Here is a 219,173-nt window from a genome sequence, read left to right as displayed (position 1 = left end):
CGTGGAGCAGTGAGCAGCAGTGGCCACTCTGAGGCACCCAGCTAGCTGGTGGAGGGGCAAACAGACCCTCAAGCATTCCTTGTCCAGTCCAGCATTGGTTTCCTCTGGCCCAGGCTCGGGAGCAGGGTGGCTGGCCTGGGAGAGGGCCAGGGAAACTCCAAATGCTGCAAGAGTGGCTCTTGTGCTATGAGCACAGTCCCTGGTGACCCTGGTGACTCAGTCTGGGAATCCCAACTCCAGGGCCTGCCATGGAAATAAGGGTTAAGACATTGAGGGGGTGCCCCTAAGGGGTCCAGAGACCATGGCAGCAATTGAGTGAGGCTCCAGACCAAATAAGGTCTTGTCTCCTCCTTCTCTTGTGGCCCAAGTCTGGACCCACTGTTGCTGGTCCTCTGCCTAGTCCAAACAGTCTCTTTGAGGCAGAGAACTCAACCCCAATCCCTGATCCTCTCCCATAAAGTGGACTTGGTGAAGGACCAGGTCTTCGAGTGTCTACGTCCGACTTCATTTGCTGTCTCATTTTGAAAACAGTAGATGTAGCTTAAGCTAGAAAATATCAACAAGAATATGTCTTTGTAGCTTGGACTCAGCAACTGCTGAGTTATAGGAATGTTCACAGAAGGGAAACAGGGCAAGAGACAGGAGAAAAGGGGGTTGGCCCAGCAGGTGCTCTGTCCTGTTCACTGCTGTAACCCCAGGATCCAGCCTTGCCTGAGCACAGCAGATACGCTATGAGCGAGGTGTGGCATGGATGGGGATAGATGGATGGATGATGGATTCGGATTGTCTTAGCAGTGTGCCCCCAGTGGGAAGGAAGAAGGGAGGGACATGGCTTTCCTGAGCATCACTGTGGTCATTTCTGTGCGGTTCTGTCATTCCAAGAGGATCTTTGCTCCCTCTCCAGTTGTCTTCACATGTGTGTCCTCTCCCAATCATGCAGAGAGACTGGGTGTCCGGTGACATCGGCCAGCCAGCCACATAACAAGGGGAAGGGGATGTTAACATCAGGTAGGGTTTTTCTTCCTCTCCTAGAAGGTAGGTCCACAAAGGCCTCAATTTAGATAGAACCTCAGCTAAGTATGAGAGGTTCCAGTCCTTTCTCTGCATAAGTGAGTATCAAGAAAGTCTCTCTTGACTGACTGACTGGCAGGAGGGATGAAGGGTCAGCAGAGACCCACCTGCCTGGATAGTCCGGAGAAAGCATGACTGACTGCCCTCCAGCTTGGCAAGTGAGAGACTACAATGATCATGTCACCAGGTCAGATAGCCACTGTGATAGCTAACTCCTAGATTGCTGCTCTGAGAGTATTTCAGAGGACTCAGTCCACATTGGGGGTAAAATAGACCAGGGTTTGCTGAGAGAAGGAGCTCTTAGCCAGGAGGCCCCTGGTGACTCACCACTGCCAGGAAACAAAAGTTAGTGTCCTTTCCTCAAGAACTCTCAAGAATGTTGGAGAAGACATCCCACAGCCTCATGGGCTGGAGCACATGTGTATTCTTTGTTGCTAGTTGAGTGGTGACTCTAGAAGCCTGAAGACAGAGGGGCATCTGATGGGCACGCAATGTTTCTCAGGCCCATGCCCGTACCAGCCATACAGAGGCACTTGGAAGTGAGTCAGCACAGTCCCCACCGCTACCCTGGATATGAGCTCTCTGGGGACAAAAGATGATGGGGTTATTACCCTCAGAGCCCCCTCCCTGGCACCCAGCTCATTCCTTACAAACAGCAGACAATTAGTAAGTGCACTTGATTGCAGAATGACAGATGTGTATCCTACCTGGAGTATGAGGCGAAGGAGCAGAGATGCTGGGATGTGGAGACAGAAGCGATTTATCTCAGCCAGAGTTCACAGCCACTCTGAGGAACTGGTATTCAAGGGCCTTGAAGGGTGATGAGTTAGCCATGGGAGAGCATGTTTAGATTGTAGGCATAGCCCAAGCAAAAGCCTGGAGGCTCCCAAGTGCAGGACAGATCCTGCTTGTGGTGTGGCCTTGTGGCCTCGTATGGCTGCTCCAGGAACTAAGGCTGGACCAGCCCACAGGACCCATACCACGAAGAGGCTTGAGTGCTCCTCAGAAGTATGGACTTGATCCTGGCTGTGCAGGGTGAAACTGAGAGTCTGATCTGTGCTTCAGAAATCTGTCTGTGGAGGAGACGCTCACGCAACCCTGTTCTTACATGACCATGAGAGTGAGTGCCTCCCCTTGAATGTCATACCTCAGGACCCTACTTGCATTGCCCTTGTCTGGGACCCTGCTGCAAACCGAGGCAGGGCAATGGATAGGAGGTAGCTCGGGTCGTTCCACGTGGATTGGGGCTCTGGCCACAAGGGATGGAGAGAAGCGAGCTTCGTTGACAGCAGTATCCGTGGATGGCCCGGATGTGAGATGGGTTGGAGTAGAACCCCTCCCAGGCCTTCCCAAGGTTCCCCATTCTGAGAGAAATGTAGGGAGATTCCCCACTTTGCCTAAGGGGCCATTGCTTTGATCTCAGGTTGTGAGTCTGGGGAGCTGAGGGCATTGAGCTAAAGTGTAGGACAGGTGATTAAAATTCACACATTGTCCCAGGAATACCCAGGTCACTGGTGATCACAGCCAGAACCTTAAACAACATACCAGCACTGTTTGGCCCTGCCCTTTGGACACTGGGTGTGTGGGTACAACAGGCCAGGAAAGCTGAATAAGGGTGCCCCACTGCCGGATGCGGTGTTCTATAAATTCATCATCCCTCTGCTCTCTAGCAGGACCAGAGTCCACCCCCAAGTCCACCTGTGTTCCCAGGGCATCTGAGTTCTACTCACGAGCCCCAGCCCTCTGAAAGCGCTGACCCTGTGACCGCAGCGCCCCCTGCTGGATAGCACCCTTCTTGGAGTCTGCTGCTGCTGCTAAGTCACTTTCCGATCAGATCAGTCGCTCAGTCGTGTCCAACTCTTTGCGACCCCATGAATCGCAGCACTCCAGGCCTCCCTGTCCATCACCAACTCCCGGAGTTCACTCAGACTCACGTCCATCGAGTCAGTGATGCCATCCAGCCATCTCATCCTCTGTCGACCCCTTCTCCTCCTGCCCCCGATCCCTCCCAGCATCAGAGTCTTTTCCAACGAGTCAACTGTTTGCATGAGGTGGCCAGAGTACTGGAGTTTCAGCTTTAGCATCATTCCTTCCAAAGAAATCCTGGGGCTGATCTCCTTCAGAATTGACTGGTTGGATCTCCTTGCAGTCCAAGGGACTCTCAAGAGTCTTCTCCAACACCACAGTTCAAAAGCATCAATTCTTCAGCGCTCAGCCTTCTTCACAGTCCAACTCTCACATCCATACATGACCACAGGAAAAACCATAGCCTTGACTAGACGAACGTTTGTTGGCAAAGTAATGTCTCTGCTTTTGAATATGCTATCTAGGTTGGTCATAACTTTCCTTCCAGGGAGTAAGCGCCTTTTAATTTCATGGCTGCAGTCACCATCTGTAGTGATTTTGGAGCCCAGAAAAATAAAGTCTGACACTGTTTCCACTGTTTCTCCATCTATTTCCCAAAGTCACTTTCAGTTCAGTTCAGTCGCTCAGTTGTTGTCCAACTCTGTGCGACCCCATAGATGGTAGCCCACCAGGCTCCCCCATCCCTGGGATTCTCCAGGCAAGAACACTGGAGTGGGTTGCCATTTCCTTTTCCAATGCATGAAAGTAAAAAGTGAAAGTGAAGTCGATCACTGCTGCTGCTAAGTCACTTTAGTCCTGTCCAACTCTGTGCAACCCCATGGACTACAGCCCACGAGGCTCCTCTGTCCATGGGATTCTCCAGGCAAAAGTACTGGAGTGGGGTGCCATTGCCTTCTCCGTTCTTGGAGTCTAGGGAAGAAAAAAGGGTGCAGAGACAATGCTGGCTCAAAGGGTATGAGCAGGAATTATGGGTGGACTTTGGCTAAGGGAGATAGGCAGTTTCCACCTGGTAAACAGAGCACCTGTTTCCTGGTCAGTAGCCTTTAGCCGACTGCAAGAAAAGGAAGAGATGGGGTTTTCTATTTCTGCTTTATTGACTATGCCAAAGCCTTTGACTGTGTGGATCAAAATAAACTGTGGAAAATTCTGAAAGAGATGGGAACACCAGACCACCTGACCTGCCTCTTGAGAAACCTATATGCAGATCAGGAAGCAACAGTTAGAACTGGACATGGAACAACAGACTGGTTCCAGATAGGAAAAGGAGTACGTCAAGGCTGTATATTGTCACCCTGCTTATTTAACTTATATGCAGAGTACATCATGAGAAACGCTGGCCTGGAAGAAGCACAAGCTGGAATCAAGATTGCCAGGAGAAATATCAGTAACCTCAGATGTGCAGATGACATCACTCTTATGGCAGAAAGCGAAGAGGAACTAAAAAGCCTCTGGATGAAACTGAAAAAAGAGAGTGAAAAGGTTGGCTTAAAGCTCAGCATTCAGAAAACTAAGATCATGGCATCTGGTCCCATTACTTCATGGGAAGTAGATGGGGAAATAGTGGAAACAGTGTCAGACTTTATTTTTCTGGGCTCCAAAATCACTGCAGATGGTGACTGCAGCCTTGAAATTAAAAGACGTTTACTCTTTGGAAGGAAAGTTATGACCAACCTAGATAACATATTAAAAAGCAGAGACATTACTTTGCCAACAAAGGTCCATCTAGTCAAGGCTATGGTTTTTCCTGTGGTCATGTATGGATGTGAGAGTTGGACTGTGAAGAAAGCTGAGCACCAAAGAATTGATGCTTTTGAACTGTGGTGTTGGAGAAGACTTTTGAGAGTCCCTTGGACTGCAAGGAGATCTAACCAGTCCATTCTAAAGGAGATCGGTCCTGGGTGTTCATTGGAAGGACTGATGCTGAAGCTGAAACTCTAATACTTTGGCTACCTCATGCGAAGAGTTGACTCATTGGAAAAGACTCTGATGCCGGGAGGGATTGGGGACAAGAGGAGAAGGGGACGACAGAGGATGAGATGGCTGGATGGCATCACTGACTCGATGGACATGAGTTTGAGTGAACTCCGGGAGTTGGTGATGGACAAGGATTCCTGGCGTGCTGTGATTCATGGGGTCGCAAGAAGTCAGACACGACTGAGCGACTGAACTGAACTGAACTGAAGGTAACTTCTGGGGGAGGCAAGAGAACGAGGATCCTGTCTTCTCCCCGGGGTCATGGCCCAAGAAGGCCCGCAACCTAGGCTCAGCACACATCTCTTCAGGTGGGCTCAGGAACCCCATCAGGTTCTCCCAGAGCAACCCCTCTGATCCCTAGAGTGATTTGTCTTGGGACTGAGGGCCAAGGGTTAGGCCTGGGAGGGAACAGACAGTGCCGTAGGCACTCTAAAAAGAGGAAGAGTCATCCCCAGACAGAATTCCTGCCCAACCATCCAATCCTGGCTGAGAATGGAGACAAGGGCCTGTCACAGAGTCCATGAGCAGCTGCCTGGCTTCTCAGATTCAAACCTTATCTGGACTCACTTCCCTCCTGAGCCCCAGGCCAGTGCCTGGGACTGGAGTCCCAGTCCAATTTGGAGTGCAGTGAGATGCCTAGTGGACAGAGGGGTGGGAGGACCCCACAGGCGCCACCTCCGCCCCCCATCTCTAAGCCAGGAAGTCCACAATTAGGGCCATACCTTGGGCAGCCACTTCCCAGAAGGTGACTTTCCCTAGTGAGTCGTGCCCTCCCGTGACCCTGGCATCTGGAGCCCCCACCTCTGGTAAGGAGCTGCTGGGAGTTTGTCTACATTGTGACTCTCGTTAGAGTGAAGGCTGAGGCCTCACCTGGCTCCTTGGAGCCAGGCAGCAGTCTTGACCCCCCAGGAAACTTGTTTCCCAGGCTGAGCCAGGGTGTCTGCTGCCCTCTCTGGGACTGGGCCCTGGAGGGGGCCTAGTGCTCAGGAGAGCAGCTGCTCTCCATGGCCCAGGCGTGGCCTTGGCAGCCATCCTGATTCAGTGGCTCGAGGTAAGCTCCTCACAGAGACTCCTCAGAGCATTCACCTACCAGGTTCTTGGGGAGAGATGAGCCCTAGAGGAGGGTCCTTGCAGAGAAGAGAATGATGCTGTGTGCTAAAGCTGCCTAGCACACCAGGTGCCATCTCACCCAGCAGTTGTTCATTGCTGTTGTTCAGTCACTAAGTTGTGTCAGACTCCTTGTGACCCCATGGACTGCAGCACGCCAGGCTTCCCTGTCCATCACTATCTTCCAGAATTTGCTCAGACTCATGTCCACTGAGTCAGTGATGCCATCCAACCATCTCATCTTCTGTCGTCCCCTTCTTCTCCTGCTCTTAGTCTTTCCCAGCATTGGGGTCTTTTCCAGTGAGTTAGCTCTTCACATCAGATGGCCAAAGTATCGGAGCTAGAGCTTCAGCATCGGTCCTTCCAATGAATATTCAGGGATGATTTTCTTTAGGATTGACTGGTGTAATCTCCTTGCAGTCCAAGGGACTGTCAAGAGTCTTCTCCAGCTTCACAATTTGAAAGCATCAGTTCTTCAACGCTTAGCCCTCTTTATGGTCCAACTGTCATATTTGTACATGACTACTGGAAAAACCATAGCTTTGACTAGATGGACCTTTATCAGCAAAGTAATGTCTCTGCTTTTTAATATGCTGTCTAGGTTTGTCATAGCCTTTCTTCCAAGGAGCAAGCATTTTTTAATTCCGTGGCTCAGCCAATAGGACTGGTGCCAAATGGCCTGAGAGAGAGTGGGGACCGTGGGAGCAGTGAGCTATCACCCATTCATGGGGGAGCTCACCCACCATGCTGAGGGTTGTGGAGTGGGAAAACTACCGTGCAGACTCCAGGAAGTGGAGGAGCAGAGTGAACAGTGGATTAGGTCAAAGGGTCTAATTTCCTTTGACAAGCACGCCTCGTGCAGGCCTTTGGGCTGTGCCTGCAAACTGCACCATTACCTCGTGTGCATTATGGGTGGGCCTAATAGCACCAGCAACCAAGGTAGAGGCCTCCCTTGGGTGGAAGCCCATACCAAAGCCAGTGATATGACAACTCTGTCATGAAACTCCCCACACATTTCTAGAGGGACTTATTTTCTCTCAAGCTTCTCTGCAATTTTTCTCTTGTCATTTTCCTAAATATGTGTCTTTTCTCTCCCTCCTCTAGCCCAGGGATGCTTTTTGATCACTGGTACCATGGGGGTGGATTACTTGACAAATTCAGACAGCAAACACTTGCTTTCTAGCCAAGTGACAGGCACAGAGGTAGGTGCTATGGGCACAGACATTCAACAAGAATTTATTGAGCCTGTACTATGTGCCAAGCATGGCTCTAGACACTAGGGATATCGAAATGAATGAGATCAAGTCCCTACTCCCATGAAACATATTCTAGTGAAGACAGGCAACAACAAGGAAAGTGTCACACTGTGGTAACTATTCTGCAGAGAAATAAAATAGCTTGAGGTCAAGACAGTGTGGAGGTAGCAACTTTAGGTTTTGTGTTCAAAGAATATCTCTCTAAGGGGTTAATATTTTAACTTTCTAAATGACAGAGAGGGCAGCAATGTGCAAAACAGGGTGAAGAGCACCCCCAGGCAGAAGGAATAGCTGGTGCAAAGGTCTTGGGAAGAGAACAAACTCAGTGTGTTTAAGGAAAAAGATTCTTGTGACTCCAGCATGGCGGCCAAGGGGAGAATGACAGAAAAAGCATCCCGTAAAATAGGCGAGGGTCAGATAGCATGGGGCATTTGGGGCTTTAGCATTATGCCAAGGGAAGAGAGAGCCTTTTTATGATGTTATACATAGAGGAGAAATGATTCAGTGTGCATTTTTAAATGCTCAGTGACTGCTCAGTCCATTTGCAGATTGGACTGTGGTCCAATCCAAGTCTTTCTGCAAGTGTGAAGCAAGAAGACCATGGGGGAGGCCAGAGGAGGAGGACGATCCAGGAGAGACGAGCAAGGGCGGTGGTGGGATCAGTGGAAAGAACAAGGAGTGGGTCCAGGCAGAGTATGGAGGGAAAGCCAAACAGAGCTAAACAAAACACAGTGGCTGCAGAATGGGAGAAAATATTTGCAAATCATGTCTGATAAAGGACTTACATGTAGAATATAAGTCTAAGCAAAGAATGTTTAAAACTCAATAATAAGAAGACAATACATTTTCTAATGGTCAGATTTGAATGGCTGTTTTACATCTTCTTTGGTAAAAGAAACATGCAAACTAAAACCACAATGAAATACCACCACACATCTACTGCTGCTAAGTCGCTTCAGTCGTGTCCGACTCTGTGCAACCCCATAGACGGCAGCCCACCAGGCTCCCCATCCCTGGGATTCTCCAGGCAAGAACACTGGAGTGGGTTGCCATTTCCTTCTCCAATGCATGAAAGTGAAAAGTGAAAGTGAAGTCGCTCGGTCGTGTCCGACTCTTCGAGACCCCATGGACTGCATGCAGCCCACTAGGCTCCTCCATCCATGGGATTTTCCAGGCAAGAGGACTGGAGTGGGGTGCCATCACCTTCTCCAGACATCTACTAGGAAGGCTAAATGGAAAAACTGTACCAAGTGTGAGCAATGATATGGAACAAATGGAATGCTCTTAAGCTACTGACGGGAATGTAAAATGATACAACTACTTTGGAAAATGTTTTGGCATTTTCCTAAAAAGTTAACGTATACCTACCATATAACCTAAGCTTTCCATTCCTCGGTATGTTTGCAAAATAAATGAAAGTATGCATCCACGCAGACTTGTACATGAATGCTTACGGCTGCTTACTTTGTAAAAGCCAGAAACTGGAAACAACAAAAATGGCCATTAATAAGAGAATTGATAAAAAGATATTAAGATATCTATCCAGTGAAATACCACTTGGCAGAAAGAAGGAACGAACTAGGTAACATGGAGAGAACATTCTCCTCCCTGTCTCTCCCTGTAAACGTAACATTAAAACCTAGACTGAAGGTGTGAAAGACTTTCAGGAGTAAATATCAGGGAGTCCCTGGCAGGCCAGAGGTTAAGACCTCACCTTCCAGTGCCGGGGTTGTGGTTTGAGCCCTGGGCCGGGAGCTGAGGTCCCACATGCCTTGGGGCCAAAAAGCCAAAACACGAAAAACAAGCAGTATTGTAACAAAGTCAATAAAGACTTTAAAAATGGTCCACATTAAAAAAAAAAAGTTTTTTAAAAAGTTGTAAGAAAAAAGAGTAAATATCAATAGTGGGTGAACTGGGGCAGAAAAACAGAATTTGGAGTACCATTGACATGGGGATGAGTTTCCTGTTTTCCCTCCAGTATTTCCTGGCTGGGCTCTCCAGGTGGTTCAGTGCTAAAGAATCTGCCAGCCAATGCAGGAGATGACGGGTTGGATTCCTGGGTCAGGAAGATCCCCTGGAGAAGGAAATGGCAACTTACTCCAGTATTCTTGCCTGGAAGATACCATGGACAGAGGAGCCTGGTGGGCTACAGTCCATGGGGTTGCAAAGAGTTGGACACGACTTAGTAACTAAACAACAACATTCCCTGGCCAGACTCAACGCAGCCTGGAACTTTCAGGTGAAAGTGGGCAACTGGGCCATAGACAGTGAAAACTCTAGGAGAACCCTTCTAGTTTGGGTTTGAAGAATGGGAAAGGAACTCCTAATGTTCAGAGTGAGTGAAGAAACACCCCTTTAAAATTTTTTCTCTGGTCTTCATGCCCCAACCACCTAATATTCCTGCTACAGTGACATCTGAGGCATTAAGGCACCTAAAATTCCTAAGGAAGAGACACTTTCATTCTGATTGCAGGTGTATCAAGAGACTGGGACAAATCTAATTGCTCTCCTCTTTCACTCGCTCTGTTTCCCTTTTCTCCATTCTTTTGCCACTTAGCCCTGGGTGAGGGCACCGTTGTAGGAAGTACACAACAAAGCAAAGCAACTGAAGAACCAAAAGGAGAATCAAAAAGAGGAGCCCCAGAGAGCCCCAAAGTACCAAGGAAATTGTGGAGAAGGCCCTTGGGCAATTAATTCCATAAAATTGTTTATGAACTGTGCTCTCACCCGCAAGAAAAGCATGCATGGATTCAATGCTCAGCAGCACACCCAAGACTGGAGGACTAAAACTGAACCACCACCGCCTGTTCTCAGAATTACCACTAGAGGGTGCACGTACAGGACAAATCTAAACAGCACCGGAAAGGTTTTGAAAATGGATCTTGCCTTGAAACCACAATCCACAGAAGGCTACTCAAGATTGGTGGCTCAAGCCCAGCAGTCAATTGCCTGCTAAAATATACATCTCAATGTTCTCCATAGTATTCAAATAGGACCCGGACTCTCATAAAATTCAAATGTCCAGGACTTAAAATTATTTGGCATACAAAGATCCAGGAAAACCTGGACTTGCGTGGTAAAATATGACCAAAAGAGGCCAACAGTGAGATATTAAAATTAAGTGACAAAGACTTTAAACTGCTATAATGAAAATGCTCCAAAAGGTAAAGGCTAACACTCCTGAAATGAATGCAAGTCTTAACAGATAAATAAAAGATAAATAGAGAAACTAAAATTTTAGAACTTAAAAATATGAGCCAAAATCAGGTACTCGCTAGATAAGCTCAAGAGCAGAACAGCAATGACAGAGAAGTCAGTAAGTAAACTTGAAGGTAGACCAGTACAAATTATCCAATTTGGGTAACAGTGAGAAAAAGATTTTTTTTAAAAATGAAAAGAGCCTCAAAGTCCCAGAAAGTCTATCATTGTAGTTCCATAAAGAGAGGAGAAAGAGTGCAATGAAGGCAAAAATAATGACTGAAAACTTCCAAAGTACGACAAATGACATAAACCTCTGGATTCAAACATCTCAGCAAGTCCTAAATAGGGTAAACCAAAGAAATTCATGCCTGTACGTATCATAACGAAACTGTTGAAAACTTAAGAATACATAACATCACATATATGTGTATGTGTGTATTTCACTATTCTAATTGTTCACCTGTTCAGTTGTGTCCAATTCTTTGCGACCCCATGAACTGCAGCATGCCAGGCTTCCCTGTTCTTCACCATCTCCCAGTGCTTACTCAAACTCATGTCCATTGAGTCAGTGATGCCATCCAAGGATCTCATTCTCTGTCATCCCCTTCTCCTCCTTCCCTGAATCTTTCCCAGCATCAGGGTCTAAGTCGGCTCTTCACATCAGGTGGCCAAAGTGTTGGAGTTTCAGCTTCAGCATCAGTCCTTCCAATGAATATTTAGGATTGACTGGTTTGATCTCCTTGCTGTCCAAGGGACTCTCAAGAGTCTTCTCCAACACCACAGGTCAAAAGCATCAATTCTTTGGTGCTCAGCCTTCTGCTTTTTAATATACTGTCTAAGTTTGTCATAACTTTTCTTCCAAGGAGTAAGCATCTTTTAATTTCATGGCTGCAGTCACTATCCGCAGTGTTATATGTTATGTATTTGTGTGTAAATACTTTAAAATATGTATATATTTTTATATATGTATATGCATACACACACAGACATGTATCTGCCAGAAGAAAATATCTCATTGCGGAAACCCAAATGAAGAGGATCACATCTTTAAAGTATAAGAGCAAAAGAACCATCAACCAGAATTAGATACAATTCTGTATCCAATAAAAAAGAGTGAAGGTGAAATTTTCATATGAAGGAAATCTGAGAGACTTTCTTGACAGCAGACCTATTCTAAAATAATTTCCAGAATTTTTTCAGATAGAATGGAAATAGTACCAAAAGCGTACTTGGAGTATCAGGAATGAAGGAAGACCAACAGAATGGTAAAATATGGGTTAATTTAACATTCTACTCTTTTGCTCTTGAGTTCTTTAAAAAAATGTATATTTAAAACAAAAATTGTGACATTTTCTGATGGTATGTTCAATGTAGGTATATGTAATATGTAAGAAAACTACAATAGAAAGAAGGGAGAATAAAGGAAGCTATATGATGGGTAGTTTTTCATTCTAAAATGGTAAAAAATATCTATCCTAAGCAAGCCTAAAAAAGGAAATATGTATCTTGTAATCCCTAGAGTAACTACTAAAAAAAGAGAGCAGTAGTTAAAAACACAACAGATGCATTTAACTGGAATGCTTAAAGAGATGTTCAAACAATCCAGACATACTCAGGACAAAGGGAACAGAGGGAGGGAAAACAGAAAATAAATAATAAAATCTCTAGGCATAAACCCAACCATATCAATAATTACAAAAAGTGTAAAGAGACTAGGACAGATGGCACAAAAGTGGCCTGTCCGTCACCTGGACATCTCCCTGTCCCTCACCAAACTGGCAAACCTGTCAGAACTGGCTTTATTGGAACTCTGGATACTTACCAAGATTTTACAGCAACTAGAAAAACGCCTGGGCTTCCCGATGGCTCAGTGGTAAAGAATCCACCTGCCATGCAGGAGCCTCAGGAGACTTGGGTTAGATCCCTGGGTCAGGAAGATCCCCTGGAGAAGGAAATGGCAACCCACTTCAGTATTTTTGCCTGGAAAATTCCAGACAGAGAGCCTGGTGGGCCACAGCCCATGGACTTGCAGAGCTGGACACAACTGAATGACTAAGCAAGCAAGCAAGAGAAATACTTCATCAAGAAAAACAAAACAAAAACAAAATGCTGAATCCTGATAGGAGAATTTTGTGGTGTTTTAACTTACCAAGGCCCAGTCCTCTCTCCTCAGCCTGGTGAAGGCCTTGAAGACAGCAGCCTGAATTCTCAGTTCAGTTCTTAGTACCAGAGGGAGCAGAATGGGCTGGGTTCTGAAGGAATCGAGGTTGTTTGTTTTGATCTGTATTTTCAGCTACACAGGGAACATTCTCAAGGGTAAATCATATGGTAAGACATAAAACAAGTCTTAGTGAATTTAAGATTAAAATTATACCACGTATCTTTTTTCTTCCCCCACTGTGCCACGTGGCATGTGGAATCTTAGTTTTCTGACCCAACTGGAAATGGAATCTGTGTCCCCTGCAGTGGAATCGAGGAGTCTTAGCCACTAGACCACCAGGGAAGTCCCATACCAAGTATCTTTTGGATCACTCGGTTTAGTTAAGTCACTGTCGTGTCTGACTCTTTGCAACCCCATGAACCGTAGCACGCCAGGCCTCCCTGTCCATCACCAACTCCTGGAGTTTACCCAAACTCATGTCCATTGAGTCGGTGATGCCATCCAGCCATCTCATCCTCTGTAGTCACCTTCTCCTCCTGCCCTCAATCTTTCCCAGCATCAGGGTCTTTTCAAATGAGTCAGCTCTTCGCATCAGGTGGCCAAAGTATTGGAGTTTCAGCTTCAATGTCAGTCCTTCCAATGAACACCCAGGACTGATCTCCTTTAGGATGGACTGGTTGGATCTTCTTGCAGTCCAAGGGACTTTCAAGAGTCTTCTCCAACACCACAGTTCAAAAGCATCAATTATTCTGTGCTCAACTTTCTTTATAGTCCAACTCTTACATCCATACATGACTACCGGAAAAACCATAGCCTTGACTAGATGGACCTTTGTTGGCAAAGTAATGTCTCTGCTTTTTAATATGTTGTCTAGGTTGGTCATAACTTTCCTTCCAAGGAGTAAGCGTCTTTTAATTTCATGGCCGCAGTCACCATCTGCAGTGATTTTGGAGCCCCAAAATTAAAGTCTGACACTGTTTCCACTGTTTCCCCAACTATTTGCCATGAAGTGATGGGACCAGATGCCATGGTCTTAGTTTTCTGAATGTTGAGCTTTAAGCCAGCTTTTTCACTCTCCTCCTTCACTTTCATCAAGAGGCTTTTTAGTTCCTCTTTGCTTTCTGCCATAAGGGTGGTGTCATCTGCATATCTGAGGTTATTGATATTTCTCCCGGCAATCTTGATTCCAGCTTGTGCTTCTTCCAGGCCAGCGTTTCTCATGATCTACTCTGCATAAAAGTTAAATAAGCAGGATGACAATATACAGCCTTGACGCACTCCTTTTCCTATTTGGAACCAGTCTGTTGTTCCATGTCCAGTTCTAACTGTTGCTTCCTGACCTGCATACAGGTTTCTCAAGAGACAGGTAAGATGGTCTGGTATTCCCATCCCTTTAAGAATTGTCCACAGTTTATTGTGATCCACACAGTCAAAGGCTTTGGCATAGTCAATAAAACAGAAATAGATGTTTTTCTGGAACTCTCTTATTTTCTCTATGATCCAGAGGATGTTGGCAATTTGATTTCTGCTTCCTCTGCCTTTTCTAAAAGCAGCTTGAACATCTGGAAGTTCAACGTTCACATATTGCTGAAGCCTGGCTTGGATAATTTTGAGCATTACTTTACTAGCGTGTGAGATGAGTGCAATTGTGCGGTAGTTTGAGCATTCTTTGGCATTGCCTTTCTTTGGGATTGGAATGAAAACTGACCTTTTCCAGTCCTGTGGCCACTGCTGAGTTTTCCAAATTTGCTGGCATATTGAGTGCAGCACTTTCACAGCATTATCTTTCAGGATTTGGAATAGCTCAACTGGAATTCCATCACCTCCACTAGATTTCTTCGTAGTGATGCTTTCTAAGGCCCACTTGACTTCACATTCCAGGATGTCTGGCTCTAGGTGAGTGATCACACCATCGTGATTACCTGGGTCGTGAAGATTTTTTTTGTACAGTTCTTCTGTGTATTCTTGCCACCTCTTCTTAATATCTTCTGCTTCTGTTAGGTCCATACCATTTCTGTCCTTTATTGGGCCCATCTTTGCATGAAATGTTCCCTTTGTATCTCTAATTTTCTTGAAGAGATCTCTAGTCTTTCCCATTCTGTTGTTTTCCTCTATTTCTTTGCATTGATCGCTGAGGAAGGCTTTCTTATCTCTCCTTGCTATTTTTTGGAACTCTGCATTCAGATGGGTATATCTTTCCTTTTCTCCTTTGCTTTTCACTTCTCTTCTTTTTGCAGCTATTTGTAAGGCCTCCTCAGATAGACATTTTGCTTTTTTGCATTTCTTTTCCATGGGGATGGTCTTGATCCCTGTCTCCTGTACAATGTCACGAACCTCCGTCCATAGTTCATCAGGCACTCTGTCTATCAGATCTAGTCCCTAAAATCTATTTCTCACTTCCACTGTATAATCATAAGGGATTTGATTTAGGTCATACCTGAATGGTCTAGTGGTTTTCCCTACTTTCTTCAATTCAAGTCTGAATTTGCCGATAAGGAGTTCATGATCTGAGCCACGGTCAGCTCCCGGTTGTTTTTGCTGACTGTATAGAGTGTCTCCATCTTTGGCTGCAAAGGATATAATCAATCTGATTTTGGTGTTGACCATCTGGTGATGTCCATGCGTAGAGTCTCCTCTTGTGTTGTTGGAAGAGGGTGTTTGCTATGACCATTGTGTTCTCTTGGCAAAACTCTATTAGCCTTTGCCCTGCTTCATTCTGTATTCCAAGGCCAAATTTGCCTGTTACTGTAGGTGTTTCCTGACTTCCTACTTTTCCATTCCAGTCCCTGATAATCAAAAGGACATCTTTTTTGGGTGTTAGTTCTAAAAGGTCTTGTAGGTCTTCATAGAACCATTCAACTTCAGCTGCTTCTTCTTTTTTTTTTTTTTACTTTTTACAATTCATTTATTTCTTTTTTTTTTCTTTTTTTAAATTTTATTTTATTTTTAAACTTTACATAATTGTATTAGTTTTGCCAAATATCAAAATGAATCCACCACAGGCATACATGTGTTCCCCATCCTGAACCCTCCTCCCTCCTCCCTCCCCACACCATCCCTCTGGGTCGTCCCAGTGCACCAGCCCCAAGCATCCAGTATCATGCATCGAACCTGGACTGGCAACTCGTTTCTTACATGATATTCTACATGTTTCAATGTCACTCTCCCAAATCTTCCCACCCTCTCCCTCTCCCACAGAGTCCATAAGACTGATCTATACATCAGTGTCTCTTTTGCTGTCTCGTACACCAGGTTATTGTTACCATCTTTCTAAATTCCATATATATGCGTTAGTATACTGTATTTATGTTTTTCCTTCTGGCTTACTTCACTCTGTATAATAGGCTCCAGTTTCATCCACCTCATTAGAACTGATTCAAATGTGTTCTTTTTAATGGCTGAGTAATACTCCATTGTGTATATGTACCACAGCTTTCTTATCCATTCATCTGCTGATGGACATCTAGGTTGCTTCCATGTCCTGGCTATTATAAACAGTGCTGCGATGAACATTGGGGTACACGTGTCTCTTTCTCTTCTGGTTTCCTCAGTGTGTATGCCCAGCAGTGGGATTGCTGGATCATAAGGCAGTTCTATTTCCAGTTTTTTAAGGAATCTCCACACTGTTCTCCATAGTGGCTGTACTAGTTTGCATTCCCACCAACAGTGTAAGAGGGTTCCCTTTTCTCCACACCCTCTCCAGCATTTATTATTTGTAGACTTTTGGATCGCAGCCATTCTGACTGGTGTGAAATGGTACCTCATAGTGGTTTTGATTTGCATTTCTCTGATAATGAGTGATGTTGAGCATCTTTTCGTGTGTTTGTTAGCCATCTGTATGTCTTCTTTGGAGAAATGTCTATTTAGTTCTTTGGCCCATTTTTTGATTGGGTCATTTATTTTTCTGGAGTTGAGCTGTAGGAGTTGCTTGTATATTTTTGAGATTAGTTGTTTGTCAGTTGTTTCATTTGCTATTATTTTCTCCCATTCTGAAGGCTGTCTTTTCACCTTGCTAATAGTTTCCTTTGATGTGCAGAAGCTTTTAAGGTTAATTAGGTCCCATTTGTTTATTTTTGCTTTTATTTCCAATATTCTGGGAGGTGGGTCATAGAGGATCCTGCTGTGATGTATGTCAGAGAGTGTTTTGCCTATGTTCTCCTCTAGGAGTTTTATAGTTTCTGGTCTTACGTTTAGATCTTTAATCCATTTTGAATTTATTTTTGTGTATGGTGTTAGAAAGTGGTCTAGTTTCATTCTTTTACAAGTGGTTGACCAGATTTCCCAGCAACACTTGTTAAAGAGACAACTTCAGCTTCTTCAGCATTACTGGTTGGGGCATAGGCTTGGATTACTGTGATATTGAATGGTTTGCCTTGGAAACAAACAGAGACCATTCTGTCATTTTTGAGATTGCATCCAAGTACTGCATTTCGGACTCTTGTTGGCCACGATGGCTACTTCATTTCTTCTAAGGGATTCCTGCCCACAGTAGTAGATATAATGGTCATCTGAGTTAAATTCACCCATTCCAGTCCATCTTAGTTCGCTGATTCCTAGAATGTCGATGTTCACTCTTGCCACCTCCTGTTTGTCCACTTCCAATTTGCCTTGATTCATGGACCTAACATTCCCAGTTCCTATGCAATGTTGCTCTTTACTGCATTGGACCTTGCTTCTATCACCAGTCCCATCCACAACGGGGTCTTGTTTTTGCTCTGGCTCCATCCCTTCATTCTTTCTGGAGTTGTTTCTCCACTGATCTCCAGTAGCATATTGGGCACCTCCGACCCGGGAGTTCCCCTTTCAATATCCTATCTTTTTTGCCTTTTTATACTGTTCATGGGGTTCTCAAGGCAGGAATACTGAAGTGGTTTGCCGTTGGACCACAGTGGTACAAAACTAGAAATCAACAACACAAGGAAAGCTGGAGACTACACGTGGTGGAAACCAAACAGCACACCCCTGAACAACCAAGAGAAATCAAAGAGAAATCAAAGAACACCTCAGAACAAATGAAAATAGAAACACAATTTACCCAAACCTATGGGATTCTGCAAAAGCTGTTCTAAGAGAGAATTTTATAGTGATAAATGCTTGTATGAAGAAATTAGAGGGACTTTGCTGGTAGTCCAGTCTTCCTTGGTGGCTCAGACAGTAAAGAATCTGCCTGCAACGCGGGAGACCCAGATTCAATCCTTGGGTCGAGAAGATTCCCTGGAGAAAGGAATGGCAACCCGCTCTAGTGTTCCTGCCTGGAGAATCCCATGGACAGAGGAGCCATGGGGTCGCTGAGAGTCAGACACAACTGAGCGCCAAACTGTTAAGGATGCATCCCCTGGTGGTCCAGTGGCTAAGACTCCATACTCCCGGTGCAGGAAGCCTGGGTTTGATCCCTGGTCAGGGAACTATTAATAGACCACACTTGCTGCAACTAAGGGTTCAAATGTTACAACTAAAGATCCTGCAGGCTGCAACTAAGACCTGGCACAGCCGAGTAAGTAAATAAATAAAAAAGAAAGAGAGAAAGTGCTCATTCAAAAAAGAAAGAAAGAAAAGAAATTAGAAACATTGTAAATGAAAGCTTAGCTTTTACCTCAAAAAACTGGGAAAAGAAGAGCAAATTAAAGCCTAAAGTTAGCAGAAGGAAAAAAATAATAGATCATAGTAGAAAATAAATGAAAATAATAGAAATAAATGAAATAGAGATCAGAAAAACAATAGTAAATATCAGTGAAACTAAGAACTGCTTTTTAAAAAGATAAGCAAAATTGACAAATCTTTAGTGAGACTAGTAGGAAAAAAAAAAGAGGACTCAAATAAAATAAAAAATGAAAGACGAGAAACAATAGCTCACACTACAGAAACACATACAATCGTAAGAGACTATTATGAATAGCTATATTACATCAATAAATTAGATAGCCTAGAAGAAAGGAATAATTTCCTAGAATCATACAACCTAGTAAGACTGAACCAGGGAGAACTAGCAAGTCTGAACAGGCCAATAAAGAGTAAGGAAGTTTAACTAGTAATCAAAAACCTCCCAATATAGAAATCTCGAGGGCAAGATGACTTCACAGGATTATTCTACCAAACAACTAAAGAGGAACCCCAAGCCATCTCCAACTCTTCTCAAAAACTGAAGGAGAGGGAACACTCCCAAATTCATTTTACGAGGCCAGCATTACCCTGACACCAAAGCCACATAAGCACACCACAAGAAAAGAAAATTATAGACGAAAATCCCTGGTGACCATAGATGCAACATTCTCAACAAAAATTAGCAAACTTAGTTGAAGAACTCATTATAAAGGCTATATACCATGGCCAAGTGAGATTTATCCCCAGGATACAAGGATGGTTCAACAAATGCAAGTCAATACATGTGATATCTCACATTCATAGAATGAAAGAAAGCATATGATCATCTCAATAGATGCAGAAAAGGCATCTGACAAACTTCAACATCCCTTCATGATAAAAACCCTCAATTGGTTGGATGTAGAAGGGACATACCTAAATGTAATAAAGGCCATATACCACAAACCCACAACTAGCATTATAATTGATAGAGAAAAATGGAAGGCTTTTCTGGTAAGATAAGGAACAAGATAAGGGTGCCCACTCTCACCACTCTTATTCAACATAGTACGCTAAGTTTACCTAGAGCACTCAGGCAAAACAAAGAAATAAAAGGCATACAAATTAGAAAGGAAAAGGTAAAGTTATTGCTATTTACTGGTTATATGATCTTTTATATTGAAAACCCCAAAGACTCAACTTAAAAATATCCTGGATTTAATCAATGAATTTTGTAAAGTTGCAGGATATGAAATCAATGCACAGAAATAAGCTGCTTTTCTATACACTAAAACGTCTGCAAAAGAAAGTGTCTCATTCACAATAGCATCAAAACAATAAAATAACTGCTATTATGGCAATTATGTTGTAATATAACTGTACCAAATCAATACATCGTACACCTTAAATTTATACAGTATTGTGTTTCAAATATAACTCCATGAAAATAAAAATTTTAAAACTTACTATAATGCTACTGTAATCAAAAGATAACACATATCTTATTCAAACTTATACACATATATATTTGGAACAGAATTGACAGTACTGAAACAAATTCTTACATTTATAGTCAATTCGTTTTTAGTAAAGTTGTCAGGACAATTCAATTGTATTTACAACAAACAGTGCTAGAACAGTTGATTATCTACATTCATGAAGAAGTTATACAATTACCTCACATAACTATTCAAAATGGGTCATAGACATAATTGTAAGAGTTAAAGCTATAAAATGTTTAGAAGCAAACACAGGAGAATATCTTTAAGCAAAGAGCTCTGAGTTACACTACTAAAACCACAATCCACAAACGAAAAATTGACAAATTAGACCTCAAAATACAAAACTTTTGCTTTTCAAAGGACATCATCAAGAAAATGAAAAGTTAAGCTTAAGATTTGAAAATATTTGAAATCGTATATTGGATAAGTGAAAGTGAAGTCTCTCAGTCGTGTCCGACTCTTTGCTACCCTGTGGACTGTAGCCCACTAGGCTCCTCTGTCCATGGGATTTTCCAGGCAAGACTACTGGACTGGGTTGCCATTTCCTCTCCAGGGGATCTTCCCAACCCAGGGATTGAACCCAGGTCTCCAGCATTGCAGGCAGATGCTTTAACCTCTGAGCCACCAGGGAAGGCAAAAGACATACCTAATGTATAAAGAACTCAGAAAGAGAAAACAAAGAAATGAGAGAACAGAAAATGAACAACAAAAAAAAGGAAGATTTAAGCCACAATATATCAGTAATTAGATGCAAATATTTCAGCATCATTAACTACTAGATAAATGCAAATTATAACTATGATGAGGTACCACTACACATCTATTAGAATAAAATAAAAATATTGGCAAGACCAAGTACTGGTGAGGAAACGGAGCAACTGGAATTCTCATACATTTCAGATGGAAATACAAAATGATACAGCCACTTTGGAAAAGAATTTGACAGTTTCTTATAAAGTTAAACAACATTTATTCTATGATCCAGCGATCCTCCTTCTAGGTACTTATCCTAGATAGATGAAGATGTATTACATGTCCACACAAACACCTGTGCACAAATGTTTATAGCCGTTTTATTTATAGCTGTCAAATACTGGAAGCAACTCAAATATGCACCGAGTGAATGGATAAACACACTCAGACACCCATGCAATGAAATACTACTCTTCAAAAAAAGAAAGGGAGGGAGGGAAGAAAGAAAAAGAAATAAAAGAGAAAGAAAGAAAAGAAAAAGAAGGAAGGAAAGAGAGAAATGAACCCACGATTTGGGTGAATTTCTTAGTCATCGTGCTGAGTAAAAGAAACTGATCTCAGAAGGCTACTGATTCCACTAAAATGATATTCTTGAAAAGATGAAACTATGTTGATGGAGATCAGATCATTAGTTCCCAGACATTCGGGGTGGAGATAGCATCAAGGAGTTTTCTGTTCTGTATTCTGATTCTGTGGTGTTGGTTACTCAAATCCATACCCATGTTAAAATTCATAGAGCTGTTCATCAAAAAGTTGTTTTTTTTTTTTTCCCCCCCGTGGGGGACTTTCTTGGTGGTCCAGTGGTTAGGAATCCGCCTTGCAAAGCAGGAGACACGGGTTCGATCCCTGGTCAGGGAACTAAGATCCCACATGTGGCGGAGGAACTAAGCTCTTACTGCTGCAGCCAGAGAGTCTACACACCACAAAAAAGATCCCACATGACACAGTAAGAACCCTGTGCACCGCAGCTGAGACCTGATGCAGCAGCAGCATTTTAAAAGTTTTTTATTTTACTGTAGGTTAATTTAAATATAAATCTAAATAAATAAAAATAAACAAAGAATAAACTAGTTGACCCTGAACCACGCTGGGTTAGGGATCCGATTCCGCCATATAGCCAAAACATGAATATAGCTTGTCACTGCCCCCACACTTGACTACTAATATCCTACTGTTGCCTGGAAGTTAACAGTTAACAGTTAACTCACAGTTAACAGTTGATTAACACACACACACAGACACACACACACATATTTTTGTTTTTGTTTGGCTGCACCTGGAAGCTTGTGAGATCTTAGTTCCCCAATCAGGAATCAAAGTCTTCCCCCTGCGGTAGAAACACAGAGTCCTAACTACTAGACCTCCAGGGAATTTCCTAACACATATTCTCTATATGTATTATGTAGTATATTCTTAGAATAAAGTAAGTTAGAGAAAAGTAATGTTACTAAGAAAATAGTAAGGAAGACAGAATACATTTACAGCGCATATGCGTATTTATTTTTTAAAATCTTCATTAAGCGGATTTATTGCCAAGTTCAAACCCAGGCTGTTCAAAAGCCAGCCCTACTGATGTACAGTCAGTCAGTTCAGTCACTCAGTCATGTCAATTCTTTGCGACACCATGGACTGCAGCACACCAGGCTTCCCTGTCCCTCATCAACTCCCAGAGCTTACTCAAACTCATGTCTGTCAAGTCAGTGATGCCATCCAACCGTCTCATCCTCTGTCATCCCCTTCTCCCGCCTTCAATCTTTCCCAGTATCACGGTCTTTTCCAATGAGTCAGTTTTTCACATCAGGTGGCCAAAGTTGATGTATACAACAATATGATAAATCGCACAGTAATTCTGCCAAGTCAAAGAAGCCAGTCTGAGAATGATCCCATTTTTATAAAATTCTAGAAAATGCAAACTAATCTATAGTGACAGAAAGCAGATTCATGACTGCCTGGGGGAGGGAAGGCCAAAAAGAAAAAGTGGAGGAAAGGATTGCTAACTGGCACAATGAAACTTTTAGGGGTGATTGATCTGTTCAGTCTCTTGATTATGGTGATGGTTTCACAGATGCAAACATATTCCAAATTTATTAAATTGCCCAATTTAACTAAGTTCAGTTTCTCCTTTGTTAATGATACCTCAGTAAAGCCGTAGAATAAAATACATGGTTGCCCTCAAGGAGCACAGGTTCCGGTGTCCAGGAAATTGACAGTTCTGTGACCCAGAGTTACAGGAATAGAAACTGTGGGAGCCCAAAGCTGAAACACCCCCACCCACCCCAATCCCCACCCAACTCAGACATCCTCCTGCAGCTGGTTACCGCTAACACTTTAACTTTGCATCCACAGCCTGAGTGACAGAAAACACAGGCCAGCTCATGGTAAAGCTGAACACATGAGAAAACTTTTCCTCTTTTCAGATTGCTCTCCCAGCACGTATCTTTTGTCCTCATTCCATATCCCAACCATTCACAAGCTGTGTGACTTTGAGCTAGTTACTTGGACTCTCTAACCCTCACTTTCCTCACCTATGAAAGATGGGTAATTAAAGTGCCCACCTGGCAAAGTGAAAAAGACCAAGGCTATAAAGTAGAAACATATCCCTAACTGACTGGAAGATACATTTGGGAAAATCTTGCTTTATACATCATGAATACACACACATACACACACACACACACACATACATATATATATTTACACCATGCATATAACTCTTTTGATGCAGAAAAAAAGAGAACTGCAGCTCTGGGTTAGGACGGCACAGTCCTAAGGAAGGTTGGGTACCTTCTCATCCCACTTACTTCCTAGGGCTGGGAGTGCCCCATTTTGGTTATGGTTGGGGCCATGAGAGCCTCCGAGAGGTCACTGACAGCAGAGCTGGGAGTCCAGACACCTAACTCAGTGTTCTGACAACAAGGGTGGATCTTGGGGACCGAGGCCAGGAGAAGAACCAGAAAAATTGTCACTTGGGGGCTGGAGATGGGAAAGCAGGGGAGATGGTGAAGTGGGAAGCTATTTTAAGAGCCACACACGCTGCATTGTAGAGGCAGGATGAGAAGGCAGGAGGGAACGAATGAGCCAGGCTCATCATACACATTCATTCCCTGCATCTGATCACTCTGCCATCAACACTTGTGGATTGCCAGCACTGTGCTGGGATCTGAGGGAGTAGGGCAGGCCCTTCCCCGCCACTGAGCTAGCACTGACACAAGCCTGAGGGGTGAGGAGAGAAAAAGGGATGCTTGGACACAATTTTAGTTCTGTCAGTGCATTTGCTGCTAGGCCATTGGCCATACTCACCCTTGTCCCCTGGATTTGTTCTCGCTGCCCACCGAGCCAATGTTTAGGGTGGAAATCAAGAAGCTGTGAGATAGGGAGTGGTCAAGAGAAGGACTTAAGATGGAAGATGGATCACCTCTACTTCCCCTTGGCCTTTCAGGTTCAAGGTCCCACCTGACCTCTTCCCTTCACTGAACTCAGATAACTGCTGAGACTCAACTGGGTAGGCCCCCGGAAATATAATGGCCCCTTCGCAGAAGACAGAACTTGGTCCAAGGACTTGTCTCTGTCTCCATCTAGGGAGTGAGCCGATCCGCGTAAGGTTAGGGAAGGCTTTGCGTTAAGAGGTGGAACAGTGGGTTTTAGAATTAACATCTGTCAGCCACCAGAGGGCAGTGTTGGGTCATGTGAATACGCCAGGAAACTGTCCTTCAGCCAGGGAACAGTAAAGAGAGCTTGGTTTCCTTTAGCCCAGATTTCCGTGTCAGAATCAGACAGTTTAAATTTGTTTCCTGATGTCTAAAGCACCTTAAACTCTTAGGACCACTATATGTGCAGGGGCTTCAATGGCAGCCTTGCAGCCAGTCACCGTATCCGGTTTCAGTAGGAATTATTCGGGAAATACCCAAATCAGCCAGTAGAGGGAGCCAGGAGGCTGAGGTGGTGGGTCCCTGGGTGAAAAGAGCTGAGGTCCCCAAACCTCTAGGAAATCGCTCTGTATAACAAACGAACTGGAATTGGGTGAGTAGGGAAGGGGAGTTGGCAAGACGGCACGAGGTTGGAGACGAGGATCGTGAAAAAGGAGATGGAGAAGCGGAAAATCCACCACACGACTTCAAAGACCAAGAACACTAGTGCTCAGTTTGGGACTGCTTCTGTCATAGAGGTCTGGGTGGCTGATCAGCTTTGGTGTGTGAACAGGATTCAGTGGAAAGGGCTGCATGCTCGGAGCAGCACTCAGAGAGTATCTGGATAGACCACAAATTGCAGGAGCAGGGAGCCAATGATGATCATGCGAACACAAGCCCCTGGAACCTGCGGCTACCTTGGCAAAGACTGTGGGTGGGCAGATGGGAGCTGAAGCCTGCTCATCCAGGTCTCAGGAGCCAGACCAGACTAGCTTTCACTCATCTCTGAGTTACAGGAGAGGGCTCCCGGGCCATGAAGCAGCAGGTGGGGAGATAGCAGTCAGGGACCTTAGGTCCACGGAAGAAGCCGCAGGGGTAGAAGACAGAGATCAGGCTCCCACATGATGGGATTCTGCTCCCACCAGTCCATCCCACACCATTCCCCCGTATCACAGACCCAAAGTCAAGCCACCGACAGTGGAGCAATAGCCTCCTAACTGATTTCCTTGATTAAACAGTACCCTCATCTGTTTCTACACAGAAGCAAGAATTTCTTTTTTTTAAGAACATGTCAGATAATGTCCCTCTTCTGCTTGAAACATTCAGTGAGTTCCCACAGTAGAAGAAATGCTAAGTCCTCTCCATGGCCTGTACAGGCCCTCCCTCTCTCCCTAGCCTTGTCTTCAGACCCCCAACTAACACGCTCTGGTGTCTCTGCCTTCCTGCTGTTCCTCAGCCACACCAAGTTCACGCCGCTTCAGGACTCTCCTGCTTGCTGCTCCTGCTGTTTGGCTGTGCCGTCCACAGAGCTGGCTCCTTTTCACCATTAGCACAGAGGCCTTCCCTGATACGTACGGTGGCCCTCACTCCCCACAACCTCCTCAGTCTTCCTCCGTCACATCAAGTACCCGGCCCTTACCACTCTCTGAAATGTCCTTTCCTTAACCACTGGCTTCCTCCACTATGATGTAAGCATGTTGAGGGCCAGGCCTTGCCTGTCATCTTCACAACTGATGCTTTGTGCCTGGCACAGGGAAGTGTTAGCCGTTTAGTTGTGTCCAACTCTTTGCAACCCCATGGACTGTAGCCATCCTGGCTTCTCTGTCCATGGAATTCTCCAGGCAAGAACACTGGAGTGGGTAGCCAGTCCCTTCTACAGGGAATCTTCCCAATCCAGGAATCGAACCCAGGTCTCCCAAATTGCAGGCAGATTCTTTACCATCTGAGCCACCAAGGAAGCCTGGCACATAGAGGTGCTCAGTAAATAGTTTTTGAACAAATCACTGTTCAGCCAACTCTATACAGTAAGTTTGATTATCACTGCCAATTTATAGAAAAGGAAACTGAGGCCTAGAAAGGTTGGTTAACTTGCCCAAAGAATGGGCAGTAGAATTTGAACTCAGGTAGCCTGACTTTCGGGCCTTCCAAGGTGGCACTAGTGGTAAAGAATCTGCGTGCCAGTGCAGGAAGACACGGGTTCAATCCCTGGGTCGGGAAGATTCCCTGGAGGATGGCATGGCAACCCACTCCAATATTCTTGCCTGGAGAATCCCATGGATAGAAGAACCTGGTGGGCTACAGTCTGTAGGGTCGCAAAGAATCAGACATGACTGAAGCGACTTAGCACATAGCCTGACTTTCACACTTACACCTTGACCTGGCGGATGTTTTCCTCCACCTTTGTCTAGCACTCACCACAGTTTAGTTGTTCGGTCTGCCTGTTGTCTGGCCCCTCTGCTGGTGTAATGGTGCTCGAGCAGGCCAGGGTCCTGCTCCCTGCCACGTCGCCAGTACTGAGAACAGTGTGGTGCATCATGCGTGCTTGGTGAGTGTTTTCTCACCAATATGGATAGTCAACCATGTGACCAGACAAGGGAGGGATGGATGTGGAGGAATTGAGGGCACGGGTGGTGGCAGACGTCTTAGGCCCCAGCGGGAGGCCATGCCCAGAGCCCAGTGCCATCACTGTGGCACAAGTCTTCTCTGAGGGTAGGTGACGGACGTGACCTTGCTGGCTCTTACAACAAAGGTCATCAATCTTCAAACTGGGGGTCATTCCCTAATGAGGGGCCTCCGCTTGGCCTTTGTTCCTGACCACAGCTGGGAGTCCAGCCTGTCCAACCCTGTCCAGCCTGATACCCAGGGTTCCGAACGGATTTGTATAAACAGCAGCCTGACTTCCACTCATTACATCATGTCAGCACCTTTCTTAACTTCTGAGAAACAGGAAGCATCATGATGTGTGGTGGGGTTTGAAAGGACGATAAGAGACGTAATCACATTTCTCTGGTTTGGGCATGGAGGGCTGGGGTTCCTGTTTCCTCTGACTCTAACGCATCACCTTTTCCCTTAAACCAGAATTCTGGAGGATGAGGACTGTGTGGAAAATATGCTTTGGGAGGGGGGGAAGAGCAGAAGGGTAAAGAGCTTTAAAGTGATTATTATGAATGTGTCATACATATAAAATATAGTGCACATGGACAATTTAAAGTTTAACAAAATAAAAACCCGTGTGCCCACCACCCCATCCCCGTTGAATGTGTTTCTTCCACAGCGTCCCTCTCAGTCCCCAACAGAAGTAACCACTATCTTGATTTTCTGGTAATTATTTCTTTGCTGTTCTTTATAGTTTTATCACATATGTAAATAGCCTCAAATTATATATGATTATGTTTTGCTGGGTTTTGAACTTCTCATAATGGAATCGGTATTTAAAACTGGCTTTTACTGCTCAACAAAATGTTTTCAAATTCATCCATGCTGACCCATATAACTGTACATTTATTTACTGTATTTACTATAATCGGTGAGTGGATAAACCACAATTTATTTACATTTCCCCTCAACTTTTATATTAAAAAATGTTTTTTGTTCATTTTTTGCTTATTTTTGGGTGTGCTGGGTCTTTATTGGTCCTCGACGGCTTTCCCTAGTTGCGGCGAGTCGGAGGGCGGCATTCTCTCTATTGCAGTGCACAGGCTTCTTATGTTGAGGTGGCTCCTCTCGTTTCAGAGCACAGGCTCTTGGCATGTGGACTTCAGTAATTGTGATACACAGGCTTAGTTGCCCCCACAACTAAGATGTGGAATCTTCCCACATCAGGGGTCAAACCCATGTCCCTTGTATTAGCAGGCAGATTTTTTACCACTGGGCCACCAGGGAAGTCCCAAGTGTTCGCTATTAAAAACAATGATGCAAAAAGGATTAGATAAATAATAAGGAAATCTGAATAAGGTATAGACTGTAATTAATAATAACATATCAGTATTGGTTCATCAATGTGACAAATGTACATTACTCACACGTGGGCTAAGTCGCTTCAGTCGTGTCCGACTCTTGGCAACCCTACGGACTGTAGCCTGCTAGGCTCCTCCTCCCGTGGGATTCTCCAGGCAAGAATACAGGAGTGGGTTGCCATGCCCTCCTCCAGGGGATCTTCCCAACCGAGGGATCGAACTCAGGTCTGTCACGTCTCCTGCATTGGCAGGCAGATTCTTTACCACTAGTGCCACCTGGGAAGCACTGCATTACTTATATACAATGTTAATAATAGGAGAAATTCAGTGTGGGGTACTCTGTACTCTCCTCACAAAATTTACAATTTTTTTTGTAAATCTAAAACTAAAATAAAAATTTATTTTTTAAAAAGCCAGTGCTGTTATGCACAAACTTATAGTTTCTGGTGTATACATGCAAGAATTTTTGTAGAATACACAGTAAATTGAATTTCTGGGTCCAAGAGTGCACCCATCTTCCATTTTACTAGGCACTACATTTCAAAAGTACCAGTTTACACTCTTGCTTACCCTTATACTTTACAACGTGTAAGAATTCCTTCTACTTCACACCGTGGGCAAGACTTGTAATATTTGACTTTTTCATTTTTGCCAGTCTGGTGGGTGTGAAATGTTATCTCATTGCGGTGTAATTTTGCATTTCCCTGACTACTAACAAGGTTGAACATCTCCTGATATGTTTATTGGCCATCTGAGTTTCCTGTTCTGAGAAGTGCTTATTCATGTCATTTACCTTCTTTTTGTAGTGGGTTATTTATCTTTTTCTTATTGATTATGAGGGCTTTGTTACATGGTCTAGAAATGAATCCTTTGTCTTTTATACATGATGCAAATATTTGTCCTAGATTGTGGCTTGTGTTTTCCCCCTCCTTATGGTACATTTGAGAAATGTCGACTGTATCCATCTTTCCTTTAATAATCTCTACTTTAGGGATTTATTTGCAAAATCTTTGTCTTGGTGCTGGAGAGCACCTGTGTGCCCCTTCAGATGCCCTCGCCACCCTTCTTTAGCCTGTGTCCTGGGAGGCATACCACTGTGGACTCCGGAAATGATTCTTTGCTCAAAGGCCCCCCATTGGGTTTGGCTGGGAGTTCACTCAAGGTAGGATACGTGTCCTCCCAGCTCCCATCTTGCAAGGTTGCTAAGCACTGTGCAACGCAATGGCTGTGTCCCTTGGCTGAGGGTCCTGGCTCCTACCAGTGACCCTCTCCACACAGCCCTCTGGAGCTCAAAGTTGTAGATACTATTCTCTCTCTCGTTGCAGCTCCTGTGATTAGTCTCAGGGGCTGCATTTTCCTTCACGGTTTTCCCACACCCTGTTCTCACTTTTGGCTTCCCAGGTGGCTCAGTGGTACAGAATCCACCTGCCAATACAGGAGACACAGGAGATGCAGGTTAGATCCCTGGGTCAGGAAGATCCCCTGGCAGAGGAAATGGCAACCCACTCCAATATTCTTGCCTGGGAAATCCCCTGGAAAGAGGAGCCTGGCGAGCTCCAGTCCACAGGGTCGCAAAGAGTCAGACACGACTTAAGCGACTAAACAACATTAGTTCCATTTTTAGTTTTCTAAGAACCTTCCATACTGTTCTCCACAGTGGCTCCACCAATCTACATTCTCACCAACAGTGTCACAGGTGTCCCTTTCCTCCAGACCCTCTCCAACATTTATTGTTTGCAGACTTTTTGAGGGTTTCCCTGATAGCTCCCCTGTAAAGCATCTGCCTGTAATGCAGGAGACCCCGGTTTGATTCCTGAGTCAGGAAGATCTGCTAGAGAAGGGATAGGCTACCCAGTCCAGTATCCTTGGGCTTCCCTTGTGGCTCAGCTGGTAAAGAATCTGCCCACCATGTGGGAGACCATGGGATTGATCCCTGGATCGTGAAGATCCCCTGGAGAAGGGAAAGGCTACCCACTCCAGTATTCTGACCTGGAGAATTCCATGGTTCATGCGGTTTTTGATGATGGTCATTCTGACTGGTGTGAGGTGATACCGCATTGTAGTTTTGGTTTGCATTTCTCTAGTAATTAGTGATATTGAGCATCTTTTCATGGGCTTCTGCCATATGTATGTCTTCTTTGGAGAAATGTCTATTTAGATCTGCCCATTTCTTGGTTGTGGGTTTTGGTTTTTAAAAGACTGGTTTATTTTAAGTTAGTTCTTATTCTGAGAATATAAATCTTCAAGGGTCCCAGCTGAAAACGGCAGTACTTACAGGAACAGTTCCTACCTGGTGGGCACGGAACTCCCATTTTCGTTCCCCTTACCCATGAGACTTCATAAAACTCTGCTTTATCCACAGCCCCTCAGCCATAGCTCTTCTGTTAGCGTCTCTGTGGCTCAGCTCCTCAATCTCTAGACTGATGGTTTGCTGTTCAGTTTCTGAGTCACGTCCGATCCTTTGCCACCTCATGAACTGCAACACACTAGGCGCCTCTGTCCTTCACTCTCTCCATAGTTTGCTCAGATTCATGTCCATTGAGTCGACGATGCTATCTAACCATTTCATTCTCTGCTGCTTCCCTCTCCTTTGCCTTCAATCTTTTCCAGCATCAGGATCTTTTCTAATGAGTCAGCTCTTTCCATCAGGTGGCCAAAGTATTGGAGCTTCAGCTTTAGTATCAGTCCTTCCAATAAATATTCAGGGTTGATTTCCTTTAGGATTGACTGGTTGGATCTCCTTGCAGTCCAAGGGACTTTCAGAGTCTTCTCTTGCACCACAATTTGAAAGCATCAATTCTTCAGCACTCAGCCTTCTTTATGGTCCAGTTCTCTCATCCATACATGACTACTGGAAAAACCATAGCTTTGACTGTATGAAACTTTGTGGACAAAGTTATGTCTCTGCTTTTTAACATATTTTTTGGACACTTTCAAGGAGCAAGTGTCTTTTTTTTTTTTTTTTTTGCAAGTGTCTTTTAATTTCATGGCTGCAGGCACTGTCTACAGTGATTTTGGAGCCCAAGAAAATAAAATCTGTCTCTGTTTCCACTTTTTCCTCTTTTATTTGCCACGAAGTGATGGAACCAGATGCCTTGATCTTAGTTTTTTGACTGTTGAATTTCAAGCCAGCTTTTTCACTTTCCTCTTTCACCTTTGTCAAGAGGATCTTTAGTTCCTCTTCACTTTTTGCCATTAGAGTGGTATCACCTGCGTGTTTGAGTTGTTGATATTTCTCCTGGCAATCCTGATTCCAGCTTGTAAGTCATCCAACCCAGCATTTCGTATAATGTACTCTGCACATAAGTTAAATAAGCAGGGTGACAGTATACAGCCTTGATGTACTCCTTTCCCAATTTGAAACCAGTCCATTGTTCCATGTCTGGTTCTAACTGTTGCTTCTTGGCCTGCAAATAGGTTTCTCAGGAGACAGGTAAGGTGGTCTGGTACTCCCATCTCTTTAAGAATTTTCCACAGTTTGTTGTGATCCATACTGTCAAAGGCTTTAGCAGAGTCAATGAAGCAGAAGTAGATGTTTTTCTGGAACTCCTTTGCTTTCTCCATGATCCAACAAATGTAGGCCATTTGATCTCTTGTTCTGCTCCCTCCCAGGAGGCACTGGCAGTAAAGAATCTGCCTGCCAATGCAGGAGACATAAGAGACAGAGTTTCAATCCCTGGGTTGGGAAGATCCTTAGAGTAGGAAATGACAACCCACTCCAGGATTCTTGCCTGGAGAACCTGTGGTCAGAGGAGCCTGGTGGGCTATACTCCATAGAGTTGCAAAGAGTAAGACACAACTGAAGCGACTTAGCACACACATATTCTCTGCCTCTTTGAAACACAGCTTGTATATCTGGAAGCTCTCAGTTCACACACTGCTGAAGCCTAGCTGAAAGGATTTTGAGCATTACCTTGCTAGCATGTGAGATGAGCACAATTGTATGGTAGTTTGAACATTCTTTGGCATTGTCCTTTTTTGGGATTGGAATGAAAACTGACCTTTGCCAGTCCTGTGACCACTGCTGAATTTTCCAAATTTGCTGACATATTGAGTGCAGCACTTGAACAGCATCATCATTTAGGATTTTAAGTAATTCAGCTGGAATTTCATCACCTCTGTTAGCTTTGTTCATAGTAATGCTTCCTAAGGCCCTCTTGACTTCACACTCCAGGATATCTGGCTCTAGGTGAGTAACCACACTATCATGGTTATCCAGGTCATTAAGACCCCCTTTTTTGTATAGTTTTCCTGTGTATTCTTGTGACTTTCTCTTAATCTCTTCTGCTTCTGTTAGTTCTTTACTGTTTCTGTCCTTTATTGTGCCCATCTTTGCATGAAATGTTCCCTTGATATTTCCAATTTTCTTGAAAATATCTCTAATCTTTCCCATTCTGTCATTTTCCTCTATTTACTTCCATTGTTCATTTAAGAAGGCCTTCTTATCTCTCCTTGCTATTCTCTGGACCTCTGCATTCAGCTGAGTATGACCAATGCTTATTAGTCAGTAAATGCCTCAAGTTAAAAGCTATGCCATGACTGGCTCACTTCTAAGTTTCCCTCTCTCTGGGCTTTGCTATTTTAAGTCTTTATTGCCTTGTTGTGCTCTGATTTTTAACATAGATTTTAAAAACTATTTAACCAACTTTCCTAATTGTTTTTAGGGCTTCCTGGGTAGTTCAAACAGTAAAGAATCTGCCTGCAAAGCAGGAGATCTGGGTTCCATCCCTGGATTGGGAAGATTCCGCTGGAGAAGGGAATGGCTACCCACTCCAGTATTCTTGCCTGAGAATCCCATGGACAGAGGAGCCTGGTGGGCTACAGCCAAAGGGCTAGTTTGTGAAAGCTGGTCTGCTTAAGCCTGAGGGATGACTGTACATTGAATGGCATTTGATAATCCATCTTTCTTGCTCTAAGAGCAACTGAATGTAATAGCCATCACAATAAATCCCTGAGAGTCAAAGATCAAGGGACCCTGACTGCCACTATGGCCTGGCTGCCAGTTGTAGAATGATGTCCACCTTGCCTCTGATGACCATGTACTCCCAAACTGACCACTGCCACTCCAGGGATCCCATCACGCCCATTGATATTAGGAAGCTCGTGTCAATGGCGGCATCCCCCACCTTCCACCCAGCTTACAGAGAACATCCACTACCAAGCTGTGTCATGATGCCTGTTTTCCTCACTAGTGTTAGTGAAGTTACTACTGCTGTGTTAGTGAAAGAGCATCCCCTGTGTTCCCTAGGCCCTAGAGTCTAGGGAACATAGAGCTTCAACACTACAGAAAGGAAGTTCTGGCTTCACTATTTCGTAGGCCAACATCGAGGTCAGGTTTCAAAGCGCCATTCCAGCAAACTGTCAGGATCGGCTCCAAGAGTTCTTGCCAAAACATTAAATCCTGAGTCACAGTGAGTAGCCCGCGTTGTCAGTGAACTCAGCCCTGCTCAACTCTGTATTCTTCTAGACTGAGAGCCTTAGGTCCGCTGTGCTCTGAATTTGGACAGCGCATATTAGTGAGCTTCTGCGGGCCTGTTGCTTCCCTGCCAAGACTGAATGTCAGTTTTGAAGCCCTTGCCTTTCAGCTTCATACCTGCCTTCTATGCTCGGCTAGGACTGGGTTCCGCAGACCAGCTTCTTCTTTGCCAGCTGTTTTTCTGTTAGAATCTATCGATAGCGGGTGCTAGACAAGGAAGCTGGAGGAAGAAGGGACTTGCCTCTTCCTGTTTGTTTCCTAGTCCTTATTTTTGCTTCCTACTCGCATCTTTGATATTCGTATTCCTAACCCTGAGGTTAACCCTGGCTGTAGCAGTTTGTTCCGGTAGCAGCAAGTGATTACACTTTGCAGGTTTTCCAACATTCATAGAACCAACCTTGGCACAAACTCATCTCCCTTTGAGATCCCAGCACCAGCCACCTGGCACCCTCTCAGAGGTCTGGATCCCATCCCCAGAGACCCCTTTTCTCCCCTGGCTCAGAAATACTACCGTCAGTAGGGCAGTGCCCCTCCTCCAGGGGCCTGAGTTTCAGGCCCTCCAAGGTTCTAGGTTTTAATATTTCTACTCCTTCCATTCGACTCCCAGCCATAGGGGTGAGACCTGCTTCCAACAGCCGCTAGCTTCATGAAATACCTTATTGTTCCCTTTTTGCGCTCCCTGTATTCAAATACCTGCTTAACAGTTATTAATATTCAATTCTATTAAAGTAACCAGTACACTTTCTGTCTTCTAATTGGGCCTTAAATTATACAGGCTATCTGAGATCTGACTCTGATTATTGGCCCTGAGACTGTAGGAGATAAGGGCCTCCTTTAAAGTTGCTATAGAATATTCTAGCAATTGGAGCATATCTTAGAGTGAAATTGGATTGTCCTGAACCCATCATTCATTCTCTTTTGGTAAGGTCAGGAGAGTACTCTGCAATCCTTGTAATTATTAACAACATGGTTCCCTTAAGTTCCCGGCCACTTTAACTGCCATTGCCTTGTTCTCCATCTTCCCTTCACCCAAATTAGCCAGAGTTTAAAGCTTAAGACATTCCCAAGCCTCTACACATCAGAAGTTATTGCCAGTCCACGTATTCTCAGCAAAAAAGCTCTTATTATTCTACAGAGGTGAGTGATCCAACTCCAAAATTCCATTCCAAGGATTCATCACACCTGATACCGATTGTCATGGCCCAGTTCTCCTCAGAAAGCAGAACGTGAGGCAAGGATTGGAGAGCTGACACTTTATTTGGCAGTTATAAGCCTAGGCTAGTGATGCTGAGGAGAACGGGGAAGTGAGAGAAGAAAGACGTGAAGGAAGATGATGTAATATACTGGCCACACCGTCTTTCCTAGAGACTAGGAAACCCTCATGATTCATATTCAAATCTACAATCTACAATGTCTGTGATATAAACGGTGCTTCCTGCTGACTGTGCATACCTTCACACATACCTTCAGTGGTCCTACAGGTTTTCTTGCATGGTCCACGCTTTCTAAGAAATACATTTAGTCATCACCATTGAGTGTGGTATTTGCTGTAAGCTTATCAGTTGAAAGACATTTCTTTCTATTTCAACCCTGCTGAAAGTAGTTACAATAAATGGATTTTAAATTTCAGTAATTGTTTTATTTCATCAATATAATGCAGTTTATCTCTTTGGTTAATGTGGTAAATTATATTAATGGATTTGTAATCTAGTTAATCTTGAATTCTTGAAATAAATTCAACTTAGTTTATTACACAATATATTTTTATACGTACTGGACATGAATTGATAACATTTGTTTACAGTTTTTGCATCCATGTTCATGAGTTTAGGATCATAATTTTCTATTCTTATACAATCCCCCTCGGATTTTACTACAGTATGTATTAGTTTCATAAAATGAGCTGTAAAGTATTCCATTTTATTTTCTGTAAAAGTTTATGTATGTTTGGAATTACGTGTTGACTTGGAAATTTGTGGAGACTTACCAAGAGAACTCTCTGGCCTTTGTGTATTCTTTGTGGGAAGATTTTAGATGATTGATCAGATTTCTTTATTGGCTGTAGAACCCTTCTGGGCTCCTTTGCCTTCTGGCATCAGTTTTGGGAATTCCTGTCTGGAATAGGACACATGTTTGTATGCCCTCTCTTGCAGATGTAGACGGAATGTCACACTGTGAAATGAGGTCTGGCCTCTCGTGTGGCTGCTGACGCCCAGGTGATGTGACTTGAAAGTACAGGGAGGGAAGCTCCGGTGGAGTAAACCTTGACTAATGGGGTATGGGAGAGAAAAGGGAGCCCAGCATATCAGCTCCCCTCTCCTTTGCCCTTTCTCTGGACTGTTCTAAGGTATTCTTTCTCCTTTCAGTGCTTCTGCAGGATGTGATGGGCAGACATACTTGCTGAGACTTGATGTGTGTCTTCCTGCCTCCATGTGATGGTATGATTTCTAGAACTGAGGTGTGATTCTCCAAAGATAATGGAAAAAGGCAATTGTTTTGTTTTTTTGTTTTTTGGTGAAACCACGCAACATGCAGGATCTTAGTTCCCTGAACAAGGATCAGACCCATGCCCCTTGCAGTGGTTAACCATTGGACAGCCGGCAGCTATTGGTATGGCAGCACCCTGGGATGGAAGCGTCCTGAACACTGAGCCAACCCGTGGAGGACAGCTGCTGTGCAGGGCTGTCCGGTTGACACCCACAGTGCAATTAAGAAAGAAACTCCCCTTGTGTCCCTCCGCTGGGATCCAGAGGTAATTTATTACTTTAGCATCTTCTAGATGATTCTGACTGATGCATATTCAGAGTTGTATAAGATGGATCTGAAAGACTGCAATATAAAAACAAGAGCTCTAAAACGGGAATTCTCTGGCTAGTCCAGGGGTTAAGACTGCACTTTCATTGCTGAGGGCCCAGGTCCCATTGCTGGTCAGGGAGCCAAAATCTGACAAGCTGTTCTGTAGAGATGCAGCCAAAAAAAATAAAATAAAAACAAGGTCTCTGATAGAGGAATGCCGAAAGTAATGCAGGGCATCTAATACTGCTGGGCTAGGCAGAGAGAGAATCAAAGATATTAGTGTAACTAATTAGTGTAATTAGCTAGTATTGGAGCCTGGCTGTGAGAGTGGAGATAGAGGGGTGAATGAAAACATCCAAAGGATAATTGCAGGTTCCCTGCGTAGGAAAAGACAGACGTACTGAGACAGGGTGGGTAAAGGCACAGAGGTGAAAAAAGTCCCGGGTATGCTGGGAAGAGCTTGCGTTCCCTACAGAACTTCTTCCCAGTTTTCCACATAGAACATTTATTCATAGAACACATATGCCTTTCAAAATACAATACTATGTATATGTCCCCCAACCCTGATGCATTTTTAAACAGAGTGATGAGGCAGGGAGCTCAACAGAGAAAACCTTTAGGTTTATTCCCAATATAATTGGTAGCATATCAAAGTTCACAGAAAACAACTGGAAAGGCTCAGAATGTCAACTAAGGGGACATGTAGCACATTATTAGGATAAAGAAGCCATAGTAATGGTTTCATGATCAGGAAGTACAGTTTTAAATATTTTACATTCTTATTTCACTACAATTTATTAAACAAACAAATACAGAAACATAAACCTTAAAATATTTTACAGCCTAATATGTCAGCTTGTTGGTTATACACAGGCATTTTACTGTGTTTTATGTTTTGGAAAATTGGTTGAGGATTTTGGATTAAGATGTAATGCATGAAAAGTTTCCCATTTAAAATGATGGTAATGAGGCCTCTGTTCAGCATTTTCTTTCAAGCAATGTTTAATGAGAGATGCCTGTGTTTCTGAATGGTAGCGCTTGGAAGGGACAATGGTATGACCTGTAAAGAAAATGGACTTGAGAGCCAGAGGGTTTTGTTTGCAGCAGTGACATGTGGACATGAGTCTATTTTATCAACAGCCCTGACTTGGCAGGTGTGGGAAGAGCCTGAAGTAGGGAGCTGGTGATGGCTGAGTCTAGGTGACAGGTGAGGGCCTCAACTGAGGCACCGATGGAGAGGGGGAATCAGAGAGACATTCCAGAAGCTGAATGGTTGATGGAAGGGCACAGAGGTTTAAAGTCAGGGAGTCTTCCAGAAGGATGATAGGAAGGTTCAGTTCAGTTCAGTCACTCAGTCGTATCCAACTCTTTGAGACCCCATGGACTGCAGCACGCCAGGCCTCCCTGTCCATTACCAGCTCCCGGAGTTTACCCAAACTCATGTCCATCGAGTCGGTGATGCCATCCAGCCATCTCATTCTCTGTCGTCCCCTTCTCCTCCTGCCCTCAATCCTTCCCAGCATCAGGGTCTTTACAAATGAGTCAGCTCTTCACATCAGGTGGCCAAAGTATTGGAGTTTCAGTTTCAATATCAGTCCTCCAATGAACACTCTGGACTGATCTCCTTTAGGATGGACTGGTTGGACCTCCTTGCAGTCCAAGGGACTCTCAAGAGTCTTCTCCAACACCACAGTTCAAAAGCATCAATTCTTTGGCACTCAGCTTTCTTTAGAGTCCAACTCTCACATCCATACATGACTACTGGAAAAACCATAGCCTTGACTAGACAGACGTTTGTCGGCAAAGTAATGTCTCTGATTTTTAATATGCTGTCTAGGTTGGTCATAACTTTCCTTCCATGGAGTGTCTTTTAATTTCATGGCTGCAGTCACCATCTGCAGTGATTTTGGAGCCCCCCCCCCAAAATAAAGTCAGCCACTGTTTCCACCGTTTCCCCATCTATTTGCCATGAAGTGATGGGACCGGATGCCATAATCTTAGTTTTCTAAATGTTGAGCTTTAAGCCAACTTTTTCACTCTCCTCTTTCACTTTCATCAAGAGGCTCTTTAGCTCCTCTTCACTTTCTGCCATGAGGGTGGTGTCATCTGCATATCTGAAGTTATTGATATTTCTCCCGGCAATCTTGATTCCAGCTTGTGCTTCTTCCAGTGTTTCTCGTGATGTACTCTAAATATAAGTTAAATACGAAGGTAGTCATGATTATATTAGCCAAGTAGGGAACCTCGAAGGAAAAGGACAAAGAAGGACAAGCAAGAGCAGCAGCAGTAGCTTTGAGGAGATGGGGATGGATGACAGAGAGGGGGCTTTGGTTTTAAACGCATTGTGTTAAGGTGTTCTCTGGGAAGGTTCCTCTGTGTCCCTGCCTGATATCAGGCAGCCTGATATCTCAATCTGGTGCCTCCCACTGGCCATTAACAGCAGCGTCACTAAGGCAGAGAGCAAATAGATGCTCTTTTATTGGAATAAGCTTTTGAGAGGGCAAACAAGACTCATGCAAGTCCTTCTGTAACCTAGAGCCTGCCAGGCCCTCTCCTCTGCTGTCCTAGGTTCTGGAGCCCCACAGTAGTCAGGCCTAGGTGAGGAAGTGGTTCATATAACTCGTAGGAGTCCCCCTATCCCTGACCAGGGCCCACCTGATTGGAATTGTTTTACAGACTTAGCTGGGGAATCATTGTTTCCACCTTAAAAATCCTTGGTAGGTGTAAGAAGTTCCATTTCTGTGAGTGCCATGCAACCCTTATAGCTTTTGGCTTCTCTGAGACTGGTAGATTGGTAAGAGTTGATGAGTAGGACTTTAGATAGGATATTCCAGCCTTAAATCCACAATAACTATATTGGACCTTGATAAAGAAGTGGGAAAATGACAGTTTTTTCTTGCCAAATTAATTTTATTTTTATTTTAAAAATTGAGGTACAGTTGATTTACAATATTATTTGTTTCAGGTCTACAATATACTGATTCAAAATTTGTATAGATTATACTCCACTTATATGATTATACAATATTTACTGTATTCCCTGTACTGTATAACATATCCTTGTAGCTTATTTATTTTATACATAGTACTTTGTGCCTCTTAATCATTACCTCAATATTGCCTCCCCTGCCGGCTCCTCTCCACTGGTAACCAGTTTGTTCTCTATATCCATGAGTCTGTTTCTTTTTTGTTACATTCACCTGTTTAATTTTTTAGATTCTGCATATAAGTGATAACACACAGTATTTGTCTTTCTTTGTCTGATTTAATTCACTAAGCATAATACCCTCCAGGTCCATCCATGTTACAAATGGCAAATTTTCATTCTTTTTATGGCTAAGTAGTATTCCATTAGATATATATATAGAGAGAGTTATATACATATATCAGAGAAGGCAATGGCACCCCACTCCAGTACTCTTGCCTGGAAGGTCCCGTGGACGGAGGACCTGGTAGGCTGCAGTCCATGCTAAGGGTCGGACACGACTGAGTGACTTCACTTTCACTTTTCACTTTCATGCATTGGAGAAGGAAATGGCAACCCATTCCAGTGTTCTTGCCTGGAGAGTCCCAGTGGAGTCTGGTGGGCTGCTGTCTATGGGGTCGCACAGAGTTGGACACGACTGAAGTGACTTAGCAGCAGCAGCAGCAGCAGCATATACATATATATGTGTATATATATATATATATATATATATATATATATATATGTATAGTTTCCCTGTTTGACTCAGCAGTAAAGAATCTGTGATGTAGGAGACACAGGAGATACAGACTTGATCCCTGGGCCAGGAAGATCCCCTAGAGGAGGAAATGGCAGCCCACTCCAGTGTTCTTGCCTGGAGAATTCCATAGACAGAGAAGCCTAATGGGTTACAGTCCACGGGACCGCAAAGAACAGGACATGACTGAAGCAACTTAACACAGACACATACGTTTACAAGGGCAGGGAATTTTGTCCTGTTTATTCACTGATGAATCCTAGTTCCTAGAACAATCCTGGAACATATGGGAGCTCAATAAATATTTGCTGACTTGAGTTAAACTGACATTCAGTCTCTTCTCAAATTGAGTTTCCTGTTTCCTGTCAGTTTCGAGAGTACTCAGCGTGGTGCTGTGCTGACATCTCTTAATCAGCTCAGCCCCAGCTCTTGGAGCTTAGTGGGTGCACAGATTGGGAACCTAAGACACAGCAGAGTGCTGACCACCTTGCCTGAGTTTGCACTGGAAGGCAAATGCGTCTTCTTGCACAAAAGGACTTGCATTCTCCCACTGGGAGTCTGTGTGTGATGGCCCTGGCCCCTCTCCCACTCCCAGAAACAGCAGGAGTAGTTTTGTCACACAAGCAGTGGAGCACAACATGTGCAATCCACACAGCTAATGCCAGGTTAAGGGCACCATCTGTAAGCCCCTCTAGAACATGTGTGCAGCACTCTCCCAGCTCACTGTACTGGACCTGTGATCAGTAAACGAAGGAAGGAATTAGTGGCATAATAAATGTTGTTACTGGGCCTCTCCTTCAGGTCTCAGGTTTTTGTTTTGTTTTGTTTTTAATTTATTTCTGGCTGTTCAGGCTTTTCTCTAGTTGCGGTGAGCGGGGGCTGTGCTCTTGTTATGGTTGGAGGGCTTCTCATTCCTGTGACTTGTTGCAGAGCATGGGCTGCAGGGCATGTGGGCTTCAGTAGTTGCGGCTCCCAGGCTCTAGATCACAGGTTCAGTAGCTGTGGCACATGGGCTTAGTTGTTCCGTAGCCTGTGGGATCTTCCCAGATCAGAGATCGAACCCCAGATTTCAGTTTTAAAGTACATCTTTAAAACACGTATTTTCTGAATCCTTCAGAAATTTCCTCAAGCAGAGGAACTTTCAAATATGGTACCGATAGTGGTAAACAGGCTGATTGGGTTGTTGTTCTGCCTAATGCTGTTCTTCCCTGGGAATATAGACGGTGGGCACCTCTAGAACAGAGTCTTCCCGTTATAACTGCCTACCAGTGCTTCTCTGCCCGTTGTTAGGCCACAATGTCAGGTGTGGTGAAAAACTCCCCAAGGTCCACAGTGCTCCGGGCTCCACAAAGAGCATTTCCAGCCCCTTCCCCACACTGGCAGTGCGACTGGTCTGCAACGTGCTTCTCATAGACTGGAAAGAGACCTAAATACAGATTCCTACAGTGCCCTCCTCTCCTAGCGAAGTGGTGAAACTCATTTGAATTCTCTGGCCAGCCCTCATAATCATTCATTCGTTCATTCACTCATTCATGCCTCACCTGCCATTTAGCCTGCACCATCTTAGTCTCTGGGCATAGTGGAGCAGAAGCCAGGCTTCAGCCTCTGCCCGTGTCCCTGCTGCCTCCTTCCCCATTCAGTCCCACTGGGTCACATCCACCCGCAGCACACCTAGCAACCTGCCACGTCTGCCACCCAGGAGATGGGAAAGACCTCCAAACTCAGCATGGTCTCACCCAGATTGTGCTCACTTCAGGAGTAAGACAAAGGCCAGCAACAAACTGAACTAGGGTTGTCTATTTTTGTTTTATTGAAACATAGCTTAAGGTGAAATAAATATTAATTTTCTAAGTTCTCAATTATTTCATAAATAATATTAAATTAACAGACATTTTACAAAATGTTATGTTAAATAAGATAGATAAAAGTATATATATATGTATCTATTTTGCCTGGAGCAAACTGGTGGAAAATACTTCAGTGATTCTGACATCTGAAATACAACTTAAATTTTTTGTTTCTATGCACTTTCTGCCTGTGTGAGGTAAAACTGTTGTATGCCTAAAATATTTACTTTGCTTCTGAAGTTTAATTACACTGAATATTAAGGCTCCACCATTGGTTGGCCCTCATCCTTGTTGATTAAAACCTCCTTCTCCTCCTCCAGAAACTTTCACTACAGCGAAAGAGGTAGAGCTCAACTTTCCATTGTCCACTCTGTGTTAATCACACCAAGAAAAACTTGCAGGTAGTCTAGGAATTGTTTCACTCTCCATCTTTCTCCTCCACACTTCCTCTGTGAAAAGAACAGACAATAAGCATTGTAGGAAACTGTCAATCCCCATAAACGTAGGCAGAGCCAGACAAGTATACTTCAGTTTCCACTAAATGTTTTAGCTTACTTTTTGGAGGTCTATGTATTCTTTTATTAAAGACAAGTTTTGGAATATTTTTTTCACAGCATCCCCTTGTGCAGTTTGATTCTTCAATGTGTCTATTCCCTGAAAGACTTCTTCAATGCACAGTTGGTGCTAAATGAGGAAGATTTAAAAACAATAAATGATCAAGACAAGGTATAAAAATTTGGTCCCAGAAGTTAGTTGTGTTGTTTACATGAGTTCCGTTCTCCAAAGAATGTTTTACTTGTTCCTTTTCCAGACCACTTCACAGTGAGATATAATTTCCAAAAGTAGATAAAATTTTTGTAATTAACTGAGGAGTTTTACAAATGATATAAATTAACTCCTTAACCAAAGTTAAAATGTTGAGGAAGTATAATGTAACTACAATACTGATTGACCTCACATGAGTTTCCTTTTGTAGTTCTAGCTGGTAATTTTATTTTAGTTAGACTAATAAAATCATATGGGAGAAGGCAATGGCACCCCACTCCAGTACTGTTGCCTGGAAAATCCCATGGATGGAGGAGCCTGGTAGGCTGCAGTCCATGGGGTCGAGAAGAGTCGGACACGACTGAGCGACTTCACTTTCACTTTCCACTTTCATGCTTTGGAGAAGGAAATGGCAACCCACTCCAGTGTTCTTGCCTGGAGAATCCCAGGGACTGGGGAGCCTAGTGGGCTGCAGTCCATGGGGTCTCACAGAGTCAGAGACGACTGAAGCGACTTAGCAGCAGCAATAAAATCATATATTTTACATTTTAATACAACCATGACTTACTTTAAATGTATGCTGCTGCTGCTGCTGCTAAGTCACTTCAGTCGTGTCCGACTCTGTGCAACCCCAGAGACGGCAGCCCACCAGGCTCCGCTGTCCCTGGGATTCTCCAGGCAAGAACACTGGAGTGCGTTGCCATTTCCTTCTCCAATGCATGAAGTGAAAAGTGAAAGTGAAGTTGCTCAGTCGTGTCCGACTCTTCGCAACCCCATGGTCTGCAGCCTACCAGGCTCCTCCGTCCATGGGATTTTCCAGGCAAGAGTACTGGAGTGGGGTGCCATCACCTTCTCCGTTAAATGTATGCAATTCCTTTATATAATCATAATAATTTAAATATGTAGAAATGGCACACATATTAATATAGGGCATTCATTGTATGTTTTAATGTCTACTGATCATGATTCTAAAAGTATAACCCTAACTTGCTCAAGTTTCAGAAGGACATAAAAGTGAGGAAAGTCATAGAGTGGAATGGAGACTAGGAGGCTCCTCTCACTGAATATGGGATTTTTGTAGAAAGAAGTGCTATTTACAATAGCCAATGTCCATTGACAGATGAATGAATAAAGAAGATGCGGTGTATATATACACACAATGGACTATTATTCAACTATCAAAGGAATGAAATAATGTCATTTTCAGCAACAGGGATGGACCTAGAAACTATCATACTAAGTGAAGTAAGTCAGACAGAGAAAGACAAATATCATATATCACTTATATGTCGAACCTAAAAAAGTGATACAAAGGAACTTATTTACAAAACAGAGTCACAGATATAGAAAACAAACTTATGGTTAGCAAAGGAGAAAGGTAGAAGGAAGGGATAGATTAGGAATTTGGGAGTAACATATACACACTACTCTATATAAAATAGATAAACAACGAGGACCTATTGAGTATCACCTATCACTCTATTTTATAATAACATATGGAAAGGAGGGAAAAGAATCTGAAAAACAATATATATAAAATAATGTATATGTAAACACACAGACATGTAACTGAATCACTTTGTATACCTGAAATTAACACAACATTGTAAATCATCTATACTTCAATTTTAAAAATAAATTAATTTTTAAAGTATAGCAAAAAAGACATTAAATACCAAAAAAAAAAAGAATGCCTGACTCGAGGCTCTTTGAAATGTAGAACTGACATCACCAGAGGCCCTGATCCACTTATTTAATGGATTTTACTTGTTATAAAGACACTCCTATTATTTTTAAGTACATACTTTTGTATTTACACATATAAAAACAAAATGGAGAAAAGTAAATCATTCCAGTGATAACTTTGCTTTATAGCTTAAAATATGAAATTCACTTATTCACTCAATCATTTATCAAATCATGATTTAACTTACATTTGTATGCTGAGGAGTAGGAATCATCAAGTTCTGAAAAGGAAAGGAAATACATTCATTTTAAAAGCACTCTAACACTCGTAACTTTTAGTAAAAATGCTTGCTAGTCGTATGGTTATCAATTATATTTGTATTAACTCTCTCATAATTTCATGACTAATGACAGATCTTTAAAAATTAGCCACCACAAATGATTACCTATATATTTTAAAGGCTGTAGGAATCAAAAAGAAAATTACCCCATCACCTATCAGCAGAATTCGATGAGAGGAGAGCAGTGTCAAGGTCTCTGCCACCAGTCTATTCATGGTACTTTCTACAGCATTGGCACAAACATAAGCAGCTCCAAGAGCTACTAAAGTCAAATGCAGATGCATTCTCATGACTGAAACGTTCAGCGTTTGCCTTGGCAAAGAAAGTGCATAGTACAAGATTGCATACCCAACCAATTTATTCTCTCCCTTTGAGGAAATGAATAATTTCTAACAATCAGATAGAGAATGCTTAATAGTGGCATATCATGAAACTAAATATTTCCAATGCCTGTATCTTATAGTTTTACGTTTATCTTTTAATAATAATCAAAATCCCTATTTTTCCCCTTTAAAAACATTTCTTGTTATCAAAGAAAATCCTTAGACTGATATATCATTGCCCCACATTTGCATGTCTTGAAGTCAGAAGATTGAATTTCCTTTTAAAAGATGAGTATAAAAAGAAGTATAATGTAACCACTACATAGAATTTTATGCTGAAATACGTAAATACTGAGAAGTTAGTTTCAAATCAAGTAAACTCTAATGCAGTTGTAAGAAAGAAATTGAAAATACTGGTGATTGAAGATGGTGATTAGAGACCATCAAAACTTAGCAGTCAGGTTGTGTTCACTGCACTCTTGATTAGGATCCTTTCTAGTGGCTCAGAGGTTGAAGCATCTACCTGCAATGTGGGAGACCTGGGTTCGATCCCTGGGTTGGGAAGATCCCCTGGAGAAGGAAATGGCAACCCACCCTAGTATTCTTGCCTGGAGAATCCCATGGATGGAGGAGCCTGGTGGGATACCGTCCACAGGGTCGCAAAGAGTTGGACACAACTGAGCAACTTAACTTTCACTTTCTTTCTATTGCCAGTAATCAAAATCTAACTCAAACTGGTTGAAGCCAAATGAGGGACTTGTTATCTCATACAGTCAAATGATCCAGGGTGGAGGCTCCTTTACGTTGCTTGCCTCAGGGACTTTTGTCTCCATTTTCAGCCAGTGACCCATTCCTTGGGTCACTGTAGACCCAATATGATGTCCAAACTTTTAAATCTATATGTACCCTGTTCGTGAGCCACAGAGGAAAGCAAATTGTGTTTTTCTGATTGCTCAATTATAAGTTCTAGAATTCAGCCTTATTCACCCTTGATCCCATGTTCCCCCCTAAACTGTGGCCAGGGCTATGTGATATACTGATTAGCTCTCCATGTAGCTGGAGGTGGGCTTCATCCCACTTGAATTGCATAGCTGAGAAATCTAGGGTCCTAGGTAGTAGTAAGAGGGACCTAGATCCTAGGAAGGAAACCAAAAATACCCATCACATTCACATCCCACAAAGTGAGGGGAAATCCTTTCACACCCTGGGTAGGCCACATAATTCCGGGAGGGAGTAAAATGGGGCCCTCTTCTAGACCACATTCCTCCTTCTTCCCTGGCCTGAGCACACGTAATGGAGGTGTAAGCCATGGCTTGTGATGGAGAATTTCAGTGAGCCTCCCAAAGTGGTTCTGTGTCGATGCCCTGTGTGTGTAGTCACACCTCTGAACAGATAGGGTAAAAGTAGTGTGGGAGTTCAGTGGCAGCCTTCACATCTGGTTTTGTTTGTGCTAAACTTTTGGACTCTGTTTGAACACTCGAAAAACCTTTTTTTTTTTTTTTGAGACTTCAGGAGTGAGGTAGTGAGGTAGGAATCACAATGGACTAGGTCATGGTGCCCTCAAAATGGTGCTCTCAAAACCAAAGCTGATTATAGCAGAGCCTTCTCTCCCCAGAAGATTTCACAGAGAGTTTGCTGTTTTTCCTTGACTTCTACGGGCTATGCCGAGAAAGTGTGGGCTTAGATGAAGGTTTCAGAGCACCTGCCATGTTACTTGTTATTTTAGTACCTTAAATACACAAAGTTCTGAGTTTTAAACTTCTCCCTGTTATAGAGTTGCACAGGGAATCTAGGTGGTGGAGGACTAAGATACCACTGTACTAGTATTCACTAAAGCAGGAGGAAAGCTCACCAACCACCATTTTTGGGGAGTCATGCTGGCTGGTTACAAAAATGAGTGAAATGGGCCAGGTGTGACCCAACACAGATGGTGGGGCTGCAGAAAACTGCAGCAGAGTGGTCTGTCTCCAGGTGGCAAGCGCTGCTCAGCTCCAGCTGACTGTTGCCATATGACATCCTTGGGCTTATGTTGCCAAATCATCCAATTTCTCAAAGAAGTCGGAAATCCTGAGTATCATGTACAATCTCCTGATTTTTAAATTTTGGCAATTCATAGTTTTCAAAACCATACAGGGTGCTGTTTCTCAGCCTCTGATCTATAGTATAACCATGGGTCCCTATTGGAGGGCAAGTTATTTAAAAATCCTCTTATTCAAAATTAGATACCTGAAAGCTTTTAAAAACTGTGGTAAAATGCATGTGACATAAAATGTGGCATCAACCATTTTAAAGTATATAGTTCATTAGTGTTAAGTACATTCATAATGTTGTACAACCCATTTCCAGAACACTTTTTTATCTTGCAAAGCTGAAACTCTGTACACATTAAACAACTCTCTTTTTCGCCGCTCCCTCCCAGCCCCTGGCAACCACGCTTCTACTTTCTGTCTCTGCAGATTTGACTGTTCTAGGTAACTCACATAAGTGGAATCATACAGTATTTGTCATTTACTGACTGGCTTATTTCACCTAGAATAGAGTCCTCAAGGTTCATCCATCTCGTAGCATATGGCAGAATTTCCTTCCTCTTTTTTTTTTTTTTTGATCATGCCACACCACCTGTGGGATTAGTTCCACAATCAGGGTTAAACTCAGGCCATGGCAGTATATATCACATTTTGTTTATCCATTCATTTATCAATGGACATTTATGGTTGCTTCCATCTTTTAGCTATTGTGAATAATGCCATTATGAACATGAATGTACAGTATTACATTTCTTATAATATTGTCATAAGTCATTAACTATTCCCCTGTTAGTCTGATCTCCCCAACCTGATTGCAAACTCTCTCTGAGCAGGGACCATAAAATAATGTATTTGAAAGAGGTTTATTAATGTAAAACTTCAAACAAAAGTTAATCATTTTAATCTCTTGTGCAGAATTCCAGGTAATTAAAATTTTTTATTTTATATTGAAGTATAGTCGATTAACAATGTTGGGATAGTTTCAGATGGATGGCAAAGGGACTCAGCCAAACATATACACATATCCACTCTCCCTCAAACCTCCCTGGCATTTGGCTGCCCCACAACATTGAGCAGAGTTCCTTGTGCTGTACAGTAGGACCTTGTTGGTTATCCATTTCAAAAAGAAATGATACAAATGAACTTATTTATGAAACAGAAACAGACTCACAGACTTAGCTAATGAATTTATGGTTGCCGGGGTTCAGTATTGGGGGGGCGGTGGGCAGAATGGAGGAAGAGAAGACAGGGAGTTTGGGACCAACGTGTACACTCTGCTCTATTTGAAATGGATAACCAAGTAATTTTTGTAGATATTCTAGCCTCAAGGAAATGGAGTATAATTCCCTTTCAGTGTGGGATACACTTAAGATAAGTGTAGGATACAATTCAAAGAGTGCAGTCTGGAAAGGGGATTACGAGAGGAGTAACTTTGCAATGGAGAAACCTGGCAAACTTCAGCTGGGTGATCAAGGTCAACATCAGCAGTCAAAGGTCATGTTGCTTGTGTGTTCCCTTAACATGATGTAATGAGAAGGGCATTTTATTTTTGTGGTCTTACTCCCCCCAAACTCAAAACCTCTATCTAACCATGAGAAAAATACTACACATACCCAAACTGAAGGAATAAATACCTGACCAGTACTCTTAAACTGTCAAGGTGATCAAAAACAAGTAAAGTCTGAAAACTGTCACAGCTCAGAGTAATTTAAAACAACATGATGACTAAATGCAATGTAGTATGCTGGATGAGGTCCCAGACAGACAAAGGATAAGGAAAAACAAAGAAAACCCTCTCAAAACGGTGGAGTCTGGTAATGTGCCGGTGTTGGTTACCCAGCTGTGACATAGCTACTATGATAACATGAACAAAAGAGGGAACTGGGTACAGAGTACCTCAGAACTCTCTCTATAATCGTGCAACTTTCCTGCAAATCTAAGGCTACATAAAATAAAAAGGTTATTAAAAATAACCTTGCAAGTTGAAAAGAAGTTAAGGATTGTTTATATTATTATTATTAGGTAAAAAGACTTTGTATCCTGTAAGTGTCATGCACTTGGGAACTCTTTACTTCACTAGATTGTAAACACCTTGAGAATAAGAGTTTTATTTAATTGATCTCTTTATCCTCATTGAGCAGCTTATTGTATACACTCAGTGTTTATTGAATAAACAATCAGACCCTTAGTTGTGTTTATTGCTACAGTCAATGGAGTTGCAAAGAGTCGGACACACTAAGCAACTAACACAACAAACATGGTTGTGTTAGATGAACACATTAATGTGAATACTGTAGAAACTGAAGGAGTCTGTTCCCTGGGGCTAAGAGCCTGATGACAGAAACTTTGGTAGGACTCCTGGAAAAAGGATAGAGCAAAATTGTAAGCTCATCGATAGAGAACAAGTCAATGTCAACTACCATGTCATTTACAAAAAACCCACGTTATTTTAGGAGACTAGAAAGAAATTAGCAATCAGTACACAGAATTTTAAAGAATTACTAATAATTTTATAGTCTAGAAGAAGGACTTTGTTGTTGAAAAGTTGTACTAGTAGGCAGCACCCATCCTGTTTTCCTAAAATCTTTATTAGTAAGAAAGGAAGTAAGTAAGTGTTAGTCACTCAGTGATGCCAGACTCTTTGCAACCCCATGTACTGCAGCCCACCAGGCTCCTCTGTCCATGAGATTTTCCAGGCAAGGATACTGGGGTGGGTTGCCATTTGCTTCTCCAGGGGACCTTCCCAACCCAGGGATTGAACCCAGGTCTCCTGCACTGCAGGCAGATTCTTTACCGACTGAGCTACAAGGGAAGCCCTTTGTCTCTATTAGTGGCTTCCAAATTGGCAACATGGTTTTTAAAAACTGATAAGGATAAGTGTTTTTTTGTTTGTTTTTTTTTTAACTAACTGTATAGTCATTAAGGTCAAATGACTTTTCTATGAACTGATTCTAATCAATCAACAGAGCATGCTGCCACATTTTTTTTTTTGCAGTGACTAAATGTAAAATGATAGCATCTCTTTTTCTTGATTTTACTCTAACTCTCATCCTTTCAATCTCCAAGTATATCTTTTGAATAATTTTTAAATTAATGAATAACATCATAGAAAAATAAACACAGAACAACTTCCCCTTGGCATAGCAACTATCAGATTTTTGTTGACCACTTCCAGTCTTTACTAAGACAGCTTTACAGAGTTATAATCAATGACGTGGAATTTTATCTTTTTTTGCTTATTAATACTTCTCCTCCATGTAGTATTTTAAAGGTTGCATGCCTATGTGCTCACTTGTGCTCAACTCTTTGTGACCCCATGGACTGCAGCCCACAAGGCTCTTCTGTCCATGAGATTTTCCAGGCAAGAATACTGGAGTGTGTTGCCATTTCCTTTCCAGGGGATCATCCCAAGCCAGGGATCAAACCCATATCTCCTGTGTCTCCTGCACTGGCAGGCAGATTATTTACCACTGAGCCACTGGAGAAGCCATTTTTAAAGTTAGATGGAATTGGTGTACCACAGTTTACCTCACCATTTGGGTTGTTGCTAGTATTCCACGATTACAAATAATGCTACTAAAAAGCTCTATGTATAATTTTAAAAAATATTTCCTTATGCTGAGAAACTTACATGCTCATTTTAATAGCTTTGTTACATTTTACCAGATAAACCCTGTAAAAATATTCAATGCACAAAAAATAAATCATATTTTTATAGTGTTGTACCATTAAAAAACAACTTTATTTATTTTTGGCTATGCTGGGTCTTCATGGCTGTGCGGCCTTTTTTGTCTAGTTACAGCGAGCAGGGGCTACTATAGTTGCAGTGCACGGGCTTCTCCTGCTGTGGAGCATGGGATCTAGGGTGCGCAGTCTTCAGAAGTTGTGGCTCCCCAACTCTGGAGCACAGGTTCAATAGTTGTGGTGCGTGGGCTTAGCTGTGTGTCATCTTTCTGGATGAGGGATTGAACCCATGTCTCCTGCATTGGCAGGTGGGTTCTTTACCACTAAGCCACCAGGGAAGTCTGTGTTTTACCATTTATAAAGCACTTTCACAAAATAACTTTGTTTAATCTTGATATCAGCTCTGTGGGATGGATTTCTTTCCCTCAAGGTTCTTTAGCACTAGAATATAATGAGAGAAATGAACCAAAAAGGAATGCTATGAAATGAACCAAAGAAGAAGTTCTAATAAAAAAGGTTGATAAATATGTTGGTAAACATAAATAATCCTGGTTTAGAAAATAGATTGAGTCTTTCAAGACAATATGGAAAAATATTCTAAACACTGATAATGTGGAAACTTAAGATGGAATTAAATTCAGTGGTTCTTATACTGTTTGAAAGGATACTTAAGATATTAACTTCAGATTTCAAAATAGGCAGGTGAAAAATTCAAGGATAGCTATTAAAAGAATCAGAATGTGCAACTTCAAAACCAGTAAAATAAAACAAGAGAATAATGAAAACTCCATCAATCCAGAAACCTAGAAAGGAGAAATAGAAGGAAAAAGCACAAAATATGAGAAATACAATCAAATTTATCAGGAATAACAGTTCACTTCATGCAAAATGACACTGTGCTCCATCAATTCAGTAGTGTCTGACTCTTTGCAACCCCATGGACTATAGCCCACCAGGGTCCTCTGTCCATGGGGTTCTCCAGGCAAGAATACTGGAGTGGGTTGCCTTCTCCAAAGGATATCCATCTCCAGGGGGTCTTCCCAGCCCAGAGATGGAACCTGCGTCTCTTGTGTTTCCTGCATATTCTTTACCCATTGAGCCACCTGAAGCCTAAAATGACATTAAAAGGGTTTAAAAATCAAAGGATAGAAAGACACATTGCGTGCGTGCATTTGTGCCCAGTTGTATCTCACTCTTTGCAACCCTATGGACTATAGCCTGCCAGACTCCTCTGTCCATGGAGTTTTCCAGGCAAGAATACTAGAGCAGGTTGCCATTTCCTCCTCCATGGGATCTTCCTGACCCAGGGGCCCAACCTGTTTCTCCTGCATTGGCAGGAGATTCTTTACCATTCAGCCACCTGGGAAGCCTCAGAAAGACACACTAGACAAATACTAATCAAAGGCAAGTTGATAGACCTTCCCTGGTAGTCAACTGGTTAAGAATCTGCCTGCCAACACAAGGGACACAGGTTTGGTAACTGGTCCAGGACGATTCCACATGTCTAAGGGTAACTAAGCCAGCATGCCCTAGAGCCGGTGCTCTGCAACAAGAGAAACCACCATAATGAGAAGCCCACACACCACAACTAGAGCAAACTCATCAGAACTCAAGAAACCCAGCGCAATGCACCAAAGACCCAGCACAGCCATAAATAAATAAATAGAATAAATACACAAATAAAAGCAAGCTGGTACACTGATATCAATATCAGAAAAAGACAAGGTTTTGTCAGAAAGTATTATAAAGAGATTTACTAATAGGTACACTAACAGGTATTTCACAGTATTTTATTTATAATGAAGATTTCCCTTTCATTGATTATAAGTGAAGCAACATTTTTAAGTAGTAGCTTACTGAGAACTGGGAACTTGACTGATCTGACTTTTTAGTCTTTTTAAAAATTAATCATTTTTATTGCACATCTTTCCACCCCTCCTCCTACAGTTGTTATCTTAGTTTTATAGATTCTATAGGTTCCTACCATTAGCAAAAGTGGGGTCTGGCTGCTCACTGCTCAAAAGCCAATAAAGAGGCCAGGTTGGTGGAAAAGGCGGCTTGCTTTATTTTGGATGCCAGCAACAGGAGCAGCAGAGGTGGAGGAAAGATGGATTTCTGTCCAAAAGCTGCCCCCTCCCCCTTCCCTCAATCAGGGGGCAAGCACTGTTATAGGCAGAGGGAGGGGCAACATGCGGAAACAGCACAGTCAGCTCTGGCATTCATGTTGAAATCGGTCACCGGTAGCCTGACGAGCATCATCTTGATTGTTTTGGATACAGTTAATCTTCAGTTCCATGGTCAGTTTTTCCCATTTCCTTGAGACTAATTCTTGGAATTGAGGCACCTTACGTCATGGCTATGGTCTGATCATCATGTAGTTAGCGTCTTCCACCTGGTGGAGGTTTCCCTATTTGTGTAAGACAGCTCACAGGATATGGCTCAGAGTATTATCTACGGCCCTTGAGAAGAAATTGAAGGTCCTCAACTATATTTAATGACCACATTATTATTTGGTCTCCTTTGTTGTTTTTCTTTGTTTCTGCCTGTTTTTACTTCTCTGATTATTTTTTTTGGCTAAAGTTTTCCACAGTCTTATAGAATCTACAAAACTCCTTATTTTAATGACACTAATCTGAGAGTCTGGGGCAATGTCTTGTAACACATTCTGCCTTCCAGATTTGCCTTTTTCATCCTCATGTTATTATTAATACTTCTTATAAACAGGAAGCTTAATCTAAAGGTGCTAAAGATTCAAGTTAAATTTTTTCTTAATCTAACTTCATAAAAGGTAATGTGGGCTACTTTATATTAAGACCACAGCAGGAGACATATAATGTCTGGTTGTCCAAATGTTCAATGCTATTGATATATCCATCGCCTCCAAAAGTTTCTTCTCATCTTATTTTCTATTATATATTTTTTTGTGATAAGAACAGTTAACACAAGATCTACCATCTAGGCAAATTTTTAAGTATACAATATAGTGTTGTTAAAAATACCCATGATGATGTACAGTATTCATCCTGCATAACAAAACCTCTTATTTTAAAGGTGTCTATTCCTTTCTTGTGGTGGTACTTATGATAGGGACAGAGTGAAGGGACAAAGTAGGTAATTAAATATCTAATCCCACTGCTGCTGCTAAGTCACTCCAGTCATGTCCGACTCTGTGTGACCCCACAGACGGCAGCCCAACAGGCTCCCCCGTCCCTGGGACCCTCCAGGCAAGAACACTGGAGTGGGTTGCCATTTCCTTCTCCAATGCATGAGAGCTAAAAGTGAAAGTGAAGTCGCTTAGTCGTGTCTGACTCCCAGTGACCCCATGGACTGCAGCCCACCAGGCTCCCCCATCCATGGGATTCTCCAGGCAAGAGCACTGGAGTGGGTTGCCATTGCTAATCCCACTAGGGGATGGTAAGTAGAAAAAAATATGTATGCTAATGATAGGTACGTAAGTTAATGATTACTCAAGAAAACAGGTTTGCTTAACCACAAAACCAAGCACATTTGCTTAGCAACAAAACCATGCAGCAGAAGCACGCGACGTGCCCCAAAACAATGAAATAATTGTGGCATGAGACCCACAAACTGCCCAGTGAGCTCAGAAAATTAAAGATTCCCTACAACATGCTCTCTGCACACACAGACAACAATAATTTGTGGAACTAGCTTGACCCAGTAGGGACAAGAAAACTCCCCTCCTCAATCTGGAGAAGGAACTGATGATGGAAGCATGACATCTGCTCAAGAGAGACAAAGAAGCCCTTCTTCCCTTCCGCATTTTTCCTTTGATTATAAAACTGTAGTCCAGTAAATTCTCAGGGTGCAGCATCACTCACTCGCCAGCATGTAAGCCTCACAAGTGTCCTATTCTAATAAATCACTTCTTATCACTTAGCTCTGGATGAATTCTTCTTTGTGCTGAGACATAAAGGACTATGGTACCAGAGCTCTTTAGAGCCCCCGCCCAAACAACACCAATTAGTTTTGCTTATAAAAGTGGATTTTCTTTACACATATTTGTGTAATTTTATAGTCTTATAACATGGGCTTCCCAGGTGGCTCAATAGTAAAGAATTTGCCTGCCAGTGCAGGAGTTGCAGGAGACATAGGTTTTGATCCATGGGTCTGGAAGATCCCCTGGAGAAGGAAATGGCAACCCACTCCAGTATTCTTGCCTGGAAAATTCCATGGAAACTGGAGCTTGGCAGGATACAGTTCATGGGATCACAAAGAGTGGGATACAACTGAGCAACTGAGTGGAAACACACAGAGTCTTATAACAGCTTTTGGTCTACAATAGTAGTTTACAATTTTTTGGTATTAAATTCCTGTCTGCACTTGTAGAAACTACTGAGGATCCAAAAGAGCTTTTATATGAGTTATAATTATTAATATTTACTCAATTAGGAGCTAAATCTGAGTTTTAAAAAAGTCACAAGAACATACATGCATACAGTCCATCAACCATCATTTCGATGGTGTCTCTGACATCACGTGATTACTAAAACACAGTACATTAATAGCCACTGAGAGTGCACTGCTGCTGCTGCTGCTAAGTTGCTTCAGTCGTGTCTGACTCTGTGCGACCCCATAGACGGCAGCCAACCAGGCTTCCCCGTCTCTGGGATTCTCCAGGCAAGAACACTGGAGTGGGTTGCCATTTCCTTCTCCAATGCATGAAAGTGAAAAGTGAAACTGAAGTCGCTCAGTCGTGTCTGACTCTAGCGACCCCATGGACTGCAGCCTACCAGGCTCCTCCATCCATGGGACTCTCCAGACAAAAGTACGCAAATAACATCTTAGTTTTGTTAGAAAAACAGCTTTGACCAGAATGGACACCATACCCCCCATTCCACTCCAGGTGTCCTGAGACCACACGATCACCCTTTGGGAATCCCTGGTCATCTCAAGTCTTCGCATCCCTTAGTGTTAGTGTCTCTCAGTGCTGCCTCTGAATAATTGTAAGGGATCTGATTTAGGTCATACCTGAATGGTCTAGTGGTTTTCCCTACTTTCTTCAATTTAAGTCTGAATTTGCCAATAAGGAGTTCATGATCTGAGCCACAGTCAGCTCCCGGTCTTGTTTCTGCTGACTGTATAGAGCTTCTCCAATGGCTGCAAATATAATCAATCTGATTTCAGTATTGACCATCTGTTGATGTATATGTGTCGTGTCTTCTCCTGTGTTGTTGGAAGAGGGTGTTTGCTATGACCAGTGCAGTCTCTTAGCAGAACTCTGTTAGCCTTTGCCCTGCTTCATTTTGTAGTCCAAGGGTAAATTGCCTTTTACTCCAGGTATCTCTCAACTTCCTACTTTTGCATTCCACTCCCCTATGATGAAAAGGACATCTTTTTTGGGGTGTTAGTTCTAGAAGGTCTTGTAGTTCTTCATAGAACTGTTCAACTACAGCTTCTTCAGCATTACTGGTTAGGGCTTAGCCTTGGATTACTATGATATTGAATGGTTTGTCTTGGAAATGGACAGAGACCATTCTGTCATTTTTGAGACTGCACCCAAGTACTGTACCTCTGACCCTTTTGTTGACTATGAGGGCTACTCCATTTCCTCTAAGGGATTCTTGCCCACAGTAGTAGATATAATGGTCATCCATTCCATTCACCCATTCCAGTCCATTTTAGTTCACTGATTCCTAAAATGTCGGGGTTTACTCTTGCCATCTCCTGTTTGACCACTTCCAATTTGCCTTGATTCATGGACCTAACATTTCAGGTTCCTCAGCAATATTGTTCTTCACAGCATCGGACTTTACTTCCATCACCAGTCACATCCACAACTGGGCACTGTTTTCACTTTGCTTCCATCTCTTCATTCTTTCTGGAATTATTGCTCCACTCTTCTCAGTAGCATATTGGGCTCTTACAAACCTGGGGAGTTCATCTTTCGGTGTCCTATCTTTTTGCCTTTTCATACTGTTTATGGGGTTCTCAAGGCAAAAATATTGAAGTGGTTTGACATTCCCTTCTCCAGGGGACCACATTTTGTCAGAACTCTCCACCATGACCCGTCTGTCTTGGGTGGCCCTACATGGCATAGCTCATAGTTTCATTGAGTTACACAAGGCTGTAGTCCATGTGATCAGTTTGATTAGTTTTCTGTGATTGTGGTTTTCATTCTGTCTGCCCTCATGGATAAGGACAAGAGGCTTATGGAAGTGACAAATAGATTCAAGGGATTAGATCTGATAGAGTGCCTGAAGAACTATGGACAGAGGTTCGTGACATTGTACAGGAGGCAGTGATCAAGACCATCCCCAAGAAAAAGAAATGCAAAAGGGCAAAATGGTTGTTTGAAGAGGCCTTACAAATAGCTGAGAAAAGAAGAGAAGCTAAAGGCAAAGGAGAAAAGGAAAGATATACCCATTTGAATGCAGACTTCCAAAGAATAGCAAGGAGAGATAAGAAAGTCTTCCTTAATGATCAATGCAAATAAATAGAGGAAACCAATATAATGGGAAAGACCAGAGATAGCAAGAAAATTAGACGTACCAAGGGAACATTTCATGCAAAGATGAGCACAATAATGGACAGAAATGGTATGGACCTAACAGAAGCAGAAGATATTAAGAAGAGGTAGCAAGAATACACAGAAGAACTATACAGAAAAGATCTTCATGACCCAGATAACTACAGTGGTGTGATCACTCACCTAGAGCCAGATATCCTGGAATGCAAAGTCAAGTGGGCCTTAGGAAGCAGCACGACAAACAAAGCCAGTGGAGGTGATGAAATTCCAGCTGAGCTATTTCAAATCCTAAAAGATGATGCTGTTAAAGCACTATACTCAATATGCCAGAAAATTTGGAAAACCCAGCAGTGGGCAGGACTGGCAAAGGTCAGTTTTCATTTCAATCCCAAAGAAAGGCAATGTCAAAGAATGTTCAAACTGCCACACAATTGCACTCATCTCACACTAGCTAGCAAAGTAATGCTAAAAATTCTCCAAGCCAGGCATCAACAGTACACAAACTGAATTTCTAGATGTTCAAGCTGGATTTAGAAAAGGCAGAGGAACCAGAGATCTAAGGGCTAACATCTATACGATCATCGAAAAAGCAAGAGAATTCCAGAAAAACATCTACTTCTGCTTTATTAACTATCCCAAAGCCTTTGACTATGTGGATCACAACAAAATGTGGAAAATTCTTCAAGAGATGGGAATACCAGACCACCTGACCTGCCTCCTGAGAAATCTGTGTGCAGGTCAAGAAGCAACAGTTAGAGCCAGACATGAAAAAACAGACTAGTTCCAAATCTGGAAAGAAGTATGTCAAGGCTGTATATTGTCACTCTGCTTATTTAACTTATATGCAGAGTACAGCATATGAAATGTCAGGCTGGATGAAGCTGAAGCTGGAATCAAGATTGCTGGGAGAAACATCAATAATTTCAGATACACAGATAACACCACCCTTATGGCAGAAAGCAAAGAAGAACTAAAGAGCCTCTTGATGAAAGTCAAAGAGGAGAGTGAAAAAGTTGTCTTAAAACTCAACATTCAAAAAACTAAGATCATGGCATCCGGTCGCATCACTTCATGGCAGATAGACGGGGAAACAATAGAAACAGTGAGAGACTATTTTGGGGGGCTCCAAAATCACTGCAGATGGTGACTGCAGGCTTGAAATTAAAGGACGCTTGCTCCTTGGAATCAAAACTATGATAAACACAGCATATTAAAAAGCAAAGATATTACTTGTCAACAAAGGTCCATCTAGTCAAAGTTACGGTTTTCCCAGTAGTCATGTATGGACGTGATAGTTGGACTATAAAGAAAGCTGAGCCCAAAGAATTGATGCTTTTGAACTGTGGTGTTGGAGAAGACTCTTGAGAGTCCCTTGGACTGCAAGATCAAACCAGTCAATCCTAAAGGAAATCAGTCCCGACTATTCATTGGAAGGACTGATGCTGAAGCTGAAACTCCAATAGTTCGGCCACCTAAGGCGAAGAACTGACTCATTAGAAACGACCCTGACGCTGGGAAAGATTGAGTGCAGGAGGAGAAGGGGACGACAGAGGATGAGATGGCTGGATGGCATCACCCACTCGGCGGACATGAGTTTGAGCAAGCTCCGGGAGTTGGTGATGGACAGGGAAGCCTGGCCTGCTGCAGTCCATGGGGTCGCAAAGAGTTAAACACGACTGAGCGACTGAACTGAACTGAGAGGCGCCTCACCCCTGCCCCTCCCCTCCCCGCCCTCTCGCCCCTCCTCCCTCGGTCCGCAGCTAGGAGACACAAGCCGCTTTCAAGACCTGGCACGCAAAGGCCTCAGATTGTAAACCTGCGCGCGCACCTAGCTTCCGGCTTCCCGGCGTGCCCCGCGCCTGCGGCGTAAACGCGCGCCGGCGCAGCAACCCACCTGACCCGCGGCGTAGCCAAGGCGGGAGTCTGTGAGTGCCTCGGTCTCGGGCTCCCTGGGCCTGGGGTACTGCCCGCGTGTGTCGTGGGCAGCCCCGGGCTGGCCCCCACCCCCGCTCTCGTCCTGCAGCAGGGAAGAAAGCCACTGTGGGAGGGACGGTCCCACCTCGAGCCTTCCAAGACGCTGGAGTCCTTACGACCCGTTCTTGCTGTGCTCCGGCCTCGCTGCTAAACTTTGGTGGGCCCCGGGATCTAGACCCCAGCTGTTGAGAAACGAAACGTTTGCAAACATGTCCCGGATCGAAAAGATGAGCATTCAGGGCGTGCGGAGTTTTGGAATAGAGGATAAAGATAAACAAATTATCACTTTCTTCAGTCCCCTTACAATTTTGGTTGGACCCAATGGGGCGGGGAAAACGGTAAGTCCTCTAAGGAGCCGCCTTCAGTTTATGGGTCGCCACGTGTTACAAATCTGGAGTAGAATATCTGCAGAGTTCGGAACTCTAGGGTGAGAGGAGTCAATATGACTCAGCTCCTGGGGCCCCAGGGTACACCTGGGTCGTCAGCTGACTTCCGTGCCCGGGAGCATGGCTTGGTGTGGCCTTCAGGTGTCTGTCACCTGAGGCGCCGACCAGACTTTTGTCCACTGCTGCCCAGTGGACAAGGTTTTCTTGAGAATCCCGAGAGGCCGGGAGCTAACTGCGTGAGCTTACGGAGCTCACAGCCCCACAGGAACTTTTTTTTTTGTCTATATTCATGTTTTCTTAATTCTCTTTATTCTCATGGCATAGCATTCATTTCCTGGTAGTTGTCCCCGTTGGGGATTTTTTTGTTGTTGTTGTTATAAAATATGAATATGAATGTATGACTTTAAGAAAACCGACTATCCCTACTAAGCATAATGACTAGGTAAATAACAGTTTTAAAATGAAACATCCATTGGGGCTTGGTTAAATTGGGAAACCATTTTATTGTTGGGATGCTCTTACCTAGTTCAAATAAAGGTTAGAGCACAGCACATATACTGTGACTTTTTAAAACCCTGGAAATACTTAGAAATTTGAGTTGAGCCCTGGAATGGTATGCAATTATGAAAGAAGTGTAGCCAAGAAGCTCTCTGGTCTGAAAGGGTGGTTTGAGAAAAGCAAGGTGGTATCATTGTAACAGGGAGAAGAGGAAGTGGAAAGCATAGAGAAAGACAAGGTTTGGTGTTGAGTTAAATGCCAGACTCTTGTTTATTTATGTAGAAAGATTATTTACTGATGCTTTTTTATGTACCTAAGCACTATATTAAGTGGTACTGATGGAGAGGTTAGTATGTTTAGTGTTTATGAGCCCTAGCTGCTTGAATACAGAATTTTTTTTTTTTTTTGCTTCTCCATTTATTGTGTGACTGGGCAAAAGTGACCTAAATGTTCTTTGCCTTAGTTTTCTCATTTATAAAATGGATGTTAAAAATAGTTTCTATGGCCTAGGGTTAATGTGAGAATTAAATGCTTAATGTATGTAAAAGTGGTTAGTACAGTACCTGTCACATAAGGTTGATACTAGCCACTTGTTTTGTTTCAACTTAAAAAAAAAATTCAGCTTTATTGGAGTATAATAGCATATACATTGTAGGCTATTGAAAGTATACATCATGGTGATTTGACAAACATGTGTTCCCCAAAAGGTTTCTCTTCTTCTAGTTAGTTAAAATATCTATCACCTTGAACCAGAAGGCTCAGCTTCTCTGTACAACGTTGCCAAATTAAATCCCGGAGACAGTTTTGGGTGAAGTAGAAAAGGGTAGCTTTATTGCTTTGCCACGGAAAGGGGGACACAGCGGGCTCATGCCCTCCAAACCATGTGTCCCCAACTGGGGAATATAGTGACAAGTTTTCTAGTAACAGCATGATTAGCTCCTGGCCGTTCTTCTGATGGTGAGGGAAGTAGGAGTCAACATCATCAACCCTCAGGTGTAATTACTCTGGGGTCTGCATGTCCTGGGCAGCATCCCACCTGGAGGGGTTTCGGTATTGCTGCTGCTGCTGCTTCTGCTAAGTCGCTTCAGTTGTGTCCGACTCTCTGCGACCCCATAGACGGTAGCCCACCAGGCTCCCCCATCCCTGGGATTCTCCAGGCAAGAACACTGGAGTGGGTTGCCATTTCTTTCTCCAATGCATGAAAGAAGTGAAAGTGAAGTCGCTCAGTCGTGTCCGACTCTTAGCGACCCCATGGACTGCAGCCCACCAGGCTCCTCCGTCCATGGGATTTTCCAGGCAAGAGTACTGGAGTGGGTTGCCAGGGCCTTCTCCGTCCGTATCTGCAGAGTAGCTCAAAGATATTGTGATAGTGTGTGTACCTGTTGGTAGGGAAACAGGACCTTACCCCAAGGCTGCTCTTGACTGTCTCTCTCTGGTCTCATCCCCTCCCTCCCCTAAATAACTTTATTGCATGAATCTGCCCTTTGGAACTCAGGGAAGGTCATGGAGGGTGAATGAAGGCTGCTTCCTATAATCAAAGAAATGGGGAACACAGAAAGTCCTTGTGCCCAGGAGCCCCACAGGGCCCTGCAGGGTATCAGCCTCACTTTTTATCCTTTTATGTGTGTGTGTGAGAATATTTAAGTTTCACTCTCAATAAATCTCATTTATACAATATAGTATAATCAGCTATGGTGAGCTGTTTAAGCCAATGTTACTAAAAACAGTTTAATAAGAAATAGAAAATTTTCCTCCCAAAATAATAATTATTTTTTATTTCAGTATACCTTCTTAATTATATAGCTTTTCTATATTTATGTCAGGTTTTATAATATCAAAATTTACCTAATCATGTATTTTATAGTCTTTTTTATAAACATTTATAATGAATTAACATTTTATGGTTAAATTCTGCAGTTTTCTAATAAGTAAATAATATAATTTTCTATTTCTTTAGACCATCATTGAATGTCTAAAGTATATTTGTACTGGAGATTTTCCTCCTGGAACCAAAGGAAATACATTTGTTCATGATCCCAAGGTAATGATGCCAGTGAAATTTTTTTTTCTTTTGTTTTTTAATTTTATTGAAGTATAGTTGATTTGATTGTGTTAATATGTGTTAATTTCTGCATAGCAAAATGATTCAGTTATATACTTTTTCATATTCTTTTCCATCATGGTTTATTACAGGATATTGAATATAGCTTCCTGTGCTATAGAGTTGGACCCTGTTGTGTATCCATGCTAAATATAATAGTTTGCATCTGCTGACTCCAAACTCCCAGTCCACCCCTCCTCCTCCCCTCGTCTCCTTGACAACCACAAGTCTGTTCTCTGTGAGTCTGTTTCTGTTTTGTATGTGCGTGCTCAGTTACGTCCAACTCTGCAACCCCATGGACTGCAGCTTACTAGGCTCCTCTGTCCATGGGATTTTCCAGGCAAAAATACTGGGGTGGGTTGCTATTTCCTACTCCAGAAACATTTTTTTAATAAAATTTTTATAATGATAAAAGTGATAGCTCATTGTAGAAAACTTGGCAGTGGAACAATATGAGATATGAAAGTCACTCATGTACAGTCAGTGAGTGATAGCCATTGTTGACATTTTCATGTGTTTCTTCTCCTTTACGTACTGTCTTAAGTAGCTGAAGTCATACTCTTAATTTTGTATTCTGAGCTTTTTTTCCATCTAACATTATCATCTAGTCCTGTGTTATTAAAAACTATATTAAATTCTTAGTCTGGGTGTTTGGTACATGGGTACTTTTTATTTTATTAATTTACTTACTTTAATTGGAGGCTAATTGCTTTACAATATTATAGTGGTTTTTGCCATACATTGACATGAGTCAGCCACGGCTGCACATGTGTTCCCCATCCAGAACCCCTCGCCCACCTCCCTCCCGATTCCATCCCCCAGAGTCATCCTAGTGAACCAGCCCTGAGCACCCTGTCTTATGCATTGAACCTGCACTGGCGATCTGCTTCACGTTTCAACACTACTCCCTCAAATCATCCCACCCTCGCCTTCTCCCTCAGAGTCCAAAAGATTGTTCTTCACATCTGTGTCTCTCATCTTGTGTCTCTCTTGCATATAGGGTCATCGTTACCATCTTTCTAAATTCCATATGTATGGGTTAGTATACTATATTGGTGTTTTTCTTTCTGACTTACTTCACTCTGTATAATAGGTTCCAGTTTCATCCACCTCATTAGAACTGATTCAAATGCATTCTTTTTAATGGCTGAGTAATACTCTATTGTATATATGTACATAGGTGCTTTTTAAATCTTTGTACTTCTTTGTCTGAAATATTTTCTACTTAAAACACCTAACCTTTTATGAACATTTTTAATGATTGCATCATTTTCTTATATTTAGCCTTGCTTTTAGTTTTTCATTAAAATGTACCATGATGAAAGTCTGTGTATGAATCTTTGAATTATGGTGTTTTAACTATTAGTGTGTGTTTAGGACATAGACTTTTCTATATACATTTTGGTTTATAGTTTTTCCTTTTTTTTATTGCAGTATAGTTGATTCACAATATTGCATTAGTTTCAGGTATACAGAAAAGTGATTCAGTGATATGCGTGTATTTTTTATTTTCCATTATAGCTTGTTACAAGATATACAATATTATTGCCTGTGTTAAATCACTCTTGCTTATCTTATATATATTACTATGTATCTACTAATCCCAAACTCCTGATTTATCTCTCTTCCCGAAGTAGGTTTTACTTTGGCGTATGTGTAGTGAGGTCCTGTGCCTCTCATTACCCCTGCTTCCCAAGAGTTTGTTGTATATTTCTTCCAGGCTTTTTTGTATGTTTATGGAAAAAAAACCTCTGTATACAAATACACTTACATAAATATTTTAGTACACTAATAGAATTTTATTTTGACTATTGTACAAATCAAGTATTTATTTTGTGATATTTTTGTTGCTGTTTTTTTAGTTGCTAAGTCATGTCCAACTCTTGTGGCCCCATGAACTGTAGTCCTCCAGGCTCCTCTGTCCATGGTATTTCCCAGAAGAATACTGGCGTGGGTTGCCTTCTCCCAGGGATCTTCCCAACCCAGGAAACAAACCAGTGTCTCCTGCGTTGGCAGATGGATTCTTTACCACTTCGCCACCTGCAGATACGTTAAGATATATATGCTTTTGTTTCATTGTTTTTCGGAGAAGGCAATGGCACCCCACTCCAGTACTCTTGCCTGGAAAATGCAATGGACGGAGGAGCCTGATGGGCTGCAGTCCATGGGGTCGTGAAGAGTTGGACACGACTGGGCGACTTCACTTTCACTTTCATTATTTTTAATTACTTAATAGTATTCAATTGAGTTTATATTCTCTAGCTTATTTAACTGATGCACTGTTGATAGTCTTTTAAATTGTTTCTACTTTTATATGGCTAAAGATAACTGATTATGAAAGTGATCTCGGGCAATCTTGGCCTGCAGTGGCTTGAAGCAGGATTTTGGCTCCCTGGCCAGAGACTGAAGTCAGGCTGCAATAGAGCACCGAATCCTAGACTCTAGACCATCAGGGCCAGTGGTCACTGACAAGGCCCTAGCCCATTGTTTTGTAGAAATTAATTTCCACAGAGACAGAAAGTCATGAAACATGTGAAGTGTTTATTTGAAAGAAAAAGAATATGTATGGATAGACTCACATGAGCAGCCTCAGAGAATCATGCCCTGGAGGTAGTTTGAATCACTTATATGGGACATTCCTTCCAGGTTTTCTCTGGCCAGTCATATTACTTTGCCTGGTTCTGAGCCTGTATTTGATTTAACTCAAGGTCCTCCCCTGTGTGAGCGCACATTTTTCAGCCAAGGTGGATTCTAGTGAAGAGGCCTATGGGCAGGTTGACATCATCTACCATGGGGTGGTTCCCCCATTTTTTTGGCCCCTTAGGAGCCTTTCTGTGCATGTGTTGTTGGGAATGTCTCCTTGACCTCAAGAATGAGAAATATGTGGTCTCTATCTGGGCAGGGCTCAGGTCCTCCTCACTTCTGCTGTTATTTTCGTCTTGGAGTATCTGTCCACAGGGGCAAACTCCAGCTGCTCAGGCCAGGGCACATCTATCTCCTGTCTCAAATCCCCCCTGAGAGATGTGAACCCCAAGAAATCTTTATTGGGAGGATAAAGGGTGAAGGTCTGTCTTTTGGGCTGGCATGGGGCTTGTAAGCCTACCTAGTTGGGGTCACAGAGCTCTCACCCTGTCTCAGTAAAGGGCCCAGGATGACCTCTGTTGTTACACCAGCAGGATCTGTTCTGAGGAGTGGCTGGCATCTCCGCATCGCCATTGTCTTGATATGAAACTACTGTAATCTGGAAGAGACAAACTTAACAAGTAGATTAAAAAGGCAGGGGCCAAAAACCAATAAATGAACTATTATAACCAGGGCCCAAGCAGGAGTAAGAACCAGGTTATATATGGTAGCAATTTTGATCCTGGTCCATATAGAGTCATTACTGGGGTTACCCTGTCAGAAGGGATGGAGCCATTTGGCATGATCTTACATATTTTTGATGTCTGCTTCTATTAGCCCAGTGTGATTTGATGTGGGTGTTATAGACTCGGTTGGACAACCTGACATTAATAGACAAAACAGATCTCATTTCTTCTCAGGAAAATAAGCCTAAACCCAGTTTGGACCTAGTGCTTTGGGGAGACTTGTAACCAGGTAGCCAGTTGTCTAGTTTAATCTAACTAGGTTTTAACCTTTGATGTGGTATTAACACATAAATAATATAAGCTGTTGATCATCATACATGTCTCTTCTTTTTGTTATTTTGTAAAGCAATTTTAATATCTAAAAATGTAATAGTTATAAGAGGAGACTTTTAAAAAGTAAGGTTGTAGTTGCCAGCTGTTAGCAGACACTGTTTTGAGAATGGCTGGTGGCATCTCAAGACTGATACCGCTCAGAAAACTTAAGTTCTCAACAATATAAGGACTTGTCTGAAATCACACCCAGTACTAAGTGTCACTTAGTATTGCCTTGGATGTCTAAAGCATGGTTACTCCATTTTGACTTTTAATTGTGGTTTTCTCCGTAATAGTCAAAGCACATGGTGCCATTAATGATGTTAGTACCTCTCTAGGTATGAGAAGATGCAAGAATTTGGGCTCATAAAATCTCCTGAAAATATCTATCTGAAGGCCTGTTTTGTCAGTTTTTCCCAGAGCACAGAGTGAGTGCCTCATTACTGATCTCCACCCTGAACCTCTTTTAGGGAGTGTTAAAGGTCAGCGGCTGCAGCGGCTCATGATTTAATCCTTGCCACCAACCTACAGCGGTAGGTGGCAAGTGCCAGTCTCCAGTTGTCAGGGCCCCTTTATGGTCATAAATTTTATGGTCATAAAAAGGGCCCTTTCATAACCATTTCATCCCATGGTGCTTGGAATGCTCATTCCTGGGTCTGGTGAAATTTTGTTGCTAGGCTGCTCAGTGAGCTATTATTGGACTAGGCCTTACTAACAGTAGCCATAAATTTCTATACCACCTGTATTAATTACTAGGTTCTTACGGTCTAGGAAAAAATTCCCTCTTGTAGCTTCTTCTCATAAGAGTACCACTGTTATAGTCATTGACCTCATATAGAACTATATATTTTTCTTGGAGACTCAGTCACACAATGGTAAATGCAAGAAATGACAATCTTATAAAACAGGCAATGTAAAAAAATAATATAGCTAACAATATTATTACAGTCATAAGTAAGAACTTAAGAATTTGTATTAGGTACAACCCAGTATATCCCAGATTGTCTGACTTTGTTTTGTGCCAATCCTTATCTTTAAGGGAAATTATCCACAAGGCACTCAGCTTGGTTTCCTAGTGGTGGTGTTCAGTTGCTCAGTCGTGTCCGACTCTTTGCGACCCCATGAACTGCAGCATGCCAGGCTTCCCTGTCCTTCACCATCTCCCAGAGCTTGCTCAAACTCATGTCCATTGAGTCGGTGATGCCATCCAACCATCTTATCCTCTGTCGTCCCCTTCTCCTGCCTTCAGTCTTTCCCAGCATCAGGGTCTTTTCCAGTGAGTCAGTTCTTCGCATCAGGTGGCCAAAGTATTGGAGCTTCAGCATCAGTCCTTCCAATGAATATTCAGGACTAATTTCCTTTAGGATTGACTGGTTTGATCTCCTTGCAGTCCAAGGGACTCTCAAGAGTCTTCTCTAACACCACAGTTCAGAAGCATCAGTTCAGCACTTAGCTTTCTTTATGGTCCAACTCTCACATCCATACATGACTACTGGAAAAACCATAACTTTGACTATACAGACCTTTGTTGGCAAAGTAATGTCTCTGCTTTTTAGTATGCTGAGTTTGTCATAGCTTTTCTTCCAAGGAGTAAGCATCTTTTAATTTCACGGCTGCAGTCACCATCTGCAGTGATTTTGGAGCCCAGGAAAATGAAGTCTGTCACTGTTTCCGTTGTTTCCCCATCTGTTTGCCATGAAGTGATGGGGCCAGATGCCATGATCTTAGTTTTTTGAATGCTGAGTTTTAAACCAGCTTTTTCACTCTCCTCTTCCGCTTTCATCAAGAGGTTCTTTAGTTCCTCTTCGCTTTCTGCCATAAGGGTAGTATCATCTGCATATCTGAGGTTATTGATATTTCTCCTGGCAATCTTGATACCAGCTTGTGTTTCATTCAGGCCTGCATTTCACATGATATACTCTGCATATAGGTTAAATAAGCAGGGTGACAATATACAGCCTTGAACTACTCTTTTCCAAGTTTTGAACCAGTTCATTGTTCCATGTCTGGTTCTAACTGTTGTTTCTTGACCTGCATACAGGTCTCTCAGGAGAGGTGATCTGGTATTCCCATTTCTTTAAGGAATTTTCCAGTTTGTTGTGATCCACACAAAGGCTTTAGTGTAGTCAGTGAAGCAGAAGTAGATGTTTTTCTGGAATTCTCTTGCTTTTTCTATGATCCAGCTGATTTGGCAATTTGTCTCTGGTTCTTCTGCATTTTCTAAATCCAGCTTGAACATCTGGAAGTTCTTGGTTCATATACTGTTGGAAGCCTATCTTGGAGAATCTTGAGCATTACTTTGCTAGCGTGTGAAATGAGTATACTTGTGCCGCATGTTGAACATTCTTTGGCATTGCCCTTCTTTGGGATTGGAATGAAAACTGACCTTTTCCAGTCCTGTGGCCACTGCTGAGTTTTCCAAATTTGCTGGCATATTGAATGCAACACTTTAACAGCATCATCTTTTAGAATCTGAAGTAGCTCAGCTGGAGTTCCATCACCTCCACTAGCTTTGTTTGTAGTGATGCTTCCTACAGCCCACTTGACTTTGCACTCCAGGATGTCTGGCTCTAGGTGAATGAGCACACCATCGTGGTTATCCAGGTCATTAAGATCTTTTCTGTATACTACTTTTGTGTACTCCTAGTGTTACTAATTATCCTTAGTATGATTTAATTGTTCCCAACAAAGGAATTAATTTTTCTTTAGAAATAGTAAATCATTTACTACATTTACTGAGCCTTTTCTACAATGACTATTTCACACCTTCTCTTAAACTTAAAATGTACTCTGTTCAATTGATGGATGATCTTGCCTTGTGTTTTCTTGAGAAAGTAGAAGGAATCAGATGGAAAGTCCTCATTTCCAATAATTAAATCTACCAAACTACCCTGCATATATATCTGTAGTGTTTTCACCTTTGTGATAGGGGTACATTGTTTATCATTTGTTTTAAGGTCAATTAAGTCCTCTTGGAACCTAGATCCAATATCAGTCACTTTTGTCAAGTCAGGCATTTTGCCTTTCAGCTGTCTTTGCTCCTGCATTCAGTTTCTCCCTCTTTAGGGTATCATTTACGTCAGCAGATAAACATGGTCAGGTTGCACCAGTCTACAAACAAACTCTCCCTTTACTCCAGTTCAGCCTCTGGCTACTACTCTTTGTTCTGTTTATACCAAAATTCTTAAGAGTTATGTGTACTCATTGTTTTCACTTTATTGCTTCCCCTTTTCTCCCCAGCCTACTCTGTTTAGATTTTCTTTTTTTCCCCCTCACTAAAACTGCTCTTGTAAGGTCACCAGTAATCTCCATATTGCCAGATAACTTAAAAAAAAAATTTTGTTTAGCTGTGCCAAATCTTTGTGGTGGCACGTGGGGGTCTTTGATCTTGTGGCATGTGGGATCTTCTCTTTTTTCAGTTGTGACATGCAGAATCTTTGTCTTTGTATCTTGTGGCATGTGGGTTCTAGTTTCCTGGCCAGGGTCTCCTGTGTTGGGAGCACAGAGTCTTAGTCACCGGACCACCAGGAAAGTTTCAAAACAGTTATTTTCTAGTTCTCAATACTTTCTCTGCAGATTTGATGTATTAATAATTGGTTTTCCTCTTTTTTTTTTTAAACATTGCTCTCTTGGCTTTCATGACACCATAATCTCATACCTCTTTTTTGATGGGCCATCCTTTAGTCTCCTTTAATGAGTCTACTTTTGCCTGACTCTTCTTGGATGATATTCATTCTCACAGCTTTAAGTATTGGTTATGTTGCAGGAAGAGGGACCTCTTTCAGGGCCCAAGAGTGGGCTCTTGTCTAACACTCAGAAACGAATTGTCTGAGGAGACATGTGCTGAAAAAGCAAGTAACTTCATTGGGAAGGGGTACTCGGGCAAAGAGCAGCAGAGTAAGGGAACTCAGGAGAACTGCTCTGTCGTGTGACTCGTGGTCTCGGTTTTATGCTAATAGGGTTACTTTCCAGGTTATCTCTGGCCAATTATTCTGACTCAGGGTCCTTCCTGGTGCTGTTCTCATTGCTCGTCCAGGATAGATTCCAGTGAGAAGGATTCTGGGAGATTGGTAGGACACATGGATTAATGTCTCCTGTCTCCTTTTGATGTTTCGCAAATTCTTCCGGTTGGTGGTAGCTTGTTAGTTCCACATTCTTTACCAAGAACTCCTGTTGTAAGATAACCCATGCAGATGGTTACTAGAGGGCCTGGCCTTGACAGGCAGTTTGGGTCAGTGGTTCCCTGTACAGTTACATGCTGATGAATTCCCAAATATTGTATTTAGTCCTAACTTCTTTCCTAAACTATAGACATATATGTCCAGCTGTTTAAGTATTTAATGGGCATCTCCAATATAACATACTGAAAATAGAACTCTTGGTTCCCTGTTCCCCCATTCCTCTCACATTCTCAAGCCTGTTACTACCTCAGCATCAGCACCCTGCAGTTTAATAAATGATGTCATCTGCACCTTTGCTCATGCAGAAACCTGTTTGTCATTCTTTTAGTGATTCCTTTATCTCATCTTGTTTCTAATTCATAAGCAGTTCTTATGTACTCTTCTACAGTATGTCCAGAATATGTCCCTTCATTTCATCCCTACTGTTTTCCTGGTCCAAGCCACCACCTTCTTCCCTTTGAACTATTCTGATAGTCTGTAAACTTGTTTTCCTGACTCATTCTTTTCTTTTTCTGGCTGTGTCATGTGGGATCTTGGTTCCCCAACCAGGGATTGAACCTGTTCCTCCTGCAGTGGACATGTGAAGTCTTAACCACTGGACCACCAGGGAAGTCCCTCCTGCTTCATTATTGAAATTGTTTTCTATAGAAAAGAAGAATCTCTTTTCTAATAGCAACAAATTATCTCTAAATATTTATTCATTCATTTAACAGGGAGTGGGTCTTTTAAAGTCTGAGGAAAGAACACTCCAGTCAGTGTTAATACTAACTGCAGAGTCCGTGAGGTAGGATCATATTTGGTGTGTTCAAGGAATCACAAGGGGAGGAGCAAAATAATCAGGGGAAGACTAGTAGAAAATTAAGTTAGAATAGTTGAAGGGTCTAGATCCTGTAGGATTTGGGGTTCTAATTTAAATGGGAATCCATTAGAAGATTTAAGCAGGAAAAGGGCATAGTTTGTATTTTAAAGTGATCAGTCTAGCTGTGAGAGGACTGTCTATAAATGGCAAGGGTAGAAGGGTGAAGACTGATGAAGGGCATTTTGTGGTAATCCAGGTGAGGAGTATTGGTGGCTTAATGAAGTGGTAATGGTAGGAAATATGACAAATGCTTGGATTTGGGATGTTTTAAAGGTAGAGCCAGCCGATTAGCTATTGATTTGGGTAGTGGTGTATGAGAAAAATAGAAGCATCAAACAGAACTTCAAGTTTTTTGACTTTAGCGAATAGACAAAATAGTAGTAATGAGGAAAACTCTGGAAAAGGACGTTTGAGGGCCTCTGGTTTAAATGTATAAATTGGGATGGGAATTCCCAGGCAGTCCAGTGGTTAGGGCTTGGTGCTTTCATTGCCAGGGCCCACCACCCCGCTCCCTCCGCCCCGGGTTCAGTCCTTGGTCAGGGAATTAAGGTCCTGCAAACCGAGTGGTGCAGTTAAAAAAGAGGAAAAAAACAACCCACATGTAGATTGGGGTGTTTGTTATGTTTGTTAGATATCGAAAGGAGATGTCCGGTAGGTAAATAGAAGTATGTCTGAGGGGAGGTTTGAGTTAAAATTAGGAATCATTGATGCGTACACTTACATATGTATATAGGCTTCCCTGGTGGCTCAGAGGTTAAAGTGTCTGCCTCCAATGCGGGAGACCTGGATTTGATCCCTGGGTCGGGAAGACCCCCTGGAGGAGGAAATGGCAACATATGTATATAGTCAGTCTTAAAGCCTGATGGGATCTCCTAGGAAGTGAATATAGAGAAAACCCTAGCCTAAAGCATATTAGCATTTAGAAATAAGAAAGAGGAGGAGCCAGTGAAAGATGCTAAAAAAAAAAACAAAACAACTAGTTAAGTAAGGAAAATAGAGAATGGTGTCTTAGAAGACAAAAGAATAGTGTCACAAGAAAGAGGAGTCATCAGCTGTGTCAGGTATGTCGATAGCTCAATCAAGAAGCAGATTTGACTATGTGAAGGTCATTGGTGATCTTGACAAAACCAATTTTAGTAATCTGAGAAAACAGGAGGTAAGGAAGTAAAACGGGTAGAATTGTTTTATGAGTTTTGCTATAAGTGGAAAGAGATGGGGCAATAACTGAAAAGGTTTGCAGGATCAAGAAGAGTTTTTTTTGGCTTTTGTTCCTGTTTTTTCTACATATGTGTGTATTTTCTGGATGTTTCCATGTTGATTGATGCTCTAGTATCTCTGCCAGTCTCATCTATCACCCACCCCCTTTCCAATTGCTTTCATCTTTTTAGAGCTGTTTTTCTCAGGTATCTGCTTATGTCCTGTCTGTGGTTCTTCTGGCTATGGTGGTTTAGCTCTCTTCACTTATTACCCGCTTTTCGGCTGCTCTCATTTTCCAGTTCTGAGCTCCCACCCACACTTGTTCATCAACTCTTCTCTCCTGAGTCACTCACACCTCCTACTGTGGGTGGAGCCATTCCCCTCACCTGAATTGCCCACATCCCCTCGGTTTTCCCAATATGCTATGTTCTTCTCAACATTTCAGTTTCTCTCCCCCTCTTATATCTTCAACTTCTCTTGTCTTTCTATTTCCCTGTTTTAATTTGACCCTGCACCTAATACTGTTTATCTTAAACAAATGCCTGGGTTCTTCTGGTTTTTCTCAGTAATTTTTCTTACCTGTGTTCAGTTGTTGCTATCTTTTTAGGTACTTTGATTTCCATGTTGCTCTATTTGCCGAACTTCACACCTTTCTCCTCTACTTCTTTCAAACTTTCAGCTACGTAAGTACATCCATTCTTCTTCTACCTAATTTGCATTTCTTCAGTTGACCTGGACCCTCAGAAGCTCATTTCTCTGTTGTCTGCATCTCATCAAGTTTGTTTTGCTTCTGGCTGATACTGTAAATTTTCTGGATGCTTGTTTCCTCAGCAGTTTCTTTATCCCATTTTGCGGTCATATATTGCGTTCCTAAAAGTGGGAGATACTAGAACATTTATAAATTGATAGGAATGACACTGGATAGAGGGGGAAATTGATCTAAGGGAGGGGACAATTATAGAGCAAAATCCTTGCGTAGGCAAGAAGAGATAAGATCCATTGCTCAACTGAAGGAGTTAACGAGAGTACACAATGTTTATCCATTGTAAAAGGATGGCAGGCAGGGTACATATGGTAAATTTAGTAGTGAGAGAATGAACCAATTCTCTTTTGATTGTTTCTATAGTCTCAGTGGAAAAAAGAAGTGAAATCATTAGCTGAGAGTGGGAGAAGGGGATGATTGAAGCTAGTAAAATTAAAAGGTAGTCTTTATTTCAGAGTAATTTGATTAGGGAAGTGTTAAAGCGTTACGTGACGGTGTCAAGGGGTCACTTGAGGTTTGTGGGTGAAAATTTATAGGGAGAGCAACCATTATGTTTGTGTGTTTTCAGTTTTCTTCAGCTGCTCAGTGGCAGACACTGAGTGAGTTGGAAAGTTGGATTTAATCAAGGTTGAGGGTTTGCCTGGTAAATAAAATGAAGGGAGTAAGAGGCAAGGAATTTACTATATTCTTTTTTTTTCCAACTATGTTCTCAATAGATTTACTTATTTGATCAATCCCCTTATATGTAATGAATCTCCTATTGGTGCACCAGAACTCAAACACTCCATACTGGACCAACTCTACCCGCCATGTCCAAACCCTCTTCATCCTGCTTGGGCTGTAACTCCTCACGCTGGACCCTCATGTGGATGTTTTCCCATTCCGCCTGGGCTCTGACTTTCCATGCTAGGCTACCTCCCATTTTCCACCCATGAACACCTTGCTTACCTTTCTCAGCCACAAATACTCTTTACCTCGAGGCCTCTTGTAGGGTGGCTGTCTCTAATCTAGCATCTGAATTGTCCCCCCAGGCTCCCCCCTGCCCATGTGGATTCCCTCCTCAGTGTTGTCAGGCTCTGCATCCCCACAGTATGCCTTCCCCTAGAACAGACATCGTCCTTCTCCTGAGCTTGGTCATCCCTACTCACAGATGCCCTTTGAGCCTGCTTGAATTGACACCCTTGGACTTTGGAAACCCTGGGCCAAGCTGTCTGTCCATGTGTGTACCCTTGTCAGCCTACTCAAGCTCATTCAGCCTGCTCCGTGCTGAGCTACCATGTCCCCCCACCCCAGCTAGCATGCACATGTACCTTCTTCTGCCCCATCTAATGGTTTTACAACTAGATTGTTTGGAAAGAAAAGGGCTTATTATATTTTTTTGTTTTGGATAGAAATTCTTCTAAAGTGTAATATATGTTTCTCCGCCTTAATAAATTACTTAGTTTTACTGAGGAAGAGCCACCAGGGAAGCCCCTACTTTTTGAAGAGCATCAACAACAGCATTGTGTTTGAAGTGCTACAAAATACGCCTTCTTGACAGGTAGATGCCAGGAGAAAAAATATGTATTTGGCTAACCAGGCTATTTGTAACTAACCAGGCATATTGTAAACAATTTAACTCATTTTCTGGTACGTAGATGTGAAAAATCCTTTAACTGCCATGGATTAAAATCTCAGTAGTTAACTTTCCTTGGCTTCCCTCCTAACTCAGTCAAGAATCCGCCTGCAATGCAGGAGACCCAGGTTCGATCCCTGGGTCGGGAAGATCCCTGGTGAAGGAAATGGCAACCCACTCCCGTATTCTTGCCTAGAGAATCCCAGGGATAAAGAAGCCTGGCAGGTTATGGTCCGTGGGGTTGCAGAGTTGGACACATGTCAGCGACTAAAATAGCTACTTTCCTTGGGATGAAATGATAGGATCAAGTCCCCGGGCAAAGCTGAATATTAATCTTTTGCCAGCTCCTCACTAAGATGTCTGTATCTAAATTTCTCCTGGATTACTCTCAGCTCCTTATCTTGCCTCAGTCCAGTCTGTTTACCCTGAAGACAAAATGATTCTTCTAAAATGCATTATCTACTGCATGGTTTTCCTTTAAAAATCATAAAACTCTTTAATGATTTTCCATTGCTTTAAGTCCAAAACTCTTTTAACATGTTTCAGAAAGCTTTTAATTGGTGAAACTATCTTCTGTCTCTACTTTCCTTTTCCCTTCTTTCTGCAGAAAACTTTCTGAAATTACTTTAGCCATTCAGTGTCTCAGATCTTTTCATCTGCTTACTTCTGCTTATCTTTGTCGGGTTTCTATTTAAATATTCATTTCTTTTGGGAAACCTTCTCAGTACTCTCCTAGGTAAGTTAGATGCCTCTCCTCTGTGCTCCCAGAGCATCTTGTACTTCTCTTATGATGCTTAACATTCCTTTTTCTACCCTTTTGTTTAACCCCTCTGTCTTCCATGCACCAAAGGAAAAAGTGTCATTTTTGAACCAAGACAACACATGAAAGCTGCTGCTGCTGCTGCTGCTAAGTCGCTTCAGTTGTGTCCGACTCTGTGCGACCACAAAGACAGCAGCCCACCAGGCTTCCCCGTCCCTGGGAGTCTCCAGGCAAGAACACCGGAGTGGGTTGCCATTTCCTTCTCCAATGCATGAAAGCTAATGAATGCCTAATAAATATTTGTTAAACAGTTGATGAATATGAAAGTTAAATTTATGCTAAAAAGTCATTAAAAGATCAACAAAAGTTACTTACGGTTTTTTTAAAAAGGCAAAACCCGGAGTTTGTGATTTTGGTTGCAACAGAATAATGAGTATCATACTTGTGCTCCCAAGATGAACAACTATAAAACTGGAAAAAATATTTGAATCAACTCTTTCAGGCATTGGACAATAGATGCTGGGTTGTGATATCTAAGAAAAGAAAAATATATGTGGTGACTACACATTTATTCTAGCTTTCTACCTAGGGACACTTTGCAAACTTCAGTGCATAGAATTAGAATCCAACAGAGAGCAGTAGTCACTCGGCAGATGAAACAAAGAAGTTTGGGTTTGCTGAGGTGGTTGTAAATTGTGAGGCAAGGTTCAGGGGTGGGATTGCTGTGTAGAGATGGGACCCCAGAAATCTTCATAAGGAACCCATGAGTCTTTTGCCAGATACTAAGCTGCATGTGCTTTAGAATGAGATTCAGTGAGGACTAGAAGAGAACAGCTACTGGGGTTGAGAAGTGGGATTGTAAACTGAATAGAGATTCTAGCTTTCCTTCCAAGGAGCAAGTATCTCAATTTTGTGGCTGCAGGCACCTTCCATAGTGATGTTGGAGCTCAAGAAAATAATAAAATCTGTCACTACTTGAAGTTTTCCCCACTTCTGTTTGCCATGAAGTGATGGGACCAGAAGCCATGATCTTAGTTTTTTGGATGTTAAGTTTTAGGCCAGCTTTTTCACTCTCCTCTTTGACTTTCATCAAGAGGCTCTTTAGTTCTTTGCTTTCTGCCATTAGAGTGTTATCCTGTGTGTATCTGAGATTATTGATATTTCTCCTGGCAGTCTTAATTCCAGCTTGTAATTCATCCAGCCTGGCATTTTGCATGATGTGCTCTGCATATAAGTTAAATAAGCAGGGTGACAATATACAGCCTTGACAAAATGTTTTCCCAATTTTGAACCAGTCTGTTGTTCCATGTCTAGTTCTGACTGTTGCTTCCTGACCCACATAGGTTTCTAAGGAGGCAGGTAAGGTGGTCTGGTATTCCCATCTCTTTAAGGAATTTTCCACAGTTTGTTGTGATCCACACAAATACTTTAGCATAGTCAATGAAGCAGAAGTAAATGTTTTTCTGCATTCCCTTACAAAAAGACCCCAATAAAAAAAAAGGAATACCAGTAGGTTGTTTTTTTCCTAAAGTATAGTTGATTGACATTTTTGTGTTACTTTCAGGTGTACAATGTAGCGATTCAGTATTTTTGCAGATTATACTGCATTATTGGTTTTTACAAGAAAATGGGTATAATTCCTTGTGCATTCTTGTTGCTTACCTGTTTTGTATGTAGTATCTTGTATCTGTTAATCCTTTATCCAAATTTATTCCTTTCCCCTCCTCTTTGGTATCCACAAGTTTGTTTTCTATATATCTATTTATGTTTTGCATATACATTCATTTGTATTATTTTTTAGAGGGAATAACTATTTTTAAATACAATAATACAGATAAATTAAACATAAAAGGATGGAAAATGTACTAAAATATGCCAGCTAATAAAGAGAAAACTGAATTGGCTATATTAACATCAGACAGTATACTTTAGAACTAGTAATGCTATTGGGGTAAGAAGTGATGTTTCATGATGATAGAAGAATCAGATCATCAAGAGGATGCAACAGCTCTAGATTTGATCATATTTACTATCATTATTCTGAATTCTTTTTCAGGGAATTTGCCTTTTTCCTCTTCATTTATTTGGACTTCTGTGTTTCTAGTTTCTTCCTTCATTTGTGTAGTATTTCTCTGCCTTTTCATTATTATTATTATTTTTTAACTTATTGTGTTTGAGGTCTCCTTTTCCCAGGCTTCAAGGTTGAATTCTTTCTTTTGGTTTCTGCCTTCCTAAAGGTTGGACCAGTGGTTTGTGTAAGCTTCTTATGGAGTGAGATTTGTGCTGAGTTTTTGTTTGTTTGTTTGTTTTTCCTCTGATGGGCAAGGCTGAGTGAGGTGGTAATCCTGTCTGCTAATGATTGGATTTGTATTTTTGTTTTGTTTGCTGTTTAGATGAGGCATCCTGCACAGGGTGCTATTGGTGGTTGGATGATGCTGGGTCTTGTATTCTAGTGGTTTCCTTTATGTGAATTCTCACTATTTGGGCTTCCCTATAGCTCAGATGGTCGGAGAAGGCAATGGCACCCCACTCCAGTACTCTTGCCTGGAGAATCCCATGGATGGAGGAGCCTGGTGGGCTGCAGTCCATGGGGTTGCAAAGAGTCAGACACGACTGAGCAGCTTCACTTTCACTTTTCACTTTCATGCTTTGGAGAAGGAAATGGCAACCCACTCCAGTGTTCTTGCCTGGAGAATCCCAGGGACGGGGGAGCCTGGTGGGCTGCCGTCTATGGGGTCGCACAGAGTCAGACACGACTGAAGTGACTTAGCATAGCTCAGATGGTAAAGGATCTGCCTGTAGTGCAGGAGACCCAGGTTCGATTCCTGGGCCAGGAAGATCCCCTGGAGAAGGGAATGGCAACCCACTCTAGTACTCTTGCCTGGAGAATCCCATGGACAAAGGAGCCTGGCAGGCTACAGTCCATGGGGTCACAAAGGGTTGGACAGGACTGAGTGACTAACACTAACACTACTAGGATTAGTTCTCTGGTAGTCTAGGGTCTTGGAGGCAGTGCTCCCACTCCAAAGGCTCAAGGCTTGATCTCTGCCAATGTACAGCAGCACCATCCTCACCCACAGCTCGTGCTCACAACATCCACTCCTGCTCCTGGTGAGTCTGCAGTGAGTCTACAGGGCTCGGCTAGGGCACACATTATTTTTAATCACTCTAAAACATTCACAAATATGCTGAACTGTAAAACAAGTGTAAATAAATTGCAAAGGATTGAAGTCATACAGAATATATTTTCTGACCATGCTAGAATTAGACTAGAAGTCAATAAGAAAAAATCTCCAGATACTTGAAAATTAGACAGTACATTTCTCAATAACCCATGGGTCAAAAAAGGAATCATGAAAGTAATTTGAAAAATACTTTAAATAAAATGAAAGCATACCATATAAATATTTGTGGACTGCAGGTAAGTAATGGTTAAAGATTTATAGGATAACATGTTTATATTAGAAAAGAAAAAATGCCTAGAATTAATGACTTGAGCTTTTATCTTAAGAAACTTGAAAGACAAGAGCTAATTAAACTCTAAGTAAAAGAGAGAAATTAAATAAAGATAAGAGCAAAAGAATACAGAGACAATAGAATCAGTGAAAGCAGAATGTGGTTCTTTTCTTTTTTTAATCAATAAAATGAATAAACCTCTAAGCAAAGTGATAAATAAGCCACAAATTACCAATATTAGGAATGAAAGAGACAACATCACTGTGAATCCTACAGACATTATATAGGTAATAAGGGAATATTGCTAGGAGGTTTATGCCAGTAAATTCAGCAACTTAGATGAAATGAACAAATTCTCTTAAGAACATAAACTACCAAAGTTTACTCAAAAAATATACCTACTGAAGAAACTGAAAATCCTTATACCAAGAGTTTCAGGTTCCGATACTTTTACTGGTGAATTGTAAAAAAACATTTTAGGAAGAAATAGTGTCAATTCCACACGAACTGTTTTCAGAAAAGAGGCAAAGGAAATATGTCCCAACTCATTTTATGAAGGTGATATTACTGTGTTACCAAAAACTAGACAAAGGCATTACAAGAAAACTACAGATGAGTAACTCTCACAAATGCAGAGATCCATAACAAAATATTAGCAAGTCAAATTCAGCATTGTATACATAAAGATCATACACTGTGACAGAGGTCCAGAATTTAGTAGTAGGAGGAGAACATCCACAAAATCCTGATTGGGAGTCAGAGCCCAAGAGAAGAATGTGTTAGTCCATAGTGATATTTTAAAAATGAAAATCAAGGTGGCATTTGCAGGGGGGGTGGGTGCGGGGCAGGGTGTGAAGGATAAATCCCTTCCTTATAGTAGAATCTTAATAAATACAGGAGGAATAATGGAATTAGAAAACTATTCTTTTAAAAAAAAAAAAAAGAAAACTATTCTTTGATAGCTATCACAGTAATAATTCATACAAGAAACATTAATAGAGGTGCTAAAACTGATGAAGGAAAAGCTTGATGAGATATGAGACATTTACACAGTTTCAATGTATCTGTTTCCCAAATATTGACAGCAAAGCAAAAAATAATATGATGGAGAAGGCTGGCAGATACCACCTTTACCAGGAGATAGAAGGTAACATTCTCAGTAATGATACAAATTGAAATAGTGCCCATCTGATAAGATGCAATGTAAAGAATATATCATCACTTCTGTGATACTGCTGTAGAAAAGTGAAGTTGCTCAGTCGTGTCCGACTCTTTGTGACCCCAAGGATAGTAGCCCGCCAGGCTCCTCAGTCCATGGAATTTTCCAGGCAAGAGTACTGGAGTGGGTTGCCATTTCCTTCTTCAGGGGAACCCAGGTCTCCCACATTGTGGGCAGATGCTTTACCATCTGAGCCACCAGGGAAGCCCAGTATTGCTGTAAAGAGGCATAATCTGATTCTAGTCCTGAAGACATATTAGAAAAATATAAATTTGGGGACACATTCTATAAAATAATGTTCTGTAATTTTTAAAATTATCAGTCATGAAAGTCAGGGAAAATCTGAGGAACTGTTCCAGATTGAAAGAAACATGACAACAATGTGTAATTCTGAATAATGCATAATATAATGTGTAATTCTGAACTGGATCCTGTTATTGTAAAGGACATATTGGGACAGTTGGCAAAATTGAATGGGAACTGAGGACCATATGGTAGTAATATATCATTCTCAATTTCCTGATTTTTACAGTAAAAAATGCCCTTGTTCGTAGAAAATACTGGTGTTTGGATGTCAGATCAGCAATTCATTCTCAGGTGGTTTGAGTGGAAAAGTCATGATGTATATTGTATTTCCATTTTTCTCTAAGCTTGTGATTGTTTTTTAAAATATTAAAAACAAACACTTGGTTCTTAAAAAGATAAAATTCATTTATTTTAAAAATAATGTCAGTAGATAATATAGTTCTGGTAAATTGAACTGTACTTTTCCTCATGCATGTATTTTTTTAATTCACTTAAAATTTATTTAAATTTATTTATGTGGTTCCACTGGGTCTTAGTTGTGGCATGTGGGATTTTTTGTTGTTGTTGTTGCAACACTCATATTCTTAGTTGTGGCGTGTGATCTAGTTCCCTGACCAGGGATCAAACCTGAGCTCTCCACATTGGGAGTACAGAGTTTTAGCCAGTGGACCACTAGAGAAGTCCCTTAATTTACTTTTAAAAAATTTTAATTTCATATTGAGGTATAGTCGATTTCCAATGTTGTGTTTCAGGTGTACAGCAAAATCATTCTCTTATACAATACATATGCCTTTTTTTTCCCCCAGATTCTTTTTCCCCCACATTCTTTTTTTCCCCCAGATTATTTTCCCTGATTATTCCTAATCAATATTACAGAATGTTGACTAGAGGCTCTTATGATATTACAGCAGGTCCTTGCTGATTGTGTATTTCGTATATGTGTGTGTGTTAGTTGTTCAGTCGTGTCCAACTCTTTGCAACCCCACGAACTGTAGCCTGCCAGGCTTCTCTGTCCATGGAATTCTCCAGGCAAGAATACTGGAGTGCATTGCCATTCCCTTCTCCAGGGATCCCGACCCAGAGATCAAACCCTGGTCTCCTGCATTGCAGGCAGATTCTTTACCATTTGACCTACAGGGAAGTCCTGTATTTTATATATAGTGAGAGTGATAATGAAGTCTCTCAGTCGTGTCCGACTCTTTGCAACCCCACGGACAGTAGCCAACCAAGGTCCTCCGTCCATGGGATTGTCCAGGCAGGAATACTGGAGTGGGTTGCCATTTCCTTCTCCAGGGGATCTTCCCGTCCCAGGGATTGAACCCGGGTCTCCTGCATTGTAGGCAGAGGCTTTACCATCTGAGCCACCAGGGAAGGCCTAATTTTATATATAGTAGTATGTTAATCTCAACCTCATAATTATCCTCCACCCCTAGCCTTTCCCTGTTGGTAACTATAAGTTTGTTTTCGAAGTCTGTGAATCTTTCTGTTTTATAAATAAGATTTTTTTAGATTTCATATATAAGTGATATCATATTCCTCTTTGTCTCAGTATGATAATCTCTGGGTCCATCCATGTTGCTCCAAATGGCATTATTTCATTCTTTTTTTTTAATGGCTGATTAATACTCCATTGTATATATTACCACATCTTCCTTATTAGTTCTTCTGTTGATGGACATTTAGGTTGCTTCCATGTCATGGCTATTATAAATAGTGCTACAGTGAACATTGGGGTGTATGTATCCTTTTGAATCATGGTTTTCTCTGGGTATATGTCCAGGAATGGGATTGCTGTATAATATGGTAGTTCTATTTTTAGTTTTTTAAGGAACTTCAGTACTGTTCTCCGTAGTGGCTGTACTAATTTAAATTCCCACCAACAGTGTAGGAGTTTTCCCTTTCCTCTTCACCTTCTCCAGCATTTATTGGTTGTAGACTTTTTGATGATGTCCATTCTGACCAGTGTGAGGTGATACATCCTTGTAGTTTTGATTTGCATTCTCTAATAATTAGCAATGTTGAGCATCTTTCATGGGCCTATTGGCCATCTGTATGTCTTTTTTGGAGAAATGTCTGTTTAGGTCTTCTGCCCATTTTTTGATGGGGTTGTTTTTTCTGTTGTTGAGTTGTATGAGTTGTTTGTATATTTTGGAAATTAGCCCTTGATCACATTGTTTGCAGATATTTTCTCCCATTCTATAGGTTGTCTTTTCATTTTGTTTATGGTTTCTTTTGCTATGCAAAAGCTTGTAAGTTTGACTAGGTCCCATTTGTTTATTTTTGCTTTTATTTCTATTGCCTTGGGAAACTGACCTAAGAAAACATTGGTATGATTTATGTCAGAGAATGTTTCTGCTAATGCTCTCTTCTAGAAGTCTTATGGTGTCATGTTTTATACTTAAGTCTTTAAGCCATTTTGAGTTTATTTTTGTGTATAGTGAGAATGTGTGTTCTAAGTTCATTGCTTTACATGTGGCTCTCCAATTTTGCCCACACCACTTGCTGAAGAGATAGTCTTTTTCTTGTTGTAAATTCTTGTCTTGTCAATTAATTGACCATAGTTGTGTGGATTTTTCTGTGCTGTCTTATTCCATTCCATTGATCCATGTCTGGTTTTGTGCCAATACCACACTGTTTTGATTATTGTAGTTTTGTTAGTGTTGTCTGATATCTAGGAGGGTTATGCTTCCTGGTTTGTTCTTCAGGATTGCTTTGGTGATACTAGTCTTTAATGGTTCCATATGAATTTTAGAATAACTTACTCTAGTTCTATGAAAAATGTCATGGGTAATTTGATAGGGATTGCCTTAAATCTGTAGATTGCTTTGGGTAGTATGACACTTTAATAATAATAGTTCTTCCAAGCCAAGAGCTTGGGATAGCTTTCCATTTCTCTGCATCATCTTAAGTTTTCTTTTTTTTTTCTTAATATATATATTTTATTGAAGTATAGTTGACTTAATGTTTCAGATGCACAGTAAGGTGATTCAGTTATACATATACACAAATACTAGTTTTGAAATTATTTTCCATTATAGGTTATTAAAAGATCTTGACTATAGTTCCCTGTGCTATCTAGTAAACCTTTGTTGCTTGTTGCATATCTGTTTTTTTAAATTGGAAATCTAGCATTCTATTTGTAAGTCAAACAAGTGGAATAAAAATATCATAAAAGTTTTAGGTAGAGAAACATTCATAAGTTTTCTAAAATATATCTAATATATATTATTTATACATATATATACAAAAGCTTTTCTACTATGCTTGATAAAGTTTTGAGAAAGAACATCCAAAAAAAAAAAAAGATGGAGAAATTGGAAAACATAAACTAAATGAGATAGGAGCACTGACTATGTAATAGAAAAAGTGAAACTAGATAAAAGTAAAAGATCATCGTATAGTCCAGTTGTGTTTAAATATGGTTGCATATTAGAAATATATCTGGAGCTCTGGCCGAAAAACCCCCAATATCTGGGCATTTGTATTTTTCAAAAAATTCGAAGATAATTCTGATATGCATCTGGATTTTAAAAAGTGATTACAGATTTTTCTGTTAAATGGTAGTTTTGGTGATACTGAATTCTGTTATTTTCCTGTTGACCAATCATGATGCAGTGGTATTAAGGGAGTAATAGTTACATGATCACAATAGTAAAAGATATTTATCAGTTTTCACAGTCAATACCCAGACCAAAAAAAAAAGATAATTACAGTGGTAAGCCATAATGGAAACATGATTAACCTAGCAATATAAACTAGTCACGTACAATTTGAGGGCTCACGCAGAGTGGTGTGGTAAGTGGAAGTGCACACATGCACGTGTTTCCACCTGCCCAGCCAGTCTGTGTCTTTTGGTTGGTGCATTTAATCCATTTACATTTAAGGTAATTATCAATATTATGATCCTTTTACCGTGTTCTTGGGCTTTTCTGGTGGCTCAGAGATTAAAGTGTCTGCCTGCAATGCGGAAGACCCAGGTTTGATCCCTGGGTCGGAAAGATCCCCTGGAGAAGGAAATGGCAGCCCACTCCAATACTCTTGCCTGGAGAATCCCATGGAGGGAGGAGCCTGGTGGGCTGCAGTCCATGGGGTCGCAAAGAGTCGGACACGACTGCGTGACTTCACTTCACCATGTTCTTAATTGTTTTAGGTTTATTTTCTGTAGGTCTTTTCCTGCTCTTGTTTTCCTGCCTAGAGAAGCTCCTTTTAACTTTTGCTTGTCTGGAAAGATTCTGATTTCTCCATCAAATCTGAATGAGAATCTTGCTGGGTAGAGTATTCTTGGTTGTAGGTTCTTTTCTTTCATGCCATTCCCTTCTAGCTTGTAGAGTTTCAATTGAGAGTTCCCTGATAGGAGTTCCCTTGTATGTTTTTTGCAGTTTTTTCCTTGTTGCTTTTAATATTTTATTTTTGTCTTTAATTTTTGTCAGTTTGATTACTATGTGCCTTGGTGTGTTCCTCCTTGGGTCTATCCTGCCTGAGGCTTTGCTTCTGGGACTTGGATGACTATGTCCTTGAAGTTTTCAGCTGTTATCTCTTCAAATATTTTCTCAGGTCCTTTCTGTCTCTCTTCTTCTGGAACCTCTATAATGCAAATGTTGAGGCACTTAATGTTGTCCCATAGGTCTCTTAGGCTGACTTCATTTCTTTTCATTCTTTTTTCTATATTCTTTTCTGTGGCAGTGATTTCCACCATTCTGTCCTGTAGGTCATTTATCTGTTCTTCTGCCTCAGTTATTCTGCTATTGATTCCTTCTAGTATATTATTCATCTGTGTTTGTTCTTTAGTTCTTGTAAGTCATTGGTAAACATTTCTTGCATCTTCTCCATTGTTTTCCCAAGATCCTAGGTCATCTTTACTATCATTCTGAATTCTTTTTCTGGAGGGTTGCCTGTCTCCACTTCATTCAGTTGTTTATCTGGGATTTTATCTTGTCCCTTCATCTGGGACATAACTTTCTGCTTTTTCATCCTGATATAACTTTCTGTAATGTGGTTTTTGCTTTAGCTGCTGTGGGGTCTGCGCTTTTTCCTGCTTCTTCTGTCAGTTTTCCGATGGAGGAGGCTGAGAGGCTTGTTTAAGCTTGCTATGGGAGGGACTGGTGGTAGAAAAAACTGGGTCTTGCCCTGGTGGGCAGGGCCTTGCTCAGTAAAGCTTTAATCCAGTTATCTGCTGATTGGTGGGGTTGCAGTCAAACCTCCCTCATAGTTGTTTGGCCTGAGGCTACCCAGCCCTGGGGTCTGTGGGCTCTATGGTAGGGTTAATGGTGGCCTCTAAGAGGGCTTACGCCCAAGGGGTACCTTCTCGGACTGCTGCTGCCAGTGCCCTCTTCCCTGTGTGAGCCCTTGCCGACCCATGCCTCCACAGGAGACCCTCCAACACTAGTAGGTAGTTTCGGTTCAGTCTCTTGTGGGGAGACTGTGCTCCTTTCCTCTGGGTCTTGGTGGGCACAAGAGTTCGTGCTAAGACTGGAGTCTCTGTTTACCCTAGTCCTGTTGGAGTCTAGTAATCAAATCCCACTGGCTTTCAAAGTTAGATTCTCAGGGGATTCCCAGTCCCTTTGTCAGATCCCCAGGCTGTGAAGCCTGATGTGGAGTTCAGAACCTTCACAACAGTGGGAGAGCTTCTTTGGTATTATTGTTCTTCAGTTTGTGGGTCACCCGCCCAGTAGGTATAGAATTTGATTTTATTGTGATTGCGGCCCTCCTGCCGTCTTACTGCAGCATCTTTGTGTTTGGCCGTGGGGTATCTTCTTTTGGTGGGCTCCGGCGACCTCCTGTCAGCGGTCATTCAGCAGATAGTTACAGTTTTGCTCTCTCTCGCAGGAGATGAGCACGCGTCCTTCTATTCCACCATCTTGACCGGAACCTCAGTTTTCTTTTCTAATGTTTTATAGTCTTCAGTGTAGAAGTTTTTCACTTCTTTGCTGAAGCTTATATCTAAGTATTTTATTTTTGAGATTGCAATTTTAAAAAGTATTTTCTTTTCCAGTTTTCTTTCTGAGATTTCATTGTTGGTGTAAAGAAATGCAGCTGATTTCTGTCTGTTAATCTTGTATCTTGCTACCTTGCTGGATTCTTTTTTTAGTTCTAGAAGCTTTTGTGTGAGTCTTTAGGGTTTTCTGTGTTACTGTTATTGTTCAGTCATGTCCAACTCTTTGCAGCCTCATGGAGTGCAGCATGCCAGGCTCCCCTGTCCATCACTCTCTCTTGGAGTTTGTTCAGATTCATGGTCATTGAGTTGGTGATGCTATCTAACCATCTCATCCTCTGCCACCCCCTTCTCCTTTGGTTGTCAATCTCTCCCAGCATCAGGGTCTTTTCCAATGAGTCAGCTCTTTGCATCAGGGGACCAAAATATCGGAACCTCAAGCATCGGTCCTTCCAGTGACTATTCAGGGTTGATTTCCTTCAGGGTTTGATCTCCTTGCATTCCAAGAGAGTCTCAAGAGTCTTCTCCAGCCCCACAATTTGAAAGCATTAATTCTTAAGCACTTAGCCTTCTTTATGGTCCAACTCTCACATCCATACATGATTACTGGAAAAACCATAGCTTTGACTATATGGATCTTTGTCAGCAAAGTTATGTCTCTGCTTTTAATACACTGTTTAGGTTTATCATAGCTTTCCTTCCAAGGATCAAGCATCTTTTAATTTCATGGGTGCAGTCAACATCCACAGTAATTTTGGAGCCTAGGAATAATAAAATCTGTCATTACTTCTGCTTTTTCCCCTTCTGTTTGTCATGAAGTGATGGAACCAGATGCCATGATCTTAGTTTTTTGGATGTTGAGTTTTAAGTCAGCTTTTTCACTCTCCTGTTTTACCCTTATCAAGAGGCTTTTTAGTTCTTCTTCACTTTCTGCCCTTAGAGTGGTATCATGTGTGTATCTGAGATTGTTGATATATCTCCTGGCAGTCTTGATTCCAGCTTGTGATTCATCCAGCCCTGTATTTGCCATGATGTACTACTCTGCATATAAGTTAAATAAGCAAGGTGACAATATACAGCCTTGTACTCCTTTCCCAATTTTGAACCAGTTCATTGTTCCATGTCTAGTTCTAACTGTTGCTTCTTGACCTGTGTACAGGTTTCTCAGACAGGTAAGGTGGTCTGGTATTCCTATCTCTTTAGGAATTTTCCATAGTTTGTTGTGATCCACACAGTCAAAAGCTTTAGTGTAGTCAATGAAGTAGCTGTTTTTCTGGAATTCCCTTGCTTTCTCTGTGACCCAGTATGACCCATGTTGGTGATCTGATCTCTGTGAGAGTCACTTCCTAGGCAGGTTGATAAGGAGTCTAGGGGTCCCCAAGGAGAGAGGGGTCTGGAATTCTCAAGGAGGAAGAAAGGACAAACTTTTTTTCTTTCTCCACATTCCTTAGGATTATATAACAATAATGTATCCTGCCTGAGGACAGTCTCTGGATTAAACCTTCTGGCTAATTCTGTTATCTTAAAATGTAAATTATGGGAGTAGGTCTGATGAGGTCTTTACAACCTCCAGACATTCTTTGGATTATATAACTTCATTGTTAACACTAGCAAGCAGGTGCTCTTTCTGCTCCCTTCTGATGCCTATGTCAGAAGCTTTCTCTATCTCCTTTATACTTTAATAAAACTTTATTACACAAAAGCTCTGAGCGATCAAGCCTCGTCTCTGGCCCCGGATTGAATTCTTCTCCTCCGGGGGCCAAGAATCCTGGTGTCTTTGCGTGATTCAACAACAACCTTTCATCTGGTTTCTCTGCCTTTTCTAAATCCAGTTTGTATATCTGGAAGTTCTCAGTTGATGTACTGAGGAGTCCTAGCTTGAAGGATTTTGAGCATAACCTTTCCAGGATGGGAAAAGGTCAGTTTTTCATTCCAATCCCAAACAAGGGCAATGCCAAAGTGTTTTCTATATATAATATCATATCATCTGCATACAATGGCAGTTTTACCTCTTTCCTTCCAATTTGGATACTCCCCCCCCCTTTGTCTTACTGATAAGCCATGGCTAGGTTTTCCTCTACTGTATTGAATGAAAGAGATGAGAGTGAGCATCCTTATTTCATTCCAGATGTTATCAGGGAGATTTTCAACTTTTCACCACTGAGTATTATATTAACTGTGGATTTGTCACAAATAGCTTTTATTGTCTTGAGATGTGTTCCCTCTGTATCCAGTTTGGTAAGACTTTTTATCATGAATGGATGTTGCTTTTTGTCAGATGTTTTTCTCTGCATCTATTGAGATGATCATGTGGTTTTTGTCTTTTCTTTTGTTTGTGTCTTCTGTCACATTGATTGATTTGCTTTTGTTGAACCAATCTTATAAACTTAAGATGAATCCCACTTGATTGTGGTGTGTGATATTTTTTATGGGTTGTCGGATTCAGTTTGCTAATATTTTGTTGAGAATTTTTGCATCCATATAGAGGCAGCCCACCAGGCTCCCCCGTCCCTGGGATTTTCCAGGCAAGAGTACTGGAGTAGGGTGCCATTGCCTTCTCCGAGACCAAAGACATCGGCCTGTAATTTTCTTTTTGATGGTGTCTTTGTCTGGTTTCTGTATCAGGGTTGAAAGTGTTTCCTGCTCTTCCATTTGTTGGAAGAGGATCAGTGTAAGTTCGTAATATGTTTGATAGAATTCTCCTGTGAAGCTGTCTGGTCCTGGACTTTTGTAGAATGCTTTTTCGTTTTAAAATAATTTTATTTATTTTTGGTTGTGCTGGGTCTTTGTTGCTGCTTGGGCTTCTCTCTGGTTGCAGTGAGTGGAGGCTACTCTGGTTGCTGTGTGCAGGCTTCAGTAGCTGTGGCTCACTAGTTGTGGTGCTCAGCCGTAGTTGCTCCTCAGCGTGTGGCATCTTCCTGGGCCAAGGATCGAACCCGTCTCCTTTATTGGCAGGCAGATTCTTTACCTCTGAGCCACCAAGGAAGCCGTATAGAGTACTTTTTAATTACAGATTCTGTTTTGCTTCTAGTGATTGATCTATTTCTTTTTGATTCAATTTTAGTGGAGTATATGTTTCTAGAAACTTGTCCATTTCTTTTAGGTTGTCGAATTTGCTGCCATGTAATTGTTCATAGTATTCCCTTAGGTTTTTTTTGTATTTCTGCAGTATCAGTTGTTACATCTCCTTTGACATTTCTTATTTTGTTGATTTGGATTCTCTATTCTTCCTGGTCAGGCTGGCCAGAGGTTGTTAGTCTTGTCTATCCTTTCAAAGAACCAGGTCTTGGTTTTATTGAATTTTTTTTTTTCTCATATTTAAAAAAAAAATTTGTATTTTACTTTTTCTTTCAGATTTTTATCATTTCCTTCTTTTGGCTGATTTTAGGTTTTCTTTTCCTTTTTTTTTTCCTGATTTCTTAAAGTGGTAGTTTAGGTTGTTTGAGATTTTTCTTGTTTTTGAGGAAGGAATGTATCACTATGGACTTCCCTCGAAGAACTACTTTTGCTGCATTCCAGAGATTTTGCATGGTTGTGTTTTCATTGTCATTTGTCTCAAGGTATTGTAAAATTTCCTTTATAATTTTGTCATTGACCCATTGGTTTTTTAGTAGCATGTTGTTTAATCTCCAGTAATTTTTTTTTTCTCATTTTTTTTTTCTGTGGTTAATTTCTAGTCTCGTGCTGTTGTGGTCAGAAAAGATGCTTGAGATAATTTCTGTACTCTTAAATTTGCTGAGGCTTGTTTTTTGTCGTAGTATGTGATCAATCCTAGAGAATGTTCAGTGTGCGCTTGAAAAGAATGTGTATTCTGGGATTTTTTTGGCTGTAATGTCCTGAAAATATCAATTATGTCTGTTTTATTGTATCACTTAGGATTTTTGTTTCCTTACTGAGTCTGTCTAGAAGATCCATCCATTGATGTGAGTGTGGTGTTACAGTCTCTTATTATTGTATTCCTGTCAGTTTTTTCCTGTATGGGTGTTAGTATTTATTTTATGTATTTGGATGCTTGTATCTTAGGTGCATATATGTTGTGTAAAATCCTTTTCTTGTATTGATCCTTTTGTCATTGTATAGTATCTTTATCTTCTTTATGGCCCTTTTTTAAAAGGAATTGAGTCACATGCATTTATTTCTTTTTGGATATGCTGGGTCTTCATTGCTGTGTGGGGGCTTTCTCTGTCTAAGGTGGGCAGCGGTTCCTCTCCAGTCGAGGTGTATTGGCTTCTCATTCAGTGGTTCTCTTGTTGAAGAGCCTGGGCTCTAGAGCTACAGACTCAGTATGTGCAGTGCACATAGGCCTAATGGCCTTGCAGCCCGTGTGGTCTTCCCATTCCAGGGATCAAGCCCTTGTCCTCTGCATTGACATATGAGTGTTTAACCCATGGACTACAAGGGAAGTCCTGTGGCCTTTGTTTTAAATTCTGTCTTGTCTGATACAAGTATTGTAATCCCTGCTTTTTTGTCATTTCTGTTAGCATGAAATATCTTTTTCCATCCTCTCACTTTGAATCTGTGTATGTTCTTTGCCCTGAAGTGGTTATCTTTAGGTATATTGTAGGCTCTTGTTTTTTTTAATCCAATCTGCCACTCTGTCTTTTGATTAGAGCATTTAGTCCATTGACACTTAAGGTAATTATTGATGCTGCTGCGTTGCTTCTGTCGTGTCCGACTCTGTGCGACCCCATAGACGGTAGCCCACCAGACTTCCCGTCCCTGGGATCCTCCAGGCAAGAACACTGGAGTGGGTTGCCATTTCCTTCTCCAGTGCGTGAAAGTGAAGTCGCTCAGTCGTATCCGACTGTATCGACCCCATGGACTGCAGCCTACCAGGCTCCTCCATCCATGGGATTTTTTAGGCAAAAGTACTGGAGTGGGGTGCCATTGCCCCCACTTATTGATAGATATGTATTTATTGCCATTTTAAACTGCATTTTCCTCTTGATTTTATATTTCTTTGTTCCTTTTTGTTTTTCCTGTTGTGCTTTGATTTTTTTTTTTTTTGTATTATACGTATGTTCTTTTTGGTTTTTGTGAATCTATTTTATGTTTTTGATTGTGGATACTCTGTTTTTTCAAGTATGTCAACCCCTTCCTTATGTATTTCTCTTAGACTGGTAGTCATATAGGCTGAAAGATATCCTAGGAAGAAAACTACATTTTCTTACTTTCCTCGTCCACATGTTATGATTTTGATGTCCCGTTCTACATCTTCGTGTTCATTCTTTTGTTCTTCATTGTGTTATCATCACTTTAATAGAAGTTTAAAAAAATTTTTTATATGTGTAATGGTTTAAGTGATTTACTTTCCAGTTTTGATTTTCTCTTATAGATTCTTATTTTCTTTAAAGATTTGGAGAAGATCTTCCAATATTTCCTTTAAGATAGGTTTAGTAGTGCTGTGTTCTTTTAGCTTATGCCTGTCTGAGAAATTCTTTATCTCTTCTTCTTTTCTAAATTATAATCTTGCTGGGTAGAGTATTCTAGGTTGTGAATTTTTCCCTTTCAAGACTTGGACTGTATCTTGCCACTCCCTTCTGGCCTGTTGTGTTTCTGTACAGGTGATAAACCTGCTGCTGCTGCTGCTAAGTCACTTCAGTCGTGTCCAACTCTGTGTGACCCCATAGACGGCAGCCTTATGAGGGCTGCTTATAATTAAATCTTTTTTTCTTTCTGCCTTAAGAATTTTCTCTTTAACTTTTGCCATTTTTATATATGTCTTAGTGCAGATCTGTTTGGGTTTATCTTATTTGGGATCTCCTGTGCTTCTTGTTAGGGCTTCCCAGATGGCTCAGTGGGTAAGGAATCCACCTGCAATGCAAGAGTCAGAGGAGATGTGAGTTCATTCTCTGGGTTGGGAAGATCCCCTGGAGCAGAGCATGACCACCTACTCTGGTATTCTTGCCTTGAGAATCCCATGGACAGAGCAGGATATCTGTTTCCTTTTATAGGTTTGGGAAGTTTTCAGCCATGATTACTTCAGATAATTTTAGACCCCCTTCTGGTAGCCATCTTATTGGTGGACTTGCATGCCTTATACTATCCCATAGGTCTCTTATATTGCTTTAATTTTTTTCATTTGGCTTTCTATCTGCTGTCCTGATTGAGTGATTTCCATTATTTTATCTTCCAGGGCACTTATTCATTATTCTGCATTGTTTATTCTGCTGTTCATTGGTTTTAGCTCAGCCTTCATCTCTGCAAATAAATTTTCTAATTGCTCTTGGTTCTCTGTAGACCTTTATTTCTTTTTACAGTAGTCTGCATTTCTGTTGATAGCCTTTCTTAATTCCTTCAGTATTTTCATTACCTCCTTTTTGAAGTTGATGTTTATTAAAAGAGGTCTGTTTCATTGTTCTTTTGGGGGATTTCTCTTGGTCTTTTAATTGAGAATGGTTCTTCCACGTATTCATTTTACTTATACTTTTCTCACTCAAGTTTAGGAAAACTAGTTATATACTGTGGCCTTGTAGGGCTGTTTATATGTGAGGTTGTCCCTTTGTAGCTTGTCTAGGATTAATACATTTGATATGAGGGCACTTGCTAGTATGGATGCCTAGAGCCTCTTTCTTCAGTGTGTACTGGTTTTTATCCCCTTGGTGGGAGTGTACATATGCAGGAGCTTACTGCCCAATCCTGAGGTTTGCCGTAGTGGCCCAGGGGCACCCCTGGGGCAGGCGATGGGAACGGATGTGGCTCGTGACTATTCTGGAGTCTGTTCAGGCAGCAGTAGGAGCTTGTGACTGCTCTTGGGTTCTGGGAGGGAGGTGGTGGGGGCTTGCAACCATTCTTGATGTCTGGAATGGAAGTGGTGGGGGCTGAAGAGCACTAGAAGCCCACGCTGCAGGCAGTGTCCTGTCCGCTGCTAGTACGCACACTGGGGAAAGGGCTGTAATCCGGGTCCTACCCCTCTTCTCGTTGCACCCCCTAAACAATGGCAGCTAGCCTCTGAGGTTGCCCAGGCTTCCTTTGAGTTGAGCTCAGACTGGATTCCAGCCCCACGCTCCGGGATGTTTCTGCAGGGCCAACCGCAGTTCTCTTTGGTTCTGATCTCTGAAGCCTGCCTGTCAGCACTCAGTCCCTGTCCACACCAACAGAAGAGCATCTGAGGCTAGGGAGTGCAGGTTGGCAGCACCGACCATCTGTGCGGTTTTCCCTCTGGCCTGACTATACAAATGAGCTGCACATTCTTCTCTGAGACTCAGAAACTCCCCTTATGTCCTGGCCAATCTCCTGCCAGTGAGGGAGGTTCACAGGGTGCAGGAACCTTTCCTCTTTCATGGCTCCCTTCCACAGGTGCAGGTCCCATCCTGATTCCTTTCTCTTATTTCTTTTTGTTCTTTTTTCCTACCTGGTTATGTGGAGATTTTCTTAACCTTTCAGAAGTCTGAGGTCTTTTGCCAGCTTTACAATAGATACTCTGTGAGAATCATTCTACATGTAGATTTATTTTTGATGTTTGTGGGAGAAGGTAAACTTCAAGTCCTACTATTCTTCCATCCTGATGGCTCCCCTGTATGTCTTTTTTGGAGAAATGTCTAGTTAGATTTTCTGTCCATTTTCTGATTGGGTTGTTTGTTGATAGTGAGCTGCATGAGCTGTTTGTATATTTTGGAGGTTAATCCCTTGTCAGTCACATTATTTGCAGATATTTTCTCCCATTCTGTGGGATGAATTTTCCTTTTGTTTATGGTTTCCTTTGCTCTGCAAAAGCTTTGAAGTTTAATTAGGTTCCATTTGTTTTTGTTTTGATTAGTCTAAGAGGTCGGAGAAGGTAATGGCACCCCACTCCAGTACTCTTGCCTGGAAAATCCTGTGGACGGAGGACCCTGGTGGGCTGCAGTCCATGGGGTCACTAAGAGTTGGGCACGACTGAGCGACTTTACTTTCACTTTTCACTTTCATGCACTGGAGAAGGAAATGGCAACCCACTCCAGTATTCTTGCCTGGAGAAGCCCAAGGACAGAGGAGCCTAGTGGGCTGCTGTCTAGGGGGTCGCACAGAGTCAGACACGACTGAAGTGACTTAGCAGTCTAAGAGGTAGCCCTAAAAAGATACTGCTGCGATTTATGTCAAAGATTGTTCTGCAACAGTTTTCCTCAAAGAGTATTGTAGTATCCAATCATACAGTTAGGTCTTTGATCCATTTTGAGTTCATTTTTGTGTACGGTATTAGAGAATCTTCTAATCTCATTCTTTCACATGTCACACACTAATTTTCCCAGTACCACTTATTGAAGAGACTGCCTTTTCTCCATCATATATTCTTGCCTCCATTGTTGTAGGTCAGTTGACCATTGGTATGTGGGTTTATTTCTGATCTTTCTAGCCTGTACAGTTGATGTGTAAGTTTGTGTTTGTGTCATTATGTACTGTTTTGATTACTGTAGCTTTATAGTATAGTCTTAAGTCAGGGAGCTCTGTTTTTCTTTCTCAGTATTCTTTGGTTATTTGTGGTCTTGCTATATTTTGAATAGCATATAATAATCTCATTCATTTTTTAAAATTTTTGATAAGTAAAATTGCTTGAATATTTTCTTTTCAGAAGTAATATTCTGATACTTATTAATGTAGCATGATTTTCCTCTTTTTACCTTCAAAGGTTGCTCAAGAAACAGATGTTAGAGCCCAGATTCGTCTACAGTTTCGTGATGTCAATGGAGAAGTTGTGGCTGTGCAGAGATCTATGCTTTGTACTCAAAAAAGCAAAAAGACAGAATTTAAAACCTTGGAAGGAGTCATTACTAGAACAAAGTAGGTGTTTATTTTATATTTGAATGTCTGATCCTTTTTGTCTTTCGGTCTACAAACCTGTATGTTTTTATTCTACATTTTAAGTTTAAGGGAACTTATTATTTTTTTGCTTTTTAAAAGTATTTCAACATAACTATGCTTACAGAAATACACTCATATGGGTTAATAGAATACACAATTTGGACCAAAGTCCTGGTACAAGGTTTGCTTGGAAAAGAAAAAAAAAAAGCACCAAAGGATTTGCAGTCTGGTTTTTTAATCTATTCAAAATGGAACTTATTAATTTTTTAACAGACTGTATCTTTAAACCTGTTTTAGTTTCTTAGCACAACTGAGCAGAAAGTAGAGTTTCATCCTGTCTCTACACCTGCACAGCCTTATCCACTATCATCATTTAATTTTTTATTTTATACTATTTATCAGTTAAACAGAGTGATCCCATTAAAGATTTAGTAATAATGGTCCATTCCTTTGAGTAAATTTATGGACAGTTGCTGAATTGAAGGTGCATAATCACTCAAATATAGATTGAATGAGTGAAAAGTGGTAGTAATCATATCTATAGGGAAAGATGAGGTAAGCAGACAGGTAGGAAAGCATATTGTCCCTTTCAGCTGTTGTCATTCTGTTAAGGGCAGGTATCATCTTGTAATGGGTTTGGATGTTGGAATTAGGCTGCCCTGAGTTCAAAGCTTTATCCTTATTGAGTAAATTATTTATCATCTTATCCCTTTCATTTATTAATTTGTTAAACTAATTAAATAATCTGTTAACCAATAATGTGTAGCACCTATTATGTGCTAGAGAAGGTGGCTTTTAAACACACTCAGGTCTCGCCTGCAAGCTCAGGTTTCGTTTTACTTCAATTATAGTCTGTCTTCATCTTCCCCTTTATGGTCAGTTTTTTTTTCAGAAGAGTTATTGATACTCACTATCTCCATTTCTTCGCTTCCTCCTGACTCCTTTTCTTCCCCCATTCTTGTATTGAAACAGCTACAACTGTCACAACCTCTGTATTAATTAGAATAATGCTATTGGGCTTCCCTGGTGGCTCAGAGGGTAGAGTCTGCCTGCAATGCAGGAGACCTGAGTTTGATCCCTGGGTCAGGAAGATCCCCTGGAGAAGGAAATGGCAGCCCACTCCAGTACTCTTGCCTGGAGAATCCCATGGACAGAGAGGCCTGGTGGACTACAGTCCATGGGATCACAAAGAGTCAGACATGACTGAGCGACTTCACTTCACTTCACTTTACCAGACAGACCTTGCAGTGAGTCTCTATTTTTTAATATGTAGAATATGGCTTCGTTATCACTGTAGATATCTTAGAAAGATGTTAGGGGTTGAAGTAAAGGACATAAAATGCGTAATGTGTCATTGGGACTTGTGTATTAGTTTTCTGTGATTGCTGCAACAAATCACAAACTTAATGGCTTAAAACAGTGCAAACTTATAGTTCTGTAGTTTAGCCAAATCGGATCTCACTGGCTTAAAATCAAAGTATTATATGCATATGTCAAAAGTAAAAGCCATTGTACAGTTTTAATATGTGAAGTTTATTATGAGTAATTTGAAAATATTTTAAAATATTTAAAATTGTAATAAAATACACTTAACATCAGTTTCCAAAAATAAAGTCAGATGAGGAACAGTCCACTTAGCCATGTAAACTAACGCATTTAAAAATTCCAGGAATTAGAATATAACTATCCTGGAGAGTCTGTGTATAACTCAGTAAATGGTAGCTGTTAATCACTTCTTGAAAATTTTTTTCTAGACTTCCATTTTATAACACAATATTTTGCCTCTTTCTCTCCCTCACTCACATCCTGCCCAGTCAGTTGTTTGGAGTTCCATAGGCTCTGTCTTAGATCCTCTCCTGTTTTTGCTCTACATTCTCATTCTTCTTCATTTTATTTGTACATATTTGTCAGGCGAGTGTGTATGCTCGGTTCTGTCTCATCACAACAAAGATTTGGAGTGACGGACATTAAAACCCTCGGCGCATCACAGCTCTCGGGTCTTGGACAGACTGTGTTATAGCTCTTAGACAAATCATTGTTACAGCTCTATTTTATTTAGAAAATAGCAAGAGAATCCTCAAGGTGTGAGGGCATGCCGACCCAAAGACATGAAGAGAAGAGAGTGGGGAAGCATGCCAGTGTGGAGGAGAGGGAGACAGAGAGAGCGCCCTTTGGCCCCTCTTTTTATGTGTTTTTCCCTCCCCCTGGGTCTGCCCTATGCAAATTGAGCTAGCCAGGAGTGCTATTTGTTCTACCTGAAATCCTCACTCTGGTCCTCTGACCTTTCTTTGACTTTCCTTTGTTCTATTTTCACGGGCTTTTCCTTCCTTGTCTTTTAGCCACTGCCATTTTGGACTCCTGTTTCCTATTCTAACTACCTAACATATTCATATATATTTGTAGGTGACGCATACGTGAATGTCTCCAGAGTAGACCCCTGATTCCAGACCCATGTACCGAGCTGTCTCTTTCATTTTCTACCAGTTCTTCCAAAGAAACCTCAGTTTCAACGTATTCAAAACCAAGCTCATGATCCTTTCCCCCTTGGCTCCCTGTTAGAAAGCCGCCTACAACGTCCTGATCTGTCTTTGTCCATTCTGTCCCCCTACAAAACATTTTCAGTACATTCAGTGCAACATTTTCAGAATACATACAGAAATGACAGTAAAGACAGACATTACCTCTACTGACTGTATACAAGACAGAAGGTTTGAAGGAAAATGGTCAGTTTACCCTTCTGAAGAAAGGTACTGAGAAACCACTTGGAATCCAAGGCTAGGGATGCTCCTGGCCCCAGGTGTAATGAAATAGGGAACTTACTTAAAAGGCCCTGAGGCAATCCTGTTTTGACTGTTCTGTCCTTGTGACCCTAGAACTTAGGTCTGTTGATTAGGAATCTTCCTAGGATTTATTTGGATGGGCATCACTAAGGTTTGCCTTTATACTCTTTTTATTGTGTCTTTTACTAAACAGTCCCCTATCTAATTGGCACAGTATCAATATTTTTTTAAGTACCTTTGCCTGTCTGCTGTGTATTATCATGCTTTATTCTTTTGAGTCTCTTATTTTCCATATTTTAAAATTTTGAGGATGGAAGATAGTTTATTTTCGTGTATGTATTGCCTATAAATGTTTTCCAACTACATAAAAAAACAATTCTAGCACCTGTTCCCTACCACCCTGTTTTACATACTTTTTCATTTCACTTTTACATACTGAAACATTTGAGAGTTGTACTTTTTCGTATTAGAAGGCCATCCACTGGGGATGGATGAGGGGGATTTTTTTGGCTTTTTTGTAAGTACAGGCACGAAGAATTAATTAAGTAACAGACTAGATACAGTTGAACGCCATTTTACATAAATTCTTGATTTTCCTTTTCTGCAGGCATGGTGAAAAGGTCAGTCTCAGCTCCAAGTGTGCAGAAATTGACCGAGAGATGATAAGTTCTCTTGGGGTTTCCAAATCTGTGCTAAATAATGTCATTTTCTGTCACCAAGAAGAATCTAATTGGCCTTTAAGTGAAGGAAAGGCTTTGAAGCAAAAGTTTGATGAGATTTTTTCAGCAACAAGGTTTGTAACCTGTAATTAGATTTTGTAGTCCATTAAGTTATTGAGCCAGAATTGCAATTTGGATGCTTCTTTTTCTAAACAGAAAGTCAAGCAATTATACCACTTATCCAGTGGAAACCAGCGGGCATATTTCCTTTCAGTTTTCTTTCTTTGCATCATTATTCACTTGGTTGACAGAATATATGTAACATTTGTACTTACTATTATGTCATAAGCATTTTCTGAGTTATTAAAAACTCTTTGTGAATGTTATCTTAATGACTGCATAATTTCCATTGTTTGAATATACTATAGTATGCTTACCAAGAAATTTGATTTTTATTTAATATCTTCAAAGGTACATAAAAGCCTTGGAAACACTTCGGCAGGTACGGCAGACACAAGGTCAGAAAGTAAAAGAATGTCAAACAGAACTAAAATATCTGAAGCAAAACAAAGAAAAAGCTTGTGAGATTCGTGATCAGATTACTAGTAAAGAAGCCCAGTTAACATCCTCGAGGGAAATTGTCAAATCCTATGAGAATGAACTTGATCCATTGAAGGTAATTTGATCTCTTGTATGCTGAGGAGAAGGTCACCATTTATCTATCTCTTACCCTAAAAGTACTTATTTTTCTGTGAATGGTGTGTGTATTTCTTGAAAAAATGATCAGAGACTGTATGTTATGGTTATGTCTTAGGTCTGTGTTAAGATAGTCCTAAAGTTGCCTGAAGATCTTGCATTTGAAGGTAAACGAATTTGTAGTATTGTATTAATGAGTCATGTCACTAGTTTTTAACAGTGTAATGACTCAACCTTACAGTTCTGTATTCTTCAGAAGATTATTTTTTTAATCATTTATTTACAGTTGCACTGAGTCTTTGTTGCTGCATGCAGGCTCGCTCTAGTTGCTGTGAGCAAGGGCTGCTTTTTGTTGCAGCGCACAGGCTTCTCACTGCGGTCACTTCTCTCGTTGCGAAGCACAGGCTGGAGGTGCATAGGCTTCAGTAGTTCAGCATGCAGGTTCAGTAGTTGGTAGCTGTGGGCTCTGGGGCGGGTAGGCTTCAGTAGCTGTGGCCGTGGGCTCGGTAGTTGTGCCTCTCAGGCCCTGGACCACAGGCTCTGTAGTTGTGGTGTGTGGGCTTAGTTGCTCTGTGGCATGTGGGATCTTCCCGGACCAGAGATTGAACATGTCCCCTGCATTGGCAGGTGAATTCCCAATCACTCTACCACCAAGGAAGTCCAAAAGAGATTATTTTTTAATTAACAGGTCTTTCTTTGCAGTTTTTATAATTTGTAGGATGTTCTCGACATTGTGCAAAATTTGAAATTGATGTGTAGCGTGTTGATATATTTACAAATGAGTTAGATTTCTATATTCTGTGATTGGTAAGCAAGACTTTAACGGAATCCCATTCACTCGTTTCACAAGCATTCATTAAGTGTTTCCAGTGTGTCAGGGTATACTATGTTTGGAGCTACAGGTGCAGAGAGAACAACAGTAGTGTCCTTCCCATTTAAGGTATTACTGGTCTAAAAAAAACAGTTTTTTTAATGGCTTTTTAAAGTAGCAGATAGAGGAAAGTTAAAAAAAATTTTTTTTAATTATTTGGTTTTTTAAAACTCTTATAAATACTGGTATAGATATTTGAATTGTAATCTGAAAATAGCTTGGTTTTCTGTCCCAGTGCCTATTGACATGAATGCATCCTTTAGTGAGTATTTATTCTTTTGAGCATAACACTGTGCTAGGTACTCTTGAGGATTGTTGTTGTTGATCAGTCGCTAAGTCATGTCCAACTCTTTTGACCCCATAAACTGCAGCATGCCAGGCTTCTCTGTCCATCACTATCTCCCTGAGTTTGCTCAAGCTCATGTCCGTTGAGTCAGTGATACCATCTAGTCATCTCATCCTCTGTCACCCCCTTGTTCTCTTGTCCTCAATTTTCCCCAGCATCAGGGTTTTTTCCCATGAGTCAGATCTTTGCATCAGGTGGCCAAAGTATTGGAGCTTCAGTTTCAGCATCAGTCCTTCCAATGAATATTCAGGGTTGATTTCCTTTAGGATTGACTGATTTAATCTTCTTGCTGTTCAAAGGACTCTCAAGAGTCTTCTCCAGCACCACAGTTCGAAAGCATCCATTTTTCAGTGCTCAGCCTTCTTTATAGACCAACTCTCACAGACATACGTGACTACTGAAAAAAACCATAGCTTTGACTATACAGACCTTTGTTGGCAAAGTGATGTCTCTGCTTTAAAACACTGTCTAGGTTTGACATAGCTATTCTTCCAGGGAGCAAGTGTCTTTTAATTTTGTGGCTGCAGTCACCGTCCGTATTGATTTTGGAGCCCTGTTCTCTTGAGGATAGGGAAGCCAAAGATTTAGACTTTGTTTTTAATGATCTAGTAGTCTAGTTAGAGAAAGAAAGAATATATTTTGAAAGATAGTTAGGATTACAGAGAAGTAAAATGAAGAGCTGTAGCAATGTGAATGATATAGTTTAAACATAGGTTAAGAGCTTGAAGATGGTGATTGTGGCACAATTGAGAAATGAAAAGAAAATAGATAAATTGGACTTCATCAAAACAAAAAACTTTTGTTCAGCAAACTATACCATCAACAATGCAAAAAGACCACACACAGAAGGGGAGAAAATATTTACAAGTTACATATGTAACAAGGAACTTTTATCTGGAATATATAAAGAATCCTTCTTGTTGTTGTCTAGTCGTTAGGTTGTGTCTAACTCTTTTGCAGCCCTTTGGACTGTAGCCCACCAAGCTCCTCTGTCCATGATATTTCCTAGGCAAGAATACTGGAGTGAGTTGTCATTTCCTTTTCCAAAGGATCTTCCTGACCCAGGGATCAAACCCACACCTCATACATTGGCAGGCAGACTTCACTGAGGCACTAGGGAAGCCCCAGCCAAGATAATGTTAATGCTGCCACAGCACAGTGAAAACGCTGATGGAAGCCGACAAGTTTCTGAGAAGTAGAAACTCCTCTTTTACAGTAACAGGGGTATTCCTGTTTATTGCCATTAAGAATTAATCCAGTTCTTCTTGTTAGACTGCTCAATATATTTTCTGAATAGTTTTTTCCCCACAATTGATATGAATGATCACATTCATGAAGGACTTTCTGTATGCCCAGTCACTGATCAGAATGCTTTAAAACATATTATACAAGCCCCGTGGTAACCCTGTGAAGTTTTTCAGACAAGAAAAACAGGTATTCATACTGGAAGTAAGGATTTAATTCCAGGCCTCTCTGATTCCCAGACCCATACTTTTCTCCTTTGGTCAGATTTATCAAAATATAGTTTACTTTTAATAAAATCCACACTTTTGAAATTACTATTTGATGAGTTTGGACAAATGCATACAGTAGCAGTATTACTGTATGCTACAGTAATACATACTAGTAGCAGTATTACTGCTAGTACAGTCAATATATGGAAACTTTCCATCACCCCCAGAAGTTCTTTCAAGTCTGTTTGTAGTCAGTCTGCTACCTCCACTCCCAGCCTTTGGTAGTCACTAATTTGTTTTGTGTTTTGGCCTTTTCCAGAACGCCACATTCTGGAATGTGGCATAATGCACAGTGGAATCGTGCATTATGTAGCCTTTGTGTCTGACTATTAGCGTAATGCTTTAAAATCTATGTTGTTGCATGTTTGAGTAGTTCATTCCTTTTTATTGCTGAGGATATTCCATTTTAAGGATATATTGCAGTTTGTTCATCTGTTCTCTTGTTGGTGGATGTTACATTGTTAACAGCTTTTAGCTATTACAAATAAAACTACTGTAAACTTCTGTGTAGAGGTCTTTATTTGGAGATACGTTTTCATTTCTCTTGGGTAACTCCCTCAGAGTGGGTTGTTAGGTTATATATTAAGTGTGTATTTTACCTTAGTTGCCAAACCATTTTTCAGAGTGTCACTTTGGTAGTCCCACAACAATGTTTAAGAGTGTAGTTGTGCTTCATCCTTACCAGCACTTAGTGTTACTGTTTTTTATTTTAGCCATTAAAATAAATGTCTGATTGCTGTTGTTGTTGTTCAGTCACTTAGTCCTGTCTGACTTTTTGCGACCCCACGGACTGCAGGATGACAGGCTTCCCTGTCCTTCACTATCTCCCATAGTTTGTTCACATTAATGTCCATTGAGTTGGTGATGCCATCCAACCATCTTATCCTCTGTCGCCCTCATCTCCTTTTGCCCTCAGCCTTTCCCAGCATCAGGGTCTTTTCCAGTGAGTCGGCTCTTCTCCAGTGAGTGGGCTCTTCTCAGGTGACCAAAGTATTGGAGCTTCAACTTCAGCATCAATCCTTCCAGTGAATGTTCAGGGTTGATTTCCTTTAGAAGTGACTGATTTGATCTTGCTGTCCAAAGGACTTCAAGAGTCTTCTCTAGCACCACAGTTGAAAAGCGTCAGTTCTTTGGTGCTCATCCTTCTGTATGGTCTAGCTCTCACATCCATACATGACTGCTGGAAAAACCATAGCTTTGACTATATGGACTTTATCAGCAGTGTCTCTGCTTTTTAATGTGCTGTGTTGATCATAGCTTTTCTTCCAAGGAGATTTTTACTTCATCAAAATTAACATTTTCTTATAGTTTTTGCTTTATGTTTCCTATCTAAGAAATCTTTGCCTGACCCAAGGTCACAAAAATTTTCTTCTTGAAGTTTTATAGTCTGAGTTCTTATATTTAAGTATATTTCAGGTTAATTTTTTAATACGGTATGAGGTGAGGTTGAGATTTTCTTCTTTACATAAATGTCCAGTCATTCCAGCTCCCAGAGGCTACAGTCTTAATTGTTATACCACCTTGCCTCCCAGTGTCATCTCCCATTTTTAAGTATGGGACTCTATACAAGTCCTCTGAGTCTCCTACTGTACTTGACATGTACAGGCACACTTTGCCTTATTGTGCTTTGTAGATAACTGCTTTTTTTTTTAATTGATTTTTTTGTAGTAACTCTATGTCAAGCAAGTGTGTTAGTGTCATTTTTCCAACAGCATTTGCTCATTTTGGAAGACAGCTGTGCTCACCACTGTATCACCAACGCCATTTGCTCACTTTGTGTCACATTTTGGTAATTCTTGCAATATTTCAAGCTTTTTCATTGTTGTATTATTATGGTATTTTGTAATCAATGATCTTTGGTGTTACTACTGTAATTGTTTTGGGGTGCCACAAACCACACCCATATAAGACAGCAAATTTTATTGTTGTACTTCATTAAATTTCTTTTTTTAAGACAGCACATTTAATCAGTAAATGTTGTAGGTGTTGTTACTGCTCTACCAACTGTCGATTCCCCTTTCTCCCTCTTCTTCTGAGACACCCATTATTGAAATTAGACCAGTTATTAACCCTGTAAGGGCCTCTCACATCTTTTAAGAGACAGGAATAGTCATACATCCTCTCACTTTAAATCAAAAGCTAGAAATGATTAAGGTTGGTGAGGAAGGCATATCAAAAGCCATCATAGGCCAAAAGCTGGGTCTCATATGTCAAGTGGTTAGCCAGCTTGTGAATGCAAAGGCAGAAGTTCTTGAAGGAAATAAAAGTGTTACTCCAGTGAACTCATAAGATAAAAAAGTGAAACAGCATTATTGCTGATGTGGAGAGTTTAGTGGTCTGGATAGAAGATCAAACCAGCCACAACATTCCCTTAAGTGAAAGCCTCATCCAGAGCCAGGTCCTAACTCTCTTCAATTCTGTGAAGGCTGAGAGAGGTAAGGACGCTGCAGAAGAAAGGTTTGAAAGTAGCCAGAGATTCTTAAGGTTTAAGGAAAGATGCTGTCTCCCAAGACTTCAGAGTGCAAGGTAAAGCAGCAAATGCTCATAGAGAAGCTACAAGTTATATAGAAGACATAGCTCAGACCATGAGTGAAGTTGGCTTCATTGTACAGTAGATTTTCACTGTGGATGAAACAGCCTTATACTGAAAGAAGATACCATCTAGGACTTTCATGGCTAGAGAGGAGAAGTCAATGCCTGGCCTCAAAGCTTCAAAGGTCAGGTTGACTGTTGTTAGGGACTAACATAGCATGTGAGTTTTAAGTGGAAGCCAGTACTCATTGACTATTCTGAAAATCTTAAGAGCCCTTAAAAATTATGCCAAATCTACTATGCCTGTGTTCTATAAATGGAGCAACCTGGATGACAGTGTATCTATTCACAATGCGGTTCAGTGAATATTTTAAACCCATTGTTGAGATCTACTGCTCAGAAAAAAATTTATTTTTCAAAATTTCCATAATTTTGCTCATCAACCTTGTATCTGGTCAGCCAAGAGTGCTGATGGAGATGTACAATGAGATTTATGTTTTCATGTCTGCTAACATAGCACCCATTCTGTAGCTCATGGATCAAGGAGTCATTTTTCATTTTCATGTCTTTTTAAGAAATACATTTCATAAGGCTGTAGTTGCCCATAGACAGTAATTCCAATGATGGCTCTGGGTAAATTGAAAACCTTCTGGAAAGGATTTACCATTCTAGATGCCATTAAGAATATTCATGATTCATGGGAACAGATCAAAATATGAACATTGTTTTCTTTTAAGACGTAATACTATTGCACACTTCTACATGGTAGTGTAAACAACTTCTATATGCACTGTGAAGCCAAAAGATTTGTGTGACTTAACTTTATTTCAATAATCACTTTATTGCAGTGGTCTGGAACTGAACCCACTTTGCCTGAGGTGTCATAATGATTAGAGGGAATATATAGCAGCACTTAGTAAAGGGTCTGCAATATAGCAAGTCTTCAATTGCTGATAGCTTTGACTGTTACTGATAATTGTTTTTAATCTCTCATTCAGCTAACATACTAAACACTTGTTACATGTGCTGGGGAAGCGTTGGTGAACAAAGTGAACGATGTTTCTATGATGATAAGATTACCTACTAATACATAAATCATAAGATATGGTATTAGTGAAGTGAAAGTCGCTGAGTCATGTCCAATTCTTTTCGACCCCATGGACTACACAGTCCATGTCCTTCTCCAGGCCAGAATACTAGAATACTGGAGTTGGTAGCCGTTCCCTTCTCCAGGGGATCTTCCCAACCCAGGGATTGAACCTGGTCTCCTGCATTGCAGGCAAATGAAGTTGAGGATGTATTTTGGTACAGGTATGGAAGCTTACAGTTGATACCCATAATATGTTAGTTTAAAAGGTGTCTTAGAAGAGAAATGGGTCAGCCTTAGAATTGTAGAGGAAAACACCAGGAGAATATCCCCAGCATCATCCAAGGAGGGAATTTTCTGAGCCAGGTCACCCATATTCCTAGGAGTTGAGGCAGCCAGCTGTTGCTAGAAGCAGGCCCCTGAGATCATTTGTCACATTTCACTTGTGATGCAGCATGAGTTTCTAGTCCACTCAATAGTTCTAATTTCTTTTTTAATAAATAGCCTTTTAAGGATTAAGTTCTTAAAATGTGGTACTTTACATAATGTGACTCCAGTTACCCAGTGAGTGAATGACTTTTGTGAGAGGTGTTGAAGGTAGAGCATGGGCTTTGGAGTTAGAAGGGAGTTTATTTTCTTCTTTTCTTTATGAGCTATAAGGAGTTGCATGAGTTACTTAATGTCTAAAATCCTCAGTTTCTCTGTGCTCTCTTTATAGCAATGTGACTAAGTGACTGGCCCTGGGACATATTATTTATCTTCAGTTATTTGCAGTGTAAACTATAGTGAATTTTACTTATGTAGGGTGTTTATTTTCAGAATCGTCTAAAAGAAATTGAACAAAATCTCTCTAAAATAATGAGACTCGACAATGAAATTAAAGCTTTGGAAAGCCGAAAGAAGCAAATGGAAAAAGATAATAGTGAACTGGAACAGAAAATGGAAAAGGTTTGTGGTGGTGGAATTTTGTTCTACTTCAGAATTTTGAGACTATTGTAATGAACCTCATTTGATCCCATTTTGTCACTCATTTCCAAACTTAGAAATCTTGATGTTTGTGGTACTTCCATGTTTATGTTAAAAGGAAGGATATTGAATAAGCTCTGGTTCATATTTTGCACCTCAGTGTGATACCTTGTTATACTTTATTTTGGTTCTACACAGGTGTTTCAAGGGTCTGATGAGCAACTAAATGATTTATATCACAATCACCAGAGAACAGTAAGGGAGAAAGAAAGGAGATTGGTAGACTGTCAGCGTGAACTGGAAAAATTAAATAAAGAATCTAGGCTTCTCAATCAAGAAAAATCAGAACTACTTGTGGAACAGGGTAGGACAGTGTTTACTTGTTTTTTTCTGTATTATAATATTATGCATTTTCTGTATGAATGATGAATCTCTAGGGAAGTATGCCATGTGAAAAAAGTCAGTCTCAAAAGATTATATATCGGGACTTCCCTGGTGGTCCAGTGGCTAAGACTCTGAGCTCCCAGTGCAGGGGACCCAGGTTCGATCCCTGGTCAGGGAGCTAGATCCCACATGCTACAACTAAGACCCAGAGCAGCCAAATAAATAAACAACATTTAAAAAAAAAAAAAAAAAGATTATATATCATATGTTTCCATTTTATGTGATTAGATTAATGATTGCCAGGGTTACCCAGTAGGAGGAAGAATGGGAGGAGGGTTAGCATGATGATGGTTTTATAATTGTATGTATTTATTTATTCATTTTTGGCTGTGCTGGGTCCTCATTGCTGCACAGGCTTTCCTGTGGTTGCAGAGAGTGGGGACTACTCTCTAGTTGTGGTGCCTGGGCTTCTCATTGAGGTGGCTTCTCTTATTGTAGAGCACAGGCTCCAGGACATGTGGGCTCAATCGTTGCAGTTCCCGGGCTCTAGAGAACCAGCCCAGTAGTTGTGGCACACAGGCTTAGTTGCTCCACAGCATATGGGGGTCTTCCCAGGTCAGGGATCAAACCCATGTCTCCTGCATTGGCAGGCTGATTCTCTACCACTGAGTCACTAGGGAAGCCCTGGTTATGGTTTTAAAACAAAGAAGAGGGTTCTTGTAGTATTTGAACTGTTCAATATCTTGACTGTCATGGTGAATGTAAGAACCAACATAGCTGATAAAATCATATAAACTTATACACAGAGATAAAATTTAAACTGGGGAAATAAAAGATTGATGGATTGTATTAGTCTCATTATCCTTATTGTGATATACTATAGTTTTTCAGAATTACTAAAAGAGAACATTGTTTTTCAACTCAGCAACAGTTCTGACATCAGATGTGTAGGTTTTTCCACACCGAGCAATTTTCCAGTTATCAGTGGATACCAGGTGTCCTGTAATTTCATTCATTTCTGACATTCCTGGTCCGAAATTAGCACAGACCCCACAGATTAAGGGCTCAGTCCCATGAAATTGTCCCTCAATTTACTTCAGATGCCACTCCCCAAGTCCCAGGTTATCTAGCATCTGTACTTCTGACCAACCAGCTGTATAAATCAGAGGTTTCCACAACTCCTTTCTCAGGTTCAGTAATTTTCTATAACTCTTCCTAGAACTCAGGGAAACACTATTACCAGGTTATTAAGAATAGAGCTCAGGAACAAACAGATGGAAGAGATGCATAGGGCAAGATACGTGAGAGGGACATTGAGCTTCCATGCCTTCTCCACATGTGCAACTTGCCTAGCACCTCAATGGAAGCTCTTAGGGTGTCATTGCTTAGGGTTTTTATAAGTTGCATTACGTAGGCCTGATGGATTAAGTCACTGGCCATTGGTGATTGAACTCAGACTTCAGCCCCTCCCCAGAAATGGGAGGGGTGGATGTTGAAACTTTGGATTCTCTAATCACATAGTTGGTTCCTCTGATGACCACATCCCATCCTCCAAGGGTCACCTCATTAGAATAAACTCAGGTAAAGTTGAAAAGGGCTTACAATGAATAACCAAAGATACTCTTCTCACCCCTATCACTGGGAAATTCTAAGAGTTTTTGGAGCTGGCTCAGATGGGAAAGCATCTGCCTGCAATGCGGGAGACCCGGGTTCAATCCCTGGGTTGGGAAGATCTCCTGGAGAAGAAAATGGCAACCCACTCCAGTACTCTTGGCTGGAGAATCCCACAGACGGAGGAGCCTCGTAGGCTACAGTCCATGGGGTCGCAAAGAGTCAGACACGACTGAGCGACTTCACTTCACTTCACTATCAGTAACCAAGGACAAAACCAAATATGGATTTCTTACTGTATCTCAATAATATAGTTACCATTGGGAAAACTGAGCAAAGGATATGAGATCTTGTTCTATTATTTTTTTTACAATTGCATGTAATGTACAATTATTTCAATTTTTTTAAAAAAATCAACTGATAAAAGAATTACTATGATTATGTTTTTTAAAGGCCGTCTACAACTACAAGCAGATCGTCATCAGGAACATATGCAAGCTAGAGATTCATTAATTCAGTCTCTGGCAACACAGCTAGAATTGGATGGCTTTGAGCTTGGACCATTCAGTGAAAGACAGATAAAAAATTTTCACAGGCTTGTGAGAGAGAGGCAGGAAAAGGAAGCAGAAACTGCCAGCCAACTGTTGGTAAATACTGTTATTTTCTTTTGTTTGTATCACATTGTCTAGTTGAATTGTTTTAATTTTTGAGCGGATCTTATTTTGTCATATTTTTGGATTAATGTTATCCATTAAAATTAGCTATGAGGTAAAATTAAAACCTTTATGGAAACAGATTTTGTAAACTTTATAATTGTAAAAGTACAAAGGAAATACAGACCTACGTTTCTTACTTGATTTTAGGTAAAAATTCTCTTTAGTTTTGAAAAAGTTTGCTCATAGTTAATAATAATCATCTCTGAATGATCATCATTACATTTTTTATGTTTTTCTGTATTTTCCTCAAATTATATTGCTTTTGCATCAAAGAAGCTTTTCCTTAGTGGTGTTTTTTGTGAAAAATTAATGCTTATGCTTCTTGCTATGTATTTAGAATGACTTCGTACGAAAAGAGGCTCTGAAACAAAAACAAATAGATGAGATAAGGGATAAGAAAACTGGACTGGGAAGAATAATTGAGCTAAAGTCAGAAATCCTAACTAAGAAGCAGAATGAGCTGAAAAATGTGAAGTACGAACTACAGCAGTTGGAAGGCTCTTCAGACAGGATTCTTGAACTGGACCAGGAGCTCACAAAAGCTGTAAGATACTCTGTGTAATCCAGTAATTTTAAGGTGTAAGATATTTGGAAGTACTTTATCTTTTGCTGGTCCTAAGATTATGGCATTTTAATAAAAATGTCAACCTTGTCTATCAGTCTCCTATAAAATGAATTTATTTGACTGTCTTAATCACCCATCTCTAATCCTGAAACCTGGTGTGCTGAAAATTAGAATCATCTAAGGAAAGTTTAAAAAAAATACTTAAGCTTACATCTTAAACCTTCCAAATAAAAGTCTCTTAAGAGTGGGATGTGGAAATGTGTGTTCAAAACAGAACTGGGTGATTCTTACGAGTACCTTAGTTGAGAACCACTTGTCTCAGTTTAAAAAAAGTAGTATTTTCCTGCTAGGTTCCACACACTGTAGATATTATGATTAAATATTGATTAGATATATGATTATTGCCATGCTACCACTTTTTCTGTGGTAGAAACTTTCTTAGCCCACTTCTTCCTTCCGTGAATTTCCAAAATTTCTTCTCCATTCCTAATCTGTTCCCTTCCCTCGCGTCTCTGTTAGCAAAATAAGCATCCTAAAACTTGGTAAATCCCCCCTTTAGGTCCCATCTTGATAATTTAAATGTTTCTTTTTGCTCCCAAACTTAACAGTTGGCGTATATTTTTGTCAGTTTAACCCTTGATCACAATATTGCTCTGTTGTGATGGAGAGATACTGGTCAGGGACCACATCACACTCTCTGTATGCTAGGCAATGTGTAGTGAGTTACATACTTCCTTGATAAATGCTTAATTATTGACTGAAGAGTCACTGAACTGTATACTTAGGCATATTTTTCTTGATTTTGCACTAATTTTCATTTTCACTCCTGTTGGATTCTTGTAGATTTATTTACTAAGTCTCTATTCTTATAGTAAGGTAACTTTGTAAGATATTTCTTAAAAAGTTTATTCCTTCTGTTTTTCTGTTGTTGAATAAAATCAAACTAATATCTTGACCATTCTGAGGAGTAGCTGATTTCTAATTTCTGCCATCATTTTAACCCAAAACGTATAAACCTGTTCATTTGTTTGAATTATCAATAAGGAACGTGAGCTAAGCAAGGCTGAGAAAAACAGCAATGTAGAAACTCTAAAAACAGAAGTAATAAGCCTTCAAAATGAGAAAGCAGACCTAGACAGGACCCTGCGTAAACTGGACCAGGAGATGGAGCAATTAAACCATCATACAGCAACACGTACCCAGATGGAGATGCTCACCAAAGACAAAGTATGACCTTTCTTTTTATTCTAATTATACTCTCTGGTGTTTAAAACAGTTTATCTTACATTCATAATTGTTATACTATGAAGTATTTAGTTGGTATTGGCTTTATGTTTTAAGGGTTAAGTGAGCTTTATGCTCTATAAAATAAACTTTCAGGCTTAAAAACTGTACTCTAATTACAAAAAGTGTACAAAAGTGTTTACACAAACACACGTGTACATTTCTATTAATTTTTATCATATATCATACAGAAATTTTGATCTTCCCAAGTGACTCAGTGGTAAAAAATCTGCCTTCCAGTGCAGGAGGCTCGAGAGACTCAGGTTCGATCCCTGGGTCAGGAAGATCCCCTGGAGAAGGGAATGGCAGTCTATTCCAGTGTTCTTCCATGGAGACTTCCATGGACAGAGGAGCCTGGCGGGCCAGAGTCCATGGGGTCGCAAAGAGTCAGACGTGCCTGAGAGACTGAGCATACATGTACAGAAGTTTTAATTTTTGTGTCATCAGACCTGTTATTCTTTCCTCTAATACTGTAAGAAATTTTCAAGAGTTCCCTGGTGGCCAAGTATTACTGGTAGTTTCACTGCCATGGTCCAGGTTCAGTCCTTGGTGAGGCAACTGAGATATCCCACAAGCTGCATAGCACAGCCAGAATTAGAAATGATTTTTTTTTTCTTTTTCTCCTTGCATTTTCAGTTTTATTTTTAAGCCTAGAGCTGTGATCAATCTAAAATTTGGTTTTATTCTTTATGTAACGTGGAGATACTGAGTTTTATTTTTAAAAGATTTTTTTTTCCCTTTAGGCTGACAAAGATGAACAAATCAGAAAAATAAAATATAGGCATAGTGATGAATTAACTTCGTTGTTAGGATATTTTCCCAACAAAAAACAGCTTGAAGATTGGCTTCATAGTAAATCAAAAGAAATTAATCAGACCAGGGACAGACTTGCCAAGTTGAAGTAAGTAGTTATAACATTAGAAGTTGTAATAGAAGTCTCTTATGTCATGCTTTCATTTTTAATTGTTTTGAAATCATTTATTGTCATGAAATGGTATGTCTTATTGATTGAATTTGATTCTCCTCTATTTTACAAATTAAATAAAATGGCAACAGTGATCTGAGCTTCTTGTTCCTTAAAAGTTTGCAGAACTAAGAGAAAGAATTAAAATATTCCTCTGTAAAAAGTGAGACTTGAAAATACAAAACTCCTAAAAGGTAATGTGGGGACAAGTTTCATTATGTTGAAATTGGCAATGATTTCTTGGTTATGACCCCAAAAGTACAGGCAGCAGAAGCAAAGCTAGACAGATGGGACTACATCATACTTAAAAACTGCTACACAACAGAGGGCAAAGGCAATCCACGTAATGGGAGAAAACATTTGCAAATGATATATCTGTTTAGGGTTGTTGTTCAGTCACTAAGTCATGTTCTACTCTTTGTAGTCTCATGAACTGCAGCATGCCAGGGTTCCCTGTCCTTCACTATCTCCCGAACTTTGCTAAAACTCATGTCGATGGAGTTGGTGATGCCATCCAACCATCTCATCCTCTGTTGCCCCCTCCTCCTGCCCTCAGTCTTTCCCTGCGTCAGGGTCTCTTCCAGTGAGTTGCTCTTTGCATCAGGTGGCCAGAGTATTGGAGCTTCAGTTTCAGCATCAGTCCTTCCAATGAATATTCAAGGTTGATTTCCTTTAGGACTGACTGGTTTGATCTCTTTGCTCTCCAAGGGACTCTCAAGAGTTTTCTCTAGTGCCACATTTCGAACGCATCAATTCTTCAGCACTCATCCTTCTTTATGGTCCAACTCTCACACCCATACATGACTGTTGGAAAAACTATGAAATGAAATGATGAAAGTCAGTCAGTTGTGTCCGAATCTTTGCGACCCCATGGACTAGCCTGCCAGGCTCCTCTGTCCTTGGAATTTTCCAGGCAGGAATACTGGAGTGGGTAGTCATTCCCTTCTCCAGGGGATCTTCTCAACCCATGAATTAAACTTGGGTCTCCTGTGTTGCAGGAAGACTGTTTACTATCTGAGCCACCAGGGAAAAACCAGTTCTGACTGTATGGATCTTTGTTGGCAAAGTCATGTCTCTGCTTTTTAATACGTTGTCTAGGTGACCGTGCCATCGTGATTATCTGGATCATTAAGACCTGTTTTTGTAGTTCTTCTGTGTATTCTAGACACCTCTTCTGCTTCTGTTAGGACCTTGCTGTTTCTGTCCTTTATTATACCCACCTTTGCCTGAAATGTTCACTTGGTATCTCTGGTTTCCTTAAAGAGATCTGTAGTTTTTCCCATTCTGTTGTTTCCTTTTATATATTGCATTGTTCACCTAAGAAGGCTTTCTTATCTCTCCTTGATACTCTCTAGAACTCTGCATTCAATTGGAAATATCTTTCCCTTTCTCCTTTGCCTTTCTTTTCTCTTTTCTCAGCTATATGTAAGGCCTCTTCAGACAACCATTTTGCCTCCTTGCATTTCTTGTTTGCATTTCTTGTTCTTTGGGATAGTTTTGGTCACCACTAGTGTTAAAATCCCATGGACGGGGGAGCCTGGTAGGCTGCAGTCCATGGGGTCACAAAGAGTCGGACACGACTGAGTGACTTCACTTTCACTTTTCACTTTCATGCATTGGAGAAGGAGATGGCAACCCACTCCAGTGTTCTTGCTTGGAGAGTCCCAGGGATGGGGGAGCCTGGTGGACTGCCGTCTACGGGGTCGCACAGAGTCGGACACGACTGAAGTGACTTAGCAGTGTTACAAACCTCCATCCATAGTTCTTCAGGGACTCTGTCCACCAGATCTAATCTCTTGAATCTATTTATCATCTCCACTGTATAATCATAAGGGATTTGATTTAGGTCATACCTGAATTGTCTAGTGGTTTCCCTGCTTTCTGAATTTTGCAATAAGGAGTTCATGATCTGAGTCACAGTCAGCTCCAGGTCTTGTTTTTGCTGACTGTATAGAGCTTCTCCATCTTCGGCTGCAAAGGATGTAATCAATCTGATTTCGGTATTGACCATCTGGTGATGTCCATGTGTATAGTCATCTCTTATGTTGTTGGAAGATGGTGTTTGCTATCACCAGTGCATTCTCTAGGCAAAACTCCATTATTTTTTGCCCTGCTTCATTTTGTACTCTAAGGCCAAACTTGCTTGTTATTCCAGGTGTCTCCTGACTTCCCAGTTTTGCATTCCAATCCCCTGTGAAGAAAAGGACATCTTTTTTTGGTTTTAGTTCTAGAAGGTCTTGTAGGTCTTCACAGAACTGTACGACTTCACCTTCTTCGGCATTAGAGGTTGGGCACAGACTTGGATTACAGTGATCTTGAATGGTTTGCCTTGAAAACAAACCGAGATCATTCTGTTGTTTTTGAGATTGCACCCGTGTACTGCACTGATGCAAAGAGCTGACTCATTGGAAAAGACCCTGATGCTGGGAAGGACTGAGGGCATGAGGAGAAGGGGGCGACAAAGGATAAGATGGTCGGATGGCATCACCAACTCAGTGGACATGAGTGTGAGCAAACTCCAGGAGATGGTGAAGGACAGGGAAGCCTGGCATGCTGCAGTCCATGGAGTTGCAAAGAGTCAGATATGACTGAGCAACTGAACACCAACATCAACTGCATTTTGGACTCTCTTGTTGACTCTGAGGGTTGCTCCATCTCTTCTGAGGGATTCTTGCCCACAGTGGTAGATATAACAGTCATCTGAGTTAAATTTGCTCATTCCTGTCCATTTTAGTTCACTGTTTCCTAAAGTGTCGATGTTCACTCTTGCCATCTCCTGCTTGACCACGTCCAATTTACCTTGATTCATGGACCTAACATTCCAGTTTCCTATGCAATATTGTTCTTTACTGCATCAGACTTTACTTTTACCACCAGATACATCCACAGCTGAGCGTCATTTCCACTTTGACCCAGCCTCTTCATTCTTTCTAGAGCTATTTCTTCACTATTTCCCAGTAGCGTATTGGACCCCTACCAACCTGATGGGCTCATCTTCCAGTGTCATATCTTTTTGCCTTTTCCATGAACAATATGAACAGTATGATTAGGGGTTAATATCCAGAATATATAAAGAACTCCTACAATTTGGTAATGAAAAAACAAATACTCAGATTAAAAAATGTCAAAGGACTTGAAGAGCAATTTCTCCAATAGATATACAACTAGCTAACAAGCATATAAAAAAAATACTCAGAATCACTAATCATTAAGGAAATGCAAATCAAAACCATGGTGATATAGCACTCCACACCGGTTAGGATGACAGTTATCAAAACAATAGGAAATACAGTAGTGTGTTATAATTTATAATAGAAAATGAAAGAGTAATATGTATATAACAGAATCACTTTGCTGTGCAGCTAACACTAACATATTGTAAATCAACTATACTTCAATTAAATAAAATAAGTTTTTAAAAAACCCAGAAAACAAGTGTTGAGGATGTTGAGAAATTGGAACTCTGTGCACTATTCATGGGAATGTAAAATGGTGCAATTACTATAGAAAACCTTGGAGGTTCTTCAAAAATTAGGAAAAGAATAACCAGATGATTGAGCCATTCCACTTGTGGATGTATATTCAAATGAAAACATGATCTCAAGGAAATATTTGTAGTCCATGTTCACTGCAGCATTATTCGCAATAGCCAACAGGTGGAAAACCTGAATGCTTATTGATGGATGAATAGATAAATAAAATTTGGTGTATGTATGATGGAATATTTATCTTTGTAAAAGAAGGAAATCCTCTGTGTGTTGATGAACTTTGAGGATATTAAGTGAAGTTAAGTGAAGTATACTAGTCACAAAAAAGTACTACATGGTTCCACTTAAATGAAGTATTCAAAGCTGTCAAACTCTTAGATACAGAAAGTATATATATTGGAGGTTCAGAGTAGCCAGAGGATGAGGGCGGGGTGGGGTGGGGTGTGGTGTTGTTCATTGGGTATAGAGTTTAGTTTTATAAGATGAAAAAGCTTTAGAGATCTGTTACACAAAAATGTGCATACAGTTAACACCACCATGCCATACAATTTAAAATGCGTAAGGTGTTAAATTTTGTTTTTTCCACAGTTTAAAAAAAGTGATCAATTTTTTTGAAATATCACCTTGAGTGGTGTTTAGATAGGAGGGTCAAAAATCCCACACATTTTTGAGGAAGATGGTGAATTTGGCCATGTTAAATTTGTATTTCTTGTGGAAATGTCTGTTAGGGAATAAGATATTAGAGTTTGAGGTTTAGTAGATTGGAAGTTGTTGCTTTGCAAATGATATTGGCGTCAGTAGTACATGTCAACTTGGAGTTATTCAAAGAGAAGAGAAAGAATTGTAGTCAAATTCCTGGAAAACATCAACATTTAAACTGTAGGCAAGCAGAGGAAGAGGAGCAAGAGAACCAAATGCCCAGGGAGCGAGGGTGAGAGCAAGAGAGGAGTGTTGTCTGGTTTGCCTTGAGAAAACATTCTTCCAAGGAGGAGCCCACATGTATGTGGTGCTGTTAAAATAGTGATCTTAATGAGCAGTGCTCAATGGCTAGAATGGTGAAAGCATCATCTGCATGTTATTTTTTTTCCAAATTTTTACTGCAACTCACAATGGAAAGTATCAAGATGAGGCATGTGTGCACTCATGCATATTTATCTGAAACAGATTTCTTAAAATAGTACCAATACTAACTACGCTCAATCCACTCCAATATATTCTACATAGTATGTTCAGTTTTTTAAAATATGCTGAATATGATACATTAAATTGATTACATGACTTACCTAATGTATCAAAACCTGGAAATCGAAAACCCCTGATTTGTATGGGCATGGAGGCTGGCTAGGATGATATTTAAGAGTTGGAGTGAAAATTAATTGTACTAGTGAGCAAAGTCTTTGATGAATGAGAGGGAATGAGTGGTCAGGTTGTAAAAATTGGTTTGGCCAAGGTGTGTGCTCGGTTTTTCCTCTAAGGTGACTCTGGCAGCACTAGTTGTCTTTAACTTCATTCAGAGCAGTTTTGTTCGATTGTATTATGACAGCTGTCCCGTCAGCATGCTTTTTAAAATAAATAAAACGTCCCCAACTTGGTGAATTTTGTGTAGCCATTTTAGAATTGAAGATGAAAGAGAAAAGCAACATTTTCACATATTATGCTTTGTTACTTCAAGAAAAGTAAAAATGCACCTGAAACACAAAGATTTGTGCCAAATATAGAGAAGGCACTCTGGTTGAAAGCAGTCCGTGTTATGCCATACGGCATGTAGCTGACATACTCAAAATATCCACATCGAGCTCTGAAAATCATTTGCACCAGCTTGGTTGTGTTAATCGATTTGATGTTTGGCTTCCACATAAATTGAGTGAAAAAAAACCTTCTTGACCATATTTCCACATGCAGTTCTCTACTTAAACATAACAAAAAGTTCCATTTTTAAAAGAAATTGTGACAGGCAATGAAGAGTGGATACTGTACAATAATGTGGAATGGAAGAGATTGTGGGTCAAGGAAAGTGAACACCCACCAACCATACACCAAAGACCAGTCTTCATCCAAAGAAGTTGATATTGTGTATATGGTGGGATTGGAAGTGAGTCCTCTACTATTAACTCTTTCCAAAAAACCAAACAATTCCAACAAGTACAGCTGCAAATTAGACCAACTGAAATTCTCTTAATGGAAAAAATTTCAGTTCTTTGGAAGACCATAAAAGGCACCTGGAACAACTAGTTCTTTGCTCAAAAAGATAAAGTTTTTGGAAGATGGAATTAAGAGTTGCCTAGAAAATGGCAGAAGGTAGTGGAACAAAACAGTGAATACATTGTTCAGTAAAAGTTCTTGGTGAAAATGAAAAATGTCTTTTATTTTTACTTTAAAACCAAATGAACCTTTTGGCCAACTCACTGGATGACAGCAACAAAGAGGGAACAAAGGGAACATTTTTTGCTGGAGGAATGGAAGTACAGTTTTGAAAGGATTCACACAGAGTTAAGTGAATGCTCTCCTTTTTTCTAATCTCCCTCCAGTAGATCTGTGAAGCATGTTCTCCTTGCTAAGGTTCTTAATGCAAGATCTAAGACCATGATCCCCCTCAAACCAAGCAGAATTCGGTCTGTACACATTTTTCTGGGAGCCGGCGTCTGACCAGAGTGCGTCAGTGTACTGTAGGGCTAGAGTGCAGGCAGTAGTGGGCTGTTGCCATGACTTAAAAAAAAAAAAAAAAAAGCACCTGGTCACAGCAGACTTTTGTAGTATTTTCTGGCAGAGTTTATCTTGTATCTGCCTTCACACTTTGAATTCATTTCTCATATTTTAAAATTGTAATCTATTTTCTTATTTTAGCAAGGAACTAGCTTCAGCTGAGCAAAATAAAAATCATATAAATATTGAGCTAAAAAGGAAGGAAGAGCAGTTGTCCAGCTATGAAGACAAATTGTTTGATGTCTGTGGCAGCCAGGATTTTGAAAGTGACTTGGACAGACTTAAAGAAGAAATTGAAAAATCGTCAAAACAACGAGGTAAGTTACGATCTTTACGTTATCAGGGCATTTTCATGTTTTTGAATTTTTGTTCACAGGTAGCTATTAAGGATGGGAGATTTAAAAACTTGCTGCTGGAGCCAGGTGGCTCAAGTTTCAGTTCTGGTTCTACAACCTACTTGCTTTATGACTTTGGACAGATTATTAAAACTTTTTATACTCCAGATTCATTACCTGAGGACATAATTGCCTCAGGATGTTGGGGAGGAGTAAATGAGATTATAGTGTCTGGCACGTAACACTCTCTATAAGTTTTGTTATACTTTTTGTTTTACCAGAAAATATATAAATCTGAATGTATTGCGCCCTTGAGAAGATTTAAATGTCAGAATTTTTATTTCTTTCATAGTGTGTTTATAAAGCAAGAAGACTATCATGTATTTACAGAAAAGGATAGAAATATATTAAAACCATATTTTATGTGCATCTCACTGAGAATATATATATATATATGTTTTTTAAATAGCCATGTTGGCCGGAGCTACAGCAGTTTATTCCCAATTCATTACTCAGCTGACGGATGAAAACCAGTCGTGTTGCCCTGTCTGTCAGAGAGGTTTTCAGACAGAAGCTGAATTACAAGAAGTCATCAGTGATTTGCAGTCCAAGCTGAGGCTTGCTCCAGATAAGCTCAAGTCGACAGAATCAGAGTTAAAGAAAAAAGAAAAGCGGCGTGATGAAATGCTGGGACTGGTGCCCATGAGGTGAGAATAGCAATTTCCCGTTACCGTGCCTGTATAGCAGCACTGTAAGAGATAACCTATCTACCTCCTAGCATAGGGTGGTATTCAGTAAGCAAGAGTTGAATGAATAGAGGTTAAAGTCGGGAATCTAAGCCGGAATGTTATTCTCGTGTTAATTTATGTGATAAGAAAGAATTGTTTTGTTTCAAAATAAGTTTGTTTCTTAAACTACTCACAGGATGGTGATACATTCTTTACTCTGTGTGAGTGTGTGTATGAGTTTCATTCCTGAGACTTGGGTTGAGGGCAGAAATTTTTAAATCTAAATTTTCAGACTATTCGCTGACGTGTCACTTTCTAAAACCAGCAGAAGAATTAAAGTACTGGAAAGCCCCCCCTTAAGAGACGAATTTTAAACTGTACTTATGTTTTTCTCATTTCCAGAAAGAATGAATTATAGATGATTTCTATTGTTTATTTTTCCCTCTCTTCTATAAGAAATCCAGATGATGGTCTATTTATAAATAAAATCAAGTCAGAAAGTATGTGAAGATTGCCTTGGTATTTCCCAGAACATAGAGCACAAAAATGGTCACAGAGACCAATAAGACATGACCTTCATGGAGCTGATGATCTTTGTAAGGAAAAAAGCTCTCAGAATTAGATGTAGAAAGTTAGACTTGATAAAGAACTTAATTGGTTCAAACAAATGCATTAGTTAGGAAGAAAGAAGCCAGTGGACTACAGAATTTTGAGGGAAGGAAGACTGTAAAGCATAGAAAAATAGATTTGACTCATTTAAGAGAAGGAAAGGGGAGAGGGAAATTAGACCAGTGTGTATAAAGGACAGGGAAGAGTGAGACATGTGCTGTAGTAGAAACATTATCTGGAGTTTGAGAACCTGTTTGTAGTGACTGATTCCCATAAGTAGGGAAGACAGAGCTGCATTATGTTCATTCCTAGTTACACCTCTGTCTTTTAGGTGATGGGGAGCCATCCTCAGGGATTTATTGAAAAATGTGTTTTAGGAAAATTAATCTAATGTTCAGTTCAAGTCAGTCGCCCAGTCATGTCCTACCCTTTGCATCCCCATAAATTGCAGCACGCCAGGCCTCCGTGTCCATCACCAACTCCTGGAGTTCACTCAAACTCATGTCCATTGAGTCGGTGATGCCATCCAACCATCTCATCCTCTGTCATCCCCTTCTCGTCCTGCCCCCAATCCCTCCCAGCATCAGAGTCTTTTCCAATGAGTCAACTCTTTGCATGAGGTGGCCAAAGTATTGGAGTTTTCAGCTTTAGCATCAGTCCTTCCAAAAAGAACAACCAGGCCTGATCTCCTTTAGAATGGACTGGTTGGATCTCCTTGTAGTCCAAGGGATTCTCAAGAGTCTTCTCCAACACCACAGTTCAAAAGCGTCAATTCTTAAGTGCTCAGCTTTCTTCACAGACCAACTCTCACATCCGTACATGACCACTGGAAAAACCATAGCCTTGACTAGATGGACCTTTGTTGGCAAAGTAATGTCTCTGCTTTTGAATATGCTATCTAGGTTGGCTATAACTTTCCTTCCAAGAAGTAAGTGTCTTTTCATTTCATGGCTGCAATCACCATCTACAATGATTTTGGAGCCCTCAAAAATAAAGTCTGCCACTGTTTCCACTGTTTCCCCATCTATTTCCTGTGACGTGATGGGACCAGATGCCATGATCTTCGTTTTCTGAATGTTGAGCTTTAAGCCAACTTTTTTACTCTCCTCTTTCACTTTCATCAAGAGGCTTTTTAGTTCCTTCACTTTCTGCCATAAGGGTGGTGTCATCTGCATATCTGAGGTTATTGATATTTCTCCCGGCAATCTTGATTCCAGCTTGTGCTTCTTCCAGCCCAGTGTTTCTCATGATCTACTCTGCATATAAGTTAAATAAGCAGGGTGACAATATACAGCCTTGACTTACTCCTTTTCCTATTTGGAACCAGTCTGTTGTTCCATGTCCAGTTCTAACTGTTACTTCCTGACCTGCATGTAGGCTTCTCAAGCGGCAGGTCAGGTGGTCTGGTATTCCCATCACTTTGAGAATTTTCCACAGTTTATTGTGATCCATGTAGTCAAAGGCTTTGGCATAGTCAGTAAAGCAGAAATAGATGTTTTTCTGGAACTCTCTTGCTTTTTCGATGATCCAGCAGATGTTGGCAATTTGATCTCTGGTTCCTCTGCCTTTTCTAAAACCAGCTTGAACATCTGGAAGTTCACGGTTCACATAATGCTGAAGCCTGGCTTTGAGAATTTTGAGCATTACTTTACTAGCGTGTGAGATGAGTGCAATTGTGCGGTAGTTTGAGCATTCTTTGGCATTGCCTTTCTTTGGGATTGGAATGAAAACTGACCTTTCCAGTCCTGTGGCCACCGCAGAGTTTTCCAAATTTGCTGGCATATTGAGTACAGCACTTTCACAGCATCATCTTTCAGGATTTGAAATAGCTCAACTGGAATTCCATCACCTCCACTAGCTTTGTCCCTAGTGAAGCTTTCTAAGGCCCACTTGACTTCACATTCCAGGATGTCTGGCTCTAGGTCAGTGATCACACTACTGTGATTATCTGGGTCATGAAGATCTTTTTTGTACAGTTCTTCTGTGTAGTCTTTACACCTCTTCTTAATATCTTCTGCTTCTGTTAGGTCCATACCATTTCTGTCCTTTATCGAGCCCATCTTTGCATGAAATGTTCTCTTGGTATCTCTAATTTTCTTGAAGAGATCCCTAGTCTTTCCCATTCTGCTGTTTTCCTCTATTTCTTTGCATTGATTGCTGAGGAAGGCTTTCTTATCTCTCCTTGCTATTCTTTGGAACTCTGCATTCAGATGCTTATATCTTTCCTTTTCTCCTTTGCTTTTCACTTCTCTTTTCACAGCTATTTGTAAAGCCTACATTGAATAGATTAAAGTGAGAAAAACTCTAAAAGCAAAAAATAAGGACGATATGTTGACTTGGAAAACTGAAGAGGAGTGCGAGGAAAAGGAGAAGGAAAGATGCAAGAAGATGTGCTTTGTGGTAGCCAGCCTGTAAGATGGTCCCCAGCGATCCTTGCCTCCTGGCATTCACATTCTTGCATGGTTGTCCCTCATGTTCCAGGATGGGTTCCAGGATGTGTAACCAGTAAAATACAACAGAAGTGATCACATGTTCCTTCGAGGATCAGATTATAGAAGACACTGTAGCTTCCTGCTCTCCTTTTCTTTCTCTTGGATCTGGGGGAAGCCAGCTGCTGTGTTGTGAGCAGCCCTTTGGAGGGACCCACTTGGTGAGGACCTGAGGCTTTTGAACAACCACATGAGTGAATGTACCATTTGGAAGCAGATTCTCCAGCAGTAATACCTTCAGATGACTGCAACTCACAGCTTGACTGCACCTTCAGTAACACACCCTGAGTCAAAAATACCCAGATAGTAGCTAATCCTCCTATCTGTGGGAAATAAGTGCTATTGTGTTTTAAGCTGCTAAGTTTTGGGGTGTTGTGTTATGTAGCGATAGATAACTAATATAATCATCAAGAATAAAAACCAGATCATTAGGGGCTACAGAGAGCATGTCGTATCGAGACAAAAGCAATAATTTGAGAATGAAATGGAATAAGGCAGGATCTTAAAAAGAAAGACATCAAGTGAAAGATAAAATTAGTAGTTGGTAGAAAGTACATGTAGTTCTGTGTTAAACTGATAAATTATGAAGAGCAGAAATTAACACTCAACACAGCTCCCCTTGTCAGAGTAAGGTATATATCTTAATCATTGTTGTGCCTCCATAATTCTTTGTGTTTTGTAAGTTTGGTAACTATTTGCTGAATGAATGAGAACTGTAGTAACTGTGTTTATAGCTGCATAACAAACCCCCCTCAGAACTTGGTACCTCACAACAGTGATTTATTATGATCTTCCATGGTTCTGTGGGATAATTTGGCTTAACTAAGTAGTTCTTATTTGGAGTATTTTCATGCAATTGCAGCCAGATATTGGCTGCAGTCATTTCAAGGCTCTACTGGCCTGGACATTCAGTATAGTTCACTCATATGGCTGGTGATGATGCTGACTGTTGGCTGGGAGCTCATCTGAGGCTCTGCTGGCTTGGGCATTCAGATGGTTCACTCATACGGTTGGCAGTGATGCTGACTGTTGGCCACAGGCTTACCTGGGCTGTCACGCAGAATGCCTTCATGAGGCTTCCACCTGTGTCTTGGGCTTTTGGAAGCATAGTGGCTAGATTACCACAGAAAGTATTCTAAGAGCAAATGTGTTAAGGCCTGGGCCCAGAAACTGTCATAGTGTTACTTCTGCTGTTTTTTATTGGTCATGCTGCTGCTGCTGCTAAGTCGCTTCAGTCATATTCGACTCTGTGCGACCCCATAGACAGCAGCCCATCAGGCTCCCCCGTCCCTGGGATTCTCCAGGCAAGAACACTGGAGTGGGTTGCCATTTCCTTCTCCAATGCATGAAAGTGAAAAGTGAAAGTGAAGTCGCTCAGTCACGTCCGACTCTAGTGACCCCATGGACTGCAGCCTACCAGGCTCCTCCGTCCAGGGGATTTTCTAAGCAAGAGTGCTGGAGTGGGGTGCCATTGCCTTCTCCTTCATTGGTCATAGTGTTACTGCTATTTTTTTACAGAGACCACATCTATGTGTGTGTATGCAGATGTAAAAATGGGGTTAAAATTTAATGGATGCCTATAGTTCTCCACAAAGATGACCCAGTCAAGTGAATGCTTGATTGTCATTAGGCTTTTGTAACTTTGTCACTTTTTAGGTAGTGGACACATAACTTAAGACAAACTTCTGGTCCATAACATCAAGAAATAATGTGAGCATGACTTATTCATAATCTAATACGTTCATATTTATTCAGGAAAGTTTTTCATTGCTCTGATATAAAAGATTACAGGGCTTTTGTCACCACAGATTGGTTGATTGGCTTTTCTTGGTCATAGTGTGGACTTAAAAAATCATTAAGTAATAACAGTGTAATAGCTAATGCTTGAGTTTCTAGTTTATTACAAGATTCTCATTAGAAATCAGTTTAATTTATCATACTAATTTGATTTTGATTAAGAATTTAAAACTTTTCTGAAATAAGCTTAATAGCTTTTTATTTTTCAGATTAAATACAAGTGTTGTTGTTTCCGAGGTATTAACAAAAACAGGTTTGGGGCCAGTACCTGCCACGGGGGTGATAACTCATCAGCTAGAGGAGTAGTAGTAAAGTGGGTTCAACAGCTTTTGTACCATAAACCCATGTAGCATTTGACTGAGTGGTTTCCTTCCTTCCTTCCTCTTTTCTTCCATCCTTCATTTTTTTAATGTTTAAAGTTTTTTTTTTTTTTAAGTTTTAAACTTTTAAAACTTTTTATTCTGTAATTTTACACTTAAAGAAAATTTACAAAGATAGTACAGAGAGTTCACATATATCCTTCACTCTGTTTCTCCTGATGTTCACAATTTATGTTACCATAATATGGCTATCAAAATCAAGAAATTAACTTTGCTATAATTCTATTAAACTACAAACCACATTTGAGATTTAGCAGTCTTTCTGTTAATATTCCTTTTCTATTTCAGGATCCAACTTAGGATCTCCACAATGCATGTATTATGCTTGTTACTAATATTTGTCCTTAGGCTCTTGTGTGGTCTACCATAGTTCTTTGTCTTTCATGATCTTGACACTTCTGATGAGTATGGTCTGGTAATTTGTAAAATATCTTTCTATTTGTCAGACAGCATGGTAAAATTGTTGCTATGAAGATCTCTCAATAGGTAATAAAATCAGTGGACAAAGGTTTGAGGAAAAACAGAATGTTTACATTGTCTTCAGTGTATTTCTCCTAGATATTTATTGATTACATAGAGAAAAATAGTAACTTTACAGTGGATAAATCTGGCTGACACTGTCTTTTCTAAGTAAGAGTAACATACTGACATCATGTGCCCACTAAAGATGCCCTGAGAAGGATACAACATCACTTCTATGGTATTCTTGCCAAAAAATATGTAACCTCCATTTCCTTATGAAGAAACGTTACATTGCTTATTTTTAATTGTGTTTTCTGTGAAGGCAAAGCATAATTGATTTGAAGGAGAAGGAAATACCAGAATTAAGAAACAAACTGCAGAATGTGAACAGAGACATACAGCGCCTCAAGAATGACATAGAAGAACAGGAAACACTCTTGGGTGCAATTATACCAGAGGAAGAAAGTGCTAAAGTGTGTCTGACAGATGTTACAATTATGGAGAGGCTCCAGGTACAGTTACTGCAGTTTAACGCAGAATAAAACTTGTTTCATGGTGGTTTGAAAATGACGTGTGAGTGTTTCAGTAGCTAGTTTTCAGGTACAGATTGTGTTTAGAGTTCCGTATTCTGAATTTCAGGTAGTTTTAGGGAGTAACTGCTTAACTTACATTTCTGAGTTTAGTTCTTTTTATCTATAAGTTAGGAGAATTATGTTTATTTTTCTTTTTTAGTCTGCTTCCTTTAATTTGCATCCTCAGTTGGGTCTGACTCATTGTGGCCTCATGGACTGTAGCACACCAGGTTCCTCTCTCCATGGGAATTTTTTCAGGCAAGAATACTGGAGTGGATTGCCGTTTCCTTCTCCACAGATCTTCCCGACCCAGGGATCAGACCCACGTCTCTTGTTTCCTGCATTGGCAGGCAGATTCTTTACCACTGAGCCACCTGGGAAGGTGCCTTTATTTTCATCATTTAAATTAACTTAAGCATAAAATTAAGAGACTAGAGAGCTCTTCAAGAAAATTAGAGATATCAAGGGAACATTTCATGCAAAGATGGGCACAATAATGGACAGAAATGGTGTGGACCTAACAGAAGCAGAAGATATTAAGAAGAGGTGTCAAGAACACACAGAAGAAGTATACAAAAAAGATCTTCATGACCCAGATAATGAAAATGGTATGATCACTCACCTAGAGCCAGACATCCTGGAATGTGAAGTCAAGTGGGCCTTAGAAAGCTTCACTAGGGACAAAGCTAGTGGAGGTGATGGAATTCCAGTTGAGCTATTTCAAATCCTAAAAGATGATTCTGTGAAAGTGCTGCATTTAATATGCCAACAAATTGGGAAAACTCAGCAGTGGCCACAGGACTGGGAAAGATCAGTTTTCATTCCAATCCCAAGGAAAGGCAATGCCAAAGAATGCTCAAACTACTGCACAATTGCACTCATCTCACCTGCTAGCAAAGTCATGCTCAAGATTCTCCAAGCCAGGCTTCAACAGTATCTGAACCCTGTACTTCAAGATGTTCAAGCTGGATTTAGAAAAGGCAAAGGAACCAGAGATCAAATTGCCAGCATCCGTTGGATCATCGAAAAAGCAAGAGAATTCCAGAAAAACATCTATTTCTGCTTTATTGATTACACCAAAGCCTTTGACTGTGTGGATCACAACAAACTGTGGAAAATTCTGAAAGAGATGGGAATACCAGACCATCTTACCTGCCTTCTGAGAAATCTGTATGCAGGTCAAGAAGCAACAGTTAGAATCGGCCATTGAACAATGGACTGGTTCCAAATTGGGAAAGGAGTACGTCAAGGTTGTATACTGTCACCCTGTTATTTAACATATGCAGATTACATCATGAGAAATTCCGGGCTCTATGAAGCACAAGCTGGAATCAAGATTGCCAGGAGAAATATCAATAACCTCAGATAAGCATATGACACCACGCTTATGGCAGAAAGTGAAGAAGAACTAAAGAGCCTCTTGATGAAAGTGAAAGAGGAGAGTGAAAAAGCTGGCTTAAAACTCAACATACAAAAAACTAAGATCATGACATCTGGTCCCATCACTTCATGGCTAATAGATGGAGAAGCAGTGAGAGACCTTATTTTCTTGGGCTCCAAAATCACTGCAGATGGTGACTGCAGCCTGAAATTAAAAGACGCTTGCTGCTTGGAAGAAAAGCTATGGCCGACCTAGACAGCATATTCAAAAGCAGAGATGTTACGTTGCTGACAAAGGTCTGTATAGTCAAAGCTGTAGTTTTTCCAGTAATCATGTATGAATGCAAGAGTTGAACTATAAAGAAAGCTGAGTGCCGAGGAATTGATGCTTTTGAACTGTGGTGTTGGAGAAGACTCTTGAGAGTCCCTTGGACTGCAAGGAGATCAAACCAGTCAGTCTTAAAGGAAGTCAGTCCTGAATATTTATTGGAAGGACTGATGCTGAAGCCAAAACTCCAGTACTTTGGCCACCTGATGTGAATAACTGATTCACTGGAAAAGACCCTGATGCTGGGGAAGATTGAAGGCAGGAGAAGAGGGGGACGACAGAGGATGAGATGATTGGATGGCATCACCGACTCAATGGACATGAGTTTGAGCAAGCTCCAGGTATTAGCGGTGGACAGGGAAGCCTGGCGTGCTGCAGTCCATGGAGTCGCAGAGTTGGATACGACTGAGCAACTGAACTGACTGACTGAAGCATAAAAATAATTTCATTTTTATTGTATTAAAATTTGTTAAAATTACGTCTGAGAACAGTTACAAATTAGATTTTTAAAATAATTAAAAGCAGTTAATTTTTAAAGATTTTGAATACTGATAATGCCATAAATTTCCTAAAGGAAATAACTTTTATTTATTCTTAAGATGGAACTAAAAGATGTTGAAAGAAAAATTGCACAGCAAGCAGCTAAACTCCAAGGACTAGATTTGGATCGAAGTGTTCAGCAAGTAAACCAGGAAAAACAAGAAAAACAACACAAATTAGATACAGGTAATAGAGTGTGTTTCTTTATAAAGACTTCAACATTCCAAGCATATGGTTTTTACCACTAATTTTATAACTATTATGTGGACAAGGAACAGTCTTCCAGTCAATGGTATAGTCACTTTCTTTTCTCAAAAGCATCACTTCTTTGTTTCCTTTGTGTCCAGAACAGACTTTGAATAATAGGAACTTTTAAATAATTAGTAATAGATGGAAAGTAAAAGTCGCTCAGTCATGTCCAGCTCTTTGTGACCACATGGACTATAGAGTCCATGGATTTCTCCAGGCCAGAATACTGCAGTGGGTAGCCTTTCCCATCTCCAGGAGATCTTCCCAACCCAGCGATTGAACCCAGGTCTCCTGCATTGCAGGCGGATTCTTTACCAGCTGAGCCACAAGGAAACCCCAAATAATAGATAAGCTGTTCTCTTTCTCAGTCATACCTGTCCTGTGAGCTCACGCATGGCTGTTGGGGCAGCAGGCGGGTTTGGGAGCTGGATAAATTGTTCTGGCATTTTTCTTGCAATGGGTGGAACCCACAGAAACTCAGCCTTTGTGAATGCCACAGACCTATAAACGGGAAAGATGTTACTTGTAGTATTTTCTGTGCCCTTCCACTAATCACTGTATGGATGTGTTCTCATGCAGTTTCTAGTAAGATAGAATTGAACCGTAAGCTTATACAGGACCAGCAGGAACAGATTCAACACCTAAAAAGCACAACAAATGAACTTAAATCAGAGAAACTTCAGATATCCACTAATTTACAACGTCGTCAGCAGCTAGAGGAACAGACTGTGGAATTATCCACTGAAGTTCAGTCCTTACACAGAGAAATAAAGGTAAAAGCATTCATATATATTTGTTTTTTAAAATTAGTTCAGATATATGAAATGCTCTTTTTGGGACAATGGCCAAAATATGGTTATTGTGAGAATCAAATCAAAATGGTATACAGAACTTGTACTAATAGGAAAAGACTTCTGGGAGAAGATTTACTGGCCATAATAAGAAAGAACTGGCTGCCTGGTTAAGTAGTAAACTTCCTATTACTGGGGGTGGTCTGGTGGTGGCTGCTAACTCCATATAAGGATTCCTACTTGTACTGGAGATTTGTCTTATCTAAAAATCCCACATGGATGGCAGCTACTGCCTCTCAGACATAGCACTCTTTTTTGATTCCAGATGTAATTTCAGCGTACTTCCCACTACAATCAGCAGGCACTGAGTTGACACATGGAATGGAACCTAATTGGCATCCCTCATCTAGTTTAATCAAACCTAAGTAAAAAGTGAAAGTGAGAGTCGCTTGGTCATGTCCAACTCTTGGCGATCCCACGGACTCTACAGTCCATGGAATTCTCCAGGCCAGAATACTGGAGTAGGTAGCTGTTCCCTTCTCCAGGGTATCTTCCCAACCCAGGGATCGAAGCCAGATCTCCTGTGTTGCAGGTGGATTCTTTACCAGCTGAACCACCAGGGAAGCCCCCAATCAAACCTAAGACTCAGCCAATTAAATTTTTGAACAGTTTTATAAAAAATAGTCTTATCTAGGTTTATAACCATGCACATTCAGTAAGAACTAAGTATATTACTGAATCAGTTGTTACTATAAATGTTTCTTAAGTAGTTTTAGATTACAGAATATCAGAGGCTTAGAGGATCGTATAAATAGTAGTACTACCTTTTTTATTTTTTATAAAAAATAAACATTGTGACATGTAAACTATTGTATCTCGTTTTGCATTCAGTGTATCATTTTGATAAATGTGACAAAATTTCCTTCTTATAGAAAAAGAAGTTGAGACTTCCAGATATCCCATGATTTGTCCAAGTTCATACAGTTAGAAGGAGACAGAGTTAATTTACTGGTATATATCTTATGATATGTAAGACATTTGACTTCCTACCATACCTAACCACTTCCTAATATAAAATATACCACAACTGAACTAATTCTGAACAATTGTTTCTACCTTTATGAATTCACTAGGTACTTCAGGATCTTTTGAGGATCAGGGTTTTGAACAATGGTTATATTATGCTATAGAGATGTTGCAAGGCCAAATGATGTGGTCTTCTGATTAACAGTTTTTTGAAAACCCCTTTCTTTCCAAAATAAGTCAGGACACACCTACATCAATGTACTAGTATGGTTTAAAATTACCATAAAATATCTACTTAGCTTCAGCAAGCTAAGCTTAATGTCAAAAGTTCCTTTATGATCATATTTCCATCTGTGAAAGAAAGAACTGAACTGAAAGAGCTTTCCTGTTCTTCAGTTACACAGAGCTGATATGGACCCCTACAAACTCAGGAAAATGTGTACCTGAAGCCACATGCTCATAACTGGAAGCACATAGCATAGATTAAGAATCAAGTCAGTGATCTAAAAATAAATGATACAAATGAACTTACAAAACAGAAGGAGACTCACAGACTTAGAGAAAGAACGTATGGTTGCCGGGCTGGGGAGGGATGAGGGAAAGGGATAATTAGAGAGTTTGGGATATACATGTACACACCACTGTATTTAAAATGGATTACCAGCAAGGACCTACTGTGTAGCACACAGAACTCTGCTCAGTGTTATATGGCAGCCTGGATAGGAGAGGAGTTTGGGGGAGAATGGATACATGTACATGTATGGCTCAGTCCCTTCCCTGTTCATCTGAAACTGTCACAGCATTGTTAATTGGCTATACCCCAAGACAAAATTAAAATTTTGAAAAGAAAAAAAGAAGTCAGTATAGCATATATACTTGCTGGACACAGTATAGCATAGTAGCTAAAAGAGTGACTCTGGAGTTGAATGAGATTTGAATCCTGGCTCCTTCGTTTACTGGTTTAGGGGACCCTGGACAAATCATTTCTGTGCTCATCTGAAATTTAGCATGAAAATAATGGTACTTTTCTCATAGGGTTGTTGAAAGGAGCAAATGAATGATTTAATCTTTTAAATGATTTTTAAAGCCTGGTACATAGAAAGTGGTTTTATTATAACTATGAAGTGTGAAATATGATAATGTAATGCTATTATATAAGGTCTTATATTTTTTATATCTTTAGGATGCTAAAGAGCAGCTAAGCCCTTTGGAAACAACACTGGAAAAATTTCAGCAGGAGAAAGAAGAATTAATCAACAAAAAAAATACAAGCCACAGAATAGCACAAGATAAAGTAAGATTTTGTTTATTATATATTTATCAAAAACATTTTTTTAATTATTATATTAAAAGCACCAAGTTGGACACTGATATTTCACATGAAATTAAAAGCATGATAAAATGATATTTGTGACATAATCTTTTTTAAATAAGGATTAATTGTAAATTATTTTACTTTTTTGGTATTATTTTGCTTCTTGATTTAAACTATTAATAGAAGTTTGAGAATTGAGAGCTTTTAATCTAATCCCATAGGTAATAAAGGGAGGTCATAAAATTTGATTTGAGATAAAATGTGTCAGTGATGGAAACTGGAACCCAGCGTTTCTAACTTCCAGGCCCATGTTTCACTGTATGCTCCTGTTAAGTTTTTGTTACCTTAATATAAGATATTCCTTGGAAATAAATCTTCCTAAATGCCTACGCCCAATATTTAATAAACATTTTTCTACAGATAAATGAAATCAAAGAGAAGGTTAAAAATATTCACAGTTACATGAAAGACATTGAGAATTATATTCAAGATGGAAAAGATGACTATAAGAAGGTAATTAAAACTACTTAATTGAATATAATTTAAAATGATTTGTTTATATTTTTATTTCTTATACTTAAATTTTCTTTTTTGTAGCAAAAAGAAACTGAACTTAATAAAGTAATAGCTCAACTAAGTGAATGCGATAAACACAAAGAAAAGATTAATAAGGAAATGGGAATCATGAGACAAGATATTGATACACAGAAGGTAGGTCCTTTTTTTGCTGATGATTTATGGTGGTTTTTATACCAGTAACATTCTTACCTTTTTTATTTTTTACTCTTCAATACTTGCATTGAGTAGATATGAAAACAGTAGGGAAAAGCAATTCTTATGTATATATTTATATAAAAAATATGTTTCTCTTTTACGTTATTAAGAGACAAAGCAAATTTTCCTGTGGCATGATAAAAAGAGACATTTTCATTTGTAAAAGGAAATTTAAAAAAAGTATACTTAGTGTAACTTAAGTTATTGTGATTTTTTTGAGCATAACATTTTTTTTCTGATTGTATTCTTTTTTTTATTGAACTATATTTGGATTACAATGTTGTGTCAGTTACTGCTGTACAGTGACGTGACTCAGTTATGTATTACATACACACTTTTTCATATTCTTGTCCATTATGGTTTATCACAGGATATCGATGTAGTTCCCTGTGCTGTACAGTAGGCCTTTGTTGTTTATCCATTCTCTGTATACCAGTTTGCATCTGCTAATCCCAACTCCCAGTCCCCAGCCTCTCTCACATCCCTCCCCCTTGGCAACCACTAGTCTTTCTGTGTCCATGATTCTGTTTCATGTGTGTGCATGCATGCTCAATCATGTCTGATTCTTTGTGACCCCATGGAATGTAGCCCACCAGGCTCCTCTGTCCATGGGATTTCTCAGGCAAGAATACTGGAGTGGGTTACCATTTCCTTCTCCAGGGGATTTTCCTGACTCAGGGATTGAACCCGCGTCTCTTGCATCTCCTGTAGTGGCAGGCGGATTCTTTATCACTGTGCCACCATAGGTTCATTTGTATCATATTTTAGATTCTCTATATAAACGATATCATATGGTATTTGTCTTTGTTTTTCTGACTTCAGGTAGTGTAATCTTTAGTGGCATCCGTGTTGCTGCAGATAGTTATTTTCATTCTTTTTAATGGCTGAGCAATACTCCATATGTATGTACACATCTTTATTCATCTGTCAGTGGACGTTTAGGTTACTTCCATGGCTTGGCTATTGTGAATAGTGCTGCTGTGAAGGTGGGGCTGCATGTATCTTTTTGAATTATAATTTCATCGGGATGTATGCCCACGAGTGGGATTGCTGGTTCATATGGTAATTGTTTTCAATTTTTTGAGGAACCTCCATACCATTTTTCCACAGTGGCTGCACCAATTTATAGTCCCACCAACAGTGTAGGAGGGTTCCCTGAGAAAAGCAATTCTAATAACATCGTGATTTCTTCTTTCCTTTTTTGTTTTCAGTAAGAGACTTCCTTGGTAAAAATTTAAACATAAAAACATAAAAGTCTCCCTCCCCTGCTGACAATTGTCAGTCTCACTTCTCTATGTTATTCTTAAATGTTGTAAGTAGACTATATTGTTTTTCATTTGATTCCTTTATTTGCTTTCTCTATTAAAGAAGTTAATTTCTACTGTATAATTAAAATCACATTGAGAAAATAATTTTCAACATGTCTTATATGAACATAATGGTTAATATCCTTAAAAACTATACCATTTCTCTGTTTTTGCTGTTTTGAACAAAATTTGATGTTTGAATGCTTTAAACACTTGGTTATAAATAATGGTTAAAATCTCTTTAAAGATTAGCCATATCTACAGATTCTCTGGCCATAGTGCCAGGAATGTTAATATGAGTATCAGTTCAGTTCAGTCGCTCAGTCGTGTCCGACTCTTTGTGACCCAATGAACCACAGCATGCCAGGCCTCCCTGTCCATTACCAACTCCCAGAGTTTACCCAAACTCATGTTCATTGAGTCGGTGATGCCATCCAACCATCTCATCCTCTGTCGTCTCCTTCTCCTCCTGCCCTCAATCTTTCCCAGCATCAGGGTCTTTTCAAATGAGTCAGACCTTCGCATCAGGTGGCCAAAGTATTGGAGTTTCAGCTTCAGCATCAGTCCTTCCCATATGAGTATCAGTCAGAGGTAAATCGAATCTCTGCTATCTAATAAATGCTATATAAATTCATGTTGCATATATAATAGTTACCATTAGCTTATTATGAGTGTTTTCTATTTAAGATCACAATCTATAAATAAAGTCCATACAACTATATAGAGATAATTAAGATAATACCAGTCTGTGACCCTTTTCAAGTTGATGGTCTAAATTTAGTAGATCTGACTACATTAGTTTACTTTTATAACCTACCTTGTTTTAGAAGTTGTTTACTAATTATTTACATAAAGCAATGCTAAGTAATAATGAGAAAATGAAACAGTGTAGAAATAAGGATAAGAAGAAGGCAGTGAAGCAGGAGAGTACTAAGTATATAAAATGTAGGCCATGAAATCTGATATGCTTGCTGAAGATCTCAGTAGTCACATGAAAAGAGAAAGTCATAATTAAGATTCACATTGTCTCAAAACTAAAAACAAACCAGTTTCTTGGACTGAGACCAGAGAAAAATGTCTCTGTAGGCATTCATGGAAAGAAAGGAAGACACTGTATAGATTAATGGAAACCAGGTCTTCAACAAACTTCATGAGGCCTTTTTTTTTTTACAGTGTGTTTCAGTACCTTTATTATCCCCTGAGGAAGGTTCTGTAGAAGGTGGTATGCTTGGAGCCTAAAATAAACGTTAGAGTGTTTGGAGAGCAAAAGTTAGCTATCAGTTCATTTCAGTTCAGTCGCCCACTCTTTGCGACCCCATGAATCGCAGCACACCAGGCCTCCCTGTCCATCACCAACTCCCGGAGTTCACCCAAACCCACGTCCATCGAGTCGGTGATGCCATCCAGCCATCTCATCCTCTGTCGTCCCCTTTTCCTCCTGCCCCTAGTCCCTCCCAGCATCAGAGTCTTTTCCAATGCGTCAACTCTTCACATGAGGTGGCCAAAGTACTGGAGTTAGCTATAGGCACCTATCAAAATCACATGGGTTTTCCCCACTCCTAAGTATATAACCAAGAACTTAAAATATATATTTGCAAGCTGCTGCCACTGCTGCTAAGTCACTTCAGTCATGTCTGACTCTATGCAACCCCATAGACAACAGCCCACCAGGCTCCCCCGTCCCTGAGATTCTCCAGGCAAGAACACTGGAGAGGGTTGCCTTCCCTCTCCAATGCATGAACGGAAAAGTGAAAGTGAAGTCGCTCAGTCGTGTCTGACTCTTAGCGACCCCATGGACTGCAGCCTACCAGGCTTCTCGTCCATGGGATTTTCTAGGCGAGAGTACTAGAGTGGGTTGCCATTGCCCGCTCCAATATATTTGCATAAAATATGGAAAACAGCCCAAAGTGGTTATCACCTGATGAATGGATGAACAGAATGTGGTATATTCATATATATTTGCCAGGAATCTCCAGAGAAACAGAACCAATAAGAGACTGATAAATACAGATAAAGATATAGACAAAGATAGTTATCGTAAGGAATTAACTCAAGTGATTGTGGAGGCTGAGAATTCCCAAGATTTGTGGTTGGCAAGCTGGAGACCTAGGAGAGTTGATGGTGTAGTTCTGGCCTGAGAACTAGGAGAGCTAAAATACTCTCTCGATCCAAGAAGAGCCAAGGTTTCACCTTAAATATGAAGACAGGGAAAAAAAAAACACCATCCCAGCTCATACAGTCAGGCAGGATGATTGTTCAGGTCTTTAGTTGACTGGATATGGCCCATCCACATTAGGAAGGGCAGTCTGCTTTATTCCGTCTACCAATTTAAATTTTAATCTCACCCAGAATCATAGACAGAATAATGTTTGACCATGTCTAGGCACCCTGTGGTGTCAAGTTAACATATAAAATTAACCGTCACGGAATATTAGTGAAGTCACTCAGTTGTGTCCGACTCTTTGTGACCCCATGGACTGTAGCCTACCAGGCTCCTTTGTCCATGGGATTTTCCAGGCAATAGTACTGGAGTGGATTGCCATTTCCTTCTCCAGGTTATCTTCCCGACCCAGGGATCGAACCCAGGTCTTCCGCATTGTAGACAGACGCTTTACCGTCTGAGCTACCAGGGAAGTCCTCATGGAATATTACTCAACTATTAAAAGTAAGGAAATAATAGATGCTCTAATCTGGACAAACCTTGAAAGCATTATGCTTGAATGAAAGAAGTCAGTCACAAAAGACCATATTGTATGATTCTATTAACATGAAATGTATAGAATAGGCAAATCATAGAGGCAGAAAACAGATTAGTGTTGCTTGGGAAGGAGAGAAAAGGGAATAGAGAGTGACTACTAATGGGTGTGGAGTTTGGGGGGGGGCAATAAAATGTGCTGGAATTAGCACTTTATGAATACACCAAAACCACTGAATTGTACACTTTAAAGTGGCAAATTTTATGGTATATGAATTACACCTCAATTAAAAAAAATAAATCACCTGGGTTATTGAAAATACACATCTGTCTCCATTCCACATCAATAAATCAGAACCTCTGGGGCATGGGCAGAGGCATGTATTGTTAAAGGTCCTCAGGGGTTCCGATGTATCCCATTAACTATATATCAGTTCCTGAGTCAGAGCACTGTATAGCTTTCAGGAAATTGCTCTATAAGTGACATTTTCCCCAACTAGACTTTTGGTGAATTTTGGAATGTAGTTTATTCAGCATATGACTCTATCACAGGTACCTGTAATGCAGCTAATTTTCATGTTTCCTTTAGGTGGCAAACCGCATGCATTAACTACTCTCTGAACTGAGTGATTGGGATTACTATCAAACAGTTGAAGAACCTAACAGCATATTTATGTACTTAAGCCCTGTTAATTTACTCCACAGAATTTAAAAATTTGGAAGTTTAATAATCTTCCTCATTTTTCAGATGAAGGAAACTGGAGGTGACCTGACTTGCCAAAGGTCATAAAAGTAACAGAGTCGAGCTTGACCCTACATTGTCAAATTGCTAGTATAATGGAAAAACAGTTTTATGACTGCATCTAGTTTTCTCTGATACTTTATCTCCTTCCTCTGATATTTTATATTTTGAAGACTGTAACTGGAATTTTTACTGCTTAAAGTACAGCACAGATTGGACCCAAAAAATATTTCACTAGCTTATTGAGCTAAGCACTGTATTTAGTACTTTTTATATACAATAACTATTTTAATATTCAAAGTAATTCTCTTGACAGGTGGTATTATTATCCCTATGTTACAAGTAAACTGAGGCTCAGAGAATTTAAACTAGTTTGCCCGAGTCATCCTGTTTGAAAGTTGCAATGCTGAGATCTGAGCCTAGGTATACCTGACTTCAAAGCCTATATACTCTTTAACTACTGTGCTGTATACTGTCTTCCTGAATGAAAAAGCAATCAGAAGCTGACCTGAAAGAAAGAAATCTCTAGCTTTCTGGTGACCGTGCAGGCTAACAGACCAGGAACATTATTTCACGCAAAAAATCAGTCTCACCTAAGAATGTGATAGCCCTTCAGAGAATCCTTTCAGGTATTCATGAAAGCAAATTCCTTTGTTCTGTTAGATAAAAGCAAGCAATGCCACATTCTTTTGTTCCTAATAAGGAAGAAGTATAAGCATAGTCCCCCATGGAAGAATCTTAGGAAGTCATAGCAGCTGTGGTGGTACATTAGGTTGCCTTGGCAACAAAAGGTAGTTTACAACTGTATCATTTTCGTCGTCTCTAGCTTATAATGATGCCTTTAATAGATATGTATAATTTACATTATTAGTTCTAGGAAGACTGAAAGGAGCCTTAATGAAGTTTAAAAAAAAAAAAAACCAGCAAAACTTGGAATAGTGATTTATAGATGGGCAGGATTGGATGTGAACATTAAGCATGTGAGAGAAGTGGCTTCCCTTCTGATCTCCCACTTCCCAAAACCGTGGTGACTCTGGTGTCATTACTTTGGCAACAAAATGTTATCAAAGATCTGCCTCCTCCCCTCACCCCCACTTCCCTCCACACTGAGTTTTTCTCAGGTTGCTGTAGAAGGGTCTTCTTTGAAAAGGCCTGACTCCAAACTTAAGGTAAATTTTTTATATTCAGGCTCTTTTGGGCCAAGCCACCATTTTTTTGCAGGAAGACTTTTTCTCCCTAAGCTGCAAAGAGTCAACTTATAAATTGTATTCTGTTCGTCTCTTGACAACATAGTCCATTATAATCACCAGGGAAACTACTGAAATAATTGTGGTGCTGCTGCCACCAGATGATTTAATGGTTGCTTTTTAAGGACAAAACTACTCAACAAGAACAGCTAAATTTAAAGTTTTTCAGTTCAATTCAGTGGCCAGAAAAAAATGTCTTCAAGTATATAGACATACTATTTTTGTGAAATTTCTTACTGCCTTGTCAGCTTGAAGGTAAAGGTCTTATCCAACATACAGTATATAATGGTCTTGGCACATGTTAGTAGACAAATACAACTAGGGAAAAAAAGTGGGGGAGTAAGAGTAAGAGTAGTCTTACTCTCTTGTATCTCTTAGATCAGTGGGCTCCATTTTGAGGTTCTGAGGAAAGATGATCCTATGGGGCCTAGGTATGAAATACTGAAAATCTAGTTGTAGCGTTTTCTCTCATCATTTAAATGTCTGTTTTGTGTGTATATGGGCCTTCCAGATTTGTCTAGGCCTGGAGGTCCCTTTACACTGGCTTCTCCCTCTGCCGAGTTACATGTGAGTCTAAGGCAGAATTAGACTCATTAGACTCAGAATTCATAGCAGGTAACTGCCTGTTGCTAGTTACCTGCTATGAATCACATGTTGGTAACTTGATTGTTTTTGTTAATGAATTTAATATTTACATTTAGATACAAGAAAGGTGGCTACAGGATAACCTTACTTTAAGAAAAAGAAATGAAGAACTAAAAGAAGTTGAAGAAGAAAGAAAACAACATTTGAAGGAAATGGGTCAAATGCAGGTTTTACAAATGAAAAAGTGCGTTTTTAAAAATATTTAGTTTAAATAAAGGTCCTTATTATTGACATGTGAAATATATTCAATGCATTTTTTTTTTTTTTAAAGAATTTAAACCTGTGGCCAAAGTGTCCTTTCAAACTTGAAAGAAGGTGGGCACTTGCATACAAATACGTTTAATGGCTTTATAAACCAAATTACTGAAGAAGTAGTAACACAGAATTTATAGTCACATTGTAAGTATGCAGTGATAGCCAGTATTAAAAATACCTAATTCACAGACTTTAGCAAGCCTGCTTCACAAGTTAATGATAGAAAGACTATCTGGCCTCTGAACCCTGCCTGGGTCAGTGCTTACGCATTCTGTAATTGCTAGTGGAGCTACAGCCAGTTCTTTGTCCTTGGTGACCCATTGTACATGGTCCCGGGTATAATTATGTGCCAGCCAGAGCATTTGATTAATTAGATTCTTCTTTCATCTGGTTTGTTGATACTTACTATAGTTGCTATCTTCCTGCTACAGCAGAAAAGATTTTATTCTTGGTTTCTTTGCCTTAGGAATTCTGTAGGAAGCTGGTTGATGCTGAGGCATTAGTCTGGTGTTAAAGGTTGTACTAGCCAGAGTTTTTGGTCCCACCTCAGCTGGTTAGATATACTCATTCATTCAGCCATTCCTTATGGAATTTTCATTTTTCTTCTTGACTTCACAAAGAAATCTGGATCAAAGAATGCTTATGTTTTTCTGAAAGATATAATAAATTGAAATTTAATTTAGTTATTAAAACCTAACAAATAGTTACTCCTGTGTTATTGTAAGTTCTCTTGGTTTGGCCATTTTCAATCTCATATATCAAGGAAATAAGACTTAACTAGAAGAGCTCTTTATCTTTCAGCCTGTTTGTTTTTTATGCATTAGGACACTGAGACCCAGAAAAAAAAGATAATAGGAAATTAGAATGAAAGCCAGGAACATGACCCAGATATCCTAGCTTCCAGGCTGCACTATTTAACATTGTAATGTTGGTGCTCTTGGTGCCAAGTTGGGCGGGGGGAAAGCTTATAGAAAAAGCCTTTAAATGAAACCGTATATTCCTTGCTACTAAAGACCAAAATCAGATATTTTTATAATTCCTTCTGTAATTGGCACGTAAAAGTGCTTTTCACATTCATTCAGACTGCTAAGCACAACTGCTCTTTTTCAAACCTGTCTTCAACCAGGACACAACAGCAGTGTCAACAAAACAGAAATCAGGCCAGTTCTTTAAGTATATTCATAAACTTGAGAGGCGTGCTTGGCAAATAAGAGGACATTTAATAAGTAATTGTTGAATGAAAATTTTTAAAGCATATGTTAAAATCTGCATTACCTACCAAGTTATGATAAAAGTTTAAGTATTTTACTTTTTGATCAGTGTGATGCTTTTTATACTTATGTAAGAGAAATTTTGTTTTCATAGAGGAAAATAAACTATTAGTAGTATTACTGCATAAATTAATAGTTTGAGATAAAATTGTATTTTGTCTAACATACTGTGAACAAACTGATGAAACCTGTTAGTAACTGCTCAGAGTTGTGCACTTAGTTCACAATGAGAAGTTCGTAAATTTGTAATATTAATCGCCAGAAGTACTTTACTTAGGTTAATGTGTAAACATCAGGAACTTTTTCAGTGTTCACGTGTTATGAGAGTACTTTATTCAGCACACACAAATCAGCTATTTAGAAACCTGGATGCTTCAGAGATGTGAGAAGAAGCAAGTTTTCTGTAGTACTGAAGCCGTAAAGAAAAAGCAAGGGGAGACTGTTCTGACCGCAAAGAGGGTGACTCATTGATCTAGCTGAAGAAACCTGGCTTTTCTACTGTAGGCTGCTAAAATCTAAAAATGGTCCTCATTTGTTATTTTCCCTCCTAGTGAACATCAGAAGCTGGAAGAAAAAATAGACAATATAAAAAGAAATCACAGTTTGGCAATAGGACGACAGAAAGGTTATGAGGAAGAAATTATTCATTTTAAGAAAGAACTTCAAGAACCTCAATTTCGGGATGCTGAGGAAAAGTACAGGGAAATGATGATTATTATGAGAACAACAGAGCTTGTGAACAAGGATCTGGACATCTATTATAAGACCCTTGACCAGTAAGTACTGGGGATTTGGTTCCTACTGCAATCAGTATCAACTAGCATAATTTAGTCTTACCACTCCCTTTTAACTTTTTTAATGTATTTCATACCTAGCAGAGAATAGAAAAATATATGTATGTATGTTAAGTAAAGCATGCTTACTTAAATTACGAAATTAAGTTATAAGGCATATTAATATTAACGAGCATCATGATCCCACCCCCATACCCAATCTGAGAACTCCACCATTATCACTAACTACTGTCCACTGAGATGCTCCTCCTCATCTCAACCACTTGTCATCCCCACTCCCCGTAACTGCTGACACAGATTTTTCCTATCTCTGCCTTTAAAAAAATAATTTTGTAAAGTGTATCACTTTTTTAGCTTTTTTTAAAAAATGATTTTGTTTTGTTTTGCTTTTATTAAGTTGCTTATAGCTATGGTTTATGCATTTTCAGTGCTGTACAGAATTCTGTTGTGGAAATATACCGTAATGTATCCATTTTCTGGTAGATGGAGTTTGGGTTGTTGCCAGGCCTTTGCTAATCTAACCCTTATTGCCAGGAGCATTTGTCGTGTTGTGGAGTAAAAATGAAGAGATTCTCTGGAGTACACGTGGGAGTAAAATTGCTGGGTTGCAGGGTATGCTCAGTTTCACAAAATAATGTTAAATTATTTTCCAAAGTAGTTTTAATGATTTATACCACTAACAGGATATAATAGTTACCTTTGATGTATGTTGTGACATTGATTTTGCCGATTTTGTTTTTGCAGTTTAATGGGTTTTAAATGATAAATCATTGTAGTCTTCATTTGTAAGTTCCTTGATTTAAAAAAAAAATTTATTTCGGTTTTGCTGGGTCTTCATTACTGTGGGGCGTTTTTTTCTAGTTGTGGGGAGTGGAGGGCTACTCTCCAGTTGTGTTGTGCGGCTTCTCTCATTGCGGAGGCTTCTCTTGTTATAGAGCACAGGCTTTAGGGTGTGTGGGCTTCAGGAGTTGCCATCCCTGTGCTCCAGAGCATAGGCTCAGTAATTGTGGCACACAGGCTCTCTAGTGGGGGCAGATGGGTTTTAGTTGCTCTACTGCTCTGGGATCTTCCTGGACCAGGGGTTGAACCTGTGTCTCCTGCACTGGCAGGCCGATTCTTTACCACTGAACCACGAGGAAAGCCTTGCTGTCCCTTGATTTCTAATGATGCTGAACATCTCTGATCATGTTTTTTCTTTGAAATATTTGTATTTTGTACCCATTTTTAATGTATTATTGATGGTCTTACAGATTTGCATGTGTTCTTTTATCTTTTCTGAATTTTAATTTTTTGTTATAGGTGTTATAATTATCAGGTTTTTTATATTTATCTTTTTACTTTCTTATAGTGTCTTTTAGTAAACAGATTTAATTCTTAGGTAGTTACATTTACTCATCTTTTTAGGTTAGCTCTTTTGTGTCTTTTTTAAAAAATCCTTCCCTATTCCTATATTTTCTTCTAAAAGTTTTAAAGTTTTGCTTTCACACTCAAATACATCTAAGTATCTAATTCTAAATTGAATTTTGTGTACAGTATAAGGTAGGAATCCAATTTCATTTTTTTCCTATGGATACCAGTTTCCTGGCTACTATACCATGTGTTGCATGGGTCATTTCTGGGTTTCATAATTCATTGGTCAATTTGTGCCATTACCAAGATTGTCTTAATTACTATAACTTTACAGTATATTTTAGTGCATGGGAAAATTTTATTTTTTATTCAGTCTGTCCATCTTTGTCTTTTTTGGAATATAGTTGCTTTACAGTGTTGTGTTTGCTGTACAACAAAGTGAATCAACTCATTTTTGTCTTTTAACTAGTGAATTTAGTCCATTCATTTCATTGTGATTGATTACTTAGTTGTATTTATTTGGTTTTTTTCCTACTTCCCTGACTTCTATGGGATTGGTTTATTTTTCTTTATTCATCTTTCCCCCCTTCTTTGGGTTGTAAATAATATGCTTTAGTTATTATGTTTCCCTTTACTTTTTTTTAACATTCATATTCGACCTAAAAATCAAGTGTTTTTGATTCCCAAAGGGGTCCTAGAGCAACATTACCGGCATCACCTTGGAACTTACTAGAAATGAAAATTCTCAGTCTCCACTCCAGATCTGTTACATTAGAAATATTAGGGACAAGGCTTAGCACGCCGTGCTTTAACAAGCCTTCCAGGTGATTACAATGCACATCGAAGTTTAAGAACCATGGCTCCGATATGACTTGCTTTACGTTCTTCCAAAATGTTCATTTCTCCTATCTGCTGTGTTTCTATTGCCTGGTATTTTCATTTAACCTCATTTTTATATGTCAGATTAGAAAATAATTAATGTGGTTCATAGTCAGTGCTTATTCATAAACCCACATGTTTACCAATTTCTTACAAATCTCATTCCCTCCTTCTTTAGGTTCAGTTTCTTTCTTTTTTTGAAGTATATCCTTTAATAGTTTTTTCAGTGAAGAATCGTGAGTAGTAAATTCTTTTTCAGTCTGAAAATCTTTGCTCTCAATCTTGATACTTTAGGTGAGCACAGAGTTCTAGATTGAAAGGATGTTTTTTTCTTTCAGTACTTTGAAAATATTCCATTTCTTCTTGATCTCCATGATTGCTGTTGAGAAATCATTCTAATTATTCCTTTGGAAGTAACCTGCCTTTTTCTTCTGGTCCTTTTAAGAGTTTTCCCTTATCTCTTGTATTCTGCATTTTTTTTGGAGTGTGTCTAGATGTAGGTTTACTAGTTCTATTTAAGAATTATGCCTATTGATCTGAAGATTGATACCTTTCATTAATTTTGGAAAATTCTCATGTATTCTCTCTTCAGATATTATCCTTTCCCCATTTCTTAACTATTTCTTACCTCCTTCATTTGTCATTGGACATAAATAAACCTTATTCTTTCCTCCACATTGCTTAATGCCTCTTGCATATACTGGTAATTCCCTGGGTAACACCCTGATGAAGACCTTCCAGTGCACAGATTCTTTAGCTGCTGCTTATACTGCCTGTTGAGGTGTCCATTTTTAATCTGCTTTTCATTTCAATATTTCAAGACATTTTTCAATTCTGTAAGTTTTATTTTACTCATTTTCAGAAATTTTTATTTTTCTTAATGTATTTTCTCCTTAGTGTTTTGATTCCTTCTCGTATGTCTTTTGGGCCTTCCCTGCTGGTGCAGAGGGTAAAGCGTCTGCCTACGATGCGGGAGACCTGGGTTCAGTCCCTGGGTCAGGAAGATCCTCTGGAGAAGGAAATGGCAACCCACTCCAGTACTCTTGCCTGGAAAATCCCGTGCACGGAGGAGCGTAGGAGGCTACAGTCCATGGGGTCGCAAAGAGTCGGACTCATTTTAAATATAGATTATATTCTTTTTCACAGTCATTTTTTTATTTCACACTTTTAGGAGTCTATTTCTGCTGTATTCTGTGCTGACTCTAGCTCTAGGGAATTATTTCTTATGTTTCATGTAGTATTTAATTGTAAAGTCATCTTTAATGGTGACTTTTTTTCCTCTATGAAGCGCCCCTGTGACTTTTTTATGTGGATGTCCTTCCACTTGGTTGTTTTGTTATCTATTAGGCACTCTAGGGCTAACACTGGTCTGAATCTAGTTTTTGTGTTAATGTTTCAATTTGGAAGTTCCTGAACTACACTGGTGGTATAATAAAGGACCTTAAACTCTTGGAAGGGATTTGCCAGGACTTTGAACTCTCAGATTACTAATTTTCCACTTTTTCACTGAAGTTACTATTCAAGAGTCTCAGCCTTTATGTTGGGAGTCACCTGTCTTTGCCTCACTTGGGCCCTATACCTCATCTTCTGTCCTAGGTGAGAATACCTAAACCCTGGGTTATGAAAATAATAACTAAATTCAGCTGCAGTTATCATATCACACACTGACCATTCTGGTTTTTAGTTCTCTGTTTCCACCACATAGAGAGTTGCCTTTCTTGTAAACTGAGCTATACTGTAAAATAATTTTTGTTCTAAATTTGTCTAGGATTTCTAAGTATTTTATCAAGAGAATGATCAGTTACCTTAGATTTTGTTTGTTACTGTTTTCTAAAAAGGAATATATCCTCCTCGATAGAATCTATGTTTTAAGGCTTCTTCTGGAAAGAGCCTAGTGAACAGACCAGCCTCAGCGTTGGGAATCAGACCACAAGGCTCAGGAGGACAGGAACACCCCACTTTTCAGTATGAGGATTCTTCTAGTTCATGATGATAGCAAGGGTGGCCCCAGAATCACTTAGCTGTAACTCTGGCATGTACAGGTTTTGGAGAGTACATAGTCTTTTAAGATAAGCGAAAACTGGAACTGAGCCAATTATGTTAGTCATTTTTAAAAATAAATACTAGTAAGATTTTTGTTGGATTAAGTTCGGCTTCTGTAATGAAGGAACACATCTTTTGTCCTCGTTCTCAGTGAGCGAATAGGTTAACATTACAATGCTCCTTGGGTTCAGAAAGGCTCATGGATATGTATGTCTGTACCAACTAGGAACTTTTGGTTTTAACATCTTCAAATATTGAAATCTCCCCTAGATTTTTAGGTCCAGCAGTTTAAGTTGTTGAGATTTCATGTTCTGAAATAAGAGCAAATGCAGGACATTATTAAAGAGTCCTTGCCTGGTAGACTATTACATATACAACATTTGTCTTTTTTTAAAAAAACTTCCATAATTCTTTTTAGTATATCCAGCTATAGGCATATATGCCTGTAGAAGGCTTATTACTTTTTGAATTCTTTAACAGCTGATGCTGTGTGTGTGGTAAACGTTCCAAACATTTGTTGAGTGCTAAGGAATAGGAAACCCAATCCTTACTGGCAAGTTTATTTGAAGAGACAAAAATCGAAACAGGTTTTTATCAGTAAAAATCTGTACAGAATAGGATAACTTAACTTGGTTTTGATGAAAAAATTAAGCTGAGTCTTAAACAGCAAGAACTGTTTGTATAAAAGTTGATAAATTGTACCTTTTCGAGGCCTGAAAAAAAATCCATAATTTGTTAAAAGTATTGTCTCTAGTCTCTAGAGATTATCTGAATGTGACTTGACATTGAGCAAATTATTTAAATACCCTGAGCTTCCGTTTTCTTATCTATAAAACAAATTTTTTTAAGTCCATTATAGCAGTCATTGTAGAGTCAAAATTAAAAGGGAAACTCACAGGCCATTTAGTCCGGCTCTCCTTGTCATGTTACAGTCTTTAATGTATATTGTTAAATTCTCTATTTCTTAAGGGCACTAAGGAACTTGACCAAGAAAGCGTAGGTTTTATCTAAAGCGTATGTTTCTTTCTAAACGTGCTTTAAGACTAAATTTCTCAGGCAGGGGCTGTGCAGAGGAGATACTAATAGTAATTAAATACTTAATATGTGTTGCTCAGTTGTTTCCAACTTTTTGCGACTGCAGCATGCCAGGCTTCCCTGTCCGTCACCAGCTCCCAGAGCCTACTCAAACTCATGTCCGTGGAGTTGGTGATGCCACACAACCATCTCATCCTCTGTCGTTCCCTTCTCCTCCTGTCTTCAATCTTTCCCAGCATCAGGGTCTTTTCCAGCTAGTCAGTTCTTCGCATCAGGTGGCCAAAGTATTGGAGTTTCAGCTTCAACATCAGTCCTTCCAATGAATATTCAGGACTGATTTCCTTTAGGATAGAGTGGTTGGATCTCCTTGCAGTCCAAGGGACTCTCAAGAGTCTTCTCCAGCACCACAGTTCAAAAGCATCAATTCTTCGGCACTGAGCTTTCTTTATAGTCCATCTCTCACATCGATACCTGACTACTGGAAAAATCATAGCTTTGACTCTACAGATCTTTGTTGGCAAAGTAATGTCTCTGTTTTTTAATATGTCTGTTACAGCTTTCCTTCCAAGGAGCAAGCATCTTTTAATTTCATGGCTTCAGTCACCATCTGCAGTGATTTTGGAGCCCAGGAAAATAGTCTGTCACTGTTGCCATTGTTTCCCCATCTATTTGCCATGGAGTGGTGGGACCAGATGCCATGATCTTTGTTTTTGGAATGTTGAGTTTTAAGCCAGCTTTTTCACTCTTCTCTTTCACCTTCATCAAGAGGCTCTTTAGTTCCTCTTCACTTTCTACCATATGGGTGGTGTCATCTGTGTTAGCCATAATTTAATTGAATTCTATCTCGACAAACTATGGAAAATTCTGAAAGAGATGGGAGTACCAGAACACCTTACCTCCTGAGAAATCTGTATGCAGGTCAAGAAGCAACAGTTAGAACCGGCCATGGAACAATGGACTGGTTCCAAATTGGGCAAGGAGTATGTCAAGGCTGTATATTATCACCCTGCTTATTTAACTTATATGCAGGTTATATCATGAGAAATTCTGGCTGGATGAAGCACAAGCTGGAATCAAGATTGTTGGGAGAAATATCAATAACCTCAGATATGCAGATGATACCACCCTTATGGCAGAAAGCCATCACTTCATGGCAAGTAGATGGGGAAACAGTGGAAACCATGACAGCCTTTATTTTCTTGGGTTCCAAAATCTCTGCAGATGGTGACTGCAGCCATGAACTTAAAAGACGCTTGCTCCTTGGAAGAAAAGCTCTGACCAACCTAGCCAGCATATTATAAAGCAGAGACAATACTTTGCTGACAAAGGTCCATATGGTCAAAGCTACAGTTTTTCCAGTAGTCAGTTTTGGATGGGAGAGTTGGACCATAAAGAAAGCTGAGCGCCAAAGAATTGATGGTTTTGAACAGTGGTATTAGAGGAGACTCTTCAGAGTCCCTTGAACTGCAAGGAGATCAAAACAGTCAATCCTAAAGGAAATCAGTCCTGACTATTCATTGGAAGGACTGATGCTGAAGCTGAATAAAGCTCCAGTACTTTGGCCACCTGATGCAAAGAAATGACTCGTTGGAAAAGACCCTGATGCTGGGAAAGACTGAAGGCAAGAGAAGGGGATGACAGAGGATGCGATGGTTGGATGGCATCACCAACTTCTTGGACTTGAGTTTGAGCAAGCTCTGGGAGTTAGTGGTGGTGGACAGGGAAGCCTGGCATGCTACAGTCCATGGGGTTGCAAACATCAGTCACAACTGAGCGACTGAACTACTGGTATAGACCTGTAAAGAGCAAGTATTCATCAGAGAGATCAAGCAGACTGTCCAAAATTACCAAAATATTGGTAGCGATAAAATTAGATCTCAGAACTAAGGCCTTTCTATTCCCACTGTGCTGTGCTACCACCATCCATCCCCCCTTTTTTAACCTTTAAAAAACAAATATTTATATTAAGAATTTTCCTTTTACTTAACTCACACTTCTTGGTTAAGAGCCACAATAGTCAATTTATATATTTTATACCTCCTCAGCAAACTGTGTATATATGTATGTGCAAAATATATCTTGTCGTGTGCATTAGGACTTCGTTCAATTAAGATTTGAGTGCTTGTACGTTTGGTAAGGTTTAGATGTTGTGTACTAAGTATGTAGAGATGAAGAAACAGAAAGTTCAGAAATAAATCCGTAAATGGTGAAAATTAACCATGATGATGGGAATAACTGAGGGTCTACTTTAGGCCTTTTCTAAGGCAGGATCTTTTTTGAGAATGTGACATTTAAGCTGGAATGTGATTCATGCAAGATATGCAGAAAGCGGAGACGCAGGCATTCCAGATGGAGAGATAACTCATGCAGAGGCCCTAAGACCAATACAAACATGAGGTGTTCGAGGAATAGGAAGCAGGCAAGCGTGCCTGGCTACAGTGAGCAGGGGAATCAGGTCAGAGGGGAATGGTTCCCAGAGCGTGCCATGCCTTGCAGCCTTGGTTAATAGTTCAGTTTTATTCTAAGTGTGATGAGAAGTCACTGGAGTGTTTGAAGCAGAGAGGTAGTATAACCTGATTCATAATTGGAAGAAATCACACTTGCTGTGTGGAGAATGGATTGTGGAGGCACCCAGGAGAGAGTGGTGGACTGGACTAGGATGGTAGCAGTGGAAATGGAGAGAAGTAGATGGGCTCAATTTTTGTTTTGGAAATAGAGTTGACAGGTCTTGCTTCTGAACTGAATGTAGGGGAGGAAAGAGGGGGGGAAAGGAAGACTGATCCTACATATTTTTTCACAAGCAATAGGATGACCGACTCGATGGACGTGAGTTTGAGTGAACTCCGGGAGATGGTGATGGACAGGGAGGCCTGGCGTGCTGCGATTCATGGGGTCACAGAGTTGGACATGACTGAACGACTGAACTGAACTGAGGATGTTGGGGGAGCAAATTCCCACTCCCTGAAATGGGCAGGATTGGGGAGGAGAAAGTGTTTTGGACACTTGAAGTTTGAGATGCACTTTAAGTAGAAATGTCAGGCAGGCAGTTGGATCTATAATTTAAAGTCTAGAGTTCAAGGGGAAGCTATACATTTAGGAATTATCAGGACTGATGCTGAAGCTCAAACTCCAATACTTTGGCCACCTCATGCAAAGAGTTGACTCATTGGAAAAGACCCTGATGCTGGGAGGGATTGGGGGCAGGAGGAGAAGGGGACGACAGAGGATGAGGTAGCTGGATGGCATCACCGACTCGATGGACATGAGTCTGAGTGAACTCCGGGAGATGGTGATGGACAGGGAGGCCTGGCGTGCTGCGATTCATGGGGTTGCAAAGAGTCGGACACGATTGAGCGACTGAACTGAACTGATGTAGTATTTAAAGCCATGGAATGAGATTACTAAGTGTGGAATAATTGTGGATAGAGATGGGAAGGGTCCCAAAACTCATGTTTACTAACGGAGTGAAGAAGTAGCTGATGAAGAAAGAAAAAAAAAAAAATTAAAAGGCATAGTAGCTTGAAAACCAAGGAAAGAAACTATTTCAGGAATCTAATGTTATTGAGAGATCAAATGAGATAAGGACCAAGAAGTAACCCTTGATTTGGATAAAATGGAGAATGTTCATGACTTTGAGGAACAAACTTAGTGGCATGGTTGGAACTGAAGCCTTAGAGTTGAGTGAGGAGACGGCAGATGGCAAGAGATGAAGACAGTGAGTACAGTAAACTCTTTATTAAAAAAAAAAAACAACTTCGTTGTGAAGAGTAGCAGGAAAACGGGGTTAGGTATGTAGACTGCTTTTATCCTAAATCTTTTTTTTTTTTTTTTTAATCCTAAATCTTAAGTTTAGGTAATTCTGCTACAAAGTAGCTCTTCCTCTTAGTACACTGGCTTGCAGACCTGGGGTTTCATAGATGTTAACTGAATGGAAAACTGTACCTAGAAGCCCTCCAGCTAACCCTGCAAGACCCTGAGAGCACTGACAGCAGGAACAAAAATTCCCTCAGTGAGGCACCTGTTGATTGAAAAAAAAAAAAATCCCTGTTCTGTTCTCTCTGGGGAGATAGAAATATGCCCTGTTTTTCCTGTAAAGTTGTAACTGCTCAGTAGGAGACCATGGTAGGTGGTCCACAGGCTGTATTGACCTGGGCCATGAATAATGAAGGAAGGGCATTTCAGTAGAGAAAAGAGCCTCAATCATGGAGGCATCACACTGAGCAGAGGGCGGGCATATGTGGGAGCTTGTGGGGTTGGGGAGGTACAGGGGTGCTTCCCAGCAATTTAGGCTTGCCTCAGAAACAAAGGCAGGCTGTTTACTGAGTCCTGTTGTCCGGCAATTAGATGGATTCTTCTAAATGAGCAGAAAAGAAGTGGTACAGATTTCCCCAAAATTGAGTGTTTGTGGGCTTATGCTTGCAGCTCTTCTTAAGGTTTATATTAGGAGCCTTAAATTTGCCTTCTCACCTAGAAGAAGAAAGCAAGGTCCAAAATTTCCCTCATTGTCTCACCTCTTAGAAGAAGCATGCAGTCGTCGTAATTGTGCATTCATCTATCTATTTAAGATAACACAGGAAATTAACAGTGCATTTTCAAGAAAAGCTGATTACCATCTGTTATTAGTAATCATCTAAAACCATCACTGATTGTCAGCATTACCAGTGGTCAGAGACACACTCGACAAGGGGAAAACATCCATTATTCAGAATTTACTGTCCCTTATCCACTCCCTTAAAAGAGCCATCAATTAAAATTAAGTGATTTTGGAATATATCATTCAAAGTACACTGTTCTGCCCTATCCCCAAAATGTTACACTATTTTCCCCCAAATGTGGAGTGTTGAATATTAAGTCATACTTCTTCTGAGACTCAGTGGAGACATGTAAGTTTTATATCCAGGGCAGCCAACTCTCTCTGAGTCTCTTCAGAACCCGGCTTCTTACACTCAATGAGGGCTTGATGCAGGACTCACCTCATGGCTATCATTCTCATTCTTATCTTAAATACAGCACGGTTTCACATCAGCCCCCATAGCATCAAACAAGTAGATTATAAAACCCAATGATAGCTAGTGGCATTTCACAATGACTTGCAGGTTTTTTAACCAAATATTTATCAACCACTGTAGCAATAGTGGTTGACCCATTACCTGAATTTTAAAAGCTGATATTTGGGAGTCTGGTCAAAGGAAATTACAGCAGTTCAATAATTTCAAGGGTTTTAGGAAATTAGTTTAATAGTCTTAAAGGTTTTATCTAGAAAAAGAGGACATTTTTCTTATAAATGTGCAGCTTAGGATTGGCAAGTTAGGGATTTTAAAGTGTGCTAAGTAATAAAACTCACTGCTAGTTTGGAACACAATACTCAGTAGAATGTGATACTCATCATATCATTTCCCTTATACTAGAGGGCTTCCGCTGGCCTATATGTAGGAAGACAGGAAGTTCTCATGGTGGTAACTACAGTAGGGAAGAGTATTCAATATAATAATGAACAACAAAATTGATCTTAGCCAGTTTTCTGGCAACCTGTATATCTCAGGAAGTGAAGCGAAGCAAAGTAAAAGGTGCTCAGTCGTGTCCAACTCTTTGCAACTCTGTGAACTGTAGCCACCAGGCTCTTTTGTCCATGGAATTCTCCGGGCAGAAATACCAGAGTGTGGAACTAATGAGTGAAGAAGCATATGAGAAATACATAAAATCTATTGAGAGAAAATGGAACCCCTAAATAAACTAGTTTGAAACAACTTAATCTAGCATAGTTGTCTTAAAATTAGGGGTGGATATGTATTTAAAAGCAACTTTTAGGAAAAGAAACCACTTGTAACAATGTTTCCTGAAGAAAATACCCCTTAACTTCCTAATAACTTCAGAGAAACACTGCATCTTTTTGACAGCACCCTATGATTTTTAGGCTAGGTGCCAGTTACAATATTCAAAATTCCTGAAATTATCTGTGGTAAAACTAGTTATAAAAATTATGTAATTCAAGGATAACACAGTTATCTTAAGCCTTATATAATTTTGTAACTTGCTTACAGCCATCCCTGGATTTGGGTCAGAATTATCTTCCCACTAGAAATAACTGGCAGGAGAGAAAAGTTTGTTTGTTGTATAGCATCCAGTAAAGAATATTACTATCTTAATTTTGCAATACACTGTGTTTGCTGGTGCTATTTTTACACAGTGAAGCAACAGCCTTGCAGGAGAATAAGAAACAATTTAATAATAAAATATTTCAACTTCTTAATTTTAAAAAAATACTGGAGTGGGTTGCCATTTCCTCCTCCATTTGGTACAATTTTATGTGCGAGGATGAGAATAGTATTGTTGGAAAAAGTCTTTGTAAGTATTATCTTTTCTCTGCTTTTATTAGGAAGGCTCGTCTTTGACCCCTTCAATATTTACTGAAATAGCTTGAGTTATGGGGAAATCCAGTTCAAAATTTGCCATTGTACATGCATTTCTGACTTTGAATAGCAAAATGGTAACTAACCTTCGTCGGTAGTTGGAGCCCTGGAGATGGCTTAAATATGAAAGGTGTAACATTTGAAAAGGTGTTTGTCTGGCAGGTTAGGTTTTAGTCTACCTGTTTTCTGACCACTCCATTTCAGGCATTCAGTTCTCTGCTAATGACCAAGTCCTGTGATGATTTTAAAACTGGCCAGAGAGCAGCAGCAAAAACTCTGAACTACTGTCCTGGGGATGCCCAACATGCTTCACTTGTGACTTTGAGAACCCATGTGTGCTTAGAAAGTAGACAGCTCCAAGGCTTGCAGAAGCTTTTTATTAAAGGCCCAAGAGTGGAGACAGTTTGACAGCTTAGAACAAAAAGGAAAATCATCTAGAAACTGCTGGGGCAGAAGCCATAGTGCAAAGAGGTGCTGACGGACAGGACGGTCAGCTTGGCATTCAGAGTTGTGTGTGTGAAGAAGGAAGAGGGACATGTATGAAAACAGCTCTACAGAGTACATTAGTTCATACTCCTTTTTCTGTCTTTCTCAATAGATTATTTTTTGAGCAGTTTTAGGTTCACAGTAAAATCGAGCAGAAAATACAGAGATTTCCCATACACCTCTGTCTCCAGCCTTCCCTGACCATAGCCTATCCCACAGTCATCCCTGACCAGAGTGGTACATTTGATGAACATCATACTCACCAAAATCTGTAGTTCACATTTGGGTTCACTCATGGTGTTCTGCATTCTCTGCAATTAGACAAATGTTTAATGACATGTAACTAGCCATGTAGCCTGGCGTGCTGCAGTCCATGGGATCCCAAAGAGCTGGACGCAACTGAAGAACAACTGCCCGTACAGTATCATATGGAATAGTTTCACCTGTACGAGTCCTTTTGTCTTTTGGCCTCATTGTGCCCCCTTTCAAACAGTAAATATGCTAGGCCTTTGTCATCTCTGAGGGTCACATTGTAAGACTTTCATGGATCACTAGAATTTAAATACCACTAAAACCATCCTTTGTCCTCATAAAATGCAATAGATTGTTACTGAGATTTTCAAGACAATCTTTCAGATTACCAAGAATATTTCAATATAAGATTGATTTATAAATCACTGTTTTCTTAGAACTTTTCATTTTGGGAAATCATTTTTCACAAAACATACACATAACATGCGTCAGTATTATATGCATTTAACTGAGTGACAGGCACACTCCAGGCACAGGTGGGGCTGATGCAGCTAGCCCAATGACATCTACTTACAGTAGTTTCCAGCCCATGAAATTTATATCTTTGCCTAAGCAGAATCAGAGTTTACTAGATGTCATGGACCTTCAAGGTGACTCTTAAGTGTTAACTCCCTGTAACATACAAGTGCTGTAATTTCTTCCTTTGTATATCATAATATTTGTACCACTTAACCCATTCAGCCTTGTATCACAGATATCTTTATTTCCTCTCTATCATTATTCTGCAAATTACAGAACATGGTTCAGATTGGGACTTGAAATTCCCTTGACAGGCTCTGACATTTATTCAGCAGTTCAGTAGAATTACACTGATGAGACCTTTTCATTGTCTTCACAGTGCTTTTGCATTATGTACACATTTGCTTTGTGTGAATGGTATCACATTGTAGATACTTTTTTTTCTCACTTTACCATGTGATGAAATTCATGTTTGTATAGGTAAATACCTCATTATTTTTAATGTCTGCATAATATTCTATAAGGTGGATGTTACCTACTTTATTTGACCACTGATAGACATATTGGAAGCCTTTAAATGTTTGCTACTGCAGATAGTGCTACAGTGTATGTCTTCTCACACTTGTGCAGATATATCAGAAAGATGGCTACTTAGAAATAAAGCTGCTGGGTCAGAGGGTATGTGCCTTCCAGAAGCACAAGGTCTGTTTCTACCAGTAGTGTATGAAAGTACCTACTTAAATGTATGACATTTCTTTATGTCTGCTTTACACATTATCAACTTTTAAAATTTTTGAGTCTTACACACAAAATGTTCTCACTTTACATTCCCCTGTTTAATAGTGAGGTTAAATGTCTTTTCATATGTTGGCTGTTTGTATTTCTTCTCCAGGAATTGTCCAGTCATATCTCTTTGCCAAGTTTTCTATTAGGTTGTCTTTTTCTAAGTGATTTGTGTTATTATTTTAAAATAGATTCTGGATATTAATCCTTTTCACATACAGCACAAGGAGTTTTTCCTAGTTTGTCACTTGTCCATTAGCTTTCTTGATGGTATTATTTATTTGTAGCTTAGTGTTTAGGTCAATAAATTTTTGGAATTTTAATGTATGACTTCTCAATTACAAGGGCCTTCCCAATCCTAAGATTACAAAAATTTTTCTTTTAATAGTCTTACTTATTTTTAATCTTTTATTTGGACTTCATTTGAAATTTGATAAAAGATAGTGATATAATTTTAATTTTTCCCTCTTCTAAGCACTATTAAAACCTTTCCCATTGACTTGAAATGTCAGTTATAAAGTTCTGTATATAGTTGGTTTAATTTTTATTCTTGTCCTCCATGATTTTATTCAATCACATTATCTCTCATATATGAACTTTAGAGTCATCTTGTGGGTTTTATTTAAAAAATTATTTAATCTTGTTGGGAGTTTTGTTTGGATTGCATTTAATTTACGGATTACTTGAGGGAAAATGTTTTTAATATTGAATCTCCCATTGGAGTCCTGTAATGTATTTATTCAGGATGGTTTTGTTCTCTTGTAAAGTATTATAACTTTTTCATTTAGATTCTGTACCTTTTTTCTCCTGGTATTTCTTAGTTTTTATTGCCATCATGAATAGGACCCATTTGTCTATTATATTTCATATTGAATTCTGCCACAGTAATGTATGTTTATTTCTGACTACTTATCAGTCTTTAATAGTTTGTCAGTTGATTTGTTAGGTTTTCTGAGTGTATAGTTATATCATCTGCAGAAACGATAGCAAGTTCTTATTTTTGTTCCCCTCATTTAGTCTTCATTTCTCTTTATTGTCTTGCTCAGTTATTAGGGATCTCCAGGACATTATTTTAGAGTAGCAATAATAAAAGTTCTCTTTCTCTTGTTCTTAGCTTTAAGAGGAACACTTTTGTATATTTTAACAGTAAGTTTGATGCTTGCTGTGGGTATCTGATAGTCATCTTGTCTAATTAAGAAATTTTTCTATTTCTCTGTATTTAGTTTTTATCAAAACTCAGTATTATACTTTTTGACATCTGTTTAAATAATATTTTCTTGCAATCTTTTAATGAAGTGAATTATCTTAATTTTCTGTTGTACCATTCTTGGGTTCTTGAGATAAACACTATTTGGTTGTAATACACTGGTTTTAATATGCTCAGCCCTAAATTTGGTTTTATTTAGAATGTTTGTATCTGTATTTGTAAGCAAAATAAGCCTATCCTTTTTTTTTTTCTTACGTTTCTCCTTGCTATGTAGTATTTACATACTTCGGAACTAGGTGTACCTTGAAGATATGAAAACATTCACTTGTAAAACTGTCTGAGCCTGATGGCTTGAAAGATGGCATTTTGACTGCCTGTTCAAATAATTTTGATTATATTCAAGGGCTGTTAATATCCCATTTTTCTGATCTTGAGCACATTACTAATTTGATTAAATCTCAGTTTTCTCCCCAGCTTCTGTTTTATTTTATTGAGAAATAGTTAACATACATCACTGTATATGTTTAAGGTGTATGGCATGATGGTTTGATATACACATATTATGAAGATTACTAAAGTAGGTTTAGTTAATATCCATCATCTCGTGTAGATAAAAAGGAAAAAACATGTTGTGATGAGAACTCTTAGGCTTTACTCTCCTAGCTGTCTTATGTCATACAGCAGTATAGTTAACATATTGTATATTACAGACCTAGTACATATTTATAAGCGGAAATTAAATTCCACATGTAAGTGAGATCTTACAGTATTTGTCTTTTTCTGTCTGACTTCTTTTAACCTGCCTTCAAAGTCCATCCAACGTCGTTCCAAATGGTAGGACTTCTTTGTTTTTTATGGCTGAATAATGTTCCATTATATGTGTAAATGTGTATGTGTGTAGATATGATATGTATATGTGTATAAAGATATATATCTCACATCTTCTCTATCCGTTCATTCCATGATGGACATAGGTTGTTTCTGTCTTAGCTGTTGTGAACAGTGCTGCTGTGAATGGGGGAGGAGGGTGCAGATAACTTTTCAAGTTAGTGTTTTCCTTTCCTTTGGATACATTCCCCAAAGTGGAATTACTAGGCTATATGTTACTTGTAGTTTTAGTTTTTTAGGACTCTATACTGTTTCCCACAGTGGCTGTACCAGTTTACAGTGTATGCTGGCAACAGTGCACAAGGGTTTTCTTTTCTCCACGTCCATGCCATCATTTGTTAGGTTTTGTTGGTGATGGATGTTCTAAGAGGTATGAGGTGCTCTTTCATTGTGGTGTTAATCTGCAGTTCCCTAATGACTGTCAGCATCTTTTTCATGGACCTTTTAGCTGCTAAAAGGTCATGGACCTTTCGTGTATGTTCTTTGGAAAAATGTCTATTAAGGTCCTTTGTCCAATTTTAAATTGAGGTTTTTTTTCCCCAGGTTGTATGAGTTCTTTATATATTTTGGATATTAACTCCTTATCAGATTCATGGCTTTCAAATATTCTTTCCCATCCCATAGGTTGTCTTTTTACTTTGTTTCTTTAGCTGTGCAGAAACTTTTTAGTTTAATGCAGACCCCCACTTTGTTGTTATTGTTTGTGCTTTAGCTATGATTTCCAAAAATCAATACCAAGACCCATGTCAAGGAACTTTCTTCTGGGAGTTTCATACTTTCAGGTTTTACATTTAAGCCTTTGATTCATTTAGAGTTCATTTTACGAGTGATTAAAATAGGGATCTGGTTTCATTCTTTTACATGTGAGTATCCCGTTTTCCCAACACCATACTGAAGAGACTGTCTTGTCTCCATTGAATGTTTTTGGTTCCCTTGTCAAATATTAGTTTACTGTATGTGTCTGGGTTAATTTCTGGGCTGTCGATTATGTTCTGTTGGTCTATTTGTCTTTTTATGCCACTGCCATACTAGGTTTTTTTAAGTCTCTTTTTATATTGAAGTATCATGTGAAGAGTTGACTCATTGGAAAAGACTCTGATGCTGGGAGGGATTGGGGGCAAGAGGAGAAGGGGATGACAGAGGATGAGATGGCTGGATGGCATCACCGACTCGATGGACAGGGAGGCCTGACGTGCTGCAATTCATGGGGTCGCAAAGAGTCGGACACGACTGAGCGACTGATCTGATCTGATCTGATCAATATAGTTGATTTACACTGTCATGTTAGTTTCAGATGTATAGCACAGTGATTCAGTTATATATATGTATATATTATTTTACAGATTTTTTCCTTATAGGTTATTACAAAATATTGAGTATAATTCCCTGTGCCAATACAGTACGTCCTTATTGGTTATCTGTTTTATGTATAGCAGTGTGTATATGTTAATCCCAACCTCCTAATTTATCCCCCTCCTCCCTTCTTCCCCTTTGCTAACTATAAGTGTTTTCTGTGTCTTTGGGTCTATTTCTGTTTTTTAAACGTTTATTTTAATCTTTTTTTTTTCAGATTCCACATATAAACAATATCATATGATCTTTGTCTTTCTTTGTCTGACTTATTTCACCTTAGCATGAAAATCTCTAGGTCATCCAGGTTGCTGCAAATGGATGGCATCATTTCATCCTTTTCGTAACTGACTAATACTCCGTTATATACATGCACCACATCTTCTTTATCTGTTGATGGACATTTAGGTTGTTTCTGTGTCTTGGCTGTTGAAACAGTGCTGCAGTGAACATCAGGGTGCGTGTATCTTTTCAAGTTTTGTTTTCCCTGGATATATGCCCAGGAGTGGGATTGCTGGATCATATGATAATTCTATTTTTAGTTCTTAAAGGAAATTTCATACTGTCCTCCATAATGGTCATACCACTTTACATTCCCATCAACAATATAGGAGAGTTTGCTTTTCTCTGCACTCTCTCCTGCATTTATTGTTTGTAGACTTTTTGATGATGGCCATTCTGACTGGTTTGAGGTGATACCTTATTGTAGTTTTGATTTGCATTTCTTTGAGATGTTGAGGATCTTTTCATGTGTGTTTTGGTCATCTGTATATCTTGAGAAATGTCTAGATCTTCTGCCCATTTTTTGATGGGTTGTCTTTTTTGTTTTTTTTTGAGCTGTGTAAGCTGTTGGTATATTTTGGAGATTAATTCCTTGTTGGTTGCTTCTTTTGCAAAGATTTTCTCCCATTCTGTGGGTTGTCTTTTCAATTTATCATTTCCTTTGCTCTGCAAAAGCTTTTTAATTAGGTCCCTTTTGTTTGTTTTTAATTTTCATTACTCTAGGAGATAGATCCAAAAGGATACTGCTGCAATTTATTTTAAAGTGTGTTTTGCCTGTTTTTCCTCTAGGAATTACACAGTGTACAGTCTTATCTTTAGGTCTTTAGCCAATTTCGAGTTTACTTTTGTGTGTGGTGTTAGAGAATGTCCTGATTTCATTCTTTTACATGTAGCTGTCCATCTTTCCCAGCACCACTTATTGCAGAGACTCTTCTCCATTGTATATTCTTGCCTCCTTTGTCATAGATTAATTGTCTATGGGAGTACAATACTGTTTTAATTACTATAGCTTTAGTATAACTTGGAATCAGGAAATACAGTACCATTGCTTTGTTGTTTTCTCAGGTTTGTTTGGCTATTTGGGTCTTTTGTAGTTCCATGTAAGTTTCAAGAGTGTTTTTTCTATTTCTATAAAAACTACCATTGGAATTTTGATAAGAATTGCATTGTATTACATACATGGCTTTGAGAAGTATTAACATAATTAATCCTTCCAATCATGAACATAGAGATTACCTTTCCATTTCTTTTTTTCATTTTGGCCATGTTGCCTGGCTTGTAGGATCTTAATTCCCTGACCAGGGATCAAACCCATGTAGTTACTGTAATCATTGCATAGTGGGGCTATAAACTCCATATTAACAGAGAGAGAAGATACAAAGTGGGATTCCCATGTGGCTCAGTGGTAGAAGAATCCGCCTGTCAATGCAGGAGACGCTGGTTTGATCCCTGAGTTGGGAAGAGCCCCTGGAGTAGGAAATGGCAACCCACTCCAGTATCCATGCCTGGTGAATCCCACGGACAAAGGAGCCTAGCAAGCTACATACAGTCCATGGAGCCACAGAGTCAGACATGAATGAGCAACTGAGCGTGCATGCAAGATACAAAGTGAATGGTCCAACTACTGTTGACATCAGCTCTGTCTGCCACACTCATTGGTCAGTGTGAGGACTGGAGTTTTTTCTCTCAGCAGACCTACACATGGGTGAGGATGCGCCACCTCTGATGTCCCAGGGAGCCATGGTGTAGACCGTACTTATACATCTTGGACATGTGTGCCCCACCTGGAGCTTGTTCTCCATGTTGAGAGTGCTTATTTATGTTAATTATGGACGATTTTTAACTTGAATGGAAAGATGACGTTTTTTAAAAGTCATTTGAAGAATCAAGATCATAACGTATAAAGCTAAGGATCACATGATTCATCTCAAGAACATTCTCTGAGGTTTTTTGGTTTTAAACAAATACTTAGAAGTTGTGTCTCTGTCCTTTTGAAAGAAGTATAAAATCTGAGATAAATATATAAAAGTAGAAAATAGAGACTTGTTGCATTCTCATCAACAGGCAGAATATGGTTTTTTTCCGGGCTTTATACTTAAAAATCCTTCATCTGATATTTAAAATGTATTTATGTTGAGTCATTTCTTTCTCTTTTGCTGGTAAACCAGAAGATCATGAAATGATTCTGCAGAGGCAGTAGCATTACGTTCAGTTTCTTTTTTTGTATATATCAGATAAGAGACTTGCAAATGGAAGTATGTCCGCCTCACATCCTTTGTATGGTGATGGCAGTGATGTTTGCCTTTTTGTGACTGTTGCAACATTTATTAATTCATAAACCCACTTCCAAAGAACCTAAGGGCTTTTTGGCGAAAGGTGACTATAGTAAAAACGATGTTAGATTTTGACAGGCTACTTTTGTTTTTACACATTTCTTTTCTTTTTCGTATTTCAAAACTACTAGTATTTCAAGAGTGTTGGGGGGGGTAGAGGGATGCACAAAAGTTAATGCACATATTTGGAGTTAGGATTTTTGAATCTTTAGGAAGGGAAAATAAAATTTTGAAGTTCAGGTGAGCTTAAGTCTCTATATCCTCCTCTCTGAACCAGCACTTCTGGTTGGTAAAAAGCTCACAGATCTGAGACAAAAGCAGCTTCAGAGGTTGACTTCGGTAAACTGTAATAAAATAGAAGAGGAAAAAAAAGACAGCAGTTCCAGAGATTCACCTGTTTTCCCGTGGATTAAGGGACCCTGTACACCTTCTATCCCCTCTTTAACTCACTGTCATCCGTTCAGCAGAGCTTCGTATATAACCAGTTGGTATCAGTAGAAAGAGCGCTTCTGTTAAACCTAAGGAAAAGTCTCATAAAAAACTCTTTTCAGAAGTTTTCACAGCACTTAAGCATTTAAGGGAATGTTTGTCTTATCATGGAGCTTCCCTGGTGACTCAGATGGTAAGAATTTGCCTGCAATGCAGGAGACCAGGGTTTGATCTAGAGAGTGAAAGTGGAGAAGGATAAGGACCCTGGAGTGCTGGAATTATATATGCCTGACAGTTTGCAATACTAGCCAATAGCAAGGTTTTGGTTGTATTTATTTTTTTCTAGCTCTTACTATATTCTGCTGATGCTAAGTTGCTTCAGTCGTGTCCCACTCTGTGTGACCCCATAGACGGCAGCCCACCAGGCTTCCCGGTTCTTGGGATTCTCCAGGCAAGAACACTGGAGTGGGTTACCATTTCCTTCTCCAGTGCATGAAAGTGAAAAGTGAAAGTGAAGTCACTCAGTTGTGTCCGACTCCCAGCGACCCCATGGACTGCAGCCCGCCAGGCTCCTCCATCCATGGGATTTTCTAGGCAAAAGTACTGGAGTGGGGTGCCATTGCCTTCTCCATACTATATTCTACTTTTATTATTAATATGGGGGAAGTTATCTCATTGTTATGATGTTACTTACTATATATATTATTAAACATTTTGTATATTTTTAATATATACTGTTAAATATATTGGTCTTCCCTGGTGGCTCAGATGGTAGAGAATCTGCCCGCCATGCAGAAGACCCAGGTTCGATCCCTGGGTTGGAAAGATCCCCTGGAGGAGGAAATGGGCAACCCACTCCAGTTAAATATTATGTTACCTTTACCAGTGGATTCTTTTTCCAGAGCAATAATGAAATTTCACAGTATGAAAATGGAAGAAATCAACAAAATTATTCGTGACCTTTGGCGAAGTACCTATCGTGGACAAGGTAATTAACATGGTGTAACATGAATGCTCTTTCTAAAGCCCTGTGTCAAGCTCTTGCTTCATATGACCTCTCATCATGCCAGTATTGCCTCTAGACCCCTTTCTGAACACCTCTTTCAGATTTTCTAAGAATTCTTATCTTGACAATATCTTTTAGAAAGAAAAAAATGCAAAGTTTTCTATTCCAAAGCCTGACAGGACTTACAAATTTGGCTATGGTACACATTATATTTAGCTGATGACATAATAGGTTCTGTTGAAGTGCAGATAGGGATAAGCTGAAATGAGATAAGAAGAAGAACACCATTAGGAGGAAATTCTTAATAGGGGAACTAAGAAAAGGGCACAGCTGAGAGCAACGGTTGGTTGGGTATCTGGCTGCTTCTGACCAGGGATTCTCATAACCAGGGAAAAGTTTCCAAACCACCCAGTGTTTCCCCTGGGAATGTCAGCCTCGCATGTTGCTTATAACGTTCTTTGATAAGGTTTGCAAATGACAAAAGGCTGCAGAGTATAGGTTCCTAAAATCTTCTTCTTTCTGTATCAGATATTGAGTACATAGAAATTCGATCAGATGCCGATGAAAATGTATCAGCCTCTGATAAAAGGAGGAATTACAACTACCGAGTGGTGATGCTAAAGGGAGACACAGCCTTGGATATGAGAGGGCGTTGCAGCGCCGGACAAAAGGCAGGTATTTTCACGAACGTAAAACCACTTGTACACAGAAAATTGACGGAGAAATGATTGTCAGTGCAGAGGAAGCACCCAAGGTGCCCTTGAATGGTGGGAAGCTCCTTATAGCATCATTGCTGCCACATGAAGTGAACCGGGCTTAGTTACTCTCATTATACTCTCAATTCTAACCAGCGTTTCCTGCAACATTATGTAAAGTAGGCTTTTAGAAGGGCCTGAAACAGTCTCACAGGATAGCCTAAATGTAGAGCAAAAAGCTGAAGGCCATTCATTGTTTCATGGCATTCCTTATGAGAATAAGGTTGTTTGATCATCAGTTATAGACCCACACTAATTTATGTGCCACCAAGAGAGAAAAAATTCAACAGTAATTCTAAGCTGCATCTTGATTTCAGAGAAGTCAAAGGATAAGGAACGGTATGTTTTACAGTCAGTGACATACAGTATTAGCAAACCAGACCCTAGATTGAGCCACATGAGGCATTACAGTAACTAAGAGTCTCTCGCCATAGGACTGAGTCCCCACCACCACTCCCCAGCCTAGCCTTGGGGCCTGGGGACCGTGTGAAAGCAGGCCTGCCAGAGTCAAAGGCTGTGAAAGCCACAGGGCCTCTGCCCCCACCACCACAGGGACTCAGTGCTGGGCCAGGCCACCTGGCTCTGCAGGGAGCTCTGAGGAAGCTGAGGTTGGATGCATAGAGGACTCATATCAACAAGTTGGGAAGTAGGACCTGCATCCTTGGGAACGGTGCTGGGTTCTTTCACTGTGCACTGGTTTGTCACCAAAATGTTATCGATTTTTGATCTTCCTCCTTTGCAGATTAGAAGAATATTATCAATATTACCTCTGGACCCCTGATTCTTAACAAAATTTTATAATTCTGTAAATGGATGCTCATATCAGAGTCATTCACATAAAAAAGTTTGCAGTTTTTTAAAGACACTCTATGCATGTATTTTTGTCATCAACCCAGATAGCTGATACCAATTTATAAGGCATCTGCAGATTATTATCTTAATCAGATTGCAAAAATGACAAATTTGTGATCTATAATCAATATCCCTTGAGTTTGAAACATGTCTATTTGGATTAAAAATATTTTCTGAACAAAAGCGGATTTCCTGTAGCTACTATAAATTACAAAAATTAGTGCTAGCATTTCCTTGATGTTGAGTGACAGGACAGACAGATGCTGTGTAAAAGTGGGCCAGGAGCTCCATTCCGACTCCACTCTGAATGGGTGATGGTGGCAGCAGGAGAGCAGGACTGGCCTGTGGCCCTGGCATCTTCAATCTGCCAGCCTGCCCTGTGCATCAGAGAAAAGCTCTGAAGTGCTCTGAGATCACTCGCTCACTCACTGACGCACCTCTGCTCACAAGTCTGGGGGTGGAGGGGACATCACAGCCCCCACAGAAGTCGTGCATCTTCCTGGACTCGTCCCTCCCTCTTGGTTCTGTGGCCCTTGTGCCCGCAGAGGGCTTCAGTGGCAGTCTCAGCGTTAGGTTTGTTATCCACAAAAGTTCCTCATAGTTTTGGTTGCTTGGATTTTCCACAGTCAAGCTTAAATAGAACCGTACTTGTGTACTCATAGCTTTCCTCTCCCTCCCTCTCAGAATCATACACACAGACATTTAAGTTCGGGTTAGAGCGATGGTGCCACTTCGGTTCCACAGAACAGAGAGAGTGAGAGAGTCTCCAAGGGAAAAGGTGTCTGTGAGGCTCTGGAAAACGTGTTATATCCAAGTTTTCTAACATCATCAGGACAATAGCCAGATTATGAATTTTTAAGGTTGTTCATCTTATACCACTATTAAAATTGTCAGTAACATTAGATAAGTGCTAACTGCATTTCTGATGCAGGTCTCTAATTGGAAGCTTTGTTATAGCTGATTTGAGGTGTGGCCTGGCATTTTAATGATGTACACCTGAGGTCAGTGATCCTGTGAGATTGCCCCACCTTTCCCTTCAAAAGCCAGTGTGCCAGTCTGCCTGTTTTCCTCAGGTGAATGAGAAACGTGTGCAGTGCAGCTGAGTTCTGGCACCCTTTTTCCAGGTATTAGCCTCACTCATCATTCGCCTAGCCCTGGCTGAAACATTCTGCTTAAACTGTGGCATCCTTGCTTTGGACGAGCCAACGACAAATCTTGACCGAGAAAACATTGAATCTCTTGCACATGCTCTGGTTGAGTAAGTATCTCAAATTTGGGGCCAAGTTATGATTGTTTTTAAAGGAAGATTAAGAGAATTCTATGGTGAAAATAGAATCCTCTGTAGGTGGGTCCTCCTTGGGGAAACTGGTTTTACCAGACCTTAGGCTTTACCTTGATAGTAATTTTTCAGATGCTTAAAAAAAGAACTACCTGGTGAACACATGCCCCAGACACATCCTACATCTCCCCAAGAGTGTTCACAGTGAGGGTTTCCTGGCTTGGTTTGGTTTTCCTGTAAACCCACCAGAGGGGCCCATGTGTCTCAGACAGGAGTTAGCGTGCTCCACTAAAGCATTTCTAGGTGGTGACAGTGGGTTTTAAACTCTCTCCCCAGCTGCTCACATGTGTCAGCGTCTATGAGGAATGACGGCTCTTACTCAAAAAGTGTATTAGTGGTGTGGTGAGGTAGGCTCCAGACTGCAGACACGCTTATCACAGCTCACCGCTGGGGTGGTGCAGGTCTGGGGGTAGAGAGCCCTTGCTTCTGCACGGTCCAGCAGAGGACGGGCAGTCTGCATGAGATAGAGAAGCTCTTCTGGGGGGTCTTCACTCCAGACAGACTCTTCGTAGCAGAGAGAACGTCTCCTGTGATAGGAGACTTGAGTGGCCCCAGAGCCAGCTGTCTCCAGCCATCTCTCCCAGTAGTCCCGTGTGACCCACAAGTAAGGGTTGGTGCTTGTGAAACCTAAGTGCATCCAGCTCCAGGCAAGGGATAAATAAGCGGTTAGTTTAAAGAAAAAGTCTTAAGTCTCAGACTCATAACTAGTTACCTCAGCATATAGATAACAAGCAGAAACGTTCTCAGTACGCCCACTCAGGCCCCCTGTGTCATACCAGTGATGCATCTAGTGACTGGTGGTGGCAGAGTTCTAAGTAGACCCAGCTCCTGAGAAGGCAGTGGGGCTCACAGTGTTATTCCCCTTGCCTGTAGGCTTTTTAAATAGTTTTCTTCCAGAGAAAACTAATATCAGGTCAAGAAAACCCCAGGAATAAGTCAGACTCCTAAAGTTGAGTGGCACAGATTATTAAAGAAAGTGCAATAAAACATTTCTACCTGCTTTAAGAATAAAACTAGTTCTTCATGTATTCTCACCAGTCTTTAAGCCAGACCTCAGCGAAGAGTCAGGCTACGCATCCCCACTGTCTAGCGAGGAGATGAGACTGCAACCTGGCTGACCTGAAGGCCTGGATCCACCCACCCCTCCCCCCTGCCACTTCCTGCAGGGCTGTCAGGGGCCCTGATACTCACACGACACAGGAAAAGCCTGGTCATCACACACAGCACACACTTTGTGTCTGACAGGGTTCTCAGTGGCTTTTGCAAATAAAGAAGAGAGTTATGTATGTTCTTTAGTAATAAAATGTTATATTGTTTCAGGATAATAAAAAGTCGCTCACAACAGCGGAACTTCCAGCTTCTGGTAATCACTCATGATGAAGATTTTGTGGAGCTCCTAGGGCGTTCTGAATATGTGGAGAAATTCTACAGGATTAAGAAGAACATTGAGCAGTGCTCACAGATTGTGACATGCAGTGTTAGTTCCCTAGGATCTTATGTTCATTAAAAACATTCAAGACTTACATACTTTAGAAACACTGATCCTCTGGCAACTGCTTATTTCTGGTATTGAGACAATATGAAAATGTTCTTTCAAATGAGCCTTGTGTCTAGCGTTTTTAATGTCTAAGAGGTTCAAAAATCATTAAAAGTGTTTCACATGAAATTTGGGCTGATTCTCTGAACTTCATTCCTCTCCAGGCAGCATCTGACAAGCCTCAAGAGCAGCGAAGATATGCTCAGCTTCCCTGCTCCCCTCCCTAGCACTAATGAACGAGTCTGTAGGGCCTGAAGCTTCTTACTAAATGTTCACTTCCCAAAGCATTAGTGAGAAGTAGTTTCTCTGCCTGGAAACTACAGTTTGGGCATTAAAAAAAAAAAGTCAGTGTTAAGATTTACCTCTAAATTTAGTTTGTTGGATGTGGTTTTAAAAACTGAGTTATCAATATTAATATCTGAAGATGAAAGATGATTATTAATAGCTGGCTCTGCTCTTTATAAATCTAGGTAAGTGACCTCTTCCTCTTGGGACCTCAGTTTCTCCAACTAAAATTTGCAGTAGTCAAATGGGGGCTTCAAAGTTTGAAAGGAATCTTAATTTAATTTCCATGCCCACTCTATTCCCTCCCCACATATCCCTACCAGGTAGTCCCCAAACCTGGGCTGTCTGAAGACAGGACATTCCCCACTGTGCACCATCCATTTCTGGAAAGCTCTGCCCAAGAGCAAGGCCGCCTCCTCACTGGGGACCTGACCTGCCTTCTTGCAGGAGCTCTAACTTTCTGTGCTGTTTCATCAGCTTAGCCTTACCGTGTGTCCCGACTGCTCTCCCAGTGTGCAGCTCTGGTGGGGACAGGAAGCAGGGCTTGCTCTGAGTTCACACTTGCTCCTGACGGGATCCGAGCAACCCTGGAAAAGCCGGCCCCGTTTTCATTCCAGATGTTGTTTCTAATACGAGCCCAGTCATACCCTTTCCCTGGAACTACGAGCTGACAACTTGAAGCCTGTCACAAGCAGGCCACGAGAGTGCTACCGAATCACGCACTCTGAAGTAGACTTTCAGAGTGTCAGTCACATGGCACAGTCACTTCTGTGCCATCTGCAGCTCTAATGAGCATATGGTACAGACAGCCTTTTTCAACACAAGTCTAGAAAAGAAGCCCTAAGGTTTTCAGCATCTGTGATAGGCTGGATAATGGCCTCTGAAGATACTGAGGTTCTAATCTCAGGGACCTGTGATGTTACCTAGTAATATGGCAAAAGGGACTTTGCAAATATGATTAAAATTAAGGATCTTGAGATGGGGAAATGATCCTGGTGGGCTGAATGTAATTACAAGTATCCTAGTAAGGAGCGGGCAGAGAGTGGGTGGCAGAAGAGAAGGTCCTGACTGTATTGAGACATGCAGAGACTGGAGTGATGCACTTTGAAGGTGGAGGACCAGCTATAAACCAAGAAATATGGGCAACCACAGAAGCTGAAAAAAGGCAAACACATTCTTCTCTCAGAACCTCCAAAAGGAACCATCCCTGCCGACACCTCACTTTCAGTCCAGTAAACTGATTTTTGGACTTATGGCCTTCAGAGTTATGTAAGAGAATAATACTTGTTTTAAGCTGCTAATTTTGTGCTAATTTGGTACAGCAGCAACAGGAACTAATACAGTATCCACTGTATAGAACCAATTTCTGTGCATCTGATGGTGATTATATACTACCTTGAGAAAACTGAAAAAGGTTTCAGTTTTCAGATGAAAAACTCATTTTCTGTTCTGTGGTTCACAGAAAGAACCTTGTCTGAGGAAGTCTGGTCTGGATCCTCGCTTAATCCCTGGAGGAAAGGGCCGAGCAGAACCTCCACTCCAGCCACCTGCTGCTTGTCCACTATGTGCAGTCATCCCAGTTAGCTTTGAAAAACTAGAATCGAGAGAAATGCAAATCAAAACCACAATGAGGTACCATCTCACGCCGGTCAGAATGGCTGTGATCCAAAAGTCTACAAGCAATAAATGCTGGAGAGGGTGTGGAGAAAAGGGAAGCCTCTTACACTGTTGGTGGGAATGCAAACTAGTACAGCCACTATAGAGAACAGTGTGGAGATTCCTTAAAAAACTGGAAATAGAACTGCCTTATGACCCAGCAATCCCACTGCTGGGCATACACACTGAGGAAACCAGAAGGGAAAGAGACACATGTACCCCAGTGTTCATCGCAGCACTGTTTATAATAGCCAGGACATGGAAGCAACCTAGATGTCCATCAGCAGATGAATGGATAAGAAAGCTGTGGTACATATACACAATGGAGTATTACTCGCCCATTAAAAAAAATACATTTGAATCAGTTCTAATGAGGTGGATGAAACTGGAGCCTGTTATACAGAGTGAAGTAACCCAGAAAAACACCAATACAGTATACTAACACATATACATGGAATTTAGAAAGATGCTAACAATAACCCTGTATACGAGACAGCAAGAGAGACACTGATGTAAAGAACAGTCTTTTGGACTCTGTGGGAGAACACGAGGGTGGGATGATTTGGGAGAATAGCACTGAAACATGTATTTTACCATATGTGAAACAGCTCGCCAGTCCGGGTTTGATGCATGAGATGGTACTCAGGGCTGGTGCACTGGGATGACCCTGAGTGATGGGAGGGGGGAGGGGGGTTCAGGATGGGGACACATGTACACCCTGGCTGATTCATGTCATTGTATGACAAAAACCACTACAATATTGTAAAGTAATTAGCCTCTAATTAAATAATTAAAAAAAAAAAAAGCTAAAATTACTATATTAGCCAGGCTAGCATGATATCAAGAGTGGTACCATGAGGAAAGAACAGCAGACCAATCCTCACTCAGAGGACACATCCAAGAATTCATAAATTAAGAAAGAACAAAGCAATTCCAGTCATCTTTTAAAATAAACATATGTAATAACCAAGGTATCTTTATCCCAAGAATGTAAGGAAATTTCAGAGGATAACTCTTGTCACAAATCATTACCACAATAAAGCCAAAGGGGAAAAATTGTGATAAGATACCCAACATTGACCATTATTTGATAAAATTCAACACCTCTTAGCTTTAGTAAACTCAGTTTTGCAAAGAATAAAAGAATATTTTCTTAGTGTAATTTGAGTTAGTTTAGTCATCTTAATAGTAAAAGATGAAATATTTTCCATTAAATGAAAATACCAGGTAACTTCCATCAACATATTTTTGAAAGCTCTAGTCATTGAAACAAATAAAAAGGCAACACAAAATAAATACAGCCAATGAAACAAAGTTACTTACAAATTAAAACAGGACTCCCAGTTTCGAGTCTGGTTTCTTCTGAGGATGTGACTTCCCTCACAGCCCTTTTGAGTGACTTTCTCTCCTATTTCCCTCATGTCACTGGGCTTGGAGGTCGCGTAGGTGCCCTTTTTAAGCTTTTCACCGCTGCTTCTACATTATTCTCCACCCCTTACCCCCTAAACAAACACACACACTTGAAGATGAATGGACATCACAATATGGAAGTGAAGAATATGAGCCAGACTAGCTTTAGGACCTTGGGCAAGTCATTTATCCTCTTTTGCTCCTGTTTCCTAATATGTAAAAGTAGCTGAAATGGTGCCTATTTTGTGGTGGTGGTATGAGTTTTAAGCGACTTAAAACTGCTTAGAACTCCCTGGCACATAAGTAAGTGTGTATGTATTTGAAAGAACCATCACCTCATTGGTTTACTCTTTCTTGTTGCAGTTATCTTTAGGCCCCAGCCCCACTTAGCAACAATTTTAGCTCTCAGTTGAGAATTATTCTCCAAACTTAATTTCATGACCATTGGTGATTTCAGAATCCAAATGATGGTCTAACACATTTAGACTTCTCAGCTCCTTGCTGTTTCCTCCGTGAGGGATACTCCACAGTTTTAGCCAGAGTCCAGCCCTTTAACAACAATAACCACAACTCTCCATATTTCCATTTTAAGCATCTACAGTAACCTCTGGTATCTCTTCAGTTCACTCCTGGGATCTCCAACTCCAGCAATTCTTTAAGCCCACCAAGATTTCTTTTTCTGCTATCCATAAAACATTTATTAGCAAGCATGCACAAACAAGAGAGGTCACACGAAACCGTTCATGAAGCTCAATGAAGTCCCAGCTGTGTCCTTGCCAGCATTCTTAACAAGGACCGTGCTGGAAAGGTGCACGGGAAGCCCACCAGGATTTCAGTCCATTGATTCTACCACTTTTTCGGTTCTTCACTTCCCTCATGCCCGTAATTTCATGGTTAAATTCCATGGTCCATCCTAGTATCACTGTCTTGCATAAAAACTCAACTTTCTTTTCCCTCTTCCGTCCACAAGTTTTTCTCATGGTACCTAACCCTGGCAAAACAGGGCTCTCCCTTACCCTGCACGTGCAGTTTCTTCTGCTGGCTCTGTATTTCCCTGACCTTTTGGTGCTGCCCTGCTTTAGAGCTCACTCTTCATCTGCATCTCTTTTCTTATACTGACTTATTTGGTGACATCATCCAGTTGCACAGCTTTAAAATTATCTTAGTTTGAGCTCTCCCAGAAGTAAAACCTGAAACAGTGATTCAAGCAAAGTTAACAGTAGGAGATCAGTTCAGTCGCTCAGTCATGTTCAACTCTGCAACCCCATGGACTGCCACACTCCAGGCTTCCCTGTCCATCACCAACTCCCAGAGCTTGCTCAAACTCAAGTCCATCTAGTCAGTGATACCATCCAACCATCTCATCTTCTGTCATCCCCTTCTCCTCCTGCCTTCAATCTTTCCCAGCATCAGGGTCATTTCCAATGAGTCAGTTCTTTGCATCAGGTAGCCAAAGTATTGGAGCTTCAGCTTCAACATCAGTCCTTCCAGTGAATATTCAGGACTGATTTCCTTTAAGACTGACTGGTTTGATGATCTTGCAGTCCAAGGACTCAAAAGTCTTCAACACCACAGTTCAAAAGCATCAGTTCTTCGGCACTCAGCTTTATAGTCCAACAGAAGGAGATGGGGAATCACAATATATAGTGAGGAGAAAGTATCCAACGAATAGTGTGTTCTTAAACCAGCTACCATAGTAGGCAATTTGGGGTTTAATCCCACAGACAGAGTGGGAAATTTGGCAAAGCGTGCACCTCAGAATTATCCCAACCCAGGAGCAAGACAGCTGGGGTATTTATATACCAACTCCCAAGAATCACTAGCTGAGGGCTATTTCAGGGCCTGTTAAGCTACTGGCTTTCCATATGCATCTTCCACAGAGCTGCCTTCCACAGTTTAAAAAAAAGGGGGGTGAGAAAAAAGCTTTCTGACAGAGATACAGAGAACAGCAGCATCTGGAAGCGGGCCAGAGCACACTGGGTGCTGCTGGCACAGAGGGCGGGTGCTGGCTGCCCCTCTGATAGTCTTGTGGAGCTGAATCCTGAGATCTGCCTCCAGTCCAAAGTGGTCTAAACTCCTGACTCACACATGACTACACAGCTGAACAACAACTGGATATCTGGTTGCACCTGGATGGACATCTAATAGACATCTGAAACTTACAACGGCCCAGTCCTTCCCTGAGAGCCTGCAGCTCCCATAGCTTTGGAGGAATGACCACTCCAGTCTTGCAACTACTTAGGAAAAAATCTTGACATCTTCCCTTTTCTGTTTATCTCATCTCACATTCAACCCATCAGAGCTTAATACTATGGACTCAACTTTAATATTATATCCAGAATCTGACCATGCCTCACCATCTAAACCACCACTGCTCTGGTCCAAGCCATCATCACCGTCTAAGCCAAATAATCAGGAGTCACCTAGCTGTTCTTGCTGATTTGGGCCCTCTTCTCACAGTTTGTTAACACAGCAGTCAGTCAGTCATCTTTTTAAAAGTAAATGCATTTCTCACTGGAGTATGGGTTAGCAATTCTGAAACCACTTTACATACGAAAATAAATACATACACATTTGTAGACAATTGAGTTTCTCACTATTAGAGAAAGATGTTTGCATATCAAGAAAGGGGAAGGTTATAAAAAGAACCCTATAGTGCTGCATTGAATCCGAAGTATCAGTATAAATGTATGGTTTTAGTAAAAGAGTTGTTTTCTTCAGGGATGGAAGGGGAAGCTGGGAAGAGAGTAGGGAGGATAATGGAAGCGTGAGGTCTGCCAGAACCCCGCTCCCCCACAAGGCCAATGAAAACCCTGTCAAGCCGTCAGCCTTTTTCAGAATTCTGGAAATTAAGGCTTGCAACAAGCCAAGGATTGTTTGTTCAAGGAAAACAGCTGAACTTCAGGGAGAAAAGCCAGTGGCATTTTAACTTGCCCTAAACCCACTCCCCTCGCCCTGTCTTTGTGGTAGCTTTGAAGATCAAAAGCCCCATAACTTCAGTACCTGTGAAAGCAGCAACAACCGGAAAGAGCAGAATAGATACGGAGTTCCCCAAAATCTTCAGCTGAACAGAAGTGCCAGTGTTTGACCTGTCTGGCAGCTTACTGAAAATCTCCACTCTTTATTCAGTCTGACTCCAGCTCATTCTGCAAACATCCCTGCCTGCTGTAGTCAACCAGTGATGATTGGCTGACATTGCAGCTGCCAAGGCAGCATCACTAATTGGGACCAACAAGAGAGTAACCAAAAAACGTAAAGGACGTGTCTGTGGGGCTTCAACAAGCTTGAACATAATTCCTAGGAGTCTAGAAGTTCATGTGTATGTCAGAACTTTGTGCATATTCAGGAAAGACCTAAGAAGACCCTAAGCTCTGACCTCTGATTGACCTTGAGACTACTTATACAAGAAGCGAAGGCAGTGGGACTTCCTTCATGGTCCAGTAGCCAAGGCTTCACACTCCCAATGCAAAGAGGCCTGGGTTCGATCCCTGGTCAGGGAACTAGATCCCACATGCTGCAGGGAAGACTGAAGATTCCATGTGCTGAAGCTAAGACTTGAAGCAGCCAACCAAATTTTTAACAATTTTGTAAGATACATGTATTTTACAAAAAAGAAGTGAAGGTGAGGTTGTTGTTGTTTAGTTGCTCAGTCATGTCCCACTCTTTTGTGACCCCATGGACTATAGCCCGCTAGGCTCCTCCATCCATGGGATTTCCCAAGCAAGAATACTGACCCAGTTGTAATTTACCTTCTGCAGCACTGAAGACATGACTGAACAAACCGTCTCATACAGACAAAGCCCTCCAACAAAAGCTTGGAAATTTATTAGTTCAAGGCATTAAAAGAAATCTCTGTCAAAGCATCAATATACCACTAAGCTAAGACTTCTGTGACCACACATGAGAAAGAATACAGCTTTAAAGAAAAGTAAAGTCACTAATGTACTAATTAAAGTCAGTGATTAAAAGTCACTATTTAAAGTCCAGAATTCCAGAAAAACATCTACTTCTGCTTTATTGATTACACCAAAGCTTTTGGCTGTGTAGATCACAACAAACTGGAAAATTCTTCAAGAGATGAGAATACCAGACCATCTTACCTGCCTCCTGAGAAATCTGTATGCAGGTCAAGAAGCAACAGTTAGAACCGGCCATGGAACAATGGACTGGTTCCACACTGGGAAAGGAGTACGTCAAGGCTGTACACTGTCACCCTGCTTGTTTAACTTATATGCAGATTACTTCATGAGAAATTCCAGGCTGGATGAAGAACAAGCTGGAATCAAGACTGCCAGAAGAAATATCAATAACATCAGATAAGCATATGACACCACCCTTAAGGCAGAAGGTGAAGAAGAACTAAAGAGCCTCTGATGAAAGTGAAAGAGGAATGTGAAAAAGTTGGCTTAAAACTCAACATTCAAAAAACTAAGATCATGGCATCTGGTCCCATCACTTCATGGCAAATAGATGGGGAAACAATGGAAATAGTAACAGACTTTATTTTGGGGGCTCCAAAATCACTGCAGATGGGGACTGCAGCCATGAAATTAAAAGATGCTTGCTCCTTGGAAGGAAAGTTATGACCAACCTAGACAGCATATTAAAAGGTAGAGACATTACTTTGCCAACAAAGGTCCATCTAATCAAAGCTATGGTTTTTCCAGTGGTCATGTATGGATGTGAGAGTTGGACTCTAAAGAAAGCTGAGTGCTGAAGAACTGATGCTTTTGAACTATGGTGTTGGAGCAGACTCTTGAGAGTCCTCTGGACTGCAAGGAGATCCAACCAGTTCATCCTAAAGGAAATCAGTCCTGAATATTCATTGAAGGACTGATGCCAAAGCTGAAACTTCAATACTTTGGCCGCCTGATGCAAAGAACTGACTATTGGAAAAGACTCTGATGCTGGGAAAGATTGAAGGTGGGAGGATGAGACAGACAGAGGATGAGATGGTTGGATGGCATCCCCGACTCGATGGACATGAGTTTGAGCAGGCTCCAGGTGACGGACAGGTGTGCTGCAGTCCATGGGGTCACAAAGAGTCGGACATGCCTGGGCGGCTGAACTGAACTGATAGTCACTAAACTTTACTTTTTGTGGAAAGTCACTAAACAAACAGTAACAATTACAAACCCTGGGGATTAAGGTAAACTGATTTTCAGAATCAATACATTATATTTGTTTAAATATCCAATAGGAAATTATAAGACATGGTAAGAAACAGGAATATAGGGGCCCATACACAAGAAAAAACACAATCAATAGAAACTGTGCCTCAGGAAGCCCAGATAAAGACTTTAAATCAGCGTTATAAATATGTTCAAGGAACTAAAGAAAACCATGTCTAAAGAACTGAAGGAGGGACTTCGCTGGTGGTCCAGTGGCTAAGACTGCACACTCCCAAGGCAGGTGGCTCAGATTTAATCCCTGGTCGGGGAACTAGATCCTGTATATGCTGGAACTAAGACCCAGCACAGCCAAATAAATAACTCTTTTTTAAAGAATTAAAGTAAAGTATGAGAATGAGATTTTCAGAGGGCACGCTGGGCAAGTGTGGCGAGTCTTGCTTGCCACTAGTCTACTTGGCTAGTGGGCCCTGTGCTTTCCCACGCTTTGGTCCTCTTAGGAACTAAAGACTTTCTTTTTTTTACTAGGAGGGAAAGACTGCTGACTTCAGAATCTGCCGGAACTTCAGCAGCTCGAACTCTGTACCAGACGGCGTGGCCCATCGGCTGGAGCAGCACTGCTACTGGAGCATTCTCTTGAGAGCGTCCACTCGCACGTCCCGGACACGGGCGGGCAGGGCCCACAGGAGTGGCTGCGCAACGCCGGGGCAGCGAGGGCCGGGAGGGGCTACCCCACGCCCAAGGGCAGGAGCGGCGGCCGGGAGGAGCTACCCCACGTCCAAGGGCAGGAGCGGAGGCTGTGAAGAGATACCCCATGTCCAAGGTCAGGAGCAGAGGCCGGGAGGAGCTACCCCACGTCCAAGGGCAGGCGCGGAGGCCGGGAGGAGCTACTCCACATCCAAGGGCAGGAGCGGAGGCCGTGAGGAGATACCCCTTGCCCAAGGTCAGGAGCGGCGCCCGAGAGGAGCTACCCCACGTCCAAGGTAAGAAGCAGCAGCTGTGCTTTGCTGGAGCAGCCAAGAAGAGATACCCCACGTCCAAGGTAAGAGAAACCCCAGTAGGCACTGAAAGGGCATCAGATGGCAGACAGACTGAAACCACAGTCACAGAAAACTAGCCAATCTGATCACATGGACGATAGCCTTGTCTAACTCAATGAAACTAAGCTATGCCGTGTAGGGCCACCCAAGATGGACGAGTGGAGAGTTCTGACAAAATGTGGTCCACTGGACAAGGGAATGGCAAACCACTTCAGTATTCCTGGCTTGAGAACCCCATGAACAGTATGAAAAGGCAAAAAGATAGGATACTGAAAGAGGAACTCCCCAGGTCAGTAGGTGCCCAATATGTTACTGGAGATCAGTGGAGAAATAACTCCAGAAAGAATGAAGGGATGGAGCCAAAGCAAAAACACCACCCAGTTGTGGATGTGACTGGTGACAGAGGCAAGGTCCGATGCTGTAAGAGCAATATTGCATAGGAACCTGGAATGTTAGGTCCATAAATCAAGGCAAATTGGAAGTGGTCAAACAGGAGATGGCAAGAGTGAATGTCAACATTCTAGGAATCAGTGAACTAACATGGACTGGAATGGGTGAATTTAACTCAGATGACCATTATATCTACTACTGTGGGCGAGAATCCCTTAGAAGAAATGGAGTAGCCATCATGGTCAACAAAAGAGTCCAAAATGCAGTACTTGGGTGCAATCTCAAAAACGACAGAATGATCTCTGTTTCCAAGGCAAACCATTCAATACCACGGTAATCCAAGTCTATGCCCCAACCAATAACGCTGAAGAAGCTGAAGTTCAACGGTTCTATGAAAACCTACAAGACCTTTTATAACACCCAAAAAAGATGTCCTTTTCCTTATAGGGGACTGGAATGCAAAAGTAGGAAGTCAAGAAACACCTTGAATAACAGGCAAATTTGGCCTTGGAATACAGAATGAAGCAGGGCAAAGGCTAATAGAATTTTGCCAAGAGAACACACTGGTCATAGTAAACACCCTATTCCAACAACACAAGAGAAGACTCTACACATGGACATCACCAGATGGCCAACACCAAAATCAGATTGATTATATTCTTTGCAGCCAAAGATGGAGACACTCTATACAGTCAGCAAAAATAAGACTGGGAGCTGACTGTGGCTCAGATCATGAACTCCTTATTGCCAAATTCAGACTTAAATTGAAGAAAGTAGGGAAACCACTAGACCATTCAGGTATGACCTAAATCAAATCCCTTATGATTATACAGTGGAAGTGAGAAATAGATTTAAGGGACTAGATCTGATAGACAGAGTGCCTGATAAGCTATGGACAGAGGTTCGTGACATTGTACAGGAGACAGGAAGCAAGACCATCCCTAAGAAAAAGAAATGCAGAAAAGCAAAATGGCTGTCTGAAGAGGCTTTACAAATAGCTATGAAAAGAAGAGAAGTGAAAAGCAAAGGAGAAAAGGAAAGATATACCCATTTGAATGCAGACTTCCAAAGAATAGCACGGAGAGATAAGAAAGCCTTCCTCAGTGATCAGAGCAAAGAAATAGAGGAAAACAACAGAATGGGAAAGATTAGAGATCTCTTCAAGAAAATTAGAGATACCAAGAGAACATTTCATGCAAAGATGGGCCTGATAAAGGACAGAAATGGTATGGACCTAACAAGCAGAAGATATTAAGAAGAGGTGGCAAGCATACAAAGAAGAACTGTACAAAAAAGATCTTCACGACCCAGATAATCACGATGGTGTGATCACTGACCTAGAGCCAGACATCCTGGAATGTGAAGTCAAGTGGGTCTTAAGAAGCATCACTACAAACAAAGCTAGTGGAGGTGACGGAATTCCAGTTGAGCTATTTCAAATCCTGAAAGATGATGCTGTCAAAGTGCTGTACTCAATATGTCAGCAAATTTGGAAAACTCAGCAGTGGCCACAGGACTGGAAAAGGTCAGTTTTCATTGCAATCCCAACGAAAGGCAATGCCAAAGAATGCTCAAACTACTGCACAATTGCAGGTCAAGAAGCAACAGTCAGAACTGGACATGGAACAACAGACTGGTTCCAAATAGGAAAAGGAGTAAGTCAAGGCTGTATATTGTCACCTTTCTTATTTAACTTATATACAGAGTACATCATGAGAAACGCTGGGTTGGATGAAGCACAAGCTGGAATCAAGATTGCCAGGAGAAATATCAATAACCTCAGATATGAAGATGACATCACCCTTATGGCAGAAAGTGAAGAAGAACTAAAGAGCCTCTTGATAAAGTGAAAGAGGAGAGTGAAAAAATTGGCTTAAAGCTCAACATTCAGAAAACTAAGATTATGGCATCTGGCCCCATCATTTCATGGCAAATAGATGGGGAAACAGTGGAAACAGCAGCTGACTTTATTTTTGGGGGGCTCCAAAATCACTGCAGATGGTGGCTACAGCCATGAAATTAAAAGATACTTGCTCCTTGGAAGGTAAGTTATGACCAACCTAGACAGCATATTAAAAAGCAGAGACATTACTTTGCCAACAAAGGTCCGTCTAGTCAAGGCTATGGTTTTTCCAGTAGTCATGTATGGATGTGAGAGTTGGACTCTAAAGAAAGCTGAGCACCAAAGAATTGATGCTTTTGAACTGATGCTGGAGAATTGGTGCTGGAGAACACTCTTGAGAGTCCCCTGGACTACAAGGAGATCCAACCAGTCCATCCTAAAGGAAATCAGTCCTGGATATTCATTGGAAGGACTGATGTTGAAGCTGAAACTCCAATACTTTGGCCACCTGATGCGAAGAGCTGACTCACTGGAAAAGACCCTGATGCTGGGAAAGATTGAGGGTATGAGGAGAAGGGGATGACAGAGGATGAGATGGTTGGATGGCATCACCAACTCAATGGACATGAGTCTGGGTAAACTCCAGGAGTTGGTGATGGACAGGGAGGCCTGGCGTGCTGCAGTCCATGGGGTCGCAAAGAATCGGACATAACTGAGCGACTGATAAACTAATGAGAATGATGTCTCACCAAATGGAGACTGCTACTAAGGAAGTAAAATTCGTTTTAAAAGAACCAAATAGAAATTATGGAATTCAAAAATATAATAACTGAAATAAAAATACACTAGAGGAGCTAAATGGCAGATTTAAACTGACAGAACAGTAGTGAACTGGAAAACAGCTCAACTGAGATTATCTAGTTTGAGCAACAGAAAACAAATGAAGAAAAATGAACAGAAAATTCGAGACCTATGAGACACTGTCAAGCATACTAACATAGCAAGCCCACCAAGCTTAGCAGGAATCCCAGAAGGAGCACAGAGAAAGGGGAGAAAGATCACTGGAAGAACTGGTGGCCAGAAAGTTCTGAACTTTTATGATAATCATGAATCATCGTGTCCAGGAAACTGAACAAACTCCAAGAAGAATAAACTCAAAGACCCAACAGCTAACATCATAATAGTGAAAAGCTAAAAGCTTTTCATCTAAGATGAGGCACAAAACAAGGGTAACCACTCTTGCTGATTTTTTTCAACATAATATTGGAAGTCCAAATCTAATAGGAAAAAGTGAAACTGTCACTATCTGCAGATCGTATAATAATAGAAAACACTAAACACCACTTTAAAAACTTAGAACTAATCAATCAGTAAACTGCAGGATACAAAAGCAGTAAACAAAAATCTGTGCCGTTCTTACATACTAATAAGGAACCAGGGCTTCCCTGATGGCTCAGTTGGTAAAGAATCCGCCTGCAATGCAGGAGACCCCAGTTCAATTCCTAGGTCAGGAAGATTTGCTGGAGAAGGGACAGGCTACTCACTCCAGTATTCTTGGATTTCCTTTGTGGCTCAGATGGTAAAGAATCCACTTGCAATGTGCGAGACCTGGGTTCGATCCCTGGGTTGGGAAGATACCCTGGAGAAGAGAAAAGCTACCCACTCCAGTACTCTAGCCTGGAGAATTCCATGGACTGTATAGGAACTATCAGAGAAACTAAAGCAATCCAATTTACAATTGCAGTAAAAAGGAATAAAATGACCAGGAATAAATTTAACCAAGGAGATGTAAGATCTTTACAGTGAAAACTATAAGACACTGGCAAAACAAAAGTGAAGCTGATACAAGTAAATGCAGCAGTATTCCATGTTCACGAATTGGAAGAATTAATACTGTTAAAATACTACCCAAAGCAACCTGTAGATTCAATGTATTCCCTATCAAGATTCCAAAGGCATTTTTCACAGCAAAAGAACTAACAATCCTAAAATTTGTATGGAACCATGAAAAACTCTTAATTGTCAGAGCAGTCTTTAGAAAGAATAAGGCTGGAAGCATCATGTACCCCCTAATCTCAAAATGTATTACAAAGCTATAGTAATCAAAACAGCAGTATGGTATTGACAGAAACGGACGTATCAAGGGACTTCACCAGTGGTCCAGTGGCTAAGACTACACACTTCCGACACAGGAGACATGGGTTTGATCCCTGGCGGGGGAACTGGGATCCCACATGCCACGTGGCATGGCCAAAAACAAAAAAGATGCATCAATCAATGGGACAGAATAGACATCCCAGAAACAAATCCACACATATATGGTCAGTTAATTTATGACAGAAGCGCCAAGCATATAAAATGGGGAAAGGACGGTCTCTTCAGTAAATGGTACTGGGAAAACAGTACAGCAACATTCAGAAAAGTGAAGCTGGACTCTATTACACCATACAAAAAATGACCCCAAAATGGATTAAAGACTTGAACGTAAGACCTGAAACCAAAAACTCCTAGAAGAAAACATGGGCAGTAAGTTCTTTGATGTCAGTCTTGGCAATTTGGATTTTTTGGATTTGACACCAAAAGTGAAAGCAACAAAAGTAAAAATCAGCAAGTGGGGCTACATCAAACTAAAAAGCTTCCGCACAGCAAAGGAAACCATCAACACAACGAGAAGGCAGCCTAGTAAATGTGAGAAAGTATTTGCAAATCATGTATCTGACCAGGGGTTAATATCCAAAATATACAAAGAACACATAAGACTTAATAGCAGTGAAACAATCTAATTTTAAAAATGGACAGATAATCTAAAAAGATATTTTTCCAAAGAACAGATGCCCAAAAGGATCATGAAAAGGTCCCTAAAAGCCACCAGGGAAGCCCTTCATTAACCAACAGGGAAATGCAAATCAAAAGCACAATGAGATATCACTGATACCTGTTAGAATGACTGTTATTAAAAAGACAAGAAGAAACAAGTGTTGGCAAGGATATAGAGAAAGGGGAGCCCTTGAGTACTGTTGGTGGGAATGTGAACTGGTGCAGCCACTGGGAAACAGTATGGCAGTTCCTTTAAAAATTAAAAATAGGACTACTGTGTGATCCAGCAATTCCACTCCTAGGTATTTTATCTGAAGAAAACAAAAACACTAACTTGAAAAGATATATGTACCCCCACTGTTCACTGTTCATTGTATTTATAATAAAGACATTTATTTATTTAGGGAAACCTAAATCTCCATCAACAGATAAACAGATAAAGAAAATGTGGGGTGTGTTTGTGTGTAATTCAGCCATAAAAAAGATGGAAATCTTGCTACTGCAACAACATGGATGGATCTTGAGGGCATTATGCTAAGTGAAATAAGTCAGAGACAAATACCGATCTGACTTACACATGAAATCTTAAAATATGAAAACAGGCACTTCACTGGTTGCCCAGTGGTTAAGAATCTGCCTTCCAGTGCAGGGGATATGGGTTCAGTCCTGGTCAGGAACTAAGATCCCACATGCTGTGGGGCAACCAAGCCCACATACCACAACAGGAGAGCACCCTTCAACTACTGAGCCCACACACTGGAGACGGAGTGCCACAACCAGAGAAGCCCACATGTCACAAGAGCCAGCACAGCCAAAAAATGTTTAATAGAATATAAGAGTTTATTTAAAAAAAACAACAACAAAAATTAATTCATAGATAAAAAGACCTGATTTCAGGTTGACAAAGGTAGAGGATGGAGGTGTGTGTGAAATGGGTGAAGGAGAGTCTAAGATAAAAAGTTCCAGTTGTAAAATAAGTCATGAGGATGTAAGATACAGCATAGCCACTATACTTAATAATACTGTATTGCATATTTGAAAGTTATTAAAAGACTAGATCTTAAAGGTTCTTGTCATAAGAAGAAAAAACTGTAACTATATATGGTGACAGATTTTAACTAGACTTACTGATCATTTTGCAAAATACACAACTTTTGAATCATTATGTTGTACACCTGAAACAATGTTATATGTCAATTATACCTCAAAAAAAAAACCCTCAAGAGATCTAAGCTTAGATGCATTATAGCCAGTGTCAAAAAACAAAAGACAGAATCTTGGAAAGAGAAGAGAAAGCAGTGAAGAAGCCTCAGTAAAATTAACAGTTGACTTCTCCTTGGAACAGTGGGAACCAAAAGTCATACTGGGATGACATACTAAAATGGCTGAATGAAAAAGACTGTAACCAAGCATTCTATATCCAGTAAAACTATCCTTCAAAAACACAAGGAAATAAGGCATTTTTAGATAAACAAAAACTAAGATCATTTGTCTCCATCAGACTTGGCCCTGCAATACTAAGAGAATCCTTCAGACTGAAATGAACTAAAACTAGACTTAAATCCACATGAAAAAATAGCTTCAGTAAAGGTAAATACACAGGTAATATACAAGTATAAATGTACTTTGGTTTATAATTCAGTTTTCCTATTTGATTTTAAAAAACTAAAAGAATAAATTTAGACACTGTGCTGATGGACTTATACTGTATAAAGATGTAATTTATATGACAATAATCGTACAGGGGAAAGGGGAAGGACTGAGCTATACAGAAGCTATTGAAATAGAAATTAAGTTGGTAGTCATCTAAACTAAAATGCTAATTTACAACCCCCAGGCAGCCACTAAGAAAATAATTCAAAAAACCTATAGCAGAAGAAAAAAAGGAACTTCAGTGTACTTGAATTTATCTACCTAACACAAAAGAAAACAGTTAAGGAAGACTAAGAAAAACAATAAAAGCATGAGACAAAAAACAAATATCAAAATGAAAGACATAAATCATATATTAGCAGTCATTACACTAAATGGACTAATGACTCCAATCAGAAAGCAAAGGTTAGCAGAATGAGTTTTTTAAAAATAACTATATGCTGTCTATAAGAGACATGCTTTGCTAATGCTAAGTCACTTCAGTCATGTCTGACTCTGTGCGAACCCATAGACGGCAGCCCACCAGGCTCCCCCGTCCCTGGGATTCTCCAGGCAAGAACACTGGAGTGCATTGCCATTTCCTTCTCCAATGCATGAAAGTGAAAAGTGAAAGTGAAGTTGCTCAGTGGTGTCCGACTCTTAGCAACCCCATGGACTGCAGCCCACGAGGCTCCTCCATCCATGGGATTTTCCAGGCAAGAGTACTGGAGTGGGGTGCCATTGCCTTATCTGTAAGAGACATGCTTTAGATGTTTTATATAAATAGGTTGAAAATAAAAGATGGAAAAAGACAAACAGTACTCAAAAGAAAAAAATAGATTTTTAAAAAATATTTTTTATGTAAACCATTTTTGAAGTCTTCATTGAACTTGCCACAACATTGCTTCTGTCCCATATTTTGGTTTCTTGGCTGTGAAGCATATGAGATCCTAGCTCCCCAACCAAGGATCAAACCCACATGAAAACAAAGTTGTAACCACTGGACTGCCAGGAAAGTTTCAGGAAAAATAGATTTTAACATAAAAATTACTACTAAAAACAGAGAGGGGCATTCTATAATGATGAAAAGTAAATCCATCAGGAAAAGGTAAAGTGTTAGTCACTCAGTCATGTCTGACTCTTGGTGACCCCATGGACTACAGCCCTCCAGACTCCTCTGGTCCATGGAATTCACCGAGCAATAATACTGGAGTGGGTAGCCATTCCCTTCTCCAGGGGATCTTCCTGACCCAGGGATCAAACCTGCATCTCCTGCATTGCAGGCAGATTCTTCACCATCTGAGCCACCAGGGAAGCCCTAATCCATCAGGAAGACACAGCAATTACAAACATATATGCAGGTAACAATAGATACATGAATGGAAAATGTATGAATAAAAACTGACAGAATTAAAGTAAAAAGTAGACCATTTCAACAGTAAGAGTTAGAGCCTTCATTAACCCACTTTCAGTAATGGATAGAAATAGAAGATCAACAAGGAAACAGAAGACTTGAACACCACGATAAACAAACTAAACAGACCCCTATAGAATACTCCATCCTACAAAAGCAAGATACACATTCTCCTCAAGTGATGCAGAACATTCCCCAGAATACATCATATGTTATGCCATAAAACAGGTCTCAATAAGTTTGAAAAGATTGGGATTGTAAAAAATATGTTCTCCTACCACAGTGGAGATTAGAAATCATAAAGACATTTGGGAAAGTCAAAATATGTGGAAATTAAAAGACACGCTATTAAATAATTAATAGATCAAAGAAGAAATTGCAAGGGAAAAGACAAAAGATTTTGAGATGAATGAAAATGAAAACACAACACCCAAATTTATGGGAGACAGTGAAAACAGTGCTTAGAGGTAAATTTATAGCTGTAAATGCTTACATTTCAAAAGAAAAAACTGATCTCAAATCAGTGACCTAACCTTCCTACTACACACTGAATGTTTGTATCCCTCAAAACTCGTATGTTAAAACTTAATCACCAGTATGATGGTATTTGGAGGTGGTGCATTTGGAAGATTATTAGGTCATGAGGGTGGAGCCCTAGTGAATCGGATTAGTGCCCTTATATAAAAGATCCTAGAGTGCTTCCCTTGCTCCTTCCACCATGTGAGGATACGGCAAGAGGATGGCCATGTATGAACCAGTAAGCTGGCCCTCACCACGTACCAAATCTGCCAATTCCCTGTCCTTGGACATCCCAGCCTCCACAATTTTGAGAAATAAGCTATTCTTGTTTAAGTCACTCACTAATGTTAAAAATACCAGTCTATGGTATTTTTTTTAACAGCAGCCCAAATCAGTTAAGATAGAAATAAGTACCAAGAGTAGGATGCTTATATAACAACCCATAGAATATAAAAATGGCCAATAAGCACATAAAAAGATATTCAACATCACTAATCTTTAGAGAAATGCAAAGCTACAATGAGGTATCACTTCACATCCATTAGGATGGCTATCAAAAAAATAGAAAATGTATTAATGAAGATGTGGAGAAACAAACACTTGGGCAGTATTTATACAAATGTAAAATGATGTAGCCACTACAACAGTTCCCCCAAATTAAAAGCAGAATTATCATATGATCCAGCAATTTCACTTCAGGATCCATATCCAAATGAACTGAAGTCATGAGGTCATACTGATATAAAGTACTTAACTAGATAAATGAAAAGAGGAACAAGGGACAGCTCTTCTTTATAGCAGAATTACAAATGACAATTGCAGAAGGAAAGAGGGAAATAGAAAAACCACCATTAGGCAAATACCACAGGAAAAATTATTTCCAACAAGATCCTGACTCACTAGAAAAGACCCTGATGCTGGGAAAGACTGAAGGCAGGAGGAGAAGGGGATGAGGTGGCTGGATGACATCCCTGGTTGAATGGATATGAGTTTGAGCAAACTCTGGGAAGTAGTCAAGGACAAGGAAGCCCGGCATGCTGCAGTCCATGGGGGTCGTAAAGAGCCAGACACAACTGAGCAACTGAACGACAACAACCCAATGACTGATGGGTGCTAATATTAGTGGACACAAATTTGAAGAAAAATAATTTATACAGTCTCAAACTATCTCAATATATTTATTAACTAAGAAGAGAAAGTAACTTTATAGTGGAAAAACCTGGTAGAAACCAGTTTAACCAAGTGATCAAGGTCAACACCACCATAATAAGACATACTGGCATTATGAACTCCATGACATGTACTTAAGAAGGACACACTTTCATTTCTGTGATATTCTTGCCAGAAATGTATAACTTTATTTCAGTTTTGAGAAAACATCAAGAGTGGTATTGAGGAACATTTGACAGAATAACTGATCAATACTGAAGTGTCAAGATTATGAAAGACAAGAAAAACTAAAGACCTGTTACAGACACAGAAGACTAAGAACTAATACTAAATGCAGTATGGGCTCCTGGGTTACATCTTGGAACAGGAAAAGAACATTAGAGAACACTGTTGAAATTAGAATAAGGTCTGTAGTTTCTTGATAATAGTAAACCAATGTTAATTTTTGTTACAGCTGCACTATGATTATTCTGTACAGTATGACACACACATACATTGTTGTGTGACTTATATGCTTAAAACATGCCTTCCACACTAGGCTGAATATTTACAAAGGCAAAGATTTCATTTTTAGTTTAGGAGTGAGGTACTCCTCATATACACATACACCCATAGAATGACTACAGTGATGCTGGATGCTGAGATTATGGGGGACTTTTCTTTCTTTGCAACCTGCACTTTACACAGTATTTTGTGTATTTTCTAAAATACAGAATATTGATATTGGAGAATGCTCTTCATATATTTTGGCTGAAAAAAGAATGCAAAAATTATATAATCCCATTTTTGTAACAAAATATAAATGTGCACAGAAAAAGGACTGCTAATAGATACTGAGGTGTTATCAGTGCCAGGTCAAAAAGGTGCAGGGTTAGTGTCTCCTACTCATTGCTTGTGTCCTTACTAAATTCTCTATTTTAAAAACATATATTCCAAATAAAAACTGTGGAACGAACACCTAAAACTCCCACCTGATAATACAGTAAGCTGACAGTAACTGAATTTTTAAAAGGTTTAAACCCACAAAAATGGGAGAAAGTAACAACAACAGCATTTTGAAGGTATAAACCAAACTGAAGCAGACACACTACTTGGCTGACCCCAAAATACTGAATCCTAAACCAACCACAGAGAAGATGAGACCTACTCTGATGTATGGATTCCTCAGATGCTCAGAAACAGACAGAAGACCAAGTACCTCTGGACAGGGAGTGGTGAAAATAAGTCAGAACTTGGTTAAAGAAACAGTTAAATTCCCATTTCCACTCCTCAAAGTTGAGTGATGCCACACCAACATTTTTCTGTGGAGAGGGTATCTAAACCAAGAAACACTAGGCACAGCTGAGTGTGCCCTAGCTCTGCTGAAATCAGGGCATTAAGTGAAAAATTAACAGATGCTGGGACCTCCTTAACAGATGCTGGAACCTTAAATCTTTAAACAAAGTTTTAAGTTTGGCTTAAAACTCAACATCCAGAAAACTAAGATCATGGCATCCAGTTCCATCACTTCTTGGCAAATAGATGGGAAAACAATGGAAACAGTGACAGACTATTAACTTGGGCTTCAAAGTCACTGCAGATGGTGACTGCAGTCATGAAATTAAAAGACGCTTACTCCTTGGAAGAAAAGCTATGGCCAACCTAGACAGCATATTAAAAAGCAGAGACATTACTTTGCTAACAAAGGTCCATCTAGTCAAAGCTATGGTTTTTCCGGTAGTCATGTATGCACGTGAGAGTTGGACTCTAAAGAAAGCTGAGCACCAAAGAATTGATGCTTTTGAACTGTGGTGTTGGAGAAGACTCTTGAGAGTCCCTTGGACTGCAAGGAGATCAAACCAATCAATCCTAAAGGAAATCAGTCCTGAATATTCATTGCAAGGACTAATGCTGAAGCTGAAACTTCAATACTTTGGCCACCTAATGCGAAGAACTGACTCACTGGAAAAGACCCTGATGCTGGGAAAGATTGAAGGCAAGAGGAAAAGGGGATGACAGAGGATGAGATGGTTGGATGGCATCACCAACTCAATGGACATGAGTTTGAGCAAGCTCCATGAGTTGGTAATGGACAGGGAAGCCTGGCGTGCTGCAGTCCATGGGGTCGCAAAGAGTTGGACTCGATTGAGTGACTGAACTGGGACCCCCCAGGTGCAGCCCTCTACCCACCCTTGGCTGCCAAAATGCTGTCAGCCAAGCTGGAGACATGGTGAATTTTCCTGGGGAAGCTGCCCCACCTCCCACAAAATGACCTTAAGAAGCTGGTATGGGAGGGCCCTCAATGAAACAAGCCAACAGCCCTCTAGTGAACACTGCCACCACCAGCACACATACCTACATACATACATACACACACACACACACACACACACACACACACATACTGAAGGCTTTAAATCTGTTCTTAGACCTCCACTCTTATTAAATATGATCAGGGAATTCCATAACATGAAAGGAAAAAATCAAAACACACTTAAAAAACATGGAGGAAATAGAGACTACGTATGGAGAAAGAAACTTTAAAAAAATACAATTATCAGTAAACATTTCAGACTGCTAAGAAAAGACAGTCATCAATGAAAATAAGAACTTAGTGCTATTAGACATATACATATTCAGAGAAGAGTATAACACCCTTGGCATGGAAGATAATGTTATGGAAATACCCTAGAGAAGAGAAAATTTTGAATAAAAAAATAAGAGAAAGATAAAATTAGAGTACCAGTCCAAGAGGTATATCATCAAAACTTGTAGATTCAATAAGAAAGAAGAGAGATAATAGAATTATAAAGCATTTTAAAATATCCTAATCTAAGTTTGAATATAGAAATATATTCTTATAAAAAGTGAGAAAAAGCAAGGTGCAAAGGTTTTGTAGGATGCTACCTCTTGTGTACAAACAAGAGAAAAATAAAGCCATATATTAATAGTTGCTTATATTTATGTAAATGCAGGATACACCAAAAAACTAATAAAAACTAGTTATTTGTGGGGCCTTAGGAAGTACTGGTGCCATAAAGCTAGTGAAGGTGATAGAATTCCAGCAGAGCTATTTAAAATCCTAAAAGATGATGCTATTAAAGTACTCCACTCAATATGTCAGCAAATTTGGAAAATCCAGCAGTGGCCACAGGACTGGCAAAGGTCAAAGTGAAAGTTGCTCAGTCATGTCCATGTGACCCCATGGACTATACGGTCCATGGAATTCTCCAGGCCAGAATACTGGAATGGGTAGCTATTCCCTTCTCCAGGGGATCTTCCTGACCCAGGAATCAAACCGGGGTCTACTGCATTGCAGGCAGAGTCTTTACCAGCTGGGACACCAGGGAAGCCCCAGAGAAGGTCAATCCTTACCCCAATTTCCAAGAAGGGCAGTACTAAAGAATGTCCAAACCACTGGACTGTTGCACTCCTCTCCTATGATAGTAAGGTTATGCTTAAAATCCTTAAGCTAGGCTTCAGCATTACATGAACCAAGAACATCCAGGTGTTCGAGCTGGATTTAGAAAAGGCAGAGGAACCAGAGATCAAATTGCCAGCATTCAATGGATCATGGAGAAAGCAAGGGAATTCCAGAAAAACATCTACCTCTGTCCCATTGACTATGCTAAAGCCTTTGTCTTTGTGGATCATAACAAACTATGGAAAACTCTTACAGAGATGGTAATACCAGACCATCCTGTCTGTCTCCTGAGAAACCTGTATGTGGGTCAAGAACATGGACCCGCATTGTCAGTATGGAACAACTGACTGGTTCAAGATTGAGAAAGGAGTATGATAAGTCTGTTTACTGTCACCCTATTTATTTAACTTGTACACAGACCACATCATGTGAAATGCTGGGCTGGATGAGTTACAAGCTGAAATCAAGATTGCTGGGAGAAATATCAACAACCTTAGATGTTGTTGGATGATACCACTTAGTGGATGATACCACTCTAATGGCAGAAAGCAAAGAGGAACTAAATAACCTCTTGATGAGGGTGATGGAGGAGAATGAAAAAGCCGGCTTAAAACTCAATATTAAAAAAACTAAGACCATGGCATCTGGTTCCATCACTTCATGGCAAATAGAAGGGGAAAAGGTGGAAGCAGTGACGGATTTCCTCTTCTTGGGCTCTAAAATCACTGCAGATGGTGACTGCAGCCATGAAATTAGGTGACTGGTTCTTGGCAGGAAAACGTTGACAAACCTAGACAGTGTGTTAAAAAGCAGACATCAATTTGTCTGCTAGTCAAGGCTATAGTCTTTCCAGCGGTCATATATGGATGTGAGAGCTGGACCATAAAGAAGGCAGAGTGTTAAGGAATTGATGCTTTGAACTGTGGTGGTGGTGAAGACTCCTGAGAGTCCCTTGGACAACAAAGAGATCAAACCAGTCAATCTTAAAGGAAATCAACCCTGAATATTCATTGGAAGGACCGATATTGAAGCTGAAGCTCCGATCTTTTGGCTACCTGATGCAAAGAGCCAACTCACTGGAAAAGACCCTGATCCTGGGTAAGACTGAAGGCAGAAGGAGAAGAGGGCAACAGAGGATGAGATGGTTGGATGGCATCACCAATTCAATGGACATGAATTTGGGCAAACTCTGGGAGATGGTGAGGGACAGGGAAGCCTGGTGTGCTGCAGTCCATGGGGTTGCAAAACGTTGAACACAACTGAGCGACTGAACAACAACAACAAAATTTGTGGGGGAGTTTGAGGCAGTTCATTTAATTTTTTCATATATTTCATTTTGACTTTGAGCCATGTGAATGGAATACCTATTCAAAGTTACTGGGTTAACCAAAACTCATTTGGGTTTTTCCATAACATCAAAGTCTAATCTGCTGGAGTTTTATCAGAGCCTAACTGGTTTAACAGAAGAGAAATTCCCATCTCCAGCTGGCTCTAGGCATTCTGTCCCACTGAAGGGTGAGAGGACTGACAGGCACATGTGAAGTTCCAGAGGGACAGGCTCACTAAAAGACTAAGAGGCACTACTCTCAGGACTACAGAAAACCACCCAGCCCCGTGTACATACACAACTGAGCATCACATCACTAAAGGCATATTCACAGCAGTTCTTTTTATCTTTTTCATCTTATAAAAAAATTATAAGACATACTAAAGGCAAAAAAACACAGAAGAGACAGCAAGCAAGAGAACTGGACTCAGATATGGCAGGGATGTTGTGATTATCAGATCAGGAATGTAAAACAATTATGATTAAGATGCTAAAGCCTTTAATGGATAAAATAGACAAGATGCAAGAATGGATGGGCAATGTAAGCAAAGAAATGGAAATTCCATGAACGAACCCAAAAAATGCTAGAGATAAAAAAAACAATATGAAAAATGCCTTTGTTTTGCTTATTAGTAGACTGGACACAGCTGAGGAAAAAAATCTCTGAACTTGAGGATAGCTCAGTGGCAACCACCAAAAACTGAAAAAAGCAAAGAGAATAAAAGAGAGAAAAAAGAACAAAATATCCAAGAACTGTGAGACAAATACTAAAGGTGAAGCATATGTATAATCAGAATTTCAGAAGAAGAAAAGAAGGAACAGGAAAAATATTTGAAACAATAATGAAGGAAAAATTCTCCTAAATTAATGTCAGACACCAAACCATAATTTCAGAAAGCTCCGAGTACACAGAGCAGGATAAATGCCCCATCCCAAACTCCTCTCTCCAAATACCCTAGGCATATCATTTTCAAAATACAGAAAGTCAAAGATTAAAACCACTATTCACAGTAAGCAAGACAGGAAAACAATATAAATGTCCATTGACAGATGAATGGATGAAGTTGTGGTACATATATACAATGGAATACAACTCAGCCATAAAAGAAAGAATGAAATAATGCCATTTGCAGCAACATGGATGCAACTAGAGATGATCATACTATGTGAACTCAGAAAGACAAACACCATATGATCTCACTTATATATGGGATATAAAATATAACTGATGAGTTGCTGGAAGCTCACTATGGTCAAATCTGAGAGATTAAAAACTCTAGGGGGCCCAGTCATGGGGAGCACACACAAAGGAACCTATCTATGAACAGAAACAGAATCACAGACCTAGAGAACACACTGGTGGTTGCCAAGGTTGGGGGTGGGAGAGGTATGGAGTGGGAGTTAGGGATTAGCAGATACAAACTGGTATATATAGAATGGATGAACAGCAAGGTCCTACTGTGTACAGCACAGGGAACTATATTCAATATACATGATAAACCATAATGGAAAAGAAAATGAAAAAATATATATACACATATATGTTTAACTAAGTCACTTTGCTGAATACAAGTAATTAATACAACACCGTAAATTAACTATTGTTATTTAGTCACTAAGTTGTGTCCAACTCTTTCACAACCCCATGGACTGTAGCCTGCCAGGCTCCTCTGTCCATGGGATTTCCCAGGCAAGAATACTGGAGTGGGTTGCTATTTCCTCCTCCAGGGAATCTTCCTGACCCAAGGGTGAAGCCCACATCTCCTGCATTGGCAAGTGGATTCTTTACCACTGAGCCATCTGGGAAGCCCCAAATCAACTATACTTCAATAAAAAAAAGAGAAAAAACTCTAAAAGAAGCTGGGGGTGGGGGAAGGATGCCTTACCTATAAAAGAATAAAGATAAGAATTACACCTCTTTCTCTTCGGAAATCAGGCAAGCAAGCAAAGAGTAAAGTGAAATATTTTAAATGCTACAAGAAAAAAAACCCACCAACCTAAATTCTGTACCTTGCAAAATTATCCTTCAGAATTGAAGGATAAATTAAAATTTTCTCAAGTGAAAACTAAGGTAATCTACTGCTAGTAGACTAAACTTGTATGAAATGATAAAAGAAATCTTTAGTGAGAAGGAAAATGATAAAACTCAGATCTACATAAAGAAAGAGAGCATCAGAGAAGGAATAAGTGAAGATAAAATAAAAACACTTATTTTTCTTACTCATAATTGATCTGATAACAATTTCTTCAAATTAATAGCAACAATGTATTTGATTATATACGGTTATAAATAAACACACACACATACACACTCCATATCCATGAGTTCTGCATCCATGAATACAGAGGGCTGACTGTAAGGGACTTCAGCATCTGTAAATTTTGGTATCTAGAGAGGGTCCTAGAACCAATCCCCTGTATTGATGGATACTGATGGATAACGGTATACATACATAAGCATACAGGCTTATATATATGTGAAATGAATGACAACAGTGAAACGAGATGGAAGAGAGGAATCAGGATTATTTTGTTATTTGCTATCACACTCCCCAGGAAGTGGTATAGTGTTATTTGAAGTGAACTTGGAGTAATTGTAAATATATACTGCCAACTCTAGGGCAACCATTAAAAAAGTTTAAAAGTATAACCAATTTACTAATAAAGGAGAGAAAATTGAACCATCTGAAATGCTTAATTAATTAAAAACCACAAAAGGCAGGAAAAAAGTGAAAGGCAAAAATAGCAACAAAAAGCAAGGGCAAAACCTAGAAAACAGTAACAATTATGATAGATTAATTCAACTATAATTCAACGACAATTAATTCAACTCTATCAATAATCATGCTTCCCTTGTAGCTCAGCTGGTAAAGAATCTGCCTGCTATGCCAGAGACCTGGGTTTGATCTCTGGGTTGGGAAGATCCCCTGGAGAAGGGGAAGGCTACCCACTCCAGTATTCTGGCCTGGAGAATTCCATGGACTGTATAGTCCATGGGGTTGCAAAGAGTCAGACACGACTGAGTGACTTTCACTTCACATGCATATCAATAATCACTTTGAACATCAATGCCGTAAATGCACCAAATATTTCAGAGTAGGTCAAGAAACAGGGCCTAACTATAAATCCATTTTAAATATAAAGATACATATAGAATAAAAGTATACTGATGGAGAAAAATGTATTATGACAACACTAACCAAAAGAAAGGAATGGCTTTATTAATAATATATTAATTTCAGAGCAGACTTCAGAAAAAGGAAAGTTACCATGGATAAAAAGAGGCATTACATAATGATGAAGGAGTCAATTGTCTAAGAAGACATATCAATCCTTAATGTGTATGCCTCTAACAACAGAGTATCAAAGTACATGGGGTGAAAACTGTTAGAACTACAAAAAGAAATAGATGAATCCAGTATTATAACTAGGAGTCGTCAATACCCATCCATCAGAAATAGAAACATTCAGCAAGTAACACTTCAATAAGGACATTCAACAGCACGATGATATATAAAAACATCTATATACTACTTCATCCAACAACAGCAGAATGCATGTTCTTCTCAAGCTCACAGAGGAAGTTCACCAAGACAGACCACCATTTCAGGCCATAAAATCCCTTAACAAATTTAGAATAGAAAGCATACAATGCCTACTCTTCTTAAACTACAATCACATTAAAAGTCAGTAACAGAAAGAAAGCTGGAAAACTCCCCCAAAATATGGAGACTAAACAAAATACATCTTAATAATATATGGGGTTAAAGAAGAAATCTCAAGAGAATGTTTTGAAATAAAAATTAAAACATAACATCAAATTTTGTAGGATGTAGTGAAAGCAATGCTTAGTGTATTTATAGCACTGAAAATATACATTAGAAAAGAAGGGAAAGATCTAAAATCAATCATCTAAGCTTTTGCCTTAGGAAACTAGAAAAGGAGCAGATTAAATCCAGAGTAAGCAGAAGAAAAGAAATATTAAGAATTAGAACAGAAATCTATGAAATTGAAAACAGGAAATCAATAGAGAAAAATCAATAAAATCAAAAGTTGTTTCTTTGAAAAGATCAATAAAACTAATAAGCCTCTAGTCAGGCAAACCAAGGAAAAAGAGACAACTCAAATTACTAATAACAGAAAAAGACAGACATCACTATAGATTCTATGGACATTAAAAGGATAATAAAGGAACAATAGGAACAATTCTATGGCCACAAATTTGATAACCTAGATGAAATAAACCAATTCCTTAAAAGACATAATTTGCCTAAATTCATACAAGAAACAGGCAATCTGAATAGGCCTATATCTATCAAAGAAATTGAATAATATTAATAACCTTCCAAAAGAGATAACACCAGACCCACATGGGTTCACCGGTGAATTTGACCAAACATTAAGGAGGAAATGTAGAAATTCTCTTCAATAACTTTCAGAATATGGAAGCAGAATACTTCCTAACTCATCCTCTGAGGCCAGCATTACCATAACAAAAAAAAACAGACAAAAATATTAGACAAAAAGAAAAGTACAGGTCAATATCTGTCATAAACATAGATGCAAAAATTCTCAACAAAATATTAGCAAACTAAATTTAAAATGTATACAAAGAATTATACAGTACCACCAAGTGGGATTTATCCCAGATATGGCAGGCTGGTTCAATATTTTAAAAAATCAATTAATATAATCCATCACATCAACAGGCTAAAGAAGAAACATCACATGATCATAGTAATATATACAGAAAAAGCATTTTACAAAATCCATCACCAATTCATGATAAAAAACTCTCAGTAAACTAAGAATAGAAAGGAGCTTCGCTTGATAACGAATGTCTACAAAAACCTATACTTAACATCATACATCATGGTGAGAAATGCAGCTTTCTCACAAAGATCAGAAACAAGGCAAGGATACCTCCACTGCTTTCAACATCATACTAGAAGTCCTTGCTAAAGTAATAAGACAAAAAAAAGGAAATAAAAAAGAAAATAGATTAGGAATAAAGAAAGAAAACTTTGTCAATGACATGATCATCTAAGTATAAAATTCAAAAAAATCAATAGGAACTTCTGAAACAAATAAGTGATTATAGCAGGCTTGCATGACACAAGTTTAATACACGAAAGTCGATCACCAACAATGAACTAGTAGAATTTGAAATACTTTCACATTAGTTCCCCCAAAATGAACTACTTAAGTATAAATTTAACAAAATATGTATGAGATCTGTAAGAGGGAAACTACGAAATTCTGATGAGAGAGATGGAAGAACTAAATAAATGGAGAGATAGCACTCTAATGACAGAAAGCAAAGAGGAACTAAAAAGCTTCCTGATGAGGGTAAAGGAGGAGAGTGAAAAAGATGGCTTAAAACTCAGTATTAAAAAAATTACGACCGTGGCATTCAATCCCATCACTTCATGGCAAATAGAAGAGGAAAAGGTGGAAGCAGTGACAGATTTCCTCTTCTTGGGCTCTAAAAATCACTGTGTATGGTGACTGCAGCCATGAAATTAGAAGACAATTGCTTCTTGGCAGGAAAGCTTTGACAAACCTAGACAGTGTGTTAAAAAGCAAAGATATCACTTTGCCAACTAAGATCTGTACAGTCAAGGTTATGGTCTTTCCAGTAGTCATATACAGGTGTGACAGCTAGACCATAAAGAAGGCCGAGTGCCAAAGAAATGATGCTTTCAAGACTCTTGAGAGTCCCTTGCACAGCAAGAAGATCAAACCAGTCAATCTTAAAGGAAATCAACCCTGAATACTCATTGGAAGGACTGATGCTGAAGTGCCAATACTTTGGCCACCTGATTCGAAGAGCTGACTCATTGGAAAAGACTCTCATGCTGGGCAAGACAGAAGGCAGGAGAAGAAGGCAACAGAGGATGAGATGGTTGGATGGCATCACTGATTCAATGAACATGAACTTGAGCAAACTGGGAGATGGTGAAGGACAGGGAAACCTGGGGTGCTGCCGTCTATACAGTCACAGAGTCAGACACGACTTGGCAACTGAACAACAACAAAAAGTCCATGTTTATGGATAGGAAGACTCAATATTGTCAAAATGTCAGTTCTTCCCAACTTGATCTATAGATTCAAGCAATCCCAATCAAAATCCAACAGGTTATTTTGCAGATATCAACAAACTGATTATAAAGTTTATATGGAGAGGCAAAAGCTCCAGAATATTGAAGGAGAAGAACAAAGTTGGAAGACTGACACTACCCAACATCAGAACTTACTGTAAGGCTACAATAATTAAGACAATGTGGTACTAGCAAAAGAATAAAATAGATCAATGGAACAAAACAGAAAGCCCATAAACAGACATGTAAATACAGTTAACTGATCTTTGGTAGAGGAGCAAGGGAATTCAGTGGAGCAAAGAAAATCTTTTCAATGAACAATGCTGGTACTGGACATCTGCAAGTGAAATATATATAGATATAGATACACACACACACATATGGATCACAGACCTGAATGTAAAATACAAATTTATAAAACTTCTAGAAGAGGAGAAAACATATGACTTTGGGTTTGGTGATGACTTTCTACATGCAACACCAGAGTCATGCAGAGGCAGAAGCCATAAAAAAAATGAACTGAACTTCATTAAAATTAAAAATTTCTTCTGTGCAAAAGATGACTGTCAAGAGAATGAAGACAAGCCACAGACTAGGAAAATATATCTGCAAAAGATGTCAGATACAACAACCCACGCACCTACTGACACCTTATTTTTGACAAAGGCGGCAAGAGGCAAGAATATACGATGGGGCAAAGATAGTTTCTTCAATAAGTGATGCTAGGAAAACTGGACAGCTGTGTGTAAAAGAATGAAATTAGAACACTTCCTAACACCATACACAGAGATAAACTCAAAATGGATTAAAGACCTAAATGTAAGACCAGAAACTATAAAACTCTTAGAGGAAAACATAGACAGACTACTTTATGACATGTATCACAGGAAGATCCTCTATGGCCCACATCCTAGAGTGGAAATAAAAACAAAAATAAGCAAGCAGGACCTAATTAAACTTACAGGCTTTTGCACAGCAAAGGAAACTATAAACAAAGTGAAAAGACAACCCTCACAATGGGAGAAAATAATAGCAAATGAAACAACTGACAAAGGATTAATTTCCAAAGTATACAAGTAGTTCATGCAACTCAATACCAGAAAAACAAACAACCCAATCAAAAAGTGGGCAAAAGACCTAAACAGACATTTCTCCAAAGAAGACATGCAGATGGCTAATAAATATATGAAAAGATGCTCAACATCACTCATTATTCAGTTCAGCTGCTCAGTCGTGTCCGACTCTTTGCGACCCCATGAATCGCAGCACGCCAGGCCTCCCTGTCCATCACCAACTCCCGGAGTTCACTCAGACTCACGTCCATCGAGTCAGTGATGCCATCCAGCCATCTCAGCCTCTATCGTCCCCTTCTCCTCCTGCCCCCAATCCCTCCCAGCATCAGTCTTTTCCAATGAGTCAACTCTTCGCATGAGGTGGCCAAAACAGTATAGAGATCCCTTAAACAACGAGGAATAAAACTACTATATGACTCAACAATCCCACTACTGGGCATACCCTTGGAAAACCATAACTGAAAGACATATGTACCCCAGTATTCACTGCAGCACTATTTATAATAGCTAGGAGATGGAAGCAAGCTAGATGTCCATTGACAGAATGGATACAGAAGCCATGGCACATATATACAATGAAATATTACTCAGCCATAAGAAGGAATGCATTTGAGTCAGTGCTAATGAGATGAATGGACCTAGAGCCTATTATACAAAGTGAAGTAAGTCAGAAAGAGAAAAATGAGCACTGTATATTAACACACATAAATGGAATCTAGAAAGATAGTACTGAGGAACCTATTTGCAGAGCAAAAATGGAGACACGGACATAGAGAACAGACTTACGGACATGGGAAGGCAGGGAGAAGAGGATGGGACGAATGGCGAGAGTAGCAGGGAAACACACTCAATACCATATGTAAAATAGACAGCCAGTGGGAATTTGCTGTATGACTCATGGAACTCAAACTAGGGGTCTGAGACAACCTGGAAGGGTGGGATGAGGGGAAGAGGGGCGGGAGGTTCAAGAGGGAGGGGATATATATACACCTATAACTGATTCATGCTGATGTATGGCAGAAACCAACACAATATTATAAAGCAATTAACCTTCAATTAAAAAAAAAAGACATCAGACACAAAAAACTCTTGAAAGTCAACACAGGAAAATGAACAACCCAATTTTAAAAAGAGGTCAATGCTTTAATAGGCACTTCACCCATATAGCAAGCAAGCCTGTGAAAAGGGTTCCACATCATATGCCATCAGGAAAATGCAAATTAAAACAGGGAGATACCACTACATTTTAATTTGCTGATTCCTAAAATGGTGATGTTCACTCTTGCCATCTCCTGTTTGACCACTTCCAATTTGCCTTCATTCATGGACCTAACATTCCAAGTTCCTATGCAATATTGCTCTTTACAGCATCAGACCATGCTTCCATTACCAGTCACATCCACAACTGGGTATTGTTTTTGCTTTGGCTCCGTCTCTTCATTCTTTCTGGAGTTATTTCCCCACTGATCTCCAGTAGTATATTGGGCACCTACTGACCTGGGGAGTTCCTCTTTCCGTATCCTATCTTTTTGCCTTTTCATACTGTTCATGGGGTTCTCAAGGCAAGAATACTGAAGTGTTTGCCATTCCCTTCTCCAGTGGACTATATTTTGACTCTCCACCATGACCTGACCATCTTGGGTGGCCCTACACAGCATGGCTCATAGTTTCATTGTGTTGGAATAACTTCAGATATGCAGATGACCCTTATGGCAGAAAGTGAAGAACAACTAAAGAGCCTCTTGATGAAAGTGAAAGAGGAGAGTGAAAAAGTTGGCTTAAAGCTCAACATTCAGAAAACTAAAATCATGGCATCTGGTCCCATCACTTCATGGCAAATAGATGGGGAAACAGTGTAAACAGTAACAGATTTTATTTTCTTGGGCTCAAAAATCACTGCAGATGGTGACTGCAGCCATGAAATTAAAAGACGCTTGCTTCTTGGAAGAAAAGTTATGACCAACCTAGACACATATTAAAAAGCAGAGACATTACTTTGCCAACAAAGGTCCATCTAATCAAGGCTATAGTTTTTCCAGTAGTCATGTGTGGATGTGAGAGTTGGATTCTAAAGAAAGCTGAGCACTGAAGAACTGATGCTTTTGAACTGTGGTGTTGGAGAAGACTCTTGAGAGTCCCTTGGACTGCAAGGAGATCCAACCAGTTCATCCTAAAGGAGATCAGTCTTGAGTGTTCGTTGGAAGGACTGCTGTTGAGTATTCATTGGAAGGAGTGATGTTGAAGCTGAAACTCCAATACTTTGGCCACCAGATGCGAAGAGCTGACTCATTGGAAAAGACCTTGATGCTGGGAAAGATTGAAGGCAGGAGGAGAAGGGGACAACAGAGAATGAGATTGTTGGATGGCATCACCAACTCAATGGACATGATTTTGGGTAAACTCTAGGAGTTGGTGATGGACAGGGAGGCCTGGCGTGCTGCAGTCCATGGGGTCACAAAGAGTCGGACACGACTGAGCAACTGAACTGAACTGAACCATTACATACCCATAAGAATGGTCAGTATCCAAAACACTGATACCACCAAATTTTCATGAGGATGTGAAGGAATGGGAATTCTCATTTACTGCTGGTGGCAATGTAAAATGGTACAGCCACTTTGGAAGACACTCTGACAGTTTCCTACAAAATTAAACATACTCTTACCATATGATCCAGTAACTTCATTCCTTTGTACTTACGCAAATAAATTGAAAACTTGTGTCCACACAAAAGTCTGCAGGTGGATGTTTATAGCAGTTTTATTCATATTTAGCCAAACTTGATGCAACCAAGATATCCTTCTGTAGATAAATGGATAAATAAACTTGGTACATCCAGACACAGAATATTACTCCATGCTAAAAGGAAATGAGCTGTCAAGCCATGAAAAGACTTGGAGGATATTACTAGGTGAAGGAAGACAATCTGAAAAGGCTATATATTGTATGATTCCAACTATATGATTCTGGAAAAGGCAAAACTATAGAAACAGTAGAGAGATCAGTGGTAGCCAGGGGTTAGAGTGAAGATAGGGTGACTAGTGCAATTAAACTACTATCTGTGTGTGTGGCAGTGAGTATACATTATACATTTGTTTAAACCCATAGAATGTACAACACAAAGAGTGAACCCTAAAGTAAACTACGGACTCTGTGTGATAATGATGTGTTCCTGTAGGTTCATCAATTGTAATGAACGTACTCTGATGGAGGATGTTGGTGACATACGTGTGAGATTAAGGAGTATACAGAAACTTTCTATACTTTCTACTCAATTTTGCCAAGAATCTAAAACTGTTCTAAAAAATAAAATTATTTTTTAAAACAGCAATGGCTTTACAATAATTTTAAAAAGTAAAATAATAAAAGGTTTAAAATTTCTTATCAGAATGGCCATGATCAAGAAGTCTACAAATAATAAATGCTGGAGAGAGTGTGGAGAAAGGGGAGCCCTTCTACACTGTTGGTGGGAATGTAAATTGGTGCAGCCACTATGGAAAACTAAAAATAGAGTCATCAGATGGTCCAGCAATCCCACTCCTGGGCATACATCCAGAAAAGACAAAAGCTAATTTGAAAAGACACATGCACCCCAATGTGCATAGCAGCACTATTTACAATAGCCATTACATGAAAGCAACCTAAGTGTCCATGGACAGGGAATGGATAAAGAAGATGTGGTACATATATACAATGGAATACTACTGGGCCATTAAAAAGAATGAAATAATGCCATTTGTCGAAACATAGACAGACCTAGAGATTATCACACTAAGTGAAGTAAGTCAGAGAAATACAAATATTATGACATCACTTAAATGTGGAATCTAAAAAACAGTACAAATGAGTTATTTACAAAACAAACAGACCCACAGACACAGAAAACAAACTTATGGTTACCTAAGTGGAAGGATAGGGAAGGATAAATTAGGAGTATGGAATTAGCAGATACACATTGCTATACATAAATTAGATAACCAACAAGGATTTACTGTATAGCACAGAGAACTATATTCAATATCTTTAAATATAGAATAATGGGAAAAGATTTTAAGCAGGTTATATGTACAACCAAATCACATCTGAAACTAACCAAATATGGTAAATCAACTATATCAATTTTTAAAAAAAATTTTAAAGAAAGAAAATTTCCTAAAACTTAGCGACATGTTTGTTTGAAAGAGCCCACTATATCTGGCATCACAGTTGAAAACAGAGCCACATCAAGAAACATCATTGTAAAATTTGGAGCATGGGAACCAAGAAATTTTCCTACAAATTTCCAGGAGTTAGAAAAGATCTGGATTCAAAATGTTATTGGACTTCTGAACAGCAATATTGGAAGCTAAGAGACAATAGCACAGGTATTCAAAATTCTAAAGGAAAATTACTTTTCTGAAATTCTGTGGTTTTTTTGGATGTGTTCCTCCCAAGAAAGAGGAAGACCAGGGAAACAAGGAATAGGAGAGCCACAAAGAAAACAGGAGAAGGGAATTCCCATTGCAAATGGCAGTGTCCACGTCAGGGCAGGTCAGCAGGCTCTAGAGGAGACTTTCTTGGGAAGATGAAATTGTGAGAATAACTGATTTACCCAAATCTTTTGTAAGGAGATTTATTTAAGTGGCTGAGAATTTAAGATTAAATCACTGAGAGGGACATTATGCAAACTAAGCAAATGGACAAAGACTATTATTATTAGAAAAAAAAGTTTTGAGAGAAAATTAATCTTAATGATATGCTTTAGCAGAGAATATATTAGCATAATTATGTAAACGATAAAACTTCTGACCAACCCAAATTATGATCTATGTATCCTGGTATAATGAGAAAAAAAAAGGAATGATGCAATGGAAGAAGGATGGCAAGGAGGAGAAAGAATTAAATATTCACTGTAAACCACAGATAATACCTGCATCTAAAAACCAAGAAATCTAGAAACATGGAGGAGGGAAACACCAAAAGAAATAGTTAAGGTCACGATTCCTCTGGAGGCCAACGACGCGGCGGGGAATTGCTTGTCAGAACTGGCGGCTCTGAGACTTTTATCCCACTTGCATGCTAACCAGTCAGCCTGCCATGGTTTCATGGAGGCTGGCAGAAGACAAGACTCCCAGATCAGAGACAAAGAACAGTTTATTAGACGAAGCGCAAGTATTAGAGTATTATCTTTTTTTTTTTTAATGTGTACTATGTTTAAGATCTTTATTGAATTTGTTACAACATTGCTTCTGGTTTATGTTCTGGGTTTTTGGCCACAAGGCATGTGCACCCCCTCCATTGGAAGGCAGAGTGTTACCCACTGGACCACCAGGGAAGTTCCTAGAGTATTATCTTTTTTAGGTTACCTGAACCCCAGTTCTCACAGAGTAATGTCAAGAGAGCCATATGGTACCTGTACACACAGTGAGTTGCATTACAAGATAAGAAGTCTGAGCTTAGACAACCTGAATTGCTAATAATGGATATTTAAGCCTGCCTGCTTTTTGCTTCAGAAGATGCTATCTCTTCCAAGCTTGTTAGCTATGCAAACACTTCTAAAAAGATTGCAGGGAACAAAGTAGGGCACTCAGTGCCTCACTCACCAGATGTGCAGACCAATGGGGAAATTCTCCAAAGTGCCATTTTTCACAATAAACCTCCTCAAATTGTTTGATTAAAAAAATTACATGCACATATAACTTTCATAAAAAAGAAAATCTATTAAGTTAGGAGTTTTACATTATTAAAACAACTTGCCTAACCCTTATTCCTACTAACGCAGAACCAAAATTGGGGGGTGGGGGTGGAGATGGTTAAAGGAAGTTTTTCAAAACTTCGCGCAGGGTAGGCAACCCCTTCAGTCCCATCTGTGGCGAGAGCAGGGCAGTGAGGCTCGTGAGCCTGCCCTTTCCTGGCCACGGATCTGGGCTGGCTCCTACACACCCTGAGCGCGGGGTTCTGCTCCTGTAAGAGCCGACCTGGCGGCCCAACGCAGTGGCTGGTGGAGAGTTGCAAGCCGCGTGTGTCAAGTGCCCGGAGCAGCACTTCTGTAGTTGTGTTTACTGCAACGATTTGGGATGTGAACCGAGCGCCGCTGAAAACAAAACAGCATCACGGTCAGACTGACTGACCAGCAGGGGCTCGCCGGGGGCTGAGGGCCAGCCATCTCAGGAGGGGCGGGCAGCTCGATTGTGTCCCCACAAGATCCCCTGCCCCGGGGACATAGGCGCCATCCCCTAGCTGGTGCGCACAGGCACCCTGACCCAGCCTGGCGCTCAGTCCGCTTGCTCCCACCCTTGCCACTCTCTCGTCGGGCCTCCAACACGCGTGGACCAGGGCCGGGGGCAGGAGTGGGTGCTTCGCGGCTCCGCGGAGAAGCAAGTCTGCACTCCTACCCCTCCCTCCTTCACCGGCCGACATCTGCAGCCAGAGGGGACCCAAGCTGCGCGGATCCCGTTTATCAGCCCCATCTCCCATTACATAAGGCGGCGCCTATCTCCGGGGCATCGCTGCGACCGCGGGCCTTCTCCCACGCGCGGGGGCGCCCCTGCCCACCGCTCCCCGCTTGGTTGTGCTGTTCGTAGGGGGGAGGGGGCATTCCACTCATCCTGGAGCAGGCCATGGTGGTTCCCCACTCCTTCCCCCAACACAGAGACACCCCCCCCCCTCCGCCAAGAGATGCTATTGACCCTGTTCTGCAGAGGAAGAAACTGAGGTCTCACAAGCAGGTGGCAGCACTCCAGGCATGCGCGAGCCGCAAAATGCAGGGCCTGGCTTCCAGGCCTTAGGGTCTGCAGTTATGCCGGGAAGCCTGGGGCTGGGAGAGAAGAGAGGGTGAGAACCATGTTACCAGTGAGAGGAGAGGGTGGGTGAGGCTGGGCTTTCTCTTCTGAGCAGGAGCGGTAGCCCCAGTGTCCCTTAGAGGACACTTGTGAGGAGGTTAAGCCCCACTGGCATAGGACAGAGAGGCAGCCAGAGTAGACAGAGAGGGGGCCTAGTGGGGGAGGCACAGGCTTAGGGGAGGAAATGGGTGAAGGAGCAAGCTTGACATCAGCACCCGATAGGCAAATACTGGGGCCTCGGTTGGCCAAGTTCTGAAGGACTTCTAGAGAAATGAGGGGAGAACAGGGAAGTGGCTCCCTTCCAGTGTCCCTTCAGGGGGTGGGCTGCCCACAGGGGACCCCAGAGTGGGGGCAGGCCCAGGAGTCACCCTCCACAGCCTTCAGTCTGCAAGGGAAACTTGATGACTCAGAGAGCACAGGATGGTCTCACAGATAATGATGCAGAGAGGGGGTCGCCCCAGGTCTCAGTGGCAGTGGGGACAGCTACTCTCCAGGGCGAAGGCTGGGTCCACCTCTTGCCAGCGCTGCCCTCTGAAGGTTTCCCAGCAAGATGAACCCACAGTGAAGGCTGGGTGTGGCACTCAGTGTTCAGGCTGCACATACTGAGAGTTATCAGCAAAACAACCTTCCAAAGGAAAGCTCCTGCAAGGATCCCTGAATCTGACTGGATCTTTCAATGGAGACCTGGGAATCTGAAATTCCACAGTCCTTCCCACACTGGGGCAACAGGGAACCAGATGGGTTAAAAGACATGAACATCACTCTTCTTTTATCTTGTTTGGATTTTGTATCCAGAGCAAGCATTGTTTTGGTAATGTAACAGAACTGTTCAATGAAAAAATAATCCCTCCAGATTCCCACATCTGATAGACTGTGATCAGAGCACTGTCTCTCCAGCATTTCTGGTGACCCAAAGGGATCTGCGGACAGGAGCTGGGTGAGCACTCGCTAAAAGTGCTGGAGTTCCAGCTGGCATAGTTGACATCGGGCTGCCCTCGGGGTCCTCTCATTCACCCCTGCAGTAAGTTCATCCAGATCTCAAAACTGCCCTAGACCCTTCTCAGTAATAAGTCCACAAGAAATCAAATTCTTTCCTTTATGCGACACTGGATTTTCCACAAAGTAAAATTAAGATGAGTAAAGATGTGGTTTGTAGATAGTGCCCGACAAAGCAGAGACCAGGGTGTGAGGCGTCACCACTTGGGCCTATAAAAGCTGCCACAAGTGCCTAAGGCCACAAGACACGCAGCTTAGGCCAGCCTATGCGTCTGCTCCTCAATTCTTCCTGTGCTGTTCTAGGCTCCATGGCGCTCTTATTGACCGCGGTCATTGTTCTTATCTGCTTTGGTGGCCTCACCTCCCCAAGCCCTGTGCCTTCTGCTACAGCCCTCAAGGAGCTCATTGAAGAGCTGGTTAATATCACCCAGAACCAGAAGGTGAGTGCCTGTGGGCCAGGGTCCCAGCTCTGAGGGTGCAGGGGTGAGGGGGTCTCAAGGAAGAAGCCCTGAGGACTGCAAGGTGAGTCTGGCCTTGAGGGAGAGGAGCCAGGGGTGAAGTGCAGCAGTATGGATGGACCCATGAAGGAATATGGCAGAGCCCCCAGCGACCACCTGCTCCCCTGGCCTGGCCCTGCCTGCCATGGTCAGCTCCTGCTCAGTGGTTTTGGAAAAGAGGAAAGAAGAGAAGAGCTGGCACCCTCCTAGAACTATTTTGGCATTTGCCAACTAGATCTGAACACCATAATGGAGCCATTATTCACAGCATCTTAGTTAAACCCATTCTTATGGAAGCATCCATGAGTGGGGTCAGCTCCTCTCCCCAGTGGTGACGGCCCACACTTTCTGAGCACTATAATGTGCCAGGCCCATTTCTGGGGCTTTACATCTTATAACATCGCTGCCAACCACCTCAAGAGACAGGTACGATACCCCATTTTATTGACATCAGTGAGGTTAAATGACAAAAGTCAGATTCAAGCCAGTACTGGGTGACACCAGAGTGCCCATGCTCTGAACTGCAGCATCCCCAATTCAGAAGGCAAGCTGTTTCTAGACTAGACTCCCATCACCTCCCATCAGACTGGCCTGGCCACCCTGCCCTGGGCCTTCCCTGCAGGCCCCCTGTCAGCCAGTGTCACCTGCCCTCCCACTATGGCTCTGGCAAGCTTCACACAAGGCTGTCCCTTACTGGTTGTGGCACTCAGTATTTCTCTCTCAGTTCTAAGCCCCTGGACAGTGGGTCTCCGCTACTGTGCAGAGTGGAAAATGAAGCTCGGGAACACTGAAGGTCCCAGGTCTGCAGTCCTGGGAATGCCTGTGGGGCCTGATCCCTGTGGAGGCCTGGCCTGAGACCCTGCCAGCACTCAGCTCGCTGTCCTTTGCTCCCTCAGGTGCCGCTGTGCAATGGCAGCATGGTGTGGAGCCTCAACCTGACGAGCAGCATGGTGAGGACCCCCCAACACTGCGGGGACACGTCCAGGGCTGCAGCCCTCTGAGGTCGTGTCTGAGCCTCACTCACACAACTGGGGGGTTCCAAGCAAGCTTTAAGAGCCACTCTCTGCCCCCTCATAATCTGGTCTCCCCCACCACCCAGACCTGTCTCCGCCGGGCCGCTCAGTTCCCCTCCTCCTACAGACTCACTGAACGTGCTGCCTGACTCCCTGGTGTTTCCCCCCACCCCCCACAGTACTGTGCAGCCCTGGACTCCCTGATCAGCATCTCCAACTGCAGTGTCATCCAAAGGACCAAGAGGATGCTGAATGCACTCTGTCCTCACAAGCCCTCAGCTAAGGTAAGGCCCCCCTGTCCTTTGACCTGGCACCCACTTCTGCCAGCCCTCGGCTCACCCTGGGAGCCCCAGAGCATCTGAGACATGTGTCCACAAAGGGGTGGGCCCACTGTGGAAGCAGAGACATGGCTTTGGGATTTCCAAGACATGGGCTTGGGGGCTCCCAACTCCTACCTGAGCTTCATTCAGTCCCACATCTGTAAAATGTGGGTGAGAGCAGTACCCACCTCATGGGGGCTTTTGTGAAGAATGAACCAGCTGGTGAGTGGAAAGGCCCTGATGGATGCTGATCGTCCTCACTCTGGCATCCCACCAACATGCTGGCCTCTTTGCCTTGCAGCAGGTTTCCAGTGAGTACGTCCGAGACACCAAAATTGAAGTGGCCCAGTTCTTAAAAGACCTGCTCAGACATTCAAGGATCGTTTTTCGCAATGGAAGATTCAACTGAAACATGAAAAGCTAGCATTATTATCTGCAGAGGCAGATCCTGACCATCTAAGTTGCAGATTTATTTTTCTTTCAGATGTCAGAAATTTCTTGGGGAGACTAAAGGAGGGTTAGGGAGGGGGGATAAGATGTCCTTAGCTTAGACTTGAGCCTGCGCTGCCTTCCTTGAGCCTAGCCAACTTCAGCTGCCCTGTGTCTTGATATCTGGGACTCAGCCCAGCAGGTCTCCTCCATCCAGGAATCCGAGCTCGGTGGACAAGGGTGGACCTTGCCCCACATGACCTCCCCTCCTCAGAACAAACTGTAGTGTTTATTAGACACCTGGTGGAGGAGACACCTGCTTTACACAGGGGCAACTGAGGCAGAGAGCAGCCCAGGCACATTCCTTCTTGGCCTTATTTATTATTGTGTGTTATTTAAACAAGTGTTTTTGTCTGTACTGGGGTTAGGAGGGACTGTTACTGCCAGAACTTGGAGCCAAGGGCTTGGAGACTTGGGGCTCCAGCACTAAAGCAGTGGGCATTAGGAATCCCTGGCAGTAAGTACTGTATGCAAACTTCTGCTACCTCACTAGGGTCCTGGGGCCAAGGCAAGGGACAGGAGAGCGAGCCAGAGTAGCCACTCTTGTCTGATAGCCAGCAGTGGGCCCTCAGCCAAATAATTTATTATTTTTCCTAGTATTTAAAGTTAAGTATTAAAATATGTTATCAAAGAGTTAATAATATATAGAAGTCTAGAACACTGCATATGGTGTGTGTGGACTGAGGGGGGGTCACTGAAGAAACTGTTTCATTGACTTTGTCAAGCTGAAAGCTAAAATAAAAATGATGACGAGAGACCTGATGGTGTTTGCATTTTATTTTGGCCTTTTGGGGATACTGGCCTGTGTTCTTAAAACTCTGAGCAGCTCTCCGGGAAGCAGGCCAGCTGGAGGAGGGGGCCTAGGATAGAGTGGAGGGGGAGTAAGGGACGAGACCTAGGCTGAAAGAAAAGAAGCAGACCCCTTGGGGAGAGGAGACCTGGCCAGGAGGAAGTTCCCCCCCCCAACACCCACAGGGAGGCGGAGGAAGCATGGGCCAGGGTGTCGGGGTTCAAAGAGGATGTCTGGAGCAGGCAGAGACCTCGGAAGTGGTCTCATGACCACAGCTCTTGATGGGTGGCCAGCCTGTGTCTGGCACCACCCACTCGCCTTCTGGTATCACCCTATGATGTTCAGGGAAGAGCAGGTGGCTTACCAAAGGTCCCACAGCTGGCAGGAGCAATGCCAGGGTGTGAACCCCAAACTTACTCCAACTCCATAGCTCACACATTTAACTACCCTGCCTTCCTCTGTCTAAATGCCATCTGGCCTGAATCCACGACCTTTATGATATTGTCACCAGCTTGTGCGGGCCCCTCCCCTGACGGGTAATTCATTACTTACTCTTAATTACTGAATTACCCGTCAGGGGAAGGGCCCGCACAAGCTGGTGACAATATCATAAAGGTCGTGGATTCAGGCCACTTACTCTCTGGGGGCAGCCCACTCAACGTCTGGACACCTCTTGGCGTGAGACAGTGCACACTCACTACCTCTGTGAACACAGCACCACTGACTTGTGGCCCCTGGACTGTGGAGTGACCGGGGTGGAGAGCCAAGGTCAGACTGCTCCCCTAAGCAGGTCTGTTTGCTTCTCCTTCAGTCAAGGCCAGCACATGGAAGGCAGGAAGCAGCCAGCCACAGCAAGCCACAGCTAATGGGCATACCCATCAGCCATGGTTTCCACTGTGCATCTTTGGAAGCACAGGATGCTTCTTGCAATAGGTGGTGCGTCATCAGAGACCAGTCTCAGATGCTGAGTGGAAGGCAGGCACACTTCCTGCGGAGCCCAGAACCCTGTGGGAACATCTACAGTGATGCTCACAAGTCAGTGGAGACAGTCACTCAGGAGCAGTGAGAGTTTATGCCGTGCGTGATTCAGGCAACAGAGACCATGGCAGGACCTGTCCAGGGTGCAGATGACCACAGTGCACTGCTCCGGGGACCACTCTCAAATAGAGTGAACCCCTCATCTGCACCCAGACAGAGGTGAGGGAGGAAGCCACAGTCAACTGTGCAGGGACCTGGGGATGCTCAGCCCAGAGAGGGAAGACCTGGGAGTGGCACAGGAGCTGAGTATCTCATGGGCTGTCCAAGGTGGGAACTGACAGTCTCTGCGCCCAGGAGGTCTCAGTACCTGTTAAGAGCCACCACATTTGCGGAGGACTGCCTGAGGCCTGCACCTCCCCAGCCTGGGACAGTGATGACCAAGACACCACACATACTCAAAGCTTAGCAGCAGAAATAAGTCTTTAAAGAACAGGGTGCAAACCATGGAGTTGCAAAGAGTCGGACACAACTGAGCAATGGAACAACAAAACAATGGCGTCTGGAGGAGGGTGCTCTACCCTGGGGCAGGGAGGGGGGGGAGTGCGAACGTCAGAGTGGGAGTAGGCGTGAGATCTCTGCCACCCTCCTTCATCCAGAAATTTGAAGATTTTAAAGTCAAAAGAGTATTATTTATGGAAGATTGACCTTTTTAATGCTACACATTTATTTAAAAGTTGAAAGTTTGAAAAAGACTAAACATATTGGCAAGGATATGGAAGAAATGGAAGCCCCAAACTCTTCTGGTAGGAATACAAATACATCACAGTATGTGCTGATATGCTAAGTCGCAGCCTACTCTTTGCAACCCCATGGACTTTAACCCACCAGGCTCTTCTGTCCATAGAATTTTCCAGGCAAGAACACTGGAGCAGGTTGCCATTTCCTTCTCCAGTGTAATTTTTTTTTTTTTTTTTTCTTTTTTAACACAATACTTAGTGATCCATTCTCTGGTGGCATCACCTTTGACCCACATCATCCCTGCTCAAGCAGGGCATTGTACTGTCTGTCCAAGATAAAAAGACTTCCAGTGAAAATTCCACGTGAATTTTTTGAGAGCAAAGGCTGGAACAGAGGCTGACATAGGGGAGGACCCCTTAGGGTTTCCCACACCACATAACTCAGGAGGGCCCGGCTGTGGGATGCACAGTCCCGACAGGCCTGCCTGGACCCCACCACTAGGGGTCCACAGTGCGCCACATCCTCAACCGCCGCAGCTCCCTGCCTGCACCTCCTAGAAGGGCCTGTGGTCTCCAGGGGTGCGTGGTGAGCCGGAGGAGGCTGGGGGCTTCCAGGGATGACAGACTTCACAGAGCCACAGAATCAAGTCTCTGCTGCGGGCAACAGGAAGGTGGGCCAGTCAGGAATGAGATAAGGAAGAAAGAGGAAATAAAAGGTATGTGTCAGCTCTTGTGGCTGGGAGCATTACCACCTGGGGACTGACCCGCTGGGTACTTGCTGGAAGTTTTCTCTAACCATGTGGTCTCACATCTTTCATGCACAAGGTAAACCCCAAGCAGGGCCCAGAGACAAGGGGCATCGGAAGAGATAGAATGCTTGGTGAGTGGGAGGGAGATGCAGTGGTGGGGCCCAGGGTGGGGAGCCCCTTGGCACCCCAGGAACCCCAGGCCTGGGAGGTTTCACTAGAAGAGGGGCTGGGACTCAAGTGAGAAGTGAGACACACACTCGGGTTTCCAGTGAACTTGGTGCCAAACACCTCTGTTTGCTGCTCAGATGAGGTGTCAGGAAACATTCCGAGTCACCTGGGGGTTTCTCTGAGGCTGGCCGTCTGAGCTGCTCAGGACCCAGGGGGACAAGGGCCTGCATCTTGTCTCCTTGTGACCAAGAAGCTTGAAGGCTGGGGTTTATCGAATCCATCAGCTTATCACTTTTTCATTATGATCAATGGGGAAGTGCCCTCTGCTCTTGATCTGAATTTGCTGGTCAGTTTGAACAAACTCAAAACCCGCTCCTCCCCTGAGCTGACTCCCTTCTAAGAAGACCTGGACAAGTCCAGGCTGACTGTGTCCAGCCAGGGCGGCCTGGCCTGGCATACACAGGCCAGGGAGCCAGCCTTTCCAGAGGTCCAAGTTGGTGTCAGAACTGTTGGCTGTATCACCCCTCCCACACACGCTGCCCACTCCTACTCTGAAAAATAAAAGTCATAAAGCCTCATTATCTTCACTCATTTCTCGGCTCCACCCAAAAGCAACAGAGCACAGGGTTTGCAACAAACTTTCCCAGATCAACTGATTTCTCAGCAGCAAGGGAGGGCCCCATGACGAAGCCATTTGAAATCCCAGAAGCAATTTTCTACTTACGACCTCACTTTCTGTTGCGTTCTCTCCCTTCCCCTCCTGAGTGTCTTCTCTTGTGGAAAGTGATTCTCTCAAAGCATCGTTCAGAAACGCCCCCAGCCCGCGCTGCCTGGGCAGATGCTGCTGTGTGGTCACCAGTGACGCAGACGCCAAAATTAAATATAGCAACTCTCATCAGCTCCACTCTCTGCATCACTTAGACCAGCGTGGGGGCCCTAGGGCTTCTTCCTGAAACCTACGAGGGTGGAAAGGCCTGAGCTGGCTGTAGCGACCCCTGTAGAGCTGAGCTGATGGCCTCTGGTGGGCCAGAGGGCCCCGGGCCAGAAGGGGTTATGGTACTAGAAAAGCAGTTTCTCATTCATTGCCTTTTCTTTCTTCTAATCTGTCTTCCCACATTTTCTATGAATAATGAGCATACGTTCATTTCCCACTGGGGGACAAAGACAAATATAATTAGAAAAATAAAGCAACAGAACATGGAATTGATGCCACGTCCATGAAGGAGCTGATCAAAACTGGGGCTGGGAAGGGCCAGCAGTGCACATGAAAGGCAGAGCCCAGGACCCCTCCACTCAGGTCCAACTGCTCCCTAGGGTCAGCTGACTCGAGAGAGGAGGGGCCTTCTGTAGGGGCCGAGGCGCAGGAGGTCCTCCACTATTCCCCACATAGGCTGGATCTTCTTGAACCAATCAGATCCTATACTGCCAAATAGAGAGGAAGATGTCCTATTCTTGGGAATCTTCACCTAGCCCAACCTGCCTGGAGGTGGGGCCAAGGGGATCAGAGCAGGAAGAGAGAGGAAAGGGTGGGTTGCCAGTCCAGCTCTGAGACTGAGGTGCCCTGGGGGCAGAGGGACAGCTCCTGCAGGACAGCTCTCTAGTTGCAGAGAGTGGGGGCAACTCTTGGTTGAGATGCGTGGGCTACTCACTGTGGTGGCTTCTCTTGTTGCTGAGCGCAGGCTCTCGGCACACGGGCTTCAGTAATTGAGCCGTGTGCCTAGAGCCGGCTTCAGTAATTCAGCCGGCTTCCCTCTCTTTCAGGAGAAGTGACTGCTTTAGCACCTGCTTAGCAAAGACCAAGTCCACAGCCTGCCTCCCTCCTTTCCTTGTCCCCTTGTCAGGGGTCCTCCTGGGTCTATACCCAGAACCCCATCCCCCTTACCTTCTTCAAGGGTTCAGGACAATGACTTCAGCATCCAAACAGCCCTGGTTTCAAGTCCCAGCTGTGCCCTTGACTTCCCCTATTGTGACTTAGGCAGTGTTTCAGCTGCCCCTCTGTGAAATGGAGCTCCATTCATTCAAGGATCTCCTGAGGCCTTTATTAGGTGCTAGACACTTTTCTAGGAGCTGGGGACTCATGGTGAAAAAAACAAGGTTACTTCTACTGGGGGGACAGGATGCACAAACAAGAGAACACAGGATATGCAGGGGGCAGTGAGTGTTGTAGGGGGCAAAAGAGTAGTTAGGGGGCAAGCAGGGGCTACCATGTTGTGAGGGGATGTCAGAGTCAGATACACACTGATACATACTTATTTGTATATATCATTTACATATTATATTACATATGATATAGTCATTATAAATACATGTATATTATATAGTACATAAATGTATATGTTAAATATATATTTAATTTTTCTATCCATAAAAAGTTTAAAAATCTATTACTATAGAAAACACATGAGAAATAAAGGAATAAAAAATTTAAAAAAAATAAAATAAAATAAAATAAAAAAAATAAAGATGATACTAATAAATGGAAAGATAGTTTGTGTTCATAAAAAAAAAAAAAAAGAAAGAAAATTTTCCAATATATACAAAAGTAACTCTCAGATATCCATTGCCCAACTTCAACACTTAGCAACTCATGGGCTTCTCTGGTGGTCGGGTGGTTAAGAATCCCCCTTGCAACACAGGGGACACCAGTTCGATCCCTGGTCTGGGAGGACCCCACATGCGGTGGAGCAACTAAGCCTGTGCACCAGAACTACTGAGCCTGATCTCTAGAGCCCACAAGCCACAACTACTGAGTCCACACACTCAATTACTGAAGCCCGTGTGCCTAGAGCCTGCGCTCAGCAACAAGAGAAGCCACCACAGTGAGTAGCCCACGCGTCTCAACCAAGAGTTGACCCCACTCTCTGCAACTAGAGAAGGCAGCACGCAGCAACGAAGACCCACGAAGGTAATTAAATAAATAAACCTTAGGGAAAAAAAGTTATCAACTCATCTATCTCTGCCCTGCCTGTCCCACTTCTGAGCCAGCCCATCATTCAATGCTGACTGCAGTCTGAAGGCTTTGGTGGCAAACTGGGTGTAGGGCACAGCAGGTGTGCACCAGGGTATGAGCACCCTGGGGGCGGTAAGAGTCTGCCTGCAATGTGGGAGACCTGGCTTCCATCCCTAGGTGGGCAAGATCCCTTGGAGAAGGGAATGGCCTGGAGAATCCCATGGACTGAGGAGCATGGCAGGCTACAGTCCATGGGGTCACACAGACTCGGAGATGACTGAGCAACTCACACACATGCATAACCACACATGCGCACACACACAACCACCCTGAAGAATGGAATTGCCGTTTACAAAGGAGGCCTGTGCTCAAGTGGCCCCATTAAAAAAATAACTACTGATCATGTGTTGTCCCCCATCCCTTGCAGCTAATACCCCAACATAGCTCACCTTCCAGAATGTACCCACGCTGCTGTTTCCATTTCATGAGCCCACACACTCCAGAAGCCACCTCCATGATGTCACTGATTATCTCCCATCACTAAATCTAGCAGAAGCCCTTCTGCCCTCTCTCACCTGGCCCTGAGGAACACGCGACACCGCTGACCTCTCACTTGTCCTCCGAGGCCCTCATGCCTGGGTTCCTTCTAGGGTGCTTGGTTGCCTAAATTCTCTTCTTCCTTCCCTCCCTCCAGAGTCACTGAAGTGCCACAGTCATTTCTAGTTCCCTCTCTTCCGTTTCTGCCCCACCCTGGCAGGACTGTTCCCTTGGCATCCCCTCACTCTCTGTCTACCATGCAGCCCCTCCTCAGGTCAGAGCTGCAGACCCAGCGGCAGGGGCCTCAGTCCACGGCCACCTCCCACCCACCTTCCCTCCCTCAATGGCCATCTCTGCAAACAGTGGTTCCCCAAGCTAGAATCCTGGGGTCCTCTTCCTCTTCCCCATATTCAGCCAATTCTAAGTGCTATTAATAGTAATGATGATAACAATGATAAAGGTTACAATGCTAGCTGGCATCTATGGGTTTCCCACATAGAAGGCACACCAAACACTTTATTACCTCAGATAATCTTCCCAGTTTGACAGAGAAGCCTGGACAGGGTCACCCTTTCCCAAGGTCACCCAGAGAATAAGTGACAGAGCTGAGACTTGGGTCCCGCTGAGTCCAGAATATTCTATTGCTGCTGAGTAACCCCAGACCCACAGCACTCACTGTCTCACCCTCCACGCTGGCTCCCTCCCTCACGATGACTGCAGTGTTCTAACTGGCTCCCCCGCCTGCCCCGCCCGCTGCCGCTGCCTTGGTAGGCCTCTCACTGCTACCTCTGCCCTAGCACCCTCCCCCACTCCAGTCCCCTATGTATTCCAGTCTCTACTAAGCATCACCCCCTTGGAAGAGTATCACCTGTCTCCAGGAAGAAGCCCATGGGGAGCTGGAAGGGCTTTTGTGGGTGTTGTCCGGCACAGCTGACAGAAGAGGAGCAGGGCTTGGGGTGGGATGAGCCATGAGGATGGTGGGAGAGACAGGAATCACCAGCCAGGGTCCAGAGAGACAGGGCTACTCTGCTCACCCTCCATGCCTTTCCCCTGAATGTTCACAACTACAGATCTCAGACACCCCTGAAGTTAGTGAGAGTCTGGGTGTAACTGCTCTCCTAGAGAGAGGTGGGGGGTGGGTATGTGCAGACACCATTTTCCATTCCCTTGGACTAGGGGTGGGGAGGTAAGGGTCCCCCTGGAGGATTTTGTGGGTGCTAGGAGGCAGTGGAGGCTGCAGCCCTAGGATCCCTGGATGGCAGCCCGAGGATGTTCTTGGGCTCCCAGCCTGTAATGGCAGCCTCACAGGTAGTGGTCCTCCCTGCGGGCCATCTCTTTAGAGTTCTAAACTCAGCCTGGAGCCCTCCCTCTAACCTCCCAACATTTTTATAATACCTACCTTCCTGCATTCAAGCTTTCTGCATAAGGTGCCACTGCAGTATTCGTTTCCTGTAATGCATCCAGATAAATAATCCTAAGGGCCACAGTGGAGCAGCTAGGAGTGACTCTCCAAACAGGAATGGAGCCTCAAAGGAGGAGATGCATCCAAGAGGGACATGGGTAGGGAAGTGACCACTGGCAAAACCTCCACTGGTGCTGTTCGGACTTAAGTTTGCCTAACAGGTAAAAGTACCACAGTTGTCCAGATGACCAAAGATACGGTTAACGTTAACTAACGGCACTCACTAGGCGCTGGGTACTAATCTGACTACTTCAAAAACATTAACTTAGTTATTCCTCAGAAGAACCTCAGAGACAAGTTCCACTATGATCCCCACCAGACAGAGGAGGCTGAGGGGCATGCCTAAGCCCACACAGCAAGAAAGCAGAGCAGCCAGGACCAACAGGACCAGAGTTGACCCACTATGTGCTCTGGGGGCCTCCAGAACAGCCACCCTTCATGGAGTTGATTTCGGGTGGCCTCGGCCTGCAGCGGCTTGAAGCAGGGCTTCGGCTCCCCACCAGAGACTGAGGCCAGGTCGCAGGGTAAGAGCACAGAGTCCTAGGCACTAAACCAGGTTACTGACAAGGCCCTGGCATTCGACTTTGCAGAAAAAGAACTCCCACAAAGACACAAAGTAGTGAAACAAGTAAAGTACTTATTAGGAGGAAAACAGAGTACAGCACACACAGGTGGGCTCAGAGAGAGAGTCGCCGAGCTGTGCCCTTGTGGCAGTTTGAATTATTTTTATGGGGCATTTCTTCCAGGTTTTCTTTGGCCAATTATTTTGATTTGCCTGGGTCACAGTCCATATCTGGCATATCTCAGGGCCCTCCCATGAGTGTGTACGCATCTCTTAGCCAAGATGGATTTGACCAAAGAGGCCTATGGGTAGCCTGAGCATCACTCCCCTTTTGACCTCCAAGGAGCCTTTCTGCCCATGTGTAGTTTGGGAGCTCTCCTGACTCCGAGAGTAATAAATATGTGGCCTGGGCAGGACCCAGCCTCCTCTTTCAATTGCCCTGCTATTCTCATTGAGGAATTTCCGTCCATAGGAGATGAATGTCCTATCATTCTTCCACGGAAGTGGGGCCCATCTACCTCCTGCCTCAGGGTTGCAGTACTGCCTGCTGCCAACAGCTCTCTTAAGGGTCAGGGCAGCTCCTAAAATAACCACTAAATTAACCCCTTTCAAAATGACATACAGATGACCATTCCTTACTTTAGATATGCTGACCCAGAAACCAAGGCTCATCTTAAATACATTATAAACTTAGGCCAGGTCCAGAAGGCTATATAAGAATATGGTAGAAGAGTAATAAAGCCCTTTTCAGATGACAGTCCCAGTTACCCTGCTGTAAAACCTGGAGATTGGGCACTTTTAAAGACCTGGAAAAATGAGTTCCCAGGTGACCAGCGACTCCCAAAATGGAAGGGTCTTTACCAAGTCCTGCTGAGCACCTCTACGGTAGTCAAACTCCAGGGGGTCACCAACTGGGTTCATCCATCCAGGATCAAACCTGTCTCCACTGATACATTACAGGAACCTCAAGGCCCACATTCCAGCCATCCCTGTGAATCCACCCCGCCCTCCAAGTCTCTACAGGATCCAGAGGACCCCGAAGAGCCTGAAAGTTCCAGGCAGATGAGTGAGCCACTACAAGACTTGAAGCTACTATTCAAAAAGGATAAAAAATACTTCTGAGACCCTAGGCTAAGTGCCCATAGCTACTATCTGACTGACTGACCCTGACTGGTGCTACTATGAAACTACTAACTGCCTTAGCATCTCTACGCCTATTTCCCTTAACCTATAGGACGGACATACAACTCTCTACTTCACATTGCACAAACTCACGCTTCCTCCACTTGGTTGACTGCTGGATTTGTTTACCCCGAGTTAAGTTCATCATGGGCCATGGCAACCTGTCTATCCCATGAGGAATTTTAGCCAAGTTCCTGATGGAAATTGGTTCTACCAGAGACCTAAGGCCTGAAGCAGTAATGTACAGGATTAGAACTGTTCATTTTCCTACTAAAGAAAATTCTGATGCCTCTTCCCTAATCCTCCCCTTAGCAACAGAAGAACATGAAATCAAACTGGGAGGATGAAGAACTGGCATTAAAGCACCCCAGCACTTTATAAAGGACCCTCCTAAGTCAGAATTCCAGCAACCTATTTGTCTCAAATTCTAACTCGCTACCTGAACAAAGGAAGAAGGATCCACCTTACAGGAACAGGTATTGGGATGGACGTGGATGGAACACATTGAGTATATGATTGGAAAACATTTCCATAACAATAGAAATGGATGTTGCTCCGTGGCTAAGTCGTGTCCAACTGCTTGTGACCCCATGGACTGCAGCGTGCCTTGCTTCCCTGTTCTTCATTATCTCCCAGAGTCTGCTTGAACTCATGTCCATTGATTCAGTGATGCCATCCAACCATCTCATTCTCTGTTGCCCCCTTCTCTTGCCCTCAATCTTTCCCAGCTTCAGGGTCTTTTCCAATGAGTTGGCTAGGTCCAGTTAGATGGCTAGGTCTTAAATTCTTAAGCCCATTAGTTAGTCTGCTGAGCCCTGCCAGCAAACATATGCCAAATAGATAAGAAACCATGGGCCACTAATTGCCTACACAATAACTCCATGTCCACACAGTGTATGCTAGGAGCCTTGATTACTCCTTTCTCAATTCACTCCTTAAATGAATCCAAGCAATGGGCAAGTTCATTAAACTGTTTACTCAACTAACTCGAGATTTACCTGTTGGTATCCCAGATGGACATGCTTATCTCTTTGGGTACACCTCATTACCATGGTGGGGAGTACACCCCCACCAACATGTTCTTCAAAACTTTTCTCTTACTGCTACAGCTAATTCTCTTACTAGTTTACAGAAGTCTCTAGATTCGCTGGTCAAGGTGGTACCTGACAACTGTCTGGCCCTGGATTATCTGTTGACCGTTTGTGCAGCTGTTGACACTTCTTGTTGTACATACGTTAACACTCCTTCCCAGGTAGAGATTGACATGGAAAAAATTTGACAGCAAGCTACCTGGCTTCAACAGACAATTCACCACCAATCCACCCAATCAATATGGGTGGGGAAATTGAAAATGGTTTCTCTAACTTGTTTTCCTGGATCCCACAAGG

The 219,173-nt window shown here is 41.1% G+C and overlaps 3 protein-coding genes and 2 long non-coding RNA genes across 9 annotated transcripts; 2 read left to right on the top strand and 3 right to left on the bottom strand.

The window, feature by feature from the left end:
* Positions 1–41,891: 41,891 nt before the first annotated feature.
* IL5 (interleukin 5) lies at positions 41,892–44,757 on the bottom strand. The gene is made up of 4 exons (XM_086410379.1): positions 44,614–44,757; positions 44,375–44,407; positions 42,231–42,359; positions 41,892–42,124 (listed from the first exon to the last, which is right to left on the bottom strand). Exons 1-4 carry the CDS (start codon positions 44,755–44,757, stop codon positions 42,026–42,028), a joined length of 405 nt encoding a protein of 134 aa, XP_086266505.1. The 3' UTR covers positions 41,892–42,025.
* Positions 44,758–58,880: 14,123 nt separating this feature from the next.
* On the top strand, positions 58,881–166,454 carry RAD50 (RAD50 double strand break repair protein). 5 transcript variants are annotated; one of them, XM_086410328.1, is made up of 25 exons: positions 58,881–59,300; positions 61,804–61,887; positions 94,521–94,672; positions 98,081–98,266; positions 98,604–98,808; positions 105,998–106,126; positions 106,343–106,508; positions 108,593–108,786; positions 109,193–109,399; positions 110,465–110,647; positions 111,448–111,605; positions 118,001–118,176; positions 118,664–118,901; positions 124,982–125,171; positions 127,539–127,665; positions 128,308–128,501; positions 130,729–130,839; positions 131,281–131,373; positions 131,458–131,571; positions 138,327–138,454; positions 140,348–140,572; positions 161,739–161,824; positions 162,371–162,513; positions 164,574–164,707; positions 166,109–166,454. In XM_086410328.1, the coding sequence occupies exons 1-25, from the start codon at positions 59,172–59,174 to the stop codon at positions 166,293–166,295; spliced, it is 3,939 nt and encodes a 1,312-aa protein (XP_086266454.1). In that variant the 5' UTR covers positions 58,881–59,171; the 3' UTR covers positions 166,296–166,454. The 5 variants fall into 5 exon arrangements, 3 of the variants coding, with proteins under 3 accessions (XP_086266454.1, XP_086266455.1, XP_086266456.1); XR_015166887.1 differs by lacking the exon at positions 138,327–138,454; XM_086410329.1 differs by lacking the exon at positions 61,804–61,887.
* LOC147368898 (uncharacterized) lies at positions 138,594–153,182 on the bottom strand. Its single transcript, XR_015166890.1, has 2 exons — positions 153,057–153,182; positions 138,594–139,175 (listed from the first exon to the last, which is right to left on the bottom strand). It is a non-coding gene; the product is annotated as an uncharacterized LOC147368898 (long non-coding RNA).
* Positions 166,077–211,951, bottom strand: LOC147368895 (uncharacterized). The gene is made up of 3 exons (XR_015166889.1): positions 211,817–211,951; positions 207,370–207,586; positions 166,077–167,197 (listed from the first exon to the last, which is right to left on the bottom strand). It is a non-coding gene; the product is annotated as an uncharacterized LOC147368895 (long non-coding RNA).
* On the top strand, positions 204,710–208,427 carry IL13 (interleukin 13). The gene is made up of 4 exons (XM_086410377.1): positions 204,710–205,791; positions 206,745–206,798; positions 207,041–207,145; positions 207,483–208,427. Exons 1-4 carry the CDS (start codon positions 205,618–205,620, stop codon positions 207,588–207,590), a joined length of 441 nt encoding a protein of 146 aa, XP_086266503.1. The 5' UTR covers positions 204,710–205,617; the 3' UTR covers positions 207,591–208,427.
* Positions 211,952–219,173: the final 7,222 nt, after the last annotated feature.

The sequence above is a fragment of the Bos grunniens genome, chromosome 7, assembly GCF_055505025.1.
Source record: "Bos grunniens cultivar Pamir isolate PY7600 chromosome 7, Bosgru_T2T1.0, whole genome shotgun sequence".
NCBI lineage: Eukaryota > Metazoa > Chordata > Mammalia > Artiodactyla > Bovidae > Bos > Bos grunniens.
Note: the sequence above shows the minus strand (reverse complement) of the source record. Positions and strands in the feature narration are given on the sequence as shown.

Bases quoted from the DNA above. Each gene is read 5' to 3' on its own strand.
- RAD50 (XM_086410328.1), top strand. From the start codon at position 59,172: ATGTCCCGGATCGAAAAGATGAGCATTCAGGGCGTGCGGAGTTTTGGA. The intron at 110,648-111,447 runs GTATGACCTTTC...TTTTCCCTTTAG, and splicing joins AGATGCTCACCAAAGACAAA to GCTGACAAAGATGAACAAAT. The intron at 130,840-131,280 runs GTAAGATTTTGT...ATTTTTCTACAG, and splicing joins ACAGAATAGCACAAGATAAA to ATAAATGAAATCAAAGAGAA.
- IL5 (XM_086410379.1), bottom strand. From the start codon at position 44,757: ATGAGAATGCATCTGCATTTGACTTTAGTAGCTCTTGGAGCTGCTTAT. The intron at 44,408-44,613 runs GTAATTTTCTTT...TTTCCTTTTCAG, and splicing joins TTCTGCTGATAGGTGATGGG to AACTTGATGATTCCTACTCC. The intron at 42,125-42,230 runs GTAAGCTAAAAC...TTCTTTTCACAG, and splicing joins AATACATAGACCTCCAAAAA to AGGAAGTGTGGAGGAGAAAG.
- IL13 (XM_086410377.1), top strand. From the start codon at position 205,618: ATGCGTCTGCTCCTCAATTCTTCCTGTGCTGTTCTAGGCTCCATGGCG. The intron at 205,792-206,744 runs GTGAGTGCCTGT...TTGCTCCCTCAG, and splicing joins ATATCACCCAGAACCAGAAG to GTGCCGCTGTGCAATGGCAG. The intron at 206,799-207,040 runs GTGAGGACCCCC...CACCCCCCACAG, and splicing joins TCAACCTGACGAGCAGCATG to TACTGTGCAGCCCTGGACTC.